The sequence below is a fragment of the Bos indicus genome, chromosome 10 (genome assembly GCF_029378745.1).
Source record: "Bos indicus isolate NIAB-ARS_2022 breed Sahiwal x Tharparkar chromosome 10, NIAB-ARS_B.indTharparkar_mat_pri_1.0, whole genome shotgun sequence".
Taxonomy (NCBI): Eukaryota; Metazoa; Chordata; class Mammalia; order Artiodactyla; family Bovidae; genus Bos; species Bos indicus.
The window spans coordinates 5,565,775-5,854,132 of NC_091769.1; the positions used below are offsets into that span (position 1 = coordinate 5,565,775).

General features: G+C 44.0%; 2 protein-coding genes, 1 long non-coding RNA gene and 1 other non-coding gene across 9 annotated transcripts; 2 read left to right on the forward strand and 2 right to left on the reverse strand.

The window, feature by feature from the left end:
* Positions 1 to 38,510: 38,510 nt before the first annotated feature.
* LOC139185185 (uncharacterized) lies at positions 38,511 to 105,975 on the forward strand. 4 transcript variants are annotated; one of them, XR_011568706.1, is made up of 3 exons: positions 38,511 to 47,397; positions 96,909 to 97,618; positions 98,049 to 105,975. It is a non-coding gene; the product is annotated as an uncharacterized lncRNA (long non-coding RNA). The 4 variants fall into 4 exon arrangements; XR_011568705.1 differs by having other exon boundaries at positions 96,909 to 105,975; XR_011568708.1 differs by having other exon boundaries at positions 38,511 to 38,661; positions 96,909 to 105,975.
* Positions 103,031 to 164,756, reverse strand: SFXN1 (sideroflexin 1). 2 transcript variants are annotated; one of them, XM_019968055.2, is made up of 12 exons: positions 164,206 to 164,756; positions 147,532 to 147,704; positions 123,439 to 123,609; positions 122,429 to 122,527; positions 120,893 to 120,968; positions 120,238 to 120,323; positions 118,885 to 119,012; positions 115,725 to 115,774; positions 109,164 to 109,185; positions 108,197 to 108,246; positions 107,743 to 107,790; positions 103,031 to 104,384 (listed from the first exon to the last, which is right to left on the reverse strand). In XM_019968055.2, exons 2-12 carry the CDS (start codon positions 147,693 to 147,695, stop codon positions 104,322 to 104,324), a joined length of 957 nt encoding a protein of 318 aa, XP_019823614.1. In that variant the 5' UTR covers positions 147,696 to 147,704; positions 164,206 to 164,756; the 3' UTR covers positions 103,031 to 104,321. The 2 variants fall into 2 exon arrangements, with proteins under 2 accessions (XP_019823614.1, XP_019823613.1); XM_019968054.2 differs by lacking the exon at positions 109,164 to 109,185 and having other exon boundaries at positions 164,206 to 164,749.
* A 39,789-nt stretch (positions 164,757 to 204,545) lies between these two features.
* On the forward strand, positions 204,546 to 208,700 carry DRD1 (dopamine receptor D1). 2 transcript variants are annotated; one of them, XM_019967896.2, is made up of 2 exons: positions 204,546 to 205,043; positions 205,138 to 208,700. In XM_019967896.2, exon 2 carries the CDS (start codon positions 205,642 to 205,644, stop codon positions 206,980 to 206,982), a length of 1,341 nt encoding a protein of 446 aa, XP_019823455.1. In that variant the 5' UTR covers positions 204,546 to 205,043; positions 205,138 to 205,641; the 3' UTR covers positions 206,983 to 208,700. The 2 variants fall into 2 exon arrangements, with proteins under 2 accessions (XP_019823455.1, XP_070652948.1); XM_070796847.1 differs by having other exon boundaries at positions 204,546 to 204,732.
* Positions 208,701 to 213,107: 4,407 nt separating this feature from the next.
* Positions 213,108 to 213,180, reverse strand: TRNAW-CCA (transfer RNA tryptophan (anticodon CCA)). Its single transcript has one exon. It is a non-coding gene; the product is annotated as a tRNA-Trp (tRNA).
* Between the last annotated feature and the right edge of the window lie 75,178 nt (positions 213,181 to 288,358).

Consider the following 288,358-nt stretch of genomic DNA (forward strand, 5'->3'; position numbering starts at 1 on the left):
CCACCTTATCTCTTTGGTTGCTGGGAGATCTTTCTTTTCAATAAGCCCATGTGTCAAGTAGTCAGTCAAATGACTTTCCAGATTCTTAAAGATGATGCTGATGTGGAGATGTTGTAAGAGTGAAATTGCTTTGCCCGAGATCAGATGGAGACTAGGGCTGGGGGACAGGAAATCTTGAGAGGGATGAGGAGGGTTTAGGAGAAAGATTCTGGGGAGTGAGAGAGACCAGAGAGAGAAGGGCAGAGCAGGAATATCAAATGTCAAGAGGATTTGGGAGGGAAATCCACACCCTGTCTTATCTCCTCCACTCCTACTCATCTTCATGGCTACCATGAGTGGGTTTTTGTTTTTTTTTTCCCAACACCAGCAAGTGTTTCTCTGAAACCAATTCAACTGATTCTGACACTGTCTATCTGGAAGTGGCATCAGATCCCACACCCATCCTATGAGACTGTCCCCCTGCCTCATTTCAGATACTACTCACAAGTCCAAGTTGTCATCCCTGTATCTGGCTGAATGGGTAGAGATTAGAGGCACCGATAACGCCCTCCTACATTCAGTGAATTTCCTAGAGTGGCTCACAGAACTCAGAGAAACCTTTTACTTTCTAGATCCCCAGTTAATTACAAAAGGATGTAACTCAGAAACAGCCAGATAGAAGCGACGCACAGGGCAAGGTACCAGGAAAAGGTGCGGCGCTTATGTGCCCCCCAGGAGTGCACCTCACTGCCCAGATCTCCACGCATGTGCCATCCCAGGAGCTCTACAAATCCTGTCCTTTTGGGTTTTTATGAAGCCCTCATTACATAGGCAAGATTGATTAAATCTTGGCCGTTGGCGATCGATTCAACTTCTCAGCCGTCTTCCCTTCCGGGAGGTGGGCAGAACCAGAAGTTTCAACCTTTAATCATGTTGGTTTCCCTGGCAACCAGCCCCCATCCTTAGGGGCTTTCCATAAGTCACCTCATTAGCATAAATTCAGGTGTGGTTGAAAGAGGTTTGTTATGAAGTGCAAGACACTTTGGTTACTTTTAATGCCTAGGAAATTCCAAGGATTTTAGGGCTCTGTACCAGAAACTGGGGACAAAGACCAAACATATATTTCTTATTATAAATCATAATGGAAAAGCAGAAAGTTTTGAGCCTCCTCCTCCCTGGCCCAGATATCTGTCTGGGTCTTTGCATGGGGCCCTTTTGTCTCCAGACAGAGCAACTGACCTACCTCTGAGCTTTACCTGCTTACAATAGGTCCATGAGGCTGCAGGTCTCTTGCAGGCCTCCCAGGCCCTCTGGCCCTGCAGAGACCTAAGCCCACCAGGAAGCCATGCGGGTCCCTAGTGGCATGGGAGCGGGGATGGGAGGCTGGAGGGGCTGGGGTGTGGGAGTGCTGTGCGCAGCAGGAGTGGGGACTTTGCTCACTGGTCCTGGGCCCGGCCTGGCCAGAGTCCCTGCCTGGGGGTGGGGGTTGGTGGGGAGACGTGCAGCCCTGTCGGCCTGAGTGTGGGGACGGAGCCCAGACGCTGGTTCCCTGCCTGGAGCCCTCCCCACTGGCTGCTCCTGCCAGTTGGGCACCATTTCCGCAGTTCAGCAAGTTTACCAGGAGTGGAAGAATTTAACTACCACCATCACCCTCTCCCCACTCTATTGACCCAACCCATCCCTGCCCCCCAGCAATTTGCAGCCCTGCCCCCACCCTTGTGTCCACCCAGTCTGAAATTCAGCATCAAGTCCCTCTGATGCCACAGCTTATTTCTTATCAACACCATGTGTGAATAAGTGTATTCTGTTATTGCTGGGCCCCAAGTGAGTTTCCTGACAGAGCTCCCACAGGGCGCATGCACGAGGAAGTGAGGAAGTGTCCTGGCAGGAAGCAGATGGCACACTCTGATTGGGTAATTTGAAGAATGAGGCAAAGGAACTTTTTACAAAGAAGAAAATCGGGTGCAGGGAAGCCCCCAAAAGATGGTACGGCACCCTCAACTGGCTGCTACTGGGCACCTTTCTCTCTAGGGCTGAAGGGACAAGAGAGCTAGCAGGTTCCAACACCAGGACACAAGCAGGGGTCAGGGGAGAGGGGAGAACGGCCTAGAAGGAGCTGCATCTTTGAGCAGAGGGCAGCAGTCATGCCCTCGGGGCCCTGCAGTGGGAAGTAGGAGGTACAAGCCCAACTGCACTCTCCCTGCCTTCCTGCAGCTCTGCTCCTTGGCTGTGCACAGTGAGGAGCCAGGGGGCAATGGAGCTCTTTGAAACTGGGTCTTGTGGCTGGAGAGGTGTGGATCGCCAGGGTGAGATTGGCCACCCCAGCCAAGAGTCACACATCAGTCCCCAGGGAAGTAATGGCAAACACACCACGAGGCCCGAGAGCCAGACTCTTGTAAGTTACATTTGTATTAACCTATCTAATCCCTACTACAGTCCTCTGAGGTAGATGCTATTATTGTCAGCATTTCTCAGGGAAAGTAGGCTCAGAGAGGTAAGATCCTTTTCCAGGGTCACCCAGCTACCAAGAGGCAGAGCTGGAAGTCAGATCCAGGCAGCCCAGCCAGAGTCTGAGGTCCAGGACACAGCTATGTGCTGTCCCCCAACTCCCACATCAGGGTCCCCAGGACAGCTGCCTTCCCATGGCTCTGCACTGTGAAATGCACTCCAGACCCTAATCAGAAGGCAGGACCCCTAGTAAGGTAAGAGATACTCAAGAACTTCACTCAGGGGGAGCCCACGGCGACAGATCGAGCTGGCAGCAGATGAAAAGAACAATCAGGTTGGCTGCATCAGCTGATGGGCTGCATCAGCTGATGGCCTGCAGCCCTGTGTGTGTTAAAATCAGCATTTCAGCTCCCCAGTCCCATTGAGAACCCTGGACCCAAGCCCTCAGCCGTGAATTTGCCCTGTATCTCTGGGCCAGGTGGGTGACCAGATGCCCTATGTGAGTCCCAGAAACATTGCTTATCAGCTGGGTCTTGGCTGCCATAACAAAATATCAAAGACTGGATGGCTGATATTACAAATGTTTATTTCCCACAGTTCAGGAGCCAGAAGTCAGGTATCGCAATGCACTGGTGGGCTTGGTTCCTTCGAGCCTTGTGAAGGAGAATCTGTTCATGCCACTGTCCTGTTCCTCCGCTTGTAAATGCTGTTCTCCCTTGTCTTCTTCCCTCTGTATAGATTTCTCTGTGTCCAAATCATTCCCCGCCTCCCATCATCCCACACACACACTGCGTTTTTTGGCTGCACCTCTCGGCCAGTGGGATCCCAGTTCCCCAACCAGGGGTTGAACCTGTGGCTTCTGCAGTGGAAGTATGAGGTCCTAACCACTGGACCACCAGGGTGTTCCCCCAATCTCCCCCCTTTTATAGGGACAACAGTCACACTGGGTTAGGTGCCATCCTAGATGATCTGTGGATCCTATTTCCAAATAAGTGCCCATTCCCAGGTTAACAGCATCTTTTGGCAGGACACAATTCAGCTGATAACATTGTCACTCCAGCCAACTTAAGAGCTGAGACATTTACTCAGTCCTTCATTTGCTCCCTTCATGCCTGTAATGTGTACTATGCCCTGGATGTTTTGAGACGCAAAGACATTGAGGACTGGTTCCCTGAGGTCAATATGCTCATAGCCCAAGGAGGCAAACCCATAAACAGCTAACAGGAGGGAAAAGATAGAAGGGGTAAGTGGTCAGGGAGAGAGTTAGGGGTGACGGGGGATGCCGAGAATCGCTCTGGCTGTTCTCAGGGCTCTGTTCTAAGTCCTGTGTAAACCAACCTTCCATGAATCCACTTGCATTTATTGTCCAAGTCACTGGTTTCACGTTTGTCGAGCATTTGATGGGGTGGGGGTACATGAGGGGGTGGGGTGGGGCGCAGAGGAGGGCTTCCTTTTTCCTTATTGAACAAGAATTTTTTTTTTTTAAAGTAAGTCTTCCAAACATATTCCAAACTGATTCTCTCAATAAATTCTTGAAAAAAAAAATTCTCTCAAAACCTGAATCTGGTGCCTGGGTTTTTTACAGTCTGTTTCCCCAAGTTCTAATCCTGGCTCAGGTCTTACTGAGGAAAGCATGAGCTTCCCTGATTCTACTCCTGCCCAGCTCCAAAGAGAGGGGTCCTCCCTTCCAACCGTCAGCCAGCATTCTCCAGTACAAAGAACTGTGTTTCCCCAGGGAGCCCGTACTTTCAGATGGAGTCTTCAGAATGACACTAGGATAAAAAAAAATGTCCTGTTTTGAGTATTTACTGTCTGCCCAACATTGAGCTAAGTACATATACCCATATAAGTTCGTGTTACCCTCACATGTATTCTGATCTACAAGTGATGGGACTTGGAGAGGAGAAGGCTCTTGCTTATAGTTACAGACGAGGCAACCATAAACAGCTGCTCAGGCTGTGCACTACACAGCCCCAGATGGTGACATTCATGAACTCTGTGAATTAGCTGGTAAGATCCAGGGCTAAGATTTGCACTGAGATCTTACTGGCTCCCCAGCCCATGCTGTCAATCACTATGCTACATGCCTGGTTTTCAAAAGGAAATGCTGGGAGGGACTTCAGGGACTACCTTGCCCAGAGGCTGCAAACTGGGGAACCAAGAAGTCATGTCCAATCTGTTTCATCTGTCTGGCACATTGGAGTTGATATTTACAAATTAGAAAATATTTACAAATTATTACTTCACATAAAAATCCAGAGTGTTTGTCTTCTCAGAAGACATTGGGCTAATTCTTACAAGACGGCATTTGATGGGCCTGAGTAATGTCTCTCCTTCCACGGGGCATGAGTTCTCTACTCCACGGAAGCTCCCACACATCCTTTGGTCTCAGACACCTGCTTGCCTCACTCATGTACATCACCTCCCCGGCCCCCGCAGGCACTGGACTCTATGACTTTTGCTGCAAATACCCAGCATGCATACCCAAGTCCTTGCCTGCTAGGTACTCACCAAACAAAAGACACCTCCCAGCCACCACTTCCTCCCCCACATGTCCTTCTTCTCTCCCAGGAGATACTCCTACTCATTCTTTGAGGTTCGGCTGTCACACCTTGATGAAGCCTCCTTCCATCGCACCTCTGATTGCCCCTCAAGCATTAAGATCAGCTGTTTACTTGTTGCCTCTCCAGATAATGGGCTTCCCGAGCACGCAGAGAGTCTTTGATCTCCGCCTCCCCAGTGCCCAGCGTGATGTCTGGCCCAGTGGCTATGTGACTCTAATCAGCATTTATTCCGTTCTGTTTCTCTTTCCCTCTTTCTCCCGACAGGCAGGAAAACTGAGGATCAGAAAGGACATGTGACTTGTCCCAGAGCACATAACACAGACCAGAAAGAGGACAGAAAGAACCTGTTCTTTGGTGACCATGAATTCCCACTCTCCTGTTTTCTAGAATAGTGCATTCGGGGAGCAGGAGCTGGCTCAAGGACAACAGTTGGTCTTCTAACTTCTAGTTTAGGGCTCACAATCTCTTTTTCTACAAACAAATTGTGGCTCATATCTTGCCCGCAGGAGAAGTGCGAGCTCCCTGTCTGACTCTACTCCCATCTCAGCTCCAAAGAGCGGAGTCTTTCCTTCCAGACTCAGCACAGAGGACACTGTTCCCTCAGGAGGCCCTCAGATTCCAGTTGACATGGGAGTAACTGCTGAGCTGTTAGTGACACTAACTGCTGAGCTGTTAGTGACATTCCTCTGGAGTTCTATTTCATAGCAGACTCAGGAAGTTTCTCTGGATTTCTAGAACATTTAATAACATAGCTGGGCAAGCAAGGATGATGGGGACCATTGGCATTTTGCAATTCTCTGAGCTAAAAGAAGGCCATCTGACTTAATCCATTTCAGAGTTGCTGATAAGAACGTAGAGGAAAAGGTCAGTCCCAGGGCTGGAGGTCATCCTCACCCAACCACGTTGCTGTCCTTATTAATAGAGCACTGATTCTAGTCCCAGGACCTCCAGCTCTGCTGGTTCCCCTGTGTGACAGCTATTCATAGACTCTGAGAGGTCTCAGCTTTCAGGCAGTCAGCCAAAGCCTGCCCAGGCTCATTTCCCCTCCTGCGGGGGCCACATTGCCTGCTGAGGCCAGCGGTCCAGATTGCAACTGGTGCTGTTTCAGTCGCTCTCTTTCCTTTGGTGATGAACACTCTTCTAGGCCCCATCTGATTCTGTTTACCATTCACTAAGCTCTTCTCAGACTTTTAGTTGGGGGCTGGATGGGGGTCTCTGCCCTCACAGAGCTTATGGTCCTGTGGGAAGGACAGAAAATGAGGCGTTATAAAGCAAATTGTTGTTACTCAGTCACTAAATCACGTGTGACTCTGTGACCCCATGGATTGAAGCACGCCAGGCTTCCCTGTCCTTCAGTATCTCCCAGAGTTTGCTCAAAGTCATGTTCATTGAGTCAATGATGCCTTCCAGCCATCTCATCCTCTGTTGCCCTTTTCTCCTCCTGCACTCAATCTTTCCCAGCACCAGGGTCTTTTCTAATGAGTTGGCTCTTCACATCAACTGGCAAAAGTACTGAAGCTTCAGCTTCAGTATCAGTCCTTCCAATGAATATTCAGGGTTGATTTCCTTTAGGATGGACTGGTTTGATCTCCTTGCTGTCTAAGGAACTCTTAGGAGTCTTCTCCAGCACCACAGTCTGAAAGCATCAATTCTTCAGTGCTCAGCCTTCTTTATGGTCCAGCTGACATCCATACATGACTACTGGAAAACCCATGACTTCGACTAGACGGACCTTTGTCAGCAAAGTGATGTCTCTGCTTTTTAATACAATGTCTAGGTTGGTCATAGCTTTTCTTCCAAGGAGCAAGTGTCTTTTAATTTCATGGCTGCAGTCAACATCCACAGTGATTTTGGAGTCCAAGAAAATGAAATCTGTCACTGTTTCCACTTTTTCCCCATCTATTTTCCATGAAGTGATGGAACTGGGTGCCATGATCTTCATTTTTTGAATGTTGAGTTTTAAGCCAGCTTTTTCACTCTCCTCTTTCACTTTCATCAAGAGGCTCTTTAGTTCCTCTTCACTTTCTGCCATAAGGGTGGTGTCATCTGCATATCTGAGGTTATTGATATTTCTCCCGGCAATCTTGATTCCAGCTTGTGCTTCTTCAAGCCCAGCATTTCTCAAGATGTACTCTGCATATAAGTTAAATAAGCAGGGTGACAATATACAGCCTTGATGTATTCCTTTCCCAATTTTGAAATAGTCCATTGTTCCAGTTCAATTCTAACTGTTGCTTTTTGTCCTGCATACAGGCTTCTCAGGAGACAGGTAAGGTGGTCTGGTATTCCCATCTCTCTAAGAATTTTCCATTGTTTGTAATGATCTACACAAAGGCTTTTGTGTAGTCAATGAAGCAGAAGTAGATTTTTTTTTTGGAATTCCATTGTCTTCTTCACGATCCAGCAGATGTTGGCAAGTTGATCTCTGGTTCTTCTGCCTTTTCTAAATCTAGTTTGTACATCTGAAAGTTATTGGTTCATGTACTGCTGAAGCCTAGCTTGAAGGATTTTGTGCATAATCTTGCTAGCATGTGAAATGAGTGAAGTTGTGCTATAGTTTGAACATTCTTTGGCATTGCTTTCCTTTCGGATTGGAATGAGCACTGACCTTTTCCAGTCCTGCGGCCACTGCTGAGTTTTCCAAATTTGCTGGCATATTGAGTGCAGCACTTTCACAGCATTGTCTTTTAGGATTAGAAATAGCTCAACTGGAATTCCATCACCTCCACTAGCTTTGTTCATAGTAATGATTCCTAAGACCAAATGATACAAACAAATATAATAAAGTTACCACATGTGATAAGATACCATGACCAGGAAAAATGTAATGGGGAGTATTAAAAACGAAAATGGGACTTCCCTGGTGGTCCAGGGGTTAAGAATCCACCTTCCAATGCAGGGGACGAGGGTTTGATCCCTGATAATGCCGAAGAATTGATGTTTTTGAACTGTGGTGCTAGAGAAGACTCTTGCGAGTCCCTTGGACTGCAAGGAGATCCAACCAGTCCATCCTAAAGGAGACCAGTCCTGGGTGTTCATTGGAAGGACTGATGCTGAGGCTGAAACTCCAATACTTTGGCCACCTCATGAGAAGAATTGACTCATTGGAAAAGACTCTGATGCTGGGAGGGATTGGGGGCAGGAGAAGGGGACGACAGAGGATGAGATGGCTGGATGGCATCACTGACTCGATGGACGTGAGTCTGAGTGAACTCCGGGAGTTGGTGATGGACAGGGAGGCCTGGTGTGCTGCGATTCATGGGGTCGCAAAGAGTCAGACACGACTGAGCAACTGAACTGAACTGAACTGAGGGGAACTAATATTCATTGGAAGGACAGATGCTGAAGCTGAAGCTCCAATACTTTGGTTACCTGATGCAAAGAGGCAATACGTTGGCAGACACCCTGATGCTGGGAAAGATTGAGGGCAGGAAGAGAAGGGGGTGACAGAGGATGAGATGGTTGGAGGGCATCACCTACTCAATGGACATGAGTTTGAGCAAACTCTAGGAGATAGTGAAGGACAGGGAAGACTTGCATGCTGCCATCCATGGGGTTGCAAAGAGTGGGACACAGCTTAGTGACTCAGCAACAAGGGAACTAGAATTCCACATGCCACAGGGCAACTAAGCCTGCATGCCAACAGTAGAGAAAATACCACAGCTAGAGAATCCCACGTGCTGGAGCGGAGACTCAGTGCAGCTAAAAAAATTTAAAAGTTAAAAAAAAGCTGAAGTAATATAGGTGTTGCCATCCAAAGCAGCCATGAAAGAGGGGTTGACAGCTCTAGTGATGGATAAGGAAAGGTGCTGAAGATAAGCTGTTATCAAGGGCCTCATCCAAAAACCACCAGGGGCAACAGGTAGGTTGTCAAAGATCGTCAAAAGCTAGGTCTGTTTATCTTGCAGCGTAAGGGAGAGTCGCCCAGAGGAACCACAGGGCGGGATGGGGGGCGGTGGGGCTTGAGAAGGTTTCTTGGAGACTTTGGCCTTGGGTGATTCTACGGTGGGATTAAGGAAGCAGGTTCTGGATTGGATACTGTCAAGGAGCAAGGGCAGTTCGCTCATGGGGTGTCTTACCACACTTTACTTAGGAGACAGTAAAAAAGCAGGAATCATTCACATTAATAAAAAGAGGGGGTGTTCAGTTATTTTTGTGGCTCTGAATGCCTTTTTCTCTGCCATGTTCGAAACACAGATGCGGCGTGACCCTGGCTGAGCCCAGCCTTGCTGGGACTCAGTCTGTATTCTGTGAACACTGAGTGTTGTTTATACTCAGATGGGAACATCAGGGTCTGGCTGACAGCAGAGCTAGTTTTCACTTCCTCATTGATAAAAGAAAAAAAAATCTTATTTCTAAATTTGGAAAAATACACACACACATGTATATATGTGTGTGTGTATGTGTGTTACACAACACATGTATATGTATATACGTGTGTGTATGATGTGTTCGTATGACAGAAATCAAATACATGATTTATTAACAGTGCTTTTTCTTTTTTTTTAGTAGTTGACAAGCCTTTGCGGTATTTTTAAGGTCTGAAAGTTTCACATAAAATAAATTCTGGCTTCTGCTGAGTAAAAAGGGGAAGATTTGGCAACAATAAGCTCACATGAATTTCTTTTCTAAAACAAGTTATACCAGGATCTTTTGGATAAAGAAGGTACCAAAACCCTCAAGCCCTGCCCTGCTCTCTGATATTTAAAATTAGGAAAGTTCATTGTGATGCTCCTGACCCCATAGAGACCCCCGTATGCTAGTCATCCCCATAGAGAATTCATAGTAAAGAAAAGGAAATCTGGGTTTATGGGAGGAGCTGAGTTCACATGGCTGAAAGCCCCTCTGGATCCAACTACCACGCTTGGGATAGTGCTTAGAAAGAAGAGCTGAGTGTAGGATGTTCCCCAGGGGAGATGAAATTTGGTGTCAAGCAGAAGGCACATCTGTGACATCAACAGGAAGGGTCAGACCAGCCAGAGTGAGCTGCTGCAATAGACAAGCTTCCAGAGGACTGGGCAAGACCCGTGTTCAATAGCGGTGCCTTGCCAAGTCTCCCGCATTGCAGGCAGGTTCTTTACCAGACGAGCCGCAGGGGAAGCCCGTTAGTTGCTCAGTTGTGTCCAACTCTTTGTGACCCCGTGGATGCTAGCCCACCGGGCTCCTCTGTCCGTGGAATTCTCTAGGCAAGAATACCAGAGTGGGTAGCTAGTCCATTTTCCAGGAGAACCCCCCAACCCAGGGATTGAGCCTGGGTCTCCTGCAGTAAAGGCAAATTCTTTACTGTCTGAGCAACCAGGGTAGCCCTAGGTAGCAGCAGGCACAATAGTAGAGAAGGATGTATCAGAAGGCCGGGCAGCCTCCAGTAAGCAGACTCTGGGCCACTGAGTGGATAACTGGGACCTCAGGCTTTGCAACCTGCTCTCTTATCTCAGCAAGTGGACAGTCCACCTAAGTTCTGTGACAAGTGCTCAGCTGACTTTTCTCTGTGTGGTCAGTCCTGGCTTCTTTCCTGAATGAGAAGACTTTATGTGACTGGGCTCCAAAGTCACTGCAGATGGTGATTGCAGTCATGAAATTAAAAGACGCTTACTCCTTGGAAGGAAAGTTATGACCAACCTAGACAGCATATTAAAAAGCAGAGACATTACTTTGTCAACAGAGGTCTGTCTAGTCAAGGCTATGGTTTTTCCAGTAGTCATGTATGGATGTGAGAGTTGGACTATAAAGAAAGCTGAGCACTTAAGAATTGATGCTTTTGAACTATGGTATTGGAGAAGACTCTTGAGAGTCCCTTGGACTGCAAGGAGATCTAACCTGTCAATCCTAAAGGAAATTAGTCCTGAATATTCATTACAAGGACTGATGCTAAAGGTGAAACTCCAATACTTTGGCCACCTGATGCAAAGAACTGAATTATTGGAAAAGACCCTGACGCTGGGAAAGATTGAGGGCAGGAGGAAAAAGGGACAACGGAGGATGAGATGGTTGGATGGCATCACCGACTCAATGGACATGAGTTTGAGTAAACTCTGGGAGTTGGTGATGGACAGGGAGGCCTGGAGTGCTATGGTTCATGGGATTGCAAAGAATCAGACACGACTGAGTGACTGAACTGAACTGACATGACTGGGTCCCATCTGCCTCTCTGCCTTCATCTCATAGCACTCGGTCTCTTCCTCACTCTGCTCCAGCCACACTGGCTGTTTCGTAAGCACACTATGTACATTCTACCTCAGGGCCTTTGCACCTGCTGCTTTCTTGGCCTGAGCTCTTCATAAGACTGGACACTTTTCATCAGTCAGGACTTCTCTGCCCACTCTGTCTGAATAAGTCTCCCCTTTCACCTCCCATCACTCTCTGTCCTATGACTCTGTTTTATTTTTCTTCATAGCATATGTTACACTCTGAAATGGTTCCATTTACTCTTTTTATGGTCAATTATTGCTTATCCTTTTTCACTGAAATTCATGTTTGTCTGTCTTGATCATCGACAAATTGCCAGTGTGTAGGATCATGCCTGGCACATAGTAGGAGCTTCATAGCTATTTGTTGAATAAGTGGTGACCCTTTCATCCTTTTCACTGGGGGCCAGCTCACAGCTGCCTGTCCCTGACTGATCTCTCGTGTGAAGCGTGGCAGCTGTACTGTGCTGGACAAAGCCTTGGACTTGGGGTTCACTCCACCACTGCCATTTTTTTTAATGCTTTGAGGCTCTGTTTTCTCTTCTCTAAAAGAGATACAATGAGTTAACCATATAGGCTGTGAACTCGCTCTAAGGGGGAGGGTAAGTCAATCTTTGGTGTGTTTGTGAACTTTGGAGGGGGTGGAAAATATGAGTTACCAGCTTCCTGAAGCAGACTGAGAGCCAGAAAAGTGCATTTTCTAAAAAAAGCCTCTATGGGCACAGAAGCTGACTTGTCTGCACCTTCTTGGAAGCCTGAGGCTGGCTTTGTGCCAGTGGGCACTTTGGGGAACAGTGAAGAGCCCAGCCCTGGAGGTCCCCCCACAGCAGAAGTGAGGAAGGTGCCTAGTGTGGGCAGAGCTGCCTTGCTGAGCGAGGTGGCAGCTGGCCCCAGGAGTTCCCTGGGGCAGGACGCCCCGGGAGGAGGGGAGGGAGGCTGTGGATGTTCGAAAGTCTCCCAAATTTCAGTTCCTGTCTGTTCTGGGGAGTCTGGCTTACCTCCTCTGGGCAGAATTAGCTGCTCCTTCTCCAGTGCTCCTGCTGAAAATGGCCCATGAATCTGTGAATGCCATCATCTGGCTGTACTGATATTTTTATCCGTGTATCTCTTTCTGTTCTAAATTCTAAACTCTTGGGATGAAGGAACCATGAGTTTTCAACTTACATCCAGAGGCAGCATCAGGCAGGACTGCTTTTCCAGGGCTGCCACTGAAATGGTCCATACGTGGGTGATGGTGATTACTGGGTTGATTGGAATTGTTTATTCACAGGGATGCCTCTCTGTTGGCAGGGGTCATGTGTTTCGATCTTGTGTGCCCAGCTCTGAGAATGTAGAATGGACAGTCAGCAATGGTTTGCTGAATGATAAAAGAACAATCCAGATTGCCTGGTGGCATTCCCATTCCCACGTGAATCCTATGAATGTACACACAACCATGGCTCTGTCTGTGGCATCTCTCTCCGCAACTTTAGATTAGAAGGACTATAGCCAGCATGGAGTTTTGTCTCTTTGAAAACACCTACTATGGTTTTTTTGAACAGTAAAAGGCAACTGAAGGATGCTACGGGAAGATGACCATCCATTGAGCTCTCGCAGTAACACCCTCACGACGACGCGTTTTCTGATTGATAGAGGGAACCACTCAAAACAAGATTTGAACCCAGGTCAAGGGGAAGCCAGAGCCAGACACTTCTGATGCTTTAGGCCACCTGAGAGGCCATAATGGAACCTCTCTGATTCAGTGACCATGAGCTCGAATGATCTGCCCTCTTCCAGCGCATGTGGGGAGAAAGTTATTCAGGCCCATGGCTGGGAGCCTAGCAGAACCAAGATTCCTGCAGGGGAGGTTGAGGGGGTATTTGGGCACTTGCTGGACACAGGCTGCTCTGCAGAAGGGCACAGCTTCTGGAGGCCTCTAATTATCAGCTAATGATTGACGTGGCTGCCAGGGCCCCAGACCAACAGGCAATGGGCCCTCCTGTAACCTCACCCACTGATCTTATCTGCAACAGGAGGGCACCAGCCACACAGTGGCTTTGCTTCTAGGACACATGCAAACTGCCATCCTCGGGGGCCTGGTGTGGCTAGAAGACGGCCCCCTTGTCCAGTCCCTGCCTGTCCTGGCCTTGCTGAGCAGGTGGCCCATCATCTCCCAGCAGCACCCCACACCCAGTGTCCATGATGGCAATGTATCTGCACTGCTCTCCATGGCCTCCAGCCCTTCAAACTCTACTGCAGCAGAGATGCCTGTTGTCTTTGGAGAGGTTCCCAAAGCTCAAATCAAAGTTGCTCTCTCTCCCAAGAACGCCACTCCCAGATCTTTCCGTCTATTGCTAGGATCTTCTTCCTGGATCTACTCTTTCCCAAATCCGCCAGCTGAGAATTTGGCAGTTCATGGGCTGAGTTCCTCGTGGTTTTGAATATTCAAGCCGAAATAGTCAAGCTTGGGGAGGCTTTCTTTGTGACTCTGAGGCCTGTAGTTCTAGGATCCCCCTTATTTCTGATAAGCCCTGCAGAAGGAACAGTGTGGACCCTGGAGTTGACCCTCTTCTCCTTGGAAGCCATGCATCAGCGGGTACACCATTCATCCATCTCCCTGGAACTCCAGCTTCTCATCTGTACAATGGGATGTTAACAGCCACCTTACAGGATTATTGTGAAGCAAGTGGAAGTTTATAGAACTCCTTGCACAGTGCCAGACATATACAGGGTGGTTGTGGGCCAAGGTAGATCTGCTATCTGTGCAGGAACCCTGGTCACGGGCCTGAACTGAAGCACGTGAGGGTGGACGAGAAGCCCATTGCCCAACGGCAGGGCAACTCAAGTGCCTGCTCCCTTATTTCTATACTCCTTAGATATGGATTTCACGTTTCGCTGCTTCCCAAACATAAACAGCAAGTGCAAAGGTCCTAGGGCAGGAATGAGCGTAAGGAGTTCCAGGAATAGAAAGAAGGCTACAAGGTAGGGAAGCAGTGGGAGAGGGAAAGACCAGGAGGACAGATGGGCAGGAGAGTTGCCATGCTTTGCACGGCTGCCACTACTCACTCATCTCCTGCCTCCCAAAATTCAGAAGAAACTGCTTGGCTCTGAACTCCTTCCACGTTTGAGTTGCACTCTTTCGTGTACATCACACACTTTCTGACTTGGAAGTTATTTCTGTGCTTGTCCAACTGAGGGCTCCCCGAGGGCATCACAAGCATTATATTTTCATCTCTCTGTCTCAGGACCCAGGGACTGGTGGGCACGGGAAAGTTCTCAGAATTGATTGAGTGATTGAATCAGCTGTCACAGCAGGGTAGAGAGTGTTAATAATGCAGGAAACTGTATCAGGAAGCACTAATGTTTCCAGCTCTCATGTGAATCCTGTACCACGCAAGCAATCAGAGCATCAGGCTATGTGTGGCCAATGAGAAACCTCCTAGCATCACTATGCTTTCTCAGAGTTGGGCTATCAATCCCTCATCTCAGAAACGTTGATAGACATTGGGGATTGGGCTTCCCAGGTGGTGCTAGTGATCTGCCTGCCAGTGAAGGAGTCTTATGAGATGTGGGTTTCACCCCTGGTTTGGGAAGATCCCCTGGAGAAGGGCATGGCAACCCACTCCAGTCTTCCTGCCAGGAGAGTCCCGTGGAGAGAAGGGGTCTGGCAAGCTACAGTCCATGGGGTCACATTGAGTTGGACACGGCTGAAGCAACTGAGCATGCATGCATCTGATTGGTGCACTTAGGGGTGGCCAGGCATCTCTCTCTTCAGACAGGCCCTCTCCATGTGGAATCTCTGCAATGGCTAGTTGGGCCTCTTCACAATATGGCAGTCTCATGGTAGGACTGATATAACAGCTGAGGATTCCAGCACATAGGCTCCAGTGAACTGAGTAGAAAATGAATCTCCTTTTATGACCTAGCCTCCGAAGTCACATGGTATCATTTATGTCACGTTCTATTGGTGAAGAAGTTCCTAAATTTGGCTCAAATTCCAGGGAACCCCACTTCTTGATGAGAGGAGTGACAAGAACATGCAGATACTCTTGAAAACTGCCACATCATGTTATCTCTACTTTCTTTTACCACAGATTGGTTTAGGATTGTTTGTGACCTATTTCTGGCCAATGAGAAATAAAGTTTCTGAGGACATTTTTTCTTTCATTATAGGAAAGAATACTCCCTTTATGTCATCTCCCTTCTTTCTTGGGATACATTTGTGATACTTGGAGCTGTGGCAGCCATATTGCAAGCATGAGTGAAGATACTGGTGATAGAATGGTAGAGATAGATTTGGGAGCTGGGAGGTATATGGATCCTTGATGACATGACTGAACTACTGCCTCTAACTTGGAATCACTTATGACCAGATTCCTTGATGTGTGGAAGTAACAAACCCCCATTGTACAAACACCTTTGTCTGCATTTTGTTAGTTGCCACTGACCTCATCCCAACTAATGCTGCCTAGTGTGATGATGAAACACACAGGCTTTGAAACAAGATCTCTCTGTGCTTAAATTCTACCTCTTCTTTTAGCCACTGCATGACCTTGGGCAAACCCTTAACCTCTCTGATCCTCCATTTCCTTACTGAGAAATGAAGGGAATAACTTTGCTTACCTCACTGGACCCATAGGAGGATTACAGAGATCATGTATGTAACATTTTGCAACATAGAATTTGACACATCCTCCAAGATCAATAAATTGTTACTAAAGATATGTAGTGATTCTAAACCCAAATGTCAGGAGCTGTCACCTTTGTGAACCCCACAGCTCTGTGAGGTGGGTGTTTACATCTCTACTTTTGGAAGATGGAAATTAAGGGTCAGGAAGGTAAAGAGATTAGTCATAAGTCACATGGCCGGTTGGGGGGCGGAGTCAGGGCTTCCTGTCTGTTGCGTCTATCTGAGCCTTCCTTATCCAGTTGGGCGTTTCATAATGACTCTTACAAGTCTCTGTTTCCTTGGAGAACCAGCCTGTTGAGATGGTGTTCTCTGAGACCCAAAGTTTCTTCACGATTCACACTTCCCACCATAACCCTCTGTCAGCTATCCATTCCTGTTAATTCAGCTTAGCTATATCCTCCCAATGGAAACAGTAAGACACTTCCTTTTCTTGGGCTCCAAAATCACTGCAGATGGTGACTGAAGCCATGAAATTAAAAGGTGCTTGCTCCTTGGAAGAAAAACTATGAACAACCTAGATAGCATATTAAAAAGCAGAGACGTTACTTTGCCAACAAAGGTCTCTCTAGTCAAAGCTATGGTTTTTCCAGTGGTCATGTATGGATGTGAGAGTTGGACCATAAAGAAAGCTGAGCGCCAAAGAATTGATGCTTTTGAACTGTGGTGTTGGAGAAGACTCTTGAGAGTCCCTTGGACTGCAAGGAGATCCAACCAGTCCATCCTAAAGGAAATCAGTCCTGAATATTCATTGAAAGGACTGATACTGAAGCTGAAACTCCAATACTCTGGCCACCTTATGTGAAGAACTGACTCATTGGAAAAGACCCTGATGCTGGGAAAGATTGAAGGTGGGAGGAGAAGGGGACAACAGAAGATGAGATGGTTGGATGGCATCACTGACTCGATGGACATGACTTTGAACAGGCTCCGGGAGTTGGTGGTGGACAAGAAAGCCTGGTGTGCTGCAGTCCATGGGGTCACAAAGAGTCAGACACTACTGAGCGACTGAACTGACTGATATCCTCCCAAAATTGCCTTCTCCCCATCCCCAGGGCCAACACCTGTCTAGGCCAACCTCCCTCACAGGGGTCTCTGCAGGGTCCTATGAATGGCCTTCTCATGTCTTCCCACCATCTACAGGATTCTTTTCAAAACAGAATCAGCTTACATCCCTCCAGCAGCTCTCTTCACTCAGCAGAAAGTGCAAACTCCCTGTGAGGCCTCTGGCCTGCAGCGCCCTGCTGAGTTCTGCATACCCCACCCCCTTCCTCACTACAATTAAAGCCTTGCCCTGCGGCTGCCCTGCTCTTATCCACTTCTCCAGGCACCTGCCTCCTTCAGGTCTCACTCCCGCCAACTCCTCCTGTCTCTGTCTCCTGTTTTTATACCACACAGCTTTTCAGTATGTGACTCCCCATCTGATTTTGAGTCGTTTCAGGCCTCACCTCGGCTGTGAGCCCCATGTGGGCAGTGAGGCAGTGTGGACTAGTGGCTAGGAGGCTGGGCTCTGGACTCAGACCAAGTTCATATCCTAGTTTGCTGCTTTTTGTAGACCTGTCCCAGGAGAAGTTTTACAGCTTCTTTCTGCCTTATTTTCCTAGTCTGTTAAATGAGGCTGAGGAGTGGACCCACCTCATGGGGTTGCTATGAACATTAAATGAAGCAAATCCATGTAATATTATTAGAGCAGAACTTGGGTCCTGGGCAGCGCCCAGTGAAAGGAGTGACTTATTCTTCTGGTTCTGTGGGCTGCACCCCTACCCCCCACCCCCCTGCTGTCTGACATGGAGAGCCCCAGGAAGTGCTTACTTGAGGAGCAAGTGGCTTGTTACTCCTGTTCCCATCACAGGCCTGTTGAGGTGGGAAGCTGGATACTGTCCCTGTTTTGCTAAGAAGGAAACACAGAGTGGGGAAGCAATCTGCCTGGGACACAAAGCAAGTCAGAGGTGGAGACAAGGGTCGAGCTCAAGGCTCTTGATTTTCACATCTCTGTCCCCCATCCATTCAGGGGATGGATGAGGCCCTGGGGAAAGGTGGCTGAATCCTCAGCAGCAGAGCACAAGGGACTCAGGCTGTCTCCTCCTCCCAGGGTCAAAGCTGGAGCTCTGATGCTTATCAAGATGGCCCTTCCATCCAGTCCTCGCTGGGCACAGAGCCAGCGGGGTGATTAGGAGGCATCTCACAGATGTCCTTGGGGACAAAGAAGCTGGGCAGGGAGGGGTATAGGCCCCAGATCCAGAAGTGCAAAACAGTGAGAGCCAGATCCCTAGCATTATCTGAGCACCCACCACGTGGGTGGCGCACCCAGGTGGTGCACCAGCCTCCCCTCCAGCATGGAGTGAGTTTCCAAAATACAGATCTCACCTCGTTTGTCCTCTGCCTACAACTCTTTCGTGGCCCGCCTTGGCCTGGCATTGAAGACCCTTGCCTTGCTTGCATCCCTCTGAAACTCTCTCATTTACTCACCTGCTGGTGTCTTGCGTATGTCCCTCCTGTACACTTCAAGCTCTGCTTAAAGGTCTCTGTTGGATCTCTGGTGTCTCTCACAGCACCTGGAATCCTCTGATGCTCAGTGGACAGCCCTTAAATGCATGAATAAATGGGTGAGTGAAGGTGGCCCCAGCTACCTCTCTAGTCACCTCTCCTAACAGTATCTCCCTGTCCCCATCCTAGATTTTATGTTCCAACAATGCAGAGCCCCTTTGCAGTTCCCAGACAATGTCCTTTCATGCCTCTATGCCATTGAACGCACCATTTTCTGCCTGTAGTGCCCTTCTTTCTCAGCTTCCTGATGCCTACCCATCCATCAGGGCTCAGCCCTTCTTGATCTTTTCTTCTCCTGTCTCCAACTTTCAAGTTCCTCCCTCTCATTCTCCCAAGGCCTCTTTCTTGTTCTTTGGGAATTAACAATATCTTGAACTATGAGCTCTTTAAGAATGCCACATCTGACCCATCTCCTCAACCTCAGAACCTAGCCAGGTCCTTAGACCTGGCATGCACTTGTAAACAGTTGCTGAAAGATGAATTAATTTAATCCTCATATACCCTAGGCACTGGAAATCCTTTGTATTTGGTAAATGTGCTTACCACTGGTAAGCAGGAAAGCCTGTTTGATCCTAGGCATGGAGCTGGGTGGTCTGTCTCTTAGGCCATGGAATCCGATGGATCTTGGCTCTGCCACAGACCAGCTGTGACACAGGGACAGGTTTCGACCTTTCCACTTATAAAATGGGGATAATAGGATCTTCCTCACAGAGATATTGAGAGTTCAGTGAGATGAGTCTCATTAAACGCTCGGCCAGAAGCCTGGCATATGATAAATGCTCGATAAATGTGTGCTGCTATTTTTGCTGTCATTGCAAATGCTGTCTTGACTCCATGTCACGCACTCCATTCTACTAACCAATTTGGTTACAGCTACACAGACTAAACTAAGAAGTGACCACACTCAGTCAGATGGTTCTCGATCTTTGATTGCCAAGGTAAAAGTCAGTGATATTTGAGATAAGCTCTGTCTCTGTCATAGATTTGAGGAAATTAGGATCTCTGATCCCAGGGTGAGGGTGGGGGTGAGGAGCTGGGAGAAATAAGGTGGTCATCTTTGCAGGGCTTATCTCAGCCCAGAATGATAGCCCCAGTGGCCAGATCACTAGGACATGTCCTATCCTGGCAGCCTGTAAGCCAGGAGGTTGTATGGTGAAACAGCACAAACAGGAACCACCTGTCTTATCAGGACCAAAGGGTTCACCAAGCCAGACAGAGCCCTTTGTGGAATCAGGAAACTGATTAGCGATCACTTGCTCTGTGGCTGGAGTTTCACACACAGGAGCTTTCTTGAATTCCCCCACTTCCCACTGAGTCAAAGAGCTTGTGGAGAGATTGTTGGCACCTGCCAAATAGCACACAGACATCCTCCAGCAATTCTTGCAGGTATGTGGGAGCCACACGACAACTGTGGGCCAGTAGCTTGTGAGCGAAGTAGATGTGGGTCACTTGGGGCCAGGACAACTGAGAAACAGTGTACCTCCTCCATCCACTCTACTTCCTCTGCCCTGGTGGCCCTGGAGACCACGTGCTCTATATGATGTAGTTATGGGACAAAGCTGTGCTGTGAGTGAGAAAGCATCTTTGTTATGTGAGGAAGCACTTGTTATTGTGGCAAATCCTAGCCAAATCCTGACTAATAGAGAATTATTTTTCTCTTTTCCAGAAAAGGAAATGTAACCTTCTGAACTTGAAGTGACTTGTACAAGGTCATCCAACTAGGAAACGGCAAAATTGGGAATGTGCTATTGGCAATTAGACTTAATGTCTTTTTAGGACTCATTTCAAGCCAGAATTCTAGGCTTCTCTTGAAAGCTAGGTAATCTCAGGGTCTGAGGTTGGGATGAGCTAAGAAAGCACAGCAAGAGAACCTACTATATATTAATAGTTCAGGGAACCCAATTCCATGCTCTGTGGTAACCTAAATGGAAAAAAAAAATTCAAAAAAGAAGAGTTATATGTATACATATAGCTGATTCACTTTGCTGTATAGTAGAAATTAGCACAGCATTGTAAAACAACTATACACCAATAAAAATTAACTTTAAACAAGAGAGCTCTTGGGCAGTGGTCAGGTGAGATAGGGAATCTGAGCAGATCCAGGAAATGACATAAGCAAGTGAGGAATCCCAGCCTCAGCTGAGGAAGTGGGGTTTAGGTGTGCAGCTCAGGATCCAGGTCAGAAGGAGTTTTAGGGAGAGCCTGCGGTTACCTCGAGGTGAGCAGGATGAGCACGCATGGTTGAAAGACGAGCTCAGCCCCTGCAGACGCCATTGTCACGGGCAAGATGTCTCCCCGCCTGAGAACAGTAAGTGAAGAGCCTGGGAATTCAATCAAGGCTTTGGAGAGGCAGAGGAGGAGGTGCTTCCCGAGGGAGATATGGCATAACAAAGAATATATCTGGTTTTCATCCTGCTATGGATCTCTAAAAACCTTTAAAATTTCCTGAATGATAATAGTGTCTTTGTTGTGCTAATGAAGAGACCACAGTGAGACCCTAAATAACCTCAGGATGGGGACTGGTCACCTGAAAGACCAAACTTATCATTCAGCTCAGTTCAGTTGCTCAGTCATGTCTGCCTCTTTGCATCCCCATGGACTGCAGCACGCCAGGCTTCCCTGTCATCACCAACTCCCGGCATTTACACAAACTCATGTCCATGGAGTTGGTGATGCCATCCAAACATCTCATCCTCTGTTGTCCCCTTCTCCTCCCACCTTCAATCTTTCCCAGCATCAGGGTCTTTTCAAATGAGTCAGCTCTTTGCATCAAGTGGCCAAAAGTATTGGAGTTTCAGCTTCAACATCAGTCCTTCCAATGAACACCCAGGACTGGTCTCCTTTAGGATGGACTGGTTTGATCTCCTTGCAGTCTAACGGACTCTCAAGAGTCTTCTCTAACACCACAGTTCAAAAGCATCAATTCTTCGGCGCTCAGCCTTCTTCACAATCCAACTCTCACATCCATACATGACCACAGGAAAAACCATAGCCTTGACTAGACGGATCTTTGTTGGCAAAGTAATGTTTCTGCTTTTCAATACGCTGTCTAGATTGGTCTTAACTTTCCTTCCAAGGAGTAAGTGTCTTTTAATTTCATGGCTGCAGTCACCATCTGCAGTGATTTTGGAGCCCCCCCAAAATAAAGTCTGCCACTGTTTCCACTGTTTCCCCATCTATTTGCCATGAAGTGATGGGACCAGACGCCATGATCTTCATTTTCTGAATGTTGAGTTTTAAGCCAACTTTTTCACTCTCCTCTTTCACTTTCATCAAGAGGCTCTTTAGTTCTTCACTTTCTGCCATAAGGGTGGTGTCATCTGCATATCTGAGGTTATTGATATTTCTCCCAGCAATCTTGATTCCAGCTTTTGCTTCCTCCAGCCTAGTGTTTTTAATGATGTACTCTGCATGTAAGTTAAATAAGCAGGGTGACAATATACAGCCTTGACATACTCCTTTTCCTATTTGGAACCAGTCTGTTGTTCCATGTCCAGTTCTAACTGTTGCTTCCTGACCTGCATACAGATTTCTCAAGAGGCAGATCAGGTGGTCTGGTATTCCCATCTTTTTCAGAATTTTCCACAGTTTATTGTGATCCACACAGTCAAAGGCTTTGGCATAGTCAATAAAGCAGAAATAGATGTTTTTCTGGATCTCTTGCTTTTTCGATGATCCAGTGGATGTTGGCAATTTAATCTCTGGTTCCTCTGCCTTTTCTAAAACCAGCTTCAACATCTGGAAGTTCACAGTTCATGTATTGCTGAAGCCTGGCTTGGAGAATTTTGAGCATTACTTTACTAGCGTGTGAGATGAGTGCAATTGTGTGGTAGTTTGAGCATTCTTTGGCATTGCCTTTCTTTGGGATTGGAATGAAAACTGACCTTTTCCAGTCCTGTGGCCACTGCTGAGTTTTCCAAATTTGCTGGCATATTGAGTGCATCACTTTCACAGCATCATCTTCCAAGATTTGAAATAGCTCAACTGGAATTCCATCACCTCCACTAGCTTTGTTTGTAGTGATGCTTCCTAAGGCCCACTTGACTTCACATTCCAGGATGTCTGGCTCTAGGTGAGTGATCACACCATCGTGATTATCTGGGTCATGAAGATCCTTTTTGTACAGTTCTTCTGTGTATTCTTGCTACCTCTTCTTAATATCTTCTGCTTCTGTTAGGTCCATCCAATTTCTGTCCTTTATTGAGCCCATCTTTGCAAGAAATGTTCCCTTGGTATCTCTAATTTTCTTGAAGAGATCTCTAGGTTTTCCCATTCTTTGTTTTCCCGTATTTCTTTGCACTGATCACTGAGGAAGGCTTTCTTATCTCTCCTTGCTATTCTTTGGAACTCTGCATTCAAATGGGTATATCTTTCCTTTTCTCCTTTGCTTTTCACTTCTCTTCTTTTCACAGCTATTTGTAGGGCCTCCTCAGACAGCCATTTTACTTTTTTGCATTTCTTTTTCTTGGGGATGGTCTTGATCCCTGTCTCCTATACAATGTCATGAACCTCCGTCCATAGTTCATCAGGCACTCTATCTATCAGATCTAGTCCCTTAAATCTATTTCTCACTTCCACTGTATAATCATAAGGGATTTGATTTAGGTCAAAATCAGGTCATACCTGAATGGTCTAGTGGTTTTCCCTACTTTCTTCAATTTAAGTCTGAATTTGGCAATAAGGAATTCATGGTCTGAGCCACAGTCAGCTCCTGGTCTTGTTTTTGCTGACTGTATAGAGCTTCTCCATCTCTGGCTGCAAAGAATATAATCAATCTGATTTCAGTGTTAGCCATCTGGTGATGTCCATGTGTAGAGTCTTCTCTAATGTTGTTGGAAGGTGGTGTTTGCTATGACCAGTGCATTCTCTTGGCAAAACTCTATTAGCCTTTGCCCTGCTTTATTCTATACTCCAAGGCCAAATTTGCCTGTTATTCTGGGTTTCTTGATTTCCTACTTTTGCATTCTAGTCCTGTATAATGAAAAGGACATCTTTTTTGGGTGTTAGTTCTAAAAGGTCTTGTAGGTCTTCATAGAACTGTTCAATTTCAGCTTCTTCGACAGAATGATCTCTGTTCGTTTCCAAGGCAAACCATTCAATATCATGATAAATCTATCATTCAGTTCAGTTCAGTCACTCAGTCACGTCTGACTCTTTGCGATCAGGGTTGGAACATTGGGCCAGCCTGACTTTGAAGGAGGGGAGGGGTTGAAGACTGCATTCAATTATGTGGCCAATGATTTTCTCAGTCATGCCTACCTAATGAAACCCCAGTAGAAACTCTGACACCATGGCACGGTGGAGCTTCTTGATTGGTGAATTTATTGGTGTGCTGGGAGGGTGATGTGTCTCTGTTCCACAGAGGATAAAAAAGCTCTGGATCCTTCTCTTCAGACCTCATCCGATGTGTCTCTTCACTTGGCTGGTGCTGATCTGTACCTTTAAAATAAAACTGTAATCATAAGTATAGCACTTTCAGTGCATTCTGTGAGTCATTCTAGAGGATTATCAAGCCTCTGGGAGCCATGGGAACCTGGAAATTTAGTCAGCCAGTGAGAAGTGTGGGTGGCTCCTGAGACTGGTGGCTGGCATCTTAAGTGGAGGCAGTCTTACAGAAGAGGTCTTAGACCCGTGGGCATGACACTAGTTCCAAGACATCCAGCTGATCTCAGAGAACTGGTGTCAGGGTGTAAATGGGGCCACAAGTATTAGTTCAACTGGATGAAGAGTTTGAACAGAAAGGTTGTGTGAGGAGCCCAGAAAAAAGGATTCAGTGTGTCTGAGTCCCCACCCAGGGATGCTAGGATCCACTCCTTTTGGTGGGTCTTCCTTGCGCTGGTGATGGCAAGGATTTATGCTCAGCTGAAAATCTGCAGCCACTGCGGCCATCCAATCACTCTGTTTTGTTTTGTTTTTAATAAGATGAGCCGTATCAACATCATCACCACTAAGTTCATATGCATCCCTTCACCGTCACTACAAACAGCATCACCACCATCGCAGGGCATGGAGTAACTCAACTGATGGATGTCAAGTGGGAGGTGGCCATTTTTTTCTGCAAAGGGCCAGGTAATAAGTTTTCTCAGCTTTGTGAGCCATACAGTCCCTGTTACAGCTTCTCAACGGCTTCTGTAGTACACAAGTAACCACAGACAATACGTATTTACAAAAACAGGCAGAAGGCGACTTGGCCTGCGGACCATGGTTTGCTGACCTCTGATACAAAGCGCCTAGCCAGGGCCAGGCACTCACGGCACTGTGAATGACTTTTGTGGGCCCTAGGAACGTGTGCCTTCATGGGTCTCCTCCTGGTGGCTCAGATAACGAATAGGCTTGCAATGCAGGAGACCTGAGCTCGATCCCTGGGTTGGGAAGATCCCCTGGAGAAGGGAACAGGTACCTACTCCACTATTCTGACCTGGAAAATCCCCATGGACAGAGGAGCCTGGCGGGCTACAGTCCACGGGGTCCGAAAGAGTCGGACATGACTGAGTGACTTTCGTTTCACCTTCTAACATAGTATAATTCTGCGGACCCTAGAAATGTCCTTTTTTTAATATGAAATTTGTGTGTGTTTGTGTGTGTATATGTGTGTTATGATTTTAAAGTATTGTCACAAGACACTGAAAGTATTGTGGGCCCCATGTGCTGTGCCTGATGAATGGGTCAGCACTTGGCTCACTGTCATTAACACTGACTCTGTGCTCACCATGTGTGAGTCTCTGTTGAATGTTTGCTACATGTCCCATGACAGCCCAATGACAGAGAAATTATCCCCATTTTGTAGAAGAAGAACTTGGGGGCAGAAAAAGTGAAATGATTTCTCTGATAAATGCCAGGGAGTGTCCACCAGGATCTAACACCCAGCTGACCTTACTGCAAAGCCTGAGCTCATAAAAGCTGTCCTTCCTTCTTGTCCAATTTCAGGCTGTTAAGGACTAAATATTTGTCTCCCCACTCCCATTTGTATGTTGAAACTCTAACCCAGAGTGTGGGTGTATTTGGAGATTCAGCCACTAAGGAACTAATTAAGGTTAAACCAGGTAATAAGGGTGGGGCCCTGATCTGATCAAGTTAGTTTCCTTATAAGAAGAGACATCAGAGAGCTTCTTCTCTCTCTCTCCCCAGCCCTTCTCCTTCATGCTAAAAAGAGGTCATGTGAGCACACAGTGAGACGGTGGCTGTCTGTAAGCCAGGAAGAAAAGCCTCACCAGCACCTGACCATGCTGACTCCTTGATCTCGGATGTCCAGCCTCCAGAACCAGGAGAAAATAAATTTGTGTGATTTAAGCCACCCAGTCTCTGATATTTTCTTGTGCACTTCTAGACAACAAAGATACAGTCCCATCCAGCAAAGAAAAGAGGGTGGGAGGGGAGGTCCCAGTTACTAAGTGCCTGCTGCCTGCCAACTGCTGACTCCTCCATTAGGCACATAAGCACAGTGCCTAGGGCCCACAATAATAATTTTGGTATCCTATCCTATGAAAATAGCTTATTTTAAAGTCATAAGGGAAAAAAAATTCACATTAAAAATAAAATTTCCAGGTCTCACAAAATTTTATTATGGTGGAAGAGATCCGCAAAGGCACAAGTTGCTGGGGCCCATGAAAGTCATACCCAGATCTGTGTGTGCCCTGTCTTGGCTAGGCACTTTGTATCAGCAAACCATGGCCTGTGTGCCAATCAGCTTGCTGCCTGTCTTTGTGAGTATGTGTTGTCCATGACTACTTTTGCACTACAAAAGCAATTAAGAAGCTGTGACAGAGACTCTATGGCCCACAAAGCTGAGAACATTTATTACCTGGTCCTTTGCAGGAAAAATCGGCCACATCTTACTCTATGTCCATCAGTTGAGTTAGTCCGTGCTCTGTGAGGCTGTGAATTGTATCCTAATTTTTCTAGATAAGGAAACTGATGCTGAGTGTGTCTAAACGACTTGCTGAAGATCCCACAGATGAGCAGTCTGTGACTTCTCAGAAAACCCATGTGCTTTTTACTACGACCACTAGCTGGGCTTGTTCCATCTGCCTCCTTCCTGAAACTTCTTTCTCTTCCCCCGTATGTGCTGAATGAATCTGCAACAGTTAGGCAAAATTTGTTACCACAATCAGTTTCAGTTCAGCCGGCGTTTTTGGTGCCATCTATAAAAAGGCATATGACAGCCCCTTTGGAGGACGGTGGCCGGCAGTGACTACAGCGTGAGTGTGAGTGAGCTGGGGTGGCCGTGGGCAAGGGGTTTCCCCACTCTGGGCCTTCACTTGGTGCGCAGTTGGTAAGAGTGGGGCCCTGCTCCTATACTGTTGGTGGGAATGTAAATTGGTACAGCCCCTATGGAGAACAGTACGGAGAGTCCTTACAAAACTACAGGTAGAGCTGCCATATGATCCAGCAATCCCATTCCTGGGTAATTTTCTGGAAAAAATGAAAACTCAAATTTGAAAAGATACATGCACCCCAATGTTCATAGCAGTGCTATTTACAATAGCTAAGATATGGAAGCAACCTAAGTGCCCATCAATAGACGAATAGATAAAGAAGATGTGGTATACACACAAACATACATATACACTGTATGATAGAATATTAGCCATAAAGAAGAATAAACTCTGCCGTTGGCAGCAGCATGGCGGGAGCTAGAGATTATCATACTGAGTGAAGTGAGTCAGACAAAGACAACTACCATGTGGTATCAATTACATGTGGAGTCTTAAGGAATAATACAAATGAATTTATATACAACATAGAAATAGACTCACAGATATAGAAAACAAACTATGGTTACCAAAGGAAAAGGAGGGGGAAGGGATACATTAGGAGCTTGGGATTAACAGATAGAATAGATAAACAACAGGACCTATTGGATAGCACAGGGAATTAACATTCAATATCTTAAAATACTCTATAATGGAAAAGAATCTGAAAAAGAATATATATATATATATAATTGAATCACTTTGCTGTATACTGGAAACTAACAGAGCTTTATAAATCAACTATATTTCTGCAAAAGGAAAGACTGGGGTTCTGGAGGCAACAGGTGTGAGTCTGAGCCCGATCCAGTGGCTAAATCTCCTTGTCTCTGTCCTCTAGAGATTGTGTATCTAATAGCCCCTACCTCGTAGGGGTGCTCCGAAAAGCATAAAAGTTGAACATGTAAATACCTTCACCCAGTGTCTGGCACAGAGTGAGAGCTTAATGATTATCACCAATAGCTATTCTGCAGTCATTATTGTCATTATTGTTATTGCTATGCACCAGGACCTTCAGATTACCGGGTGTGGTGGAAGAACGTCCCACAGGAGTTAACTTGCTGTACCACCTTAGATTCAGTTGCTTTTTCTCTCCAGGCCGAGGCTTCCCCAGGCGCTCTCCAGGTTCTGCTTAGCATGACTTTCCCCCTTTTCTGGAGCTTCCTCACTGATCTCTGCCTTCTAAGCCTTGTCTCCTTCAGGGCCCGCCCAGAGTAGTGCTCAGCCCTAGCTGCACTGCTCAGACGGTGAAGGTCACCCTTGCCCGCCTGCTGGAGGCCCAGACAGGGTGCTCCTGGGAAAGGTGAACCCAGGCCCAGAGCCTGTCGGGGCTGGGAAAAGTAAACAGGGAAGGAAATGAGAGGAGCGACCATCACCTGCTTAGCTCCTAGGTGTGTCCATTTGTCCAGAGTATCAGGACAGACCTGAAGGAAGACGGACCCTTCCTGGAAGATGGACCCAGACCTGGGAGACGGACCCTTCACTTGGCACAAAAGGGGACCCGGAAGAGTGAGGGTGTCACAGCTCACAAGGGCACAGTGCTCTGGAGTTCACAGCGCACACCCGGGCCAGGCTGCTCTTTTCTTCTTGTCACTGCCTCAAGACACTCCTCACCGGAACGGAATCGGAACCCGGCTCCCTGGCTTCCTGCCCTCGGCGCCTACCTCCTGCCTCCCCCCAGCTCTAGCCTCACACTTATGCCCCCATTTTTGCATTATTTAGGCCTGGAGTGTTCTCTGCTGCTCTTTAATGGCTGGCTCCTTTTGAGTTTCTAATTTTCAACTGGAATGCCACTTTTTTTCTAGGAGGCCTGCTTGCTCTGTTGTTGCTGTTTATTCTCAGGCAAGGATACTGGAGTGGGTAGCCATTTCGTCTTCAGGGGATCTTCCAGACCCGGGGATGGAACCCAGGTCTCCTGCATTGCAGGCAGATTTTTACCACTAAGCCAGTGGAGGCTTCCGCTGAGCCACTAAGGGCTTCCCTGGTGGCTCAGGTGGTAAAGAATCTGCCTGCAATGCAGGAGACCCAGGTTCCATCCCTGTGTTGGGAAGATCCCCTGGGGAAAGTGAAAGTGAAAGTTGCTCAGTCGCGTCCTCCTCTTTGCAACCCCTTGGGCTATAGAGTCCACAGAATTCTCCAGGCCAGAATACTGGAGTGGGTAGTCTATCCCTTCTCCAGCAGATCTTCTGGACCCAGGAATCAAACCAGGGTCTCCCGCATTACAGGCGGATTCTTTACCAACTGAGCTGTGAGGGAAGCCCTCCCCTGGAGAAGGGAATGGCAACCCACTCCAGGATTCTTGCCTGGAGAATCCCACGGACAGAGGAGCCTGGCAAGGCTATAGTCCATGGGGTCACAGAGTCAGACATGACCGAGTGACTACAGGCACACACACACACACGGGGGAAGCTGCCCTGCTTTCTCTCGCTGCCCTTAAATGCAGTCTTCCCCAGAATACCCTTGGCCTTGTCTTTTGGGGCACTTGTACTCTAGGGGTCTCCCATTTGTTTACATGCTCATTGTCTGTGAGCTCCATGAAGCCAGGGGCCTGATCCACCTGATTCCTGCTGCATCCACGGGGCCAGGGAAGTACCCGGAGCCCAGAATGCTGTCACTGCTACCTGCTGAAGGACTGAATGAGTGACATGCAGACATTTTAACCCTGGAACTTTCATTTTCCGTAAGAGGAGGATGAAGGCCTGGGAGGAGAAATTATATTGAGAGCTTTTTTGAGAGAGCTGGTAGCATCACTCAGGCCCTGGGGCACGTTGCTGAGAGGTTGAGGAAAGAGCACAGGCTTGGAAAAGAAATAATATAATATTTGTCTTTGTCTGGCTTGTTTCATGTAGAACAATATTCTCAAGGTGCATTCATACTGTAGCAAATGGCAAGATTTCATTCTAAATTATCGTCTTTGAAGGAATATCTGTTCAAATCCTTTGCCCATTTTTTAAACTGGGCTGGTTTTGTTGTTATTGTGGAGTTCTATTAGTTCTCCATGTATTCTGATATTAAGCCCTTAGCCAATACAAGACGTGTAACAGTTTTCTCCTATTATGCTGTCTTTTCACTCTGTGCAGTTTTAAATTTTGATATAGTCCAATATAACTATTTTGACATTTGTTGTGTGTTCCTTTCGTGTCATAACCCAATAAATCATTCCAAATCCAATGCCATTGAACTTTCCCCTGTTTTAAGAGTTTTATAGTCTTGGGCTATTTAAAAATACCAATAAAAGCCCAGTAAAAGATGTTAGCATATAAATGTCTCAGTGTGGTTTGGAACCCTGGCCCAGAGGTCCAGAGCCCAGAGTCCGGGGCCTGGGAGGTTTTGTAGATGAGTCTGCTGGAGCATCGTCTGGGGACTTCTGGAAAAGGAGTGGGGGCTTGAGGACTTACTCTCTGGCCTACTAGCTGTGTGACCTTGAACAAGCCTCTTTACTTATCTGTAAAACTGTCACCTAAGCAGCATTCTGCAAAATGAATCCGATGAACGAGTGTGAGTGCTTTGTGTCCTAATGGAGGTGTGAGGATCCTCTTATTGTCCCTAGCTCTGTGCCGTCTTCCCAGGCCTGGGCCAAAAAAAAATTCACTTATGAGTGTGTACCCACAGGAACTGAGAGCAGGACCTCAAAGAAAGATTGATACAGTCAAGATCATAGCAGCAATATTGACAGTAACCAAAAGGTGGAAGAAACCCAGATGTTTACTGATGGATAGATAGACAAGCAAAATGTGGTGTATACATACAAGGGAATTCAAGCCTTAGAAGGAAAGGAAATTCTGACACGTGCTACAACATGGATGAACCTTGAAAACATTACACTAATTGAAATAAGTCAGTTGCTGCTGCTGCTGCTGCTAAATCGCTTCAGTTGTGTCTGACTCTGTGCGACCCCATAGACGGCAGCCCACCAGGCTTCCCCGTCCCTGGGATTCTCCAGGCAAGAACACTGGAGTGGGTTGCCATTTCCTTCTCCAATGCATGAAAGTGAAAAAATAAAGTGAAGTCGCTCAGTTGTGTCCGACTCCTAGTGACTCCATGGACTGCAGCCCACCAGGCCCCTCCGTCCATGGGATTTTCCAGGCAAGAGTACTGGAGTGGGTTGCCATTGCCTTCTCCGAATAAGTCAGTTACAAAAAGACAAATACTGTATGATTCCACTTAAATGAGGAAGAGTAGTCAATGGCACCCCTCTCCAGTACTTTTGCCTAGAAAATCCTGTGGACGGAGGAGCCGGGTAGGCTGCAGTCCATGGGGTCGCTAGGAGTCAGACACGACTGAGTGACTTCACTTTCACTTTTCACTTTCCTTCATTGGAGAAGGAAATGGCAACCCACTCCAGTGTTCTTGCCTGGAGAATCCCAGGGACGGGGGAGCCTGGTGGGCTGCCGTCTCTGGGGTCACACAGAGTTGGACACGACTGAAGTGACATAGCAGCAGCAGCAGCAGTAAGATTCCTAAGACAGAAAATAGAATGATGGTTTCCAGGGGCTGGAAAAGGGAGAAATGGGGAGTTGTTGTTGACTGGGTACAAAGTTTGTTTTTCACTACCGTGTGAATGTGCTTAATACTGCCGAACTGTACAGTTTAAAACGGTAAGATGTTCAATTTTATGCTACGTGTATCTTAACCACAATTAAAAGCAGAAGCCAGTCCAGGTTTGATGCACGATACTGGATGCTTGGGGCTAGTGCACTGGGACGACCCAGAGGGATGGTATGGGGAGGGAGGAGGGAGGAGGGTTCAGGATGGGGAACACATGTATACCTGTGGCGGATTCATTTTGATATTTGGCAAAACTAATACAATTATGTAAAGTTTAAAAATAAAATAAAATAAAAAGAAGTACGTGAATGAATAAATGAACGAATGAAAAGAGCCCAGAGTCTTCCAAATTTCCCGAAGGCCACACTCCTGCAAATTCCAAGAAGACCCAAATGGGTTCCCAGTTGGGGAGGAGTGGGTAGCCTTTCCCTTCTACAGGGATCTCCCGCATTGCCCATTTTTTAAACTGGGCTGGTTTTGTTGTTGTTGTGGAGTTCTATTAATTCTCCATGTATTCTGATATTAAGCCCTTAGCCAATACAAGATGTGTAACAGTTTTCTCCTATTATGCTGTCTTTTCACTCTGTGCAGTTTTAAATTTTGATATAGTCCAATATAACTATTTTGACATTTGTTGTGTGTTCCTTTCGTGTCATAACCCAAGAAATCATTCCAAATCCAATGCCTTTGAACTTTCCCCGGTTTTTTATAGTCTTGGGCTATTTAAAAATACCAATAAAAGCCCAGTAAAAGACGTTAGCATATAATGTCTCAGTGTGGTTTGGAACCCTGGGCCAGAGGTCCAGAGCCCAGAGTCCGGGGCCTGGGAGGTTTTGTAGATGAGTCTGCTGGAGCATCATCTGGGGACTCTGGAGATGCTGCCTGCTGCGGTCAGAGTACTACAAAGTAGGCAAGCAGGGAGCATCCTTCCTAGGAATTCCTTGCATCCTCACTTAAGGAGCCTCTTTTTCCCATCAGCAAGATATCCCAAGCCCTGTCATAGGTTTGCTACAAGGACTGAATGGGAAAGGATGGAAGATAATGGCCTTTAGTATCCATGGGGGCTGATAGGGTTACTATTGATTTCTAGAAGTGAAAGTGGCATGTGAAAAAGTCCAGATTGACTGAAAAAAAAATTCTCCATATGACAGGGATGCACCCTGAAAGCATTAATATAAGGAAATGAACCAGTCATAAAAGGCAGGATTCATTTCTGTGAACACGCAAACCTACAGAGACATTAAGTAGCTTAGTAGTAGCCAGGAGATCCAGGTGGATTGGTCTTGATGGCTAAGGAGGGTGGGGTTTCTTTTTGATGTAAGATGTTCTAAAATTGATTGTGGTCATGGATATGAAGCTCTGTGAATACCCTGGAAGCTATTGAATGGTATACCTTAAGGGCAAATTCTATGGTATGTGAATTATATGCCAATAAAGTTGTTAAAAAAATCCTTTCACATCCCAAAGATGCAAGATGGAAGGTGAATTTGTTGACCCACGGTTGCACACCAGTGAGAGACAGGGGTGGGATCCAAGACCGGTTTGCATGACCCCAAAGGCTCTTTCATTCTTTTGCCTCTGCTTCCTCCCTCAGGATGTGGTGAGGAAGGTGAGAGGTAGCACTTGGCTCATGCAAAGTTAAACATCTCTGCAAAAGAGTGTTCAGTTCAGTTCAGTCCCACAGTCATGTCAGGCTCTTTGTGACCCTGTGGACTGCAGCATGCCAGGCCTCCCTGTCCATCACCAACTCCCGGAGTTTAATCAAATTCATGTTCTTTAAGTCAGTGATACCATCCAACCATTTTATCCTCTGTCGTCCCCTTCTCCTCCCGCCTTCAATCTTTCCCAGCATCAGGGTTTTTTCCAATGAGTCAGTTCTTTGCATCAGGTGGCCAAAGTGTTGGAGTTTCAGCTTCAGCATCAGTCCTTCCAATGAACACCCAGGACTGATCTCCTTTAGGAGGGACTGGTTGGGTCTCCTTGCAGTCCAAGGGACTCTCAAGAGTCTTCTCCAACACCACAGTTTATAAGCATCAATTCTTTGGCGCTCAGCTTTCTTCACAGTCCAACTCTCACATCCATACATGACCACTGGAATAACCATAGCCTTGACTAGACGGACCTTTGTTGGCAAAGTAATGTCTCTGCTTTTCAATATGCTGTCTAGGTTGGTCATAACTTTCCTTCCAAGGAGTAAGTGTCTTTTAATTTCATGGCTGCAGTCACTATCTGCAGTGATTTTGGAGCCCCCCAAAATAAAGTCTGCCACTGTTTCCACTGTTTCCCCATCTATTTCCCATGAAGTGATGGGACCAGATGCCACAATCTTCGTTTTCTGAATGTTGAGCTTTAAGCCAACTTTTTGACTCTCCTCTTTCACTTTCATAAAGAGGCTTTTTAGTTCCTCTTCACTTTCTGCCATGAGGGTGGTGTCATCTGCATATCTGAGGTTATTGATATTTCTCCTGGCAATCTTGATTCCAGCTTGTGTTTCATCCAGCCCAGGGTTTCTCATGATGTACTCTGCATATAAGTTAAATAAGCAGGGTGACAATATACAGCCTTGACATACTCCTTTACCCATTTGGAACCAGTCTGTTGTTCCATGTCCAGTTCTAACTATTGCTTCTTGACTTGCATACAGATTTCTCAGGAGGCAGGTGCGGTGGTCTGGTATTGCCATTTCTTGAAGTATTTTCCACAAATTGTTGTGATCCATACAGTCAAAAGCTTTGGCATAGTCAATAAAGCAGAAATAGATGTTTTTCTGGAACTCTCTTGCTTTTTTGGTGATCCAGCAGATGTTGGCAATTTGATCTCTGGTTCCTCTGTCTTTTCTAAATCCAGCTTGAACATCTGGAAGTTCATGGTTCACATATTGTTGAAGCCTGGCTTGGAGAATTTTGAGTATTGCTTTGGTAGAGTGTAAGATGAGTGCAATTGTGTGGTAGTTTGAGCATTCTTTGGCATTGCCTTTCTTTGGGATTGGAATGAAAACTGACCTTTTCCAGTCCTGTGGCCACTGTTGAGTTTCCAAATTTGCTGGCATATTGAGTGCAGCACTTTCACAGCATCATCTTTGAGGATATGACATAATTCAACTGAAATTCCATCACTTCCACTAGCTTTGTTCACAGTGATGCTTCACTTGACTTCACATTCCAGGATGTCTGACTCTAGGTAAGTGATCACATCATCATGATTATCTGGGTCATGAAGATACTTTTTGTACAGTTCTTCTGTGTATTCTTGCCACCTTTTCTTAATATCTTCTGCTTCTGTTAGGTCCCTACCATTTCTGTCCTTTATTGTGCCCATCTTTGCATGAGATGTTCCTTTGGTATCTCTAATTTTCTTGAAGAGAGCTCTAGTCTTTCCCATTCTATTGTTTTGCTTTATTGCTTTGGACTGATCACTGAGGAAGGCTTTCTTATCTCTCCTTGCTATTCTTTGGAACTCTGCATTCAAATGGGTATATCTTTCCTTTTCTCCTTTGCCTTTTGCTTCTCTTCTTTCCACAGCTATTTGTAAGCCCTCCTCAGACAACCATTTTGCCTTTTTGCATTTCTTTTTCTTGGGGATGGTCTTGATCACTGCCTCCTGTACAATATCATGAACCTCAATCCATAGTTCTTCAGGCAATGTATCTATCAGATCTAATCCCTTGAATCTATTTCTCACTTCCACTGTATAATCATAAGGGATTTGATTTAGGTCATACCTGAATGGTCTAGTGGTTTTCCCTACTTTCTTCAATTTAAGTCTGAATTTGGCAATAAGGGGTTCATGATCTGAGCCACAGTCAGCTCCCAGTCTTGTTTTTGCTGATTGCATAGAGCTTCTTCATCTTTGACTGCAAAGAATATAATCAATCTGATTTCAGTGTTGGCCATTTGGTGATGTCTACATGTAGAGTTTTCTCTTGTGTTTTTGGAAGATGATGTTTGCACTATGACCAGTGCATTGTCTTGGCAAAACTCTATAAGCCTTTGCCCTGCTTCATTCTATACTCCAAGGCCAAATTTTCCTTTTACTCTAGGTATTTCTTGACTTCCTACTTTTGCATTCCAGTCCCCTATAATGAAAAAGACATCTTTTTCGGGTGTTGGTTCTAGAAGCTTTTGTAGGTCTTCATAGAACCATTCAACCTCAGCTTCTTCAGCATTACTGGTCGGTGCATAGACTTGGATTACTGTGATAATGAATGGTTTGCCTTGGAAATGAACAGAGATCATTCTGTCGTTTTTGAGATCACATCCAAGTACTGCATTTTGGACTCTTTTGTTGACTATGATGGCTACTCCATTTCTTCTAAGGGATTCTTGCCCACAGTAGTAGATATAAGGGTCATCTGAGTTAAATTCACCCATTCCAGCCCATTTTAGTTTGCTGGTTCCTAGAATGTTGATGCTCATGCTTGCCATCTGCTGTTTGACCACTTCCAATTTGCCTTGATTCATGGACCTAACATTCCAGGTTCCTATGCAATATTGCTCTTTACAGCTTCAGGCTTTACTTCCATCACCAGTCACGTCCACAACTGGGTACTGTTTTTGCTTTGGTCCCATCCCTTCATTCTTTCTGGAGTTATTTCTCCACTGATCTCCAGTAGCATGTTGGGCACCTACCGACCTGACTGAGCGCTTTCTGTGCACTGGGCTAAGTGTGTATGGTGCATATTACTGCTTTTATAAGGTAGAGGCATGTTTTGTCCTCATTATACAGATGAGAAAATTGAGGTTCCAAGAATGAAGTGGCGTGTTCAAGGTGACACAGCAGGTCTGGGATTTGTCCCTGGCTCTGTCCAGCTTGAGTCTGCTTCTAACCAGGTAGCTCCCAGGAAGGAATTGTCTAGACCAATAGAAATGAGGGCCTGGCCAACTGGCTACCGTGCAGTTGTCAGTCCCAGACTGCATTTGTGGAGGACAGTAGGCGAGGCAAGCAGATGGAGAGGGGAAGGTGCAGGGGACCATGTTGTGTAGGAACAGTGGGAGGTCTAAGGAGGTAGGGGGTGGGGCTGCAACACCACACTGCTTCAGTCTCTGCCACACAGTCTCCGCTATACCGGCGTGGTCTTGCTTTGTGAGGCCAGGAAGGAAGAACAGAAGGAGCTAGGACTAACAGGTGAACTCAAGTGGAGGAAATGATTGGGATCTAACTATCGAGAGATGGGTTTAAGCAGCCTTGTAAGGTAGTGAGCTCCCCACCACTGGAGGTGTGTAAACTGAGGCTTGTTTTCCAGTTGGTAGAACCAGGCACTGGGGCAGAGGTTGAACTAGATGTCCATGTTAGTGTGTACTGGGGACAAACAACCTCCCCCCACACTCAGTGGCTTGCAACCAATTAATGGTTATATTTCACTCTCTGATCTTTAGGTCAGCTGTGACTCAGCTGGGTTTGGATTCAAATCTCCCCCATGTGTTTCCAATTCTAGGTCTTCCCAGAATAAGTTCTTCTCACAGCCAACACTGAAAGTGAGAAAGCAAGGACACAAACAGGCAATGCATCTTAAATTCTCGGCTTAGGATGGCCACACTGTCCACTCCACTCAGGTTCCATTGGTCAAAGCAAGTCACACGGCCAAGTCCAAGTCCATGGGTTAAGGATGTATGTTCCGTTCATGCGGTGCAGGACAGGAGCAAATACCATTGACCACAATGACCATTTAGATGATCTGATCCATATCAGAGAGACAGGTGCTTTTCCACAGGACTGGACCCTTCCAGGAATGTGTGGTTATCAGTACTTTCACAGCCAACTCCAAAGTGCCCCCATGCTCCCTCCTGCCCTCCTCTTGATTTGTGTGCTGTGTCATCATCCATCCATTCATTTCTTCTCTCTTTCATCATCCATCCTGGATCCTGGGAAAAAATGGGACTGGTGAGATGAACCGGAAAGAAAAATAGCAACATATAAGCCCTGGGATTTCCTTTGTTCCTAGATAAGACCCCTGACCTGGAATTTGGTCACAGGAAGGGGAAAGGTTAAATCAATGCCTTGCAGACTCTCCATGCAGCTCAAGGACGGTCACCAGGTGTGGAGGGCCCTTGGATGGCCTGTGAGTGTTCCCCGAGCCTCTAACAGAGTAGGGAGTAGAGAGCTGAAGTCTCCTAGTTGAGGGGAGATTTAAAATGGAAAATGAGGGCCTGAGGGGCTGCCTTGGAAGGAAAAGACCTGGAAAATATCAAGAAGCAAGCACCTGGTTTCAAAGGCTCCAAGTGGCCAGTGAAGGACTCCTCTTGGTGGGGTTTGAAGATGATATTCAAGTTAAAGCTGTGACCTGCACCGAGTGAGGTGCAATAACCAACCTTCCCGCCTCCTAAACTTTGAGTGGAAATCTGTTACACACAGAACCTTGTGTTTGTGGTAATTTGGGGGCAGTGAAGCAATCAGGCCTGAGTCCAGCCAGCATGGGGTGGTGCAGGGAGGCAAAGACAGCGTGGAGGGTGAGAATGCAGAGGAAACCAGAGATAAGAGCAAAGGCTGCCTAGAAGAAATGTAGCTATCTAAGATGTGGGGTGTGGGCTATTTTTATTTAAATATCCAAGAGTAGGCCCAGCTCAGATCCCCGGAGGCCCAGGGATCTCCAGGGATCTGCCAATCTGAGTTATATTCGGGGCATATTCAGGGTAACTGGGGACTCTGTGGCAGGCCCTTTAGAGCTAACCACTGGCCTGGTGTTGAGACAGAACTGTGTCCTTGCTGCTTTGGTAGAGAGCAGCTTTGAGCTTGACAGACTCTCAGAGCACGCCACAAAGTCAGAGGGAAGTTGTGCAAACAGGTCTGAAGTCAGCCTGACAGCTTTTGGGGTGTGGGGTTCCTCTGTTTGAAGCTGGGCATTGCAGACAGAGCGTCAAGGCACCTGCAGCACTAAGAGAACTTTCTAGAGCTTTTCAGTCAAGCCAATCCCCTGAGGTACATGGACTTGAGGCAACCTCAGGTAGTGAAGACAGAGAGATAGGGTGTGAGGAGGCTATCACAGTCCAGCGAGGTGTGAGGAGAAAAGCCATCAACTCTGCCCTGGAGGCTCCAAAAAACTCTACCACAGACAGGACCTTTCAGCTGGGCCTTGAGCATAAAGAGGAGTCTGTTACAGGGTAACTGTTGAGAATGGGCTCCTTAGGCAGAAGGAGGAAAGTAAGGTAGAATCTCAAGAGGGATGACACAAAGCTTCACTAGTTAACATGAGCTTTTAAATCTCTTTCCTCATGTATTTCTATTTCCTGTTAAAAATGAGAAATGTATTCAGATTTATGCTAATTGCATACCCTGCACTCAGAATAGAAAAAGTCGTAGGCAGCGGCTGCAGAGCCATCACTGCTGTGGGAACTTCTTGCTGTGAGAGATAAGAGTCTGTGGCTTCCGAGGAAGAAATCTGGACCCCGGAGCCCTCCTTTCCTTCTGGGTCAGCCCCAGGCTGTGGACACATCACTGACCATGCAGTCACGTGGACGGGGGTTCAGCGCCTGACTCAGGTACTTGGGGCCTACATGACCTTGGTCAAGTCATTTTTGCCTCTCTCGGCTTTAGCTTTCAAAGCCTGAAATAGGGGTGCACATGTGCCCCCTGTCGCTCTGTCTCCCCAGGGCTGATTACTTGGTCTATCTGCCTCGTAGTTTGCCAGCTGGACTCCCAAGGCACATTCTAACTTGGTCTGGCAGAGGTCTGGCTGCATGCCCCAAAGCACAAGGTCGCTTTGATCCCTCTTTCACTCAGCTGCCAACACGTCTCTTAAATAAGCAAGAACAGGCAAGCACACCCATCTTCCCTCCTTGTTGCTCAAGTTTCCCGGTGACTTCTCCCTGATGGTCAACAGGCCCCACTCCGTCAGTGGGACTGGATTCTCACGTCCCTGGCTTCAGGGCAATGCGCAGACAGGATCTGTCTCCTTTTCGCCCCACGCCAAGTGGGGTAAAGCCCTCCTTTCTTTGGATCCAGAAGGCTTGGAAATGCCCAGGGCTTGGATTGGCATCCTGGCTTGGCTGTGATGCCTTGGGCCAGTTTACTAACATCTCTGAGCCTCCGTTTCCTAATCATCAAAATGGAGATGGCGGTATCCACCTGCCAGAATTATCATGAGGAAGATATTAAATGGGATGGTATATGCCAGGTGGCCGATTGTGACAACTATATATTTGCACTTTGTCCCTGGTTCCCACCACAGAACCCTTGGAACATTTTGGAGTGGCAAAAATGTTTTTAATAATACAGATGAGTATATATACAAAAACAGAGAAAACAAACTTACAGTCACCAAAGGGGACAGTGAAGTGGGGGAGAGACAAATCAGGAGTATGGGGTTATCAGATACAAACCACTATACATTGTAGGAGACGGAGAATAAAAGAAAGGCAGACCCCGGCAAGGGCCGCAAAAGAAGTTTATAATCAATTATTTATAATTGATAAATGTTAAACTTTATCAATAAGTTTATTGATAAACTGGATGCTATAAGGCATGAGACTCTTGGAACAAGTCCAGAGGAAACAGTTCATAACTTTGAAAACAAGATATGATCCTGGGGTCGGTTCCAAGCCCAGACTGTTTCTCAACTGGCGTCTCAGAGTCACAGGTTTTACGTATCTGGTGGAAAATCTATAGATAAGAATATTAGTCTTCGTTACCGATTTGTTATTGATTACTGTTTCCTAATTACTCAATGGTTATTGATCATTTTGTTCTTTGGCCCTGAAGGCCACGTGAGTTACAGTTTAACTCCCCGCATATTCTTTCATTCACGGCTGAAAGTATAATAAAGCTGGCTTGGATTCAGGCTCGGCACCTTCACCTTGGGCGGTGTTGGTCCCCTGATCCTCGCTTTTTTCTGAATTCTTGTGTCTCGTTTCTCATTCTCTTGCCGTATCGCACTTTCAGAAACCCTGCTTGTCGAGCTGGTCTCGACAATACATAAAAAAAGATAAGCAACAAGGATTTACTGTATGGCACAGGGAATTATACCCGTGCTCTACAGTTCAGTTCAGTTCAGTCGCTCAGTCGTGTCCCACTCTTTGCGACCCCATGGACTGCAGCACGCCAGGCCTCCCTGTCCATCACCAACTCCCAGAGTTTACCTTGTAATAATCTGTAATGGAATATAATGTGTAAAAAAAAAAAAAAAGCAAAACCCTAGTCATCATACTGTACATCTGAAACTAACATAATGTTGCAAATCAACTCTATTTCATTAACAAGGTTGTCTTTTATATGTAATGACTGCTGTCTTGGGGTGCCTAAATAGCTTCAGGAAGAGGCTGGTTGCTAAAAGACCAGAACGCGATTTAAAGGGTTTGAACATTCAGCTTCTCCCTTAACCTCTGGGGAAGGCTGACGGGCTGAAGACTGAGTTAATTACTAATGGCCAATAATTTAATGCCTGTGCAATGAGACCTCCATAAAATCCCCTGAACAGCAGAGTTCTGAGTGGGTGAACACATCGAGGAGCTTGGAGGGTAGAGTGTCCAGACAGACCGCAGAAGCCCCCGGCCCCTCCCTCAGCCCTTTTTCCATGGACCTTGTCCATCTGTCTGATCCTGAGGTGTATCTTTTTCAGGTGAGCTGGAACTAGTCAGTAAAGCACTTTCCTGAAGTCTATAAGCCTCTCAGGTGGTGCTAGTGGTAAAGAATCCGCCTGCCAATACGTGAGGTTAAGAGAGGGGGGTTCGATTCCTGGGCCAGGAAGATTCCCCAAAGGAGGAAATGGCAACCCACTCCAGTATTCTTGCCTGGGAAATCCCATGGACAGAGTCTGGCGGGCTATTGTGCATGGGGTCACAAAGAGTCAGACATGACTGAGCACATGGGCACAAGAGTTGTTCTGACAAATTCTCAAACTCGAGGAAGAGGTTGGGGGAGTCCCCCGAGTTTAGAGCCCAGCGCCCAGTAAACAGCAGCTATGCCCCTTCAAACTATGCTAGAGTCTTCTGAAATGCTTGTGCCTTTCAGAAGCACAAGCTGAGAATACTGATGAGTTTTGTACACTGCCTGGTTTATAAAGAACTTTCACTTGAGGTACCAAATTTGACAACAGATTTCTGCCCCCATTCTGTTACTTCAGGGGGCAGCCCCCCGGGTCCCTCCTGGACTCAGGAGAGGGTATCCTGGAGGGGCTGAGCACACAGGGTGACCAGGCAGGCGATAAGGAGTACATTGTCTGAGAATTGGACAATGACCTTATTATCACCTTATGGCTGTCATTCTAAATAATGTTTACTTCAGTTCAGTTCAGTCGCTCAGTCGTGTCCGACTCTTTGCGATCCCATGAATCGCAGCACGCCAGGCCTCCCTGTCCATCACCATCTTCCAAAGTTCACTCAGACTCATGTCCATCGAGTCAGTGATGTCACCCAGCCATCTCATCTTCTGTCGTCCCCTTTTCCTCCTGCTCCCAATCCCTCCCAGCATCAGAGTCTTTTCCCATGAGTCAACTCTTCGCATGAGGTGGCCAAAGTACTGGAGTTTCAGCTTTAGCATCATTCCTTCCAAAGAACACCCAGGACTGATCTCCTTCAGAATGGACTGGTTGGGTCTCCTTGCAGTCCAAGGGACTCTCAAGAGTCTTCTCCAACACCACAGTTCAAAAGCATCAATTCTTCGGCACTCAGCTTTCTTCACAGTCCAACTCTCACATCCATACATGACCACTGGAAAAACCATAGCCTTGACTAGACAGAGTTAGTGGTAAAATATTATTCCCTAAAAATACATTTGTTGATGTAAGTTCTAGGTACTTGGCTTTGTCCTTGTTAAGAGTTTTAATAATACATGTCGGCTTCCTATTAGCACATTTTTATTATATATTCTTTAAAAATGTATCATTCTACATGCAAATTAATTCTGAGAACTCCCCATACACTCAGGCTCAGCTTTAAGCTCTTGTTTGGAAAATAAGTTCATAACGATTTGGAATTGGTCAAGTTCACTTCGGGAGGGGTTAATGTTGCTGTGTATCCATTTTTGGGCATTAGATTTGAAATAAGTAAAAGCACAGTAACCCCAAAGACTAAGAAACTGAACTTGAGTTTCTTCAATTTCTTCATTCCAAGTGGCTACTTAGAGCTTATATTTATGTTTAAAATTTAAAACAGTGGAATGAAATACCAACTGTGAGGTGTAATATTTTCTTTTGATAGTGCAAATTTCAGCTTATACATGAAATATGTCAATTATGTTGAGGCAGTCCAAGCTCAGGCTGGAAAAGAATTTCCAGACGCAGAGTATTTTAGAAGAGAAAGAATTTATTGAGCACAAAGGGTAGTGAGGGCGCACTGCAGAGACAGCAGGCCGACTTCCTGACAGCCCAGGGAGGGCTGGCCCCTTTCATGGGCTGGCCGCCAGTCTTCATAGTCTCAAGACAAAGAAAACTCCTATGGGGAAGGGTGGCGTTAAGTCACTGGTCAGAGGTCTCTTGGTGCCCACCTTGCCTTATGCGGGGATGGGAGCTGGCTGGTTAGGGACAGGATGGTTCGTGTCAAACAAAATGGCTCATGGCAACGGATGCTATGGAGCTGGGCTTATTCTGGAAACATTGCCCTACGACCTCAGAATGCTGCTGCTGCTGCTAAGTAGCCTCAGTCATGTCTGACTCCTAGCGACCCCATGGACTGCAGCCCACCAGGCTTATCCACCCATGGGATTTTCCAGGCAAGAGTACTGGAGTGGGGTGCCATTGCCTTCCTGATGACCTCAGAATAGGGCTCCACAAATTTCACTTACAATATTATTTTATTTCAGATTATTATAACGGAATACGTCCCTCATAGAGAGGGAAAAAATGCGAAAACTGATCCACTCTGGGTGTCAAATACGGTAGGTGCACTCGTGCCCGGGAGCCAACTAGGCTGGGGTCAGGTCCTTGGGGGAGCTGGAGTGACCCCCGCCTTCCCACCTCAGAGCAGGACTGCCCAAGGGTCTGGGAGACTGAGCTGGTGTGTTGTGTGACCTGAAAGAGGCAGCAGCTGGGATGACAAATGAGAGCACAGGCTTTGGAATCAGAGGAGAAGTTTTATACAGCTGTGTGTCCTTGAGTGAGTTGCTGAACCTCTCTGAGCCTTTGTCATCATCTGTAAAATAAAGATGATCTAGCACCTACCTCCTGCTTTGATTGAGACCAAATTCCGCCTGGCCTGCCTTTGATGAACAGGGGTCAGTGGCCATTGCTCCTGATATGATTTCCATACACTGAGGGCAGGCAGGGAAGGGAAAGACAGGAAGGGAAGAGACTGTGAGCATGGGTATTTCCAGTATGATCTGCGGTGGCTTTTCCAGAAGAACAGAGGCTCTGTTTAAGGGCTCAGGTCCAAATACCAGAGTCTGGTTCCTCAAAAGAAGCTGGAAACGGGAAGTGAAATCCCTTATTTGAAAATGTTGGCTCAAATAATTTTAAAACACTGCTAGAGTCAAATAAAACATACTATGGACTGACTTTGATCCATGGCCCACTACTTGGCGGGTCCCCAAATACAACAAAGACGTTGTTCTGCTCTGAGAAACACCAATGAGACTCTTTCCCGTTATCCCGGGTGCCTGACCTCTGTCTTTGTCTCTCCTATTCTCTTTTTATCGGTCACTCTGTCAGCTGTTCTCTCTGAAAGATAAGGATTCTAAAAATGTAAACACAATACCATTATCACTTAATATCAATTAATACTTCATCAGATACTCACTGCATTGTCATTATTTCCTGTTGCCTCACATAGGTATACTTCACAATTAGTGTGTTTTCAAACCTTTTTTTTTTTTATCATGGCCCTCTTGTTTAAGACCTCCCCCCACCAATCACAACGCTTCCCATCTCGCTCCACGAAATTTGAATACCACAGATGAATTGTATATTTCTTTATATACTGCAGGCCTTTAGAGACCATATATCACTGTAATAGCTAAGATTTTTCCAGTCCCTAAAGACATGAGTGTTGCTCTCTTTGTGAGTGACTGCCTCTCTGTTCCTTCTTTAAAAACACGTGCTATGGGAATTCCCTGGAGGTTCAGTGGCTAAGACTTGGGCTTTCACTGTTGTGGGTGTGGTTTTGACCCCTGCTTTGGGATCTAAGATCCCACAAACCACATGGTGTGGCAAAACAAGCAAGCAACCAAACACAGCAGGAGAGCAGAAGCCACGCATGCTCTAATGGGCTTCGAGTATGGCATGGATCACACCATAACCATCGGACGATGAGCTATCCTAGAACCCGTCTAAGGCTTTCCTGCTCTCTCTCTCTCTGTGCTTTTAAAAGCAACTTTTTGTTTTCGAGGAAACATGCTCATTTTTCATGTTGCATCTCCTCACTCTGCCCCCCACCCCCCTCACCCCTGTCTCCCACTCCGTTTGCTGACTGCAGCCTGCTGGCATGAGTAACATGGTACTCAGCCTCCTGCATTTCCTGCTCCGTGCTGTCTGGATCCAGTTGAGGCTGAGTCAGTATGACAATTGATCCTTTTTCCTTTCTTTTGCAAGACGACTTCTCTTTTTAAATGAGCAGACACTGACGAGGAAGTCCTGGATCCATTAATTCATTAGAAATTTCTTTCCCTTTTAAGAATTTCTTGCCCTTTTAAGTAAATGTTTCTAAGAGTTACGCCTCAAAGGGCTGGAAATTTTAGCATTTCTTAAGGTTTCAGCAATACGTGAACTGTGAAATTCCAGATGTTCAAGCTGGCTTTAGAAAAGGCAGAGGAACCAGAGATCAAATTGCCAACATCTGCTAGATCATCGAAAAAGCAAGAGAGTTCCAGAAAAACATCTATTTCTGCTTTATTGACTATGCCAAAGACTTTGACTGTGTGGATCACAAGAAACTGTGGAAAATTCTTCAGGAGATGGGAATATCAGACCACCTCACCTGCCTCCTGAGAAATCTGTATGCAGCTCAGGAAGCAACAGTTAGAACTGGACATGGAACAACAGACTGGTTCCAAATAGGAAAAGGAGTTCATCAAGGCTGTATATTGTCACCCTGCTTATTTAACTTATATGCAGAGTACATCATGAGAAACGCTGGGCTGGAAGAAGCACAAGCTGGAATCAAGATTGCCAGGAGAAATATCAATCACCTCACATATGCAGATGACACCGCCCTTATGGCAGAAAGTGAAGAGGAACTAAAAAGCCTCTTGATGAAAGTGAAAGAGGAGAGTCAAAAAGTTGGCTTAAAGCTCAACATTCAGAAAATGAAGATTGTGGCGTCTGGTCCCATCACTTCATGGGAAATAGCTGGGGAAACAGTGGAAACAGTGACAGACTTTATTTTGGGGGGCTCCAAAATCACTGCAGGTGGTGACTGCAGCCATGAAATTAAAAGACGCTTACTCCTTGGAAGAAAAGTTATGACCAACCTAGATAGCATATTGAAAAGCAGAGACATTACTTTGCCAACAAAGGTCCATCTAGTCAAGGCTATGGTTTTTCCAGTAGTCATGTATGGATGTGAGAGTTGGACTGTGAAGAAAGCTGAGTACCAAAGAACTGATGCTTTTGAACTGTGGTGTTGGAGAAGACTCTTGAGAGTCCCTTGGACTGCAAGGAGATCCAACCAGTCCATTCTAAATGAGATCAGCCCTGGGATTTCTTTGGAAGGACTGATGCTAAAGCTGAAACTCCAATACTTTGGCCACCTCATGTGAAGAGTTGACTCATTGGAAAAGACTGATGCTGGGAGAGATTGGGGGCAGGAGGAGAAGGGGACGACAGAGGATGAGATGGCTGGATGGCATCACTGACTCGATGGACGTGAGTCTGAGTGAACTCTGGGAATTGGTGATGGACAAGGAGGCCTGGTGTGCTGCGATTCATGGGTTTGCAAAGAGTCGGACACGACTGATCGACTGAACTGAACTGAACTGAAGGGTTTATCCATTGCACTCTCTGCGAAAATATTTTAAACTTGTTTAAGGCACAAAATCTCTAGTTAAAAGCTCAGTTCTGGTGGCTTTTGCAAAGGAGTAAGAGAATATATACTTGAAATTCACACATTTCATAGCCTGCGACAAACACAAAGGGAAAGGATGACCGAACAGAAAAAGGTGGTCTTTCTGTTTTCTTCTCCTTCTTTCCTCTGTAAACAAGTGCTTTCTAAGCAGCTATTACAGGTCCTGGATCTGGTCTGAGGCGCTTGGGATCCGGCACTTGGGAAGGACTGAGCTAGGGAGATCATGTTTGCAGAATGGACCCACCCCTTCCCTGCAGCTCAGTCACAAATTGTGTTTTCTCTTGTCCTGAATTTTTCTGTGGCATGAACAACAGCAAAAGCACACCCTTGGCTGGGCCAGGGATGCTGGGGCACACGTTGGAAAGAGTCCAAGCTGGGGATTCTGGAGGAAAACACGTCTCCTCGGATGACTCAGGAAACCACACCCTGCCTCTGCCCCTGCTGCTCTGCAGGCGCTGGTCTGCACATGGCTCACCATCCCCTCTCCTGCCCTCTCCCACCATGTGGCTGAATTCAGCAGGATTAGGGACAGTGGTTCGTTGTGAGAAGCACTGGCAGTCCCTGGCTCCTGTCCACCTACGTTCCTCCCATGCAAATGTTCTCCAAAAGATAGCCAAGTGGCTGCTGGAGATGGTGTTTTGTCCTTATTTCCACCATCTCTAACTTCCCATCCCTTCCCCATCTCAGATGCTGGACGTCACATCTGGCGGGCAGGTGGACTCCATCTCAGCTCCAGACAAGAGCGGCTTTGACTCTGGTCCTGCCCTCTCCAGCTCCTGCCCTCTGTTTACCAGTCACTTCTCCTTAAAATAGGATGTGAGGTGGCTCCCACCCTAAGGGGAGGAGGCTGGAAAGGGTTTTACTGAGAAAACCCTCGAGACAGGAGCTTTCAGAGTATCTTCAAGGTATTTTCAGGTGGGGAGATGAAAAGTTCCTTGAAGAGCCAATGTAAGCTTGAAGGGAAGTATTCCAGCAAAGCTGGTTGCAGTGAAATTTTCACCCAAGGCCAGATTGTGCAGGGCTGGGCTTAGCCAAAGACCTGCTTGTAATGCTAATCAAGCAGAATCCTTGAAGAGTGGAAGGAGGAAATGTGGGAGACTCTGAGAGGGGCTAAGAACTGTGGTCTGGCTTCCTCCCTGAGCTGGTGTCTCTGGATATCTAGTGGGGGCTCAAAACCAACTCTTTGAACACTTGGAATTATCAGAAGATCAATCGAGATCACATATACGGAAGTGCTTTCGTCATCTGTAAAATGCTGCAGTCAAGGGCAGGATCTTTTTAATTAAGGTGAATTTTTATCTTGACCTTGAAGGGTAAGAGTGGAGTAAAGAAGGCAGGAAAGGATGAAAGTATTATATGTCAAGTGCTTTCAAAATGTGGATCTTGTTTAATTTCTACAGTCTTTAAGTAGGAATTCTTATTCCATGATTTATCAGACTCGGGAAATTCAGTTTTTAGTTTACACATTCCAGAAACATACTAGATTGGGTGCTAGAATGAAGAAAACTGCCCAGACAGTCCTCTCAGGCTGTTCTTTGTAGTCTCGTTCCATAAATGCTTACTGAGTGCTTGCTTCCCAGTCATCTGACAAATGAGGACAGTGGTGTGACACAGCCAAGTCCTCACCAGCTGGGTGACCTTGGCCACGTCCCTTTATCCTCCTGCACTTTCATTTCTTTATGTGTAAAAATGGGGATAATAAAATGGTCTTCCAAGTCTGCTGTGAGGAGTCCCTGAGACTCAGGCGCATAGTAGGGACTTAATAAAGCCAGCGATCAGGAGTTTTCCTTTACGGTATAGATCTGGGATTCTTCCCTGATTGATACACCCCCTAGGGGGGCATTTTGGAAATGGAGAGCAGCAATTTTTATTGTTCCAAGGATCGTGCATGCCGCTGGTGTGTCGGGAGGGGGCCAGGATGCCTGAGCCCTGTTCCGGCTGGGGCGGTCCTGCAGAGCAAGGCACAGGGAAGAAGTGTCTGCATCTCTCCAGGCTTTAAAACATCTCCCCAGGCTAAAGAACACAAACGCATTCAAGAATGCTTCAACAGTTTAAAGGACAAGTTTTTACAAGACGTTGCGTGAAATCCCAGTAATTTAGGAAAAAAGGGTTTTTACAGCTAGAGAGGCTTAAATAGAAGAAACATTCTGTCTTGAGATTATTGACCAATTCTCCCACTCAAGCACTAACCAGGCCCCCTCCAGCTTAGCTTCTGAGACCTGGTGCCTTCAGGGTGGTATGACTATAACCAGTTTCTCTCTTATATGCATCCAACTCATCTTCTACCATCGAGTTTACAACTCCATATTTACCAGTTGAAAAGGGCTTCCAACAGTCTGTAAAAGCAATCACTCCTCGCATCTTGTCAGAGATTGAGGACAAAGCTGTATTAAATGAGTGGCGCTATGTGACACGCAGAACTCTTGCTAAATTTCATAACTAAAAATTTCCAAAATATTCAAAATTCTGGCTATTCAAAACAATTTAATATTTTATTTTGTCCTAATGATAAGAGATTCGTGTTCTGAAAGTTACACATTAAATGTATTTATTTGGGGGTTGTTTATTGTTTTCCATTTTTATGATGATAGAGTTTTCAGTTGACCACACAGCCTTTCTAAAGCCTCTAGTGTTGTTGCTATTATTCGTTTTCTCCATCTAGATGCTACGTCCTGTCTTCCCTCCAAGGAAGTCCTTGAGCCTGGCTGTGTGCCTCAGGAGGTACTGAACTTTCAAGGCAGGAGATGTGTTTTCTGGGGTACTCTGGGCTGCCCTGTCATAGGTCACACCACAGGAATTATCTGGACACCACTCTTCTAGAGAAGGCCCAGCTTCTCCATGAGGCTGTTCTCCATTTGTCTTGACATAGTCACCAAATTTCAGTTCAGGTTATTTCCCTTTCTCTTATCACTTGTGAATTAGGTAGATCTATTTATACTAACCCTGATGCTGGTTTTTAATGTAGGGTCCACTCAGCCTCTGGCTCTTCATTTTCCTGGGCGTCTTATACCTTTTTGCATCAGGCATCATGCCTTGTTCTTCTTTAAGACAAATCAATACATTATATGAATAAATAGGAGTCAGAGTCTCACTGTCTGTCCCTTCACTACCTCATCTAATGCTGTCAGGCCAGACCACTGACATACTGAAATCTGTGCTATTGAATTATGAATTATTTTCCTTTACACTATGGGTGGGAGCTTTCATATATACATGCATATATATTAAAATCATGTATGTTGGCATGTTTTACTACCTAAAAACTTCAGGATAGTAAAGGGAACACTTCTTAAAAAAGACTTAAGGAAATTTAGCTTAAAAGAGAACTCTCCATAGCAGCATGGATATGCCAGTTACACAAATTTCAGATTCACTTTAAATATTTATTATAAAAAGGGAAGTCTCTTGTGTATGAGGGCTGGAAGCCTAGGACCTGGAAGATTCCAAATTACATCCAGTCTGTGGGACTGAAGACTCCTATCGTGGCCTGAGGTCTCCCCAGGTCAGGTCTCCTCCCTGCTCTGCCTGCTGCCCTCTCCTGCTTCACTCCACCTCCCACCCCCCCAACCCCTCAGGCTCCTCTTTGCTCATCCACAGAAAGGAGGGGCTTTCGAGACAGACCACGGGCCCTTCACATTTGGAACAAACAGATGCAGTCCGTCTCTGTCCTCTCACGAGGCTTGGTGAGTGGTTGGTAGGGTTACAGGCAGCTCTTTACATCATGCATCCTGCATCACTGTTTTGGTACACTTTGAAGTCCAATCCCAAAGAAAGGCAATGCCAAAGAATGCTCAAACTACTGCACAACTGCACTCATCTCACACGCTAGGAAGTAATGCTCAAAATTTTCCAAGCCAGGCTTCAACAGTATGTGAACTGTGAACTTCCAGATGTTCAAGTTGGATTTAGAAAAGGCAAAGGAACAAGAGATCAAATTGCCAACATCCGTTGGATCATTGAAAAAATGAGAGAGTTCCAGAAAAACGTCTACTTCCTTCTGCTTTATTGACTATGTCAAAGCCTTTGACTGTGTGGATAACAACAAACTGTGGAAAATTCTTCAAGAGATGGGAATACCAGACCACCTGACCTGCCTCCTGAGAAATCTGTATGCTGGTCAAGAAGCAACAGTTAGAACTAGACATGGAACAACAGACTGGTTCCAAATAGGAACAGGAGTACGTCAAGGTGGTATATTGTCACCCTGCTTATTTAACTTATATGCAGAATACATCACGTGAAATGCCGGGCTGGATGAAGCACAAGCTGGAGTCAAGATTGCTGGGAGAAATATCAATAACCTCAGATATGCAGATGACACCACCCTTATGGCAGCAAGTGAAGAAGAATTAAAGAGTCTCTTGATGAAACTGAAAGAGGAGAGTGAAAAAGTTGGCTTAAAAATCAACACTCAGAAAACTAAGATCATGGCATCTGGTCCCATCACTTCACGGCAAATAGAAGGGGAAACAGTAGAAACAGTGACTTTATTTTGGGGGGCTCCAAAATGACTGCAGATGGTGACTGCAGCCATGAAATTAAAAGACGCTTTCTCCTTGGAAGAAAAGTTATGAACAACCTAGACAGCATATTCAAAAGCAGAGACATTACTTTGCCAACAAAGGTCTGTCTAGTCAAAGCTATGGTTTTTCTAGTGGTCATGTATGGATGTGAGAGTTGGACTACAAGAAAGCTGAGTGCTGAAGAATTGATGCTTTTGAACTGTGGTGTTGGAGAAGACTCTTGAGAGTCCCTTGGACTGCAAGGAGATCCAACCAGTCCATCCTAAAGGAAATCAGTCCTGAATATTCATTGGAAGGACTGATGCTGAAGCTGGCTCCAGTACTTTGGCCACCTGATGTGAAGAACTGACTCATTTGAAAAGACTCTGATGTTGGGAAAGATTAAAGGCGGGATGAGAAGGGGACAACACATGATGAGATGGTTGGATGGCATCACTGACTTAATGGACATGAGTTTGAGTAAGCTCCAGGAGTTGATGATGGACAGGAAATCCTGGCATGCTACAGTCCATGGGGTTGCAAAGAGTTGAACATGACTGAGCGACTGAACTAAACTGAAGTCATAGAATGGCTGAGACAGGAAGGATGACTGCTGGGTGCTTCCCAACCATCAATGTTTGGAGGAACATTGTCCAGAGAATAGTACCACATCCTGCCTATGTCACCAAGAGGCTGTTACAAGCACAGAATCTAGATCTCAACTGCCCTGTACTCCCTACTGGGCAAACTAATCACTCTGTACCTCTGTTTTCTCCATCTGTAAACTAGGTATAATCATGGCACCTACCTTGTAGGATTATTATAAAACTTTGATGAATTCATCCATAAATAGTGAGTAAGCATTATAGAATTGCTGGATACCCATGGCTTAATTAACATTTTCTTGAGATCAATTCTCTTTAAAAAAAAAAAAAACTTATGTAGCTCCACTATAAGAAGTAGTTCTCCATAACAGCACAGATTGAATGTGCTAGTTATACATTTTTCACTTCTGAATAGACACACAACTATTACCGTGAATATTACACAACTATGCCAGTGTGCACTTCACACCCTGGGATGGCAGATAAATCTGGTCCCTCTGATGCCCACAGGGAAGGTCCATTTCGAGTCCTCAGCCCCCAGGGCCCAGGTGGGGCAGACACTCCTGAGTAGCTCTTGGGTAACTGACCTGACAATTGAGGTAACGCAGTCCTGGGGCTTGTACAGGGCACCTGCCTGCCTCCCCCTCCACTGCCTCTGGATTCATCACCACTCTGCTGCCAAGGCGCTGCCAGGGAGACTGGAATTCTTTTTTTGCTGAAATCATGTGTTTTGGAGTTATTTGGCTTGTCTCACACCCGCCTCTAGTGGGGGTGGCTGTGGAAATCACGCTCTGGCAGATAATTAAAATTTCAAGTGAGCGAGGAGCCAGGAGGCCCGCCTCTTCTTCATAGGAGATATAGTCATCAGCTAGAGGAGAGGGCCTAAGGGGGCTTGGGGCTTCAGCCTGGCCACCCTCCGCTCCACTTCTGCCTGCAGCCTGGTCTTGCCCCTGGAAAGGGGTGCTTCCTTCCCATCCAGCCTGCCCATGGCCCTTTCTGCCTCTCCTGATGAAAGCCCCTTGGTGGTTCTCAGGGCCTAACCAACGGTTCTTGAGTTGAGGTCCCCAGAGCAGCTGCAGCATCACCCAGGAACATGTTAAAACAGTAGATTCTTTTTTTTTAATATTCATTTATTTATTTGGCTTCACTGGGTCTTAGTTGTGGCACACGAGATCTTTAGTTGTGGCATGAGGGCTCTAGTTCCCTGACCAGGAATCGAACCCGGGCTCCATGCACTGGAAGTGAGGAGTCTTAGACACTGGACCACCAGGATAGTCCCCAAAAAGCAGATTCTTGACTCCATTCCAGTTCTATTGACTCAGAGACTCAGGGATGGTACTCAAAAATCTGTGTATATCAACCTCCCCAGATGATTCTGATGCTTGTTAAAGGAGGAGAACTCCTGCCCTAGACAATGTCCAGCCTCATCAGCTGAGCACGCAGGGCCCTTACGATCTGGCACTGGCTCTGCCTGCAGCATGACAGTGTCTCTAATCTGGACTCCAACCAGACTCGGGGGCAGCTTCTGGGCTGGCGTTTACTCTTGTCCTTGGGCAAGTCCCTTCAGCATCCTGGTGCCCTGCCTCTCTGCCTCTACTGTCACTTGCAGCAGTGCTTAGCCTTGAAACGGGATTGCAGTGAAATGTGGCTGGCTTGGGGCCTGATGCGGAGCGATTCAGTGACCACTGTTCATTGAATGACTGCTCTGTGCCTGGTGCTGTTTGAGTCACTGGGGTAAATCAATGCACAAAGCAAAGATCCCTGCCCTCATGGAGTGTATGTTCTACCCTGGGAAAATAAAGACCACAAGCAGAAAAATCCACCATAAATCAGGGAGGTCAGCAAAGGAGACCCTTGAGCGGGGACTTGAAGGAAGAAGGGCATCGCTTGTGGATACCTGGGGAGGACGGCCCTGAGACACAGACACCCAGTGAGAGCAGGGGCCCTCGGAAGGGGCAGGGGCACAGCTGGCTGCTGCAGCAACAGGTGCGAGGAGAGGGAGCCTGGCACAGAAGGTGTCAGAAAGGGCACAGGCCCAGATTTCATGGGCCTGCGTACTCAGATGCTCGGTCTTCTTTGTGACTTAGCGACCCCATGGACTGTAGCCCGCCAGGCTCCTCCGTCCATGGGGTTCTTCAAGCAAGAATACTGGAGCGGGCTGCCACTTCCTGCTCCAGGGGATCTTCCCGACCCCCAGGGATGGAATCCACTTCTCTTATGTCTCCTGCATTGGCACATGGGTTGTTTACCAGGTAGCGCCACCTGGGAAGCCGTTTGTGGGCCTGGTAGGGCTACAATTAGAACTAAGAGTTTTCTCTGCGTGCAAGGGGAACTCTTGGGAATTTAGTTTTAAGCCGAAAAATGACCTCAATCAGACTTATACAGGCAGACCTCCTTTTATTGCACTTTGCTTTTTGGTGTGCTTCCCAGATGCTAAGTGTTTTACAAGTTGAAGGTCTGTGGCAAACGTGCGGTGAGCAAGTCTCTTGACACCATTTTTCTGACAGCGTTTGCTACTTCCTGACCCTGTCTCACATTTTGGTAATTCTCGAAATATTTCAGACTTTTTCTTTGTTATTACATTTATATTGGTGACCTGTGATCTTTGATTTCACATTGCAAAAAGATTAGGACTCGCTGGAGACTCAGATGATGATTAGTGTTTTTTTAGTAATAAGGTACTTTTCATTAAGGTATGCACTTTGCTTTTTTAGACATATGCACACTTAATAGACTTCAGGCAAGAATACTGGAGTGGGCTGCCATTTCCCTCTCCAGGGAATCTTCCCAACCAGCGATCGAACCCAGGCCTCCTGCGTTGCAGGTGGAGTCTTTACCGTCTGAGCCACCAGGGAAGCCCAATCAGGGTAGTGCAAACACAACTTTTCTATGCACCAGGAAACCTTTTAAAAAGTTCATGTGACTCACTTTATTGACATACTTGCTTTGTTGTGCCGTCTGGAGCCCAGCCGGAGACATCTCTGAGGCCTGGCTGTGTTTGAAAAGACTCACCGTGGTCACCGTGTGGAATGAGTGCTGTGTAGGTTCCAGGGCAGTGGCAGGCGGGCGCCTTAGGCACTGCTGAAGATTCAAGTCAAAGATGGTGGCCCTAGGGCAAGAAGTCGTGGGACCCTGCATTGGTTTCGGGCGAAGCACTAGGATTCTCTGACAGCTGGATCCAAGGAAAGTGACCAGCAGTAGGAAGTCAGGGATGGCTCCAAGGTCGTGGTTGAGCTGATGGAAGATGGGGGTGAGTGCAAAGGGAGCCAGAGAAGGCTGTGAACGGGGTTTTGAGGGAAGATCTGAGCTACGGTTAGACAGATTGAGTTTGTCTACTAGGTTGTCAGGTGGAGCTGTTGAGTAGACATTTAGAAAAAGAGGTCAGAGTTCAGCAAAGTGTTTGAAAGATGTGAACTTTGGAGTTGAAAGACACCGAGACATTAAAGCCTTCAGGCTGACAGCTCCACAGGAAGGAATATTGGGATAAAAGAAGCTGAGCCCTGGGCACCAGGGACGTTCAGAAGAGGGAAGGGAGAGCAAAGGAGGCTGAGAGGAGAGACCAAGGTAAGGGGACCGGGAGAGCAGAGCATGGCGGGAAGTGGGGAATGCACAAAGCCCATCTGTCAAGGGGCAGATAGAGGAGGGGGAGTGTGGATCTGGCCATGTAGACGGTGGTGACCGTGACAGAGCAGCTGGCAGAGGGCTGGGGCAAAAGCCTGACCACAGTGGGTTTAAGGTGAAGGGAAGAGGACGGAAACCACAAACGTAGATAGCGGGTCCCTCGTGACCCTCACAGCAAAGAGGAAACAGAGAAGAGAGGTAGCTAGAGGTGGCGAGATAGGGTGCAGGCGGTGAGATCTAGGTAAAAAGTGGACATGAAAGTGAATGTCATTCAGTCATGTCCAACTCTTTGTGACCCCTGGGACTATACAGTTCATGGAATTCTCGAGGCCAGAATACTGGAAAGGGTAGCCTTTCCCTTCTCATGGGGATCTTCCCAACCCAGTGATCAAACCCAGGTCTCCCACATTACAGTTGAGCCACAAAGGAAGCCCAAGAATACTGGAGTGGGTAGCCTTTCCCTTCTCCTGGGGCTCTTCCCAACCGAGGTATTGAACCAGGGTCTCCTGCCTTGCAGGCAGATTCTTTACCAACTGCTCTCAGGGAAACCATGAGATCTGGGTACCATGTGGGTATTTGCAAACCAGACATTCAGAGTTAGTGGTGATGGCACCCAGGGGAGGCAAGCGCTATGGCGGGGGTGTGTGTGAGTGGCCAGGGGCAGGGAGGAGGAAGCTCACTCTCACATCTCCATCAGCAGCTAACCGTCTCCTCACCTCATACCCCTTGCACAGTCCCAGTAAAAACACTGGGCCAGCTCTGCAAACACAACAAATTCAGGAAATTTAGGGCAGAAGCTGGTCATGGCCACTTTTAACAGCTCCTCAGGTGATGGCTCAGAGGATAAAGGATCCACCTGCAGTGCAGATTCCTTCCCTGGGTTGGGAAGATCCCCTGGAGTGGTAATGGCAACCCATTCCAGTGTTCTTGCCTGGAAAACTCTATGGACAGAGGAGCCTGGCAGGCTGTAGTCCATGGGGTTGCAAACAGCTGGACATGACAGCACAGTTGTCTTGGATCAGGTGATTCTATGAGTACCCCCATTAATCTAGAACCTTCTCTGCCTGCTAAACTCCTGCTTCTTCAAAATCCAGTTCAGCTGAGAAACTTCTGTAGGTATTTTTGAAGCAGGAAAGTCAAGAGCCCAGATGAAGGGGTTAGGGGAGGGTGCCCCTGGGAAGACACGTGGCATTCTCTATTCTTCAGTAGCCAGGGACGCTCGGAAAATGATTGTTGTTAGGTTTAGAAACTGTGTCTGGGAGACCCTTTGGGGTTTTCTGATTCTGTAGGATCTGTGCCCTTCATGGTCTTTGATTGAGTTATTTTATATCTCTGTAAGCTGTAGAAAACAGACAGTAAAGCAAATGATTCTTGTCCACATCGATGCAAGTGAATTTTGCTGTGGAGGCGCAATTGATTTCTGTCACAGAGAAGGCGGATTTGCATCCACTGACAAATTCATGGCAGCATTCCTGATTGCCAATTCAAGTCTGCTCCTTGGATTCTCCTTGAGCCTGTTTTGATATCTTCCTTGTTCCCTTGTGATTAATCAACTAAATCATATCTTTGACACAAATTCATTTTGCATTTGTATGAAAGTCATGATTTTGCCTGTTAAAAAGTGATCCTTTAACACTTGTTTAATTTGAAAATGATGGCTAGTGGTGATAAGTAAGGAATGGGGGTGGGAATAGAGAGACAGCAAAGAAAGTATGTTTGGGTTCCAAGGGATAAAATCTTATCCAAACTAGTCCAACTAAAGGGAGTTGTACTAGAAAGATCTAGGGTCCTCTTATGAAACCCAAGAGTAAGCAGAATGGCCAGGACTCATCTAAATTAGGAAGAGGGTAGGGGATTAAGTTTGGCTGCATATAACCGAGATAAAATACATGAGAAATATAAGAGAAGTATAGAGTTCAGAAGCTCAGATCTAGCATGACAACTTCTCAATGTCATAAAAAACTCAGACTGCTACTTTTCTGCTCTGTCATCCTTAGCATGCTTCCAACTGCAAAGTCACCTCAGTGTCTAATATGATCTTTGAAGCTCCAGCCAGTATTTTTGTATTCCAAGCATCTGGAGTGAGGAAGAGAAGGATTCCTTTTTAAGGAAACTTCCAGCAAGACCCACATAACGCTTCTATTGACCACACAAGATTTCAATTGGCCAGAAGTGAGTCAATGACCACACCTAAATAAGATACTCACACTGTGGTTTGTAGATGGAGTTTGGCTACTCTTGACAATTTGGAATGTTTAAAAAACATGAGCAGATATTTAAATACTATAAGATTTGACATTTCTGGCCTCTCTTTAAAAAAGACAAACTCAGAACGTCTGACAACCCCCTTTTTTTAAAGCCCAGTTTGCTCCCCCGCTTCTGGTTACTTGTAGGCTGTGTGACTTTGAACTCCAGCTTTTCTGAGGGAGGAGTTGATGGGCCCAGATCTCCTGGAACAATATACACTCCTGGCCCAGCCATGCCGGCCACTGGGAGAAGGGGTTGGCAGCCATGGCCGTCAGGCGGTTCTCAAGGTCAGGTTTGGTGCAGTCGGTCTGTTGCATATGAGACTTCATCTTCATTGGCACCCTGGGGAGTGTTGTCAGACAGCCCTAAGCTGCCAGAGCTTTAAGCTACTCTTTTCTGAATATTACTGAATGCCACAGCTATTGCACTTCAAACCCCATTTTACCAGTGTTTCTCTCAACGTGTGGCACAGAGATTTCCTGGGGAATGTGTTTAAACTGTCCACTCCTAGGCCTGGTTCCAGAACAGCAGAATGAAGCTCTCTAGGTGGGACCAAGGACTCTACATTTCAGCAGTCTCTCCAGGGCCTTCTGAACACTTCAATTTGGGAGTGAGGGCATTACACAAGCCCCGCAGTTAGGAGTGGGAGCCTGAGTCTGCTCCCCTGGGCTGTCCAGGGGAGGCAGAGAGTGAGCAGAAGCTCTTTCATCAGGAGGCTGCTGGCCCCTACAGGGCTCTCTATCAAAGGCAGTTGGAGGCCACTGGGCATCTCCTGCTACAGGGTTAACCCTGGGCTGCACAGAGGGGTCCTCTCTTAACTGTCTATTTCACTTAGCAGCGGGGAAGGGGAGGAACAGACAGCGAGCCTGGGGAAGAGAGTGGTCATGCCAGCTTCCCCTCCTCCCTTCCATCCCAGGCCGAGCTCACTCTCTGAGGCTGTTTCCTCCCCGTTATGTGGCAGTTATTATCATAATGGGTGACCCCGGTTTCATGCTGTCTAAATGCTATCAGTTTTCATGGTATCTATCCCTCCTGCTTCTGCGATCATCACTTTCCTTTGCTGGGCGTGCTTTCCACAGGCGCAGTGCTCCAGGGTGGCCTAATGAGAGCCTGAATTGAGGACTTTGTTGGAAACCATGGGGGAAAGGGGACATTCTTCTCCCTGGCTGGGAGTTGTGGGGATGTCGCCTGGGCCAACTTGTCCCTTCAAAGGGCAGTTCTGCCTGGGAAGGGCGCCAGCGTGGGGGAAAGCAGGCCTGAGAGAAAAGAGGCCGAGGAAGCGTCAGATGACATCCTGTAAGCCCCCGCCTCAAAGCCAGGCCCACTCCAGTGTGACCGTGCCAACGGATTCCTGTCTCCTGCTAAAGTTAACCTGAGCTGATTTCCTCTTGTGGAGGGAGTGACAGAGGGCCCCATACAAGCAGCAGCTGCCAAGTCTGAAACCTGCATTTGCTGCTGAATGCAGCATGGCTGCCACACACTGAGTGCTTGGACACTGCTTTGGATCTCCTTTGGCTTTTTATAATTTGTACTCGATATTAGCTCTTTTATTATTTCACTCCTTACTGCTCTACCGGTGGTAACAGCTGGCAGAGTTAAATGCGTGTGCAGGAAAAAGCTTTCATGTCAGTGACAACGCTTTCCTAATCGGCTGCCTCGAGTGCTGGGTTAGGAAATCAGTGGGAAACAGTGCGGGGTTTGATTAGCAATGTCTGCCATGGAGGCTGCACTCCACTGTGGGTGTGCATCTTACATTCTCACCGTGTGTGAATTATTCCTTTTTTTGGTGTCAGTTGTTCCAAATCAATAAAAGGGAATTTTAGTGGTTGTGTCCCCCGTGATTTCTCAAGTTGGGGCCACTTCTCAGCCCAGTTCAGAAACTGGAGCGTGGGAAGATTTATGGCCAGAGGTGACCGAGAGAATTTGCAAAGGACTTGGGGGCGATGGCCAGAAGTCGCATTTAGTGTCTGCCACTTGCTGGGTGATTCTGGGCAATCACTTTCCCTCCCCCAGCACCAGAGACTGAACCTGCAGTGAGAGGAACTTGAACCAGGAGGACTGGAGAGGTCTCTTTACTTGTGGGCAAGAGGCATTCCTGGTGCTGTCTTGCCTCCAGTCTTGATGCTCTGGTGACATTTACCCAGATGTCACTCTCCAAACACACTGCTTTGCCTCTGTCCCTTGGAGGACATTTGTCTCTGTGAAATGCTACCCTGATGCGCTCCTCATCATCCCTCAGCACCCTGCTCAAACATCCCTTCCTCCTCCTTGTTGTCCTCAGATAGAGGGGCTAGGAGCCTCTACTTGGCTCGCTGTGCTGTGAGTGGCCAGAAGGCAGGTCCAGGTCTGTTTCAGCTCGCACTCCAGAGCATGGCCTGTGACCTGGCACAGAGCTAGTGTTCAGACAAGGTTTGTTAAATAAATTAGCAAATGACCTCTTTTCAGAGGCATGAAGCTGCTGTGAAATTAAGGGAAAGGCAAGAATCCCCAGGAATCACATACTTTCTATAATTTTTCTCCCACCCTCTCCTCCCTTCTTTAGAATTTTTCTTTAGAATCTCCCTTAGAATTTCCAAAAAGAAAGGGCCTGTGACAGCACTGTCGTCACCTTTGCAGGAGAAAGTCCTGACTCATGGGATTGGCCTGGGCGGGCCAGGGCTCGTGTGGGAAGCCTCTGTCCTCACCTCCAAAGGCTGTGCAGCCAGGACTCTCCAAAGACTCCATCAGAGTCACTGTTTACATGCTAAAGCCTGTTTTTCTCTGAACTTCCTGCAAATTGAACTGGATGTGCTAAATACATAATGAATCTGCTAAACTCTTTAATGAACTTGCAGTACTTATTGATTTCCTCGTTGATTACACATAATTTGCTGAACTGATTTGGCTGTGTGACTTGAAAGGCATTTGGGAGAGATCTCTGCAATTTGTCACTCCATGTGCCCCAGACTTTAAAATGAATACAGAATGATACATTAAAAGAAATCCCAGGGTTGCGATCCCAATTATCTTCAGTGGATGGTAACACATTCAGGGCAGCAATTTTTAAAACTGAATTCTGATTATATGCCAGGCCCTGTGTGAGCTGCTGGGGTTTCCCTGATGAATAGGAGTGCGTTTCTGATCTTGGTGTGCTTATGGTCTATGCGGTGGGGGTGGGGGGTAGACTGATGGGCCTTCAGGTGCTTACAATTTAGAGAGTGGGAGCACAGAGGAGGGGCATGTAAATTCACTTGTGAAGGTCAAGGGCAACTTCAGAGAGAATTTGATCTTTGAGCTGTCTCTTAAAAATTGTGCAGGAGTTTCCAGACATGCCAGGTAGAGTAGACGTCTGCTGCTCTTGTCTGCCCATCTTCCCTCCTGCCTTCTTTGATCATAACATCCAGGTATTCTTTGAGAACTCACCTCCTGCATGTCACCTCCCATGAAGTCCTAGAGGAACCCGGTGTATGGCCCACCCGCAGCCCACAGCCAAGATGTGGGTCCTCCAGACCTTACTCCTGAAACTCCATTTCCCAAAGTATCTTATAAGGACAGAAGGCAGCTGGAACCAAGTCATCCCAAGATGGTCCTTGAATTTCTACTCCTGAGATTCAGCCCTACCTGGATTGTCTCCTTCTCAAATCTCAGTCTCTGAGCTGCTCAATAGCCAGGCTTGGTTTCTGCAGTTCATAATCAAAAGGCCCTAAGTGACAAACCCGGTGTCAAGGGCCCTTGCCTCCACTCACTCTGGGGAAGAATTTCTCCTTCCTTTCTGGCAAGACCATGAGCCCACAGCTATGCCTCTTGTCAGGGATATGTGCCCATGACATATCTTCATCTCCAGCTCTGAGTTGTCCACTGAGCTGGGAACTTGACTGTCCAACTGCTCCACTAACATGGCCACTGGGATACACACAAAGCACCGATCCCTCCATCTCCACTGCCCTGCCCCCTAAACAACCACTTCCTCCCCATCTAAGAAAATGACACCACATCCACCTCTGAGTTCAGCCAGTTGTCATCTGTCTCCTTGGCTTGCTTTCTGCCTGCCCAGCCCCATCCGCCTGCCAGTCATCCTGGATCTACACTCCTTCCCTCACAAGTTCCATATGGACCCATCCTTTTCTTTCTGCATTGATTCCTTTCTATATCAGGACATTCTCTCCCATGGATCCTGTAATAGCTTCTTAAATTCAGTCTTAGAGTCCTCAATCCTATATGCCCTTCTGCTTAACTACCTTCCAAGGCATCTTATTGTGGTTGAGATGCAATTCAAATCTCCCACTGTGATCTTTTGGCACATCTTGCTCCCTTTAAAGGAGAAGGCAATGGCACCCCACTCCAGTACTCTTGCCTGGAGAATCCCATAGATGGAGAAGCCTGGTAGGCTGGGGTCCATGGGGTCGTGAAGAGTCTGACACGACTGAGCGACTTCGCTTTCATTTTCACTTTCACCCATTGGAGAAGGAAATGGCAACCCACTCCATTGGAGAATCCCAGGGACAGAGAAATCTGGTGGGCTGCCGTCTATGGGGTCATACAGAGTCGTACACAACTGAAGCGACTTAGCATGCATGCATGCATTGAAGAAGGAAATGGCAACCTACTCCAGTGTTCTTGCCTGGAGAATCCCAGGGACAGTGGAGCCTGGTAGGCTGCCGTCTATGGGGTCACACAGAGTCGGACACGACTGAAGCGACTTAGCAGCAGCAGCAGCAGCTCCACTTAAGGCCCTTCCCGTATCCCTGTGCTCACTTCCTCCTCCTCCTCCCTCATATCCAGCCTGCAGCTGACTGGTCTTCCTGTTCCTGGTACTCACGGAGCATCTCTGGGGCTTTGTGCTGGTGGGTCTCTCTGTCTGGGTGTGTTTACCCCCCATTTTTACCTGGCGGCAGCTTCTCGTCACTCTGAATCAGGGTCTCTGCTCAAAGGTCCTCTCCTTTGAAGTCCACGTTGGTCACACCAGCATCTCCCGCCCCCTGCAACTGCTCCAAGCAGATCCATACAGCTTTGTTTTTTGTATTGCACATTTTGCTGTTAGATATTGTCTGGTTCCTTTGTTCACTTGTGTGGTATCCATCTTCCCTACTGGAATGGGGGCTCCCACAGAGCAATCTCTTGACTCTTTGGCCACTTCTGCATCATTGTAATGCTGCACATAGTGTGTGCTTAAATATTTCTGCCACTCAAGCACAGGAGCGAGTGAGTGAACAGAAGAATGGAGAGCACATGTCTCAGTGCTATATTTGCACCCGCTGTCTCTCCTGCTAGTCCTTGAGGACAAGGACTAGGTCTGTTTTGACTCTCAGTATCCCCAGCACCCCAAAAATAGCTGGCACACAGTAGGTATTCTATGAATGTGTGTTTAAAGGATGCAGAAGTAAATGGCATTTGTGGCAGAGGGAACAAGAGAGGGAAAAATATGGAGGGTTACTTAGTTTATGGCAAGCGGATTTACATGCTCTCTTCTTGGATAGAGCACTGAACACAGCTATTTTTGGAGCAGGAATGTGTGCAGGCACACTCATGCAGTGCTTCAGGGAAAGGGTTAAGAGTGGAGTTTCATCTGATAAAATCTTTGCAGTGAACTCTCCCTTCCCATCTAAAGCAATGCAATGGAAATTACTTCCAAGCATCAGAGTTCACAGGGAAAAAAATTGGGAAAAAAATGGTAGGAGGGGATGTTGAAATTTTGATAAACGTCCAGACTTTGTATGACCATGGGTTAAAAGGGGCTTGATGTTCACCTAGGAGTTCTCAAATGTTAGCAAACATTAGAATGGGGATCTTATTTTTTTGGTAATAACTAAATTTCCCTCTTTTTCTTTCTTTCACTGAAGTATAGTTGATTCACAATGTTGTGTTCATTTAAAGTGTACAGAAAAGTGCTTCGGTTACACACACACACACACACACACATATATATATTAGATTCTTTTCCATTATAGGTTATTACAAGATATTGAATATAGTTCCCTGTGCTATACAGTGGGTCCTTGTCACTTGTCTATTTTATGTATAATGGTATGTATCTGTTAATCCCAAACTCCTAGTTTATCCTTCCCCCACTTTGGTAAAGAACCCCCCTACAAAGGCAGGAGATGTAAAAGATGTGGGTTCGATCCCTGGGTTGGGAAGATCCCCTGGAGGAGGGCATGGAAATCCACTCCAGTATTCTTGTCTGGAGAATCCCCATGAGGAGCCTGGTGGGCTACAGTCCATAGGGTCACAGAGCCAGACATGACTGAAGCAATGTAACCCACAAACATACACCTCTTTGGTAAGCATGTTTGTTTTCTATGTCTGTAAGTCTCTTTATGTTTTTAAAATAAGTTCATTTATATCATTTTTATAGATTCCACAAGTGATTGACATCATATAATATAATGCCATTTGCAGCAACATGGTTGTGTATATGTATCTATATCTATATATATGTATATATGTATACATACAGTGGAATATTACTCAACCATATATATATATATGTGTGTGTGTGCATATATATTCACATATAGATACATATGTTATATCTTCTTTATCCATAGAATGGAGATTTTGCAAAAGGGGAAGATTCCTGGGGCCCATACCCAGAGGTTCTTGTTCTGTAGATCTGGGCTAACGTTTCAGTCTGTGAATCTGGATAATGGCATTCACACTCTGGTGATTTTTACACAGGTAGTCATCAACCCCTAGGCCAGAGAAACCCTGAACTGAACCAAACCCTATTTGATGTCTTGAAATCTCTCTGTAGCATCCCCTCTGGATGCCCGTCTTTCTATCTGTGATACCCTGGATGGAAACGCACTGTCTTTGGATGTCTAAGACTGTAAGGAAGTTTTATTTCATGTGTGTAGAATGCCATTTGAAGCAGAAGGTATGGCATACACAAAAGCTTTTAAGAAGGAAAGTTGCTAAAGGGTGGTGTAAAGTAGATGGAGCCTTGGATGACAGGGAGTTGTGCAAAGCCTGAACGCTAACATTGCAGGTTGAAGCCAGATCAGGAAGGCCTTGAATGCCAAAATGGTGGGGTTTGGACATTATTATCAGACACTGGGGACCCGTTGAAGAGTTTTTATCAGAGAACACCAGTGCTGGTGGGGTTTGATTGCTATTTGGCATGGCTCAGTCTATTCTAAAGGAAATCAGTCCTGGGTGTTCTTTGGAAGGAATGATGCTAAAGCTGAAACTCCACTACTTTGGCCACCTCATGCGAAGAGTTGACTCACTGGAAAAGACTCTGATGCTGGGAGGGATTGGGGGCAGGAAGAGAAGGGGACGACAGAGGATGAGATGGCTGGATGGCATCACTGACTCGATGGATGTGAATTTGAGTGAACTCCGGGAGTTGGTGATGGACAGGGAGGCCTGGCGTGCTGCGATTCATAGGGTGGCAAAGAGTCGGACATGACTGAGCGACTGAACTGAACTGAAAACAGTATCCAGTTTTTTTCTCTCCCCTTCTCTTGGCTATGCTTTATTATCAGATCTAATGTCACAAGATGGTTACAGCAGTTCCAGCCCTTCCACCTTCTCTCTAATCCTTCTCTAGGCAGGAGGAGGCACAGCATATTTTTTAAATTCACAGAAATGGACTAAAGGCATTTCATGGGCTCTAAGCAGGTCAGGTCCCCATCTCTAACCCAATCACCATATTAAGCAAATATAGCATTGTGATTGGCCAGGCTCAAGTCACATGTCTATGGAGGGGACAGGGTCAACTCTACTGGAAACACAGGGATTGCCTATGGAGGATGGGTGGTCCCCCAGAAGGAGATCTAATGAGTCAATTTAGAATGATTTATTCAATGTCTGCAGAGAACTGCTCTACTCTTTAGCTGTGTCTTGGTGTTGGGTGAGGTGGAAGCCCCTTTGTGGCTCAGGGAACCAGGGCCAGGGAGTGGGAGGGTGTCAGGTGGAGAAGGCGGAGTGGCAGAGGATGAAAGTTTTGAAGAGACAAACTTGAGTGCATGATGCTTAGTGGGTCAAGTCTTGGCTCAGCCATTTCCTTTGTGAGGGGCCGTGGGAATGTTATTCATTTCTCTGAACTTCATTCTTCACTGCTCAAGTGGTACATGAAATATTTTCTTTAGAGAGCTGCTGTAGGGAGTTGACGAATTTATGTAGAGTCCCTGGCACAAAGTAACTACTCGATAACAATCAGCAATTACAATATTTCCTTGGCTCTATGAAAGCAGTGATTATAGATGAATCATTGATTTAATAGGCTTTTGGAGAGAGAAAAAAATAGATGAATCATTGATTTAATAGCTTTGGGGGGAGGGAAAAAACTGCCATATCAATGGCATGAAATTTCAGAAATGTTAAATTTGGAAAAAAAAGTTGTTTTTGAATTGAGGAAATGGACAGCGATGCTCATGGTGGTGATGGTGATGGCAGTGATGATGACTAGCGGGTAGGTGATCAGTGGCTAAGAGAACAGATCTGGAACACACAAACCCTGGTTTGGGCACTGACTAGTTGCCTGCTGTTGAGGTATATAAACCATCAAAAAGGACTCAACAAGTAGTAACTTCTTCTTGCCCACTTGGTGCCTCACTTTCCCTTTTCACTCTCTGTCCCATGACACATGATTTTTTATCTTCCTTACACATAGCTGTATTCACTTACTTTTCTACAATTTTTGAAAAATAATCAAGCTGCTTTGATAATTTAGGAAAATTTCTTCTAGAAAATTATAAAGAAAAAAATCATCCCAATTTCATCCCTTCCCCCTGGAGATGACTCTTCACTGTTTTATTGGATTTCCTTCTATGGTATTTTTCTGTGTATAAGATTTTGTTGTTGTTGAAATCATAATCATCCTGTAATTTCAATTTTGTATCCTATTCCCCTCTTGGTTATTACCAACTCTCCCTAAATAGAATTTTAATGACCGTAATATTTTTCATCATGTGTCTGGAATTGGTTGACTTAATCATTTCTATTTTTGAACACTGAGTAGTTTCCCTGTTTTCACTGGTGTTAATAACAAAGGGATGAAAATTTTTCTGCAGAAACTTATTTTGTATTTCTGATAATATCATAAGGAAACAATCTTGGATGTAGAAATATCAGGGGAAAAAGTTGGGGCATGTTTTCAGTTCTTAGTAGCCAATGTGTTTTTCAAGATAATTTTATCACTGTAGCTATCTTGGAGCTATCTGTTTTAAATGTTTGACTTGTTCACAAATGTGAGTGCATGCAAAAACTTACATGTGCACACATGTTGAGCATTTGTCGTGAGTGACCCTGTAGACTAGGATCAATGGGTCTGTGCAACTGGGAAACAGCCCTTCAAAACTCTGCCACCCCCAGCTCAGTGTTAAAAGAAGCCAAAGAAGCTGATATAGGATCTGACTGGCAGGGCCATTTCTGTCTCCAATTCTGGCTCAGATACGAGGTTTCAGCTCCAACTCTGAGGCTTCCCCCTGAAATGAGATGTGGCTGCCAAGGCCAAAACCTTCTTTTCCCTCTCCAGGGTAAATTCCTTAGGGCTTAAGTGACTACTATCCTTCTATGCCCTCATGTCTGGGAAACTCTCTGCTGGGCCCTAGGCAGCTACCCTCACCAGGGAGATTTGCTCCTGGAACATCCCTCTCAGGGTGCAGGAAAATACACTGGGGTGTGAGAATAAATATTAGAAGTTCTTTTTTTTTTTTTTTTGACGATAAACGCATATTGTCGTTTATTTAATGTTTAAGCTCTTGCACTAGATTTTTATAAGCTGGTGAACACTGACAAATTATTTCCCCCACAGAACTATAACCATTTGTTCCTGGACAGTATAAATATATGGTTGAGCTAATGTTAATACACATCACCATTTTATCAATTACATAATAAAACAAATTGTCAAGAATCCAAATATTAAGTTACACAGCTCAAAAGGTATATAAAATATTAAACGTCTGCTCAATTCATTAGCAGAAACCCACTTTTTTTTGCAAGAGAGGCTGGGAATCACACTTCAAACAAAACTAAGTCGGTAAACAACTTCAGATAAGTATGAAAAAAAATTACAAGAATTTCAGAAATTTTGATTAAGAATTATTTTAGTTACAGTAACAAAGTATTTCTACCTTTTAAAAAAATATTTACTAAATTAAAGCTCATATTCTACATGTTATGCACAAGACAAGTATTTTACTAAAAATACTTAATAGTCCCCTCCCATTCTTTTTTCAGGCCCTCCCTGTAAGTTGCACCCCAAAGTGCAAACATTAAAATGAACTGTAAGGCTTTTGTCTGGAGACATTAAAGACATGTACTTCTGTACAATGTAGATTTTCAAAATGGAGGCCTTCTACAACATAAAATGAGATTTATAGAAAGATATTAAATAATCACTGTAAGACTTGGTTAATTAAAAAGGGAGCAAATCTGATGGATACTGGTATGAATGTGGGAGATGTAAACATATTGTGAGCAAACAAACTTCATAGGCCCTATTTTCTATGTATGAAATGATGCAAGGAATAAACCACATAAGGTCCAGAGTGTTCATAGTTCCTGGGATTTGTTCTATATGATACTAAAAATATACAAGTAATGTGCTGGGTATTTTGGCACCTAGTCTTTCTAAATTTCTTACATATTGGTAAGATTCTATATTTTAAAAAACTTTTTTTGGTGAAAATAATGCATGTTTATAAAGGTATATGCAATCTAAATGTAGAGTTTAATGGATTGTTCTAAAATGAACATCCAGGCTGAGAAGTAAAAACTGGTCAGTGCCCCAGAAGCCTACCCCTTGAATGACACCCCTCTCCATCCTGCCAAGGTAACCTTTGTCCTAACTTTTATGATAATCTGTACATTAACATTCTTCATAGTTCTACTATCTAGCTATGCATTCCTAAACACTTCAGTTTAATTTTGCCTGCATTGGAGTTTTCTATAAATAGTATGCAAATTATGTTTCCTCTTAAGTCTGACTTCTTTAGCTCAAAAATACTCTTTTAAGATTCATCCATGTTGTTCTGTAACATTTTTTGTTGGAAAATATTACTGAGCTGAATGAATATACCACGATTTATATAATCATTCTACCTGGGGTCTGCAAACTACAGCCCATGGAATCAAATCCACCTGAAGGCCTGTTGTTTATAGATAAAGTTTTATTAGAACACAGCCCAGCCCATTCGTTTACACATTGTCTATGGCTGCGTTCACTGTCCTAAGGAGAATTGATTAGTTGTGGCAGAAAGTATATGGCCCGTGCTGTGTGCTTGCATGCTAGGTTGCTTCATTATGTCTGACTCTGTGATCCTATGGACTGTAGCCCTCTGGTTCCTCTAGCCATGGGGATTCTCCAGGCAAGAATACTGGAGTGGGTTGCAATGCCCTTCTTCAGGGGATCTTCCCAACCCAGGGATTGAACCCACTTCTCTTAAGTCTCCTACATTGGCAGGCAGGTTCTTTACCACTAGTGTGGTAAGCCTGTATATGGCCCACAAAGCCTAAATATTTACTATATAGCCTTTTGGGAAAAAAAGCTTGCTCACCCCTCCCTTCTACAGTTGATGCACAGTTGTTCTCCAGTTTAGGGTTATCACAATTTATGCACATTTTTCCTGGTATGTAGGTGCCCAAGATTTTCTGGGGTATATACTTAAGAGCAGAATTGTTGGTTCACACAGTATACATAAGCTCAAATTTTCTAGATAATGCTGCACTGTTCCAAAGTGGTTGTATTAATTTATATCCCTCACTTGTGTATAAGAGCTCTGGTTGTTTCACATCTCTGAACACTTGTATGGGTGGACTTTTTTTTTTAATGCAATATGAGCAGTTGTTAGTTATTGCTGCTGCTCTTAAGGACCTTGCAGTCTAATGGGGACGAGCCATTGAGCAATTACCGCTAGGTGTGCAGAAAATGTGTGTTATCTTGCCTGTCACTGTGACTCCTGTCTAACTTTTTTATTCATTTGTGAAATTGCAAATACAGCTTGTGTGGGTCAGATCTAGTGCCTCTAGAATTTAGATGATGAGGGGAAAAGTGCTCTAAGACAACTCAAGGTAAGTTCCTCTTGAGAACATAAGATTGCCTCCTGCTTTTAGATAAAGATGCCATTAGTTAACTGCTCACTCTGGATTCAAATTCCTTCCTTTGTTGCTTCCCATTTATCGAACAAGAACACCTCTGGATTTTGCTTCTGTTTTGCCTGGAAATAGTAGAGGAAGAGTCATTATTTAGCTTTTTTTTTTTTTTTTTTTGTCACTACCTGTGATTAGAGGTGTTTCAAAATAAATCGACGGGTCAGATATGCCTTTACAGTCTTATGGTTGATAGCCTCATTGTTTTTACTCCACCTTTATTATGCTGGTCAGACTTTCTAGTTTTTGCCAATCTGATAGGTATAATTTAGTACTTTATATCTTAGTATCTGGGGCTTCCCAGGTGGCGCTAGTGGTAAAGAACCCTCCTGTCAATGCAGGAGATGTAAGAGGGTGGGTTCTATCCCTGTGTTGTGAAGATCCCCTGGAGGAGGGCATGGCAACCCACTCCAGTATTCTTGCCTGGAGAATCCAATGGACAGAGCCTCATTTTCTCTCCTGTGAATTTCTTAGTCATTTTGTCCATTTTTCATTCAGTTATTTGCTTTTTCCTTCTTGATTTATTGGAATTCTTTATCATATTCTGCTTATCAATCTTTTGTTGGTTATGTATTACAAATACATTTTCCTTGCCTTTGACTAATCAAAATTTAACTTTCTTGTTGGTCACTTTCACTCAGCAATTTTAAATTTTAGTCAAACCAACTCCTTTCCTTTGTGGCTTGTGCTTTTTGTATATTAATTTCCCGTATTAGCCTCTAAGTTTATGTCTGCAGGAGTCCTTACATGCAGCATCTTAGTCCTTTAGACAGTTCTGTGGAGTGGAGCTTCGTGTTCCCAGTTCAGATGAGAAAGCGGTTCAGAGTCACTGGCTTGTCCAAGGTGGCACAGCTAATAAAACCATAGTGGAGTGCAATCTAGACCTGCCTGCTGCTCCCCAAGACATGACCTCTGGAGTCCTTCCAAGGATTCAAATAAATCCTTCCTCTTCCACAGACAGGAGAAGGGCACTCTGTTCAATTGCATGCCCTAGGAAGAGGAAGTTGAAGCCCCAGAAAGGAAAGTGTGTTCAGGTACCCTGCCCAGCACCTGGGCAGGGAAGAGCACTCTACTTTTATGGGGTGGGTGGCCTCCAGGATCCAGAGCATGGAAATGCCCCGTGGCCCACTTCCTGCGGGTCTCAGAGCAGCTGGCCTGCATGCCAGCCTGGGCCGGCTTCCCACCCCACAGGGCTGTTTTCAGGCCTCGGTCAGAAGCAGCCTGGCCTTGGGGGTCTCTGGGGCTCAGCTGCAGACAACACACCCATTGTTTTTCCACGATGGGCCTTTGAAAGTGGGTGACTTCCACAAGGTCTGCTACGTTTCCAGAAGTGGGAGTCCTGACTCTAGCCTGCCTTTTTTAGGCAAGAAAGCTCACAGCAAGGTGTCCACCACCCTCCCGGGACCCACTTCACAGGCACTTACTTCCCTGGGAGGATCCATTTTGTATCACCCACTGGGGTCATGACTCTGAGGGTGCGGACTCTGGGCCTGCCTCTCAGCCTGCCTTCCCACAGGACACAGAGGTGAAATCAGACATGTTTCCCACCCTGGAACTCTCTCTCCGTGGCTTTTGAGTTGTAATGCAACCACAGTCCAGAAGTGGCCAGGCCCCTTCATGGGGTTGCCTTTGACAGTGGGGATCTAAAGGTAAAGTTTACTCTGGGGCCCAGTATTCAAAGGGAGGAAAGTGTTAGTTGCTCTGTCATGTCCGACTCTTTGCGACCCCATGGACTGTAACCCTCCAGGCTCCTCTGTCCATGGGATTCTGCAGGCAAGAATACTGGAGTGGGTTGCCATGCCCTCCTCCAGGGGACCTTCCCGACCCAGGGATTGAACCTGGTTCTCCTGCATGGCAGGTGGATTCTTTATCATCTGAGCCACCAAACCTGGCAATATTCAAATATTCCCCTCAAATCACAAAAGATGTCCCTCCTACTTGGGTATTTTACCCCTGAAGAAAAGAAGCCATTGTTTGGGCTTTATGTGCAGCATCTCACCAAGTTCCTATAACTGAGCCAATGGGGCCCATTTTACAGATTAGAAAACAGAGGTGCAAAGCAATTAGGCACCTTGACAACAAGGGCACACCGATATAAATGGCAGATGCACGATGGTTCGTTTATTCGTTTGACACAGACTGTTGAGATCATACATGTGCCAGGTGCTGTGATAGATCCATGCAGACATCTGTGGGAATGGGCATCTTGGTAGAGAGAACAGCCAGAAAAAGGCCCCCAAAGTAGGAACAAGCCTGGAGCTTGAGGAACACAGAGAAGGCCAGTGTGTCTGGAGTAGACTGATGAGGGGGCAGTGGAGTGAGGGTGAGGGCAAGGCAGGCAGGGGACAGATCTCATAGGGCCCTAGAGGCCACAGGGATAGGAGATTTTATTTCAGGGCAGTGAGCACTCTATACGGAGAAGGCGATGGCACCCCACTCCAGTACTCTTGCCTGGAAAATCCCATGGACAGAGGAGCCTGGTGTGCTGCAGTCCATGGGACTGAGAAGAGTCGGACACGACTGAGTGACTTCACTTTCACTTTTCACTTTCATGCATGGGAGAAGGAAATGACAACCCACTCCAGTGTTCTTGCCTGGAGAATCCCAGGGATGGGGGAGCCTAGTGGGCTGCCATCTATGGGGTAGCACAGAGTCGGACATGACTGAAGTGACTTAGCAGCAGTAGCAGAGCACTCTATCTAGGGGAGGGATAGGATGTGATCTGCATTTTACAAGTAGCACTCTGGGTGCTCACTGGGGCATGAGGAGGAGTGTCAGGCTAGGCCCAGGGCTATGACTTCAGTTCAGGGTGAAGCTGGCATTACAGGGCAGGAAGAGCAAGTGTAGATGGGTGAGGCAGAGATAGAGCCCCTGTATCTCCTAGGGTCTTTTTTTTTTAAAGTTGAGATATAATTTATAGCCCACAAAATTTATCCTTTCTAAATTCACAATCAAGTGATTTTTCATATAAGCCAAAGACTGTGCAGCCATCGTCACTGTCTAATTCTGAAAACTTCCATCATCCCCAGAAGATGCCCCATACCCGTTATTAGTCAGTCCCTCTTCTCCCTTCATCTACTGCATGGACAACACTAATCTCTAGAGATAAGTCTTGTTTGGACATTTCATGTAAATGAAATGATGCAGTAACTGGCCTTTTGTCGTTTCTGGTTTCTTTCACTTACCATAGTGTTTTTAGTTCATCTCTGTAGTAGCATGAATCAGAATTTCATTTCCTCTAATTGACAAATAATGCCCCATTCTAGGACATACCACATCTTGTTTATCCGTCAGTTGATGAACATTTGGATTATTTCCACTTAGCTACTATGCATAACTTCTTTTTTTTTTAATTCTTTTTTTATTTATTTTTTAACTTTACAATATTGTATTGGTTTTGCCATATATCAACATGAATCCGCCACAGGTATACACGTGTTCCCCATCCTGAACCCTCCTACCTCCTCCCTCCCCGTACCATCCCTCTGGGTCCTCCCTGTCACTTCTGAAGAACATCTATGTTCAAGTTTTTGTGTGGACATTAGGTTTTCATTTGTATCTGGTGATGAAAGTAAAGTCCGATGCTGTAAAAAACATATTACATATGAACCTGGAATGTTACATCCATGAATCAAGGTAAATTGGATGTGGTCAGGCAGGAAATGGCAAGAATGAACATCGACATCTTAAGACTCAGTGAATTAAAATGGATGGGAATGGGCAAATTTAATTCAGATGACAATTATGTCTACTACTTTGGACAAGAACCCCTTAGAAGAAATGCAGTAGCCCTCATAGTCAACAAAACAGTCTGAAATGCAGTACTTGGGTGCAATCTCAAAAATGACAGAATGATCTCAATTCATTTCCAAGGCAAACTATTCAACATCACAATAATCCAAGTCTATGCCCTGACCAATGATGCCAAAGAAGCTGAAGTTGATGGTTCTGTGAAGATCTAAACACTTCTAGAACTAACACACAAAAAAGATGTCTTATTGTTCATTGAGGATTGGAATGCAGAAGAAGAAAGTCAAGAGATACTTGGAACAACAGGCCAGTTTGGCCTTGGAGTACAAAAAGAAGCAGGGCAAAGGCTAACAGAGTTTAGTGAAGAGAACACACTGATCATGGGAAACACCCTTCTCTAACAACCCAAGAGAGAACTCTACACATGGGTATCATGACAAGGTTGATACTGAAATCAGATTGATTATATTCTTTGTAGCCAAAGATGGAGAACCTCTATATAGACAGCAAAAACAAGACCTGGAGTTGACTGTGGGTCAGATCATGAACTCCTCATTGCAAAATTCAGGCTTAATTGAAGAAAGTAGGGAAAACCACTATGCCTTTCAGATATTACCTAAGTCCAATCCCTTATGATTATACAGTGGACATGATGAATAGATGCAAGGGATTAGATCTAGTAGACAGAGTGTCTGAAGAACTATGGCCAGAGGCTCATAACAATGAACAGGAGGCAGTGACCAAAACCATCCCAAAGAAAAAGAAATGCAAAGTAGTCATCTGAGAAGGCTTTACAAATAGCTGAGGAAAGAAGAGAAGTGAAAGGCAAGAGAGAAAGGGAAAGATATACCCAACTGAATGCAGAGTTCCAGAGAATAGCAAAGAGAGATAAGAAGCCCTCCTTATATGAACAGTGCAAAGAAAAAGAAGGAAAAATATAAAGGGGAAGACTAGAGATACTTTAAGAAAATTGGAGATATCAAGGGAACATTTCATACAAAGATGGGCCCAATAATGGACAAAAATGGTAAGGATCTAACAGAAGCAGAAGATATTAAGAAGAGGTGGCAAGAATACACAGAAGAACTATACAAGAAAGGTCTTAATGACCCGGATAACCATGATGATGTGGTCATTCACCTAGAACCAGACATTCTGGAATGTGAAGTCCAGTGGGCCTTAAGAAGCATTACTAGGATCCAAGCTAGTGGAGGTGATGGAATTCCAGCTGAGCTATTTAAAATCCTAAAAGATGATGCTGTTAAACTACAACATTCAATATGTCAGCAAATTTGGAAAACTTAGCAGTGGCCACAGGACTGGAAAAGGTCAGTTTTCATTCCAATCCCAAAGAAGGGCAATGCCAAAGAATGTTCAAACGATGGCACAATTGCACTCATTTCACATGCTAACAAGGTTATATTCAAAATCCTTCAAGCTAGGCTTCACCAGTATGTGGACGGAGAATTCCCAGATGTCCAAGCTGGATTTAGAAAAGGCAGAAGAGCCAGAGATTGAATTGCCAACATTCCTTGGATCATAGAAAAAGCAAGGGAATTCCAGAAAAACATCTACTTCTGCTTCATTGACTATGCTAAAGCCTTTGACTATATGGATCTCAACAAACTGGAAAATTCTTAAATGGGAAGATGGGAAGACCAGAACACCTTACCTGTCTCCTGAGAAAACTGTATGCAGATCAAGAAACAATAGTTACAACCTGACGGGGAACAACTGACTAGTTCAAAATTGGGAAAGAAGTACGAAAAGTCTGTATATTGTCACCCTGCTTATTTAACTTACATGCAGAGTACATCATGAGAAACGCTGGGCTGGAGGAAGCACAAGCTGGAATCAAGATTGCCGGGAGAAATATCAATCACCTCAGATATGCAGATGACACCACCCTTATGGCAGAAAGTGAAGAAGAACTAAAGAGCTTCTTCATGAGGGTGAAAGAGGAGAGTGAAAAAGCTGGTTTAAAACTCAACACTCAGAAAACTAAGATCATGGCATCTGGTCCCATCACTTCATGACAAATAGAAAGGGAAAAAAGTGGAAGCAGTGACTATTTTATTTTCTTGGGCTCCAAAATTGCCATGAACAGTGATTGCAGCCAGAAAGCTATGACAAACTTAGTGTATTAAAAAGCAGAGGCATCACTTTACTGACAAAGGTCCACTTAGTCAAAGCTATGGTTTTTCCAGTAGTCATGTATAGATGTGAGAGTTGGATCATATAGAAGGCTGAGCACCGAAGAATTGCTTTGGAACTGTGGTGCTGCTGGAGAAGACTCTTGAGAGTCCCTTGGACTGACTGCAAGGTGATCAAACCAGTCAGTCCTAAAGGAAATCAACCCTGAATATTCATTGGAAGGACTGATGCTGAAGCTGAAGCTACAATACTTTGGCCACCTGACGGGAAGAGCCAGTTCATTGGAAAAGACCCTGATGCTGGGAAAGATTGAAGGCAAAAGGAGAAGGGGGCAGCAGAGGATGAGATGGTTAGATAGCATTACCAACTCAATGGACATGAATTTGAGCAAACTCTGGGAGATAGTGGAGGACAGAGGAGCCTGGCATGTACAGTTCATTAGGTTGCAAAGAATCAGACACAACTTAGAGACTAAAGAGCAGCAACAGCCCCATTTTTAAGTTGGGTTATTTGTACTTTTATTATCATGTTGTAAGGATTCCTTTTATATTCTAAATACAAGTTCCTTATGAGATATAAGATCCGCAAATATTTTATCCTATTTGGGAGGTTGTCTTTTCACATTCTTGATAGTGTTTTTTAAAGCCCCAAAGTTTAGAATTTCAATGAAGTCCAATTTACCTATTTTTTGTTTTTATCCTCGTCTGTGCCTTTGGTGTTAGGCCTAGGAAATCACTGCCTAGTCCAATGTCACAAATACTTATTGTTGTGTTATCCTCTAAGAACTTTATACCTTTATCACTTATATTTAGTTCTTTGGTCCACTTTGGTTTAATTTTTGCATGTGGTGTGAAGTAGGGGTACAGATTCATTCCTTTCTAGATGAATATCTAGTTGTCCCAGCACAGTTTGTTGAAAAGATCATTCTTTCCCCACAGCCCAGGGTCTTCGAGAGGACCTGATGAGAAACAGTAGGGGAAAATGCTGCATGGATGACAGTTTCCCCAAGATAACCCATCTCATAGAGCTCCATCTAGTCCTGGGCCCTCCAGGGCTTCCTCAGTTCCTGGGAAGACAGCACAGTTGACTAGAGAAATCAGCTCAGAATTCAGTAAGCAATTCCTTGATGCTTCACAGACTCAGAAAAATGTCTTCAGAGATTGGGACAGGAAGACCCGCTGAGTCCAACAACCTCCCTTTGCTGAGGAAATACCCAAGTGTCAGAGAGGTGACTAGCCCAAGGTTGCAACCAGTTAGCTGTAGCTGGGCCCAGAGCAGCCTCACCACCCTCAGGATGGATCTCCAAGTGAGCACAGAAAAGGCCCTGCCTCCCCTGCAGACCTGGAGAGTCCCCGGGGCACAGGGATACCTTTGAAGACTCTAAGGGAATGAGCTGCTTCTTTGGCATAAACTCAGTGGGGAATAAAATAATGATCACCAATTCCAACATGAAACAATAACGATGGGTTTTAAAAAGGCCAGTGCTGAAGCCCCCCCCTCTCTCAAAGAACTCTGTGCTGCTGGTGCTACTGGGCCCTCACAAACAATCCTCTAGGTGGGGAGGCGCCAGGGGGTGGTGGAATCAAAGGTTTCCTAGGGGACAGGGCTTGGGAGGGGGGTCCTCAAGGACAAGGCTGTCCTTGCCAGGAGGATATAGGGGCCGGGCAAAGGAGGCACATTGGTGGAGAGGACAGAAACAGCGAAAGCAGGTGCTTCTTTAGTGACGTCATTAGTCAGACTCGGTTTGCTCTTCTGGAAGATGGGGTGTGTCCACTGAGATGCTGTTAGCTTTGTGACCAACATACCAAACAAAAAGGGCCTAAACATGGGGGTTTTTAAAGTCCTCATTTGACAGGAAGTCTGGAGGTTGACAGTTCCAAGCTGGATGACCCAGCTCTGCTTGTCGGAACTTCCGGGCAGCCTCTCTGAGAGTCTTTCTTCTCATGCTTGCAAGATGGCGGTCCTGGTTCTCTAGTGTAGTAGGAGAAGTAAAAGGAAAGTGAAGTCGCTCTGCTGTGGGACTGTAGCCCGCCAGGCTCCTCTGTCCATGGGATTTTCCAGGCAAGAATACTGGAGTGGGTTGCCGTTTCCTTCTCCAGGGGATCTTCCCAACCCAGGGATTGAGCCCAGGTCTCCCGCATTGCAGGCAGACTCTTTACTGTCTGAGATACCAGGGAATCCCCTCGTAGGGAAGACGGGTGGTAATCTAGAATGCACGCATGTGTGTGAACGTGACATGTGATAAGTACCATGAAAATGGACAGAGCACAGTGGCAGAGAATAACAGAGAGGCTCTGATTACATAGAGTATCAGAGAAGAGGCCTCTGAAGGGCTCATACTTAGGCAAAGACCCAAAGGAAGAGAAGGAGCCAGATGCTGGAATGATTCAGGGAAGAGAGATCCTGGCAAGGGCTGGAATGCAGGCGGAACCCAGCTTCTCACCTCTTTAGCTTGTGCATCATGGACAGCACACAGCCAGGAACTCTGAATTTTAGTGCAGGTAGCCAGTTCTAAACAGCTCATCCAGGGCCCTCAGAATTTAGAATGCAATAAACAGTCCAAGTGAACAAGGAATCTCTGAGAACAGGGTCTCATGGAAATGTTAGTCCACCAGTCTCCTTGCTTCTCCTCTTGTCCTCCTACAGTTTATTCTCCAGCCAGAGAGTTGTAACACAAATGTTCATGAAATACGGTCATCCCTTTGCCCAAGGCCCTCCAGTGGCCTCCCACTGCTCTAGAAGTATACCCAGAGCCCATCCCATGACTGATAAGATTCTGCACCATCCAGCTTCTTGCTACTTCTTTGATCCCTTTTCTTACCACCCTCTTCTCATTCACTCAATTCCAGCCTTCCTGGTCTACTTGCTGTTTCTGGAATCTGCTAAGATGCTGCTGCCTCAGGGCCTTTGCACATGCTGTGTCCTCTGTCTGGAACCTTCTTCCCCAAATATCCACATAGCTTACTCCTCACTTCACCCAGGGCTCTGCTCCAAAGGCCCTGCTCAGAGTCACTCTCTATCACCTTGCCCTGCTTTATATCATGGAGCTGTCTTTCTATCATCAGCTTCATCAGAGCAAAGCCATTGTGTCTGACTTCCCCAGTGTCCAGACAGTGCCTGGCACATGGTAGGCATTCGATAAGTGTTTGTTAAATGAATGAATGAACACAGACCCAGATGTGAGATCATACAGCTATTTGATATCCCAAATTATGGTTTCTGAGCAGAGTGGCTCTGTTCACAGTGACATCAAGAGAGGGGAGTGGCAGGGAAAAAAAGATTGTGCACCTGGCTGGAACACTGTCCAGCTGAGTCATTACTGAGGTGTCTTGGAAAATCATCAGGAGGGCAGGCTGGGCTGAAGAGGGGGACTTAGGAGTCATGGGTGTGACACAGATCACAGGTGCCTGCCCACGGGAGTGTGCAAGACAGAATGGGGGCCCAGCCTTGTGCAGACTGGAGGGAGGAAGAGGGGTGAAGAAAGGATGGTAAGACAGGTCAATAAAAGGGGCAGAAGAAAGATAAAAGAAATAATCTCCAGGGATGCAACTGAGAAGGGGCCATCATTTTCTATTTGTACTTTCCAAAATATATAAATAACTCACATAGTTCAATATTAAAAAAAAAAAACAAACAAAAGATGAGTAAAAGACTTAAATAGACACTTCTCCAAAGAAGGCACACAGTTGGCCAACAGGCATGTGAAAAGATAATCAACATCACTCATTATTAGAGAAATGCAAATCAAACTTCAGTGAGGTGTTACCTCATAGCAGTCGGAGTGGCCATCATCAAAATATCTGCAAATAATGAAAGCCGAAAAGAATGTGAAAAAATGGGAACCCTCCTACACTGTTGGTGGGAATGTGAATTGGTACAGTCATTATGGAGAATAGTATGGCAGTTCCCTAAAACACTAAAAACAGAGTTAATATATGATCCAGCAATCCCATTCCAGGGCATATATCTGGAAATATACTTGTACCCCAATATTCATAGCAGCATGATATATAATAGCCATGCAACCTAAGTGTCCATCAAAAGATGAATGGAAAAGAAGATGTGATATATCCTTCTCCAGTGGACCTTCCCAACCCAGGGATCGAACCCGGGTCTCCTACATTGCAGACAGATGGTTTACTGTCTGAGCCAACAAAGAAGCCCATATATGTATATATCACATCTTTAGCTATCTGTGTGGAATATTATGCAGCCATGAAAAAGAATATCATACTGCCATTTGCAGCAACATGGATACACCTAGAGGTTACTATACTAAGTGAAGTAAGTCAGACAGAAAAAACAAGTATCATATAATATCACTTATATATGCAATCTAAAAAATTATGCAAATGAAATTATTTATAAAACAAATAGACTTATAGACATAGAAAACAAACTTAAGGTTACCAAAAAGGAAACTGGTTGGGGGGAGGGATGAATTAGGAGTTTGGGATTAACAGATACATATTTCAGTTTATAAAAGAGGTAAACAGGAACCTACTATGTGTCACAGAAAACTATATTCAATATCATGTAATAACCTCTAACAGAAAAAAATATGAAAAAATATGTATAATTAAATCACTTTGCTGTACACCTGAAACTAACTCAATATTGTAAATTAATTACACTTCATTTTTTAAAAAAAAAGTGTGTTGCAGGGACATGCAGGAGCGAGGACTGAGCAGCAGTAATGGTTTGAGGCACAGCAGGAAGATGAGACCCGGAAGTACATTTTTAAAGTCAATCGTTTCAGTTGGCCTTGGGAAAATAAACCAACGTTTCAAAAATAACCATGCTTTTCAAAACTAAAAGCAGACAAGTTATTCCCAACGTGGACTACTTTCAATCAGAGAAATGGAGTTTGGCTTTTTTCCCCAACGCCCACATGAGGGCCTCACAAGTTATATTGGATCCACAATGGGGCCAAATGCAGAAGTTGCTCAGTTCAGTTCAGCTCAGTTTAGTCGCTCAGTTGTGTCTGACTCTTTGTGACCCCAGGGACTGCAGCATGCCAGGCCTCCCTGTCCATCACCAACTCCCAGAGTTTACTCAAACTCATGTCCATCGAGTTGGTGATGCCATCCAACCATCTCATCCTCTGTCATCCCCTTCTCCTCTCTCCTTCAATCTTTCCTAGCATCAGGGTCTTTTCAAATGAGTCAGCTCTTCGCATCAGGTGGCCAAAGTACTGGAGTTTCAGCTTCGGCATCAGTCCTTCCAATGAATACTCAGGACTGATTTTCTTTAGGATGGACTGGTTGGATCTCCTTGCAGTCCAAGGGACTCTCAAGAGTCTTCTCCAACACCACAGTTCAAAAGCATCAATTCTTTGGCACTCAGCCTTCTTTATAGTCCAACTCTCACATCCAGAACTTGCTGCTAACACTTAAAAACTTGGAGAGTTTCCATAAAAACCCAATTTCTAGGTTCTTTAAAAAACAAGAGCACCTGAGAACACTGGCCTCTAATCCCCAGAAAGCATTAGTTGGCTTCCCTCTTTCATATTTACTCTCGAATATTTTGGTTAAGCAAATAACAATTCTTTTAAAGAAAACCCTTTTACAGTGAAAACTTTCTACATACTAAGAAGTAGAGATGAGACTAATGTGAGGTACTTCGCCATATCATCAAGAAATTTGACAGTTATTAAGACTGCCTTTCTTGTTTTCTCAATTTCTATCCCAACCTTTTTTTTTTTTTTTTTTTTCCCTTTTTGTCCAGGGGAGGGGAAGGTTGGCCTATTTTAAACTAAATTCAAGACATCATGTGACTCCACCCATTAATACAACAATTTGACTTTCTAAGAGGTGAAGACCTTTAAAAATCATAACCACAACGCCATTATCACACTCAACAAAATTGGTAACAATTCCTTAATATCATCCAATATCCAAATTATGTTCCATAAGACCCACATACTGCATTTGGTTGACACATATCCTAAATTTCTTTTAATCTATAGTTCTTTTTCCCTGTTACATTTTTTTTTCCATTTGTTGAAGAAACTGGGTCATTTCTCTTGTAAAACTTTGCATATTCTAGGTTTAACTGATTGTTTCCTCCTGCTGTATTTAACATCCTTGTCTATCTTTGTATTTCCTCTAGACCAGTTATAGTTAGAGGCTTGGTTAGAGTCAAATTTATTCTTTCCTTTTTTTGCAAGTGCTACTCCTGGGTTTGTTGCTGTTGTTCAGTCACTAAGTCATGTCAGACTCCTTGCAATCGTGGACTGCAGCACCCCAGGCTTCCCTCTCCTGCACTGCTTCTGGTATTTCATGTCCATTGAGTCGGTGATGCCATCCAACCATCTCATCCTCTGCCACCTCCTTCTCCTCTTGCCCTCAATCTTTCCCAGCATCAGAGTCTTTTCCAAAGAGTCAGCTCTTCACATCAGGTGGCCAAAGTATTGGAGCTTCGGCTTCAGCATCAGTCCTTCCAATGAATAGTCAGGGTTGATTTCCTTTAGGATCAACTGATTTGATCTCCTTGCAGTCCAAGGAAGAAATTCTCAGGAATTTTCCCCAGCACCACAATTCTAAAGCATCAATTCTTTGGCGCTCAGCCTATTTTATCTCTTATATCCACACATGACTACTGGAAAAATTATGGCTTTTACTATATGAACATTTGTCGGCAAAGTGAAGTCTCTGCTTTTTAGTATGTTGTCTAGGTTTATCATGGCTTTCCTTCCAAGGAGCAAGTGTCTTTTAATATCGTGGCTTCAGTCATCATCCACAGTGATTTTGGAGCCCAAGAAAATAAAACTTATCATTGCTTCCACTTTTTTCCCCTTCTGTTTGCCATGAAGTGATGGGATCAGCCATGAAATTAAAAGACACTTACTCCTTGGAAGGAAAGTTATGACCAACCTAGATAGCATATTCAAAAGCAGAGACATTACTTTGCCAACAAAGGTCTGTCTAGTCAAGGCTATGGTTTTTCCAGTAGTCATGTATGGATGTAAGAGTTGGACTGTGAAAAAAGGCTGAGCGCCGAAGAATTGATGCCTTTGAACTGCGGTGTTGGAGAAGACTCTTGAGAGTCCCTTGGACTGCAAGGAGATCCAACCAGTCCATTCTGAAGGAGATCAGCCCTGGGATTTCTTTGGAAGGAATGATGCTAAAGCTGAAACCCCAGTACTTTGGCCACCTCATGCGAAGAGTTGACTCATGGGAAAAGACTCTGATGCTGGGAGGGATTGGGGGCAGGAGGAGAAGGGGATGACAGAGGATGAGATGGCTGGATGGCATCACTGACTCAATGGACGTGAGTCTGAGTGAACTCTGGGAGTTGGTGATGGACAGGGAGGCCTGGCGTGCTTCGATTCATGGGTTCGCAAAGAGTCGGACATGACTGAGCGACTGAACTGAACTGAACTGAACTGATGGGATCAGATGCCATGATCTTAGATCTTGGAATGTTGAGTTTCAAGCCAGCTTTTACACTCTCCTCTTTCACCTTCATCAGTAGTGCTCTTTACTTCCTACTGCTTCATATCAAGGTACCCAGAACATCTGTTTTCCACATTTTAAAGAATGATTAGCAAGTTCAGATGTGTCAGTGGATCTCCGCATGATAAAGTTCACCATCATGCCGTTGATGATCACTGCCCAGATCATGCATTCTTACTGGGCTGACAATGTCTCCAAGGGGGCAAAAAATTTTTCTTGGATGGGGGATTAAAAAAAAATCTTTTTTTTCCTGTGTATAAAGCATAGAAGTAGATATAGTACACAGTAGTATACAATACATTTGTAGTATTAAAATTTCATGGGAGAAGAGTTGATTGGGGGAAAAAGTCTAAAAAGTTTCCTTGAGGAGGGTGATAATGAAAAGGAGGTCGGCAGACATTGGCATAGACATATTATTTCATTAGGGATTGCAAATTGGTGATTATCTAATGCTACCATTTCTTGGCTATGATTATCCTATATAGAAAAAACTTTTGCTTGCTATTTGGTTTCCCTGAAATCTAATCCATGTAAACAAGGCAAGTAAATGCTTCAGTCTTATTCTTTGTTCATCAATTTTTGGCATAAAGAGTTGATACTTGGCAGTTTCTAAAGGAAACCATGAGACTTTTAAACTATCATTTTGAATTTAGAGATGTCATATATTTTGTGTGATTTTTCTGCTTGGCTATTTATAATGGCTTGTGCTGTGACCTTTTCACTTGATCCCTTTGACTGACTATAAAATCCTTGGCTCTCGTTTCTTTCTTGAAACTTCATAAATATGTTACGCTTTAGAATTCTGACATAAAGTGGTTCTGATGACAATTTGTCTTCGAGTTCTTTCCCTCTTATTAATTTGTTCATTTTGGCTGTACACCTAATGTACTTTTCCTTTTAAAGTCCAAATATTTAACTGGAGTGTGGCTTGGCATTGACCATTTAGCTTTGACCAGTTGCTTTTCCCAGATTATATAACTCAAGTATCTTTTTCCCCCCAGAAAAGCTTCTTAGATCACAGTTTTTGCTATTTTTCTTGTGTTGCACCCCTCGCCCCATTCAGAACTATTATACATGTGTTGAAGGTGAACATTCTATTCTATTTTCTATATCTATCACTTTTTCTCAAATCTTTTAAAATTCCTCGTTTCTGTTTCATTTTTTTTCCCTTTTAACCTTATATTTCTCTAACAGCAATTTTCTGTGGTGCCTATCAATTTTATCTCTAATTCATTCCTGACCTTTTCTAGTTCTGTTTTATATTGGTCTTTCTTAATGGCTCTTTTCCCTCCCAGTTTTCTAGCTCATGTTGAAGTATTAGGTTATAATTTTCCTCTCACTGGAACTATGTGTTTCTAATGTGTTGTTGCTTTTCATAGATATATTACTTTGCTAATTATTCTGTCTTTCTTATTCTTTAACCCCAATCTTCCTCCACTTACTCATATTTAAGTGGGATGGGTTTCCCCATACATTTTGGAGAAATTTCTGTTGTTAAAAGATGATTTTCACAAACAGGTGAAATAATGACCTGTTTAAATATGAACATATCTTAAAATTTTTAGTCCATTTCAACAAAGGAACAAAGAGGATGTTTTAACCCATTCAAAGGAAGAGTCAGAAAAGGACAAATATATGTGGGTAAAGGAGTGTTGAAATGAGTTACCAATGAAGGCAAACTTTCTGCCAATCTGTGGAGGGGAATGAGACAGGACAGACTCCACGTGTCTACATCTAACAAACTACTTACAGACTCCCACAGAATCAGAGTCTGATAAGGGTGTGCTATAGAATATGTATAATTTCCCACTAAAATGTGAGATTATTTTCTACCCTGTGCAGAAGATGGGGTGGCCAGCTCTCCTGGCTACTCTGAACCATAGACTTCCCCTTCGTACAAGGAGTTTGCCTGCGTGCTGCTGAGAGGCTGGGCCAGACATTAGCCTGGCTTCCACTTGCACTAGCTCACGCCTCAACAGGCAACCCCAGGCCCCTGTGCTAAGTCTGTGTTCATGTCGACCGGGGAAAAAAATATAAAAAAGCACAACATGAGAGTTCTGAGTTAAGTTTTCTTTGTGCAAAATGAGGACTATAGCCCAGGAGACAGCATTTCAGAGAGCTCTGAGAAACTGCTCCAAAGAGGTGGGTGCAGAGGTCAGAATATATATGATTTTAGAGAAGGGGGAGACCATGCAATCAAGCACATGATTTTTGCAGAAGGTTGCTGTTAGTTACAAGAAGCAGACGCCACCATGAAGGACTTTAGTGTTTTTCTAGATACAAGGAGATACAAGAATTGGCTCATAAAATCTCTTCCTGAAAATATCTAATTATCTGAAGACCCATTCTGCCAACTTTTCCCAGAGCACAGAGTGCCGCATTTCTGCTCTCCACCCCGAACTCCTTTCAGGAGGTGTTGAAGATCAGCAAATTCAGCAGCACATAGTTAATCCTAGCAGAGGTAGATGGCAAGTGCCAATTGTAGTTGGCACTCAAAAAAAAAAAAAAAAATTAAGCCAAACCACAAAATGTACCTGTTCCAACCCACATTATCAAACTATTTTCAGTAGTTCTTCATTTAACTCCCTTCCGTGATTTTCCATTTCCTCATATCCCCTTTCTGCTCTTCCTTTAAAAGCTTCAGTCACCTTTTTCCCAGTTAGAGTTGAGCTCACTTTGTACCTGAGTTTCTGCCCTACTGCCCTGGTCTGAAAAAAAATCTGCCTTGGTGCCTTTAACATGTGTCTGATGCTGGTTTTCTTTGACACGTCACACTTTTCTCTCTCTTCTGCTGTTTCCACAAGTTATTTAAAAATAGCAATACATCAAGCTCCTCCCTTTTTATTTTCAGAGATCTGTATCTTCTGGCCACTTCCCCTACAAATAGTCAGACTTTTTATTTTTAACTTTTACTCACACACATTCTACCTTGGCTGTATTGCACATTTCTCTGCAGTTTCCCTCCTGGGTAATTCTGTCTCTTTCCTGGCACTTTGGAGAGCCTCAAGTTTCCAGGTCATCCCAGACCCCCTCTATCCCTGTGCAGAGCAGAGTCTTGTAGGCCCATTCAAGTTCTCTGTCCTCCAGACAGACTGTTCCTGGTGAAAGGTTCTTATGATAGATGGAATTCAGAAATGAGAAAGGAAGATCAAGTGAGGATTTACTTAAGCAGGAATATGCTCTCAAAGAAACAGTGGGCAGACAGATGGGTAGCTGCCCTGGGTTCCTATGGCAAGCCAGTTATGAGGAGTATGCATGAAGAACCATTGGCAAGAATACACAGAAGACCTATACAAAAAAAGGTCTTAATGACCCAGATAACCAAGATGGTATGGTCACTCACCTAGATTCAGGCATTCTGGAGTGTGAAGTCAAGTGGGCCTTAGGAAGCACTACTATGAACAAAGCTACTAGAGGTGATGGATTGCAGCTGAGCTATTTCATATCCTAAGAGATGATGCTGTTAAAGTGTTGCACTCAATATGTCAGCAAATTTGGAAAATTCATCTGTGGCCACAGGACTGGAAAAGGTGTTTTCACTACAATCCCCAAGAAGGGCAATGCCAAAGAATGTTCAAACTACTGCACAGTTGCACTCATTTCACATGCTAGTAAGGTAATGCTCAAAAATCTTCATGCTAGGCCTCAATAGTATGTGAACCAAGAACTTCCAGATGTACAAACTGGATTGAGAAAAAGCAGAGGAATCAGAGATCAAATTGCCAACATTCATTGGATCATAGAGAAAGCAAGGTAATTTCAGAAAAACATCTGCTTCATTGACTACGCTAAAGCCTTTGACTGTGTGGATCACAACAAACTGGAAAATTCTTAAAGAGATGGGAGGATGAGACCACCTTACCTATTTCCTGAGAAACCTGTATCCAGGTCAAGACGCAACAGTTAGAACAGGACATGAAACAACAGACTAGTTCAAAATTGGGAAAGGAGTATGACAAGGCTGTCTATTGTCACCCTGCTTATTTAACTTATATGCAGAGTACATCATGAGAAACGCTGGGCTGAAAGAAGCAGAAGCTGGAATCGAGATTGCCGGGAGAATTATCAACAACTTCAGATATGCATATACCACTTCAGTGGCAGAAAGTGAAGAGGAACTAAAGAACCTCTTGGCGAGAGTGAAAGAGGAGAGTGAAAAAACTGGATTGAAATTCAACATTCAAAAAACTAAGATCATGATATCCAGTCCCACACTTCAAGGCAGACAAAAGGGGAAAAAGTGGAAACAGTGACAGATTTTATTTTCTTGGGCTCCAAAATCATGTGGATGGTGAATGCAGCTATGAAATTAAAAGACTCTTGCTCTTTGGTAGGAAAGCTATGACCAGCCTAGACAGTGTATTAAAAAGCACCACTTTTTAATCACTTTGCTGGAAAAGGTCCATATAGTCAAGGCTATGGTTCTTCCAGTAGTCATGTATGGATATGAGAGTTGGACCATAAAGAAGACTGAGCACCAAAGAACTGATGCTTTTGAATTGTGGTGTTGGAGAAGACACTTGAAAATACCTTTAACAGCAAGGAAAGGAAATCCTAAAGAAAATCAACCCTGAATTGGAAGGACTGATGCTGAAGTTGAAACTCCAATACTTTGAGCCCCCTGATTTGAAGAGCTGACTCATTGGAAAAGACCCTGATGCTGGGAAAGGTTGAAGGAGAGAGAAGGGGGCGACAGAGGGTGAGATGGTTGGATGACATCATCAACTCAAGGGACATGAGTTTGAACAAACTCAGGAAGATGGTGAAGGAGGGGGAAGCCTGCTGTGCTGTAGTCCCTGGGGTTACAGAGTAGAAGACAACTGAGTGACTGAACAACAGCAATAATATAGCATCCTAACCAATCACCTAATGCCACCACTTCAGTAGGAATTTTCTCTCTCTTGAGGCTATGAAAATTGGCTGCTGCTGCTGCTAAGTTGCTTCAGTCATGTCCGACTCTGTGCGACCCCATAGACGGCAGCCCACCAGGCTCCCCTGTCCCTGGGATTCTCCAGGCAAGAACACTGGAGTGGGTTGCCATTTCCTTCTCCAATGCATGAAAGTGAGAAGTGAAAGTGAAGTCGCTCAGCGGTGTCCGACTCTTCAAGACCCCATGGGCTGCAGCCCACCAGGCTCCGCCGTCCATGGGGTTCTCCAGGCGAGAGTGCTGGAGTGGGGTGCCATTGTTACTGCCTGCAAAAGGGTCAGGTCTCCTTTCAGCCAGCCCACTAACAGTGTCTCCCACTCTAAGAAACCTTATTCTCCTCTCATTCATTCTCATGCCTGGAAATTCTTTTCCAATGGGAACATGGACCACGACAAGAAGTTATTCCTCTCTCTCTTTGTTCGTGCGTTATTTTGGGGGTGTGGAGTGGGAGGGAGGTATCTGTTTCTGTCTTTCTCTGTATTGCCAACAGAGGATGAGTTGATTGGATGGCATTACCGAAGCGATGGACATGAGTTTGAGTAGGTTCCGGGAGTTGGTGATGGACAGGGAAGCCTGGCGTGCTGCAATCCATGGGGTTGCAAAGAGTCAGACATGACTGAGCGACCGAACAGAACTGATATTGCTTTCATTGCAGAAAAAAGAATGAGAGCCAATCCCTTCCTCAAGCACTTTACTTAGACTTTCTTGAACTGTCTAAACCTCAATTTCCTCATCTGTGAAATGGGAGTAATATAAACACATCAAAAGACTTTGAGAAGATTAAGGATATGGTCTGTCCTTAAGTAGTGCCTTTCAGTCTCCCCAGCTGGTCCTAAAAGTGAAACTCAAGTACATTTTTCAGTGTTTTGTTTGTGTTTATGGAATAGTTTTACTTCTTTTTTTTTTTTTTTTTAAACAAAACAGATGTGCATTCAAAATGTTTTAAAATTCCACTTTGAAGAAATACCCCTCCTCCACCCCTACCCTTGCTGGGTAGGGTGGGGAAGAAGGAAAGGAAAAAGAAACCAGGAAATCAGTTGCTTTTCCTTCTGCCGGCAGTCACTCTCTCCCCTTCTGGGTCAGGGCCCCTCGCAGGGAAAAAAAGAGAGAGAAAGAAAAAAAGGCTTTCTACCCACGATTCAAATTAACCCCTTTTATGACCATATTTTCTTTCCTTCTGAATTGATATCTCCCCCTGCCACATGCTTTAGCCTTTGAAAAAACTGCCAGAAACGATTAGAACAGAGAACAAAAGGACTGCAGCCTCTGAAAGGTAGAGACTGCACACGTTTAAATTCAATCACCTCTTTTATTATGCAAATACCCTCCCCCTTGGATTCCGTCTTCCCTGTGTGATTAAATGGAGACTCTCTTAGGATAAATTGAGCACAGATGCAGAAATAAAGGACCCACATTTCTCAAGTCCCATTCCCTCAGAAGCCAAATAACTCTCCTCTCCACAGTCCCTCTTGTTTTCTTTGGAAAGTGGTCCATATTCCCCAGGGGAAAATAAATTTTTGAATCACTGTTCCCAGCCACGCGCTAAAACCAAAAAAACCCCCCAATTTTCTGGCTTCCTAGAGACTCTATCATCCAGGTTCAGATCTGGGTGGTGTTTCCTACCTGATAGAGAAAAGAATGGTTCACGTTTTTTTCTGAGCACTTTCTGTGTGCCCGGCACAGTGCCAAGCTCGCTCTCTGACCATTATCTCCTTTCATCCTCTCAACAGCTGTATGAGGTAGGCACTTGCTTGGATTATCTAATTCTGCAGATAGACTCTCCCAGGTGAAGTCACTCAGCTTGTTAGCCCCCAAACCAGGATTGAAACCCACAGGCAGGTTCACAGAGTTGACACCATGTGCCGTGCACAGAATCGCATGGGCTTTGGGGTGAGGTGCAAGACTGGGTTTTGTGCCCTGGACTCTAAGCTTCTGGGAAGCAGAGTCGAACATGAGGAGTGGCTTCATGTGCTCATAAGAAAAAGAATGAATGCATGGATGGATGGATTCCAATCTAAGAGCAATGCAGGATGGCAAGGCAAAAAGGACATGGGTTTTGGGGTTGGGCATCTGGGATCCAGTCTCAGCCATACTGGGGGCTTGTTGTGTGGCCTCATGCAAATTATCTTGCCTCTCTGGGTCTCTCCTTAAATTCATTCAGTAAGTGGAGCCAGAAACAGCTCCCTCTCAAGATCGTTCAGTTCAGTTCAGTTCAGTCGCTCAGTCGTGTCCAACTCTTTGTGACCCCATGGACTGAAGCATGCCAGGCCTCCCTGTCCATCACCAACTCATGTCCATTGAGCCAGTGATGCCATCCAACCATCTCATCCTCTGTTGTCCCCTTCTCCTTCCGCCTTCAATCTTTCCCAGCATCAGGGTTTTTCTCAGTGAGTCAGTTCTTCCTATCAGGTGGCCAAAGTACTAGAGTTTCAGTTTCAGCATCAGTCCTTCCAATGAATACTCAGGACTCTTTTCCTTTAGGATGGATTGGTTGCAGTCCAAGGGACTCTCAAGAGTCTTCTCCAACACCACAGTTCATAAACATCAATTCTTCAGTGCTCAGCTTTCTTTATAGTCCAACTCTCAAGATTGTGGGGAGCATTAAGTAAACTAAACCATGGTAAGCTCTTTAAACTTAATATCATTTGTGTGTGTGTGTGTGCTGAGTCACTTCAGTTGTATCCAACTCTACGACCCCATGGACTGTAGCCCACCAGGCTCCTCTGTCCATGGGATTCTTCAGGCAAGGATACTCGGGTAGGTAGCCATTCCCTTCAAGTGATCTTCCCAACCCAGGGATGGAACATGGTCTCCCACATTGCAGGCAGATTCTTTACCATCTGAGCCACAGTTTTGTAGAGGGAGACAGCTCAGTGTCCAAACCAAGATGACTGAGAACAGAAGAGAGTGCTGTTATCAATGATGCCCAGTCAACTGGAATGCAGGACCATTCTCCATCTCAGCGTTCAGTTTATCAGCTGGCTTTCCTGAGAGCAGAAGAGAAACCCTTCAGGAGGAGGACCTGTGGGAAGTGATTTAAGGTCATTAACTCAGCCCTTTAGGCTTCTGACTTTGAGTACTTTGCTCTGTCCTCCCCACTCACCAGATATCTGGACTCCTTCAAAGAGTAGAGCCCTTTTCATCCCATTCCAGCAGTAGTTGGGATGACTGATGCCGGGATTTTAAATTTAATGTATTTGGATCTCTTTCCGGCTGTGTGATCCGGGACAAGATGCATTACCTCTCCAGGCCTGTTTTGTTCCCTACAAAACAGTGTGATGAATTCCCAAGGGCTTGAGCTGTATGAGGATGGGGTGCTTAGCATGGCTGCTGGCACACAGAACCCCTCCATAAGTGGCCATTTCCCTTCTTACCTTTTCCCGAACCAGGGAGACTGTTTGAGTATTTACTGAAATCCAAGCGTCATGTGCATACGTGCTAAGTCGCTTCAGTCGTGTGTGACTCATTGTGACCCTATGGCCCATAGCCCTCCAGGCTTCTCTGTTGCTGGACTTCTCAGGCGAGAACACTGAAGTCAGTTGCTATGCCCTCCTCCAGTGGATCTTCCTGACTCAGGGACTAAGCCTGCACCTCCTGCATTGGTAGGCGGGTTCTTTACCATGAGCGCCACCTGGGAAGCCATCAAGCATCACAGAGAAGAATAAAAATTAGATCAAGTTGGTCATGTGCATGCGTGCTGAGGTGGTCAAAGCACTCTGTTACATTTAAGTGGGTAGTGAACAGAAAAATACCTCTTTACGCATTCTTGTTGTTTCTGGTGATAATGGAAAGTGGAGCCCTGAGGTAAGCAATGCTCCTGAGCCTCCAGGGTGGGCCTGAAGCTGAGCACCACCCTTCTCCAGCTTCTGCATCCCTCTTCTCTGCCCTTGTCTCTTTACCCAGCTGTGCCCAGACGTTCAGTGGGGCTGGCAACCACCACACCTCTCAAGGCAACGCTTACATCTTGGGGCTCAGAGTCCGCCCCCACCTCCCTCCCGTTGTGCGGGGTGATGGCACTGATGTGATTCCACACTTCCTCAGTGGCCTGAGCCCCCAGGTGCCTGCACAGGAGCCTGCTCAAACCACAGCCCGCTGGCTTGCTCCCGCCACTCCCCGCTGTCCCCCATCCTGTTCCCTGGTATCACCTCGTTAAAAGCATAGGATCTCAAGTCCTACTCTCTGAGGACCAGGCGCCGCGGATGGAATGCTAATGGCTGCAGGTGGAACATTTGTGTCCCCAACCCCTGAAACTCACATTTGAAACCAATCCCCAACATGATGCTGTTAGGGAGGTGGGGCTTGTGCGGGCTGATTAGGCCATGTGAGCAGAACCCTCAGCGTTGGGATAAGGTCCCTTACCAAAGAGAGAGCCAGCCCTCCCTTTCAACCTGGGAGGTTGTGAGGTTATAGTGAGGAGATGGCCCTCAGTGAGGAAGCGGGTCCCCACTAGATACGGAATCGCCAGGGCCATGATTTCCACTCTCAGCCTCCAGAAGTCTGAGAACTGAATTTCCATCGTTTATAAGGCACCCGGTTGGTCTGCAATATTTCTGTTAGAGCAGCCCCAGCGGACTGAGACAGGACCTACCACTTAGGTGCTGGTGTGTCTGCCCGAGGCTGTGTTGCTGCCTCCTCCCAGAGCATCGCCGCACGAGCTCCTTGTACAAACCCCGTCAGGCAGCTCCTATTACTGCCTCATTGTACAAACAAGAAAGCCAGAGCTCAAAGAGGCACACAGCAACTGAGACATCGTCCAGGGCAGAGTCCCTGGGACTCTGGATGCCCCAGGGCGTCTGCCCTGACTGATTCTGTTCTGGGTCTGTTTCACTGATTTGATGTGAAGAGCCTCATCCAGCAGGGATTTCAAAGACCCCCTCTGCAGGGGTGGGGCTGAAGGTGGGGGGAGAACAGCTAGGCTCTAGAGATCTATGGGTCATGAGAGATTGACGAAAGTGGGGGTCTGAGCCAGAGAAGAGCTCAGTCACGCCCCGTGGAAAGGCCATCAGTGTTTTCATTATTACTAGAGGCATAAAGAGGGGCTTCTCTGGTGGCTCAGGTGGTAAAGAATCTGCCTGCAGTGCAGGAGACCCAGGTTTAGTCCCTGGGTGGGGAACATCCCCTGGAGAAGGGTATGGCTACCCACTCCAGTGTTCTTGCCTGGAGAATCCCATGGACAGAGGAGCCTGGTGGGCTACGGAGTCGGACACGACTGAAAACTAACACTTTCACTTCACTACTTTTAGAGTCATAAAGGAGTGAGTTCTCTCAGCCATCCTCTGTCTGCTTGACTGCTGGTGGGCCTCCTAGAACAAGAGGGGCGGGTAAAGTGTCCTGTCTACGGTGGGGCAGCCACCATGCTTTGAACCACCCACGTCATTCTTTCTTTCCTTCCTTCTCTTTCTCTCTCTTTTTCGTTCTAGTCTTCTTCATTTTTTTTATATTCACTAGTTGTATTTTTTAGATTCCATATATAAGTGAGATCTTACAGTATTTGCCTTTCTCTGTCTTATTCACTTAGCATAATACCCTCCAAATCCATCCACGTTGTTGCAAATGGCAAAATTTCATTCTGTTTTATGGCTGAGGAGAAGGCAATGGCACCCCACTCCAGTACTCTTGCCTGGAAAATCCTATGGATAGAGGAGCCTGGTAGGCTGCAGTCCATGGGGTCGTGAAGAGTTGGACACGACTGCGCGACTTCACTTTGACTTCTCACTTTCATGCATTGGAGAAGGAAATGGCAACCCACTCCAGTGTTCTTGCCTGGAGAATCCCAGGGACGGAGGAGCCTGGTGGGCTGCCGTCTGTGGGGTCGCACAGAGTCGGACACGACTGAAGCGACTTAGCAGCAGCAGTATGTACACCACATCTTTATCCATTCATCTGTTGATGGACAGTTGCTTCCATATCTTGGCAACTGTAAATAATGCTGCTATGAACATTGGGAAGCATGTATCTATTCAAATTAGAGTTCTTTTTTTTTTTTCCCTGATATAGGCCTAGGAGTGAAAGTGCTGGATCATATGATAACTCTATTTTTAGTTTTTTGAGAAACCTCCATGCTGTTTTTCACACTGGCTGTACCAATTTACATTGCCACCAACAGTGTAGGTTGGAGGTGCACTTCTGATGCAAGGGGTCAGCCAACCTGGCTCTTTCTCTAAACTGTAGCATCTCCAGAACTGAGGTCTCTGGTCTTTGTGGCTGCAGATCTTGGGGAGACCTAGGCAGTCCCCCGGCTCTGTGCACATGGGGCTCTCTCCTTTCCACCATCTGGTTCACATCTCCAAGATGGAACTTCTGGTGGGACTTCACCAAGGACAAGCCTTTCACTGCAGCTTTTGCTAAGGAATTTAGGACCAGATTACCAGGAAGCATCATTTCCCAACTGGACAGATTCCAAGATGGAAAGTGTGTTTTTAAAACTCAGGAGGTAATGAGAGCCTGGAAGTGTTCAGGAGAGAGGACGGAGCAGTGCAAACGATGGCAAGCTGTGGAAGGGGTGCAGACACTGTCTCCGAGTCCAAGCCTCGCTCCTGCTCCCATTGACCTTGACCCCCAGGGGAGTCACATGACCTTTTTGCTCCTCAGTTTCCTCATCTATGAAAGGAGGATGATTGGTTCCTATCGCATAGGTTTGATGTGGGGACTGAACAGCAGTGTACCCAGAGCATCGGCGCCTAAGGGCTGTGTAGACAGTAGCAGAGCAAAGGGACCGACAGGCATCAGGCCCATGAAAGGTCAAAGGGGGAGGAGGCAGGGATAGGAACAAAATGAAGTTTTTTAAAAGTTACCTTTAGATTTTTAGTTCTTAAATAGACAATTATATTCTGTGTTGGGGAAGGTGTGGGCCTTTACTGCTAGAGTGAAATAACCTTTTGGAGGACAATCCATATGATCTTTGTGGGATTTGGGGCAAGGGGGTCAGCCGTTCTAGGTCTCAATTTATTGTGTGAAAAATGAGGCTAATAATAGAATTTATCTTATAGAGTTGATAAGAGGCTAAAATGGGATAATGAATAAACTGTGCTTATCATGCACATCAAAATAAATGCTAAATACAGCTGGCTTTGATCATCACCACCAAAAATTTAAATGCTCCTAGGACCTAACTCATCTCACTTATAGGAACCTCTATCAGAGAAACAACGGCATAACAATATAAATCTTTGCACAAGCGTATTCAGGACAGAAGTTTTTATTTTTTCAGTAGTAGCAAAAATGTGGAAATAACAGAAATGTCTATCAACAGAGGAATGATTAATAAATTATAGGAATTACTGCTTCAGACTTCTATGAGGCTCTTAGCAAGAATGAGGAAGAGCTATAAATATTACCTAAAAAATAAGAAAATTTTAAGGGGAAAAATGAAGTTGTAGGGGAATATGTGTATTTCATTTGTACAAAGTCAAACAAAATATACTTATGTGCTAAGTCGCTTCATTTGTGTTTCAGTCTTTGCAACCTTATGGCCCACAGCCCATCAAACTCCTCTGTCCATAGGGTTCTCCAGGCAAGAACACTGGAGTGGGTTGCTATGCCCACCTCCAGGGGATCTTTCCAACCCAGGGATAGAATGTGCATCTTTTAAGTCTCCTGCATTGGCAGGCAGATTCCACACTAGTGCCAACTGGGGAGCCTGAACACAATTACAGTCAATGGCATACTATGTAAAGTCCAGATGAAAGTGAAGGTCAATCAGTGGTGTCCAGCTCTTTGCGACCCCATGGAATTCTAGTCCCATGGAATACAGTCCATGGAATTCTCTAGGCCAGAATACTGGAATGGGTAGCCTTTCCCTTCTCCAGGGGATCTGCTGCAATATTCCAGCAGATTCTTTACCAGCTGAGCCATACAAGGGAAGCCCAAGAATACTGGAGTGGGAGCCTATCCCTTCTTCAGCGGATCTTCCCCACCCAGGAACCTAACTGCAGTCTCCTGCATTGCAGGCTGATTCTTCACCAACTAACGTCAGGGAAGCCCCGGATGAGTACAGATCAATACAAGGCAGTTACCCCAACCCCCGAAGAAGGCAGGGCTGGGGCTGGGATTAGAAAGAAGGAAGCGATCACTGTACACATTTCTGTGTCATCTTAGTTTGTCCTTATGAACATGTACTATTTTGGTAGTGAAAAGAAAGAGCTTCTGAGGTCAGAGAGGTTGAGGCAGAAAAGATGGCTGAAGGAGGAGGCGTGCCGGGGGAACCTGCCGGAGCGGGGATGCGGGTGGGAAAGGCTGGAGGAGGCAGCTGCGTGCCCGGAATAGAGCTCCCTGCGGGGCTCCAGGAGCCTCATCACTCCACTCACGCTGCAAGCTCTGCAGACCCACGTTCTCCAGAACTCCCGCGCTGCTGCGCTCCTGCGGACGTCTGCTGTGGGCGTCCAGCGACGGTCTGGGTCCCCTTGTACCCCGGGGTCAGAAGGCGGGCTCGTCCCCTCGCCGCGAAGGCCGGCGGGCTGAGCGGCGGGTCTGGGGCCGGGAGCGCCCTGCCTCCCTTCGCCCTGCCGGTCCCTGGTCCCTGGCAAGGGCCTGAAAGGCTGCCGTTTCACCGGTGACGTGGTGGCCACTAGAGTCACAGTTCACTGACAGGGTGCTGTGAGAGTGAACGAGGTGGTGATAGGGGAAAACGACTGCTCAGCGACTGTGAGCCCCCCTGTCTGTCACAGCGGCTCCTGGGGGGTCGAGTGCATTTAAATGATGGCACGCCCTCACGCCTAGCTCCCTGCTGAACCCCAAGTCACTGCTGGGCATCAACCTCGTCCCCGTCCCCTCGCCCCCCATCCCCCCAACTCCCGTACCTCCAAAGCCATGGAAACACTTCCGTGTACTCCTCAATCCTGAGAACAACCGTTCTCAGTCCCGGCCGCACTCAGAACCCAAGGCCTGGGAAGCCTAAAATGCCGATTCCCAGGCCACCTCTGAATGTTGGGATGTGATCGGCTTGGATGGGCCTAAGCAGTGGGACTTGTGAGAGGCTCTTCAGATGATGCTGCAGTGAAGGAAAGGGGAGAGACCCTGTCCTCCCCCCAGACTGGGGTGTGCTCTCAATGTGTAGTTTCAAGGATGGGAGCTCCGCATGTGCTGTCCCTTGGCACCCTCTCCCCGCAAACCCGCCCCCAACCCCCACCCCGCCCAGCTTTCAACTCTCAGACTTGAAAGCTACTGCCCACAGCTGGTCCAGGCAGCTTTCTGTCCAGACTTACCCTCTTCCTCCCTCCATTTTTATTGTCAGGCTCTACTTAGCCTGGGGTTTCTTTGTTTTGTTTTCCCCGTTGTCCAGATTTTGTCTTACAGAGGAGCTCCGGGAAGCTGAAGCAAAATTCCGTTTCAGCTTCTTTTTCAGTAACAGCACCCTCTTCCTCCTCCTCAGGTCATCATCACTGGATTTACAGATGTGAGTCACCCTGCTGGTGAGAAGGCTGTTGGAAGAAAACTTTTTCTTTCTTTCTCATTTCAGCCATCTGCACCCACGCCGCCCAGCCAGAAAGCTGCACAGCCCTTCTCTTGCTGCACCTGAAGTGGTTCCACGGCGGGGAAAGGGTTCCCAGCAGTGCCCCCTCCTACCTTCTGGACCAAAATCATTATTCAGAGTTTGGCATCCTTTGGAATTTCAATAGAATCGACATCTTCATCTCTATTTTTAGCTTTTTCTTATCAAAAGCACTGTTCTCTCCTGCTACCATCTTTCTTGGAGACTGCACATGATTAAAATACATTTTCATTATAAACGGGAATAAGACGAAAGAACTTGTTCTTGATTGCAATCACACAGGATGAAATGATTTCCTGGTCCCTAGAAACTAGCTGGGACGACTCCCCTGGCCTAGTCATGCTCGCCGAGCTGTCACTGTGACACTGTAAATTAGGGCTTGCTGGTCTGCCTTTTCTATTTGCTTTACTGCAGAGAGATGAAAGGGCAGGGGAAGGAAAGTCATGACTTCAGGCTCTCCATTTATCCATTTTAAGCTTCACAGCAAGACCGTGATGTAGGTTTTATTGTCTCCATTTTACAGATGAGAGCACTGAGGCTCAGAGAGGGGATCTGGCTGATGCCACACAGACAAGCAGTAAGTGGCCGAGTGAGGGTGTGGCTGCTGCTCCTCCCCTGGACAAACACTTGCAGAGGGACTGACTGCTCTCAGGATGAAGCCGGCACTCCGTCACTGGGTACTGAAGGGCCCTCATAATCCTGAGATACTGGCGGCATTTTCCCCAAATTCCCCTCCCTTGCACACACCACTCAGCCACACTTTCCCGGGCTTCCAGGTCTTTTCATGGTAAGGTGAAGCCTTTCCTGTAGGAGAAGCCGGCGTCTTCTCCCCGCCCCTTTTCTCCGCCCAGTGAAAAATCTGTACTCCTCTTCCCAGTATCAGCTGAGATACCATTCCTTAAAGCCCTCCCGCGTCCCAGCTCCCCTCTCCAAGCTGGCTTCAGGGCTCCTCGTCCAGGGCCAGGTGCGATGGCCCGAGGGCAGGGACAGACTCCAGCCCCCAGTGGTTCTGGGCTCAGCTCTGACTCCTCCCGTTGGGAATCAGGCGCTGGGCACAATAAACCCCAGGGGATGACTCCATTCCTGCTTGTCTCCTCATTTTCCCAGCTTCCGAGGCAGCACGTCCTTCTCGAAGCTTCCTGCATCATCCTCCCGACCTAGCCTCCGAAATCCAGAGATGCACGTTCCCAGGCCGCAGTTTGTGGCCTTGCGTCCTCTGCCGGCCGTTCTGGGGATCGGCGGGTTCCAACCGCGCGATCTTGCAGGCTATGCTGCCCCCTGGCGGCGTCTCTAGGCGCTGCGGCTCTCTCTGGTCTGGAGCGCTGAAACCACAGGTCCAGGTTAGTCTCAGAAGGCAGATTCTGTTTCCTTTATTTCTAGCCGGGAGCTGGAATCCAGGGGAGGGTCGATGACTGGCTCGGTAATCCCAGGGCTTGGGAGCTGAGAGGCACCCTCTTCCGAGTCTGAGCTGAGGCCACTGACGGCCCGAACTTTCTGATTTTATCAATAGAACCAATGTAGGAGCATTCCAGAAAATCGGAGAAACAGAAAATTGCAAAGAAAATAAAGTTTCCCTGTAAATCCATAGACACCAACTTTTAACCATTGTGGTATATATCTTTCTGTACGTATCAATGCATTTTTTATTACAAAACTGGGTCTATAATCTATAGTTATTGTTCTTGTTTTTTAAAGTATTGAACATGTTGAGTTCAGAAGCAGAAGAAAAAACGGAAAACTAGAAAGGCATAAAGGAGAAAAATTTTACATTACTTAAAATCGCACTATCCAGAGAGAGCATTTCTTTCCAAATTACTTTATATTTTTGATAATCAATTATTATTTCTCTTGCAAAAATCCAATTCAGAAATTAAAAGAATTTTTCCCCAGGGAAAATTTACTCTTATACTTTGGATTACCTGATAATGACATACACTTTTTTTTTCTTCCTGGCAGTTTCTGAAAACATTCTCCAACCTCCCCTTTCCTTCACCTTCCTCGACCATTGCATTCATAAGGCTCCCAGGAGTAGCCAGGCCTCCTGTGAATCTGAGTGTATTCACCTGGGGGATTAATTTTTAGAAGTGAAATTGCTTTAAGGAGGGTGTGTGTTTTTATAAGCTTTGATAAATACTGCCAAGCTATCTTAGAGGAAAATTTGGACACCCACCAGCGGTCCTGAGGATCACCAACAGCGCTGTCAGACTCCCGGCCCTGGGGATCATATAAATTCAGCTACAATGTGCTGAGTGTGCTCTGTGCCAGACACCAGGCTAAGTGCTGTCCATTGATTTTATTTTTGATCTCCTGTCTGTGCTGCAAGGCGTGTGGGATCTTAGTCCCCTGGCTAGGGATCAAACCCACACCCCTGCATTGGAAGCACAGTCTTAACCAGAGAGGTCCCAGGGTTGTCGGTTAGTTAATTCTCATTGAATCCTCCCAATCCGTCAATGAGGGAAGCAGTATTAACTTCACTTTACAGATTAGGAAACAGGGTCAGACCACTTTACGCTTCCTCGGTTCCTAGAATGGAGCTGAGCCCAACTCTAGCATCCATCCCAACATCCGCCTGATGGTGCTCAAGTTTGAGAGGGCTGTGTCATGGCACTCAGAGGGCTCATTGGCAGTCCCCTTAGTGTCTGACTCAGCACAACAGAAAGGGCCCGAGAACATGCAGGTCTGGCGACGCTGACGCTGCTGGCCCGGGCACCATCCTTTGAGAATCACTGCTCGCGTTACTCTAATACGGAATCCCATCTGCAAATGACCTGTGGGCCTGCCTTTCACCTTGGCTCGGAGCTTATTTGAATTTGTATACTCTACAAACCTTGTTTGTGGGGGTTTATGTGGGAACGTGAGTACATCTTTTACAGTCCTGTGAATTTACCATGTTTGGTTTGTGGTAAGTGATTTCACCTCTTCAAGATAGTTTCCCCATCTTTTTAATGGAGACGATGCTCACAGGAACCTCTTGGGGGTATTACAAGGAGTAATGTATGCAGGAAAAAAAACATGCTGAAGATTGTGATTTACTATACCAAAGCTAGTTCTCATTATGCCTGTTGATGGAAAAGCTGGGAAGCACAGTGGCAGACATTCGGGTTTGACAGGCCTGGACTGAGGTGGCAGTTTGGCTCCCACGTGACGTTAGACGAATCAGGCCTCTTTTCTGAGCCTCGTTCCTTCTCTTGAAGACTGGGCATATCACGGGCTCCCCAAGGGTTCAACAAGCCCTCTGTGGATTGTCTTGAGTGCTCCTTCTGCGCCAGAAGCTCCAGGGGCAGCGGGGTCCTCAGTGACAGCTGGGTTGGCTCAGGAACAATGGCTACAACCTGGATGGTCCCAGCCATCTTGCCTCTCGATTCCCAGCGGTAACGTCCACTTCCAGCTCTGTTCCTAGAAACCTTCAGATTCCTTGTTCTTTCCACATCCTGGGGATGACCTCTCAGTGACACCAGGTGGATTCTTCTCCACAACTGGAAATTGGACATGTGAGGACCCTTCTTCAGATTCCTGGAAAGAACCCGAATTCTAGAATGAGCCGGATAATCACAGGTTGGCGGGGGCCACGCGTTTCAGGGGACGGCGCTGTGGCCGTGGACAAAGTAGAAAGTGCAAGCGTGTTGATCGTGTCCCTAAGACTGTCAGCGTTGAGGCTGCAAGCTTCCTTGGAGTCTGGTGAGGGGTGGATACACACATTCAGAGTATCTGAAGTCGACCTGAAACTGACCGAGGGAAACTTGGGTCTTTGGGAGCAGCGGGGATGTGGCACGGCAGACCTTCTCCAGCTGTGACGTGTGCAGGAATCTTGGGGCTTCTGTTTCTGCAGACGCTGAGGCCCAAGAACTTGCGTTTCTAACAAACCTGGATGTTGCTGGGACCACACTTTGAATATCTAGAGTTTAAGCGATCCTTGTATCATTGCTACCAAACATAACCTTTTCTTTGGCTTTCAGTGAAATTCTGAATGCATGAGAATACACGAATTCTGAAAAACTAATTTTATTAGAGCATTCTGATTGTAGCTTTGGATGTCAGACCTTGGCTGCCACTATCGTTTTCAAGCGACTGGGACCAGTCTTGAGCTTGTACTATCGAAACCCCGGCTTTCTCATCTGTGTGCAGAAACTTTCCCTACCTCTGTCTCATTTAGGCAAAGCTGTGTTAGGGACTTTAAAAGCATGGATTCAAGTGTCTCCCTGTGACCATTTTAATCTGCTATTTTTAGTGAGGTTGTGGGTTGTCTCTGGGGAAGTTGCTGGGATTCTGAAATCTTACCAGTATATTGATACACTGGCATTTTGAATGCACATCCAGTGTTTTTAAACAAATATATGATGAACAATCCATTGAGCGTGCCGGGCAATAAGTGAAGCTCTGTACTGGAGTTATCCTGTTTACAACAGCTTTATGAGGCAGATCCAATTATTCTGTCCAAACGATCCAAATCAATAAAACTGAAGGTCACAAAGAATGTCAGTAGCCCGAATACATGTATTTTAACAGTAGGTACAATCAAGATTGTACTGGCTGTATCTGACTCCTAAACTATATCTCGAATATATCTCCATGATTTAAGTGACGAACAGAGTGCCAGTAGTAAAACAGGTGCAGAGATGTGACCAAGGAGGGTAAAACGCTCAGTTCTTTATCACGTCTGTTAAAAGGCACTCCCCAGATCCTGGGTTAGATGTATATTTTCTCTGTGAACTATGGCAAACGCGAGTTCCATGTTAGGATCTGACGAACAATACAAAAGCCAAGTGACCTCAGCATCACGTGCAAGGGTGTTAGTCACCAAGGCCAAAGGCAGAATCTCATCCCCCTGTGTCATAATGCATGTTCCTGGAATTTACACTGTGGGGCTCATGGCGGGTGCTGGGTGCCTCTGTGGGGTTCAAGAAAGTGGAAAACTGGTAGCCAAAACTAGAAATGTATTACCTGATTAATAAGGAGTTACTGGCAGTACCCAGTATGAAGTCTGAATGAAAGGTACCGTTGACTATAACATAAAAACTGCTTCGTCCTTTACATACAAATAAAAGAGAGGGTTTATTTTCATTCTGAGTTTATTTAACATTTCATCTGGTTGAAATGAAATAATACACGGACTCCAACACTGGCTAGACACTGTGCTAATACTGAAATAAAAGCTGCCAGTCAGCTCATACTTATAATTCGTTATGTTACCCAAAATATTAATAACTATTTACCTTTACAAGCTTATTGCACTTCATGTGAACTTTTCTCCAGAAAAGGTATTCCTAAGAGATCAGCAAAGACTGCCAACCTTGGTTCATTTTGTTCCTTTTGATAAACCATGATTCAACTCTACAGTTAGTATTTCTCTATAAAAGCATCAAAAATCAGCAGATAACACTTTAAAAGACACATCTCCAGGCTCATGGTCCCTTCTGTCATGAGGCTCTGGCCGTCTCATCCTGGTGTGCATTAAACGTTTGGTTAGTTTGCCAATCTTCCAACCAGTCATTCAATTTCCAGTGAAGGTTAAGACTAACGTGGAGCTGCCAGTTATCCAAGGCTAAGAATTGTGAGGTTAGTGGGGGCGGGGGGTGGGGGGTGGAGGCTTCAGGGCCTTGAATGTGAAAGTGTTAGTCACTCAGTCGTGTCTGATTCTGTGCGACTCCATGCACTGCAGCCCGCCAGGCTCCTCTGTCCATGGGATTCTCCAGGCAAGAGTACTGGAGTGGGTTGCCATTGCCTTCTCCAGGGGATCTTCCTGACCCAGGGATCAAGCCCAAGCCTCCTGCATTGCAGGCAGACTCTTTGCCATCTAAGCCACTGGGGAAGCCCTTCGAGCTGCCTCAGTTTCTTGTTAAAAGTGCCCTGTAAGCACCTCGTGGAGCTCGGGCTCAAATTTCTAGCTTTTACCAATTTTTAAAGCGAAGCAAAAATGGCAACAAAAGATGTCCAAGGTCAGAATGTCACGGGGCAGCTCTTTTGCTTCAAATGGCTTAAGACAGAAAACCTCCGTGAGAGGGTTCTGGCAGCACACAGGAGGGCCCAGAGTAGCCCAGCCTCAGGCCCACTCAACGTTTCAGAGAAAAGAGAAGCACAGACACGAGGCGCACCGTTCTGCTTTTATAAGGAAATTCAGTCTGCTCACATCGCCAGCAAAAACCTGCCCAAACTAGTTTCTACGTGTGTTTCCACTTACAGGTCTCTATTACACATCGTACTGAGTGGTCTACACTTACTGAAATAACCACCTCCCATATGCCTCTGAACCTCTATAAATTACAGCATAATCTCAGTTACATTGAATATGTTACTTGTGAAACCAAGACAGGTGATGTAAACAGTGGTCCCTGGGCTGGTTATTTTCCAACAGGGTGGAATGTAATATACAAACATTCAAGTAAAATCCATTGAGTCAATGATTCACATACACATCATTTCTGTAGCTTTCTGAAAGCCAAAGAAATCTTATAGGACAAGAAAAGAGATGTAGGTAGATGAGACCATTCTCTTAATTCTAAAAAAAAAGCCAGATTCAACCCAGTCATATAGTGCTGGTTTTGAATATACTCCCCAAATTTGACATTTGTGCATTTCAGTTACTTAATTAGTTGATTTAAATGACTGAATATAAAGTCAACAAGTGCAAGGTAAGATTAACATCTTCATAAGAATACAAAACAGAGTAAATTTAAAATTCAATCAAAGAAAGCCACCAGCAATAGGAAAGCTTACAGATATTGACAGCAGCCTCCATGCATCACACTTGTCTATTACTTTGACTTTCAGGAGGTTTATGAAGGAGCTTTTATCCTACAAATCCAAAACATTCATCTTCTACTTCAGTTGCCTCCTGCCCAACGTGGGCAGAAAAGCAAACTGTCCTTAATATTTACGAGTCTTTTTTTTTGTTACAGTTTAGCCTCAGGGCTTTTGAGTTTTCTCAACTCACTACTCAGCTCTCCTTGATTTGAAACAAGGGTGGGATAAAATTTCAGTATGATTTCCTTTTCACTGACTGACAATCAATATACTGAACATCTAACTCTATGCCTAGCAGTACTCTGGAAAACTCTGGGTGTGAGTCAGGACATTGTCTTTGAAAAAACAGTGACTATAAAAGCTACAGGAAGGGTGTCTGTAAATCATAGCATGATTCAAATGTAAGGGGCGGGGGCTGGCAGGTGAGGCACCTGGACCACCCCCAGGGGCTGTGGCGTAAGTAGCAGCTGGACTCTAAAGGCTTCTATGGGTCTTTAAAAGGTTTCTTCACTGAGAGAACCCAGCCGCCCAGGTTATTCCTCTCCAACTTGGGTACACCAGGCTCGCGGCAGGCAGGCTCCTCTGAAGATGCTTCTTAACCTGCTTTATAACCCCTTGTTAAAGTACACACGCCGTAATTCAGGGTAGGTCTCTCGGATCCTGGCTTGCAGCTCGGCCTCCAAGCTTGTCACAGACATGGAACTGGGAGAAGGGAGAAAATGACAGGGTCATCCCACAGATGGTGGAAATTCGAACCTGAGGAGAGGAAAGCAAGGACCCCCGTTCACCCCGACTGGTGTAAGAGCCCTGTCTGAAAAATGCTTCGTGTCCCAGGAAACTATCACTAAATAAGAAAGAAAGGGACCATCAGATCCCTTTTGATCTCTCATCTTACTGAAAGCTTTAAAAACCACTTATCGCTGGCAAGGAGGTATGGTAATCACACTCTCAGACCCTGATGTATCGGAAAGTAATCTGTGGTCAGGATACTTCCTAAGAGAAATAACATAAATGTTCACAATTCATGAGAAAAAGACACACACATTCAGTGGAATTTTTAGCACTAAAAATTCACTTGCATTAATGTGCTTCTGTCCACTGTATAATGATATATATTCTGAACTTTTAGAAAATATGAAAATATATGAGAAAAAACATCTCTTGTAGTCACACTACTGAGAAGGACCACTGTAAGTCTTTGCTTTGTGCATGTAAAAAATGTACCTGAATGTTTTAAGTTGCTCAGTCGTGTCCGACTCTTTGCGACCCCATGGACTGTAGCCTACCAGGCTCCTCTGTCCATGGGATTTTCCAGGCAATAGTACTGGAGTGGATTGCCATTTCCTTCTCCAGGGGATCTTCCGGACCCAGGGATCGAACCCGGGTCTCCCACATTGTAGACAGACGCTTGACCGTCTGAGCCACCAGGGAAGTCCATGTATTAAAGCTTATTTTTTCATTATGAATGCATACTTAATATATAAGAGGATGAAGAAAAACTGGCCAGCAAAACTGTTGACTTTCTGTTATGGAAAGCTCATGTGCCCCTTTCCTATTTGCCCATTTCTGTTCCCCTCTAATCTTAATAGTAATGAGATCACCAGGCAATTTAACCTAACTCCTGACTTATGCTGTCCTGAATAACCTGTTCTTTTCCTAGATAGAAAGAAGAATGAAGAATTAAGCAGTTAAAAAAAAATGACGAGCTCTCTATCCCCAACACCCACCCCCTACTCTGCCCCCTGCCAAGCAATCTGCAGGCAGATCATTCGGGCAAGACAACATCTGAAGACACAGTAGGTGGTTCGTTGAGATTCTTTCCCCTCCCCTTTTTTTTCCTTTAAAAACTGTCATGATTGACAGAGAAGGAGAAATATCGTATGACATCCCTTATATGTGGAATCTAAAAAGAAACGATACAAATGAATTTGCTTAAAAAACAGGAGCAGACTCACAGACTTAGAGAAAAAACCTACGGTTGCTGGGGGGAAGGATGGGGAGAAGGGATAGTTAAGAGAGTATGGGATGGACACGTACACTCCGCTATATTTAAAATGGATAACCAACAAGGTCTTACTGTATAGCATAGGGAACTCTGCTCAACGTTATATGGCAGCCTGGATGGGAGGGGAGTTTGGGAGAGAATGGATACATGTATGTGTATGGCTGAGTCCCTTTGCTCTTCACCTGAAACTCTCAACTTTGCTAACTGGCTACACTCCAACACAAAAATTAAAAGTTGTTTTTTTTTTTTTTTTAAATAAAAGGTATTACATGAAACAAAAAAAAAAAAGTGTCACAACTGAGCAAAATCTTTGGAGTTGGTCTCTGGACATGAGTTCACCTTCTCCCTGAGTAAAGCATCTTTCCTTTCTACTGACACCTGTGTCTTGAATTACTGGCTTCTGAGCTGCAAGCTGCTGAACTTGGGTTTGGTAACACTAGGAATTAGTTTCTTAAGAATTATTCTTTACTTGAGTGGGCTTCCCTGGTGGCTCAGTCAGTAAAGAATCCATCTGCAATGGAGATCCCTGGGTCAGGAAGATCCCCTGGAGAAGGAAATGGCAACACGCTCCAGTGTTGCCCGGCGAATTCCATGGACAGAGGAGCCTGGCAGACTACAGTCCATGTGGTAGCAAGATTTAAACAGGACTTAGTGAGTAAACCACCACCACCATGGTTGAGATGTGGTAAACTAAGAGGTAAAAAGATAGGATATAGATTTATAGACATAATGCAAAAAAAAGAAAAATTATGAATATAGAAAAAAACAGTGGCTGTTTTTTTTCTTCTATATAGGGAGACCTTGGGTAATTTTAAAATAATGTTGCTAATGGCAATGATAATGGCTATGACTTAGTGCTTAATTTTTGGGTCAGACATTATGCATTTTTAACCCTTATAAAACCTTGGAAAGTTAAGTATTATCTTAATTTTACAGATAAGGAAACCAGAGGTGCAGCTGAGATTTGAAGTTAGATCCTTCTCGACCCAAACGCCATGCTCCTAAGTCACAGAGTGTAAGGCCAAGTGCTGAACACTGATATTCCAGTACCGCAGACTAAGGAAACAAACCTTCCTTACCCGAAGCCCTGAGATTCTGGGGTTCGCCCAATTAAACAGTGCTCCTCTTCAGCAAATTCATCTGTATTGGGCTTCCCAACAGGTTCTGAAGCTCCTGCCCTCTCCAAGCGGGGCTTAACTATGGGCGTCAAGGTGATAAAGGTTCCCTCTCCTTGAAATTTAAGTCCCCAGCTAACAACAGTGGGGGTCAGAGACAAGCAAAAGACCAGATAAAAGACGGATGTCTCATCAGATGGGGAACCTGATGAAGTCAGTTCTAGAAGAGACTGCCGCGTCCCAAAGCCACTGGAAAGCCTCGGGTGTTAAAGGCCATCTGTGCGGGGCCTGTCGGCCCATGAAGGACAAGACAAAGGCAGGACTGGAAGCAGAATCCCAGCAACGAAGCACAGCGCTGCCCCTCTGCACCTGGGCATTAGACAGAAAAAGGCTGAAGCCTCAGATCTATGCCTATTTAATGCCGGTTAATCCTGTTCTTACATCAAAGGCAGGATTCAAGGGCAACTTGTGATGAAAGATATATGCACAATAAGGCTTTTAAGGAAAAAAGGAAAAAAAACTCAAGTAGGAAGAAGGAAAGCCAATATACCAACCAAAGTTAAGTACATACAGTTGCTCTCCCTGGGGCTGGAACTTAAATTCTAATATTTCTGCCTTATAGATGCCTTTGCCAATGGACTGGACATCAGTGGATCATATTTAAACTTTTACAAGAGCAAACTGGCACCAGAGTTAACCTGGGTCTTACACAAGAATAAAGCATTTTCAAATGTAATCATAGCAAGTAGCAAAGAGCTGGGCAAAGAGAGTTTTGATATTAAATAGATGTGCATTTAATTTCTGCCTCTCTCTTCCTTTTAGAGACTCTGCTTCCTTATCTTTTTGAGACTCAACTTTCCTCCTAGTGAAATGAACCTGTGTCTGCAACTTGTTTTTAGGTTAAAACGCATGATCATTCTGAAGAGTAACAAATACATACCTTTTCTGCGGAAACAGAGCACAGCACAGAGGCGTAGCAAACACCAAGCTTAAAGAAAAATGAAAAAGACACATCAGAGCACTTTTAAAAATGGTCTACTTTTCAGACTTTTCCTATTCTACTTTGATAACAATCCCCTTTCTTTCTTTTTGGTATTATACTGCCAACTCAAAAATATGTCCTGTTTGTGTAATTGTACTACTAAGGGCTGCCAAAATAATTTTAAAAAGGGAAAAAATCAAACAGATAAAAGGAGTTTTAAAAAGAATCACACAAGTAGCTCCAAATGTTGCAGGTTTCTCTAAAGGCAGTTTCTTTCTAGCTAATGACTGGGACCAGATGTTCTGAGATGGTCTCATTTTTCAAAATGCATGTCCCATATTAGCCCTCACTTTCATATGCTGTATATTAATCTTAAAAAAGGAAAGAATGACATTGAAGTAATTCTACTCACCAAAAGCCAACTATTCCAACTTGAACAGGTGCACTCATCCATGGGAACCTCTGGGTAAAGAAATAAACTATTTTGAATACTTTTTATACAGGCTCTCAGAGACAGTTTTCTCTGCTGGTTAATTGGAAGGAGCATGGCCACGTTACAAGATGCAGCTGGGATGCGATTAGCGAGGTGTGGGGGTACCACTGCAACGGCTCGTTAGTCCTGACTTCCTGCAGCCCTCGGAGATCTGGCCACAATGCACATGCAAGGGTCAGGCGGCTTCTCATATTCCTCCCTTGCACTTAGAATCAGAGAGATGCCTGCTCGTAAATGGGAACTAGAGAAAGTGTTATCGCTTGACTATCATTTGTCTCCTGGCTGGGGAGGAGTGTGGTTCCAAAGCCAGAAAACTAACAAACCTGTATTCAAATCTCTGTCCTTCCAGTTCACCCCCACTGTGGGCAAAGGGAGGCAGAGTCCACCCAGCCCAAGCTCTGGTTCCTTTTCTGCAGAATGTAGATCCCAACAGGTTCCTAAAAACATGTGCACGAAGATACGCCAGATAACATTTATCAAGCACCTAGCGCTGTGCCTGGAATGTTCAGAAACCCAAAGGCATCGCTGCCCTGCTCCTGCCCCCAACCCTGCACCTCTCCTGCCTTGGTTTTAGTTGCTGTCAGTATGGTTAGAATAATTGCTAGCATAACAAATTCTTGACTGCCACTTTTTCGTTAATGGAAATGAATGAGTTGGTTGGTCTTTTGGAGGGTATGTGCTATTAGATTTTTAGCTTTCAAAAGGGAATTTTTATAAGCGCATAATATGCAATATAAAGAGCAACGAGATATATAGATTATGTAAGTAAGGCCACTGAAAGAGCTGCCACCAAGTTGCCAACTAGTTGTAATGAAATCAGCCAGAGTCAACACAAGTGGTTAATTAAAAGATCAGGATCCCAAGGGGGCTTGTGTGAGAGGCGTACCCTGGTCTCTGAGAAGGCTCCTCTGGCGAAAAGGTACATCCCGGGGGTTAAGGGAGAGAAAGGGAGAGATGTCAGCAAGCAGAGACAGGCCCACAGAGCTCGCGTAGATGGGCCCCGCCCCTCAAGGGATGGCAGGAGAAGGAAATACTGCATCAGGGGCAGCTGGCTCCGAATGATGCTGCATGATTTTCATAAGGAGATGGTAAATCGTCTTCCTTCTTTCCCAGTCATGTATCATCAGTCTGGGAGCACAGACTTGACGATGGGAAGGCAAGCTAAGAACTGAATAACATCTTGCTGGAAGATTGACCCACAAGAGCCCATGAGAGCAGCCTCTTCTTCTCAAGTGGACTCTTGAATAGGCGTGTGTAATCTCAACAATGGGTGTGCACAAACCAAAGGCTGATGGAGGCTCGTGCAGAGGGTTTTGTTGGAAGGGTTCTCAGTAACCGCAAGGATTCCGGCCAATTCTGATCTCTCTCATGAAGCTCAACCTGTATGTCATCCCCGTTCCCAACTCCTTTCCAGCACCCCCTCCCGCCTCATTCACCCCTACTTCAAACAGAACTTGGTCTGAGATTTTAAAAGTGAGCTGAGGATGTTTGGGTTTTCCCCTAAATAATCACAGAACTTGAGGGAGAGACATAGCATAGAATTGTGGAAACAGGATATTTTAAATGAATTACAGACAGTAATCACAAGTTTAAAAAGATACATATCTAATGAAGTAAAAGCTCAAAAAGTTAGTATGAGTAAATTCTTTCTGTTTCCAATGATCTTTACTCTTTACTTCATACTGTATATGAAATACAAATTGCACATACTCACCATGCAGAAGTTTTGACACATGTATTCAGCTGTGAGGCCATTGTCACAATCAAGGTAATTAAACATTAGTCGTTATCATCCTTGTTTTGTTTCTTGTGCCCTGGGCCATTCCACCATCTTTCCTAAACCCTACTATACCCATTCCCTGGCCACCTCTGATCTACTTTCTGTCATTGTACACTAGTTTATGATTTCTAGGATTTTATATACAGTATCTATTCTTTCGTATAATTATTTTGAGATTTACTCATGCTGTTGTGTATGTGCATGGTTCGGGGCTTTTTATTGCTGGGTTAGGTACTCCATGGTGTGAATGGAATTTGATAATCCATTTTCCTGTTTATGAACATTTGGACTGTTTCCAGTTTGGGGCTATTGCAAATAAAGCTGCTTTAAATACCTGCCTTTTATGGACATACATTTTCATTTCTTCTAGGTAAATACTTAGGAGTGTAATGGCTGGATTGCAGGGTAAGGATATGTTTAACTTAAACTGCCAAACTATTCTCCAAAGACTCTTCAGAGTCCCTTGGATTCCAAGGAGATCAAACCAGTCAATCTTATCAGAAATCACCCTTGAATATTCATTGGACTGATGCTGAAGCTGAAGTTCCAATAATTTGGCCACCTGATGAGAAGAGCCGACTCACTGGAAAAGACTCTGATGCTGGGAAAGATTGAGAGCAGGAGGAGAAGAGGATGGCAGAGGATGAGATGCTTGGATGGCATCACTGACTCAATGGACATGAGTTTGAGCAAGCTCCAGGAGAGAGTGAAGGATAGGGAAGCTTGGTGTGCTGCAATCCCTGGAGCTGCGAAGGGTTGGACGTAACTTAGAGAATGAACAACAAGAACAACAAAGTCTTTGGCTCCTTTTCCATTCCTACCGGTAGGGAATGAGAGTTTCAGGTCCGCTAGCTACATCCTTACTATGGCCCAACGCTTATTATGTCAGTCTTGTCAATTGTAGCCATTCCAATAGGTGTTTAAAGGTAGCTAATGTGGTTTTTAAACTGAATTTCCCCAATGACTAAAGATACTGAGCATCTTTATATGTGATATTATTTGATTTCTATGTATACTTGGTGAAATATCTGTTCAAACCTTTCGCCCTTTAAAAAAAACACTGAGTTGTTTTCCTGAATAAGTGTATCTTTTGGATACAAGTCTTTTATCAGACACATACTTTGCATAAATTTTCTCCAGTCTGTTCCCTGTCTTTTCATTCTCTTTATAGTGTTCAAAACATAGAATTTTAACATTTTGAGGAAGCCCAATTTGTCCATTTTTTTCTTTTATGGACTGTGCTTTTGGTGTTAAGTCTAAGAAATCTTTGCTTAACTCCAGATCTCAAAGATGTTCTATTTTCTCCTAGAAGTGTGACAATTGTAGACTTTTACACTTAGATTCTATGAACCACTGGGAGTTGATATGTGTATGTGTGTATGCCACCAATTCCCTACACATGGCCCACATCCCAGGCAACCTGACCATACACAGGCCTCCCACCTCTGTGCCCTTTCTGTGCTTCTGCAGTGCCTGTGCCCCCGGCCAGCCATCTTCAGGGGTCTCCGCTCACCTGCGGCAGCTGGGGGAGAACTCCCCTATGCTCCCACCATGCCCCACACTCTTACTCACCATGCACTGGACCATGTCCTGTGCCCTCCCCGCCACCACCCCATGTGGTTCTGAGAGCACGGCCCAAGCCCTATTTCTAAGATAATGGCACCCAGCACACTGCTTGGCGTGCAGTAGGCGTTCACCAAAGGGCTGCTGCATCAAACGAGTGAACAAATAAATGCTGTCGTCACACTCCATCAGCAGACAATCCTTAAAGTCTACTGAGTAGACAGAGCCGTCCACCTTTCTTAAAGAAAATATAAATGAACAAGAACTTCAGGAATGAGGAGCTCTTATCTGACCCAATTCATGTCAACTTTGTTCTCAATGAAAAGTGCCAGCCAGGTAAAGAGGCCACAGGAGCGATTCTTCAAGAACACTGTTGGGTGAAGCACCAGCTTTTAAGCAGTGAACTTCCGGTTTACTGCAAAGATTTCAGTGAGTCACCTGCCCACAGCTGATGCTTTTTGCTAGCACTCCGTTTGGAAAAAGACAGGGCGTGGGGGGAAGGATGAGTCATGCCAAATGCTCCCCAAGCTCACGGGTTAAAAAAGCCAAGAACATTCAATTCCTTTCATGTTTGCAGAGGAGTTTGGTCACATCCAAGGTGAAAGCCCCGAGAAGCACATCCTTGCAGGGAGGCACATCTGGCTGCTGGAGCTGTGGGAACAGAGGGCCGACCGACCCAGGCAGACGTGGCCGCCCACACAGACCTGATGCACAGCTGAAGAAATGATCTCTGGGCCTTTGTAAACAGGGCTCAGAAAAGCCTCCCTTTCAAAATAGTGTGTGAACGTGCTTTGCAGATGGAAATGTATGGATACAAATATAAGCTGCCTCCACCTCCGCTTTCACAATGGCCATACTATCGGTGAAGTCCTACAGTCCTTGCCACGTGGGCAAAAATGCAATATTCTGATGTAACAACAACCCTGAATGTAGGGGTGGGATGTACGTCTGAGGAGCTCAACATTTAACCATAGCTTTTTCAAAACATCATCCTCCAAGGAGGTCTGAATCAGTTTAGCAGCAGCCAGACCCTTGACAGCTAGTGAGGCCCTTGGACGGATCCATGAGCTGCTCTGACCGCCTCCCCGCCCTGCCACCTGGCTTCTGATGCCAGCAGCCTCCTCCGGCCCTGTGTGAGGCCCTTCAGGGGGGAAGTGGGGCAGGCAGAGGGGAAGCAAGGTGGCACACCTCCAAATTATTGTTGAAGGGTGCAGTTCCAAGCAAAGCCGAAAACCACAAACCAGAGAGGAAGGACAAGGGACGAAAACACAATAGTTATTCATTTTTCGTGTGAAAAACCCTAGGGCCATGTGGGAGTAGTGGCTAACTGGTTAACCAGCAACAATTTGCTGGTTGCTTCATGGAAGAAAACACCAGGCTGTATCTGAAGCAGTTTCTGTCTGTCCCAGCAGGAAAATGATGCAATATGCCCAACTCTGTCTCCTGGCCAGTGTCTGTTGCTGAGATATTAGAGTAACGGCAGCAACTTTCCCAATGACACCGAGACCCCAGGAGTTCAAGGCCATGACAGTTAGCAGAAGAAAAGGCCAAGTTCACATCACTGCTTTCTCTGGTGACCTAACTTCAGCATGAACGTAGGTCTGCATGCAGACTCTCTCAGAGAATTTCTGGAATCCCAGGCCCACATTAGCACCCACGTGTGCTCAATACCCACAGCCAGGAATGAGACGCCCAGGGAGTAATGTCCCAGCAGCAGTGGCAGATGGCCAGATTCGGAGCCTCACTGCGGAGTTGGGCTGCTGACACCCCTCTGCTAACTGGGTGCTGGGTGGTGTTGGGGAGGCCGAGAGAAAGGACTGGGAAAGCTTTGATGGTGGGGATACTGCCACTGAAGGTGGTCTCCCCACTGCATTCACAGGTGCTGATTCACGACAATCATATACTATTGGTGGAATGACTCACACTTAGTATTCCTTTCCTGCAGAAGTTTACTTTTATGTCAGACAACAGGATGAGGTGACTGTCTCCAAGCCTTGTATCCACTCGGAAATCTGATCTTGCTTTAAAAGTCTGATTTTGCTTAAAGTCGGCAGGAGGGGGAGGTTGGATTTATTATTATTATTTTTTTATTCTCTGTTGCCCCTGAAGTTGGCATGCCAATACCTTAAGAAATTAATAATCAGGAAAATCCAAAGGTTGCCTGGGTCAACGTATGGCCTTGCAGAAGGACTATAATCCTAATGTCTTATCAGATCAAGAGCTAGCAGTGAAGAACACAGTGTATCAATTCCATATTTGTAAAGTCAAGGAGCCACTGGATGTTCCACTTCCTCCCAGCATCCCGGAGGATAAGGCTGATGGCCCCTCTCTAAGTTCATTTGACAGGTTCTCTCCTTCAGAGCCTAAACCACTTCCCATAAGGAAAGCAGGGATAGATAGAGAAAGGAACATCAATTTTTTTTTTTTATTTAGATTATCCGAAAATAAATGAGACATCAAAGTTGGTGAGTTTTAGATGTTTACATAATTTAGTAGTTTCCAGATCTAGTCAGCGTTCTAGTACATACACCAATTCCTTGGCAGCTTTAAAGAGTTCATCTGTTTACATAATATGGTAGCTTCAAGATCTAGTCCCTGTTCCAGCACACACACTAATCCCTGAGCAGCTTTAAAGAATTCATCGTTTCTAAATTCTGCAGAGGAAAGAGACTTCAGCAAAGCCTTTTCATGAATCCTCAAGTAAGAGCTTATCAAAGTAGGTAAGATGTCAAATGAGGTCACCTTTACATTTTGGTCTTCACTAATAGCTTTACTGGTTAAATCAATGAAACTGTTTTATATTTTTGTTTAATCTTATACTTAAGACTGTAGAAATCCACCAGATGGATAGAGACTCAGCAGGCATGTGAGAATGCTGCCTCCTGGGGGTGGTCCAGGGGTCTGTGGACCTCCCGGGATGCTCGGAGGAGAACAGCTCGATCACTACAGAGACACTGCAACACGCCATCCCACTATTCACATCGACGTGCGAGACTGCTAGAGGAAGAAGCTCCGAGAATATAATTTGCTCACGTACCCGAAGCTCCCAGGAGAGAATGAGCGGGCTGCCGAGGAGAGGGCCCTCTTTCTGACTCTCACACGGGGTTGGTACATCCAACATGCCAGTCAAATGAGGCATTCAATACTATTGACTTTTCAAAGCATACTTTCTTGGCTTATCGTCTGAGAATGTAATTGTATTGAAAGTATTTGGTGTTGGCCTTAATTTTCCCCTCTGGAGCCCATAGGGTGAATAGACGTTAATGAACATTGACCTGTCGGACATTTAGAATTTTCCTAATCACAGAAATCATTCAGAAAGCGTCAGGCCTATGAATCATGTCCTTCTTTCAAAGTCTGGTAGTGTTCCCTCACTGTGACGGTTCACCCTGAGACAGCTGCAGTGTTTACAACACGCCTGCTCCCCCAGCCAGGAGCTGGAGCCCTTCCTCCCGAAGAAGCAACGGTGTCAGATTCCAAGCACAGCAGGAACCAGAGGAGCTACCCCATCCGTCTCTTCCCTACCTGTTACAGGAAACTGGAAAGCTAAGGTGAAGCATAAATACAACTTCATTTGAATCCTGGAAACCACAAGAATGCAGACAATGCACAGAGGTTTCTCAGTTACAGTTTCATCCTGGAATATCTTCAGACCCTGAGGGGAGGCGGCTGATAGACTGATGGATTACTAGAGATGATTACCACAGAAAAATCCATCTAGGCACTAATTCAGTATTCTGTGAAGCTGCTACTCCCAATTATTCTTTCCTTTCAGATAGTATGTACACAGACTTACAAACAAATCATTCCAAATTCATACCCTCCCTTCATTATTACTTAGCTAGGGATCTGACTGATAACTAAGATAAGCCTGTACTTGGGTTATGGCCGCTCAAGAGGAGTGGGCAGCATTCAACAAATGAAAGATTTATGAGAGCTTTTTCAAATATTTCTCATTAGAAATAAAATATTTCATCAAGTGTCCAATTGCCACTGGCCTTCAAATTCTTTACTCCCTATCCAGGTGGGAAATAGTCTGTATAGCTTGAAGTCTGAAGACAAATTGTAAGGATTGAGACAAGGATAAACAGAACTGGGACTTACCTTGAGAAAGGCTTTCTTTTCCAGAGTATTCATGATAAATGGAGGGATGGCTGGAAGTAAAGATAGACCCGCTTAAATCTTGGATAATGTCTATTTTCAGCTCACTTTTTTTTTCTCAACAGTTTCACGAAAGGCTTATATTACTTGCAGACTAGTTTCACACTGGCAGAGTAAAAGCCATTGCAATATTCTTTAAAATATCTTAGCATTAAAAAAACTCCCACTGTTTCTATTTGTTAAAGTTTTGAAAAATAACACAATGCTCTATGCCCACTAGAAAATTTTATGATTTTGATGAGAACTTTAACATTAAATATGCAACAATGCAAGCATCAGGAACTTTCCCCTTCTGTACCAATGATACAAATGCGGGCTTCCCCGGGTGTCCATCCCTGTGGAGTACAGTATAAAAATTCCTGCCTTGAGTCACACAGACCACTTGTTAGCTGGGTGATCCAGAAAATGTTACCTCCCTGCTCTGAGCCTTGGTTTTCTGCTTTCCTCATCTATATAATGGGATAACTGTACCAAACTAGCCCGGACGATAAGCTGCAATGATGCACGTAACCATCAGAGAGCACAGTTCATTTACTCATGATTCAGACTCAACTATCCATCAGACTAAACTGTCACAGCTATTCCAATATGTCAATCACCTTTAGAGATGTTGCTGGGATAGGAAGACTGTCTCTTCTCCCAGGACTACTGTTTCAGATAACCAAGCCACTGGAAACAAAGCTGTTGGGATGCCTGAACTCCAAAGAGGAGCCTTGTATTTCAAAATGGGAGAGAGCAAAACCAAAAGCCTACCCAGGGTAGAAGCTGCAGTGGCCAGCTTGGTCTCATAAAATCTGGAGACCTGGGCTCAGCAGGCGTACCAGGGCAGCCTCCTCAGCTCCCCACAGGTCAGTGACAACGTGCTGGTCCCTGACTCAGGGGACTCTCGGCCTGCATTTTATGACTGTGGTTTCCTCAGTTGACCCACCCCTACAGTGCATGCACACTGCTGTCGCACGAGGATGTCTTTGTTAAATCACTTAACGGTGGTTAATCAGTTCAGTTCAGTTCAGTCTTTCAGTCGTGTCCAACTCTACGACCCCATGGACTGCAGCACGCCAGGCTTCCCTGTACTTCATTCTATCCCGGAGCTTGCTCAAACTCATGTCCATTGAGTCAGTGATGCCATCCAACCATCTCATCCTCCATTGTCCCCTTCTCCTCCTGCCCTCAATCTTTCCCAGAATCAGAGTCTTTTCCAATGAGTCAGCTCTTCACATCAGATGACCAAAGTATTGGAGTTTCAGCTTCAGCATCAGTTCTTCCAATGAATATTCGGGACTGATTTCCTTTAGGATGGACTGGTTGGATCTCCTTGCTGTCCAAGGGACTCTCAAGAGTCTTTTCCACATCACAGTTCAAAAGCATCAATTCTTTAGTGCTCAGCTTTCTTTATGGTCCAACTCTCACATCGATAAATGACTACTGGAAAAACCATAGCTTTGACTAGATGGACCTTTGTCCGCAAAGTAACGTCTCTGCTTTTTAATCAGATAACCAATTAGCTGGAGTGCCAGTAGCTGGAAAGGAAGAAAGTTTTCTTTGTTTAACTTGTTTGTTCACTCCTACTTGTGAGGAATGCTGATGAGCGTTCTCAGTGACAAAAGGAATTCAAACAAAAACACATCACTGGGAAAACCTAACAGCACTCAAGTAAGTGTGCTTCCTTTGAGAGCTTAGTAAATAGCCAAGGGCTGTTTGCACTCAATTTAGACAAGGAAATCGAAGATACTCATTTCTGTTTCCTTTTTTCTTTAAAGAGTACCGTACTCTCGGGCCCTCTGGTTTCTGAGAACCTTCTTAAGAGTCCTGGTCTGAGTGTAGCTGAAGAAGCTTTAGGAGTAGATCAGAGATTCTCAGAGGAACTAAGTTATAACAGAGATTTTCTGCATTTCATCATGCTGAGTCCAAGTCTAACGGACAAAACTGAGTCCATACTGGCAGCCATCTTATTCACAGTTGTTGGAATTAACCCAACTTGGTTTGTGTTCCAATGGTTTCCAATTGATACAAATAAATCCTCAGTATAAGTTATTCTTATTCACGAACTGTTAGAAGTTTCTTGTCAAGATTGACTAAGACCCAATTCTTTCTCTTCCGATCCTCATCACCCGTACTGTGAACTGCCCTGGTCCACCCACCATCCTGACCCGTCTCCCATCACCAGTCTTGGTTCCTCTTCAGCTGACTCTCAACATGGCACCCAGAGTCATGCAGTTAAAGCCCGAATTGGGTTATTATTACTACTGCCCTGCTCAAAACCCTGCATGGCCTCCCACCCCTTGGACTAAAGCCAGGGCTCCAAATGCCTGCAGAGCCATCCGCGCTCTGCCCACGTCAACCTGGCTCCCCTGTCTACTGTTCCTGCCCCCTTTTCTCTCCCCACGCAGCCCTGTGATGCTTCCAAGCCACCAGGCATTCCTCAGCCATCTCTTGCTGTTCCATCTGCCCCAGAAGATGCATGCCTGGAACCACCCTCCCCCTTATCTGCCCAATCTACTCCTGTCACCAAGCAGGACCTCTGGGGTCTTCCTGGGACAGACCCCGTCCCCCACATCCTCTGCTGCAGCTCCTCTCTGAAGCACCCAGATAACAGTATCTCAGGACGATCATGAGCACACAGCCCCAGACTGTCCGGTGCCCAAGGACTTGTGCTGTTAAGCTCCTTGTTACCTTACCATCAACCAATCAGAGAACTGTGCATGAGCCAATCACCCCGCGGCATTCACTCCCCATCGTGTGGCCTTTAAGAATGCTTTGTTTTTAAATGCTTTGGGGTTTTTTGGGGGGGCATGAGCCACGTTGCCCTTGCACAGCCCTGCAATAGATCTTCCTCTTCTCCAAACTCTGTCGTTTGGCCTCACTGCACACACGGACTTGTGTTTGATAAAACGTCTACTCCAAGATCCCCACACTCTGTATCCCCTGAGCCCTTATAACCATCCCACAGATTACATATCTGACTTATTTGGTCAGTTTTCTGCCTCCACCACCAGAGGCCGCCTCAGGGAGGGATCCTTCATGGTTGGTGCTCACTGGCACACCAACGCTTGTTCAACCGAGACCTGCCAAGTACATGAACAGGTGCCAAGGTTCTCCTCACCCATGCCAGGGGCTGCCATCAGGATCCTGGAGACAACCACTTGCGTGATGGCTTGTTTGGCAGCGTTTGCCGACTCGCCCAGGCGGTTCCCGTTCTCATCTGTGACAGGAATGCCAACTTTGAGTTCCCTGGAGAGCAAGACACATGCAAAGTTCATACACAGACGGTTCATGGAACAGCTGGAAACAGTACTTACGCTGTGAAAGATCAAGTCCCTACTTAATCCAAAAATGCACTCCAGGGTCATTTTTGGCCCTAATAAGCCTTATTTTTAAATGCCATGAACAAGCTTAATCCTTGTGGGATAGACACAAAAAGGAAACAACACTAGCAAACTTTGTAAAAAAATAAGAAAAAGGTAGCATTTTGAATAACAATAGAACTCAAAGGATGAACAGGTAACTTAAAGAAATTCAGGTAAGGCTTAACTGGGGCTCCTGCTGCAGCAGTGGAGAGCGAAAACAAGTAACAGCTTCCTTTTCTAGCTTGCTGGCTGGCTGGGGGCTTGCTTGCTCCCTCGGTTGGGGGCCAGCTTGTTCCTTATAGTGGTGAGGGCAGGGGTGTGTCCAGGCGTCCAGCAGGATGGCGGCTGAGGCATTTTGCCCAGTCCTTAGGTTGCGTGCGCAGGGGCCTGCCCCAGCCCCCTGCTTTTGCTCCAGGCTCTTCAAAAGTGGGAGCTGCCTTTTTTGGTCTCTTTATGTCTTTTCTCCAGAATATGCCCTAACAATGAAGCCTTGCCTGAATTTCTAAAAAAAGGAAAATAGAGAGATACAATTCACAGCATCATTAAGTAAGCTAACAATACTGATAAAGCAGCCACAAGAACAGGCACTACTGAATATTTAACTACGGTCACTAATGCTATATTTATCGCTCCTCTGTTACCCTGTTTTTCGTTATCCATTCCAAAATGCTTTTTTTTTTTTCATTCTTCCTTCTCCTTTAATTTTTGCCAGTACTAAAAAATACTTCCAAAGATATAGATTAATCTTATCTTAAACCCTAAAAGAAAATCTGGGTGGGGGAAGAACCTATTTTATAGAATAAGCTTTCCAGGCACAGACATAAGTCTGAGATCTATTTTTTTAAACTCTGTATCATACAGAAGTAGAAAGACTAGTCCAAATCCCATATGCTCATCAGTCCACTTTAATAATCAGCAACTCAGAGCTGACCCTGTTTCATCAATGGACCCATCCTCACCCCTGTTACCAGATTACATGAAAGCAAATCTCACATAATTTCATCTGCAAATATTAAAACAAAAGTTGTTAAAGTTTCAACAAAGCAATTTATTAGAAGAGATCCTACTGTCAAGCAAAAGTCCTCTCTAGGAGGGCATGTTAACCTTACCTTTGTCTCATTAACGGAATATTAATGCAATTAGCCGCAGCTACCGCAGCGAAGGGAACAAAACGTCCTATGAGCGGAGAGACATGCTGCAGAAAAGATAATTCCAAAAGCAAGATCTTATTTTTTCTACAGTACTGAATGCAAATACTTATTTCTTCTCAAAAACCACTACCAACACAGAGTCCTACTTGTATAGAAACGCAGGCCAAAAGTGTGCTCAAAACTTGTTTCCTAGAGGTTATTTTTATATTGCCAGCCTGGGCATCCTAGGACCAGGTGGACATCCGTATTTTGATGGCTGCATGTGGATGATGGAGCAGGGGTTTTGAAGTCCCAAAGTCTTGGGTTTAGATGCTGACTCCTCCACTCTTCAGAGGTGTGCCCCAAGGCACCCTGCCCAGCGCCCAGCCTTGGTGGGCCGTGTGGGTGGTAGGGAAGCATTTAGCACTTAATACGCAGTGTCAGGTACAAACAAGTGTCTTGGCAAATGTTATTAGTGATGATATAATCTTTTTAAAAAAACAAAATACAGTTGAAGATGATGACTACAGTATTCATCAGACTTGAACTATTTTGAGAAATAACAGAGAGACTTCGAGCCAGGTAGGTGAGAACAAATTAAGACGCTTTACTACGGAGACAATAATCTGAATACCTTGGTTAATGCGTTGAGTCCTAGAGCTGTTGCTACAGCACCTGTTGTTGCAGAAACGTAAGCTGTTCCCAGTTCACTGAAAAGAAGGAAAATAGTACAAAAACAATGAGTGTATGTCAGAAAACTCAAGTCTGACATTTTGGGAAGAAATGAAGAAGATTAAGAATAGAGATTCCATAAAATATAACACAAATGAACTCATTGAAGAGACAGGAACACGCTCAGGAGAAGAGCCTCGTGGCTGCCAGGCCGGAAGAGGGGAGGGAGCAACACAGTGGGGGGCTGGGTTTAGCGGATGCAAGCCGTTGTATATAGAATGGATAAACAGCAATGTCCTCCTGAACAGCACAGGGAACTCCAGTCGACACCCTGTGACAGACTACAGTGGAAGCGAATGTGAAAAAGAGTGTGCATTTTAACTGAATCACTTTGTTGCATAGTAGAAACTAAAACACTGTAAATCAACCATACTTCAATAAAATAAATTTAAAAAAAGATTCATCAATGATATATTCAGCTCTGCCAGCAGAGCTACTCATACAAAAAGGAAGCAGACCCATATAAAAATGGCATTCTTCACATATAACCTAAATACCACGCCAAACAAGTAGACATGGAGAATATGTATGTCTCGGGGAGGGGAAGAAAGGAAGCTGTGACTGGGCAGGAAGCTACAGATGTGGGGAAATTCATATTAACTTAAATGTTTGTAGCATATGGACTTATATAAAAAATACTTCTCAAAATATCGCTATATATACTGAAAGTAAAAATGCAGTGCAGCCATTCTTAAAATGACATCTTACTGTATAAAAATACTAAAAATCTTATCCTCAAAATACAAGTAAGCCCAAGCAGTTCTCTATTATTTTTAAATAAATTTTTATTCAAGAATTGGATGAAATGAAGGTGTGATCAGCACTGCTGGGTTGCAGATTTCAGTATTCTTTGTTCCCTAGGATGATAATAGAAGAATACAGATGATCAAACTCAATTTAAGAGTTAAAACAAAACCAAAAATTCTTTGAAGTGTTATATCAGTTAGGCTCAAAGTTTTGGTTAACTAATCACTTTAGCTTGCCTGAACATTTTTTCACAGGAGGCAAAATTTTAAATCCATTCACTTTCTTTCAGGCTCCAGAGACATCCTATTTTAAAGACAAATCAGATATAAAATCCCCTGCATTTCTGCAGAGACCCCCACTGCTGATGCTGCTATCTGTGTAACCCACAAGGCCTGCCCCGAGCTGCCTGCTGTGTGATCCGTGGGGGTGAAGGGGATGTGCTCCCGGTGCGGGAGCCCTGCCTTCCTACCAGCGTCACTAACAGCACAGATGATGTCTGAGAAGGCAGGCTGTGGAAACTGGTGTTTAGGCAGAAAGGGAGGAAAAGACACACTACTGAGATACAGGCTCCCTAAGATTCCGAACCATATAAACGATCTGTACAAATATACTTTTTCACCAGGAGGGCATCACCACTGGATCAAATGAACACCAGAGGAATGCAGAGGCTGGTTAACGCTTCCAGTCTTACTTGACAGTGAGGGGAGCATCTCCACTTCTGTTGGTGTAGTTGACCACGGCATTGAAGGACTGGTTGATCCACTGCCAGAAAAGCACTGCTGGAGTGGTCCTGAAATAGAGAGATCCGTCACACACCCACCGCCGCCTGGGATCTAGCCTTCTGACGACGTGAGCGCCGGGAACCAGACGGGAGACGGACTGGAGCAGGGAGAGCGCTGGGCCCAGGACTGGATGCTCTGCTTCAGAGGCTGAGGACCAGTGGAGCTGGGCAGGGTTTTATCCTCTCTGATTCTCAGTTTGCTCATTCATGAACTATGGATAGCAACAAGCTTAAGAGGGCTAGGGCAGTGGTCCTTAACCTTTATGGTACCAGGGACGGTTTCATGGAAGGCAATTTTTCTACGGACTGCAGTGGGGGATGGTTTTGGGATGATTCAGGCTCATTACATTTATTGCACACGTTGTTTCTATTATTATTACATTAATTCCACCTCAGATCATCAGGCATTAGATCCTGGAGGATGGGATCGCTGGGTTAAGGTGAAGATGGAGTTAAATCTTGTCTTAAACTTGTAAGGGAGCCCAGCAAAGAGCAGGCACTCAATTGCTGTGATTAACGTCAGGTCCCTTCTCTTACAGAAAGAAGCTATCTGCAGGCTAAGTATTTCTCATCCCCCCTCATTCCACATATAAGCCTAGGTGTTTACACCTACATACATACTTATACCTATATTATACGAATCGATTACAAAGAGACTCTGCTTAGAGGCTTTCTAAACGTTCTTTCTCATTTTCTTTTGAGTCTAAGATTTAGGGAGAAATTCAACCTCTTTTTGGGCAACAAGGAGAGTTCTATTCAACAGAAGGAAAAGGTAAAACAACCTCCCAGGATTGTAACTTTTATACAAAATGAAACTCCACATGAAATGACATTTATTTCAATACAACCATTCAAGTACAAAAATGTGCTTTAAGCTCCTGGAATATAAAACAAAGTGTTGTGACACTGCCGGAACTCACCTATAAAATGTCATCATGCAGCCGGTGATGGTCATGTTCATTGGGACTTGAGCTGACATTCTTCCGATTAAAATCATCTTTTCACCAGTGTCAGGATGAAACGCTGAATCATAGATGTACTTTGCTCTCCATAATTCATTTTCTGTGAGACCTGAAGGAATGATTCCTTGCCTAGGAAAACAGCAAAAGCAACACAGCAATTGTTCATTCCAAGTCTCTCACCAGTGCTACCTAGAACATCTCTGTCTGGGTAGAGTGAAAAATCGAACTGTCATAAAGTCAGGGAAATTCCAATAATACAATGGACAGTATACACTTAAAATGAGCATTTTAAACCCACAAATCTCAACTTATCTATAATTTGGAAAAACAAAAATTTGTGTATAATAGGGAACTATTCAACTTTGAAATATTCTTTGTTTTAAATGACATTTTAAAATGTACTTTGAACTCTGTAAACTCTAAGATATTTTTACCTCATTAGACAAAGGCTGTGGCAATCAAGAACATGAAGTCATTCTTAAACCTGTATTTTGAAAACCTAGACTAGAAAGGTTCATTATATTTCCTTATCAAAGAAATACATATTCCTTGCAAGAAATTTAGAAAACACAGAAATTCATTAGCATAACTAAAACCATTCGAGCTTTCCCTGATTCACAGCCACTGGTAATGCTTACTGAATACCCTTTCAGGTTTTTCTAGATGGATGTATATGATGCATTTATCACCTTTTTAATCAATGCTATTTTGTAAACCTTTGTCTGTATCTTCATATATTCTATATCATCTATACTGGGTTGAATACTTTTCCCCCCAAAATTCACACTCACATGGAACTTCAGAATATGACCTTATTTGTAAACAGGGCTGTTAATTATGTAGTTAAGATGAGGTCATGCTGGATTGCGGGGAAGGGGGTGCAAGTTCAATGACTGATGTCTTTGTAAGACCAAGCGCAGCCACATAAAGAAGGGTATGTGATGAGGGAGACAGAGATTTGAGAGGCATGGCTACAAGCCTAGGGCTTCCAGACGCTGGAAGAGATAAAGAAGGATCTGCCCTAGGGCTGTCAGAGGGAGCCCCGCAAACACCTTGATTTCAGACCATACATTTCCATTATTTTAAGTCACTCAGTTTTGTGGTCATTGTTAAGGCAGCCATAGAAATCCTAATCCCTGCTGTAGGACACTGCAACTGCATTTAACATTTTCCACTGGTAAAGGATGAGGAAGTAAACATCCTTATAAATAAAACTTTCCCCACATCCAAGATTACTTAGAAATGAGTATATTCTCTGAGATAAAAACTATGTAAAACATTAAAACTAAATATTTTATTCTTTTTCTCGACTTGAGTATGTCCCTTTTCTTAACCTCTGCAGCGGTCCCATCGTCATTATCTAAGTAGCCTGTTGCACTCTTTATACAATGTGGATAATTTTGTTCAGTTAGGTTATCTTCTGTCATGAAAATTTTTATTATTATGCATTCAGGTCACGGGGTTGCAAAGAGCTGGACATGACCCAGCACAGCACAGGAAGAAAATAAGGCTCTGCCCAGAAAGGTGTGACCCATTGTAGGGTTATAGGTATGTTTACAGACACTTCTTGCATTTTCTTAATAGTCTTTTTGTTTGTTTTGTCACTTAAAGTTTTCAATAGATTTGGAATTTACCTTAAGATACAAATACGAGAAATTGCTTAACTTCTGTTTCCAGTTGGCTGGTCTTCCATTCCAATATGAAGATTTCAATGTTATCTTTATCACCAGTCGAGCTTTTACGAACGTTAGGCTTGCTTTCCCGCCGTTCCACAGTAATCCCCTCATCTTGTGGTGTCGAAGCCACTATTGCAATCGATGGTTTATTTTTTTAATTACTTTTTTAATGGAATATAGTTGATTTATGACGTGTTAGCTGCCACTGTATGACAGTCCACTTCATGTCTCGTGCAGCAGTGATCCTTCACTCCATTCCTCTTCCGCTTTTTCAAAACTGCCTTAGCTATTATTTTGTTAATTTTATAGGTGATCACAATTGTATTTTGACCAGAACTGTATTAATCTGGAGAGAACTGAAACCTCTGTAACATATCCAGGCCTACCACATATTCTTCCAGTTATTCAAAGGACTTCTTTTAAAGACGACGCCCAGCGTCTTGCGCTTGCCTCACATTGATGAATTCTCTTTTTGACCATTCTTGTAGGCATAAAGTGGTATTTGTCGTTTTTGTTTTTTACTTTAGACTTTCTAGTATATACTCTCTTTTTTCTTCCAGTTTTGTTGAGATATAGTTCACATACAGCACTATGTAAGTTTAAGATGTTCAAAATAATGACTTGACTTACATACATCATGAAATGATCAGCATAATAGTTGTTTAGCGAACATTCATATATACAGATACAAAATTAAAGAAATAGAAAAAGATTCTTGTGATCAGTACTCAGAATGTACTCTTTAAACAATTTTTATATATAATGTATAGAAGTGTTAATTTTATTTATCATGTTGTATATCATATCTCAAGTACTTATCTTGTAACTGGAAGTTTGTATCTTTTGACTGCTTTTATCCACTTCCTCTCCTTTACCCACTGCCTCTGGTAACCACAAATCTGAGCTCTTTTCCATGAGTTTGTTTTTGCAGGATAGCTGACCTACAACTCTGTGTGAGCTTCTGGTACACACCATAGTAATTCAGTACTTCTGTACATTTCAAAATTATAAGTCTAGCTGCCATTTGCCACCTTACAAAGATATTCAAATTATAATTCTTGACATATCCCCACAATGTACATTTCATACCTGTGACTCATTTCTTTTGAAATTAGAAAAGACCCTGATGCTGTGAAAGACTGAGGACAGGAGGAGGAGAAGGCAACAGAGGATGAGACGGTTGGATGGCCTCCCCAGCTCAATGGACATGAGTTTGATCAAGCTCTGGGAGATGGTGAAGGACAGGGAAGACCAGCATGCTGCAGCCCTTTGGGTCACAAAGAGTTGGACACGACTAAGTGACTGAACAACGATGACAATTCAGTAAGTGGGAGTTTGTACCAGTTGGGAGTTAATCCCCTTCACTTATCCCTCTCCTCTCCACAACCTCCTCTCTAACAACCACCTGTCTGTTCTCTGTACCTGTGAATTTGTGTCCGTTTTGTTTGTTCATTTGTTTCATTTTTTAGATTCCAAAAAATTGTTGTTTTGAAGCGTCGTCTTCTCTTATTCTACACAAGTAAAATCATACAGTATTTGTCTTTCTCTGTCTGACTTGTTTCATTTAGCATAACACACCCAAGTCCAGCTGTGTTCTCAGAAATGACAAGATTTCATTCTTTTTTTTTTATGGCTGAGTAATATAGTTTTTACATATCTATATTTATCACAACTTCTTATCCATTCATCTATTGATTGGTACTTAGATTGCTTCCATATCTTGGCTGTTGTAAACAATGCTGCAATAAACATAGGTGTACATATATCTTTTTTTGAAAACCCAGGAGTAGAACTGATGTATGTATGTATTGGGTTGGTGCAAAAGTAATTATGGTTTTGCGCTGATGAATTTTGCCATTTGATACTGGAATACATACTTAAATAAATGTGGTTATGTTATACATCATTTTAATGTGCATTCCTTGCTTTATCGTTTTTTGCTAATGACTTATTTAGTTCAGTTCAGTAGCTCAGTCGTGTCTGACTCTTTGTGATCACATGGACTGCAGCACGCCAGGCTTTCCTGTACATCACCAACTCCTGGAGCTTACTCACACTCATGTCCATCGAGTCAGTGATGCCATACAACCAACTCATCCTCCTGACTTCAACCTTTCCCAGCAACAGGGTCTTTTCAAATGAGTCAGTTCTTCACATCAGGTGGCCAAAGTATTGAAGCTTCAGCTTCAACATCAGTCCTTCCAATGAATATTCAGGACTGATTTCTTTTAGGATTGACTAGTTGGATCTCCTTGTAGTCCAAGTGACTCTCAAGAGTCTTCTCCAACACCACAGTTCAAAAGCATCAATTCTTCACCACTCAGCTTTCTTTATGGTCCAACTCTCACATCCATACATGACTATTAGAAAAATCATAGCTTTGACTAGGCAGACTTTTGTTGGCAAAGTAATGTCTCTGCTTTTTAACATGCTGTCTAGGTTGGTCATAACTTTTCTTCCAAGGAGCAAGTGTCTTTTAATTTCATGGCTGCAGTCACCATCTGCAGTGATTTTGGAGCCCAAGAAAATAAAGTCACAATTTCCATTGTTTCCCCATCCATTTGCCATGAAGTGATGGGACCGGATGCCATGATCTTAGTTTTCTGTATGTTGAGTTTTAAGCCAACTTTTTCACTGTCCTCTTTCACTTTCATCAAGAGGCTCTTTAGTTCTTCTTTGGTTTCTGCCATAAGGGTGGTGTCATCTGCACATCTGAGGTTATTGATATTTCTCCCAGCAATCTTGATTCCAGCTTGTGCTTCATCCAGCCTGGCATTTTGCATGACGTACTCTGCATATACGTTAAATAAGCAGGGTGACAATATACAGCTTTGACGTCCTCCTTTCCGGATCTGGAAGCAGTCTGTTGTTCCATGTTCAGTTCTAACTGTTGCTTCTTGACCTGCATACAGATTTCTCAGGAGGCAGGTCAGGTGGTGTGGTATTTCCATCTCTTTAAGAATTTTCCACAGTTTGTTGTGAAATGTCTTATTACTTGCTGCTGCTGCTGCTGCTAAGTCGCATCAGTTGCGTCCAACTCTGTGCGACCCCATAGACGGCAGCCCACCAGGCTCCCCCATCCGTGGGATTCTCCAGGCAAGAATACTGGAGTGGTTGCCATTGCCTTCTCCAATGCACGAAAGTGAAAAGTGAAAGTGAAGTCGCTCAGTCGTGTCCGACTCTTAGCGACCCCATGGACTGCAGCCTACCAGGCTCCTCCATCCATGGGATTTTCCAGGCAAGAGTACTGGAGTGGGGCGCCATTGCCTTCTCCATATTACTTGCTATATATTTCATATTTTTTTAAGATTATGGAAATGACGTTAAACAAAAGGCAAATCTGAGTGATTTTCAAGTTCAAAATGGGTTGTAAAGCAGCAGAGGCAATTCGCAACATCAAGAACTCATTTGGCCCAGGAACTGCTAATGAACATGCAGTGCAGCGGTGCTTCAAGAAATTTTGCCAAGGAGACGAGATCTTTGAAGATGAGGAGCCCATCGGCCGGCCATCAGAAGTTGACAAGGACCACTGAGGGCAACCATCGAAACTGATCCTCTTAAAACTACATGAGAAGTTGCTGAAGAACTCCACATCGACCTTTCTGTGGTCGTTTGGCATTTGAAACAAACTGGAAAGGTGAAAAAGCTCGGTAAGTGGGTGTCTCACAAGCTGACCATAGATCAAAAAATTGTTGCTTTGAAACGTCCTCTTCTCTTATTCTACACAACAACAGTGAACCATTTCTCAACCGGATAGTGATGTGTGACAAGTGGACTTTATATGACATCCAGCAATGACCTGCTCAGTGGCTGGACTGAGAAGAGGCTCCGAAGCAATTCCCAAAGCCCAACTTGCACCCAAAATAAGGGTCATGGTCACCGTTTGGTGGTCTGCTCCTGGTCTGATCCACCAGAGCTTTCTGAATCCCAGTGAAACCACCACATCTGAGAAGCGTGCTCAGCAGACTGATGAGATGCATGAAAACTGTGGCACCTGCAGCCCACACTGGTGGACAGAACGGCCCCCGGTCTTCTCGTGACAATGCCGGACCACACTTTGCACACCGAACACATCAAAAGGTGAACGAGTTGGGCTACGAAGTTTTGCCTCCTCCACCACATTCACTTGACCTCTCACCAACCGGCTACCACTTCTTCAAGCATCTTGATCCCTTTTTGCAGGGAAAATTCTTCCACAACCAGCAGGGGGCTTGGAAAACGCTTTCCCAGAGTTCATCGGATCCCCAAGCATGGATTTTTATGCTACAGGAATAAACAAACTTCTTTCTCGTTGGCAAAAATGTGTTGATTGTGATAGTTCCTATTTTGATTAATAAAGATGTGTTTGAGCCTAGTTATAATGATTTAAAATTTACGATCCGAAACCGCAATTATGTTTGCACCACCTAATGGTTTTAATTTTTAAAGGAATCTCCATTCTATACATTCCCACCAACAGGACATGAGGGTTCCCTTTTCTCTACATCCTCACGGAAAGTTGTTATTTGTTGTCTTTTTGATTCTGACAGGTGTGAGATGATACTTCACTGTGGTTTTAATTTGCATCTCCCTGACAACTAATGATGCTCAGCACCTTTCTGTGTGCTTGCTTGATATTCTATATTTTCTTTGGTTGAGTGTCAGCAGGCTACTCAAATCTTTGGGCCATTTTAAAAAATTGGGTTTAAAAGAATTCTTTATCTCTTCTTTGTTTATTTTTTTAATTTTATTTTTAAACTTTACATAATTGTATTAGTTTTGCCAAATATCAAAATGAATCCGCCACAGGTATACATTCTTGATGTAAGTCCCTTATGAGCTGTAAGTTTTGCAAATGTTTTCTTCCAGTTTGTGAACTGCGTTGTTGCAGTGTCTTCTGCAGTGTAGAGACGTAACTTTTCCCTTATTCTTTATGCTTACAGCCTAAGGAATCTTTGCCTATCCCAAAGTCATACAGCTTTTATCTTGCTTTCTTCTAGAAGCTTTATAGTTTAGCTTGTATATTTAGGTTTATCATTCAAGTTATGTTTACGGTTTTGTTTAAGGATTAATACTTTTTTAATACGAAAATCCATTTTTCCAGACCCACTCATCTAACAGAATATTCTTTCTCTACTGAATTATCCTGAGAATCCTATTTTGGGATCCTCTATTCTGTTCCAGTGATGTATATACCTATCTTTATGCCAATGCTATACTGTTTTGATTACTTGAGCTTGATAGTAAATCTTGAAATCAGGCATTTAATATTTTTGTTGCTACTGAAAATACTATTTGTAAAATTTCAATTTCCAGTTATTAACTGTTACTAAATAGAAACTCACGGAGAAGGCAATGGCACCCCACTCCAGTACTCTTGCCTGGAGAATCCCATGGATGGAGAAGCCTGGTAGGCTGCAGTCCATGGGGTCGCTAAGAGTCGGACACGACTGAGCGACTTCACTTTCACTTTTCACTTTGATGCACTGGAGAAGGAAATGGCAACCCACTCCAGTGTTCTTGCCTGGAGAATTCCAGGGATGGGGGAGCCTGGTGGGCTGCCGTCTATGGGGTCGCACAGAGTTGGACATGACTGAAGCAACTTAGCAGCAGCAGCAGCAAATAGAAACTCAACTAATTTCTGTATATTGATCTTATATCTTGTGATTGGGCTAAACACACTCTTTGCATTTTTGGTTGATTTTTCCTACACAGATGATCATGCTTTCTGTGAATGAAGACAGTTTTAGTTCCTTTCCTGTCTATACATCTTTTATGTTGCTATTTTTTCTTACTGGACTACTAGCCACTCAGCACAATGCTAAATGAAAGTAGTGACTGTTGAACTCTTGGCTTTGTTCTTGATCTCAGGGGAAAAGTTTTCATTCTTTCATCATTAAATTTGGTGTCTGTTGTAGGGTTTTCTTAGATGTACTTTATTCCTTCTATTCCTAGTTTGCTGAGAGTTTTATCATGAATTGATGTTGGATTCTACACTTGATCTTAGCCAAAAGGCCGAGAAGCGATTGATGTTGGATTCTTCTGTCTGCTTTTTCTGCTCTATTGAGATGACCATATGTTTCTCTGTCATAGTCTACTAATACAGTAATTTCCAAATGTTAAAATGAAATTGCATTGTTGTAATAAACCACATTTGGGTTCTGCTTATTTTGGGTATTATCCATTTTTTATGTGGCTAGCTTTAAGCTGTTAATTTTATTGAGGATTTTTGTGTCTATGTTAATGAGGGATATTGGTCTGTAATTTTCTTGCAATCCCTTTGGCTTTGCTGTCAGTAGTGTCATAAAATGGATGAGGAAGACTTTCCCCCTCTTCTCTTTTCTGGGAAAGTTTGTGATGGAATTGGTGTTGTTTCTTCCAATGAAGAAATGATTTCTTTCACCTGTGATGCTAACTGGTCTGAGAGATTTTAGTGGGAAAGTTTTATATTTATTTATTTATTCCATCTTTCTCTTTATTTTTTATTCATCTCATTTCTTCCTTATTCCTTTTTTCTCTTTCCTTGCCTTCTTTTGCATTGAGTCAATTTTGGTAATTTGTATATTCATAGAGCGATAGAATGAGAAGGCAATGGCACCCCACTCCAGTATTCTTGGAATATTCCTGGAAATGTCCTGGAAAATCCCATGGACAGAGGAGCCTGGTGGGCTGCAATCCATGGGGTCGCTGAGTTGGACATGACTGAGCGACTTCACTTTCACTTTTCACTTTCATGCATTGGAGAAGGAAATGGCAACCCACTCCAGTATTCTTGCCTGGAGAATCCCAGGGACGGCGGAGCCTGGTGGGCTGCCGTCTATGGGGTCACACAGAGTCAGACATGACTGAAGTGACTTAACAGCAGCAGCAGCAGAGATATTTTACTAAGATTTCTGAAATTTTTAGCAAAGAGCTAAATAGTAGGCTTTATTTTTATATTTCTATTTCCCATAGGAAACTTTCTTATCCTCTTGCTATATAGTTTGAATTTTATGTATTTATTTTGTATTGATTAGATGTGCTACAGGCTTATCTTTCTCTAGGTTTATCAAAGAACTCGTTTTTACATTTATTTTTCTATTAATTTCTGACTTTAAACAAATACGAACTTCCCTGTTTTCCTTGAAAAGCAGTCTGTGGAGTGGTTAACAATATGTACTCTGTGGAGTCAGACTGTCTCGTTCCTATGCTGGCTCTGTCCCTTAACAGCGGCAGGACTCGGAGCCAGCTAAACTTTCCTGCCTTGGTTCTTTCATCTGAAAAGTGGGCACACGAATAGCATTTACTTTTGCTGTGACGCTTAAATGAACGCATGTAAAGTGCTGCAGGCAGTATCAGCCCACGGCATGTGCCATGTGGTATTGCTATTTTCTGTTTATTATTTTGTGCTGCTCTTTAATTTCTTTAAGCTGAAGTCTCAGTTCATTTGTCATCAGCCTTTAATGTTTAATCAGAGGGACATGTAAAACTATAAACTTCCCTTCACAGTACAATTTTGGCACAATCCCCTAAGTTTTGATATTAATTTTCTCATTATTTTTACTTTGTGATTTTATTCTTGGTTTTTCTTTTCATACAGTTAAAGGAAAGGATTGAACAACTCTGATGTGATTAGATGACTATGTTTAATCAAGTTCTGTCTGTATTTCTAACGGTCTTTTCTTTGTGTATTTGATGCAACATTAACCACTGTTTCATGAATACTGACCATGTTCATTTTCTCAATATCAATTTTCTTCTGATCTATTTGCCCTGAATTGAATTTTGTCTGATTTTCATACAACTTCCTTTTTATTTGCAGTTACTTTTGTCCTGCTTTGTAATGTTAGCCATTTTTATTACCTTCGGTTGGGTTTACATTAAAGTGGCATTGTTGGAATCTCACGAAGACTACAGATTATTGGTATTCATACTTCCTGAAGCTACACTATACATGATTCTTCTTTGATGCCAACTAACCCTTTGAGATATCCTCCCCCAAAAGGTCACAGATAGTTTGTCTTTTGGTAGAAGAAGGAGAACTCTGGGGTATTTCTTAGTCATTAATTCAACAATTGGTTTTACAAATGAATATATATGTCTTATCATAATAAACTGTGGAAAATTCTGAAAGAGATGGGAATACCAGACCACCTGATCTGCCTCTTGAGAAATTTGTATGCAGGTCAGGAAGCAACAGTTAGACCTGGACATGGAACAACAGACTGGTTCCAAATAGGAAACGGAGTTCGTCAAGGCTGTATATTGTCACCCTGCTTATTTAACTTCTATGCAGAGTACATCATGAGAAATGCTGGATTGGAGGAAGCACAAGCTGGACTCAAGACTGCCAGGAGAAATCAATAACCTCAGCTATGCAGATGACACCACCCTTATGGCAGAAAGTGAAGAGGAACTCAAAAGCCTCTTGATGAAAGTGAAAGTGGAGAGTGAAAAAGTTGGCTTAAAGCTCAACATTCAGAAAACGAAGATCATGGCATCCGGTCCCATCACTTCATGGGAAATAGATGGGGAAACAGTGGAAACAGTGTCAGACTTTATTTTTCTGGGCTCCAAAATCACTACAGATGGTGACTGCAGCCATGAAATTAAAAGACGCTTACTCCTTGGAAGGAAAGTTATGACCAACCTAGATATTCAAAAGCAGAGACATTACTTTGCCAACAAAGGTCTGGCTTGTCAAGGCTATGGTTTTTCCAGTGGTCATGTATGGATGTGAGCATTGGACTGTGAAGAAGGCTGAGTGCCGAAGAATTGATGCTTTTGAAGTGTGGTGTTGGAGAAGACTCTTGAGAGTCCCTTGGACTGCAAGGAGATCCAACCAGTCCATTCTGAAGGAGATCAGCCCTGGGATTTCTTTGGAAGGAATGATGCTAAAGCTGAAACTGCAGTACTTTGGCCACCTCATGCGAAGAGTTGACTCATTGGAAAAGTCTCTGATGCTGGGAGGGATTGGGGGCAGGAGGAGAAGGGGACGACAGAGGATGAGATGGTTGGATGGCATCACCAACTCAATGGACATGAGTTTGCGTAAACTCTGGGAGTTAGTGATGGACAGGGAGGCCTGGCGTGCTGCGATTCATGGGATCACAAAGAGTGGGACACGACTGAGCGACTGAACTGAACTGAGCATGTGTTAGGATTCCCTTTGTTCTCAAGGCCAAATAGTACTCTATTGTGTGAATATACTATGTTTTATTTTTTCATTCATCCTCCCACGGACACTCGCATTGCTTCTAGCTTTGGCTGCTGTGGGTAACGCTGCTATAAACACCAGGATGCAAATATCTGTTGAAGACCCTGCTGCCTCTTCTTTTGGGTATGTGCCCAGAAGCAGAATGGCTAGATATATGGCAATTCCATTTTGAATTGTTTGCAGAATCACTACATACTACAGATTTCTTATTTTTGAACTCAATTTTGCTTCATTTCTTGACCTCATAAGAAGGACTGATGAAGAGTCTATTTTTTACATTTTTTTAAGACTCTTTTTTTTTGATGTGAACCATTTTTTAAAGCGTTTATCAAATTTGTTACAATATTGATTCAGTTTTATCTTCTGGCTTTTTGGCTGTGAGTTCCCAGACCAGGGATCAAACAGGCACCTCTTGCATTGGAAGATGAATTCTTAATCACTGAAGGGCCAGGGAAGTCCCTAGGAGTTCATTTTTGATGTATATTTTTCTGTTGCCTCTCTAAACAGACTCTCTGGTATAACGTTCCTCAGTTACATGCTTTCTCCAGGAAACCCAGCACATTTTTGCTGTCCTCACGTGCTCAGTGCACAGATGAAGAGGTTGACTTCTCTGTCATTTGTTCTTTTTTAAAATAACTTTTTTCCTGTTTTGGCTGCTTATAACATTTTTTAAAGTTTCTTTGTAGAAAAAGAAAAGGAAAAAAATTTCCATTTTGTGGGGGTCTCTGCCTGCAACAGAGTGAGTTTAATTTCTAGATATTTCACCAGAGGAAAATTCTTTATTTACTTAATATTGCTTTGTCCGCATTTTTCTAATTTCTCCTTGAGAAGCATCAGTGAATTACGTCTTCACGCGCCACCCTCTATTCTCCTGAAATACAATCCTTTGCACACTCTCACTTTTTCACCTGGGTCAGAAGTTGACAAATCATGTCCTATTTTTAAATGGCTGGGAAGCTAACAATGGTTTTTCCATTTTTAAAGGGTGGTGAACACGCAAAACAACACAAAAGAATAAGACTGTAGGGCTCGCAAAGTGAAAATATTTACATCTGGCCCTTCGCATAGGAAGTCTGCCGACCCTGGATTCTCACCCTTGGAGAGCGGCTCAGGTTCACCCCCAGCGTCTCTGTGTCTGCTTCTTCTCGGTACCACTGACGTCCTGAGTTCTCCACCACTGGCTCCAGTGAAGGTTTTACTTTTGCTCTTACAGGTTTAGGGGCTTTGCAATCTCCTTTATGGCTTCGTTTCAACTCCCCTAGCTGTCTTTACCTCTCTACCTCTCTTCTTTTCTTGGCTTTTGTTCCAGAATCACAGAACATTTTATTTGTCAGAATTCCCAGAATAACATTTCTGCTCTCTTCCACTGCCTGTTTTCTCAGGACTTGCTCACAGGGCTCCAAGATGTTCTCTGCCCAGGGAGCCCTCCTTCTGCACGGCTGCGCATGCCAGGACCTGGCCAGCTCAGTGCTCGGCAACAGTTTGTAGACTGCCCTTGGCTTCCCTGACTACCCACGTGACAGCCAGGTATGTACCCTGCATGCATTATTTACGGCACGTTTAGGCTTCTAGCTCACACTAATCCAATTCTCAGCTTCTAACTTTCCTTGAGAGCAGGAGTCAGAAAATTACTGTCTGTGGCCTATATGGCTAGCTAGCTAAGAGTGGTTTTTCTATTGTTTTTTTAAAGGATTGTAAAACAACCAACCAACCAAAAAGCAAACAGCCAAGAAATTAGCAAGAACAGACAGAACATGCAGAATAAGACAGAAACCCTTTGTGTCCACGAAGCTTCAAAGATTAATATTTCTTATATGGTCATTTCGGAGAAGGCAATGGCACCCCACTCCAGTACCCTTGCCTGGAAAATCCCATGGATGGAGGAACCTCATAGGCTGCCTTCCATGGGGTTGCTAAGAGTCGGACACGACTGAGCGACTTCACTTTATTTTTTCACTTTCATGCATTGGAGAAGGAAATGGCAACCCACTTCAGTGTTGTTGCCTGGAGAATCCCAGGGACGGGGTAGCCTGGTGGGCTGGCGTCTATGGGGTCACACAGAGTCAGACATGATTGAAGCGACTTAGCAGCAGCAGTAGAAGCATGGTCATTTATCAAGAAAGCTGCATATCCATCAACAGACGAGTGGATAAAGAAGATGTGGTGTATATACATACATACATACATATATATATATATATATATATATATATATATATATATAGTTGACTCATTGGAAAAGACCTTGATGCTGGGAGGGATGGGAACAGGAGGAGAAGGGGACGACAGAGGATGAGATGGCTGGATGGCATCACTGACTCGATGGACATGAGTTTGAGTAAACTCCGGGAGTTGGTGATGGACAGGGAGGCCTGGCGTGCTGTGATTCATGGGGTTGCAAAGAGTTGGACACGACTGAGCGACTGAACTGAGCTAAACTGATTGATATACATATATATATAGAGAGAGAGAGAGAGAGAGAGAGAATGCTACTCATCATAAAAAAGAATGAAATTTTGCGATTTGCAGCAACGTGGATGGAATTGGAGGGCATTATGCCACAGCCTTGTCTAACTCAATGAAACTAAGCCATGCCCGTGGGGCAACCCAAGATGGGCGGGTCATGGTGGAGAGATGTGACAGAATGTAGTCCACTGGAGAAGGGAATGGCAAACCACTTCAGTATTCTTGCCTTGAGAACCCCATGAACAGTATGAAAAGGCAAAATGATAGGATACTGAAAGAGGAACTCCCCAGGTCAGTAGGTGCCCAATTTGCTACTGGAGATCAGTGGAGAAATAACTCCAGAAAGAATGAAGGGATGGAGCCAAAGCAAAAACAATACCCAGCTGTGGATGTGACTGGTGATAGAAGCAAGGTCCAATGCTGTAAAGAGCAATATTGCAAATGAACCTGGAATGTCAGGTCCATGAATCAAGGCAAATTGTGAGAGAGTCATTTCCTAGGCAGGTTGATAAGGAGTCTAGGGGTCCCCAAAGAGAGAGGGGTCTGGAATTCTCAAGGAGGAAGAAAGGACAAACTTTTTTTCTTTCTCCACATTCCTTAGGATTATATACCAATGATGTATCCTGCCTAAGGACAGTCTTTGGATTCAACCTTCTGTTATCTTAAAATGTTAATTATGGGAGTAGACCTGGTCTTTACAAGGATGTATCTTGCCTGAGGACAGTGTTATCTTAAAATGTAAATTATGGGAGTAGGTCTGATGAGGTCTTTACAACCTCCAGACATTCTTTGGATTCACTGGAGAGTATATAACTTCATTGTTAACACTAGCAAGTGGGTACTCTTTCTGCCCCCTTCTGATGCCTATGTCAGAAGCTTTCTCTATCTCCTTTATACTTTAATAAAACTTTATTACACAAAAGCTCTGAGTGATCAAGCCTCGTCTCTGGCCCCGGATTGAATTCTTCTCCTCCAGGGGCCAAGAATCCCGGTGTATTCGCGTGATTCAACAACAACCTTTCATCTTGGGGGCTCGTCCGGGATCCTTCAGGACAAGGTAAGGATGCTTGGAGCTTTAGTTCTTTGTTCTCTTAGCGAACACGTTTTCTGCTGTGCTTTACTAACCGTGTGCTTGTGTGAATGAATGGCATGCCCTGCGTGAAACAAGTAAGGAGCTCTGCTCTGCGGTTCCACGGTGATCTCATACGGCTTATGGCAGAAACCTGTCGGGGCGTTATACCGACCTGCCAATGCCAAGAGGCACCCAATGTCTCCTTCGGGAACCGACCAGAAATGGGCAAAGCGTGTGGACTGAACTCTCCTTTCTCAGTCAAACTTTTCGGTCTCTTTGACCATTTCATAACTCCTTGGGAATTAGAAGTACTAACCTAATCTATCGGATCATAGACTTTCAAGGGACTTGTGATCTATACTGTTATTGTGTACTGTGGCTTAGGTCCCAAACTTGGATTGGTAGTCAAGAAAGTGTCTAGCCTCGCTAGGAATCGAAAGTTCGTAAGCTAGATGGAGCTCTAGCTCCCAGAACATCTCTGAGGTTAAAGGTTACTCAGATTGGGACTGCGATGGGTTTTTTTTCTTTGGTAACCCCGGCTCTTAGTGGATCAGAGGAGGCTGTTATACTGGTGTGGTGATGCTTGGAAAGAACATCTTAGTTTTATGTTCGCGTCGGTCTTATTGTGGTCAGGAAATACTCAGGGTCGTGCATAGGCACTCAGGTGATGAATGTTTCCCCCGGTAGTCTTAGTTTGGGAGGCATTCCGGAAGTTACTCTGATTCACCCCGGGTGACATCAGAGGCAAGCAAGGTTAAGGGTGAAGAGCTGGACGTCAAGTAGGGATGCTATCAAGTCTACCCCTGGTACATCCCCACCCCATCTCGGTGGTAGAACCGGGAGGGATGAGTACAGCGCCTGCGTCGGTAAGGGACAGACTAAGTCCGACCAGGAAGGAAAAGCTTTTGGTGTAACGTCTGTCTACACCCCCATCTAGAGCAGGGAGGGACGCCTCCGGTAGAAAAAATGGCGCTGGTCGCTTTTTTTCTCTCTTACAGATGGGAGCTAACAATTCCAGCCTCACTCCTTTGAACTGTATCCTGAAAAACTGGGATAGATTTGATCCCCAGGGCTTAAAGAAGACACACCTGGTCTTCCTATGTGATACTGCATGGCCACGGTATCCATTGGAGGACGGCGAACGGTTGGCCAGTTGGAGGGTCTCTTAAGTATAATACTGTTCTACAATTAGACCGGTTCTGTAAGGAACAAGGGAAATGGGTAGAAGTAGCATATGTGTTGCCCTTTTTCTCTCTGTGAAATATGCCAGACTTATGTCCTAAGGGTATAGATTTGGGTGTGAAACCTTCAGCTCCCTCCTGTCCTCTTACTTTGCCCCCGTACCTGGGACTCCAAACTGGGATTCAAACTGCCCACATGGAGGTCCAAACAATGCCTGTCTCAGTACGACCTCAGACTACTCTGGTTTCAGTAGAAACTCAGACCATCGAAGTAAGAGATGAGATGGAGGACAGGAGACAAAGAGAAGAGGAAAAACAGGTTTCTCCAATCTATCCCTGGGATCATATGCGCAGAGCAGCCAGAGAGACTGAGGAACAGCCACACAAGCTGTTGCCTCTTTATGAAACACCCACCGGGAGAAATAATCAGTCTGTGAGAGTTAATAAGCCTTTTTCTTATCAAGAAATACAAAGAATCAAGGAGAATCTGGGAGACTATTTAGAGGATCCAGAAAAATATATTAGAGCCTTTAAAGGTGTTACTCTGCTTTATGACCTCACTTGGAAGGATGTGATGTATATCTTGGGACAAACGCTGACTCCTGAGTCAAAGACTCGAGTTTTGGGAAAAGCGGTTGCTTATGGAGATGAATGGCTTGGTAATGAATCAGTAGGGAAGAGGGAGAACGAGATAGCGGCCCTCCCCACTGGGAATCAGGCGGTCCCAACTATAGAACCAGACTGGGACTACAACACAGCTAAAGGAAGATAGGATCAGAGTCATTTTGTTAGATGTGTTCTTGAAGGACTTAGGCAGGCGCGTTCTAAGCCTTTAAACTATGGCAAATTGGCAGATATAGAACAGGAGGAGAAAGAAGCTCCTGGTAGATTCCTAGATAGACTGAGAGAAGGCCTTCGCAGATTCACTGAGATTGATCCCGAAAGTGAAGAGGGAAAAGTGATCTTAAAGGATAGATTTCTCACTCAGTCGGCTCCAGATATCCGCCGTAAGCTATTAAAATGGGCGTATGGACCAAATCAGTCTTTAGATACTCTGTTACAACTGGCTCAGACAGTCTATTATGGTAGGGAGTATGAGGAAAAGAAAGAAAAGCAAAAAAAGACAAAGGAAAAGGCGGAAGCCTTCGCCATGGCTATGAAAAACGTTCTTAAACAGCCTGAGAAAAATGCCCAGAGGGGCCCAGGTGAAAAGAGATGGGCTTGCTACTACTGTGGAAAGGAGGGGCACCTCAAGCGGGATTGCCCTCAGGCATCTAAGCTGCCCCCGGCTCCATGTCCGGTCTGCAAAGGACCACACTGGAAGAGAGACTGCCCCCAGAGGTGTAGGTCTCCCGGGTCGGACTCTCAAGACAATCAGGACTGAAGGTGCCCGGGGGTCCCCACACAAGCTCCCATCCTAATTACACCTGAGGAACCCCGGGTATTAATAGTTGTGGGGGGCCAATCCGTCGATTTCCTTTTAGATACTGGGGCAACTTATTCTGTGCTTACTGAAGCCCCTGGCCCACTTTCTTCCCGATCCACTTCAGTAATGGGACTGTCTGGACGAGCCAAAAGGTATTATTCCAGTTATTCTTTATCTTGCAACTGGGATTCTGTGCTGTTTTCACACGAGTTTCTGATTGTGCCAGAATCTCCCTCACCCCTTTTGGGAAGGGATATACTGAGCAAGGTCCATGCCTCTGTTTTCATGAATATGGAGCCCTCCCTTTCTCTCCCTTTAGTTGAACAAAATGTAAATCCTAGAGTATGGGCTCATGGAAAATCTGTGGGTCGAGCACAAAATGCTATTCCTGTAGTTGTTAAGCTCAAAGACCCACACACATTTCCACATAAGAAGCAGTATCCACTGAAACCTGAAGTTAAGGAAGGGTTAAAACCCATCATCGAAAATTTAAAGGAGCAGGGACTATTAATTCCCTGTAACAGTCCTTGCAACACTCCTATTTTGGGTATAAAGAAATCGAATGGTAAATGGAGACTAGTTCAAGATTTACAAATAATAAATGAGGCTGTAGTTCCTTCACACCCCTTGGTGCCTAATCCTTATACTCTATTGTCTGAAATTCCTGAACGGGCCAAATATTTCTCAGTAATTGATTTAAAAGATGCTTTCTATTCAGTGCCTTTGGCAGAAGAAAGTCAATTCCTATTTGCCTTTGAAGACCCTACGCAGCCAGCTTCTCAGTTAACCTGGACAGTTTTGCCCCAGGGATTTCGTGACAGTCCTCACTTATTCGGACAAAGTTTGTCACGGGATCTACAAAACTTTAATAGCTCTGAAGCAGTGGTGTTACAATATGTAGATGATATTTTGCTCTGTGCTGAGACAGAGGAAGCTTGTTCGCGAGCCTCAGAAGATTTCTTAAACTGTCTGGCAGACTGTGGTTACAAGGCATCAAGAGAAAAGGCTCAGCTTTGTCAACAATCAGTTAGATATCTGGGGCTAATCATATCAGAAGGGACTAGGGCCATAGGCCCTGAGAGAATTAAACCTATACTAAATCACCCCCTACCTATGACTTTAAGACAACTGAGAGGATTTTTTGGGAATCACAGGTTACTGTAGCATTTGGATTCCAGGTTACAGGGAACTTGCTCGGCCTTTATATAAACTTATAGCTGAAACTCAACAGGCCCAAACCGACAAACTTGTTTGGTCTCCAGAAACTCAAAAGGCTTTTAAGGTTCTTCAGACTGCTCTCCTGCAAGCTCCAGCTCTGAGCTTGCCCACAGGGTCAGAATTTAATTTGTTTGTCACTGAAAGAAAAGGTGTGGCATTGGGAGTTTTGACACAACCCCGAGGGCCTCACCAGCAACCTATTGCTTATCTAAGCAGAGAATTAGATGTAGTTTCACGTGGGTGGCCCCACTGCCTAAGAGTAATTGGGGCAGCGGCTTTATTAGCACCTGAAGCTTTAAAAATAATTAATGGACGAAACCTTACTGTACTGACTTCTCATGATGTGAGTGGAATCTTACATTCTAAGGTTAATATTTGGATGACAGACAGTAGGCTTCTTAAGTATCAGTCATTGTTAGAAGGACCAGTAACTAAACTTAAAGTTTGTGGAAATTTAAATCCTGCCACTTTCCTTCCTGAGAAGGAAAATGAAACACCTGATCACGATTGTTCTCAATTCCTAACCTTAAACTATGCAGCTCGGGAGGATCTAAAGGATACCCCATTAGCCAATCCTGACATGGAAATATTTACAGATGGCAGTTCTTTTGTTCAGGATGGAAACCGTAAAGCAGGTTACGCCGTGGTGACTGCTGAACAGGTTTTGGAAGCAAAATCTCTCCCCCAGGGAACCAATGCTCAGTTAGCGGAGCTTGTGGCTCTGACCCAAGCTCTAGAGTTAAGCAAAGGGCAGCAGATGGGCCTGATAATCTATGTGAGTCTACTTCTGCTGACTCCAAATATCCTGAGTCTGCCGTTGGATCCTCAAGACAATGTCTTCCTGTCCTGGGCTCACTCCTATGCTGCATTCCACAATCGGTCTAACTGCTGGGTCTTCGGAGAGCTCCCCTCTTCGTCAGTGGAAGGCTTCCCATGGTGGACATCCCCACTTCAAGGAAAAGACTTGCTCCAAGTCTGTGAATACCTTCGACAACAATCACATGCGATGCCTCTTCTTCATCTGATGACATCTACCAACCCTAAAATGGACTGGTGCAACTTTGTACTTTAACTATGGACATAATGTGACTTTTAATTTTAATTCTGATTGTTTTGTTTTTGCTGTTTGCTCCCTGCATCTGTAATTGTATAACTGGATTTGTTTCTAGTCTCATGAAAGCTTTTAAGTTACAAATGGTTGCTCAAACTCCTGCTACTGCTGTAGCTTCCTCCAACTACTATTTGGGGCCCCTGGATCAGATATCCTCAATATGAGGATTAGGAGAATATGTTGCCTCACCAATTTAGGGACAACGCCCCTTGTCAGCTCCGAAGCAGTTATGGAACGAGAACGACGCCCCTTTTCCCTAGGCAACATAATTCTCCTCAAAGAAAAGGGGGGAATGAGAGAGTCATTTCCTAGGCAGGTTGATAAGGAGTCTAGGGGTCCCCAAAGAGAGAGGGGTCTGGAATTTCTCCACATTCCTTAGGATTATATACCAATGATGTATCCTGCCTAAGGACAGTCTTTGGATTCAACCTTCTGTTATCTTAAAATGTTAATTATGGGAGTAGACCTGGTCTTTACAAGGATGTATCTTGCCTGAGGACAGTGTTATCTTAAAATGTAAATTATGGGAGTAGGTCTGATGAGGTCTTTACAACCTCCAGACATTCTTTGGATTCACTGGAGAGTATATAACTTCATTGTTAACACTAGCAAGCGGGTACTCTTTCTGCCCCCTTCTGATGCCTATGTCAGAAGCTTTCTCTATCTCCTTTATACTTTAATAAAACTTTATTACATAAAGCTCTGAGCGATCAAGCCTCGTCTCTGGCCCCGGATTGAATTCTTCTCCTCCGGGGGCCAAGAATCCCGGTGTATTCGCGTGATTCAACAACAACCTTTCAATTGGAAGTGGTCAAACAGGAGATGGCAAGAGTGAACATCAACATTCTAGGAATCAGCGAACTAAAATGGACTGGAATGGGTGAATTTAACTCAGATGACCATTGTAGCTACTACTGTGGGCAGGAATCCCTTAGAAGAAATGGAGTAGCCATCATGGTCAACAAAAGAGTCCAAAATACAGTACTTGGATGCAATCTCAAAAATGACAGAATGATCTCTGTTTCCAAGGCAAACCATTCAATATCATAGTAATCCAAGTCTATGCCCCAACCAGTAACGCTGAAGAAGCTGAAGTTGAACGGTTCTATGAAGACTTACAAGACCTTTTAGAACGAACACCCAAAAAAGATGTCCTTATCATTATAGGGGACTGGAATGCAAAAGTAGGAAGTCAAGAAACACCTGGAGTAACAGGCAAATTTGGCCTTGGAATACGGAATGAAGCAGGGCAAAGGCTAATAGAGTTTTGCCAAGAAAATGCACTGGTCTTAGCAAACACCCTCTTCCAACAACACAAGAGAAGACTCTACACATGGACATCACCAGATGGTCAACAACAAAATCAGATTGATTATATTCTTTGCAGCCAAAGATGGAGAAGCTCTATACAGTGAACAAAAAGAAGACCAGGAGCTGACTGTGGATCAGACCATGAATTCCTTATGGCCAAATTCAGACGTAAATTGAAGAAAGTAGGGAAAACCACTAGACCATTCAGGTATGACCTAAATCAAATCCCTTAGGACTATACAGTGGAAGTGAGAAATAGATTTAAGGGCCTAGATCTGATAGAGTGCCTGATGAACTATGGAATGAGGTTCGTGACACTGTATAGGAGACAGGGATCAAGACCATCCCCATGGAAAAGAAATGCAAAAAAAGCAAAATGGCTGTCTGGGGAGGCCTTACAAATAGCTGTGAAAAGAAGAGAAGCAAAATGCAAAGGGGAAAAGGAAAGATATAAGCATCTGAATGCAGAGTTCCAAAGAATAGTAAGAAGAGATAAGAAAGCCTTCCTCAGCGATCAGTGCAAAGAAATAGAGGAAAACAAGAGAACGGGAAAGACTAGAGATCTCTTTAAGAAAATTAGAGATACCAAGGGAACGTTTCATGCAAAGATGGGCTCAATAAAGGACAGACATGGTATGGACCTAACAGAAGCAGAAGATATTAAGAAGAGGTGGCAAGAATACACAGAACTGTACAAAAAAGATCTTCACGACCCAGATAATCACGATGGTGTGATCACTGACCTAGAGCCAGACATCCTGGAATGTGAAGCCAAGTGGGCCTTAGAAAGCATCACTATGAACAAAGCTAGTGGAGGTGATGGAATCCCAGTTGAGCTATTCCAAATCCTGAAAGATGATGCTGTGAAAGTGCTGCACTCAATATGCCAGCAAATTTGGAAAACTCAGCAGTGGCCACAGGACTGGAAAGGGTCAGTTTTCATTCCAATCCCAAAGAAAGGCAATGCCAAAGAATGCTCAAACTACCGCACAATTGCACTCATCTCACACGCTAATAAAGTAATGCTCAAAATTCTCCAAGCCAGGCTACAGCAATATGTTAACCGTGAACTTCCTGATGTTCAAGCTGGTTTTAGAAAAGGCAGAGGAACCAGAGATCAAATTGCCAACATCCACTGGATCATGAAAAAAGCAAGAAAGTTCCAGAAAAACATCTATTTCTGCTTTATTGCCTATGCCAAAGCCTTTGACTGTGTGGATCACAATAAACTGTGGAAAATTCTGAAAGAGATGGGAATACCAGACCACCTGATCTGCCTCTTGAGAAATCTGTATGCAGGTCAGGAAGCAACAGTTAGAACTGGACATGGAACAACAGACTGGTTCCAAATAGGAGAAGGAGTACGTCAAGGCTGTATACTGTCACCCTGTTTATTTAACTTATATACAGAGTACATCATGAGAAATGCTGGACTGGAAGAAACACAAGCTGGAATCAAGATTGCCGGGAGAAATACCAATAACCTCAGTATGCAGATGACACCACCCTTATGGCAGAAAGTGAAGAGGAACTCAAAAGCCTCTTGATGAAAGTGAAAGTGAAGAGTGAAAAAGTTGGCTTAAAACTCAACATTCAGAAAACAAAAATCATGGCATCTGGTCCCATCACTTCATGGGAAATAGATGGGGAAACAGTGGAAACAGTGTCAGACTTTATTTCTCTGGGCTCCAAAATCACACAGATGGTGATTGCAGCCATGAAATTAAAAGACGCTTACTCCTTGGAAGGAAAGTTATGACCAACCTAGATAGCATATTCAAAAGCAGAGACATTACTTTGCCAACAAAGGTTCGTCTAGTCAAGGCTATGGTTTTTCCCGTGGTCATGTATGGATGTGAGAGTTGGACTGTGAAGAAGACTGAGCGCCAAAGAATTGATGCTTTTGAAGTGTGGTGTTGGAGAAGACTCTTGAGAGTCCCTTGGACTGTAGGGAGATCCAACCAGTCCATCCTAAAGGAGATCAGCCCTAGGATTTCTTTGGAAGGAATGATGGTAAAGCTGAAACTCCAGTACTTTGGCCACCTCATGCGAAGAGTTGACTCATTGGAAAAGACTCTGATGCTGGGAGGGATTGGGGGCAGGAAGAGAAGGGGACGACAGAGGATGACATGGCTGGATGGCATCATTGACTCGATGGACGTTGAGTCTGGGTGAACTCCGGGAGTTGGTGATGGACAGGGAGGCCTGGCGTGCTGCGATTCATGGGGTCGCAAAGAGTCGGACACGACTGAGTGACTGATCTGATCTGAACTGAATGCTAACTAAGTGAAATATGGCAGACAGAGAAAAATGAATATTGTATATTATCGCTTATATATGGAATCTAAAAAATACAACAAACCAGTGAATACAACAAAAAAAGAATCAGGCACACAGATACAGAGAACAAACTAGTGGTTTTAAGTTGGGGGAGGGGGCAGTATATGGGTAGCGGACTGGGAGGTATAAACCACTGGGTGTAAGACAGGCTCAAGGACGTATTTCAGAAGACAGCATACAGTTATTTTGTTAACAACTGTAAATTGAGTATAGCCTTTAAAAATTGCATTAAAAAATTTAAAAATAAATGAAAGTTGTGACTATTGCCCTAGAGCTCATGCCTCTTCTCTACCTCATGCCTGGCTCTTTGAACTGACCAAATCCATCCCAAACCTACAAACCATGCCACCAGCATCCTTCCCATCTGAGCTGCTATATGTGGGGTTTATTCGTTGAGGCTCTATCTAAGAAGAAGCGACCAATGTACCCTAATTCCTGACAACTTGGTTCTGTAAGAGGCGGTCTCCACCTGGAGACAGAAGGATGTGGATGCAGGAGTAGCTGTATCACAGAGTGGGAGGCAGGGCACCTCACAGATCGGCACTTATGAGTTGGAGGATGGTTGTCTTATATTCAGGTTATTATGAACCTTGGATATTTCTGTTAAGGGTCAGCAATGGGGCACAAAACCTGTCTTCTTATTTCTCACTTTTTTTTTTTTTTTGATAAAAAGGATTCAATTGCAAAAACATGTTGAAAACTCACTAAGAGAAGGTTTAAGACAAGAGGCCATCAGGACGATCTATTAACACATTAAGTCAAAAGGCATACGGCTAGAGTTACCTGTCGGAGAAGGCAATGGCACCCCACTCCAGTGCTCCTGCCTGGAAAATCCCATGGACGGAGGAGCCTGCTGGGCTGCAGTCCATGGGGTCGCTAGACTCGGACACGACTGAGTGACTTCACTTTCACTTTTCACTTTCATGCATTGGAGGAGGAAATGGCACCCCACTCCAGTGTTCTTGCCTAGAGAATCCCAGGGACAGGAAGCCTGGTGGGCTGCCGTCTATTGGGTCGCACAGAGTCAGACACGACTAAAGCGACGTAGCAACAGCAGCAGCAGCAGCAGTATTACCTGTAATCATGGACTACTTTCCTTGCCGCCTCCAGCTGTTCGTTGGTTAACAGAATGTTCCTGGGATCAGTTACAGTGAAGAAATGTTTGGCTCGTCCAATGAAAGTGCTTTGATCCCATCGAGGTTCCTTGATGTTAATGTTTGGTGGAAGTTCTCCAGACATCTTCCTGGACTGGAGAGGATCAGAAAGACAAGCTGATTTAAGATTTATAATGTTACCATACAATTGGAAACTTTGTAATCACACTAAAGAGTTACAGACACTTCAGTTTGCGAAAATAACTTTGTAATAAATGGCAGAGAACAATTTAAGTCCAAAGCTAAATTTGTTTGCAAATCTCAGTTGATCCTAAACAATTTCAATAATTTCCCACACAATTGTTTTTAAAAGGACATAGTATTTCATCATCCCTTACTTTTAAAAAGCTATCCTTTAGGAAAAAATTAAAATATGAAAAGTTAGAAATAACATCAACAGTAATCAACTGAAGCTTGAAATTCTTTTTCTGGGTGAAAGAAACATCAAACTACTACTGCATTCTGGTTTACTAAATCTGTTATTCCTACAAGTAGAAGTGACTAATGCAAAAAAAGGGTCAATGCTAAAAATTCTACAATTAAAAAAAGATTCAGATTCATTCAGCCTTATTCAGCATAAAAACCACCAATCAAAAATGAAAAAGTATGCTCTTCAATCTAACAGGGTCATAATGGGAAAAACACATTTTGCCAACCCCATGAATAGTCATAACATGGGAGCATATAATTTTTCTCATAAAGTACGTATTTTCTGGCTAAGAACCCTTACTTTTTTCTAAAGTAACTAATTTCTTTCTCTGAGTAATATATGTTTATTGTTAGAACTGCTCTGTATTGTTGTAATATATGCTTATTGTACTATTTTGAATAATATAAGTTTATGTTAGAAAATAAAGAATACAGAAACAAAATTTACTATAATTTAGCCATTCTGAAATAACTATTGTTGCTCTCTTTGTATATTTCTTTGCAGATATTTTCTATACATATTATCATCTAATTAAAACAAATAACAAAGTTGATTTCATACTTGGTATTTTAATACCCTGACTATTTCTTGCACTTATTTCATAAGCACCCCCTATGGCACTAAATATTCATTTGGGGTATTTAGCAACACCTTCAAAGTTTATGTTATTTTAAAGTAACGCTGTATCACTGTCTACTAATTTTTTCCCTCGTCGCTAGTGACTTCCTTAAACTATATCTCTCTGTACAATATTAGAAGGTCCAAGGATTTGGTCACTATTATGGCTTCAAACCACTGCTTTCTCATACTGGTTTCCTCCTCTTCCATTTCTAATATTGGTTCTTCTAGTAGCTTTCTTTTCCAGGTCATTTTTTCATTAAGTTAATTTTCAGTGCTTCACTAGATGGCAGGTGTTTTAAGATGTCAGTCCTGCCATTTAAACTTTATTAGAATCTCAAATTAACATGTATCATGGCTCACGGGATCAAAATCAAGCATGTTAGGCCCGCAGATGTGAGGAATGTAGTGTATGTGAAATAGCGGGTCAGTGAGAGTGAGAAAGTAAAAAATTAGCCCTATTATTCTTAAAACAGGCTGAGATGACAAACAGATAAAGTCAGCTGTGAAGTTAACTGGAAACCATATTTCTCCCAGGGGCTTCCCTGGTGGCTCAGACAGTAAAGAATCTGCCTGCAATGTGGGAGACTCAGGTTTGATCCCTGGGTTGGGAAGGTCCCCTGGAGAAGGGAATGTCAACCCACTCTAGTATTCTTGCCTGGAATTTCATGAACAGAGGAGCCTGGTGGGCTACAGTCCATGGGGTTGCAAAGAGTCAGACATGACTAAGCGACTAACACTTCCTTTCATATTTCTCTGAAACTCATAATACAGCTAAAAGGTGTCATAACGACCCCATTTTTTGGGTGACCCCGCTTTCTTATCTCACTTGTGGATAAGAAACCTTGTTCTCCATAATCACAGACTGTCAGAAACTTTGTTGTTTGAAATAAAACTTGGAAGAATGAAATATCCCACTTTTGACACAGAAAAGGAGCCTGGATTTCCAGCCCAGGAGGACAGTTTCAGATTAAGGAGTTTCTGGAAACAATATTCCAAATCTTTCTTAACTTTGCTGTTTCCACAGAAACAAGGTCAAGGGGCTACTTCATGGTTCAGAGCTTCACAGCCAGCCCTGCTCTGCTGCTGCTGCTAAGTCACTTTAGTCGTGTCTGACTCTGTGTGATCCCATAGATGGCAGCCCACCAGGCTCCCCCGTCCCGGGGATTCTCCAGGCAAGAGTACTGGAGTAGGGTGCCATGGCCTTCTCCAAGCCCTGCTCTGAGTCAATCATAATATTTCTTCATTAAGCTTCCCTAAATTCCACCATTCTCCAAGATGCTCTCAAAGACCTATCTCTTCCTTTGTTGTTGAGACAGCCCCAGTTCCTCCACTGTTATTTCTCTCACTGAAATACACATGACTTTATTTAACTAAGGTTTGTCCCTGCTAGTTTTGAGCCAGTTCTGCTACGATAAAAGAAGTGTCTAAATTTCAAATTAGGGCACCTTTAAGTCATGCATGTTAAGTCCGGATATACGAGGAAACACTTCAAAGAGCTGGGTCACTGTATGAAGAAATGTCCAAATTTCAATAAGACTACATAAGATATATTATCTATAAAACATATAAAAAGTAAAACAGAAACTCCAATTCATGCCCAGGAAAATAGGAATCAGACTTGTGAGCAGGGACTTAGGGCTCTGCTGAGGGACTTTAGTGACCTCTAGGGGAGTGGAGTGCTGCACTCAATATGCCGGCAAGTTTGGAAAACTCAGCAGTGGCCACAGGACTGGAAAAGGTCAGTTTTCACTCCAATCCCAAAGAAAGGCAATGCCAAAGAATTTTCAAACTACTGCACAATTGCACTCATCTCACACACTAGCAAAGTAATACTCAAAATTCTCCAAGCTGAGCTTCAGTAGTATGTGAACTGTGAACTTGTAGATGTTCAAGCTGGATTTAGAAAAGGCAAAGGAACCAGAGATCAAACTGCCAACATCCATTAGATCATCAAAAAAGCAAGAGAGTTCCAGAAAAACATCTACTTCTGCTTTGTTGACTACGCCAAAGCCTTTGACTGTGTGGATAACAACAAACTGTGGAAAATTCTGAAAGAGATGGAAATACGAGACCACCTGACCTGCCTCCTGGAAAATCTGTATGCAGGTCAAAAAGCAACAGTTAGAACTGGACATGGAACAACAGACTGGTTCCAAATAGGGAAAGGAGTACGTCAAGGCTGTATATTGTCACCCCGCTTATTTAACTTATATGCAGAGAACGTCATGCAAAATGCCGGGCTGGATGAAGCACAAGCTGGAATCAAGATTGCTGAAGAAATATCAATAACCTCAGATATGCAGATGACACCATCCTTATGGCAGAAAGCAAAGAAGAACTAAAGAGCTTCTTGATGAAAGTGAAAGAGGAGAGTGAAAAAGTTGGCTTAAAACTCAACATTCAGAAAACTAAGATCACGGCATCTGGTCCCATCATTTCATGGCAAATAGTTGGGGAAACAATGGAAACACTGCCAGGCTTTATTTTCTTGGGCTCCCAAATCACTGCAGATGGTGATTACAGCCATGAAATTAAAAGACACTTGATCCTTGGAAGAAAAGCTATGATCAACTGAGACATCAGATTAAAAAGCAGAGACATTACGTTGCTGACAAAGATCTGTCTAGTCAAAGCTATGGTTTTTCCAGTAGTTGTGTTTATGTGAGAGTTGGACTATAAAGAAAGATGAGCACTGAAGAATTGATGCTTTTAAACTGTGGTGTTGGAGAAGACTCTTGGTATGGTATGGGGAGGGAGGAGGGAGGGGGGTTCAGGATGGGGAACACATGTATACCTGTGGTGGATTCATTTTGATATTTGTCAAAACTAATACAATTATGTAAAGTTTAAAAATAAAATAAAAAAAAAAAAAAAAAAAGAAAGTCCCTTGGACTGCAAGAGGATCCAATCAGTCCATACTAAAGGAAATCAGTCCTAAATATTCACTGGAAGGATTGATGTTGAAGCTGAAACTCCAACACTTTGGCCACCTGATGCAAAGAACTGACTCATTGGAAAAAACCCTGATGCTGGGAAAGACTTAGGGCAGGAGGAGAAGGGGACCACAGAGGATGAGATGGTTGGATGGCATCACCGACTCAATGGACATGGGTTTGGGTAAACTCTGAGAGTTGGTGATGGACAGGGAGGCCTGGCGTGCTGCAGTCCATGGGGTCACAAAGAGTTGGACACGACTGAGCGACTGAACGAAACTGAGGGGAGTGGAGGGGATTCATACTCAACCACAGTAGGTCTGCTTTCATCTGCCTTCTACAGCTGTGTTTTATGGCAACGACCTTTTAAAAAGAGGGTTCTACTGCTGGGGGGAAGAAAAGCAAAAAAGCAAAAAGTTGAAAATCACTGTAGGAGACAATAAAATGAAGATCTCTGAGATAACTCATAAAGGTACAGAAGGTCTCACGTGTTTTTCACTCCAGCTCCCTGAGGGCGCCTGAGCCTGTCTGATCGGTGTGTCTTAAACTGTGTGGTCAAAGCCCTGCTTGGTTTGTTCCCATTTCCAATCCCCTGTCTTGAGCCAATGCTTTCATAAACTAGATTAAAAATAAATTTTGAAAAAGGCTGGACACAAAAAAGTCCCAATTTTTTATTATTGATCAGCAGATATTAACATAATAGAACTCTAACATGGTTTTATGGAAGTTTCTCAGCACTTCCAATTTCTGTGCTTTTTCCAGTATGGATCTATAACACACAGTTCACACTGGCTTTGCCTCAGGATCATCATTTGAATTTCCACTTATGCATATAGGTCACAGTTTGTTTCTACAGTTATACTTTCTATGCTGTAATAATTAAACCAGATAATCTGGTCAAACTCACTCCCATTTCTGAATGGTATAGTTCCTATACTCTACACTGCAGTAGGTCACAGATTAAATACAGAAGAAATTCTTGCCAAGACCAGACTTACAGGTTTCTTCTTTCTTTAAAGTCTAGAAAATTCTGCTACCTTTAGTGTTCACTGACTGGGCATCCACCCTGTGACAGATTCTTGGGGTAAATTAGTGAACAAAGACAAAAATTCCTGCCTTGGTGGAGCTGACGTGGGATGGTGGGAATAGAAGGGGAGCCAGACAATAAAAACACAAAAGGTAAACCAAGTGTCAAATATACAAGAAGGTAATAGGTGGTTTGGGGAAAAATCAGAATAGGAACCATCATGGGGAGTGTGTTTTGAACCAGGGCGGTCAGGGCAGGCCTCACTGAGAAAATAACAGTGGAGCAAGATGGGAGTGAAGAGATGAAATGAAGCATGCGGGCACTGGGGGAACGGCATTCCAGGGAGAAGGAACAGACACGGCAAAGACCTGAGGCGGATGTCTTCAAAGAACAGCAAGAAGGTGTGCAGCTGGGCTGGAGAGAGGAAGACGGGGACAGGAGATGAGCAGTCTGAGAGGCGTGGGGAGGGGGTTAAGTTGGAATAGGATTATTTGGTGCCTGTGCCCACTGTGAGGCCTCTGCATTTTACCCTGAGGGAAACGGGAGTCACTGGTGGGTTCCAGACAGAGGACTAAATGATCTGACTTATAATTTAAAAGGACCTCTCTAGCTGCTGTGTGGAGAATGCAGTGGGGTGATAAGAGCAGACGTAGGAAGAGTCACTGTGAGGCTCCTGCAGACATCCAGAGGAGGGCTGATGGTGGAGCAGGTGGCAGCAGGGAGCTGTCAAGAAGTGCTGATGTTCTGGATATGCTGTTGATGGAGCCAACGGGATTTCCTGCTAACTTGGACAGGGGGTGGGACAGAATAAAAAGGCATGACTCCTAAGGTAATCTGGATGGAAGAGGAGCAGATGTTAGGGAGAAAACAGCAAGTTCAGCTTTGGACGAATGAAGTTTGCAATGCCTAGGGGCCTTCTAAGTGGAGATGTCCAGGAGGCAGTTGAAAGGGAGAGTCTGGAGTTCAGAGGAGAGCTTTTGTCTACAGATACTCATCTGGGAGCTATAAGCACAGAGACTGCGGAAACTCATGCAATGGGAGATCAACAGGGACGTGAATGTAAAAAGAGAAGGAACCCAAGGCCTCAGATGTTAAGAGGTTGGGAAAGACTAAGTCACAGCAAAAGAGGCTGCGACAGGGTGACAGTGGGTAGGAGCTCAGCAGGGCGCTGTCCTGGAGGACAGGGGAAGTGAGTCTACCAGTCGTCCCGCTGCCCAAAAGGAAGATCCCCCTGGTTGTCTCCACCTTGGGCAGTGAGGAGGTGGAGACAAGTCCCAAAGGGTCATCGGGGGAGTGAGAATACTGCAAGCTGGTTATCTTGACAAATTCTAAAAAGGATGAGCAATGGTGGTGGCAAGCAGGGAGTGGCAACACAGCACGTTAGCGGCCCCGCCCTGGGGCACTATTATTCCTGCAAAGCCCCCAGTACAGACTCCTGTACTCTACTGTACTGGACTCCTGTTGGTGGCTCCTAACCAACAGAACACACTGACATCACCTGAAGAGCTTCTGAAAAAGACAAACACTGTCAGCCTTCTGGAGACTCGGCCCAGGAGGTCTAGCACAGGGCCCAGCAGGTGCTCCTGCAGGCGCTCTGGGCCTGGGCCTCCGGCTCTCCAGGCACCAGGCTGCGCCTCTGTGTGAGGCTGGGAGCTGTCTTCTCACAGCCCTGAGTGGGCTGCTGTGCTCCCCCATGGGTATCTGACACTGATGTCTTCTCATAAAATTGTGTACCAAGTCATCCTTCTTCCCTGTAAAGTCTAATTCTCACTGTCACTATTTCCCCTCTACACTTAATATATATAACAGCAACAACAACAAAAAGTTAATTTAGCTTTCAGAGAATTCTCATTCTTAACGACAAGTTAAAAGTTAAAGTTAAGTTGCTCAGTCGTGTCCGACTCTTTGCGACCCCGTGGACTGTAGCACACCAGGCTCCTCCATCCATGGGATTCTCCAGGCAAGAATACTGGAGTGTGTTGCCATTTCCTTCTCTAGGGGATCTTCCTGACCCAGGGGTCGAACCCAGGTCTCCCACAATGCAACCAACCTCTAATTTGTTAAATATGGGGCAAACTTAAGGTCACGTTATTGAAAACATGATCTGGTTTTATAACACGGTACTTCATAAAAGATGTTCTAATTGGGTAAGAGCTAGAGAAGATCTTAAAAATGATGCCCTCAATGTGCCCATCACACAGGAAACAGAGGCACAGAGGGGGAAATAACCGCCCAGGGTGTGCCCCTGGTGCTGGCGGCAGAAGGAAGTGGGCAGAGGCCCAAAGCTGGACGGGACTCTCGGGTGCTGGTCAGCCAGATCATTCTCTTCTCTATTACTCCTTCAGCTATCCCCCGCCCTCAAATCACAGCAGTTAATGTCTTCACAGAACGGCTGTCTTTAAGGCCCTTCTTTTTCCCCTTAAATAAAAACAGGTCTACTCATACCATGAAGCTCCAAGCTACGCTAACCCTATGGTGCCCACAGTATACAGGAGGAGACGGCTGTGGAGGCCTCACAAAGTCTCTTTTTTTTTAAGTTGAAGTATAGTTGATTTACAACGTGGCATTAGTTTCTGATGTACAGCAAAGTGACTCAGACAGGTATCAATATATGTATGTATCTGTATATATATTCTTTTTCAGATTCTTTCCCATATAGATTCTTGTAAGATATTGAATACAGTTCCCTGTGCTGTATAGTAAGATCTTGTTGTTTATTTTATATATAGTAGTGTATACAAAGTCTCTTCTTTAACAGGCAAAGGAAAAAGAGACGGATAGGGAAAGGAACTCCAACAGTTTTGGAGTTTCTATTGCATACAAGGAACAGGGCTGTGCACTTGCCTGAGAGTTCAAGCCCCTACTGTGTGCCAGTGGAAGAATATTCTATGTCAGTTTCCACAACACTGTGCTTTAGGCATATTACGCACAACTCACAGAGGAGGAGAGTAAGATTCTCAGAAGTCGCTTGTAGCTATCCAGCAAGGGAGGAAGAAGGCTGGCTTATCATCAGATGCCAGGCCTAGCCTGCCAAAAGCCCAACACTGAAACCTCATGCCACCCACTCTGTATAGACTGTGGCAGGCAGAACCATGGCCCCCCAGAGATGCCCGCCCCCAACCTCCAGACTCTGACTGTGTGACCTTATGTGGTGAAGGGACTTCGCTGGCATAATTAAGTCAAAGCTCTTAAGACTAGGAAACTCCCTTGGACGATTCAGGTGGGCCTGATCACAACAAGGGTCCTTGTGAGAGAAAGAGGAAGGTAGGAGAGTAGAGTCAGAGAAGCAGATGTGACAAGGAACAAGCAGAGCTTGGTGTGAGGCAGGGTCAGGAGCCCAGTGAGGGGCACGGCCTCTGGAAGTTACCAAGAGCAGGGACAGAGAGTCTCCCTTGGAGCCTCCAGAGGCAACACAGAACCAGTCTAGGCTTCCGACCTCCAGAAAGATAAGCTAATATATGGTTGTTTTAGGGTAAGATTTAGTTGTGTTAAGGTACTACATTTGTAGCAATATGCTAAGTAGCATTAGGCTATAACACTGCACTCTTTTTACTACTTAAAAGGACGTGATTTTGTAAATACGTTCATTTAGAAAAAAACTTACGGTCACTAAAGGGGAAAGGTGGGGGTCAGGGGAGGGATAAATTAGGGATCTGTGAGTAATATCTACACATTATATAAAATACATCCAGTGGCTCAGCAGTACAGAATCTGCCTGCAATGCAGGAGATGCAGGACACTCGGGTTCGATCCCCGGGTTGGGAAGATCTCCTGGAGGAGGGCATGACAACCCACTCCAGTATTCTTGCCTGGAGAATCCCATGGGCAGAGGAGCCTGGCGGGCTACAGTCCATAGTGTCAGAAAGAGGTGGACATGACTGAAGCATCTGAGCACACACACACACGCATATGCCACAGGCACACGACAAGGACCTATTGTATATATATGTATATGTGTGTGTATATATATACACATACTTGAATAGTTTTGCTCTACACCTGAAACTAACACAACATTTCACATCAACTAAACTTCAGTAACAACAAATAAATAAAACTATTTTAAAAGGATTTTAATACAACTGTGTACTGGTGTAAGACATACCAACTAAACTTGAGAGCTTGTCCCTGCCCCCACCAATTTCAAAACCATAAAGGTGAATCAGAAATGCCATATGAACATTCTTACAAAGAAAGCTGATCTCAAGCCAGATAAAATTTTAATTATTAACTATGACTCCCACAATCTAATTGGACAAGCATTTTCTTGCACCAACCTTCAAGCGCAGGAACAGTTTATACTTTTTTCCCACTCTAAATAAAATCAGATCAGATCAGATCAGTCGCTCAGTCGTGTCCGACTCTTTGCGACCCCATGAATTGCAGCATGCTAGGCCTCTCTGTCCATCACCAACTCCCAGAGTTCACTGAGACTCACGTCCATCGAGTCAGTGATGCCATCCAGCCATCTCATCCTCTGTCATCCCCTTCTCCTCCTGCCCCCAATCCCTCCAAGCATCAGAGTCTTTTCCAATGAGTCAACTCTTCTCATGAGGTGGCCAAAGTACTGGAGTTTTAGCTTTAGCATCATTCCTTCCAAAGAAATCCCAGGGCTGATCTCCTTCAGAATGGACTGGTTGGATCTCCTTGCAGTCCAAGGGACTCTCAAGAGTCTTCTCCAACACCACAGTTCAAAAGCATCAATTCTTCGGCGCTCAGCCTTCTTCACACTCCAACTCTCACATCCATACATGACCACTGGAAAAACCATAGCCTTGACTAGACGGACCTTTGTTGGCAAAGTAATGTCTCTGCTTTTGAATATACTATCTAGGTTGGTCATAACTTTCCTTCCAAGGAGTAAGCGTCTTTCAATTTCATGGCTGCAGTCACCATCTGCAGTGATTTTGGAGCCCAGAAAAATAAAGTCTGACACTGTTTCCACTGTTTCTCCATCTATTTCCCATGAAGTGATGGGACCGGATGCCATGATCTTCGTTTTTTCAATGTTGAGCTTTAAGCCAACTTTTTCACTCTCCACTTTCAGTTTCATCAAGAGGCTTTTTAGTTCCTCTTCACTTTCTGCCACAAGGGCGGTATCATCTGCATATCTGAGGTTATTGATATTTCTCCCGGCAATCTTGATTCCAGCTTGTGTTTCTTCCAGTCCAATGTTTCTCATGATCTACTCTGTATATAAGTTAAATAAGCAGGGTGAGAATATACAGCCTTGATGAACTCCTTTTCCTATTTGGAACCAGTCTGTGTTCCATGTCCAGTCCTAATTGTTGCTTCCTGACCTGCATACAGATTTCTCAAGAGGCAGATCAGGTGGTCTGGTATTCCCATCTCTTTCAAAATTTTCCACAGTTCATTGTGATCCACACAGTCAAAGGCTTTGGCATAGACAATAAAGCAGAAATAGATGTTTTTCTGGAACTCACTTGCTTTTTCCATGATCCAGTGGATGTTGGCAATTCGATCTCTGGTTCCTCTGCCTTTCCTAAAACCAGCTTGAACATCAGGAAGTTCACGGTTCACATATTGCTGAAGCCTGGCCTGGAGAATTTTAAGCATGACTTTACCAGCGTGTGAGATGAGTGCAATTGTGCAGTAGTTTGAGCATTCTTTGGCATTGCCTTTCTTTGGGATTGGAATGAAAACTGACCTTTTCCAGTCCTGTGGCCACTGCTGAGTTTTCCAAATTTGCTGGCATATTGAGTGCAGCACTTTCACAGCATCATCTTTCAGGATTTGGAATAGCTCAACTAAATAAAATAACCAGTTTCTGTAAATAAGAGTCCAGTTTGAAAACAAAACAAATGAAATTTATTTCTTATTTTATACTAAAACTGTGGGACAGTGGACAAGGCGCCACTGCCCTGGCTCACTTGTCTCCCCAGCTGTAGAACCAGGAGAAGCTCTGAGCCTCTGCCCGAAGTGCAGGGGGCCAAGGCGGGGGCTCCTGCCCCAGGAGCTGCCTTGGGGGGCAAAGCACCCCATGACCTTGACTGCCATGCAGGGGTCCCTGGGCACAGCAGCTTTCCACCTGCCTCGTTGCTGAAGCTTGGCAGGCCTGGACACCTGGTCCTGCAGCATCGTGGGCGCCCACTGACTGCCAGGGTCTGCGCTTAGGGGTCATCCGGCCCGCACACCTGGTGCCAGCTTGTGGGCTGGGCCATGGGGCTGCCTGCCCAGGGCACCATCGTGGATAGGAAGTGAAGCCCCCAGTGGTAGTGGTAGGTTTATGGTTGATGGTGTACTTTAAGCATAAAGTCTGGTTTATGCATGAAAAGCATAGCCATACCCCTGCCTGCAGTCCCTGAACCTTCCTCCCTCTCTCCCCCGTCCAGGCTGACTTTGGTCAAAGATCAGACACTTTTCCAGAGCGTTTTGAGCACAGCTGATGATGTGGTTCTCACAGCGCTTCATGACAATGGACGGTGACAACACTAGAGCAAGTGCTTCTCGGGCAGGAATTTGCTCAGAGGAGACGGGGAGGCATTTCGCTGGACAGCCTTGTGACGACACTGGGCACCACGAGGATGAGGGGAAGTGTGTGTGCATGCCGAGTCACTTCAGTCATGGCGGACTCTGTGCCACCCACGGACTGCAGTCCACCAGGTCCCTCTGTCCCTGGGATTCTCCGGGCAAGAAAATGGAGTGGGTTGCCATGCCCTCCTTCAGGGGATCTTCCCCACCCAAGGATCAGACCCAGGTCTCTTACACCTCCTGCATTGACAGGTGGGTTCTTTACCACTGGTGCCGCCTAGGAAGCCCGGTGATGAAGCCACAGTGGTGGTGGTTTAGTTGCTCAGTTGTGTCTGATTCTTGCGACCCCCTGGACTGTAGCCTGTCAGGCTCCTCTGTCCCTAGGATTCTCCAGGCAAGAACACTGGAGTGGGTTGCCGTGCCCTCCTCCAGGAGATCTTCCCAACTCAGGGATCGAACCAGGGTCTCCTGCATTGCAGGCAGATTCTTTATGGACTAAGCTATGAGGGAAGCCCAGAACAAAATTAATTTGTACATTCAGTATGGACTCCCTGGAGAAAGAAATGGCAACCCACTTCAGCATACTTGCCTGGAAAACCTCATGGTCGGAGGAGCCTGATAGGTTAGTCCATGGGGTCGCAAAGAGTTGGACACGACTGAGCAACTTAACTGTCACTGTCCCTGTTTGTCAGCATGGGCTGGAGTCCTCTCCTGCACCCCACGCTGGCTTGGCCTTGGATTTGGAAAGACCCAATACACACTGAATAGACTGAAAAGCAAACACACTCTAATGACTATAGCCTAAATTTCCCCAAACGTACATACAGACACCCTTCCCATATAGAGCTTGTTTCGGATGGACATTACCCACCTCCAATGAAGTCTTCAACTAACTTATCAACCTTACCGATGACTTCGATATGAATGACTCGTAGGAGATGCTGGTTTGATCCCTGGGTTGGGAAGATCCCCTGGCGGAGGAAATGGCAACCCATTCCAGTATTCTTTCCTGGGAAATCTCATGGACAGAGGAGTCTGGTGGGCCACAGTCCATGGGGTCGCAAAGAGTCAGACATAACTTAGTGAGTAAACCACCATCATCCTATGACTAGCTAAGTTTGGGAAACACTATGTGGTAAAGAATATAAAACTTACGAGTAAACATTAATAACCGAATGCTCTTCCAATCAAGGGAAGGTTTTTATCCTCTTTCTGGGGAAGTATAAATATTTAGATGACTCCATGGCCATCCACACTAGTTGCTGGCTGGGTCCTGTGAGGAAGAGCCCTTACTCTGCGTTCTGGTTCCCTGAGTATCCATCCTGACAACCAACCCGCAGAATGAGAACCGGACTTGAACCACTGCAGTCGGGGTTAGAGTCTTGATTCTGTCACTTCTGTTCTAAGCATGTCACTGGGTGACTCACTCTGCCTCTCTGAGCCTCAACTTTCTCATCTTGAAGATGGAGATGAGGGTTGGCTGACATAGAGTTGAAAGGATTATAAAATGGAGGTGTACAGGAGGGCTTTATTGAGCCTTAGTAAATGTGAAGGGGCAGACAAATGTCAGATCGTCACTGACACGCGGTTCTCCATGCACGGACTCTCCTGTCCTCACGTGCTGAAGTCTTGTCCATAAACACGGTGGCCGCTGGTGTGGTGGGACCCGAGGGGCACAACAGTGCTTGGCTGCCTGAACTGCCTGAGTATGACCAGAAACACCTGAGAAAAACACTTTTCTCCTAAGATAAGCTTTATTTCAAAATTCGAGTTATATGCCAAGAAAACGCTTAACTACTGTGAAAAAAAAAAAAAAGAAGAATTTACTTCACAGAAAACAAATTATCAGGAAATGTGCTCTCCCAAGGACTTGGGAAAAGACCTTTAACCTTGGACAAAGATTAACAATGATAATTATTAAACTGGAAGCTGTTAGTTAAGATAACTGCATTTGAAAAAGCTGGGAAGGAATCTGGTTGCCCTTGGTTTACTTGGTTAGGGCCAGAAAGTGCGACATACCCTATCCCAGTCCCCGGGGCGGGATGTGGCTGAGAGCCCACTGTGTGCCAGATACCGGGCTTTCCACATGTTACTAGACAGCTAAATTCTCACTTCAGCTCTCTAAGAAATTTCCCCCTATTTTGTAAAGCTACTCAGCGAAACCAAGTGTCATGCCCAAGATGGCATTTCTACCTGATTTTATATCCTGCTTGGCTTCCCTGGTGGCTCAGATGGTAAAGAATCTGCCAGCAATGCAGGAGACCCAGGCTGGATCCCTGGGCTGGGAAGACCCCCTGGAGGAAGAAGACATGGCAGCCCGCTCCAGTGTTCCTGCCTGGAGAATTCCATGGACAGAGGAGCCTGGTGGGCTACAGTCCACGGGGCTGCAGTCGGACACGACTGAGGAACTAACACTTTCTTTCACTCCGGACCCTTGTGAGGCCAAAAGTGATGTGAATGGCAACAGCAATAACATTTATTCAAGGAGCACATTTCCTAATTTGGCTTTGAGATGGTCATTAGCACACAGCATTCCTTTGTTACGGGTGTGGCCACTCAGGATATCAGTTTATAGAACACTAAGTTGAATCCTGTGCTGAGAAGCAGATTCTTTCGAATCCCAGCATGACCTTCTGTTGCATACCTTCCTCTGTTTCAGGGACATGTCTGCATGAAGACAGAGGGCCTGTGTAGAATCAAGAAGCCATGGGGGAATGACTGCCATCTGTCTGTCTCCCTGCCAGCATTCCTGCCCCCCACCTCCCAGTTCACAGGGAAGATCCCATTCTTAGCTGAACTTTCAAACACACAGGTGACAATATAATCATTGTTTATATTTCGATGGTCCTCAAGATCACCTTTGAGTTTCTTAATCAATTTCTTATGATGAGTGAAGTTCTTATCCATTAAAAAAAAAAAAATCCTACTGGTTTATACTAGAGACAGTGGTGTCAGCCTGTGAAAATAATAAAATACTCCCAAACTCTAGCACTTTGGACATACCAAGTTGCATATTTTACCACCTACTTTAAAAAATCAAGTCACAGATTATATATATTGTCTATTTCACAAAGTAATAGTTAACCAAAAACTTGATAACTTTAAACTTTGTATAATTAACTGAGTGTAGGTTTGATTTCTATTCTGACAATAAGTTCTCAAGTCGAGGCCATCTTCAGCCTTTAAAAAATGACTGCCTGCTTACCTTTAACCTCAAACAAAAGGTTCTTCCATTCACTATCATACTCCAATCGAATGCACCTAAGCACTGCTTGCTTAATAGGTTAGAGGCTATTCTTCATTCCAAGGCATCAGAGAACTGAGGAGCTGTATGACGCATCTGTTCCAAAGGTCACGGATGCTCCAGCTGCCCTCTGGGCTTCCTTCTATACCCATCCACATGGGATTTTGTAAAACTTCTACAGACTATTAAAAGCGTTCTAAATATTTTCCTGATTCTGAATTATAGCTACAGCTTTTTCTCTGACAACCACAACTCAGGTATCAACACTTTCCTGAAAGTCCAAGGGACTTTAAATGCTTGCACACTCAGCTGAACCCTTGAATACAGACTTAGAACAATTATATGAGAGCTGGAGAGAAACTGATATACCCACCTCTCCAAACACCATCATTTTTTTACAAACCAGACACCCACAGTCCTAAGGGGAGAAAGGAGCTGCTTGAGGTCCCAGAACCTCCTGGTGGAGCCTCATTGTCCCAGATTCCCTCTCATCTTATATGCCTCTTATATGGCAAGTCAATCTTACATGGCAAGTCCAAGTTCAGCACCACAAGAGTGGCAAAGCTTCCTTATTCACTTGCATATCCATCTCACACCTATTACAAGGCCTGAAACATAGAAGCAGCTCAACAAACTGGGGATGGGCACGGGAAGAGAAAAGCTAGAGGCATGCAAGGAAAAAATCTAGACAATGAGGCAGAAGAGAGATTACAAGTTTGAGATAAGTACAAACAAAATGCCATGGGGGTTCAGAAGGCAGTGGCTCATGGACTGATTCAGTGTCCAAGCTCTGAAGTCACCCATGCTAAGCTTTTTTTTTCCCATGCTAAGCTTTTTCATTCAGGCACTCAACAGATATTCAGTGAGGGTCTACCTGGTGCAGAGAACAGACAGATGAGCAAGAAAAACAGAGGTCCTGACCACAAGCAGAGAATCAAACAAGAAAGCCAATAGTTCGTTTCAACTGGTGACAAATTCTCTTATGGAAAAACCAAATGTCAAACAAGACAGCCAAGTTTGGAAAGCGTCTTTGAGGAAGTAACGTTTAAGCTGAGACTACAGAGGACCCACTGTGTGACCTTAGGCAGGATGCACAACCTCTCTGAGATCCAGTTTCCTTTCTCATCTGGATTAGGAAGGCAAGGCCAAGTACCTCATGGGGCTGCAGGAATGTAATGTAAAAATGCATGGACCTGGATCACCTGCACACACTTAGTAGACACTGTGGCTACTGTCATTCTCAGAAGGTTAGAGACCCGTGACAAGTGCGAAAGCTCAGGAGGTCAGCACTGAGATGGAAGCTCTGAGCAGGACCACCGCTGTTTCCGTCACCTGCCGGTCTCTTCCCTAATAGATGGCTCGTTCCAGGGTTGGAGCCCCGCTCTGCGCCAGGAGCCAGGAGCTGGGGGCGCGGGGGTCGGTGTCACCGGCCACCTGCACTCGCCCGCACCCGTCCCCGCGGCAGCCATCTTGGTGCCCTCCCCGCGGCGGGTTTCGGCACGCGGCCCCGAGGACGGCGTGGCAGGGCGCGTGCAGGCGTGGATGCATGAACCCCCTTCCGTGCCGGGGGACCCGCTCCACCGCAGGGCTCCGGGCGGAGCTCGCGGGAGGTCAGGTTGCCGGAGGTGGGGAGCTCAGGCAGCGGGACGGCAGGTGGGGTTTCCAAGGTGCAGGGACCCCCTGGCCCGGGGAGTCCCGGGCAGGCCGAGGGGGTTTTTGATTTCCCAGCCGGGATGTTGGGGGGTCGCCCAGTAGCCGCCCGCGGGCGCGAGCCCCAGCTCCAGCCCGCGCCCGTCCGCCCGGCTCCCTGCGCGTTTCCCACCCACTGCACCCAGGCCCGCAACTCACCGCTACTCACTGGCTACAGCCGGCGCAGCTCTCAGACAGAATCTGCTCGGCGCCGCCTCCGCCGCCACCGGAAACGCTTCTCCCGCCACGGCGGCCCCGCGCGTCGCCGTCGCCGCCTCCCGGAGCGCGCCCTCGGAGCGCGTCCCCGTGCGCAGCCACGAGGCCAGGAGGCCCGGACGCACCCTCGCTGTCACTGCGCTCTGGGCGCAGCCTCCGCCTGATCCGGGAGCGGAACCGCTGTGCCCGCGCGTTTGCTTCTGAGTCCATCAGAAACTCCCAAGTTCATCCTCGCGGCGGTGCGAGGCTCTGCTCAGGCCGGTGCCTCCGCTTCCATTTTGGTTTCCAAGAGACCGCCTCCTTTACTTGATCATTTCCCGGTTACCAGCATCTTCTTGCTCATCTTCTCACTCACTCATCTTCTCATTCAGTTGGTAAAGAATCCGCCTGCAATGCACGAGACCCCGGTTGGATTCTTGGATCCGGAAGATCCTCTGGAGAAGGGATACGCTACCCACTCCAGTGTTCTTGGGCTTCCCTTGTGGCTCAGCGGGTAAAGAATCTGCCCGCAATGCGGGAGACCTGGGTTCAGTCCCTGGGTTGGGAAGATCCCCTGGAGAAGGGAAATGCTACCCACTCCGCCCCCTTTAGTTGATCATTTCCCAGTTACCAGCATCGTCTCAGTCACATTCATTTAAGCCACTGTTTCCCAAAGTGTGGAATCTGACACGGAGGCGACAAAGCGATTTGCCCTGATGCCAGGGCCATGACCTGATTTATGTCTTCACAAAACTCACCCCGCTGCTGTGGAGGAGGTGACATGGAGGCAGAGAGGCGGTAGGCAGGCGACTTTGGCTAATCAGGGGAGAGATGATCGTGGCTTGGACCAAGTTGGTTATTGGTGAGAATTACTGGATTCTGGGTATATTTTGGAGGCAGATGAAATCTAATAAATGGTGAATTTACATTATTTAGAGGATAGGAAGATTCCATTTTTAAAGTCGTAAATTCTCCCCCAAATCAGCCTAAAAATTGAATGCACTTCCAAACAAAATTCTGACTACTCTAGTGCATATAAGGGTGTGGCGTATAACTTGACAAGGTGACGGTAAAAATGAATATGGAAAAATAAAAAGCCAGAAATAGCCAAAGCAAGTTTGAAGAAAAAGAGCAAGGTGGAGTAGCTTGTCCTGTGAACACAGAGGTTGTGAGTTTGCGCAGGCGTCAACAAATAGTGGGCCAAATAGAGGTACCAGACATCAGCCCTGCGCATAGAGAAACCTGCTGCTAGCTGCATCCCAGGTGAAGGCGAGCCAGTGTCTGGGCTTCCCTGTGGCTCAGTTGGTAAAGAATCCGCCTGCAATGCAGCAGGGCCCGGTTCAGTTTCTGGGTGGGCAAGATCCTCTGGAGAAGGGATAGGCTACCCACTCCAGTCTTCTGGCCTGGAGAATTCATTCCATGGACGTATAGTCCATGGGGTCGCAAAGAGTCGGACAGGACTGAGCGATTTTCACTTTCAGGTGAAGGGGAAGGTTAAATATCCATTAAATGATGCTGAGGCAATTGAATCCCTACCTTAAACCATCTATGAAAGTGAGCTCCACACAGTTCAAAGACCCAAATACGAAAAACAAAACTCCCAGAGTTTTAGAAGACGATATAGGAGGGTGCCTTTATGACCCGGAAATAAAGGGGGCATGCTTAAATAAACACGAAATAGATGGACTATTGGCTTCTCAGGTGGTATAGTGGTAAAGAATCCACCTGCAATGCGGGAGATGTGGATTTGATCCCTGGATCTGGAAGATCCCCTGGAGGAGGAAATGGCAAACCAATCCAGCATGCTTGCCTGGATAATCCCATGGACAGAGAAGCCTGGCAGGCTACATACAGTTCATAGGTTCTCAAAGGGTCAGACACGACTGAGTGACTGAGCATACATGCATGAATGGAATATAAAGGGAAGATTAAAAAGTTAAACCTCATTAAACAATTCATGTAGTCCATAATAAAAGGGAAAGAGTTTGTTTACAGCCTGGCAGGAAGTTGTTTTCAATACATGGATCTGACAAAGAATACATATGGAAACAATATTTTAAAAGATTTACAAATTAAGAGGAAGAAAGAGAAGCTATCCAATACAAACACATACAGAAAACTATGAAACATGCCATTCATGGCGAAGGAAAAACAAACGACCCTAATACCCAAGGAAAGATATTCAACCTGGCTAGCGATTTGGTAACTCATAATTCCTAGGAACGTTTAACCAGTTTCTTTTCTTTACTACATATTGTGCTGAGTGTTAGGCTTAAAAAGATTAAAAAAAAATTCCTCCCTAAAATAACTTAGTGTCAAGGAGATAAATATGTAAACAAGTAGTTACAATAAATGATTATAACTCAGTATAAACACTGTCACAGTGTAATATGGGCTGTGAAAGTAAGTGCTATGAGCACATGGCAGGGATGCTTACCTCTGGGGCAGAATGGGGATGAGAGAGAGGGCTGGTAGATACAAAGTTTATCTGTTATCTTTTGCCACATTGATGCTGCGACAGAACCACAAAAACCTCAAGAGTATACACTCATAAACATTTATTTTTGTTCCTGCATCTGTAGGTTGGCTGGCACTTCTGCCAATCAAAGCTGGGCTCTGCAAAACTTACTCAATTGGTGGCTCTGCGGGTCTTGGCAGGACTTTCTCACTAGTACAAGAGGACTGACTGGGCTCTGTTCCAAGTCTCTTTCTTCCAGCAATTCAAGATTGCTTTCACTTCTACTTTATCCTGTTGGTCAAAGTAAGTCACACAACCAGCGAAGATTCTTTATCTCTTAATGGGAGAAGATGTATAGTGACTATAAATAGCTATGATATATAGACAAGTGAAAACTGGGGGACATTATTTTTCAAAAATTCTTTCTTGGATGTATTTCACCTTCTCAGCATCCCAATTTCTTTTGGGGAGCTCCCAACACTCACTTCATTTGATCCAGGTCAGATCATCAGTCATGGAATTTATCTTCTCTTGCCTACCACTGTCATGGGTATGTAACACAAGCTTGGGCAACCAGAATCTTGCCCTGAGTTTATATGTAGACACTGGGGAAAAGAGCAGTCACCTCCCTCCTCTGGCCCTCCTGGAGTTGCTAAGCTGGAAGAATACGGATTGGGGGCTGCCAGGGCTGCTGTTTTTGCCCGTTGGCAGAATTGAAACTAAGCTGAAAGATTCAAGAGAGACAGTTCAGATGATATCATTGCAGGCCCTGGGCTCACTCAGTAGTGAAGCTTAACCTACTTCCTGGGCTTCTAGTTATAGGAGTCCATATATCAACCCACAAGCACATTTTTTTTTTTTTTAAGTCATAAGTTCTTTTGAGTTAAAGTTCTGTCTCTGCTGACTGGTAGGTGCACAGAAGTGGTGACTTTGAGCTGAATAAAACCAAATTTGAAAAATCAAAGAAAAGAAGGCAGATGACAGAAGAAGAAATAAGCTAAGGTTTAAAGAATAAAAAATAGGTGTCCACATGTGTTCCTACCATTGTTTTACATAAACATTTTTCAGAAACAGCGTCCAGAGAAGTTAAACTAGTATTTTTCAGCTTTGATGACAAGGATGTTGACAAGGGCTTGGGGATTCTTGCTGGGCTTGCATTGACAAAGGTTGCAAAACCCTGACATTTTAATATGGACTTTGAACTGTTCAGGGCATGGCAAAAACAAAACAATGCTTAAGTCAGCAAAGATAGGGGGACATTTCTGAGCATAGTGTAAATTCCATGAGCTGAGCAAAGATCTTGCAGAATATATCACAAGATGAAAGTTTCCTCATTGTAGAACAGGGAATTCAGTGAGACTTAATATTTAAATGAAAACCTTAAGTTCCAGACTCTCTTCAGTTCAGTTGTTCAGTCATGTCCGACTCTGCGACCCCATGAATCGCAGCACGCCAGGCCTCTCTGTCCATCACCAACTCCCGGAGTTAACTCAGACTCACGTCCATCAAGTCAGTGATGCCATCCAGCCATCTCAGCCTCTGTCGTCCCCTTCTCCTCCTGCCCTCAATCCCTCCCAGCATCAGAGTCTTTTCCAATGAGTCAACTCTTCGCATGAGGTGGCCAAAGTGCTGGAGTTTCAGCTTTAGCATCATTCCTTCCAAAGAAATCCCAGGGCTGATCTCCTTCAGAATGGACTGGTTGGATCTCCTTGCAGTCCAAGGGACTCTCAAGAGTCTTCTCCAACACCACAATTCAAAAGCATCAGTTCTTCGGCACTCAGCCTTCTTCACAGTCCAACTCTCACATCCATACATGACCACGGGAAAAACCATAGACGGACATTTGTTGGCAAAAGTAATGTCTCTGCTTTTGAATATGCTATCTAGGTTGGTCATAACTTTCCTTCCAAGGAGTAAGCGTCTTTCAATTTCATGGCTGCAGTCACCATCTGCAGTGATTTTGGAGCCCAGAAAAATAAAGTCTGATACTGTTTCCACTGTTTTCCCATCTATTTCCCATGAAGTGGTGGGACCGGATGCCATGATCTTTGTTTTCTGAATGCTGAGCTTTAAGCCAACTTTTTCACTCTCCTCTTTCACTTTCATCAAGAGGCTTTTGAGTTCCTCTTCACTTTCTGTCACAAGGGTGGTGTCATCTGCATATCTGAGGTTATTGATATTTCTCCTGGCAATCTTGATTCCAGCTTGTGTTTCTTCCAGTCCAGCGTTTCTCATGATGTACTCTGCATATAAGTTAAATAAGCAGGGTGACAGTATACAGCCTTGACGAACTCCTTTTCCTATTTGGAACCAGTCTGTTGTTCCATGTCCAGTTCTAACTGTTGCTTCCTGACCTGCATACAGATTTCTTAAGAGGCAGATCAGGTGGTCTGGTATTCCCATCTCTTTCAGAATTTTCCACAGTTTATTGTGATCCACACAGTCAAAGGCTTTGGCATAGGCAATAAAGCAGAAATAGATGTTTTTCTGGAACTCTTTTGCTTTTTCCATGATCCAGCAGATGTTGGCAATTTGATCTCTGGTTCCTCTGCCTTTTCTAAAACCAGCTTGAACATCAGGAAGTTCACAGTTCACGTATTGCTGAAGCCTGGCTTGGAGAATTTTGAGCATTACTTTACTAGCATGTGAGATGATTGCAATTGTGTGGTAGTTTGAGCATTGTTTGACATTGCCTTTCTTTGGGATTGGAATGAAAACTGAGCTTTTCCAGTCCTGTAGTCCTGCATTGTAGGCAGATGCTTTACTGTCTGAGCCACCAGGGCCAGACTCTCTTAGCAAAGTTATTTATGATGATAAGAGGAAATACATAACCATGAGTTTGTAGAGGTATGCAAAAGTTCGTGTAAGTACTCCCTGCTGTTCCCCAGCACTCTCCCTGAGAGAGTTTTAGTATGTTTTCTTCCAGAATTTTCTTTTATTTTCTGGCCTAATCAAACTCTTCATCCTGAGCCTAACAGAAGGAGGGACATAGGGGTATAACAGTCATGGACTATCCACTGTGAGCTGGGCTTATAGTAGTCACTTTCACAAACATCTTCTTTAGTCCTTAGCGAAACTCTGAGAGGTTAACTACTTGTGTTAGTCAGGGTTCACTGAGATAATAGAACAAATAGGGTATGTTTCTATCTCTACAGTTAGCTAGCTACCCATCCATCCATCCTCTATCTATCTATCTGTCTAGAGAGTTTTGGTAAGGAATTTTCTCAATGATTGTGGGGGCTTGCAGGCCTGAAATTTAAAGGACAGACCAGCAGGCTGAAAACTCCCATTGATGCTTCAGTCTTGAGTAGCTGAACGTCTCTGGGAAAATCATTCCTTGCTCTTAAGGCCATCAACTGCTTAGGTGAGGCCCACCCACATTATGGAGGACAGTCTTCTTTATGCAAACTCAACTGATTGCAGATGTTAACCATATCTACAAAATACCTTCACAACAGCACCCAGATTAGTGCTTAATTGAATAACTGGGTTTCTAAACAAGCCTGGCTGATGCATAAAACTAACCATCACATTATCCTTCCCCTGACTTTATATCTCTCCTCACTGTTGCTTCTAACGATCCATCCCCTGATCTTTTGAAATGTGGATAAGATCAATTCATCCTCTGCTTTAAAATCCTCAATGGCTACCAGCTACACTTACAATTAAATTCGAACATTCCATCATGAGCTACGGACTTGCATGATCTGTCCTGTCCCATTGCTGCAATTTCATATTAATATCACCAAATTTCCTGACTTCTGAACAGGCCAACTTATTCCCACCTCAGGCCCTTTGCATATGCTGTTCCAGCTGCCTGGAATGCTTTCAGGTCAAATATCACGTCCTCAGAGAGGCCTTCCTTGACCCTCCCACTCCCACTGGAGTTCAACACTCTTTTATTTCTGTTACTGCACTGTTGCTATCCAAAACCACTGTGTTTACTTATCTGTTGACCTGTTTCTTCTCTATCTCTTGCACTAGAACGTTCCATCACAAGGGCAGGGATTCTGTCTACCCGCCACTGTATTCTCAGGTCCTTGAATGATGCTTGCTGCAATTACCCCCCCACTCAAATCACAGCACAGCAGCACTATGGTGAGGGCCCTGCAGCCACCACCCCTGGATGTCGGACACTACAGCTTGCACAAGAGTCACTTCTGCTCCTGGAATTGCTCATTGCAGCCACTGCCGGAAACGATTCTCCATAGTACTGGGCGTGTCAATCTGATCGGCTGAGCTGAGGTCACCTGCCAGTGCGACATCAAGACTTCTCTGTAGAGGCATGGTCTCTGCCTCACACTCAAGCAAAGAGGATGCATTGAATCACCCAGAAAGTCCCCTCAGGCTGTTTCTCAGTCAACATACTCCTTGATTTCTCCAGGGGTAACACCTTGGGACTTCCCAGAGGGCTGAGTGATAAAGAATCCGCCTGCAATACAGGTGATGTGGGTTCAATCCCTGGATTGATCCCCTGGAAGAGGAAATGGCAACCCAGTACAGTATGGCTGCCAGGATGATCCCATGGACAGAGGCGCCTTGTAGTTTACGGTACATGGGGTCGCAGAGAGTCGGACACGACTGAGCGGCTACACGAGCACGCACAAACACTATCTTGACTTTAATCAACTCTCTTCGATGATGTCTAGTGCTAACTTTTAATTAGTTTTATCTGTTCTGGAACTTTATCTAAATGACGTCATACAATATGTGCTTTTTTGAGTGTGTGTCTGGTTTCTTTCACTTAGCCTGTTTTTGAGATGTATCTGTGTGGTTGGATGTAGTTGTACTCTGTCTTCTCTAGTTGTGTAGAATTCTGCTTCATAGGAATAGACCACATATTTTGTGTCCATTTCCAAATGATGAACATTTACAGTGTTTCCAGTTTTTGGTTATTATGACTAAAGCAGCTGCAGTACTCAAGTATAATCTTTTCGTGGATAAAAGAGCAGGGGGGATTGTTCTGTTTTGCATTTAGTTTGCAATGTTTGGGGCATGTGTTTTCACCTAATTTCTGCCTCTAGAGCAATTTTTCCAAGATCTGAAATCATATCACTCCCCACCGGAAAACTGATTCTTGCCTCCAGATAAAGTTTTGATATGGCATTCAAGACTTGTTGATACTGACCTTAACTTCCAATTAACTTTATCTCTGACCTTTTACCCTGATACAAGAATATTGATCAACTCACTGTTTCCAGAAAGTTCAATTCAGTTCAGTCTCTCAGTCGTGTCTGACTCTTTGCGACCCCATGGGCTGCAGCACACCAGGCTTCCCTGTTCATCACAAACTCCTGGAAGTTGCTCAAACTTATGTCCATCGAGCTGGTTATGCCATCTAACCATCTCATTCTCTGTCATCCCCTGCTCCTCCTGCCTTCAATCTTTCCCAGCATCAGGGTCTTTTCCAATGAGTCAGTTCTTCGAATCAGGTGGCCAAAGTATTGGAGCTTCAGCTTCAGCTTCAGTCCTTCCAATGAATAGTCAGGACTGATTTCCTTTAGGATGGACTGGTTGGATCTCCTTTGCTGTCCAGGGGACTTTCAGGTCTTCTCCAACACCAAAAGCATCAATTCTTCGGCATTCAGCTTTATACCATTCTTTATGGTGCAACTCTCACATCCATCCATGACTTCTGGAAAAAACATAGCTTTGACTCTATGGACCTTTGTCGGTAAAATAATGTCTCTGCTTTTTAATATGTTGTCTAGGTTGGTCATAGCTTTTCTTCCAAGGAGCAAGCATCTTTTGATTTCAAGGCTGCAGTCACCATCTGCAGTGATTTTGGAGCCCCCCAAAATAAAGCCTGTCACTGTTTCCATTGTTTCCCCAGCTATTTGCCATGAAGTGATGGGACCGGATGCCGCAATCTTAGTTTTTTGAATGCTGAGTTTTAAGCCGGCTTTTTCACTCTCCTCTTTCACTTTCATCAAGAGGCTGTTTAGTTCCTCTTCACTTTTTGCCATAAGGGTGGTGTCATCTGCGTATCTGAGGTTATTGATATTTCTCCCGGCAGTCTTGATTGAGCTTGCGCTTCATCCTCTCTGGCATTTCTCATGATATACTCTGTAAGAGGTTGTTTCCTTCCTGTTTGTCTTTGTTCAGATTTTGGTCTGGAATGCCTTTCCCAGAGAGTCTTGATTCCTGGACAAAATGATACACATCCCTCAAAGCCCAGTTGAAAGACACCTCCTCCAGGAAGCTGTCCTTCAGTTTGCCAGGCACTTTATTGTACTTCCATTGGGTGTATACTTTGGTATTAATTTTGTTAGAGCACTTACTTCTTCACAGTTCTCTGATTGTGGTCTGTCCCTTCTTCTTGTCTGCGAGCTCTGAAAGGCAGAGAAGGAGGTTCTGAGCAGTGAAGTGGTGTACCTAATGATACCTCACAGCTTCTGTGTCTCCAGGTCTGCCTGATTCCAGGTTAAATGCTCTTAACACCATAAGACTTGGTGGAACGCATGCTAATCACCATGTGCAAGGTTAATGGAGACCAGAAGCTGGAGCTCCAAGGGCCTGGGGGTCCTGATCTCGGTGAGACCAGCAGAGAGCCTGGAACTGGGCCAAGTGGTCGGGACAAAGCCACCAGGTTGCCCTGGGAACCTGAGGGGCCACATCTTCTGATTTGTTTCAAGAGACACCAGAAATCCACAAAAGAGCCAGAATTTCTTAATTTTTGAATGTTAGTAAGGTATTGTTTTAAATACAAAGACAAGATCTGTGGGCTGAATTCAGGCCTTTTTACACTCATTTGCTTCTTGTACATCCACTTTTGTCATGCAAAATCTGCATCCTGGTCATTTTTACTTTGGAAAGTTAAAAATAGGAATGATAAATTACTGCTTGTAGCCCAGACAGAGATTCACCTGGAAACCAAGTCAAATGTCCTAGGTTTCTGAGGTCCCATTTGTTTGTTAGTTTTCTTGCTGTGTTTGTTGATATCATCCGATGAAGCCCCATTGAGGGTACTATAGCCACTGACGTGTTAGATACGGTCCGCCTGCCAGAAAGACAGTCAGGGCCCACGCAGGGCCAGGTGGTCTCAGCAGCAGACACACAGCCCAGAGGGAGGACATAAGTGTCAGGGAAGGGTTCCGGGTAGAGGCAACAGATTTAAGGGACAAGCAAGAGAATACAGCGTAAAGAGGCAGGCAGGAAAGGACATTCTTTGCAGGGGGAACATAGAGGCCCCACCAGATGGTGATGTAGTGCAAAGGAAGAAAAGGGGAATGAGTTTTTTTTTTTTTTTTAATTTGTTGCAGTGCAAAGGTAAAAAAAGAGAAATGAGGGTTTTTTTAATCCATGGGGTCACAGAGTCAGACACGACTGAGTGACTTTGGCTTTCTCAAGGATAAAGAAGATAAAGAGAGCAGTGGGCAGGCCTGAGCGTTCCTAGTGATGTTTTGTTTTTGTTTTTTTACTTTAATTGCCTGTCGCTCTTAATGTCTGTAACCAAGTCTGCTTTTCTGCCACCTAACTTCGCAGGAGCTATACTTCATATCTATTTTCCTGACTCTTCACTAAATGGCTTCCCAGCTGGTGCTAGTGGTAAAGAACCTGCCTGCCAATGCAGGAGACATAGAGATGCAGGTCTGAGCTTGGGTCAGGAAGATCCCTTGGAGGAGGGCATGGCGGTCCACTCCAGTATTCTTGCCTGGATAAGAATCTCATGGACAGAGGAGCCTGGAAGGTTACGGTTCATAGGGTTGCAAAGAGTCGGACATGACTGAAGCGATTTAGCACGCACACTATGCTGACTAATCCTGTGTCTAGCTTTTGCCCTTACGACACCTTCCCCTTGTAGTTACATCAGAAACAAGGGCACGGTGCCACCGATCGCCAGACTCAATTACTGGGTTACTGATGCCAGCCTATGACTGTCTTTGACAAGATCCTAACACCTTTGCTCCTCATCACAGACTCCTGACTGCAAGCCCTTACCTTGCATAAGTCCCTAGACTCCTCATGGAGGGGGAGGTGGGCACAGTTCTTGAGATGTGAGCCTGCTGTGATTCCATCTCAGCCGGCTGAGAATTCAAGCCACCTGTGCCTTCCAAACTCTGTCTCCATACTTTTTATTTGGCTTCAGTGGACGGAGAAAGCCAAGATTTTGGCCAGCAACGGTGGGTGTGGGTGGGGGAGCTGTGGTCCAGGTGGGTGATGATGGGCATGGAGTGGGCTTGGCCTGGAAGGTGTAGAGGTAGGTGGAGAAGTACCCAGACAGGACGGGGTCTGTGGCTAAGGGCGTGTAGGAATACTTCTCAGGAGGGGTGAGGTCAAAACTAGAAGCACTACCCCCATGGATCCATTCCTTGGAGAGGTTAGGGAGAGGGTGGGGCCAGAGTCGGGGCCCAGGAAGGGAAAGCCACGGGGCCAGCACAGCAGAATGGACAAATCGGCAGCCCAGGGTGTCTCTGGAGGCAGAGTGCAGGCAGCGGTGGGGCTTCATGCTATCTGCCTCGGTGCCACCAAGGACCTTTGAAAATAGTGACTTGCCCTGGCCAGAGCTTGGAGTCACCCAGGAAGCTTTAAAAACTTGCCAATTTTATCCAGTTTTCTGGGCCACAATCCAGGCAAATTACATCAGGATCCTAAAAGGCAGGACCTGGAATCTGGATTTTTAATGCTTCAGTGTGTAGCCGGGGATGGAGGTCACGGCAGTCAAGGGGTGGTCCAAACACTGCAGAACCCACAGGATCCTCCTTCAGTTGATTCATAGGGGCCCCTCCTGTTCTTGAGGTGTCAGGGGTTGACTGCAGGGATCTTTGTGGGTTAATTGCAGAGCTGATCTGCCATCTGCCCGAAATGGGGGCTGGACTGTGAGCAGAGGGCAGACAGGCCTTCGGCTTTTGTTCCTCAAATCTGCAGACAATAATCCTAAAAGCATTCTTGTTTGGGGGGGTATGAAAGCTCAATGTGTCTCACACACAAAGCATCTGAAAAACGCATCATGAATTGGCTCTTTGTTTAAAAATACAGCAATGCTGAATATCACTTGGAAGCCAATTATGTCTTAAATAGGTCCTGGAGGCTAAACACAATGTTGATTACTCCGGGAAAGCTGACTCACTCCATTATGGGTTTTAAGAAACTGGTTCATTAGTCAAATTAATCTTAACATATTAGGGCAGAAATAAGGAAGAAATACTACTTCACGTTTCTTTTTGCTCTGGGTGAGGACTCACCTTGCCCTTTCTGTAATTCATCTGAGAAGACTATGATACCCTGTTTGCTGCTTTGGTCCAATCCATTCACCCATCCAACGTACATCAACTGAGCATCTATTCCATGCCTGCCCTACACAGGTACCAGCGAGTGAGACTCCCTCCTTTGTGGGAACTTACACTCCAGTGGTGGGGGGAGGGGGACAGGAAATAACCCGGTATATGCAGGACTTCAGGGAGTGAAAAGTGGGATGAAGAAAACTGGCTAAGAGGATAGAGCAAGGTAAGGATGGGAAGGGGGCTGATCTTAGAGGAAATGTTCAGAGAAGGCTTCTCTGCAGAGGTGACTTGGGAACAGAGACCCAAATCAAGGAGGGAAGGAGCCAGGCCTGGAACAGGGAAGAGCATTCCAGGCAAAAGGAAAGGCCAGGAGGAAACAGCCTCAAGGACTGTCCTAAGAGCAGAGGCTGCAAAAACACCTTTGAGTTGCTACGTAAATTTCTGATAAGAATGATGATCAGACTGAGACTCAGGGCTCCAGCTGGCACACACAATGCCTTGGTAGAAGCCACAGAAGATCAGTCTGACTGGCAGACAAATTATCAAAGCACTTCTACCTGTGATTAAAGTAGCTCCAGGTTGGCCCAGTTGTAAGCAGAACCCCTGATGGGTTCTAGCTCCCCTTCATTCACTCACTTGGCCAGGGGCATCTTTGTGCAGTGCACAAACTGTACAACTGTATGTAGCAGACCTCACTGAATTTCAATGAAAACAGACTCACTCAAGTCACAGGAAATTGATGAGATGGATTAGACTTTATTTTTCTGGATTTTTAAAAAAATTATTTTATTCACGTGTAGTTGATTTACAGTATTGGGTTGATTTCAGCTGTACAGCAGAGTGATTCGGTTATACATATATATACACTCTTTTTCGTATTTTTTCCACCGTGGTTTATCACAGGATATTAAATACGGTTCTCTGTGCTGCACAGCAGAATCTTGTTGTTGTTTATCCATGTATATATAGTAGTTTTTATGTGATAGTTTTTATGGGTTTGAAAATGCTCTCCAAGAAGCCCGAAACAGTTGCCATGGGATAATATTTTGAGAGATTAGCTGGTTAGCTGATTAATTGATCACCTTCTCCCCATTCCCTTTGGCCTCCTCCCTCCCCTTCAAATGCCCAAGCTGTTCTGGGCCAAATTCCTCAGCCGACAGTAGCTACAGGGCAGACAAAATGTTCCTAGGCTCTGGCCTTCAACATCTGAGTTTTTAGCAGGATGGAGAGCAGTTGAGTGGAGATGACATGTTGGAAAGAAATATTCCCCTTTTATTTAGTCACGGAATCCCAATTCTCCTTGTCTGTTTTCCTCCCCTCCACAGATGACAGCTCTAAGACACTACTCCGTGTCCTTGTAGAACACGTAACATTGTTGTGGGTATGTGGTTTTTAAATTACAGTAATGCTATTCTGCTGTAGATCTCATTTAGTCTCTTACTTTCCCCTCCCCAGTAAATTTTCTGAATCCGTTCACAAGGTTCTGTGCATATCCTTTTTTAAAAAATTATTTTATTGAAGCATAATTGATTTACAAGGTTGTGTTAATTTCTGCTGCATAGCAAAGTGATTCAGCTATACATGTTGTTGTTGCTCAGTCGCTAAGCCATGCACGACTCTTGGCAACCCCACGGCTGCAGCATGCCAGCCTTCCCTGTCCTTCACTATCTCCTGAAGTTCGCCCAAATTCATGTCCATTGAGTCAGTGATGCCATCCAACCATCTCATCCTCTGTCGCCTCCTTTCCCTCTTGCCCTCAATCTTTCCCAGCATCAGGGGCTTTTCCTGAATGAGAACTGAATGAGTCAGTTCTTCACATCAAGTGGCCAAAGTTATATATACATATACATACACACACACACACACCTTCTTACATATATATATATATTCTTTATATATGTTAGATATATATGTATAGATACACATTTTTTCACATTTTTTCCATTATGGTTTCTCACAGGATATTGAATATAGTTCACTGTGCTTACAGCAGGACTTTGACATTTATCCATTCTGCATATAATAGTTTGCATCTGCTAACCCCAAACTCCCAATCCAATCCTCCCCACCCGCTTGGCAACCACAAATCTGTTCTTTATGCCTTTACGTCAGGGAGTTTATTTTTGTTTCACGGATAATTTGTGTCATATTTTAGATTTCATGCATAAATGATATTATGTGGCATTTGCCTTTCTCTTTCTGATTTCCTTCACTTAGTCTGATAACTTCCAGGTCTCACCATGTGTGCCTATCTCTTTGTTCCTTCTATCTGTGGACACAGTTCCATGGAGCAGAGCCACCGTATTTTACATACACTCTCCGAGATGGCCACCAGGATGCCTTCTGCTTCTCAATGCCATCAAGAGTTCTGTGACAAATGCTTTCTCATATGTCCAGTTACAGTCCTGTTTAATAAAGACTCTGGAACTATACAGAGGGATGAGATTTCTGCACACACAAGCACACTTAATTTAGATATGTACTGCCAGAGAACCCTCCAGAAGGGCAGCAATATCTAAACATTCACCAGCAGCGTACAGAAAAGGCTCCTGTTTCTCACATCTCACAAAAAAATTAGCATCATTATTCTCTCTGATCTTCGCCAGTCTGAAGGAATAAAGCTCTATTTTACTGTTGTGCTTTGTAGTTCTTTGATTATCAGTGACTTTGAGGAGCTTCTCATTTACTTGGCATTTGCTTGATCATATTCATTGCCTGTTTTTTGTTTTGTTCTTTTAAAATCAGGTTTCCCATCTTTGCTTCTTTGCAGTATTCCATGCCTGTTGTAAACACTGTGGATATCTTCTCCCAACCTTCATTCTTCTGTTAACTTGGTCTACGGTGTGTTTTGTTGAACAGAAATCTTTAAATTTTACATAATTGAAGCCATTTGCTTTTTACCTTATATTTTGAGCTCTTGAGTCCAGGTTTTAGCAGGTCTCCCCAGATGCTAGGTTGTAAAGATGCACTCCACTATTTAATTCACTAGTTTTGTAGTTTTATGTTTCACATTTAAGTCTTTAATCAATCTAGAATCGACTTTTGTATACAGTGTGAGGTTAGGGGTTCAATTTCATTTTTCTCTAAAGAGTGAGCCAGATTTTGCTACACTGTCTACTAAACTGTAGATAAGGGGATTTAAGGAGTGTAAAGTTTACTCCTTTCCCAGGCTGGGAATGATTCCATTAGATCAAAGGAAGAGAAGAGAAGAAGGAAAATGTTGAAAATCCAGGATATTAATGTGTTCCAAGGAGAGGGAACCTGCCTTTTGCTTCCCTGGCAGACTTTAATGAGTCTAGGAAGAGGGAATCTTAGCTTCATAGATATTCTCAGGCTCTCATGTATGGAAACAGAACTGATAGATCAAAAGATTCCTGGCAGATAGAAATGAGGGGTATATATACATACACATAAAGATTGACATGTACATAAGGGTATGTGTATGTGAAAATAGCAACCTCTTTAAACTAACAAAAGGTGATGGGCCCTTCTAATGTGCTTTGGAACTTAGACTAAACCCCAAGAAACTGGGAAGGTAGGTGAACTTTCAATCAACTAAGATAAACTTTCAACCACCTCTGTGGAATGGGAGCTTGAGATAGAGATATATTGGCTGAGTTAAGCGCAAATATACATCTTCATTATTTAACTTTTTTTCTACCATATCAATCAATATTTTATCAGAACTAAATTTGTTGATCAGTTGCAATTATAGTTTGACTAAGAATATAGGAGTATTAGTAAAAATCAATGAATCTTGTATCAGTTGTCTATGTGAAACTTATAAAAGAATACTGTATACTTTATTATCATTTGTAAATTTTGTTCTACACATCCTTTGCATCAGTGTATTTCTAATAAAATTTTCATATGTATATATATTTCTCAGAGTACTGGTTGTTAAATATTTAACCTACACTTCTGGCTCAAGCCTCAGTTTTATTTAACTAAATACTCTCCCCACATGTTACCCAGGAATAAATTTTAATTACTCTAAGCTGTACTTGTTATTTCAGTTTCTTTCTTTGTTAAGGGTTGATTTCATATAGCCATGTAACCCTGTCCTGGCCAATGAAATATGAGAAGAAATATGCTGGGAGGCATATTTCATATGCCTTCATTTCCAAAGTTCAAGGAAAAGTTTCCTTGAACTAAAAAGAGATGTTCTTTCACAAAGTCCTTTTTTTCTATGTCTGAATCTGTAATGGCTATGTGATGTCTGGAATTGTGGCAGCCATATTGTTGCCATGAGGAAAACTAGCTGAAGAAAAAGCCACATTCTAAAGATGTCAGAGTGGAAAAACAGAAAGAACATTTATCTTTGGTGCAATATTGAATAGCTGAATTATACAATCCTGGAACCATTCTTCTAGGGAACTTACACTTTGTTATCAGTTCAGTCACTCAGTCATGTCCAACTCTTTGCGACCCCATGAACTGCAGCACGCCAGGCCTCCCTGTCCATCACCAACTCCCAGAGTCCACCCAAACCCATGTCCATTGTGTCGGTGATGCCATCCAACCATCTCATCCTCTGTCGTCCCCTTCTCCTCCTGCTTTCAATCTTTCCCAGAATCAAGGTCTTTTCAAATGAGTCAGCTCTCCACATCAAGTGGCCAAAGTATTGGAGTTTCAACTTCAACATCAGTCCCTCCAATGAACACCCAGGGCTGATCTCCTTTAGAATGGACTGGTTGGCTCTCCTTACAGTCCAAGGGACTCTCAAGAGTCTTCTCCAACACCACAGTTCAAAAGCATCAATTCTTCGGTGCTCAGCTTTCTTTATGGTCCAACTCTCACATCCATACCTGACTACTGGAAAAACGATAGCCTTGACTAGACGGACCTTTGTTGACAAAGTAATGTCTCTGCTTTTTAATATGCTGCCTCTATTGGTCATAACTTTCCTTCCAAGGAGCAAGTGTCTTTTAATTTCATGGCTGCAATCACTATCTGCAGTGACTTTGGAGCCCAGAAAAATAAAGTCAGCCACTGTTTCCACTGTTTCCCCATCTATTTGCCATGAAATGATGGTACTGGATGGCATGAGCTTAGTTTTCTGAATGTTGAGTTTTAAGCCAACTTTTTCACTCTCCTCTTTCACTTTCATCAAGAGGCTTTTTAGTTCCTCTTCACTTTCTGCCATAAGGGTGGTGTCATCTGCATATCTGAGGTTATTGATATTTCTCCTGGCAATCTTGATTCCAGCTTGTGCTTCTTCCAGTCCAGCGTTTCTCATGATGTACTCTGCATAGAAGTTAAATAAGCAGGGTGACAATATACAGCCTTGATGAACTCCTTTTCCTATTTGGAACCAGTCTGTTGTTCCATGTCCAGTTCTAACTGTTGCTTCCTGGCCTGCATACAGATTTCTCAGGAGGCAGGTCAGGTGGTCTGATATTCCCATCTCTTTCAGAATTTTCCACAATTTATTGTGATCCACACAGTCAAAGGCTATTTTATACTTTTTTAAAATATATATACTTTGTTAAGTATAAGCTAATTAAGTTAGAATTTATCCATTGCTTGCAACAAAATATTCTCACTGATATCCTGATCATGTAAATTGTTTGTGTGCTGCTGCTGCTGCTGCTGCTGCTAAGTCCCTTCAGTCGTGTCCGACCCTGTGTGACCCCATAGATGGCAGCCCACCAGGCTCCCCCATCCCTGGGATTCTCCAGGCAAGAACACTGGAGTGGGTTGCCATTTCCTTCTCCGGTTTGTGTGCTAGTTATTAAGTACTTATCTCTCTGCACCAAACCCAATTTTTATATACCCTGCTTTGTTATTCTAGGACTCTGCGAACAGGGCCTTTGCTAGGGCCTGGGGAAAATGAGAGACTGAACGAGGAAAAAGGAACATGTCCCTTCGTGGTTGCTTCCTATTGGCATCACCTCAGCCTGTTTCTTCATCTCGAAGGCCAAGCTTTTTCCACATGCCCAGATTCAGACTCATTGCACCTCTTCAGAGGTACTAGAGCAGACAGATAGGGTGCCCTTCCTTGGAGTTCTGGATCCAAGAGCCCTCTCCTCCAAGCTCTGAGACACCGATCAGATCACCACCACAGACTGGCCTGCCTGACCTCTCCTCCAGACCCCTAAGATGCATTAAACCCAGAGGCTGATTCCTGCAGTGGCTACATTCTGAAGGCTTAGTGTTCCTTTTTGTCATTCCAGGGTTCTAAACCCATTCAAGCAATTCCTTAGATTAAATCTTCTCTGTTAAAATAGCTTGTGTAGTTTTTGTATTCCTGATGGAGCCCCTGGCTGATAGAATGCATTCAGTGGGCATTTGATGATTGCCTTTCAATATCCATTATCTTCTTTCTGCTGAGAGCACTCTGATTTGGAGCAGTTAGCTCTACCCAGTTGCGTAGCAGCCATCTGTTTTAGGTGGACTGGGCCAGGCTTCAGCTCCAGGGTGACTGGCTCATCAGCATACCACACCCCCTTAGCTACAGGTCTTGGCTCAGGTATAGGCAGGGGTCCCCATCTGAAACACAGCAGAGTGCATCGAGGATGTTGTGATGTGAGAAGGAGGCATAAAGAGAGTGGCTGGAGCTGCTGGAGAGAGTGGACTGTGTGGAGACAGATTATGAGGCTGATACGGCAGAACACGGAGCACAGAGAGGAAGAGAAATCCGAGGTGTGGTATGACTGCCAGCCCTCTGGGATCCAGCCTTCCCTAAGGCCAGTGCAAACTCTGTGCTGTTCAGCTGTTCAGCTAATAAACCCTCCTTTGCTTAAATAAGCTGGGTCAGATAGTCTGTTAGTTGCAATCAAAAGAGTCCTCACTGATGGAATGGAAAAAACAAACCAGCACGTTGAGCACACACCCATTTGCCCAGCTCTGAACTTGGAACCCTCATATAACCCGCATTGGATAACTTTCCCTGTAATACTGTTTCTACATCACACACGTGGAAACTGTCTCCTAGAAGCAAAGGATCACACTTAATGTCACACAGAAAGTCATTGCCAGCCAACTTTTTTTTTTTTTTCCAGAAAAAGGTTAACATAGCATTTTGTGTCAAGGATAACTATTAATCAGATTTATCTGGCAGCAGAACCTTCTCTACCCTCGGAGAGCTGAAGGGTTGTGTATTTGAAAGGAACAAGTGTTTATAGCAAAGCAATTTTAACGTAGATTCACACAGATTCTGCATAGATGACAGTCATTGTGCTAGGAATTTTTGATGGACTTTATCGAGGTATAATTGATACAAAATAAAATGTACAGTTCACTGGAAATTGTATGGCTCATGGAGTTTCAATGAATGTATAAACAGTTGTGCAGTTACCACAACAATCAAAATATAGCATATTTCCATTGTCCTAATATGGAAGAAACACAAGCTGGAATCAAGATTGCTGGGAGAAATATCAATAACCTCAGATATGCAGATGACACCACCCTTACGGCAGAAAGTGAAGAGGAACTCAAAAGCCTCTTGATGAAAGTGAAAGTGGAGAGTGAAAAAATTGGCTTAAAGCTCAACATTCAGAAAACGAAGATCATGGCATCCGGTCCCATCACTTCATGGGAAATAGATGGGGAAACAGTGGAAACAGTGTCAGACTTTATTTTTCTGGGCTCCAAAATCACTGCAGATGGTGACTGCAGCCATGAAATTAAAAGACGCTTACTCCTTGGAAGGAAAGTTATGACCAACCTAGACAGTATATTCAAAAGCAGAGACATTACTTTGCCAACAAAGGTCTGGCTAGTCAAGGCTGTGGTTTTTCCAGTGGTCATGTATGGATGTGAGAGTTGGACTGTGAAGAAGGCTGAGCGCCGAAGAATTGATGCTTTTGAACTGTGGTGTTGGAGAAGACTCTTGAGAGTCCCTTGGACTGCAAGGAGATCCAACCAGTCCATTCTGAAGGAGATCAGCCCTGGGATTTCTTTGGAAAGAATGATGCTAAAGCTGAAACTCCAGCACTTTGGCCACCTCATGTGAAGAGTTGACTCACTGGAAAAGACTCTGATGCTGGGAGGGATTGGGGGCAGGAGGAGAAGGGGACGACAGAGGCTGAGATGGCTGGATGGCATCACTGACTCGATGGATGTGAGTCTGAGTGAACTCCGGGAGTTGGTGATGGACAGGGAGGCCTGGGGTGCTGTGAATTATGGGGTCGCAAAGAGTCGGACACGACTGAGCAACTGATCTGATCTGATCTGATTGTCCTAAAAAATTTCTTTTGTGCTCACTGGCACTCAGACCCTCACCCTGGGAACCACTCCTCTGCTTTCTGTAACTAGATATTAGTTCAATATTCTGTAAGTAGATATTAGTTCATCCTCTTCTAGGACATCAATAAACAGAAACGTCTACGTGTAGTCCTGTATGTCTGGCTCCTTTGGCTCAGCATGACTGTGGCTCCATCCACAGTGTTGCATGTATCAGTACTTCACCCTCCCTCCTTTTATTTTCTGCTGAGTAGTGTTTCTTTGTATAAATATACTGCCATTTTTAATCCAGTGAATAGGATTAAAACGCTGAGACCTGCTTCTTGGGAGGCAGGAAACACTGTATCTGCAGCCGTACTGGAGTAGGGGTTTTTGCCCTTGGGAGCAGCACTGTTGTGTCTGGGGTGTCCCGAGGGTGGTGTGGTCTTACTGGTGTTTTGGGTGTGGTCCTGCTCAGATGGTTTCTTCAGGGAGAGATGGTCTTCTGCGCCTTTGACTCAATCCCATGGTCCTTCAGACCAGCTCATCTTAGCTTCGTGCTTGTCAGTTTTTTGGTGCAGTCCTGACCTTGATACCATGAGATGGGAGAGGAAGACACAAAAGCTCGGGACTAGGTGGCAGAGTCAGTTTCTTCCCCTCAGCGCATGCCTTGCCCTCTCCTTACTTTACCACTGTTCCATGCAGCATCCGTACCAGCACAGGAAGAGGCCCTTACTGGGATGGGCTTGTAGGTCAGTCGTTGATGTTCTTGGCTGCTACACAGTATGGAAAAATCATTTGAAGAAAATTGCCTAGGATTTGCTTGTATTGGGCAGGTAAGGAGAGATGATCATACTTGTTCTCTGATTTAAATCAAATACTGAAAATGGGTGTCTTCAAAACGGCCTTGACTAAAAAAATCTTTGTGAGCAGCTTTTCTGTGCTGTAGCTAAGTCCCACCGTGCAGCAGTATTATTTTGCTTTTTTGAGAGATGCTAAAGTTAATTTGATTCTAGCTGGAAAGAAATTCTGGCTCTTGCAAGGCAATTTCTAGCAGGTCTGAAAGCATCTAGACTCTCTTAACCAAAACACTGCCAGGTGTGTATTTGACTTTTAAAATATTGTTTACACGCTGCGAAGGCCAAGTGGTGGGTGACTCAGTTGGGAGGAATGCCACACTAAAGTGTGCCAGAGCTTGGGAAATGCCTTTGGATCTAAGCTCCATTCCCCTGCTGAATGGTGCATATGTGCCGTTACAGTCTAGTGAACTTACACCAGTACTGTCCCTCTCTGAAGATTCTCAGTTGCAGTTGCAGAGGCCCCTTCTCCTACTTTAAACAGAAGGGCATTTGTTAAGAGATATTGGATAGTTTGCAAACTTCCAGGATGTTTGAAGGATCAGACTTGGGAATGCATGATCAGGAAAAAATGCCGTTTGGAGAAACAGTCAGATGAAGGATTGTCCTAGAAAAACACTGTGGTGATGGGGACTGAAAACCTTCACCACAGGGCTCACGGCTTTATTCTCTTATGTGCTGGGGGCCCAGCTTCCCTTCCTCACTGCCACATCTGTGTCTAGGGATGTGGCAGGCAGGCTGCAGCGAGGTCACATACTTGCCTGTAGCCAGCAAAGGATTCTGGGAAATGTGGTTTTTAGCTCTTCGTCTGCTACAGCCCAGACAGGCAAGCTGGGAGGGACTTTGGACGGGTGCTGGCAGTGCCTGCTGTAAGTATTAATACTAACCTGAACTTCACAGAGACCATGCCATTAGAGGATGTCAGCCAGAGTCTATGTACCCTTACTCAAAATACATTGTCAAAGTATGATCTTTGAGCGTCTATTTCCTAATTTGTAAGATATGGCTAAAAATCCATCCTTAAAGGGCACGGTGCCCTGCTTGGGTCTCCCTTTAAGAAGAGTTTCGTTCCACTGCAGGAGAGCCTTTAGGATCTGACTTCACATTCAAGCAGAGTCTCTACTCTCTTCTGGTAGATGACAAAGCCCTGTGGAAACACTAGGGCCTGTCTACTTCGGCCCGGTGCAGGACTCCCATGATGAGAAGTCTCTACTCTGAGGCTCCCCACAGGGTTGAGTTGGCTAAAACTTTGTCAGATTTGCATCACAGTTCTTCCTCGGTCCAATTCCGCTTTCTTCCCTTTTTATCTTCCACGGGCATTCCCTCTTTCGTATTCCTAATCTCTTCTCAGTGTCTGCTTCCCAGAGGACCCAATTGACATGCAGGACTCTTCTGAAGAGAGCAGTAATTCATGATAGCATTGGATGGAGTGCCTGATACACAAATTCAATAATGAAATAGCCTCTTACTTGGACTCCCTGATTCCTTTCCTGCTTAATAGAATGCAGGGAAATCTCTTAAACACTTGAATCTGATCACTTAATGTCACTGCTTGGAAGCCTTCTGTGGGTTCTTATCACACATACAATGCAATCCAGCCTCCTCCCTTGGCTCCCTTGTCCTTAAACTCAGCCCAGGCATCTCTCCAGCTTCCCCTTCCATCACTTTTATCAGCTCCAGATGCGCAGACCATGCCACGTTTTTTCCCTCTTTAGGGCATGTGCACTGGCTGTTTTACCCTTTCTGGGAAGCTCGCCTTTTCTGCTCTTTACCTAACAGGAACCTGCATTTGGAGCTCAGCTCAAATGTTACTTCCTCAAAGAGGTCTTCACTGACCACCCCTGGTAAGAGAGTCTATAAGTCAGGATAAGGTGTGTCATGCTGCACTAACAAATGAGCCCAGATCTCAGTGACGTCTAACAAGGGCATCCCTGCAAAGGGAAGGCTGAAACCCTGATCCACCACAGCTTCTCTCTGGGACAGACTGTTCACAGTCTCTGCCTTGGACACTGCTGGACCCAGGGGAGAGAGAAGAGAGAACTGATTTTAAGGCTTCTGCTTGACAAAAACACGCACGGCTTCCAGCCACATTCTATTGGCCAAAACAAGTCACATGGGACACTCCTGAGTGCAACAGGGTGGGGACTCATAATGCTTCCTTAGGGAGGGCACCCTTAAGTCCCAGGGCGAGCCTAAAGTCAATGAGCTGGGGAAGGGTAATGCTCTCCCAGGAGGCAAATATTTGGAACAGCAACATATTCTACCAAAAAGTTTACCCTTAATTTGCATTCTTTTTTATTTCCTCTTTTTTGCTTTCTTTCATAGAAATTATTACAGTTGTAAACTGCAAATAAGTCCTCATTTATCCAAAAACTGTGTGCATGTCCAGGCAGATGTTTCTGGGTATGTGTGTCTGTATGTGTGTGTCATAGAGGCCTGGCCCATGATAGATTTTTTGATAAATCATTATTGAATGAATGACCACATAAACGTGGGAGAATATAGAGCCCATGCTTTGCAATCACATACAATTAGGCATGTGTGCATCCCAGCCTGCCTTTTATTAATACATGATATTGCTGCGCTGCACTTTCTTCATATTTAAAATGAGGCTGATGAAACTTTCACCAGACTTGGCCCATAGATGGCACTAAAAAACAGGAGTTTCTTTCCCACTTTGTTACTTTACTGGCTCTCATTCTTGAAATGTGTTTCCTTTTAGCACAAATGAGCATGAACATGACATTCATTGTATTGGAACAGATGAAAAAACATTTTTATACTGGTGTTGATTCAGAAACCTCATTCATTTGGCATGGGCTGTGTATTGCGACAATTTAACCTAAGAGGACCTTAGTGATTTCTGTCTCTTCCACTGTGTCTCATATTCTCTAATTAACCTGCTAAATCTGGATTTAAAAAAATGACATCTGTTGATATCTTGACTGTTTTGTTTCACTTGATGAATATTTTACACAATTTTTTTTTATGGTGATAATGAGTCCTACTCCCAAACTAATGAATGTGATTTTGGAGAATTAGCCCCAACTCTTGTTTTTGATGCAATAATTACTTCTGATGTATAGACTCTCAGCCATCTTCCAGCCAACATTCAGAGATTATGATCTTTGGGGTTAAACAGGACTGGCAAGACTCTTGCGCTAACATCTTCTTCATTAGGTAACTTCGGACAACTCACTTCCCTTCTCTGAGCCCCTCACTTATCTTGAGCAAAATAGAGATGGAACTTCCCTGGTGGCTCAGTGGTAAAGAATCTGCCTGCTAATGAAGGAGACGCAGATTTAACCCCTGGGTCAGGAAGATCCCCTGGAGAAGGAAAGGACAACTCACTCCAGTAGTCTTGTCTGGGAAATCCCATGTACAGAGGAGTCTGGCAGGCTACAGACCATGGTGTGGCAAAAGAGCTGGACACAACTGAGCGACTAAACAATGCCAAAGTAGAGATCATGTCTGAACAGTTTCCTCCTCCAGGCAGGGTAGGTGCTGACTATAATGTCATGTCCAAGAATTAGGACCAGAGCAAGTTGGTAACTTTCAGGCCCATAGACTGTGTTGCATGTCCCCTGTTGGGGGTGAAGAGAAGTACAAAACCAAGAATGCATTGTCAAAGGAATCTTCAGTTTGAAGACCCTGGACATGCAAGGTGACTGAGGGATGGAGTGTCAGGCACTGGTGAAAACAGAATGGATAAAGGATTCAGAGAATCAATTCCTAGGCAGGTTGATAAAAAGACCAGGGTCCCCGAGGAGGAGACATGGCTCTGGCATTCTCAAGGAGAGGAAAGGACAGACATCTTGCTTTTCTCTACATTCCTTAGTCTTAGTCACATAAAACTTTTTTTCTTTAAGCCGGGAACTGATGATTATAATACAAACAACTCAGTTTAAACTCTGTACTAAGGATTATATAGCAACAATGTATCCTGCTTGAGGACAGTTTCTCCTTCCTGAAAACCTGACTAATCCTGATACCTTAGAATGTATATTATGGGAGTGGGTTTGGTGAGTTCAGTTCAGTCGCTCTGTCGTGTCCAACTCTTTGTGGCCCCACGGACTGCAGCATGCCAGGCTTCTCTGTCCATCACCAACTCCCAGAGCTGACTCAAACTCATGTCCTTAGAGTTTGATGCCATCTAACCATCTTATCCTCTGTCATACCCTTCTCCTCCTGCCTTCAATCTTTCCCAGCATCAGGGTCTTTTCCAATGAGTCAATTCTTCACATCAGGTGGCCAAAGTACTGGAGTTTCAGCTTCAGCATCAGTCCTTCCAATGAGTATTTAGGGCTGATTTCCTTTAGGATGGACTGGTTGGATCTCCTTGCAGTCCAAGGGACTCTCAAGAGTCTTCTCCAACACCACAGTTCTAAAGCATCAATTCTTCGGTGCTCAGCTTTCTTTATAGTCCAACTCTCACATCCATACATGGCTACTGGAAAAACCTTAGCTTTGACTAGATGGACCTTTGTTAGGAAAGTAATGTCTCTGCTTTTTAATTTGCTGTCTAGGTTGATCATAGGTTTTCTTCCAAGGAGCAAGCATCTTTTAATTTCATGGCTGTAATCACCATCTGCAGTGATTTGGGAGCCCAAGAAAATAAAGTCTTTCACCATTTCCACTGTTTCCCTATCTATTTGCCATGAAGTGATGGGACCAGATGCCATGGTCTTTGCTTTCTGAATATTGAGTTTTAAGGCAACTTTTTGACTCTCTTCTTTCACTTTCATCAACAGGCACTTTAGTTCTTCTTCACTTTCTGCCATAAGGGTGGTGTCATCTGTGTATTTAAGGTTACTGATATTTTTCCTGGCAATCTTGATTCCAGCTTGTGCTTCATCCAGCCTGGCATTTCTCATGATGTACTCTGCATATAAGTTAAATAAGCAGGGTGACAATATACACCCTTGATATACTCTTTTCCCAATTTGAACCAGTCTGTTCCATGTCCAGTTCTAACTGTTGCTTCTTGACCTGGATACAGATTTCTCAGGAGGCAGGTCAGGTGGTCTGGTATTGCCATCTCTTTTAGAATTTTCCACAGTTTGTTGTTATCCACACAGTCAAAGGCTTTGGCGTAGTTAATAATGAATGATGATAAAATTTGCTCAGTTGTATCTGATTCTTTGTGACCCCATGGACTGTATAGTCCAGCGAATTCTCCAGGCCAGAATACTGGAGTGGGTAGCCTTTCCCTTCTCCAGGGGATCTTCCCAACCCAAGGATCGAACCCAGGTCTCCTGCATTGCAGGCGGATTCTTTACCAGCTGAGCCACAAGGGAAGCACAAGAATACTGGAGTGGGTAGTCTATCCCTTCTCTGGTGGATCTTCACACCCACGAATTGAACTGGGGTCTCCTGCATTGCAAGCAGATTCTTTACCAACTGAGCTCTGAGGGAAGCTGAATGAATGAAGCAGAAATAGATGTTTTTCTGGAACTTTCTTGCTTTTTTGATGTGGATGTTGCCAGTGGATGTTGGCAATTTGATCTCTGGTTCCTGTGCCTTTTCTAAATCCAGCTTGAACATCTGGAAGTTCATGGTTCACATACTGTTGAAGCCTGACTTGGAGAATTTTGAGCATTACTTTACGCATGTGAGATGAGTGCAATTGTGCGGTAGTTTGAGCATTCTTTGGCATTGTCTTTCTTTGGGACTGGAATGAAAACTCACCTTTTCCAGTCTTGTGGCCACTGCTGAGTTTTCCAAATTTGCTGGCATATTGAGTGCAGCACTTTCACAGCATCATCTTTGAGGATTTGAAATAGCTCAACTGGAATCCCATCACCTTCACTAGCTTTGTTTGTAGTGATGCTTCCTAAGGCCCACTTGACTTCACATTCCAAGATGTCTGGCTCTAGGTGAGTGATCACACCATCATGGTTATCTGGGTCATGATGATCTTTTTCTTACAGTTCTGTGTATTCCTGCCACCTCTTCTTAATATCTTCTGCTTCTGTTAGGTCAATACCATTTCTGTCCTTTATTGAGCCCATCTTTGCATGAAATGTTCCCTTGGTATCTCTAATTTTCTTGGAGAGATCTCTAGTCTTTCCCATTCTATTGTTTTCCTCTATTTCTTTGCACTGATCACTGAGGAAGGCTTATCTCTCCTTGCTATTCTTTGGAACTCTGCATTCAAATGGGTGTATCTTTCCTTTTCTCCTTTCCCTTTTGCATCTTTTCTTTTCTCAGCTATTTGTAAGGCCTCCTCAGACAACCATTTTGCCTTTTTGCATTTCTTTTTCTTGGAGATGATCTTGATCCCTGTTTCCCGTATCATGTCATGAACCTTTGTCCATAGTTCTTCAGGCACTCTGTCTATCAGATCTAATCCTTTGAATCTATTTCTCACTTCCACTGTATAATTGTAAGGGATTTAATTTAGGTCATACCTGAATGGTCTAATGGTTTTCCCTACTTTCTTCCATTTAAGTCTGAATTTGGCAATAAGGAGTTCATGATCTGGGCCACAGTCAGCTCCCCGTCTTGTTTTTGCTGACTCTATAGAGCTTCTCCATCTTTGGCTGCAAAGAGTATAATCAATCTGATTTTGGTGTTGACCATCTGGTGATGTGTATGTGTAGAGTCTTCTCTTGTGTTGTTGGAAGAGGGTGTTTGCTATGACCAGTGTGTTCTCTTGGCAAAACTCTATTAGCCTTTGCCCTGCTTCATTCTGTACTCCAAGGCCAAGTTTGCCTGTTATTCCCGGTATCTCCTGACTTCCTACTTTTGCATTCCAGTCCCCTGTAATGAAAAGGGCATCTTTTTTGGGTATTAGTTCTAGAAGATCTTGTAGGTCTTCATAGAACTGTTCAGCTTCTTCAGTGTTACTGGTTGGTGCATTACTTGGATTACCGTGATATTGAATGGTTTGCCTTGGAAATGAACAGAGATCATTCTGTCGTTTTTGAGATTACATCCAAGTACTGCATTTTGGACTCTTTTGTCGACCATGATGGCTACTCCATTTCTTCTAAGGGATTCTTGGCCACAGTAGTAGATATAATGGTCATCTGATTTAAATTCACCCACTCCAGTCCATTTTAGTTTGCTGATTCCTAGAATGTCAACATTCACTCTTGTCATCTCCTGTTTGACCACTTTCAATTTGCCTTGATTCATGGACCTAACATTCCAGGTTCCTATGCAGTATTGCTCTTTACAGCATCAGACTTTACTTCCACCACCAGTCACATCCACAACTGGGTATTCTTTTTGCTTTGGCTCTGTCACTTCATTCTTTCTGGAGTTATTTCTCCACTGATCTCCAGTAGCTTATTGGGCACCTACCAACCTGGGGAGTTCATCTTTCAGTGTCCTATCTTTTTGCCTTTTCCTACTTTCCATGGGGTTTTCAAGGCAAGAACACTGAAGTGGTTTGCCATTCCCTTCTCCAGTGGACCACATTCTGTCAGACCTCTCCACCATGACCTGTCTGTCTTGGGTGGCCCTATATGGCTTGGCTCATAGTTTCATTGAGCTTGGTAAGATTTTTCTATTGTTAAGTTCTAATCCTGTTACCTTAAAATGTAAAGTATGGGAGTGGGTCTGGTAAAATTTTTATAAGCTTTTCTGTTTGTTGTTGCTGTTCCTTTGCGTGTAATTAGGAGGGTTTCCTTTGCAAAGCTGAAAATAACAGTGGTTTCTCTAGAATCGAATTGAATGAGGTGATGCCTACAGAAATCTAAGAGCCAATATAACATATAAGGAAGTATTACATGTTAAAGAAAGGGACAAGTAACATATAATACTTGCTACCATATCCAGTAGCGTCAGGTGGGAACATGGGAAGAGCAGTGAAAGGTTCTGCTCATCCCATTTCACAAGGTATCTGTGAAGATGAGAGACACATAACCTATGACTTAACAACTCAGGAAGACATATGCTGGGACGATGATTGGGAAGCTGGTTGCACTAACCGAATGAGAGATATTGAGACCTGGAATAGAATAGTAGTTTTGGAAAGAAAGAAAAGGGAGTCTCCATGAATCTCAGAAGAATAAAAAGGTGGGGATATGATTTTAAAGGTAGGAAAAAGCAAGTAAAGACCTCAGGTAATGTGTCGAGTCCCACTGTTGTACCTGGGGGAGTCAGATGTCTTTCACCAAGAGAAGAATCACAAGAGGAACAGAACAGAGGAAGATGGGGACACAGTTATGATGGCCTGGTGGGGATTCTGAGTAAGCAGTTGGTGACGCAGTAGTTCCAGAGAAGTAGGGGCTAGAACCTGAAGCCACACAGCTCATGGGTGGTGTGGAGAGGAAACCTTTTCACAAGGATCCCAGGATTCTGTCTGCAAGAGTGTTGACCATGCTCCTCCATGTTCCCTATGTCTTCCAAATTGGAGCCACTGAGCTATGTGGGGGCTTCTGCCTCTAGTTTCTCTATTCCATGAACACAAGTCCTGCTAGTTATTCTTGAGATCCACCCCGAAGCCTCTAAATCAAAGCATATTGATTGACCTTAAAATTGCTCAGGTTTCCAAAGCAGGGGTGGGCCCTCTTCTTTATATTTCTTCCATCTTCCAACTTCCTCTTTCATCATTCCCCACCCCCTCTCCCATTGCCATCACATCACATATACTGTGTTCTCTTTCTCAAACATACCTTTCCCTCACTTCATCTGGATTTTTTCCTTTCTTTCTTTTAAGAGCAGATCAAATGTTGCCTCCTCTGGGGAGTCTCCCCTGGTCCCTCTATGTACCTTCCCGAAGCTGGAAAAGCTGCTTTGACTCTTTGGTGTGTGTGTGCTTCCTCAGCTGTGTCCAACTCTTTGCAATTGCATGGACTGCAGCCCACCAGGCTCATTTGTCCATGGAATTTTCCAGACAAGAATACTGGAGTGGGTTGCCATTTCATACTCGTGAATTCTTTTGTGAATTGAGGGATGCTCTCTGGAGTCCTCTAATCATGCATTGTCCCATAGGCCCAACAGACAAATTAGCTTCTTTTGAGTCTTCACAGAGCGTTGATTTACAAAAGCCTGCTTCGGCATTTTCTCTGCAAAGCCTCTCCCTTGGGCCTTGTATTTTCTGTAAATGGCCTAAAGAAGACTCTTTAAGGTGACTTAAATAGATTCTGTATTTACATAGTATAAACAACTTTTCTGAATAAGCCCATCTTTTATCTTAGCTTAGATTATGGTTTGTCAGTAAGAACATCCTTTCTTTCAACAAAGTTGAAACTCAGGGCAATTTGTTATAAAAAGCTGGGCATGATTTAGTGCAGGAATATTAATGCTACGAGGACAGGGGTGTTTTCTTTGTATGGTGCTGTGGCCTCAGCATCTAGTAAGGCACCTGGCCAATAACAGGTACTCAATAAATATTTACAGAACGCATGATGCCATTTGTTACCATTCCATTTCTTCTCAGAGAACTGACTCTGTCCACAACCCCAGAAGGCCAGACTGGGCCAAACTGACTCCAAGTATCTCTCAAAACTGAGGGAATTAGATGGGGGAAGAGGGAGAACACTGGAGTCATAACACAGGTGGGCCAGGGCTAGATCTGGTGCTTGTGGCAGCCCAGAGCCATGGGCCAGGAGCAGTTTGGAGGTGCAAAGAAAACCAGAAGAAAATCAGTATTGTTGTACTAATCTTTGTTTCCAATCCCAATTTCCTTTGTTGGCTTAGATTCCTTTGCCTTTTTTAGACTTAAAATTTTAAAAGCTGAGATTTCTATTTCCAGACAGGAGTAATAGAGACTGGATAGATCCTCCTATCTGAAGCAAGCAATAAATTGGGCAGAATGTATGAAACAATGGTTTTTAAGATATGGGATACCATACAATAAAGGATGGTGATCCTTCAGAGATGGGAACCAAATGAAGTGAGACTTATAGCTGTCCCAGCTTATTGACTCAAGAGAATTTCCAGGTCATGGTGAGGGGAAGGGTAGCACAGATGGAGTCTGGTGGACTCCTAGATTGAAGAGACATCATTTAGAGTCCGGGGACATCAAGGCAGCTGGAGATCACAGAATAAAGTACTGCAAAGAGAGACCTGGAGAGACAGACAGACAGGGAACTCCAGAGGCCTTTAGCATCCCTTAGAGTATTTGGAGAAGGCAATGGCAACCCACTCCAGTACTCTTGCCTGGAAAATCCCATGGACGGAGGAGCCTGGTGGGCTGCAGTCCATGGGGTCGCTAACAGTTGGACACGACTGAGCAACTTCACTTTACTTTCACTTTCATGCATTGGGGAAGGAAATGGCAACCCACTCCAGTATTCTTGCCTGGAGAATCTCAGGGACAGGGGAGCCTGGTGGGCTGCCGTCTATGAGGTCGCACAGAGTCGGACACGACTGAAGTGACTTAGCAGTAGCAGAGTATTCACAGGAAACTCATCAGTGCAGTAAGTCCCCTACATATGAACCATTAAGTAGAAAACTTTCAAAAATGTAAATGTGTGTTTGCATGTCCAGTCATGTAAGGCATGAATGAAAGTGCAGCTTGCCCTCCATCTCCTATTGCTGACAATCCTTCAGTCTTGCCATCTCCACCTCCCCTCCCTCCTCCAGTCAGTAATTCTTCTTGCCTGTTCACTTGATGCCAGCCCTTGTATGCCAGCTGTTTTACCATGTTGTTGTTGCTCAGTCATGTCTGACTCTTTGCAACCTCAGGGACTGCAACATGCTGGGCCTCCCTGTCCCTCACCATCTCCCAAAGTTTGCCCGAGTTCATGTCCATTGAATCGGTGATGCCATCTAGCCATCTCATTCTCTGACACCCTTTTTTCCTTCTGCCCTCAATCTTTCCCAGCATCAGGGACTTTTCCAATGAGCCCTCTGTTCACATCAGATGACCAAAATACTGAAGCTTCAGCATCAGCGTTAATTCTTCCAATGAGTATTCAGGGTTGATTTCCCTGAAGATTGACTGGTTTGATCTTGCTGTCCAAGGGACTCTCAGGAGTCTTCTCCAGCACTACAGTTTGAAAGCATCAATTCTTTGGTGCTCTACTTTCTTTACAGTCCAGCTCTCACAACTGTACCTGACCACTGGGAAGGCCATAGCCTTGATGATACAGACCTTTGTCGGTAGAGTAATGTCACTGTTTTTCAACAGACTTTCTAGGTTTGTTATCGCTTTCCTGCCAAGAAGCAATTGTCTTCTGATTTCATGTCTGCAGCCACCATCCACAGTGATTTTAGAGCTCAAGAAGAGGAAATCTGTCACTACTTCCACCTTTTCCCCTTCTATTTGCCATGAAATAATGGGGCTGGATGCCATGATCTTAGTTTTTTTTTTTTTTTTTTTTTTAATATTTAGTTTTAAGTTGGCTCTTTCACTCTCCTCCTTCACCCTCATGAAGAGGCTCTTTAGTTCCTCTTCACTTTCTGCCATCAGAGTGGTATCATCCACATATCTAAGGTTGTTGATGTTTCTCCTGCCTATCTTGATTTAAGCTTGTAACTCATCCAGCCCAGCATTTCTCATGATGTGCTCAGCCTATAGGTTAAACAGGGCTGCAGCGGACTGCTCAATTCTTTCTCAATTTTGAACCAATCAGCTGTTCCGTAAGGTTCTAATTGTTGCTTCTTGACCTGCATACAGGTTTCACAGAAACAGGTTAGATGTTCTGGTATTCCCATCTCTTTAAGAGCTTTCCATAGTTTGTTATGATCCACACAGTCAAAGGCTTTAGCACAGTCAATGGAAGAGAGGTAGATGTTTTTCTGGAATTCCCTTGCTTTCTTTATGATCCAGTGAATGTTGGCAACTTGATTTCTGGTTCCTCTTCTTTTCCTAAACCCAGCTTGGACATACTTTTCAAGGTTCTGTACTATAAGATTAAAAACGTTTTCTTGTGTATTATTTTTGTGGAAAGTATTACAAACCTATTCCAGTATGGTACTATATAACCAATAGTGTTAGTTGGGTACCTAGGCTAAGTACTTTGGACTTATGAGCAAATTGGACTTACTAACAAGCTCTCAAAATGGAACTTGTTTGTATGTAGAGAATTTACTGTATATGATGTGAGGATATGGGAGTGTGGAGATTATATTACAGGGAACTCACACAGGACCAGGAACAAGGTTTGTTGCCACCAACCAGATTGGAAAACCTCATAACTCACACGGCACTGGAGAGAGCACACAGGAGAATCTTGCCCCAGTCAAGGAAGACAATTAGTCCCAGACTAAACACTGCTCTCGTTCAACCTAAACAGACCACCACAAAAGCCATACCTGAAAAGATCACACTGTTTTTAAGAAATTTAAATGTGTTCTAAAAACGAAATTCAAGAATATTTGTAGGAATATAGAAAGATCCAGTACCCCAAAGATAAAATTCACAGTGTATGGAATCCAGTCAAAAGTTGCTAAGCATGAAAAGAACTGGAAAAGTGAAACTCATAATAAGAAGTAAAAGCAATCAGTTGAACTGATGCAGAGATTGGAATTAGTGAAGAGGAACAGTAAAACACTTATTATAAATATATGTCATACATTCAGAATGTTAAGTAGAGACATAGAAGATGTAAAAAAGACACAAAAAGAACTTCAAGAGAAGAAAGCTACAAATGATGAGATGGAAAATTCATATATGGGATTAAGAACAGATTAGACAGTGAAAAATAAATATATTAGTGAACTCAAAATATAGCAACAGAAAATGTTCAAAATGAAAATGCAGAGAAAAGAGAGTAAATAAAATAGAATAAGCATCAGTGAGCCGTAGGCCAATCCCAAGCAGTCTAACACACATATGATTGAAGAACCTGAAACAAAGGGGAAACAGATAAAAATTTGAAAAATTAAGGGCCAAAATTTTCCAAATTTGACAAAAACTATAAACCCACACACCTTTAAATTGATCAAAATCAATAATAAAGGAAAAAAATCTTAAAAGTAGGCAGGGGAAAAAAGATATGTTCCATACGGAAGGACAAAGGTGAAGCTGACATCAGATGTCTCACTGAAAACAATGCAAATAAAACAACAGTGGACCAACCTTTTAAAGCACAAAAAGGAAAAACCTGTCAACCCAGAATCCTCTCCCTAGCAGGCCATCTTTCAGAAATGAAGGCAAAAGAAAGACGTTTCAGGGATATAGAAGTTGAAAGAATCAATCCCAGAAGATCTGTGTAGTAAGAAAAGTTAAAGTTCATCCTTCAATCAGAAAGATGACACCAGATGAAACTATGGATCTAGTTTCAGAAGAATGAAGAGCATCAGAAGAGACATATATGTTCAGTTCAGTTCAGTTCAGTAGCTCAGTCATGTCGGACTCTTCACGAGGCCTCCCTGTCCATCACTAACTCCCGGAGTTCACCCAAACTCATGTGTGTTGAGTCGGTGATGCCATCCAGCCATCTCATCCTCTGTCGTCCCCTTCTCCTCCTGCCCCCAATCCCTACCAGCACCAGAGTCTTTTCCATTGAGTCAACTCTTCTCATGAGGTGGCCAAAGTACTGGAGTTTCAGCTTTAGCATCAGTCCTTCCAAAGAACACCCAGGACTGATCTCCTTTACGATGGACTGGTTGGATCTCCTTGCAGTCCAAGGGACTCTCAAAAGTCTTCTCCAACATCACAGTTCAGAAGCATCAATTCTTTGGCACTCAGCTTTCTTCACAGTCCAACTCTCACATCCATACATAACCACTGGAAAAACCATAGCCTTGACTAGACAGACCTTTGTTGGCAAAGTAATGTCTCTGCTTTTGAATATGCTATCTAGGTTGGTCATAACTTTCCTTCCATGGAGTAAGCGTCTTTTAATTTCATGGCTGCATCACTATGCCATAAATACATAATAGTTCTTTCCTATTTAATATCTTTATAAGATGACTGACTATTTAAAATTTATTTTATTGAAGTATAGTTGACTTACAATATTGTGTTAATTCTGCTGTACAGCAAAGGGATTCAGTTATATGTGTGGATGTACATTCTTTTTCACTATAGTTTATCACTGCTGCTGCTGCTAAGTTGCTTTAATGGTGTCTGAATCTGTGCGACCCCATAGACGGCAGCCCACCTGGCTCCCCCATCCCTGGGATTCTCCAGGCAAGAACACTGGAGTGGGTTGCCATTTCCTTCTCCAGTGTATGAAGGTGAAAAGTGAAAGTGAAGTTGCTCAGTCGTGTCCAACTCTTCGTGACCCCATGGACTGCAGCCCACCAGGCTCCTCCGTCCATGGGATTTTCCAGGCAAGAGTACTGGAGTGGCAGTTTATCCCAGGATACTAATATAGTTCCCAGTGCTATACAGTGAAGTGTTGCTGTTTATCCATTCTATATATAACAGTTCGTTTTTGCTAACCCTGAACTTCCAATCCCCACCTCCTAACCGTCCTGGCAACCACAAGTCTTTTCTCTCTTATCTGTGAGTCTGTTTCTGTTGCATAGATAAGGTCATTTGTGTCATACTTTACATTATGTTAAAATGATATCATATGATATTTGTCTTTCTCTATCTGACTTACTTAAATTAGTATGATAATCTCTAGGTCCATCCATGTTGCTGTAAATGGTATTATTTTATTCTTTTTCATGACTAAGTAGTGTCCTTTGGGTATTTATATATCACATCTTCTTTATCCATTCATCTGTCAGTGGACATTTAGGTTGGTTCCATGTCTTGGATATTGTTAACAGTGCTGCCGATAATTGACTATTTAAAGAAAAATTACAGTGATGTATTCTGGGATTTATATCATTATAGAAGTAAAATATATGACAAAACAACACAAAGATTGAAAGGAAAGACATAGAAAAATACTATTGTGAATTTCTTAACTATACAAACAATGGTGCATTTCACTTGAAGACAGTCTATGAAAAAGATGTATAAGACATAACATGTCTTTCACAGATCTATAAAATATCATACATATGTCTGATAGAAGGTATATATAGGCGTACTGCAGTGCTACCGTGGGTCTATTTCCAGACCACCACAATTAAGTGAATATCACAAATAAAATGTGTCACACAAATTTTTTGATTTCCCAGTACATACACAGTTGTGTTTTACACTATACTGTAGTCTACCAAGTGTGCAATAGCATTATATATTAAAAAGCACTGTACATACCTTAAGAAAATACTTGATTGCTAAAAAATGGTAACCATCACCTGAGCTTTCAGCAAGTTGTAGCAGGAACACCAAAGCTCACTGATCACCATAACAAATATAAATTAATGAAAAACTTTGAAATGTTATAAGAATTGCCAAAATGTGACAGAAACACACAAAGCGATCAAGCACTGTTGGAAAAAGGGCACTGACAGATTTGCTCAGAGTTGCCACAGATCCTCAATTTGTAAAACACACAATATCTGTGAAACACAGTAAAACCGTATGTCTGTAACTACATCTTATACATCGTCTCATGTATATGATGTGAACCCTAAAGCATGAAAATAGCACGAAAATATCAAAACAAAGGATTATAGACAATAAGGCAATGAAGGAGATAAAAAGAAATCATAAAAACGACTCAGGGAAGCCTACAGAAGTCAGACAACAGAGAGCAAAGGCAACCAAGAAAGACCCAACAGTAACACACACACAGTATGTGAGATGGACTACCTCGCAACCTCCACCCAACGTGGTACTTGTGGATTGAAAATTTTTAATAGTGTTGATTTTTGAATCATATAATAAGCTATAGGAGAAGAAATTTCAACATGGGATCAGGAATTTTCAGAGAAGTTGTATTTATGATGTAAAACAAGCATTCTAGCTATTTAGTCAAGGTCAGCCAACCTTTATCTCTTCTCACTAACATTATAAGCAATCACTTTAGGGTATTAAATTAGCTAATATCCTATTAGCTAATCTAAGTTAAATTAAATATAAATTAAATATTAAATTTAAATTAAATTAAATATAATTTAAATATCCTATTAGCTAATTTAAATTAACTAAATTAGCTAATATCCTAAAGCCTCCCAAATATTTCATTTGTTATACTTGACAGATCAGTTGTTTTATTTAGTCTTTTATGAGCTTAAGCTCCCCTATGATAGCGTGCCTTCTGCATTCATTTACTTTTACAAGTGCCAAATAAAAATTTATTGAAAAGCAACATTTTAACTTCCCCCTCCCTGCAGTGCATAAATCATGGTAGTGCTTAAAAGACATGCCAATTTGGGAAACAAAGGTGCTTTTGTGCTGAGGTTTACATTCCCGGCACGATCTAATGCTAATACCTGCTTGCATTTATATTCAGTTCCTGATGTTTGTGGGGGAGATTTTTATAGAACAAAACGGAAGATTTTGTTTCACCTTGGCTTCGGGAGAGAAAACATGGGGGAAAAAAACCCAAACCTGATCCCTGTGTTGGAAGATCCTCCCAAGAGAAGGGAATGGCTACCCACTCCAATATTCTTGCCTGGAGAATTCCGAGGACAGAGGAGACGGGCGGGCTACAGTCCATGGGGTCACAAAGAGTCAGACACGACCGAGCAACTAACATGCTCACTTTCTAGCCAAACTGTAAGTTCCTCTGAAATTCACACTCTCTGCAAAGTGGAAAAAACCCTGAGATTTAAGTTACACTTTCCTTTCTCCTGCTCCATTAGCAATGATGTTCAAAAATCAATAACCTACGTTTGCCAGAAAGAGACCTCAGGAGTCCGTCTTGGAATTGTAAGAAATTGTCCAACTCTTTCGTTTTTTGGGTGACAGGAAACAAAATTATCCCGTTAGGTATTCACAGAGTCTTCCCTCCTCTAGCTGCATTCCTGAGTCTTTTCGGGGCAGGGAGTATATGTTATGGGTAAGGAGAAAATTGGAGGTCCAGACAGTAAAAATGGCAGAAGTTTTCTCTTAGAAGATATACTTCTCAAGCTGTACAATACGTAGATTTGATAACCTAGACTTTTCAGGTGAATGTGTTGAGAGAAAAAGACACAGGTCAGTGTGGGATAGCTTGGAAAGAATTTAGGGAATTTTTCAAGCAAAGAAAAGAAAGCTTTGTGTGTGTGTGTGGTTGTTGTTGAGCAGCTGCTGAGCTTGAGAGAAAGAGGATATGAAGTGTGATGTGAAAGTCATTTCCCTCCAACGGAGGTTTTGGTTCATATTTAAATTTCAGTTCAAATACTTTTCAGCTGTTGAACTGTTGTTTCATTGAATGTGACGCCACTGGATATCAGACTGGTTGCCACTGGGCTCTGATCTAAAGAGCAGTGGGAAGTGCCAGGGTTATTGACTCTGGGAGGTTTGGACGCTGGGTGTATTTCTCAGGGGAATCACTAGAAATTTACACCTCACACTGGCCTTGTCCTGACCTCCAGGCCCTGTTACTTTTATCTTGTAGCGTGTTCTCATGGAGTTTCTTCTCAGATGAAAAATCCCGGGTCAACTCCTTCCTCCAGTTCAATCCTGTTCATGCGTGCTCAGTCACTACAATCTGCCTTTTATTCTCCAGAAAAGGATTCCCCGCTTCCTGCCTTTAAGGTTATTGCTGAATTTTCCCTACCTGTGTGTTTCTGGGTAATCGCAGTGGAAACACTCCAGGGTGGGTGGGCAGAATGTGGGGAGTTCATGGGTAGAATGTTCAGGCTGACATGGCTATCTTCAACCAGAAGCATATCCTTTCACTTGTTAGGAAAAGGGAGAGAAAGATGCAATACAGCCAGGAAGTTTGGGGAATGACTACTTTAAGGAAAATGGTCTGGAAGTATTATGCTAAGCATGGCTTTAAGACTCTGCAAGCATGTGGTTCTTTGGGCAGGTTTGTGGCAAAGCTTGCATCTGTGACCATGACTCATGCCCCATGTCCCACTGTGTGGGACAGTAAAGGTGAGGATGGGAGAACAGCTGGGTATGGGAGCGAAGGAGGGTCTGCTGTCTGTAATGCGGTTCTTTCATTGAAAACCAAGGTGCAGCTTGTACTGGCTAATTGAATGGAATTATTATTTAGAGTCAGGGTTTTTACCAAGAAAATTGTGGCTTTCAATGTGGGGTGAGGTTCTCAGCGAAATAAGACTATAGATTTTCTAATGAGCCCCCAGGGGTTCCTACCAGGAAAGGGAACTGACTGGGTCCTAGGCTCCGTGCCAAGCCCTCAACAAACATCATCTCCTTGAATATTTAGAACAAACCTTTTATGCCGTCACTATTTTATAGAGGAAGAAAGCAAGCTCGGAGAGGGGAGAGGGCATATATGACCGGCGGTGGCAGGGTAGGGACAGGAAGCCAGGCAGTCTGACATGGAAACTACTCGCTTATCTTCCCTACTCTTAGGAAGGCACAGCAAGGCACTGCGATGTCACCATTTACATAAAGGTAATTTCTGCCTTTTAGTTGTGAAGTCTGTTCCCTGAGATTTTGTCCAGGACAGCAGGGGAGGGGCTCAGAGGCAGTCATCTCCAGGCTCCCTTGCTTCCATCCTGTCCTTTCCTTAAATAAGCTTTGTGGGTAATTATGTAGTTTGTGGAATCCCAGACTAGACTCAGAGTTCCCAGAAGGCAGTGATGTGTAGGTGAAAATAACACGAAGGTGGGAGTCAGGCAGCTGGCACACCCTCAGCAACCCTGTAACTTTGGGTACATTTTTGAACCCGATTTTCCACTTGGGCAGAATGGAGATGAGGAAGTTTAAGAGGAGGGATATTTTTTTTTAAGGGGTGGGCGACATATAGCGTGTGTCTGGGACCCAGAGTCTGTTCAGTAAATGCCAGATCTCTCTGGTTTACTCTTTGGGAGAAGAGCTTGCATCTTGCTTATCCTGTTGCTCTTGGTACCTGCAGTAAGCGCTCTGGAAAATATTGTACATTGGCTCAAGGAATGAAGTGCCAGCAAAAGAAAATTTTCACCCTTGTCAGTTTTTAGGGATTTAAAGCAGAGAACTCCACCCCCTTTCCCAGGTTCTGGCAGTCATGGTCGAGGAAGTGTGGGTCCAGGCGCGGCGAGGCTGGGGTCTGAGAGGGCGCAGTCGGGGCGCTGGAAGCCAAAACGGCCGGCAGAGGGCGCCCCGGGCCCGCTGAAAGCGTGGCGCTGGGCTTGCAGCGCTCGCCGAGCGCCGGGCAAAGGCTGCAGTCCGGCGTTGACCACAGCCGTGGACGCGCGCGCTACCCAAGCTGGGCGCCAGGTGAGCGCCCTCGGGGCGCAGTGGAGCGCACCCGCCCAGGCGCGCTCCTGCGCGGAGCCCTCCCGGCGACCGGTGAGTACAGGCGCTCGCGGGGCACGTTTCATCCCAGTTGAGGGGCCCTCGGAGGCAGCGCCTGTCGGAGCCGGGCTGTTCTGGAGGTTGATGTGCGTGGAAGAGTGAGCCGGCTCCCAGCTTGCGTTTGGTCATGAGAAGGGCATGGGGTTGACCCCCGCAGGCGCTGGATGGCGCGCGGAGCTTTGCTTCCTGGAGACTCGGGCTTGCTTGAGGCTTTCACTTAGGGGTCTTTTCTCACGGGCCCCTGTCCCGGTGCCGTCCTGGGTTCCGGGGGCCCGGGGTTTGGCGAGGTAACCCGGGACGGGCAAGCACTCAGCTGGGCTCCCCCCACCCCTTTCGCCCGCGGCACCAGCCGGGCGAACCACGTGCGGCTGTCGCCCGCAACTCTTGCCTGTCAAGCGAGGCCCGCCTCCGGGGCAGGGGAGGGGACGCGGGGGCGGGGTGGGCTGTGCCCCGAGGGAATCCGGCCGGCCCGGGCGCCCTCCGGTACAAGCTCGGCTCTCTCTGCCTCGTGTGCCCACGGGCTCTCGGGAGGAAGCGGGCAGTTACGCGGGAAGGCGCAGGGCTCATCCCCGAGGGGCCAGAGGCAGCTCGAGGGGTGCCCGGGCGCTCGGCCCCGGGAGAAAGGTAGCTGCCCAGGTGAGTAGTACTGGGGGTGCCCTCTCTCCGAGAGCCTGGAAGCCCTTTCCCGGGGTCTCGTCCGCTTTGAACCGCCTCCAGCCATTCGAGGCAGTGGGGGGCAACGCCAGCTCTCTGTAGACCTGGCCCGGGATCCTTGTCCCAAACCTGCTCCTGCGATTTTTGCGCATCGGTCACGGAACCCAAGCTGCGCGCGCAGGGCAGGACTCAGGCGCGCCTCCTGGGTGCCCTGGCGCGGCATCGCCTCCGAAGACTGCTCTCCGAGCTCCAGGAGCTCCCGGGGGCTTGGAGAGAGACAACCCCAAGGCAAGGTAGGTGGCTCAGAGGGAGCTGGGTTGGGCTTGACAGTGAAGATGCGATCTGCTCCTTTCGGCAAACGACCTTTGCTTTCTCTTTGCTTTCTAGGGCTTTAGGGGAGCTGCTGCAGAGCCCGGGGCTTGGAGGAGAGGGGCATGTATTTTAAGCTGCGCCTCAGAGGGGAGAATTGTCTGTCACCACCAGAGAGGCCACAGACCCGGAATGTGACGACAGTTGACTAGCTCGGTAGAGGCCTGAGAGTCTCTGGCTTGACAGCTTAGAATATGCTAAATAACCAGGGCTTTCCAGGAGGCATTGAAGGGTCATCTTGTCCCCACGACAGTGACCTGGAGCAAGGAAGTCAGAAGACAGTTGTAGAGAGCAAGAGGGACCTTCCAAGGGGCTGACTCGGACTGCCATGGGCAGGCTCCTGCCACTCGGTTGTTGCAGCCGTCTGGTGGAATGCTGGTGAGGACCTCCACCCAGGAGAGCAAGTGGGGCTGGGCAAGGGGCTGCGTGGCCCGTGAGGACTCCTGCAGGTCTGACCGATCCCCAATCCCTGCTTAGGAACTTGGGGGTGTCCGAGCCCCCTCTGTGCTCACCCTCAGGAAGATGAGGACTCTCAACACGTCTACCATGGAAGGCACCGGGCTGGTGGCGGAGAGGGACTTCTCCTTCCGCATTCTCACAGCCTGTTTCCTGTCGCTGCTTATCCTATCCACCCTCCTGGGGAACACGCTGGTCTGTGCCGCCGTGATCAGGTTCCGCCACCTGCGATCCAAGGTGACCAACTTCTTCGTCATCTCCTTGGCTGTATCGGATCTCTTGGTGGCCGTCTTGGTCATGCCCTGGAAAGCAGTGGCCGAGATCGCTGGCTTCTGGCCCTTCGGGTCCTTCTGTAACATCTGGGTGGCCTTTGACATCATGTGCTCCACCGCATCCATCCTCAATCTCTGTGTGATCAGTGTGGACAGGTATTGGGCCATCTCTAGCCCCTTCCGGTATGAGAGGAAGATGACCCCCAAGGCAGCCTTCATTCTGATCAGTGTGGCATGGACTTTGTCGGTTCTTATCTCCTTCATCCCCGTGCAGCTCAGCTGGCACAAGGCGAAACCCACAGGTCCCTCTGAGGGAAATGCCACTTCCCTGGGCAAGACCATCAACAACTGTGACTCCAGCTTGAGCAGGACATATGCCATTTCATCCTCTCTAATAAGCTTTTACATCCCTGTGGCCATCATGATTGTCACCTACACCAGGATCTACAGGATCGCCCAGAAACAAATACGGCGTATCTCAGCCTTGGAGAGGGCAGCAGTCCATGCCAAGAACTGCCAGACCACTACAGGTAATGGAAACCCCATGGAGTGTTCTCAACCAGAAAGCTCCTTTAAGATGTCCTTCAAAAGAGAGACTAAAGTTCTGAAGACTCTGTCGGTGATCATGGGGGTGTTCGTGTGCTGCTGGCTCCCTTTCTTCATCTTGAACTGCATGGTGCCCTTCTGTGGGTCTGGAGAGACCAAGCCCTTCTGCATCGATTCCATCACCTTTGACGTGTTTGTGTGGTTTGGGTGGGCTAATTCCTCCTTGAACCCCATCATTTATGCCTTTAATGCTGATTTTCGGAAGGCATTTTCCACCCTCTTAGGATGCTACAGGCTTTGCCCGACGACGAATAATGCCATAGAGACGGTTAGCATCAATAACAATGGGGCTGTGGTGTTTTCCAGCCATCACGAGCCTCGGGGTTCCATCTCCAAGGACTGCAATGTGGTGTATCTGATCCCACACGCTGTGGGCTCCTCTGAGGGCCTGAAGAAGGAGGAGGCGGTGGGAATAGCCAAGCCCTTGGAGAAGCTGTCCCCAGCCCTGTCTGTCATTTTGGACTATGACACTGACGTCTCTCTTGAGAAGATCCAGCCCATCACACAAAACGGGCAGCACCCGACCTGAGCCCTGGGGCGAATCCTGCCAGTCACGCTCGTCCCAAAAGCTGCAAGAGTTTTCTCTGAGGCTCGTGGTGAGAAAACTAAGGCGTGCTGAGACTCGAGATGTCGGGCGAGCTCTCCCCTGCTGCTTCCCCTCAACACACAGCTATCTACACTTTAATCTGCGTTCCAGTGTGTTTTCTGTGGTGTTCATAGTGAATCAGGAGGGACACAGGTGAAGCGAATGTTCACAAGGGACCTGTCTTTGGCTCCAAAGTTATTTTTAGAAACTGATTCTTAGGACTTTAAAATAGGGCAAAGAATCAACAATGAACAGCTTCGCTTTAAAATTGAAGCTTTCCAGGAAGGAAATGAGAAGGGTTGAGTTTGCTGTGTACAAACAGGTGCTAACACTGGTCCAAGCAAAGTTTTCAGATTGTAAAGGTAGGTGCATGCCTTTATAAATTATTCCTAAAAAAAAAAAAAAAAATTGAGCCTTACAGTAGGAATGGGACTTTTTTTCTCCCAGAATTGATGCTTAGTTGATATTGGTCTTATTTATTTATTGTATTATATGGATATTTTAAATTTATTATATTAAATCTATATTTATCATATTTAATAGAATGAGTTATCTGAGATCTTAAAATAGCATTTTGTTCATTTGACTAGCACTTTATAAGCCAATGAAACAAACACAGACTCTCTGAGAGCCTAAATGCTCATTTGTAACTTCCAGAAACGCAGCAAAGACGAACAGAAAATGAAGCTGTGACTGTTCCTTAAAATTTATTGGCACAGCTAAATAGGAGATGAGAATTGACAAATGCTGTGATAGCTTTATTCTCCTAAAAAGATTTTGAAAGATTTTAAAAAAGCATAGCCACTCTTGTGTTCAAAATTTTTTATGTGACAAAGACTTTCCCAGCAGAATGATTTGCAGTTCTGTAAATATCTGAAATAAAAGTCAGCTGAAGAAGAATCCAACTCGAAATTTATATTAGGTGGCAATAAAAAGTATATGCCATTGTGTATTTATGTAAAATAATTGGCCCTTTTTGTCTTTGCTCATATCCTGTGTCAGATAGCTTTTCTGAACCAGATAAATGACTGCCCTGGTTAGAGATGTGCAGTGAAGACAGTGAGTGTCCTTAACTCGTGTGTCACAAGAGTCTCACCCAGGGGCAAAGGTCAAGTCCTTCCTCTCCGTCTTACCAGCCAAGCTGCTCAGTGGGGCTATTTTGGTAATGCTTTAATCTGAACTTAGAATTGATTTCTTTTAAAAAGTCTAACTGTTAATGGTATAAAACTAGCAGATAGTGCCTCGTTATCATCCTTGAGTAAGACACTTCTGTTGGCGGAAAAAACAGGAGCCCCTTTCTCCTTTCGTGTTAAGCACCCTAAAGCCATCAGCATCTCTTTTGACAAATGCTAGCCCTTTCTCTGTGCTTTGGCATCAAGTTCCTGTGTCATCACCTGGATTGTAAAAAGTATTCTGAGTCTCTGTTGCCAGATACTAATTCGTGTGGGGCATTTCAAGAGAATTTTTTGGAAATGTTTACAAAGTATTCTTGTGGATAAGTAATTGACTCAACATTCAGATGTAGTGGGTAACAAGGAAGATATCTACTGAAAACTATCTCCTGCATCAGGTCTGTGTTATTTATGCATTGTGAATGTTTTCTTAATTTTACTGCCTGTATGCTTTCTTACATATAATAAAATTATTTTGTGAACTCAAAACCACCCTGAATGTTGCATTTGTACTACAGTAGTTAAGTGAGTTTTAAACACTAGAATATTTCAGATCTACACATAAGAAAACTTGGGCATTTTCAAGGATATGTTGCTTTTCTTTTTCTTTTTAGTGGTAGTCTCCTCTTATGTGTGGCATGTGTTACCTTTGGATACTTAAACAGAAAGTTGCTTTGGGCTATAAACTTTTCCTTCTGTCTCAAAAACATTCTCCCCCCTCCCCCCACCAAAAATTAAAAAAAAAAAAATACACTTCCTTCTTTGCTCAAGGAATTACTCTCCTTTTCATTTTACAGATTTAAAAGACTTTTAAAATCTCTATTTTTACTTTCTAAGAGTCTAGAGATTTTAAATAACATAAAAATTACAGAAAAGACTGGCTTGTTCTGTGTGGTCATGGACCTGTGACTTAATGGCAACCACTGTATGACTAGTATTTGTTTTAAGAGTACAATATAAGAATTTCTTTCTGGAGAAAATATACAGACTGTGATACTGGGCTTATTTAAAAGTCTTACACAAAACTTCCATTGATCCTGCTAAACCTGCTTAGATCATGTACTAACCTGGCTTTTTTTTTTTTTTCCTCTTAATCCCAAAGGAAAATGATTGAACAGCAGGTGATGTAAAAATTAAGGATTAAGTTTATAATTTGAACATCACACAACAGATGGTGTCTTTTTAAATTCCATATTTGCCTTTCCTAGGCTTTGGCAGATAATGAACACATCTAGAATGAACTCACTCAAAGCATGATGCCTTTTCGTTCTGCTTCCTAACTTTCTGCACATCTTGATTCTTTGCAGCTTAATTTTGCTGTTTTGTAATTAGTAGTCCAGCAACATGAGCTGTGATGCCCGGGGTTGTTGTTGTCCAACCAATGAAACACGGCACAAAAGCTTTCACTGTGTATTTCATTGGCAGAATGAAAAATAAAGACTATTAAATACTCGTAAAATTTAGGACACTGTGGATGAGGCTGTACTTTGGGTTTCTGGCGTGTGGGATGAATGGAGGGTATCTTATGAAATGTTCATTTGACAGACAAAATATTTCAGAGAATTTAATTTACAACCATAAAAGCAAATTTAAAATACGTCATTTTATTTCATTTAACTATCCTGATGAGCCTTCATAATACTAGATACATGTAAGACACTTTAGCAAGACAGAGACAGTTTAAAGAGGTGTTCTTTTTCCTTTCCATCTAAGAAGATGCCTTTCCTGTTCAGATAAATACAGAGCTTTTACTGGCAATAGAATAACAAGAAGTCTTAAGGAAGGGACACTGAGCCCTGGGCTCCAATTGGCAGATTTGGAGTTTATGCAGGAAAGTTGTTGATTTTCTTGGGATCTAAGTAAGTCATGGTCTCTGAGTCTCAGTTGTCTTGATCCATTAAATGGGAAGAACAAAACCTCTACATTAACTTCTTCAGTGGAGGAGGTCATCTAAATAGCAAACCTGATAAATAGTCCAGTCTCAAGGACTTCCTGAACGCTGCACTCTCTGGCGGCTCCATCATGATTTCCCCCAGGCCTACACAGACACATCTCAGCTTGATTCTTCTACAGGTCAGGAGCCAGTCCACATGTGGGGGCCTGGAACGCAAAAAGCCCGGGCTTTGTTTTGGATAGACGTGGGTTCACATTGCAGCTGCCACTTTCAAACTGTGAGAGAGTAAGCAAAGGACTGTACCTCTCTGAGCCTGTTTGGCTATTTGAGAAATGGAATTAAACACACAGATTCTTGTGAGGGTTGAAATGATGCTCGTGTTTTATAAGGGTCCTGAGGTCTGAAATCTTAGGCTCACCGCATCTTTGTAGGATCTCTGCTTGGAAGGGATTGATGACAATATTTATTGTATTCCTAATAATGGAGCTGCTATGCATTTGAATTTTTGCATGTTTGCTAAAGCAAATGGAAATACCTTTCAGAGTGCATGTGGTTTGGGATTCTCCCATTCTCTTTTGCTGTGGTTATCTGGTATTGCTGAAGCAAGTAGCTTTTTATATCAGCATGGTTAAGACAATTGCCTTAATTTTTTCCCACTAGATAGCTACTAAATAAACCTGTCCCTGGTGTTTTAGTTTATGAAATCTACTTAACCCTGCACAGTTTGCTTCAGGAATGATGACTTGATGGCTGGCCAGCTCTGGGCTGTTAAAACTGGGACGTATCGCACTGCTTGATCTGGTTACTGTGGTCATTTGAAGGAACTAACCCCGTGGATCATAAAACTGTAGCATTACGTAGATTAGGTGCACCTCTGTGGGTTTCTTTGCGATTTCCTGGATATAAACATGACATACTCAACCTGTCTCTTGTTTTGGAGGATTGAGGGGATGGCAAGCATTACCGCACCGAGAACCCCTCTAAGACCTTGTTACCAGGCCAATCTGGTCCTGTTGCCTTCTGTCATGTTAAGTAACCACCATGTAATGCACAGAATTAAAAAAAGCAGCATTTGGACTTGAGTCTGTTACATCATTCAAGATTTGGGAGTTGTAATTTAAATAGTATTAGAAGCTCAAAGAGTAATCTCTGGTTTAAAAGGGTTTAACTTTTTAATCACTAGGAGAAAATGGACAGAACCAGTTAAAATTTTTCTCATGCTCATAGAATATATATTCTACCAGCTCTCAGACCAGGTAAATGCTTTCAGTCGTTGAAGAGGCTCTTCCCTGAGCTATGTTCATAGAAAGGAGCCTATCTAGGAGCTATGCCAGCAAAGTGAGAACTAGAGGGACTGAATTGTAGGGCAGAGTTTTCAATTTCACTAAGTAATTTTTAAAAGATAAGTAGTTTTGATAAACTACCTTATAACCCTTGAAAGTAAGTTTTTTCATCTCTACAATATGTGGGTTAGAAGAGGTGATTTCTAAGATTTTTTTCTGGCTTGACAATATTAGATCTGTTACCGGTAAAATAGGAATATGATAGATTTTCCAAGTCTGTTCTCTTTGCTGCTGCTGCTAAGTCACTTCAGTCGTGTCCGACTCTGTGCGACCCCATAGACCGCAGCCCACCAGGCTCCCCCATCCTTGGGATTCTCCAGGCAAGAACACTGGAGTGGGGTGCCATTGCTTTCTCCAATGCATGAAAGTGAAAAGTCAAAGTAAAGTCGATCAGTGGTGTCTGACCCTCAGTGACCCCATGGACTGCAGCCCACCAGCCTCTTCCGTCCATGGGATTTTCCAGGCAAGAGTACTGGAGTGGGGGTGCCATTGCCTTCTCTGGTTCTCTTTGCTGCTAGAAAGCTAACAAAGTGATAATTCCAAAATGCCAATATTAGCTCATGCCCTTCTTAACATTCTTCAGTGACTCCCAGTTACTTTCAGGAAAAACAGACAAACCCTGGTGGTCTCTGCCACTCCCACTAGTACTATCTCTACAGACATTCGGAACTTCTTACAGCTTGTGGAGTGTACAAAGTCCTTTCTTGTCTTTACGCTTTGCACACGCCGTGCCCTCTTGCCTGGAACACCCTTCCCTGTTTCCTTTGTTTGCCTGCTCCTACTTATCTTTTAAGATTCAGTAGGGCATAATTAGGGCTTCCTTGGTCTCTCGGTGGTAAAGAATCTGCCTGCTAATGCAGGAGATGTGGGCTCTATTCTTGGGTTGAGAAGATCCCCTGGAGAAGGAAATGGCAACCCCACTCCAGGGTTCTTGCCTGGGAAATTCCATGGACAGAGGAGCCTGGCAGGCTACAGTCCATGGAGTCGAAAAGGAGACACGACTTAGCACTAAACAACAACAGGACTTAATTGCAGAAGGCCTTCTTTCTTCCTTCTTCTATTCTCCTTCTTATTTCTTTTGAAGGGTTTGCCATACTGTAATGAAATAATCTCCTTACTTCTCTCTTTCCCTAGGTTATGTGTCTCTTGAGAGCAAAACCCGCCTTCGTTTCCCTTTCTCCATATATTCCTATGAAGAAGCAAATGGCAACCCACTCTAGTTTCTTGCCTGGAGAATCCCATGGACAGAGAAGCCTGGTGGGCTATAGTTCACAGGGTCACAAAGAATTGGACACGACTGAAGTGACTTTAGCACGCATATATTCCTGAGCATCCAGCACACTGCTTGTCTTACAGGAATTGCTCGTTAACCTTTGTTGAATGAATGAAAGCATGAGCAAGTCAAAACAGGGGATGCTGGAACCATAGTTTCAGTGAAGTTTATTTCTGCAGTGCTTGGTGTATGTGTGCAGGTCTGCAAGGCTCGTTCTAGCATGTTTGGGTAGAACCCCGTGAGATCTCAGGGGCCTACAGTTCCCTGAGGTCTGACTCGTTGTATAGAGGTCATTGCATACACTGTCCACTGTCCCTCCATTTCTTTCTTTTTTTTTTTTTTTAATTTGGCTGTGATGGGTCTTAGTTGCAGCATAAGGGATCAAATTCCCTGACCAGGGATCGAACCTGGGCTCCCTGCATTGGAAGCCTGGAGTCTTAACCACTGGACCATCAGGGAAGACCCCTCATTCTTATGTGTGCTGATGTATATAATCAGTGACGTTTGCAATCAATAAAGTTTGTGAGCACTTTCTGTGATTCAAGTCATGTGTCTGCTGCTGCGGCTGCTGCTAAGTCGCTTCAGTCGTGTCTGACTCTTAGCGGCCCCATGGACTGCAGCCCACCAGGCTCCTCCGTCCATGGGATTTTCCAGGCAAGAGTACTGCAGTGGGGTGCCATTGCCTTCTCCGGTGTTTGATGCTGGAAATAATCAGATAGCATCCCAGTGTTTGAGGAGCTTGAAGTAGAGATAGGTATGTAAATAAACCATCACCAAAGAATGTTTTAAAAATAAGATATAAGAAGAAGGAAAATGATGATGCTAACAGCAGGCGATGCCAGGTGATGTCAGTAGGACCATTCTTCTGAGCCCCTGGGCATCGTACCATGTGTATCCTTTTATTATCTGATTCCACCTTCACACTCACCCTGTGAGGTGGGTGCCATCATCAACACCCCCATTTTACAGATGAAAATAATGAAGATTCAGAAAGGACCTGTGCTGTGTCCTGAGTCATACAGCTGGTAAATGATGCAGTAGGTTTAAATCTAGAGCTGTCGGACTTTAAAGCTTATTCTTTTGATCAGGAACCCATTCTGTTTACCAGGAACCAGGCCTAACCAAACAATTTCTTGTTAAGTGGGCTCCCACATCACCTCACATACTGGTGGATTAAAAAATACTTTTTATTATCATTCACATTTTAAATCATGTACAAAAAATAGAGAGGATTGTATATAAACCCTGGGTACCCATCTTCTTACCCACATTAGAACATGAGCAAGACTAAGGTTGGTGGTCTGAATAAAGCACAAGGTTGAAGTCAAGAGGCCCTTTCAATTTTAACACTGTCATCCTGTGGAGTTCAAAGATAACAGAATGAGGAGATGGCCTATTCAAAGGTCAAAGCGCTCCTCGTTTGGCCATCAGTTTGATCAGGGCACCCTTATGCAGTTTGGTTCAGCAAACATTCATCTATGCCTGGCTGGTCCTCCGTGCTGCTTTGGGAGAGGAGTGGCGGTGAGGGATGAGACAACAGGGCGGGGCGGGGAAAATGCTCGGCGAGGGAAGTGCTGCTGGGAGGGCATTGGGATGGGCAGAGTTGGAAAGGACATGGTGTTGGAGCTGGGCTAGAGGGATGGACAGAGCTTGGGCAGCCACAGGCAGGGAGTGAGAATGCCCGAGGCTGGAACTCCAGTACCTGCAAAACGTAGGTCTGAGGAGTGGGCACTGTGTGGTCTTCTAGATACAGGACTTGGAATAGAGATGAATTGAAACTCACTAGAAAATTTGATCCAAATGAGGCCCCTTAGGCTGTCAAAGTAATTGCTTTGGGACGCTCTCCATGTTCTGAGGGCACGTTCAGCACATGAGTGACTAGCCAGACCGTCAGATGAAAGTGGCTCGTCCCTCCCCTCCTCATACCCTCCCTGCAGCCTTGCTCACTTCTTGTGTGTTAGTCACGCAGTTGTGTCCAAATGTTTGCGACCCCATGGACTGTAGTTCACCAGGCTCCTCTGTGCATGGGATTCTGCAGGCAAGAGTACTGCAGTGGGTTGCCATTACCTTCTCCAGGGGATCTTCCCGAATCCCAGTCTCCCGCACTGCAGGCAGATTCTTTACTGTCTGAGCCATCTGCTCTCAAATAGGCTCTGCTGACACCCCTTTTCTCTCTTTCCACCTGGGACTCCCTCCCTCCTGTCTTCATCTGTTTGGGCCTTATCTCAGGTGTCAGCCTCTGCGGAGCCTTTCTGTGGCCCTTCCTCCCCCAGGCTGGCAGCCCACTGCAGGGCATGCATCCTGTGGGTGCTGTCTGTGTCCCTGTTTCTCACGGGAGCTCCTGGAGGCACAGAATGGATCCTTTTCTACACTCTCCTTCCAGTGCCCAGCGTAGCCTGGCACACAGACGTACCCAAGTGGATATATTTTTAAATGAGTGGTTCAGTTCAGTTCAGTCACCCAGTCGTGTTCGACTGTTTGTGACCCCACGGACTGCAGCACTCCAGGCTTCCCTGTCCATCACCAACTCCCGGAGCTTACTCAAACTCATGTCCATCAAGTCAGTGATACCATCCAACCATCTCATCCTCTGTCGTCCCCTTCTCCTCCTGCCTTCAATCTTTCAGGGTCTTTTCCAATGAGTCAGCTGTTCGCATCCGGTGGCCAAAGTATCAGAGTTTCAGCTTCAGCATCAGTCCTTCCAATGAGTATTCAGGACTGATTTCCTTTAGGATGGACTGGTTGGATCTCCTTGCTGTCCAAGGGTGAATTAATCATTTTATGAAAATGAATACTGCTTACACACATACCTTAATTTTCACCGTGGGGTTGACTCTGCTGAAGTTGCAAAGGCTGATCTCTGCTAAGTTCAGTTTCTCCAGTACTGATACAATCGCAGGAAAGTAATTGGAAGGGGATTTAAATGGCAAGCTAGGGCTGTCTCTCTTATCGCTGGTGAGTGATCAACCCTTTCACACGAGAGAGAGAGGAAATGTCAACCAAATGTCACCAGCCCATTCTGAGATTATCTAGCCGCATGCATGCTGTTTTGAGGCTGAGTTTTTAGGTCAGATGTATTTAGCATTATAAACATGTTGACTGTAATTAAGATAATGTCCAACCCCATTTGTAGGATGCTGGTTTAACACACTCTGCTGTTGGTTGCTAAACTAGGGGGAAGGAGGGAGCTCCATTCTAATTCTGCCCAAAGAGCTGCTGGTTTTTTCCTTGTTTGATGGTGTGGTTGCCATAAAACAGCGTGTTCCTGACTGTTTTAAGGGAGGATTAAAGGCGGTCCACTCTGAGAGGGGATCCAGGGCAAGAAGGCAACAGTCTGTTTAAATAGCCTCGTTGTAATACTTTCAAGGCAAAAGTAAATTGTCATGCCATTTTTAGACAGCATCCATTGCACCCGTGTTGAAATTAAAGCTCATTTGCTTCTCATGGGATCATGCAACTTAGAATGTCATGCTTGGATGTGGCCGTGTCAAAGAATAGCAGCAGAACCTCTAGGTTAGGGGAGGGAAATAGCCAGTCTCCTGCCCTGCTCACAGGAATGTAACTGACATGACATTGAAGAGAAATTTGATAGAAACAGCCAGCTTTAAATGGTACATACAGTTTGACCCAGCAGTTCCACTTCTAGGAATCTGGCTTATGTATATCCTCACCTGTGTTCTCAGAGATGCCTGTGTAAAGGCTGCAGCCTTGCTTTAAAAGCCAGCTAAGTGAAACGAGTAACTCAAGTGTAGGAGGTCCATGGGAGGTGGTAGTGAAAAAGAAAGGTGAGCCCGTGTGCACTATTATGAAAAGATATTCATGAAGTCAAAAGGCAAGTTAAAAAAATCATATGGACCACATGATCTCTTTTGTTTAAAACAGTTTAAGGAGTATATATTTACATTTAAAAAAAGATGTAGAAAAATGCCTACCTACCTGGAAACAGCAGTGTCTCTGGGGAGAGCAAGGGGGAGGAGGGTTTCACTCTTTCCTTTTTTATGTTTCTTGGTTTTTACAAGAAGCTTGTGCTTATGTATATCACATATATAAGTAAAATATATTTTTTTTAAAAAGCATGCTGAACCAGGGGTGAGGAAAGTAGAATTTTAGTTGCAGCCGCTGGGTGTGTCCTTGGGAGAAGGAGCCGTCATTGAATACTGTGCTCACGTTCCACTGATGGTCAGTCGAAGCCTGGTCTGGTTGGCGCTGACAGGTCAGTGGGTGTGCCTCCCACAGAGCCCCTCTCCTTCCCTCAGGGCAGGCCCTTCCTCCACCCTATAGGGGTCTTAGTTTCGCACAACAAGGGTCCTTTCAGAGTCCATGCTTGAAATAATTTTGTTGGCCAAAATCATGCCATTTAGAGAATCATAGCCTGTGTGGTCTTTTGATGTCTCAAGCACTTTCTCTGTTCTGCTTTTGAGAAATGATGGAAAGTACTCATGGTGGGGTCCTTGGGGACCTCAGGATTGGGGGGTCACTGGTGAGTGCCCCTCTGAAGTCCTCTTTTCAAGAAACAACTCCCTATCCCTAACCCTATCTGGGAGTTGTCTCTTGAGAAGAGGACTTCAGAGGGGCACTCACCAGTGACCCCCCAACCCTGAGGTCCCCAAGGACCCCACCATGAGTACTTTCCATCATCTGGCAGAGAAGGCAATGACACCCGACTTCAGTATTCTTGCCTGGAAAATCCCATGGATGGAGGAGCCTGGTGGGCTGTAGTCCATGGGTCGCTAAGAGTAGGACACGACTGAGCGGCTTCACTTTCCCTTTTCACTTTCATGCATTGGAGAAGGAAATGGCAACCCACTCCAGTGTTCTTGCCTGGAGAATCCCAGGGATGGGGGAGCCTGGTGGGCTGCTGTCTATGGGGTTGCACAGAGTCGGACACGACTGAAGCAACTTAGCAGCCACAGCAGCAGCAGGGATCTGGACTATTTTAAAATCTTTACGAATCCTACATACTCTTACTTGCTACCAAGGGAGCTCTTTCAGATATGTATGTCCCAATGCACATCATATCAAGCATATTAGAATGCTCTCACATCCTCCTTAAATATAATTTTATTGCTATAAAAATAGATTTTTAAAAGCCTTGAGATTGCCTGTAGTTTCAATTTTGCAGTTACTTGGTCATAATTTGGAACTGATGCACCATCCCCCTCTGGCCTCAAACATTTGGGGGTGTTTTTGAAAATCTCAGAGCCCTAGGGACCTCTAGTCCTCCACTCTGAACAAGCTACAGTCAGAATTTTCAAGTTTTGAGAGCAGAAATGCCATGTCTATTCGGCACAACAAGAGAGGAGGCTGCTGCCATTTGCTCTGTTGAAATCTCTCTTGTTCTCTAGCTAGGTGGTTACTGCTTAAATGTTTAAGGGCCTCTGCTACGACAGTGATACAAAGCACTTTGGATTATTTCGAAACTGAAAAACACCCTAGCATTTATTCTTAGGTTTAACCTTTTGGGAAGTTTTAAAATTCTATTTTTTCTCATCATTGACATAGATATTAAATGTTTTAGTGATAGATATCTTTATGTTAAATGCTCCCACAGGCTCATTTTAGATGTTCCCAGAGAATAGATCTGAAGGTTTCAGGTGGTAAATGCATAGTGTGAGGATAAAAGCATTGACAGCTGGACTGAAGGAAAAGACAGGCCTTCATATTTGATCTTTCATTCTATAAGGAAGAAGAAATTTGAGTGAAAAGGCTTGGATCCTACAACCTATAGGAAATTAGAACATAGAGTCAAGGCAGAAGGGAAGCTGATACCCTATACTGGTCAGGGAGAGTGGCTGAAGGTCCCATGAGGATTGAGGTTGTTAAATTAGGCCAGTAAGTTAATTCAGACACAACTTGTATAGGAAAGAGTCTTTGGGGATCTGATCAGACGATCAGTTTGTGTGAAAGGGTGATTGCTCTGGGAGAGACCAAAGTCATATCACATGACTTCCACTCAGCTTCCCTCTGGCTTCACAGTAAAGAGTAGTGAGGAGAAGGTAGTTAGCATTATTTCTCTGGTTTATCACCTTGACAGTTATTAAACTACAATGTGTATTTGACAGGGATTCCACATTCAATAGAGGAGAGAGGGGTGAAGGAGGGAGGGGAGATGGAGGAGGAGGGGCGAGCTGGAAGTTTATCTAGAAATTAAGTGCTGGCATCTCACTGTTTTAAAACAAAAGTTTTACTTTAGAAGAGTTTTAGATTTACAGAGAAATTCTAAAGATAGAACAGAGTTCTTATATCCCTGCACCCAGTTCCCTCTATTACATTAGTATGATCACAATGAACCATGGTTAATGAACGCATGTTGGCATATTTGTACTTACTAGGAAAGTGATGAGAAACCAAGACAGTGCGTTGAAAGCAGAGACATTACTCTGCCGACAAAGGTCTGTATTGTCAAGGCTATGGTCTTCCCAGTGGTGACATATGGTTGTGAGAGCTGGACTGTAAAGAAGGCAGAACACAAAAGAATTGATGCTTTTGAACTATGGTGTTGGAGAAGACTCTGGAGAGTCCCTTGGACTGCAAGGAGATCCAACCAGTCCATTCTGAAGGAGATCAGCCCTGGGATTTCTTTGGAAGGACTGATGTTGAAGCTGAAACTCCAATACTTTGGCCACCTCATGTGAAGAGCTGACTCATTGGAAAAGACCCTGATGCTGGGAGGGATTGGGGGCAGGAGAAGAAGGGAATGACAGAGGATGAGATGGCTAGATGGCATCACTGACTCAATGGACATGAATTTGAGTGAACTCTGGGAGTTGGTGATGGACAGGGAGGCCTGGCGTGCTGCGATTCATGGGGTTGCAAAGAGTCGAACACGACTGAGCAACTGAACTGAACTGAACTATGGGACTTTGGGTGGAAGACTGCAGAGGCAAAGTGCCATTTTTTTCACAACATATCAAGGGTATATACCACCAACGTGACTTTACCACCCTGAACACCTGGCTTAAGCAGGGTTGTTGGTGCTCTCTACTTATAAGTTCATCTTTTCCCCCTCTTTCACTCTGTACTCTTTGAAGAATGTCATCGTGTGCAAACTGCACCTAAGGAGGGGAGACATCTACATTCAGATCAGATCAGATCAGTCGCTCAGTCGTGTCCAACTCTTTGCAACCCCATGAATCACAGCACGCCAGGCCTCCCTGTCCATCACCAACTCCTGGAGTTCACTCAGACTCACATCCATCCAGTCAGTGATGCCATCCAGCCATCTCATCCTCTGTCGTCCCCTTCTCCTCTTGCCTCCAATCCCTCCCAGCATCAGAGTCTTTTCCAATGACTCAACTCTTTGCATGCGGTGGCCAAAGTACTGGAGTTTCAGCTTTAGCATCATTTCTTTCAAAGAAATCCCAGGGCTGATCTCCTTCAGAATGGACTGGTTGGGTCTCCTTGCAGTCCAAGGGACTCTCAAGAGTCTTCTCTAACACCACAGTTCAAAAGCATCAATTCTTTGGTGCTCAGCCTTCTTCACACTCCAACTCTCACATCCATACATGACCACTGGAAAAACCATAGCCTTGACTAGACGGACCTTTGTTGGCAAAGTCTCTGCTTTTGAATATGCTATCTAGGTTGGTCATAACTTTCCTTCCAAGGAGTAAGCGTCTTTCAGTTTCATGGCTGCAGTCACCATCTGCAGTGATTTTGGAGCCCAAAAAATAAAGTCTGATACTATTTCCACTGTTTCCCCATCTATTTCCCATGAAGTGATGGGACCGGATGCCATGATCTTAGTTTTCTGAATGTTGAGCTTTAAGCCAACTTTTTCACTCTCCACTTTCACTTTCATCAAGAGGCTTTTGAGTTCCTCTTCACTTTCTGCCATAAGGGTGGTGTCATCTGCATATCTGAGGTTATTGATATTTCTCCTGGCAATCTTGATTCCAGCTTGTGTTTCTTCCAGTCCAGCGTTTCTCATGATGTACTCTGCATATAAGTTAAATAAACAGGGTGACAATATACAGCCTTGACGTACTCCTTTTCCTATTTGGAACCAGTCTGTTGTTCCATGTCCAGTTCTAACTGTTGCTTCCTGACCTGCATACAGATTTCTCAAGAGGCAGGTCAGGTGGTCTGGTATTCCCATTTCTTGAAGAATTTTCCACAGTTTATTGTGATCCACACAGTCAAAGGCTTTGGCATAGTCAATAAAGCAGAAATAGATGTTTTTCTGGAACTCTTTTGCTTTTTCCATGATCCAGCAGATGTTGGCAATTTGATCTCTGGTTCCTCTGCCTTTTCTAAAACCAGCTTGAACATCAGGAAGTTCACAGTTCACATATTGCTGAAGCCTGGCTTGGAGAATTTTGAGCATTACTTTACTAGTGTGTGAGATGAGTGCAATTGTGTGGTAGTTTGAGCATTCTTTGGCATTGCCTTTATTTGGGGTTGGAATGAAAACTGACCTTTTCCAGTCCTGTGGCCACTGCCGAGTTTTCCAAATTTGCTGGCATATTGAGTGCAGCACTTTCACAGCATCATCTTTCAGGATTTGGAATAGCTCAACTGGAATTCCATCACCTCCACTAGCTTTGTTTGTAGTGATGCTTTCTAAGGCCCACTTGACTTCACATTCCAGGATGTCTGGCTCTAGGTGAGTGATCACACCATCGTGATTATCTGGGTCATGAAGATCTTTTTTGTATAGTTCTTCTGTGTATTCTTGCCATCTCTTCTTAATATCTTCTGCTTCTGTTAGGTCCATACCATTTCTGTCCTTTATCGAGCCCATCTTTGCAAGACATGTTCCTTTGGTATCTCTGACATCTACACCAATTGTTTGTAATTCTTCTGTATGGGAAACACGTCCATTCCCCCATGTTTGTTCGTTCATTCATTTACTTATTTATCTCAGTATGGTTTAGTTCAGTTCAGTCACTCAGTCATGTCCAACTCTTTGCAACCCCATAGACTGCAGCATGCCAGGCCTCCCTGTCCATCACCAACTCCCGGAGCTTGCTCAAACTCATGTCCGTCGAGTTGGTGATGCCATCCAACCATCTCATTCTCTGTCATCCCCTTCTCCTCCTGCCTTCAATCTTTCTCAGCATCAGGGTCTTTTCCAATGAGTCAGTTCTTCCATTCAGGTAGCCAAAGTATTTAATCTTCAGCTTCAGCATCAGTCCTTCCAATGAGTATTCAGGACTGATTTCCTTCAGGATAGATTGGTTGGATCTCCTTGCCATCCAAGGGACTCTCAAGAGTCTTCTTCAACACTACAGTTCAAAAGCATCAGTTCTTCAGTGCTCAGTTTTCTTTATGGTCCAACTCTCACATCCATACATGACCATTGGAAAAACCATAGCTTTGACTAAGACTTTGTTGGCAGAGTAGTGTCTCTGCTTTTTAACATACTGTCTAGGTTTGTCAGAGCTGTTCTTCCAAAGAGAAAGTGTCTTTTAATTTCATGACTGCGGTCACCATCTGCAGTGATTTTGGAGCCCAAGAAAATAAAATCTGTCACTTTTTCCATTGTTACCCCATCTATTTGCCATGAAATGTTGGGACTGGATGTCATGATCTTAGTTTTTTGAATGTTGAGTTTTAAACCAGCTTTTTCACTCTCCTCTTTCACTTTCATCAAGAGGCTCTTTAGTTCCTCTTCACTTTCTGCCATAAGGGTGGTGTCATCTGCATATATGAGGTTATTGATATTTCTCCTGGCAATCTTGATTCCAGCTCGTGCTTCATCCAGCCTGGCATTTTGCAGTAAAAGAAGTTGAGTAAGCAGGGTGACAATATACAGCCTTGATGTACTCCTTTCCCAACTTGGAACCAGTCTGTTGTTCTAACTGTTCCTTCTTGACCTGCATACATATTTCTCAGGAGGCAGGTAAGGTGTCTGGCAAATATGATGTTAGCTGGAGGATTTTTGAAAATATTCATTATCAAGTGGAGGAAGTTCTCTCTATTCCTAGTTTTTTATGAGTTTTTTTCTTTCTTTTTTAATTTAATTTAATTTTTAAACTTTACATAATTGTATTAGTTTTGCCAAATATCAAAATGAATCCACCACAGGTATACATGTGTTCCCCATCCTGAACCCTCCTCCCTCCTCCCTCCCCATACCATCCCTCTGGGTCGTCCCAGTGCACCAGCCCCAAGCATCCAGTATCGTGCATCGAACCTGGACTGGCATCTCGTTTCATCCATGATATTTTACATGTTTCAATGCCATTCTCCCAAATCTTCCCACCCTCTCCCTGTCCCATAGAGTCCATAAGACTGTTCTATACATCAGTGTCTCTTTTGCTGTCTCGTACACAGGGTTATTGTTACCATCTTTCTAAATTCCATATACATGCGTTATTATACTGTATTGGTGTTTTTCCTTCTGGCTTACTTCACTTTGTATAATAGGCTCCAGTTTCATCCACCTCATTAGAACTGATTCAAATGTTTTCTTTTTAATGGCTGAGTAATACTCCATTGTGTATATGTACCACAGCTTTCTTATCCATTCATCTGCTGATGGACATCTAGGTTGCTTCCATGTCCTGGCTATTATAAACAGTGCTGCAATGATATGGGGTGCGATGATATAACAGTGCGATGATGAACAGTGATGCTGTGAGGTACATGTGTCTCTTTCCCTTCTGGTTTCCTCAGTGTGTATGCCCAGCAGTGGGATTGCTGGATCATAAGGCAGTTCTATTTCCAGTTTTTTAAGGAATCTCCACACTGTTCTCCATAGTGGCTGTACTAGTTTGCATTCCCACCAACAGTGTAAGAGGGTTCCCTTTTCTCCACACCCTCTCCAGCATTTATTATTTGTAGACTTTTGAATCGAAGCCATTCTGACTGGTGTGAAATGGTACCTCGTAGTGGTTTTGATTTGCATTTCTCTGATAATGAGTGATGTTGAGCATCTTTTCATGTGTTTGTTAGCCATCTGCATGTCTTCTTTGGAGAAATGTCTATTTAGTTCTTTGGCCCATTTTTTGATTGGGTCATTTATTTTTCTGGAGTTGAGCTATAGAAGTTGCTTGTATATTTTTGAGATTAGTTGTTTGTCAGTTGCTTCATTTGCTATTATTTTCTCCCATTCTGAAGGCTGTCTTTTCACCTTGCTAATAGTTTCCTTTGATGTGCAGAAGCTTTTAAGGTTAATTAGATCCCATTTGTTTATTTTTGCTTTTATTTCCAATATTCTGGGAGGTGGGTCATAGAGGATCCTGCTGTGATGTATGTCAGAGAGTGTTTTGCCTATGTTCTCCTCTAGGAGTTTTATAGTTTCTGGTCTTACGTTTAGATCTTTAATCCATTTTTAGTTTATTTTTGTGTATGGTGTTAGAAAGTGTTAATTTAATTTATTTTAATTGGAGCATAATTACTTTACAATATTGTGATGGTTTTTGCTATACATCAACATGAATTGACCACAGGTATACACGTGTCCCCCCCCATCCTGAACCTCCCTCCCGCCTCCCTCCCTACCCGATCCCTGTGGGTTGTCCCAGAGCACTGACTCTGGGTGCCCTGCTTCATGCATTGAACTTGCCCTGGTCATCTATTTTACATATGGTAATATACGTTTCAATGCTGTTCCCTCAAATCATCCCACCCTTGCCTCCTTCCACTGAGTCCAAAAGTCTGTTTTTACATCTGTGTCTCCTCTGCTGCCCTGCATGTAGGATTGTCAGTACCATCTTTCTAAATTCCATATATGTGTGCATTAATATACAATATTTTATATATATGTATATACACAATATAAAAGTATACAATATAAAAGTCATTCACTTTCAAGCTTTAAAGCCATGAATGGCATCTAGATTTTATTAAATGTTTTTTATTGTGTTAACTGATGTGATTTTTCTTCTTTAGCCTGTTAATGTGGGGGATTACACTGATTTTTTAGTATTGAACTAGGGCTTCCCTGGTGGCTCAGACAGTAAAGAATCCACCTGCAATGCAGGAGACATGGGTTTGATCCCTGAGTTAGGAAGATCCCCTAGAAGAAGGCATGGCATCCCATTCCAGTATTCTTGCCTGGAGAATCCCTGTGGACAGAGGAGCCTGGCAGGCTACAGACCATGGGGGTCACAAAGAGTCAGACACGACTGAGTGACTAAGCACATACATCCTGGAATAAATCCCACATGGCCAGAGTGTAAACTTATTTTTGTGTAAATTATTGGATTTGATTTGCTGATACTTGTTGAGCATTTTCATTCTTATGTTCATGAGAGATATTGGTCTCAAGTTTTCCTTCACTTGTTGTTGATCAGTCACTCAGTTGTGTCTGAATCTTTGCAACATCATGGACTGCTGTACACTAGGCTTCCTTGTCCTTCACCATCTCCCGGAGATGTTCAAACTCATGTCCATTGAGTCAGTGATGCCATCCAACCATCTTGTCCTCTGTCGTCCCCTTCTCCTCCTGCCCTCAATCTTTCCCAGCATCAAGGTCTTTTCTAACATGTCAGCTCTTTGCATCAGGTGGCCAAAGTATTGGAGCTTCAACATCAGTCTTTCCAATGAATATTCAGCATTGATTTCCTTTAGGATTGACTGGTTTATTCCAGGGGACTCTCAAGAGTCTTCTCCAACACCACAGTTTAAAAACATCAGTTCTTTGGCACTCAGCCTTCTTTATGGTCCAACTCTCACACCTATACGTGACTACTGGAAAAACCATAGCTTTGACTAGATGGACTTTTGTTGGCATAATAACGTCTCTGCTTTTTTATACACTAAGTTTGTCATAGCTTTTCTTCCAAGGAGCAAGTGCCTTTTAATTTCATGGCTGAAATCACCATCTGCAGTGAAAAGGCCTCTCATATATTTTGATAATTATATTTTCATTTAGCTCAAAATATTTTCAACTGTGCCTTTCATCCTTGACCATTGCATTATTTAGAAATGTGCTATTTAAATACAAATATTTGGAAGTTCTCTTTCTGTGATTGATTTCTAGTTTAATTCCGTTGTGGTCTGAGAACCGATTTTGTATGTTTTTATGCTTTAACATTTAAAAAAGTTGTGTGCTATGGCTCAGAATGTAGCCTAGATTGGTGAATGTTCCGTGTGAGCTTGCAAATGTGAATTCTGCTCTTGTCTGATGGAGTAATCTGTACACTCTATACAGAAAAACTGGCTCAGTGGCGAAGACCAGAACCAGGTGTGTCTGCTTAAGTGCAGTAAGTTCCTGTTCTGTTGCCCCTTGGAGATTCCTCTTAGGTTATTTGCAAATGTCTCAATAAGCTTATGAGTTAAGGTATCAGAGATGAGCAAATTGAAGCTTACAAGAGTAAAATCACTTGGCTCTTTCTGCTCTTAAACCTTATGTCTCAGTCTGACAGCAACATTACTGCTCTTTCTACCAAATATCAAGGCACTAAGTTGCTCTGGTTCTAGGATGATTGATTAATTAGTGTTTTATGGAGGAGGAGCTAGACCTCGTTTTCAATCTAGCTGAAGTAATCAGTGTAGGAGGTAGCAAGACTTAGGTGAAAAGAAAAGTCATCTTTAACATGAACAAAAGAAATGTAGGAGGAACTAGGCAAGAATGGATTAGTAATAGGGTATGGGCTAAAGAATGTGACATTTGAAGTCAAGGGCAATTAGAAGATAAGTTTTAGTTTCAAAGAAAATTAAGTAGTTTGAGGAAAGGGGAAGAGAGCTCAGGTTGATCGGTGCTTCTCAATTAGGCACTTTTGCGTCCATGTTCTCATTGAATACACAGAACAAGTCTGTGAAATGTCTCCACAGCTGGTAGAATCCCCTCTTCCCTGACCTGCCCTGGCCTACTGCATAATGATGCTTCCTAGGAAAGAAGAGAAGGAGCCCAGAAAATAAAGTGGTGGAAATTTAGAAAGGAATGTAGGGTGATGACTGGGTATCCCAGATGGAGGGAAATGTGCTATTATCAGTCTTTAAGAAGACATGCCAGAGAAGGCAATGGCACCCCACTCCAGTACTGTTGCCTGAAAAATCCATGGACAGAGGAGCCTGGTAGGCTGCCGTCCATGGGGTCGCTAAGAGTCGGGAATGACTGAGCGACTTCACTTTCACGCATTGGAGAAAGAAATGGCAACCCACTCCAGTGTTCTTGCCTGGAGAATCCCAGGGATGGGGAAGCCTGGTGGGCTGCTGTCTCTGGGGTTGCACGGAGTTGGACACGACTGAAGCGACTTAGCGGCAGCAGCAGCAGCAAGAAGACATGCGGTATGAGAATGGACATTCTGACTGCAGATCATTTGGGGGCAGGAAGTGGGTGGGTCCTGGAACTGGGGGCAGGAGGGGCTTCCTCTCAACTAGGCAGGAGTGTGTGCAGAGGCCAGGCCAGGGTTCTAGTGGTAGGAACCAGAATCCTAACCCTGACCCCAACTCTTGGCCTTGTGAGGCACCATTGAGGTCTCTGCTCTGACTCACCTATCTCTTTGTATAAATCTTCCAAGAATTTAGGGGAGGACTAATTCTAGGCAGAGCTGAATTCCTTCTAACAGAGACTCCCTGGATCATGGATAATTCAAAGAAGCATGCACACGTGTGATGTGTATTGAGAGAATGGAGTTGTCAAGGAGCTTCACTCTGGAAGGCAGAGATTTGATGCAGCAGCCATAGCTGAATGAAACGCTTGTGAATGGGGGATTTTTTTTTATCCCCCAAAGCCCCTTGACCTCCTTATTCAACATCTGGAAAAATAGTACAGTACCAGCAGCGGGAACGCGCTTCCCAGGTAGAGATGGCTTTGATGTTATGAACCCTCAGAGATACATTAGTGGGGCCCATCAGTCACAAGAGCTAGAGAGCCCAAGTCACCTTGGCCAGCTGTTGAGCCAAACAGGGATATTTATGTTCTGACCTTTTTTTAATTTTTAATTTAATTTTATTTTTAAACTTTACATAATTGTATTAGTTTTGCCAAATATCAAAATGAATCCGCCACAGATATACATGTATTCCCCATCCTGAACCCTCCTCCCTCCTCCCTCCCCATACCATCCCTCTGGGTCGTCCCAGTGCACTAGCCCCAATCATCCAGTATCGTGCATCGAACCTGGACTAGTTCTGACCTCTTGATGCTGTTTAAACAGACCTGCCTCCTGAGATTGAATCAACACCGTGCAGGTCCAAGGATCACCCTGGGAGAGAAGAAAGACATTCCCTGATAGGTAGAAAAGAAGGTTAGGGGTGTTTCACTTGAAATATATATCTCAAGCTAGAGGGGTTGGATGTATCAGCTATACAAATAACTAGTCAATTTGCCTTGTGTGTGGATTGCAAAATGTCTCGTTGAGGGGTTGGGGTAAGCATAGAGGGTAAATAGAAAATGTATTTTGGATACCAAAGATAAAGAATGTATATTTGTGTTAAGATCTGCCAGATAACCCTTTTATGTCCCTCTAGCACCTGGTACTGCATTCAGTCTGCAATTTAATGTGGTACTATTCTGAAGGTTTTGGCAGCTTCTCCAGGAAGAGGCAGAGAGAATGATCTCTGTAAATATTTGCCAGTGGGTGAGTGAATGGGTGAATAAATGGCTATAGGGGTGGGTGGGTGGATGTGTGGGTAAGTGGGTGGGTGGGGGGGTGGGTGAGTGAATAACGAATGAGTGAGTGGCTAGAATGATGGATGGAGCAGTATAACTGGAATTTCTGAGACTCAGTGTTGGTCGCATAATGGATCATGACTGGGCTGTCGTGTGTCTGGTTGTCAGTAGGCTGTCGATACTGTCCTATGTTAATGGGCATGTCTGAGTTTCTAATGTGGGACATTATTCAACTACACTGTGAGTCTTGAAGACAAATGTGGGCACAGAACCCGCCAGCTGGAAGAGAATGTGGCTGGGCTAAATTCACCTTTTCCTGCACGTTCCCAGCCACTCTGAGTTGCCATTTCTTCATCTTCGAGAAGAGGGTGAGAGCTTCAATCTCACAGGATGGGTGTGAGGATTAAATAAGACCACACTAATATTCCTGGTTGATACTTATAAAAAGACCTCTTACAGTAACCTACAGGTTACTATAGCCAGTAACCTACAGTTACTACAGGAACTGTTTTTAGTCATCAACATATACCAACTCACAGCAATCCAATGAGGTAGGTGCTATTACAGCTCTCATGTTAAAGAGGAGAGACTGAGGCAGAGAGGCTGAGAGATTTGAACAAGACCTTCAGCTAATAAGGCAGATCTGGACTTCAAATCCAGCCAGGCTGGTTCTAGGGCATGTACGTTTAGCCCTTTGCTCTGCATCCTTCTGAACGTGTAGAGTGCTGAGCAGAGCCCTTGGGTGGTGGGTCTTCCGTAAAGGGGTAATTCCTTCCCTCTTGGTTCATTAGTTGCTCTGAGATGGTGACGGTGGCCTGTCCCCTGTGGCCAGAGCTGACAGGAGACTAAGAAGACAGCTAGTGAGTTCGGTCTTGGCCGGGCATGCAAAGTCTCTTTTCTTTTTATGCTTTTAGTCTGATTCTTAAAATGTGAAAGACATAGATGTCAGGATCCTTAAGAATAAAATCAATATTCCTTACCTCAGCCCAGGCCTTGTTAAGGAAAAGAAACACATCTCTTTTCAAATGCATTTGGAGACAGTTTTGTGAACTGCTTTGCAATTTTGGTGCTCAGGCACTTTAGAACAAAGTAATAAGAAAATTGCTCTTTTAAAAGCATGCCTCGGGCAATGTTCACCGTTATGATTATTATGACTATTGTTATTATTGTTATTTTCTGTGTGTGTATGGGAGAGATACACAGGGTGGTGATCAACTTTATATTCTTTTCTACTATAATTTAAGCTGATATGTTATCATGAGAAGATCGATGTGACCTACACACAGTCTCCCTGCTGGCTCAGTTGGTAAGGAGGCTGCCTGCAGTGCAGAAGACCTGGGTTCGATCCCTGGGTTGGGACGATCGCCTGGAGAAGGGAATGGCAACCCACTCCAGTATTCTTGCCTGGAGAATCCCCTGGACAGAGAAGCCTAGCAGGCTACAGTCCATGGGGTCACAAGAGTCGGACACGACTGAGAGACTAAACCGCATGAGAAGATTGCTCAGTCAATGAGAATCAGAAAATAGGAAATGTATGTTAATATATGCAGTATGTTTCAATAGTTAGGACTATTGTCTTGGGAGGCTGGGTGCAAATCTTGCTTCCACTCCTTGTCGTGTGACCCTAGGTTCCTCTACAAGCCTCAGCCAAAAATGGAAATGGTTTTGTGGAGAGTTGCTGTCATGATCAAGTAAGATAATGTTAGTAATTATGTTACTGTAAATCTGAAAGACTAGATAAATGTACGGGAGAACACTCATTTGTGGAAGGCATGGTGTCCAGAAGGCAAGCAGAGCTGGTGTAAGTCTCTTCTCATGCGCTTTGTTACTAATCCTTGGTTATCTCATCTTTAAAAGTGGGGTCGTAATACTCACATAACAGGATTTTCTTTTTAGAATTCAAGAAGATTAATGTACATAAAATGTTTGGCATAGTATCTGGTACATGGTAACCGCTCAACAGTGTTAGCAATTATAATTGATTATGACCCGTGGCTCAGAAGTGATGCCACAAAGGATAGGACATGAAAAAGGAAGAAATGATTCAAACCAGTGATTTCTCAGTAAGCATTCTTTATATCTCTTGTATGTGTGTGTTTACATGTGTGTGTGTACTTTAGCATGTTTAATGATGAATTTCCATGGTAAGAATGGGATGAATCACAGAATTAATTTAGTCTTTACAACAGTTGAAAGCAGCATAAAACGTTTTTCCCTTCTGGAGGCCGTGCCCTGTTCTCAGCTGACTCTGGCCAGATTCTCTGCTGTCCAATCACTCTAAGTGCCTGCTGGGTAGCTCAGCATGCCCCCTAGAGCGTGGCTGTCCCTCTCGGTCAGAGGAACATGACCCCCGTGTGGTGGGGCACTTTTCTAACTTGGATGGGCTGCCAACACCTACTGTTTACGTGGGCTGTGCATCCTGTGCAGCATGCGGGGCTCACAGGGGGATCTAGGAAGAGCACCTTACCCTCCTCTTGCCCCCCTTCAAGGGACAGTCCTGTGACTGCTCCTCACCAGGAGGCCTCACACCTTCCTCCTAGTCTGCTTGACTCCAGTCTCCTTTCGGTTAATCATCTTCCCATCACTGTCCCATCCATGGTTTGCACACCCCTATCTGATCACATTGTTCCCCTGATGAAATCCTTTTACTAGCAGAGTGGAGACTAGGCTGCTTTGCACAATGGACAGACTTTTCCTGAGCTGGCCTTGACTTGACTCTTTAGCTCCCACGTCTGCCTGCCCCGCTATGCACACATTTATGTAGCCTACTATAGACCATGTGCGACTCATGAGCGAAAACTAATCCTCTGTACCTCTTGTAACTGGCATATAGATGGTGCCCAATAAATTTTTTGTTTTGTTTTCCTTTTAACAGGCAGTTTAAATGTTTAAAAATTTGACTCTGGGTCAGGGAGCTCTGCCCTGGACTCTTGGACTCTCCGTTTTATTGATCTGTAATGCAGGTCAAGTAGATAAGATGGTTAAGTCTTAGTTTCACCCTCCATATGGTAGAGGCAGTGGTGCTTACCAATAGGGTTGTTTTGAGGATGGCAAAAGGCCTGGTGTGCAGTAAGAACTTAAAAGATGATAGCTTTTATTATTATTAAATCTTTGTTGAACACAAACCATAGCATGGTTTATGGAAAAGAAGACTCATAAAAGGGACACTGATAGTCTTTTGATTCCAGAAACCACCAGAGACACATGACAGAGGACAGTTTCATCTGAGAGTTTATGCTGACGATGGTGATGGCAACTGCTGGGGACCTTTGACATCTGAGAGTGTGGTAGGGGGTCTTCAGTTGCAAGTAACTGAAAACCTAACCCAAGTGGGCTTAGCTAGTATTTTTTCTTTCTAAATTAAATTTTTTTTAAGTTAAAGTGTAGTTACTTTGCAATGTTTTGTAACTTTCTTCTGCTGCTGCTGCTGTGTTGCTTCAGTCATGTCCGACTCTGTGCGACCCCGTAGACGGCAGCCCACCAGGCTCCGCTGTCCTTGGGATTCTCCAGGCAAGAACACGGGAGTGGGTTGCCATTTCCTTCTCCAATGCATGAAAGTGAAAAGTGAAAGTGAAGTTGCTCAGTCGTGTCCGACTCTTAGTGACCCCATGGACTGCAGCCTTCCAGGCTCCTCCGTCCATGGGATTTTCCAGGCAAGAGTACTGGAGTGGGGTGCCATTGAGCAAAATGCATCCTCCCTTTTGGACTTCTTTCCCATCAGGTCCCCACAGTGCATTAAGTCGGGTTTCCTGTGCTATGCAGTAGTTTCTCACTAGTTATTTCACCCAGAGTATCAATATGTGTATGTGTCAATCCCAATCTCCCAATTCTACCCTCCTGCCAATGTTCATAGCAGCACTATTTACAACAGCCAGGACACAGAAGTAACCTAAATGTCCGTTAACTTTTTAAAAACGGTTAATTGCTTATATTACTAGACAGCAACAAGGGGGAGTGAGCTTCAGTGTTGATTTGATTGAAGTACTCAATGATGTATCAAAGATACAGGGTCTTTTATCTATGTCATACCAGCCATATCCTAAGGCCATCTTCTTTGTTGGTATATCTTGTTTGTCAAAACCTTCTGGAACATGATGACAATATTCAGGGAGAGGAACAGGGTTGCTTCTAGAAACTCTCTTAGATGGTGGAAACTTTGCTTTCCTGAAATGACTACACTTCTTGGCCCTGAATGAACCTCATATCTGTCAGTGAACCACTGGATGGTGTTCAGGCAGTGAGGTTGTGCTAACTGCTTTGGCTTGAGTCACCTGCTCCATCCTCAGAACCAAGGCACGTGCTTTGTGGTGACAGGGTAAGGAAATCTAAGTATTGAGAAAGGGGACAGGGTGCTAGGAAAGAAACTGTTTTCTGAGCTTCTGAAAGAATCAGCAGCTCTCACGGCAGATATACCAGTTTCAGAGAATGGGAGGCATATCTCCATATCTTTATTGCCTCATCTCAGCACCTAAGAGGTGCTTTTAAAAGTGCTTTTCTATATCGTTCTTTTGACAACCACTAACAATACCCCCACCAGCCCCGCAAAATACACGAAAGACATTTCTCACTTTTTGTAGTGTCTACTATTTGCACTACTGTCTTTTAACTTTGAGTCTTGGTTCTCTTAAGATGTTTATTATCCAAATAACTCTCTGAGGTGTTGCTAGGTTGTCTCTATAAATAAGAAAACAAACTAAACTCAGGGAGGTTGATGTAAGTTTTTCAAATTCAGAAACAAAATTAACAACAGAGCCAGGATTTGATCCAGATCTATCTGGTTGCAAAGTTCATGTTCTTTCCAAGACTCCATGCTACTTTCTTATTCTAGAAACAAGGCAGAGACTTCCATTTGAAAATAAATTTGCCAACTTGATATTCTTTCCATCTCCTCCTGGGCACCATCCAAAGCAACAAGGAGGATAGAAAACAAAATTCCAACTCTTTTTTCACTGAAAATAGGAGACAGACTGAAAAATATTATGTAGGAGCTGTCAACAGTACGCAATAGCTGTGAGAGAGGAAGTCACCAAAAGCGGAGACTAGAACTCAGTAAAGTATTTGACCAAAAAAAAAAAAAAAAGACAAAAACAAAACTTGATTCTGAGAGAACTATTCTAGAGGAGAAAAATCTCTATCCTTTGATTGAAAATGAGGATGAGGACATAGGATAACCTGAGAGGCAGATATTCCCCAAACTTGGTTAGATTTAGAGAAATGAGGGGGCTGAAAGTATCAGTCAGTTTCAGAAAGGTCAAACCATTCTTAAGGACAAAATTTGAAAGAGCATAGGGCTAATAAATACTACAAAAATACAAGAAAGGACATAGAAAATAGAAATGAGAAGAGTAAACAAAGTGAAATGTAGATATAAAAATTAGCTAAAGAGAACTTGTTTAGTTGCTATTTGTGTCTGACTCTCTGTGACCTCTGGACTGCCGCACGTCAGGCTTCCCTGTCCTTCAGTATTCCCTGGAGTTTGCTCAAACTCATGTCCATTGAGTCGGATGGTGATGCCATCCAACCATCTCATCCTCTGTTGCCTCCTTCTCTTCCTGCCCTCAGTCTTTCCCAGAATCAGGATCTTTTTCAGTGAGCCGGCTCTTCATATCAAGTGACCAAAGTACTGGAGCTTCAGCATTAGTCCTTCCAATGAATATTCAGGACTGGTTTCCTTTAGGATTGACTGGTTTGGTCTCCTTGCATTGCCAGGGACTCTCAAGAATCTTCTCCAGCACCACAGTTCAAAACCATGGATTCTTCAGTGCTCAACCTTCTTTTTGGTCCACCTCTTACCTCTGTACACGACCCCTGGAAAAACCTTTGTTGGCAAAGTGATGCCTCTACTTTTTAATATGCTGTCTAGGTTTGTCATCGCTTTTCTTCTGAGGAGCAAGCGTCTTTTCCTATAAGGACACTAAGGCTCCTGCCAATGCAGGAGACATGAGTTCGATCCCTGGTCCAGGAAGATCCCACATACTTTGGAGCAACTAAGCCCATGTGCCACATCTATTGAGCTTATGCTGTAGAGCCTGGGAACTGCAGCTATCGAACCCATGAACTGCAGCTACCGAAACCTGTACTCTGGAACCTGTGCTCCACAACAAAAGAAGCTGCCACCAGGAGAAACCCCGCACTGCAGTGAAGACCCAGCACAGCCATAAATAAATTAATTAATTAAATAAAATAAAAAAGAGTACAAATACGAAAAAGGGTGTTATTGATGAAAACTTGATGATAGGGAGCTAATAGATAAATAAAAAATTAATGGCTAAGAGTATCACGTACAATTAAAAATTTAAAAGGAATCACTAGAATAAAGTACAGACCCTTCTAAATATCAAAAGAACTAAATGAAACAAAACTGGTTACAAAGCAAAGAAAGCACAATAATATGGTAGAACTTGAACCAGAGTATTAGTCATATGGTCAAATGTAAAAGAGCTAAACTCACTGTGGTAGGAAGAACACTGCTCCTCCTCCAGGCCCCCAGAGATGTTTGCATCTTAGTCCCTGGAACCTGTGATTAAGTTATATTACTTGGCGAGGGTTGTGGATGGAATTAAGGTTGCAGATCAGTTAACTTTAAGATTATTTTAAGTAATCTGAATTATCTGGGTGTGTCTGATACAGTCACAGGTGTTCTTTAAAGAGGGAGAGGGAAACGACTATAATGAGAAGTGGTACAATCTGAAGGGGACTCAGTCTACCAGTTTGGTTTAGAATACGGGGAAGGCGCCATAAACCAAGGGGTGCACATTAGTTTCTCATTGCCACTGTAACAGAATTATCACAAATTTGGTAGCCCCAAACAACACAAATTTATTGTCTTATAATTGTCAAGATCAGAAGTCTAAAATGGGTCCCACTGGACTAAAAGCAAGGTGCTGACCTGGCTGCATTTCTCCTGGGAGTTCCAGGAGAGAATTCTTTCCTTGCTTCTTCCAGGTTCCAGAGGTGGCCTGCGCTCCTTGGTCTCAAAGAGTAGGACATGACTGAGCGACTAAGCAAGCATGCAAGCAAGCAAGCAAGCAAGGGGAAGGGCTGAGGGGAGGAACTGGGAGGCAGAGATAGATACGAATACACTACGGATACTGTGTACAAAACAGATAACTGATGAGAACATAGTGTATGGCGCATGAACTCTCCTTAATGTGCTGTGGTGGCCTGAGTGGAAAGGAGGTCCGGAGGGGAGAGGGGATATGTATGTGTGTATGTATGGCTGACTCATTCTGTTGTGCAGTAGAAACTAACAACATTGTAGAGCCACTATTATCCAAAAAAAAAAAAAAATTAATTAAACAAATGAAACCAAAAGCAAATTCTTGGAAATACATACATATATATATATAAAATATACATATATATAAATATGCATACATATATATATAATATACACACATATAAATATGCATACATATATAAACAAATATTTATAACATATATTATGTATTTATATGTATATTGTATATTATTATATATAGTTATAATTATAATTAGAACTATAATTACATATTATATATAAACATATTATATATATTATATATAATAAATTATATATAATATATAATATAATAAATTATATATATATATAATTCAGGAGCGCAGGCCACCTTTGGAACCTGGAAGAAACAAGGAAACAATTCTCTCCTGAGACTCCCAGAAGAAATGCAGCCAGGTTAGCACTTTGGTTTTAGTCCAGTGGGACCCATTTTAGACTTCTGATCTCAAGAATCGTAAGACAACAAATTTGTGTATGTATATATGTATATATGTTATTTATATATGTGTGTGTGTATGTTATATATAATATTATATTATGCTATATTATAATAATATACAATGCTGCTGCTGCTGCTAAGTCACTTCAGTTGTGTCCGACTCTGTGTGACCCCATAGACGGCAGCCCACCAGGCTCCCCCATCCCTGGGATTCTCCAGGCAAGAACACTGGAGTGGGTTGCCATTTCCTCCTCCAATGCAGGAAAGTGAAAAGTGAAAAGTGAAAGTGAAGTCGCTCAGTCGTGTCCGACTCTCTGCGACCCCATGGATTGCAGCCCACAAGGCTCCTCTGTCCATGGGATTTTCCAGGCAAGAGCACTGGAGTGGGTTGCCACTGCCTTCTCCTAATATATAATACATAATAATATAATAAATAATAAAATATATAATAATATAATATAAAAATATATAATATAATTATATATAATATAGTATATATAAACTATATATTATTATATAGTTATAATTATAAATACATTTATATATTATATAGTATATTAATATTAATATTATATTATTATATATAATATATATTATAATGTACAATATTATAATATTATACAGTACAATATTATAATATATACTATTATATAATGATATTATTATATACATAAATATACATACATTTATATATATATAAACACTAGCCATCTATCCACTGTCAAATGGAAATCTAAAAAATGAGATGACTTCCTACAACTCCCTGAAAATAACCTTTAAAATCTAGATGAAATAAGCAAAACAATTTTCTAGGAAAATATAATTTATCAAGCCTGATCATAGAGGAGATTAAAGTTTAAACATATCAATTATAAAGAAAGTCTTGAAAGAGCTATCATCTCCTCCATGAAGAAAAAAATGCTATATAGTTTCTAGGGGAATTTTAACCAAACTATTAAAACACAGCTATTCCTTACAGCAGAGAATCTGGCAGCTACACACTATGCAAATGATCAAAGCGAACATCATTTGTAGCAGGACAAACATATGTGTAAGGGCGGCAGTGAGGAGATACCCCTCGTCCAAGGTAAGGAGCAATGGCTGTGCCTTGCTGGAGCAGCCATGAAGAGAATACCCCACACCCAAGGTAAGAGAAACCCAAGTAAGACGGTAAGTGTTGCAAGAGGGCATCAGAGGGCAAACACACAGAAAACTAGTCAATCTAACCACACTAGGATCACAGCCTTGTCTAACTCAATGAAACTAAGCCATGCCCGTGGGGCAACCCAAGATGGGCGGGTCATGGTGTAGAGATTTGACAGAATGTGGTCCACTGGAGAAGGGAATGGCAAACCACTTCAGTATTCTTGCCTTGAGAACCCCATGAATAGTATGAAAAGGCAAAATGATAGGACTCTGAAAGAGAAACTCCCCAGGTCAGTACGTGCCCAATATGCTACTGGAGATCAGTGGAGAAATAACTCCAGAAAGAATGAAGGGATGGAGACAAAGCAAAAGAATACCCAGCTGTGGATGTGACTGGTGATAGAAGCAAGGTCCGATGCTGTAAAGAGCAATATTGCATAGGAACCTGGAATGTCAGGTCCATGAATCAAGGCAAATTGGAAGTGGTCAAACAGGAGATGGCAAGAGTGAATGTCAACATTCTAGGAATCAGCGAACTGAAATGGACTGGAATGGGTGAATTTAACTCAGATGACCATTATATCTACTACTGCGGGCAGGAATCCCTTAGAAGAAATGGAGTAGCCATCATGGTCAACAAAAGAGTCCGAAATGCAGTACTTGGATGCAATCTCAAAAACGACAGAATGATCTCTGTTCATTTCCAAGGCAAACCATTCAATATCACAGTAATCCAAGTCTATGCCCCAACCAGTAACGTTGAAGAATCTGAAGTTGAACAGTTCTATGAAGACCTACAAGACCTTTTAGAACTAACACCCAAAAAAGATGTCCTTTTCATTATAGGGGACTGGAATGCAAAAGTAGGAAGTCAAGAAACACCTGGAGTAACAGGCAAATTTGGCCTTGGAATACGGAATGAAGCAGGGCAAAGACTAATAGAGTTTTGCCAAGAAAATGCACTGGTCATACCAAACACCCTCTTCGAACAACACAAGAGAAGACTCTATACATGGACATCACCAGATGGTCAACACCGAAATCAGATTGATTATATTCTTTGCAGCCAAAGATGGAGAAGCTCTATACCGTCAGCAAAAACAAGACCAGGAGCTGACTGTGGCTCAGACCATGAACTCCTTATTGCCAAATTCAGACTGAAATTGAAGAAAGTAGGGAAAACCACTAGACCATTCAGGTATGACCTAAATCAAATCCCTTATGATTATACAGTGGAAGTAAGAAACAGATTTAAGGGCCTAGATCTGATAGATAGAGTGCCTGATGAACTATGGAATGAGGTTTGTGACATTGTACAGGAGACAGGGATCAAGACCATTCTCATAGAAAAGAAATGCAAAAAAGCAAAATGGCTGTCTGAGGAGGGCTTACAAATAGCTGTGAAAAGAAGAGAAGTGAAAAGCAAAGGAGAAAAGGAAAAATATAAACATCTGAATGTAGAGTTCCAAAGAATAGCAAGAAGAGATAAGAAAGCCTTCTTCAGCGATCAATGCAAAGAAATAGAGGAAAACCACAGAATGGGAAAGACTAGGGATCTCTTCAAGAAAATCAGAGATACCAAAGGAACATTTCATGCAAAGATGATCTCGATAAAGGCCAGAAATGGTATGGACCTAACAGAAGCAGAAGATATTAAGAAGAGATGGCAAGAATACACAGAAGAACTGTACAAAAAAGATCTTCACGACCCAGATAATCACAATGGTGTGATCACTGACCTAGAGCCAGACATCCTGGAATGTGAAGTCAAGTGGGCCTTAGAAAGCATCACTATGAACAAAGCTAGTGGAGGTGATGGAATTCCAGTTGAGCTATTTGAAATCCTGAAAGATGATGCTGTGAAAGTGCTACACTCAATATGCCAGCAAATTTGGAAAACTCAGCAGTGGCCACAGGACTGGAAAAGGTCAGTTTTCATTCCAATCCCAAAGAAAGGCAATGCCAAAGAATGCTCAAACTACCACACAATTGCACTCATCTCACACGCTAGTAAAGTAATGATCAAAATTCTCCCGGCCAGGCTTCAGCAGTGCGTGAACCGTGAACTTCCTGATGTTGAAGCTGGTTTTAGAAAAGGCAGAGGAACCAGAGATCAAATTGCCAACATCTGCTGGATCATGGAAAAAGCAAGAGAGTTCCAGAAAAACATCTATTTCTGCTTTATTGACTATGCCAAAGCCTTTGACTGTGTGGATCACAATAAACTGTGGAAAATTCTTCAAGAAATGGGAATACCAGACCACCTGATCTGCCTCTTGAGAAATTTGTATGCAGGTCAGGAAGCAACAGTTAGAACTGGACATGGAACAACAGACTGGTTCCAAATAGGAAAAGGAGTCCGTCAAGGCTGTATATTGTCACCCTGTTTATTTAACTTACATGCAGAGTACATCATGAGAAATGCTTGACTGGAGGAAGCACAAGCTGGAATCAAGATTGCAGCGAGAAATATCAATAACCTCAGATATGCAGATGACACCACCCTTATGGCAGAAAGTGAAGAGGAACTCAAAAGCCTCTTGATGAAAGTGAAGGTGGAGAGTGAAAAAGTTGGCTTAAAGCTCAACATTCAGAAAACGAAGATCATGGCATCCGGTCCCATCACTTCATGGGAAATAGATGGGGAAACAGTGGAAACAGTGGCAGACTTTATTTTTCTGGGCTCCAAAATCACTACAGATGGTGATTGCAGCCGTGAAATTGAAAGACACTTACTCCTTGGAAGGAAAGTTATGACCAACCTAGATAGCGTATTCAAAAGCAGAGACATTACTTTGCCAACAAAGGTTCGTCTAGTCAAGGCTATGGTTTTTCCAGTGGTCGGGTATGGATGTGAGAGTTGGACTGTGAAGAAGGCTGAGCACCGAAGAATGGATGCTTTTGAACAGTGGTGTTGGAGAAGACTCTTGAGAGTCCCTTAGACTGCAAGGAGATCCAACCAGTCCATTCTGAAGGAGATCAGCCCTGGGATTTCTTTGGAAGGAATGATGCTAAAGCTGAAACTCCAGTACTTTGGCCACCTCATGAGAAGAGTTGAGTCATTGGAAAAGACTCTGATGCTGGGAGGGATTGGAGGCAGGAGGAGAAAGGGACGACAGAGGATGAGATGGCTGGATGGCATCACTGACTCGATGGACGTGAGTCTGAGTGAACTTCAGGAGTTGGTGCTGGACAGGGAGGCCTGGCATGCTGCGATTCATGGGGTCGCAAAGAGTTGGACACGATTGAGCGACTGATCTGATCTGATCTGAATGCACTAAGAAGGATATGACCTCATTTTTCATGCTATTTCTGACAAAATAATCATAACTTGAATCTAGTCATGAAGAAATACCAGGAAACTCAAGTTGAGGGATATGACACCACATAAATAACCCATACTCTTTGAAAATATAAAGATTTTTAAAGACAGAGACTAAAGATTAAAAGAGACTGGAGAGACATGACAAATACCATGTGATGTCAGATTGGGCCAACTAGAGAAAACTAGGAGAAACATTTTTGGGAAAACTGGTAAAATTTAATAAAGGTCTATAGATTAGATGATGATAGTATTGTATCAATGTTAATTTACTGATTTTGATAGTTGTCTTGTAGTTATATAAGAATACGTCCTTGTGTTCAGAAAATACACAGCAAGTTTTTAGGGTTAAAGGGATATATCTATAACTTATTCTTAACTGACTCAGAAAAAATTACATATAAATTTAGGGACCCTGAGGTTTGGTAAATTTGCCCGTTTTTAAAAATAACTTTTCTGTAAATCGGTAATTCTTCAAAACAAAGTGCTAAATAACTGATAATTCCATGATATTTAAACTAACCTAGAACAAAGGAGGAGAAGGCAATGGCAACCCACTCCAGTACTTTTGCCTGGAAAATCCTATGGACGGAGGAGCCTGGTAGGCTGCAGTCCATGCGGTCGCTAGGAGTCGGACACGACTGAGCGACTTCACTTTCCCTTTTCACTTTCATGCATTGGAGAAGGAAATGGCAACCCACTCCAGTGTTCTTGCCTGGAGAATCCCAGGGACGGCGGAGCCTGGTGGGCTGCCGTCTGTGGGGTCGCACAGAGTCGGACAAGACTGAAGAGACTTAGCAGCAGCAGCAGAACAAAGAAAAAGAAACATTTTTCTAAAATAGTGCCATTAATATTGTTAAAGCCTGATGAAGATTGAGATGAAAAGAAAACTGAAAAACCAAAGTTACTTGCGAATATCAGTACAAAATTCTAAATAAAGTATGAGAGACTATAGTGCAGTATGAAAAATAAAAGACTTGAACTCTCACACATTAGAGGGCCAAGTATTACTTCAGGAAATTAATGATGATTTCATATTAGGAAACTGATTAACAATGTAAAGAGAAAAATCACCAGATTACCTCTATGATTGTTGAAAAGGCATTTATACAATTCCGTGCTTATTAATAAAATAGAAACCAATGGATTCTTCATTAACATGACAAAGTGTATTTCTCTCAGCTTCAGAGCCAGTGTTATGCCCAATGCGGAAACACTAGTAGCGTTCCAGCTAAAGAGAAAGACGGTTACTCATTCCTTATAGGTTGTTACACACTAGATGGTTTCCGTGTAAGGCTTCATTTAAGTCTCCATCTTGTTTAAGTTCTAGTCTCTGTAATTTCCTTTATTCTACTTCATGTGAGCTTAATTTTATCCTCTTTTTGTAACTTCTTGTGATGAATTCTTAGATTATTCATTTTCACAGTTTCTTATCTCTAAATGTATGCAGTTCAAGTGTATATATGTATTTCCTTCTAGGCACAGTTTTAGCTGTGGCCCACGACCATGTAATATTTTCCTTAATGTTTAGCTCAAGGTGTTTTATTATTTCTGTGTTTTATTTCTTCATTGACCAATGGGTTGTTAAGAAACATGTTGCTTAAACTCCAAATGTTTTATGGTTAAAAATATTTTGGTTATTGGTAACCAAATGAATCCCTACACAGTCAGAGAACATATCAGTATAATTTCAGTCCTTTGGAATTTGTGGGCATTTGCTTCATGACCCAGCAACATGGCTAGTTTTTGTAAATCCATATGCACTTAAAATGTACTTTTTAAAGGGTGGATGCAGTGTTCTATATATGTAATTGGATCAGCTTTGCTAATCATGTTGTTTAGGTAGTCTACATCATTATAGTTTTTTTGGCTGTTGCTTTTTCTATCAGTTACTGAGAGAGAGGTGTTTGGTAATTTAAACAGGTAATCGGTCATTTAAAACAAGATTATACAAACATATCTTAAGCATTTTATTTTTCTTTATAGAATACCAGTATACGTGTAGTTGTTAATCTTTATAGATGTGGGGCAAAGGTCTTTCCTTCAAAATTTTGTGCCATCTTGTCTTTGGCAAGATGCTTAAGCCCACGTACTTTCACGGGTCCACTTGTTCCATGAGGAATTCACTCATCTTGGCCCTGCAAAGTGGCGAGATCACAGGCTCTCCACCCAACTGACTCTCTCCAGTTAGACTCTCTCATGCTCAGGCAGCCACCCACAAGACAGGCAAATCCACAGGGATGCTTGTTTATTAGTTTAAACCAGGTGGTTGATTCCTAAACTTCAGGGTGCATCTGAATCAGCGGGAGGGCTCGACAAATCACAGACTGCTGGGTCCCACCCCCAGAGTTTCTGATTCAGTTGGCCTGGACTGGGGTTGGTAATTTGCATTTCTAACCAGCTCCCAGTTAATGCTGATGTTGCCGATCTAGGGACTGCACTCTGAGAATCACTGGTTTGGCTGATCATGTTAACTCCATTCTTCTTGTCTGGGCTACTGTGGACAAGGATCTATGATAAATCCATTCTGAAAAATGTGTTCAGGACTGGAGGTTCAGGTCAGGGGAAGTTTTATTCACTCTTAAAAACTTTTGCACAACAGCCACTCATACTTCTTCTGCCTCTAGAGTGTGGGTGTAACTGTGGTACCTGGGAACCCCGGAAGGGAGACATGGTCCACATGACAAAGACAGCAGAGGAATAATGGAAGATGCCTTAGTGACAATGTTAGGATTGAATGAACCAATGCTAGGGTGTCTTCCCTTTGAAGCTTTTATTCCTGAGATAATACTCCCTGATTGCTTAGCTTTTTGCTGTCTTATGTGGCTTGCCTGCTTATGGGAGCTGATACAGAAAGCAATACTTGGCCATCTTCCTGGGCCTGGAAATTTGAGTGGGATCATTTCATGCTCCCAGGTATGTTGCCTTGGAAACGAGACACCTCCAGAGCTTTTCTGTTCCTGGTCTCACCTGCTTGGGGTCTGCCTGCTGCTCCCTCATGCATTCACCTTCCTTTGCCTTCCTCTCTGGTGCAAAGCTTGGCCTCTTCAATTCTTCCCACAAGAAATGTCCTCATGTGGGATAGCTTGGATATGCTTGTTGAATTCTTTGATGTTTGCAGGTTGAGGGGAAGGGTCAATGTGTTCCAGGTGGCCATCCCATCCTGATGGGTTCCCCCTAGCTCCTCTTTCCACCCCATTCTTTTCAGTAAATACTTTCTATATCCCTCTCCACTAATACCAACACCAAGCGTCCCATTCTATCCAAAGCACTTCTTTAGGTCTTTTGGCGGTAGTGGTCCCAAGAGACTTTAATCCCTAAGTCAGGTCTGATGCTGTGCAACCCCATGAACTGTCGCCTGCCAGGCTCCTCTGTCCATGGGAATTCTCCAGGCAAGAATACTGGAGTGGGTAGCTATTCCCTTCTCTAGGGGATCTTCCTGACCCAGGGATTGAATCTGCATCTCCTGCAGTGCAGGCAGATTCTTTACTGGCTGAGCCACCAGGGAAGCCCTTAGGTATTTTTCCCACACCCAATTCGAATCCCTTTCCTAAGTAGAGTTCTGGTACCCATTGTGAATATCCTTTTTTTTTTTTTTAATCACCTTGTGACTGCAGGTCGAAAGAAAGAAAGTTTAGTCAGTTGTGTCCAACTCTTTGTGACCCCATGGACTGTAGCCTACCAGGCTCCTCCGTCCATGAGATTTTCCAGGCAAGAGTACTGGAGTGGGTTGCCATTTCCTTCTCCAGAAGTCTCTCCAGAAGATGAAGAAGTCATTCTTCCGGGTCTCCCACATTGTAGGCAGATGCTTTACCGTCTGAGCCACCAGGGAAGTGGGTCAAAAGCTGTGTGAAAATCTGGGGCAAAGCAATCCCAGAAGGTTCAGAAGGTATAGAAGTCCAGGGATGTGGCATTGCCCTGCTGGGTCCACCATGGTTTCCTCTGGATGTTCTGGCCATCCCAGGAGGCCTTCTGTTCTATCCTAGAAGGCCTTGGCCAGATAGGAGATGGAGTCACCCCTCCTAGATCCAGACCATGCATTCTCATCAGGGACAAACTTGCTCCCAAGGGAATGAAAATTGGTTCTTGAGGGGCAAGGGAAAGCCTCTTGCTCTTTTTATGTATAAAGCAAGATATACGTCAGCGCACAAATATATGTAGTACTCTGGTGGTATTAGAATTTATGGGGTGGAGTGGTTAAGAAGATAATGTCTAAAAAGTCTCCAGTTGAGGGGTGATAATTTTTTTAAAAAGATTACAAGACATTGATTGGATGACTGTCCCCTTGGGGCAGCTTCAGTAAGTGGCAGCACCCAGTCATCCAGGCCAGAAATCTAGGCGTCACCCTTGATGACTTTTCTCCCGTAAGTCTTAAAGTTCCTCAAATATTTAATCATCTCTCCTAGTTTCATGCCCAAACTCCAGTCCAAGCTACTCTCTGCTCTTGCCTTGGGACAATTAAAGGACTTGTATTTATTTGCCTATCGCTTGCTCTGCCTCTAGAGCAGAGGTGGGAATACCCGGGCTGCTTGTCAAGGGTTATTGGTACATAGTCCCACTCATTAATTTCCTTGGTGTCTCTAGGTACTTTCATGCTACAATGGATGGAATGAGTAGTTGCAACTGATACCGTGTGACCTGCAAAGTCTAAACAGTTTGCTCTCTGGCCTCTTATTGAAACAGTTCATGGATGCCTGTTTTGGATGGTGAGCTACTTAGGGTAAAGGTTGGGTCTCATTTAACACTGTTCCTGGTGTCCAACTGCAAGCCTGGTGAAAGGCAGTTAGTGAGTGTTAGGAGATGAATAAGTGGATGGGTGACTAAATGGAAGTAGCAGAGCTGTGCTGTGGTCAAGGGTGGGCGCACCCCTACCCCCAGCCCCACCCGGTGTGAAAACCAGCAGGTTACTCTTTCCTCCCTGAGTGCAGGCCATGGCTCAAGTTCAAACCCAGCAAAACTCCCTTCCCCTCCTGTTCCTGCCCTCATTTCTGCTATTCCGTCTTTTGATAAGAAGGAAGCAATTCTTGCGCAGTGCAGAAGATTGAAGATGAATTATCTAAGTACTGCTCCCCTCTGGGAATGCTGAGCAGAGTCTAACGGTGGTGTGGGGGTGGGGGTGGGGGCGGAGAAATCCCTGGGTTAATATCGATCTTCAGAAAGTGAAAGCATTTGCTCCTTAATGAAAAATTCCTCAGGCTTTGGACACATCTGCGGCCTGATCCACCGGCTTCAGTTATGAGCTCGTTATGAGGAACTTATGGCTGGGCTCTTTTAGACTTGTAAACTTCACAGCACCACGAGTCGCAGAGATTCCAGCTCACCGCAGTTGAGCACTTGCTGTATTTTGGAACTTGATTAGTGAGTTATTTCTAGTTGTGAGATAGTTTTGATTGGCCCCGCTTTACAGCTCTGGAAACTGAGACTTCGAGAGGGAAGTGACTTGTTCAAGTTCATACAGTTGCCAAGTGGCAAAGCAGGGATTTGACTAGTTTGACTGCGAATCCCATGATCTTTGTCTTCAATCAGGAGATGAAGAATGCTAATAATAATAAAATCAACTTGTATGTTAGAAATCATACCAAAAACCTGGCTCCTTATATATATTACTGAAGTATAGGGTTTCCCAGGTGGTGTAGTGGTAAAGAATCCCCCTAAGAATGCAAGAGACGCAGGTTCAATCCCTGGGTGGGGACGATCCCTGGAGTAGGAAACGGCAACCCACTCCAGTATTCTTGCCTGGAGAACCCATGGACAGAGGAGCTAGTGGGCTACAATCAGTAGGACTGCAAAGAGTCAGATATGACTGAGCACGTATGCATATAGTTGAATTATAGTGTTGTAATTTAATTTTTGCTGCAGCAAAGTATATATATATACACACACACTATTTTTCATATTCTTTCCCATAATGGCTGATCACTGGATATTGAATCTGGTTCCCTGTGCTCTACAGTGAGAGTGAAAGTGAAGTCGCTCAGTCGTGTCCGACTCTTTGCGACCCCGTGGATTCTAGCCTATCAGGCTCCTCCGTCCATGGAATTTCCCAAGCAAGAGTGCTGGAGTGGATTGCCATTTCCTTCTTCAGGGGATCTTCCCGACCCAGGAATCGAACCCGGGTCTCCCGCATTGCAGGCAGACGCTTTACCGTCTGAGCCACCAAGGAAGCCCCTAAGAAAGGCTTCCCTGACCAGGAAACGAACCCGGGCCGCGGCAGTGAGAGCGCCGGATCCTAACCACTAGACTCATCCAGTCTCCATATAATAGTTTGCATCCACTAACCCCAAATTCCCACTCCATCTTTCCCCCAGCCTCCTCCCTTTGACAACCACAAATCTGTTCTCTATGTCTGAGTCTGGCTCATAGATAAGTTCATTTGTGTCGTATTTTACATTCCATATATAAATGATATCCTATGGCGTTTGTCTTTCTCTTTCTGACCTACTTCGCTTAGTATGATAATCTCCAGGTCCATCCACGTTGCTGCAGATGGCAATATTTCATGCTTTTTATGGCTGACTAGTATTGCATTATATATATGCACCACATCTTCTTTACCCATTCATCTGCTGATGGACATTTAGATTGCTTCCATGTCTCGAGGTTTCCTTCTTCTTTTGCTCCTACTCTTCCTCCACTGGGTGTCCACCATATGCCAAGCTCTGTGTCAGGTAGACTTAGCCAGATAAGTGCGGACAATTCTATTCACCAGGAGCCCTCTCTCCAGTGTAATAGAGAACAGAAAATCAGCAGGTACTCAGCAATAGAGCCTAATAGATGCTGTGGTGGAGTAGGGCAGAGGACAGGAGTCTGAACCAAACTGGAAGGGAGTGGACAGCTGCCTAGAGGAGATTTTGTTTTAAGGATGAGGAAGAGAAATCTGGTTTGTGGAAACAGCATGTACTAAAGTAAGGCACAAGTGGGCAGTTTCCTCTGTGTGACTTGAGCCACCACCTCAGTTACAGTTACCACGTGCCCCTTCCCCTGCCAACACTGCCCCCAGACCTACTACATGGGCTGCAAAAAGACCAATGGATTTGCTTTAACAATTTACTATTATCAAAATGATGTTCTTGCCACATTGGATTCTAAAAATGCCTACCTCCAACAGCATCAGTTCAGTCAGTTCAGTCGCTCAGTCTGGTCTGACTCTTTGCGACCCCATGAATCGCAGCACACCAGGCCTCCCTGTCCAGCACCAACTCCCGGAGTTCACTCAGACTCATGTCCATCGAGTCAGTGATGCCATCCATCTCAGCCTCTGTCGTCCCCTTCTCCTCCTGCCCCCAATCCCTCCCAGCGTCAGAGTCTTTTCCAGTGAGTCAACTCTTCGCATGAGGTGGCCAAAGTACTGGAGTTTCAGCTTTAGCATCAGTCCTTCCAAAGAAATCCCAGGGCTGATCTCCTTCAGAATGGACTGGTTGGATCTCCTTGCAGTCCAAGGGACTCTCAAGAGTCTTCTCCAACACCACAGTTCAAAAGCATCAATTCTTATGGACTCTGTGGGAGAGGGAGAGGGTGGGAAGATTTGGGAGAATGGCATTGAAACATGTAAAATATCATGTATGAAACGAGATGCCAGTCCAGGTTCAATGCACGATACTGGATGCTTGGGGCTAGTGCACTGGGACAACCCACAGGGATGGTATGGGGAGGGAGGAGGGAGGAGGGTTCAGGATGGGGAGCACATGTATACCTGTGATGGATTCATTTTGATATTTGGCAAAACTAATACAATTATGTAAAGTTTAAAAATAAAATAAAATTAAAAAAAAAAAAAAAGCATCAATTCTTCAGTGCTCAGCTTTCTTCACAGTCCAACTCTCACATCCATACATGACCACTGGAAAAACCATAGCCTTGACTAGACAGACCTTTGTTGGCAAAGTAATGTCTCTGCTTTTCAATATGCTATCTAGGTTGGTTATAACTTTCCTTCCAAGGAGTAAGCGTCTTTTAATTTCAGGGCTGCAGTCACCATCTGCAGTGATTTTGGAGCCCAAAAAAATAAAGTCTGACACGGTTTCCACTGTTTCCCCATCTATTTCCTATGAAGTGGTGGGACCAGATGCCATGATCTTCATTTTCTGAATGTTGAGCTTTAAGCCAACTTTTTCACTCTCCACTTTCACTTTCATCAAGAGGCTTTTGAGTTCCTCTTCACTTTCTGCCACAAGGGTGGTGTCATCTGCATATCTGAGGTTATTGATATTTCTCCCGGCAATCTTGATTCCAGCTTGTGCTTCCTCCAGTCCAGCGTTTCTCATGACATTCTCTGCATATAAGTTAAATAAGCAGGGTGACAATATACAGCCTTGGTGTACTCCTTTGCCTATTTGGAACCAGTCTGTTGTTCCATGTCCAGTTCTAACTGTTGCTTCCTGACCTGCATACAAATTCCTCAAGAGGCAGGTCAGATGGTCTGGTATTCCTATCTCTTTCAGAATTTTCCACAGTTTATTGTGATCCACACAGTCAAAGGCTTTGGCATAGGCAATAAAGCAGAAATAGATGTTTTTCTGGAACTCTCTTGCTTTTTCCATGATCCAGCAGATGTTGGCAATTTGATCTCTGGTTCCTCTGCCTTTTCTAAAACCAGCTTGAACATCTGGAAGTTCACGGTTCACATATTGCTGTAGCCTGGCTTGGAGAATTTTGAGCATTACTTTACTAGCGTGTGAGATGACCAAAACACAGCCTATAAATCTATGCCTGACACATGGATGCTTCACAAATATTTGTTGAGTGATGAAAAGTTAAGAATATGTTCAGAAAACTGTTCTAAAATTAAACTTCATTAAAATTCATACTGTGTAGCTAATCGCTCCTTTACAGGATTCCCATATTTCCTTTGACCCCAAATGTACACATCTATGAGATTTTAAAGGGATAGTGAATAGTTTTTCAGGTCTTAAAAGTCCTCCCATGAACATCTAACTGTTAGAGCAGATGAAGAATATTGGATAAAATAAGAAGGAAAAGGAAGAAATCTTAACCTTATGGGGCATTTCTGTGAGTCAATCCAGGGATATGATTTTATTTAATTCTCATGACAGTCCTGGATGTCGGGATTTCTCTTGAGTTTATAGATTGAGAAATGAAGGGGACTCAGGGTCACAGCTGGAAAGGGGCAGGGCTTGTGTTTAAACTCTGACTCATCTGACTCCAAAGCTCTTTCCCCCTAACCCTTGGGAATTAAACTCTCACCTCAAACTCTTCAAATAGGTGTTTACGGATTTGACTCAGATTTGATCAGCATTTGACTCTGATCACCTTTTCTCAGTATTTTTCTGTTTTTTTTTTTTTTTTTTTTCACTCCATGAAGTCGATGTGTCTTGGGATAGAAACTTCAGTTTTCTCAGATGCCCTCCTCTGCTTCTTTCCTTCTCTCCGGTTGATACCTCGCCCTTGTCACCACTCCCTTGTGAATATGGATGTGACATCATAAAGAAGGGTGTGGGACCTTGGGACCCAGCTTCCTGAGCAGCCACCAAGGAGCCAGATGATGCATCAGGAAGTGTGTGTTTAAGGTTATCTCTTTATGGAGTCAGTCTTGGCCAATGCGAAGTGGGAGAAGGGATGAGTCAGACAGATGGATATTTCCTTCTCATTTTCCAGTACTACTTTGAGGCAGTCTCTCTTCTTGACCCATCTGGGTATTAGGTGAGCAAGCCTTCTGAGTGACGTGCTGGATTTCTTAGCTGGCTGCGAAGCGAGAACTTGCAGGGTAATACACTGCCCCACAGAGCACTGGATTTCCCCTTTCCTCTCTTCCCGTTATCCTTCATCGTGAGAGCCCTGGGCTTGCCTACCATGTAAGTTGTAATAATCTAAAGTCTGCCCCGGGCTGCTTTCTAGAAAGCCTGGGGAGACTAAGAGAGAAGGAAAGAAAGAATCTCGAACTCATGTATGACGAAAATGTTGGGAAATTGCTTTGCCTTCCTCTAGTCCAGGAGTGCTGGGTAGAGGCATATTTATCCCATAATGTGCTATATTCTTGAATATAAGGTAAATCTTTTACCCTATTTTGGTCAATTTTACGTGTCAACTTAGATAGGCCATGTTGCCCAGTTGTTGGATAAAACTCCAGTTTAGATACTACTATAAATACATTTTTTTTAAAGATGAGATGAACATTTACTAAGACTTCCCTGGTGGCTCAGAAGGTAAAGAGTCTACCTGCAATGCAGGAGACCCAGGTTCTGTTCCTGGTTTGGGAAGATTATTGATAAATCAGTAGAGCAGATTATTTTCCACAATTTGGGTGAAACCGAACCAATCAGCTCAAAGTCTTAAGAGAAAAAAAAAGACTGAGATCTTCTGAAGAAGAGGGAATGCTCCTCAAGACTACAAAGAATTCCAAACTGCTGCCTTATGAAATTTGGACTTAACATCATCAACTATTCCCTGGATTTCCATAATGCCTTGTGGATTTTGGACTTGCCAGCTGCCTTCAAATGAGCCGATTGCTTAAAATCTATCTATCTATCTTTCCATTGGTTTTGTTTCTCTTGTATGCCCTCTAGAAACATCAGAGAAAACTTAATACAAAATATTTAATGTGGACTGCTCCGAAAATTATTTTAAACAACAACAAAATACTATCTGGGAAAACGAATGCCCTGAAATGACCTCAGTCAATGCTATTTTGGATGCTAAAGATGTCATTGCCAGGCTTTAGTAAAAAAGAAACCAGATAAGTTATTTCCCAATGTTTCGCAAGATGTGAGAGATTCAGACAAGTTAATGAAGGTATCAGATGGAAATATGATGATCTTCCTTGCTCATCCACCATTTCCTTGGATAATGTGATCAGTTGTTCAGTCCCTCAGTTTTGCCGACTGTTTGCGATCTCATAGACTGCATTAGCCAGGCCTCCCTGTCCATCACCAACTCCCAGAGCTTGCTCAAACTCATGTCCATTGAGTCGGTGATGACAGCCAGCCATCTCATCCTCTGTCGTCCCCCTTCTCCTCCTGCCTTCAATCTTTCCCATCATCAGGGTCTTTTCCAATGAGTTGGCTCTTCACATCAGGTGGCCAAAGTACTGGAGTTTCAGTTTCAGCATCAGTCCTTCCAATGAATATTCAGAGTTGATTTCCTTTAGGATGGACGGGTTTAATCTCCTTGCAGTCCAAGATACTCTCGAGTCTTCTCCAACACCACAGTTCAAAAGCATCAGTTCTTTGGTGCTCAACCTTATTTATGGTCCACCTGCCACATCCATACATGACTGCTGGAAACACCATAGCTTTGACTAGATGGGACTTTTGTTGGCAAAGTGATGTCTCTGCTTTTTACTATGCTGTCTAGGTTTGTCATAGCTTTCCTTCCAAGGAGCAAGCATCTTTTCATTTCAAGGCTGTAGTCATCACCTGCAGTTATTTTGGAGCCCAAGAAAATAAAATCTGTCCCTGTTTCCATTGTTTCCCCATCTATTTGCCATGAAGTGATAGGACTGGATGCCATGATCTTGACTTTTTGACTGCTGAATTGTTTTTATTTTTTAATTATTTTAATTTGAGGCTAATTACTTTACAATATTGTGCTGGTTTTTGCCATACATTGACATGAATCAGCCATGGATGTACATGTGTCCTCCATTCTGAACCCCCCCTCCCACCTCCCTCCCCATCCCATCCCTCTGGGTCATCCCAGTGCACTGGCTTTGAGTGCCCTGTTTCATGCATCAAACTTAATACATGTTTCAATGCTGCTATTCTCTCAAATCATCCCACCCTTGCCTTCTCCCACAGAGTCCAAAAGTCTGTTCTTTATATCTGTGTGTCTCTTGCTGTGTCACATATAGGGTCATCTTTACCATCTTTCTAAATTCCATATATATGTATTAACGTACTGTATTGGTATTTTTCTTTCTGACTTACTTCACTCTGTATAATAGGCTCCAGTTTCATCCACCTCATTAGAACTGATTCAAATGCATTCTTTTTAATAGCTGAGTAAAATTCCATTGTGTATATGTACCACAGCTTTCTTATCCATTCATCTGCGAATGGTCATCTAGATTGCTTCCATTTGACTGCTGAGTTTTAAGCCAGTGTTTTCACTGTCCACTTTTATCTTCATCAAGAGGCTCTTTAGTTCCTCTTCACTTTCTACCATTAGGGTGGTTTCATCTGCATATCTGGGGTTATTGATATTTCTCCCAGTGTGATCAGTGGAGAGGGCATTTGATAAACTCTTACTATGTGCCAAGTGTTGTATTTTAAATTGAGAACATTATGGAGACAAACCATAGGCCCTGTCCTAGAGCAGAGTCCTAGTCAGCCAGATGTCCATAAATAAAACCAATGTGTTCAACCAGTATGTTGAACAAGGGCAGCTCATGACTTAAAAAATGCTTTTGCCCCCTTGAGTGTTTTATTCAGTGGAAATTATTTTCCTTGTTTCTGTATGGGAATGCTGGCAGGTGCCATGACTTTTCTGCTCATTCCTAGTACGAGACAATGTTACTGAACCAAACTTAGATCTGCTCGCCCACACACAGTAAAATCAATCTACTGACAAGGGATTGTGGTGAAAGAAAGTACAGGATTTATTGCAGGACACCAAGCAAGGAGAATGGGCAGCTCACGCTCAGAAGACCCAAACTCCCTGATAGCTTCAGGGAAGGAAAGGATTTAAAGATGGTATGAGGGAGGGGGCTGAGGACAGGGTAAGTGATCAGCTTTGGCACAGCTCTTGGATTGGTTGACATCAAGGTGAAGTTTCAAGCATCATCAACCTTCTGGTTTCAACCAGTCTAGGGTTTTTATTCTTTTGGTCAGGAGTTTTCATCTGGTTGGGGTCTGCTTCCTATACAAACAACTTAGGCCTTTATTTGTATCTTTCAAGTAACTGTGAGTTTGGTAATTCTGCTATTTGGCAGATTTATAGTCTAACTCGTTACCCAGTTCTCCAGCCCAACAGCCACTCTGTGTTTCTATATCATCACATTTCCCAATTAATAACTCTTGAGTCAGCCTTTTACTTTAAAAAACTTACAAATGGTAAACGCTGGAGAGGTGTGGCAGAGAAGGCAACGGCATCCCACTCCAGGACTCTTGCCTGGAGAATCCCATGGACGGGGGAGCCTGGTGGGCTGCAGTCCATGGGATTGAGAAGAGTCGGACACGACTGAGCGACTTTACTTTCACTTTTCACTTTCATGCATTGGAGAAGGAAATGGCAACCCACTCCAGTGATCTTGCCTGGAGAATCCCAGGGATGGGGGAGCCTGGTGGGCTGCCGTCCATGGGGTCGCACAGAGTTGGACACGACTGAAGTGACTTAGCAGGAGAGGTGTGGGAAAAAAAAGGAACACTCTTACTTTGTTGATGGGCATGTAAATTGATTCCGCCATTATAGAGAAAAGCATGGAGGTTCCTTAAGAAACTAAAAATAGAACTACCCTATGACCCAGCAATCACACTACTGGGCATATACTCTGAGAAAGTCATAACTTACAAAGACACATGCATCCAAATGTTCATTGCAGCACTATTTGCAGTTGGGACGTGGAAGCAATTTAAGTCTCCCTGAACAGAGGAATGGATAAAGAAGTGGTACATATATAAAATGGAATATTACTCAGCCATTAAAAGGAACAGATTGGATCACTCATAGAGACATGGATGGACCTAGAGTCTGTTACAAAGAGTGAAGTCAGAAAGAGAAAAATAAATATATATCAGCACATATATGGGGAATCTAAAAAACTGGTACAGAAGAACCTATTTGCAGGGCAGGAATAGAGATGCAGACATAGGGAAGAAATGTATGGACACAAAGGGTGGGATGAATTAGGAGACGGGATTAACAAATGTGCACTGCCACATGTGAAACAGATGGCTGATGGAAACCTACCCTATAGTGCAGGGAGCTCAACTTAATGCTCTGCGGTGACCTAGAAGGGTGTGATGGGAGTAGGGTGGAAGGGAAGTTCAAGAGGGTGGGGATATAGGTACACGTATAGCTGATTCACTTCACTGTACAGCAGAAACTAACGTAAAAGAACTTTACCCCAATTAAAAAAGAAAGGCCACAGGGGCTTGTACACAGTTTGACAGTCACTATTAGTTGAAAAACATGTTCCTAATGGAGTAATCGCAGCAATGTAGAGGATGAGATGATTAGATAGCGTCACTGGTTTAATGGACATGAATTTGAGCCAACGCAAGAGATAGTGAAGGACAGGGAAGCCTGGCATGCTGCAGTCCATGGAGTCCCAAAGAATCGGACATGACTTCACAACTGAACAACAGCAAAGCAGTGATTTGAAAGCTCATTTCAAGATAAAACCTGGAGCTGGATTTGGCTTTAAATCTTCCTTCTTTGATGCCAACAGGGAGCATGCTGTGGGGAAGATGGGCTTCACTGGAAACTTCTGTCTCCTTTACTTTGCTCTTCTCTTGTTCCTGGCCCCTGCCCCCAGCTGCCCTATGTCTAACCCCTCCATTGTCCCATGGGGAGAAGGACACTAGGGGAGCTGAGAGATGCTGTCTCGTGTGTGGCACGTGGATCCCCTAGTCCTGGTGGATACTTAAAGCTGTCTCTTTTACTTATGACTCTTCCTTTTGTGTACTTTTCAGAAGTTTCCTATTGGGCTCTCCTTCCCTCGAAGTCCTTGGTGACTCCCCTATAAGTCTCCTTGGGTGGTGACTTTTGACTCTTTTCTGCAGTCACTAGGAGTTCCATCCAGCTACTTGCTGCTGGGTGCCTTGCACCTTATTTTGTCTCGAGGAAGCAGTCAGCATCCCTGGCCCAGATAGCCCATCTCCCCTTGTGTTGATTTCCTGGCAGGAAATGGACCCCAGTCCCTCAGCTGAGCTCCTACACGTAGGGGTCACATCTGAGTAGCTCTATGAAAGAAACCCTCTAACTTGGTAAGAGAAGAAATGGAACTTCCAGCACAGCTCTTTCCCAAATAAACCCACTCACAGAATTCTCCTTCCTCTAATTTTCCTACCCTTTTATGTCATCTAAGTGGGTGAGGGGTCCGGGAAATGGTTCTCAAGAATTTATGTTGAAAGTCTACAATGATTCCTCAATTAGAAATATCATACCTATTGAATATTAGTATCTGGATGAAAATTCAGTTTCGATACCTTGTTTCATATATATATATATAATTGTGCTATAGAACACATGTGATACATGATACTAATCGTATTCTGTCTCTGTCACTTATCATGGAGACTTCAGCTGCTATAATCTCTCAGCTTCAATTTGTTTTCCTGAAAATTGGGAGCAATATTATTGACCTCATAGGATTGTTCTAAGGATTAGAGATGATGTAAAGTTCCAGTTTGGTGCCCAGATAATCCTAAGTACTCAAGAATCTGAGGAGTGATATCCATTAATACGGCAAAAGACAGTTAAGTAATGAGCCAATGGGAGTACTCAAGCCCCATTGTAAAGACAGACAGTGACAACGATAAAGGGCCAAAGTGTTTGCATCTGTTTCTTTTCCTATTTAAAAAACCCCAACAAACATAAACCTTAGCTTTTCTATGTTTTGAAAAGAAGACAGTTCAATTAGTAAAATGTAAAAATTTGAAAAAAATACCCAAACATAATCCCAACCATATTATTATTTTGAAGTTTTTCTGTGCCTATTTTACATAGTTGTAATTATACTGCATGGAAGGTTTTGCCCCCTGACTTTTTTTACACACAGATATTGTATTATACACATCACTACTGTATGATATATCCTAATAACTGACATTTTTAATGACATTTTAATTTTTATTTCCTTGAGTGGATAAATGATATATTTATTTATTTATGATATATATGATTTATTTATATATTTTAATATATTATTTCTTAAATTATTTATTTTAAATATATATGATATATATTTTTATTTCTGATTTTTTGACATTTAGATGATTCTTATATTTTTCTACTTTATAAATCAAGTCTGTTAGGGCTCTTTGTTGGCAACTAACAACTGATTCTGGATAACTTAGGCACAAAAGGAATTTCTTTGAAGGGTATAGCTGCTGCTGCTGCTGCTAAGTCGCTTCAGTCGTGTCCGACTCTGTGCGACCCCTTAGACCACAGCCCACCAGGCTCCCCCGTCCCTGGGATTCTCCAGGCAAGAACACTGGAGTGGGTTGCCATTTCCTTCTCCAATGCATGAAAGTGAAAAGTGAAAGTGAAGTCGCTCAGTCGTGCCCGACTCTTAGTGACCCCATGGGCTGCAGCCCACCAGGCTCCTCCATCCATGGGATTCTCCAGGCAAGAGTACTGGAGTGGGGTGCCATTGCCTTCTCCATGAAAGGTATAGAGGAGCTCACAAAGTTCACAAGGAGGTTGAAGAAACTTGTGAACAAAAAAGCTGAGGGCTGGGGAAATTCTGTTATCAGGATGGTGGGGACTAATTGATTATCTGGTTACAATTTTGCTGTTAGAGTGAATATATGTTATCTGTAGTTTCCTCTGCTTGAGTTATTCCACTAGAGAGAGAGAGAGAGAGAAAGAGAATGTGATTGGCCGAGCCTGGGTCACATGCACAGACCTAGGGGAAGTGAAGCCTGAATTCCTAGATGCAAAGTATCGCTGAAACTGTACACAATGGAGGTGGGGTATAAACCCCTCAAAGAAAATAAGGGCAGTGGAATCAGGCGACTCATAAACCAAGTTTTTACTACAACAATATTCCTTCTCTGCACCTATCTCTTTGTCTAGATTTTTGAATTATTTTCTTAGAAAAAACTTCCACAAAGCGGGACAAGTGGATGAGAGAGTAGAACTTCTGGGGTGATTCTTGATTGTCAAATATGTGTATGGCAGTACAGGGGGAACCTTATTAGAAGTAACAGGAAGTGGTAGATAAATGGAGAGCCAAGGATTATACAAACACACCTGAGGCATTTTACTTTACCTATGTCTATATCCAATTTTTTGGGGCTCCAAAATCACTGAAGATGGTGACTGCAGCCATGAAATCAAAAGATGCTTGCTCCTTGGAAGAAAAACTATGACCAAACTAGACAGCATATTAAAAAGCAGAGACATTACTTTACCAACAAAGGTCTGAATAGCTAACTAGATGGTTTTTCCAGTAGCCATGTATGGATGTGAGAGTTGGACTATAAAGAAAGCTGAGTGCCAAAGAACTGATGCTTTTAAACTGTGGTGTTGGAGAAGACTCTTGAGAATCTCTCCAACTGCAAGCAGATCCAACCAGTCAATCCTAGAGGAAATCAGTCCTGAATATTCATTGGGAGGACTGATGCTGAAGCAGAAACTCCAATACTTTGGCCACCTGATGCGAAGAACTGACTCATTGGAAAAGACCCTGATGCTGGGAAAAATTGAAGGCAGGAGGAGAAGGGGATGACAGAGGATGAGATGGTTGGATGGCATCACTGACATGATGGACATGAGTTTGAGTAAGCTTTGGGAGTTGGTGATGGACAGGGAGGCCTGGTGTGCTGCAGTCCATGGGGCTGCAAAGAGTCAGACATGACTGAGTGACTGAACTGAACTGAACTGGTATCCAAATCTATTACATTACTTACCTTTTGATGTAGAGCCAAGATTATGGTGTGTGTGTCCCCTGTTTGGACTTTTGTGTTGTCTTTCCTACATAAGCATTGCTCTCAAGACATCATCTGAAATTTCCTCTGTAGGGTCCTATGAAAGAGAGCAGACTAGAGATCTTCATGAGGCCACCTGAATGCAGCATCCTTCTGAATTTTTAAGATTCTTACCCCCTCTGAGTCTTTTACAGTTGGCTCACCCACGCCTAATTCAGCATCCATAATTTGGCTCTTTTTTGAGTCTTTCCAAAGCCTTCAATTTTGTTTTCACTGAAACAGCCACTCTCTTACTTATCCCACTCATATTTAATTGGTTTTTATTATGTGTAGTTTAATTAAGTAATTAGAAAAAAACAGTTCAAGTGGTCCCAACAGGCTTGAGAACAAATACAACTCACTCTCGTTAAACAGACAGCTCAGTTGGTGGGAGCATTAGAACACAGAGTTCTGGAGAGCAGGCTACAGTGGGGAGTGACGATTTCTCAGTGGGCATCAGTCTACTTGCTTATAGGAGGAATGCCGAATTGGCCAAGTGCAGTCGTTTAGAAGAAATTCCACTGTGCCAGCTGAAATGAACCCTCTCCGTATCTTACATAACAATAATACAATATCAGCACTATGCTTGTGACACTGGCACAGTATGTGTGTTGTTATATGTCACGTGTATTTATAGAACCATGCTTGAAGTCAAGTTCAGAACTGTTCTATCACAAGCCGTCTCTCTAATGCTGTCCCTTTACAGTCACAAGCACATTCTTCCTCTCTACGATCGCTGAACCATGGTACCCATCCCTCTATGGCATATACCTTTGTCATTTGGGAATGTTATTTCAATGGAAGTATACAGTATTTGCCCTTTTGATATTGCGCTTTTTCACTCAGCATAATGCCTTTTAGATCCATCCAAGTTGCTGCATGTCACGTTTCTTTTATTGCTCTATAGTATTGCCTGGTATGGATAAACCACAGTTTAACCACTTACCTATTAAAGGACATTTTAGTTGTTAGTTTGGGTTTTTGCAAATAAAGCTTCTATAAACAATCATGTGCATGGTTTTATGTGGACATACCTTCACTTTTGGGGGATAAATGTCTAAGAGCATAATTTCTTGGGTCATTAGGTATGTGTGTGCCAGACTACTTTCCTCAGTGGTTGTACATTTTACATTTTTACCAGTAATAAATCAGAGATCCAGCTTCTCTGCATTCTTACCAGCATTTAAGGTTGTTATTATTTTAAATTTCAACTGTTCTAATAGGTATATAGAGATATTTCATCGTAGTCTTCATTTGCATTCCCTAAAGGTTAGGGCTTCCCTGGTGGCTCAGACAGCAAAGAATCTGCCTGCAATGCAGTAGACACAGGTTTGGTCCCTGGGTTAGGAAGATGCCCTGGAGAAGGGAATGGCTACCCACTTCAGTATTCTTCCCTGGAGAATCCCATGAACAGAAGAGCCTGGCCAGCTACAGTCCTTGGGGTCGCACAGAGAGTCTGACACGACTGAGCGACTAACACTTTTACTTTCACCTTCAAAGGCTAGTGCTGCACAACACCTTTCCATGTGTTTATTGGTGTCTGGGATTTGAGGACGTTTGGACAGGTCAGGGAAAAAGATAGGGCAAGAAGATCTAGTAACACATGACAGATTTAACCGGGTGGTGCTTGGACAGGGTTGCCAAGGGAAGGACAACCTTCCCTTGGACAGGGAAGGCCTCTCCTAGTAGGAGTCTGCTCAGAAGCCATGGCTTGAGGGCTTCCACTCAGAGTGGGGAGGTCAAGGGAAAGGAGGATCAGAAAGGAAGTTTATCTATTTAGGTAATGTCGTTCAGCAGCACAGCAGGGAGTCTCTAGATCACAGCCCTCCTAAGGGCCATATTAACTCAGGATTTTATAATGATAAGGCTCTAGCTTATCAATAGTCAGCAGATAGGGAATGAGTTTTTTTCAGAGAATGTAAAGCAGGCAAGCCCTAAATGTCAAAAATCTGCTTAGTTGGGCTATCTTTAAAACAGCTAGATGTGTAAAAATTTGCTTTTGGTGCCAGCAGGCTTTTAGGTTAATGCATTTCAGCCGCAGTGGAGAAGTAAGCAACCCAGGGGCCAAAACACAAAGGCTGTTTTTGGCTCATTTATGTAACAGTTTGCCATCTGTTTATTCTTGTCTATGTAATGTCTCTTCATGTCTTGCCCATTTTCTAATTGAACTGATTTACAACAAATCTTGAATTGGGGAGTTCTTTATATGTTCTAGGTGTGAGTGCTTGTCAGATTAAGTGGTTTGCAAATATTTTCTCCAAGTTTGGAGCTTGCCTTCTCATTGTCTTAACAGGGGGTCTTTCAAAAAGAAAAGTTTTTAATTTTGATAATGTCCAATTTATTGAGTTTTTTTTTTTTTTTTTTTATGGATCATGCTTTTGGTGTTAGATCTAAGAATCTAAGATCTAATCACCCATTCCCAGGTCCCAAAGGTTTTTCTCCTATGTGTGTATGTGTGTGGGGGTGTTTTCTGAAAGTGTTATCGTTTTATATTTAACATTTCAGTCTATAGCCAATTTTGAGTTACTTTTTGTGTAAGAAGTGTCACTTAGATTGAGGTTTATTTTTGTTACGCGTATCTAGTTGTTTGGATATGATGTTTTGAAAAACTGCCTTCTCCATTGAGTTGCTTTTCGCCTTTGTCAAAATCAGTTGTCTGCACTTGTGTCAGACTATTTCTCGTTGCCTACTCTGCTCCACTGACCCACGTGTCCTTCATCAACACGACCAGTCTTGAGTCCTGTAACTACAGGGTAAGTCTGGAAATCGGGTAGAGTTGAGGCAGGAGGCAGATGGGCCCCTCCAGGGTAAAGCAATGGGAGATTCGCTCCCTGTGGACTGAAACGCCAAGAGAGAATGGTGAGACAGTTACGGGAGGAGGCTGGGCCCTTCCCAGATCACTTATTCCTTGTTCTGGAAGTCAGGAGGGGCTTCCTAGGTGGCGCTAGTGGTGAAGAACCCGCCTGCCAGTGCAGGAGACATAAGAGACATGGATTCGATCCCTGGGTAGGAGGGCGTGGCAACCCACTCTGGCATTCTTGCCTGGAGAGTCCCATGGACAGAGAAGCCTGGTGGGCTACAGTCCACAAGGTTGCAAAGAGTCTGACACGACTGAAGTAACTTAGCATGCACACAGAAGTCAGGAGACTTCCCCGACCACACAAGTGCAGAAAGGCTCCTTGGAGTTCAAAGGGAAGTGATGCTAACTAATGCTAGGCTACCCAGACTCTTGGGTAAAATCCATCTTGGCTAAGAGATTCATGCATACACGTGGGAGGATCCTGAGATATACCAAATATGGACTGTGAACAAGGCAAATCAAAACGATCGGCCAAAGGGAACGTGGAAGAAATGCCCCATAAAAGTAATTGAAACAGCTATGAGGATGAAACTCAGAAACTTTCCCTCTGAGTCTGCCCATCTGTCTATCCACACGGACTGTACTCTTTTTCCTCCTAATAAATACTTTACTTGCTTCACTACTTTCCTTCTTTGTGGAATTTCTCTTCTGCAAAGTCAAAGGGCCAGTGCCCTTGTCACTGACCACTGGTCTAGTGGCTAGATCTGTGCCTTCACCACCCCCACACAGCCTCAGTCTTTGGCTGGGAACCCAAACCCCATGCCAAGCCATTACAGGCTGAGGTCACCCCAGATCAGAATTCCTTTTACTTTATTCTTTTTCAGAATCATGTTAGTTACGTAGTCCTTTAAAAATTTTAGAATAATCCTGAATAGAATAAAACATAAATAGAACAAAAAATAAAATAATCCTTTATTTACAAAATCTTCATAAGAATTGCATTAAACTTATATATTAATTTAAGAAGAATTTATATCTTTACCACATTGAGTCTTTAAATCCATAACAAAGCATGCCTTTGCATTTATTTAGATATTTGTCTTTTTCTGATCATTTTTTTGTAGTTTTCAAAGTAGAAGTCTTGTACATGTTTGGGAAGATTCATGTGCTATGTGCTAAGTCACTCAGTCATGTCTGACTCTGTGACCCTATGGACTGTAGCCCGCCAGGCTCCTCCATCCGTGGGACTCTCCAGGCAAGAACACTGGAGTAGGTTGCCATTTCCTTGGAAAATTCATACCTGGTTATTATTATTTTAAATGACTATAAATGGTATTGTGTTTTAAAATTTTACTGTCAAAAAAATAAATAAATAAAATTTTACTGTCTACATGTTCACTGGTAGTATGTGTAAGATGTAATTGATTTTTGTATTTTTACCTTGTTTCCTGTTCATTGGTATTATGTATATCATTTGCAAAGAGTAATAGTTTTATTCTGCTTGTGTGCCTTTTATTTTCTTTTCCTGTGTTATTGTGCTGGCTAAAACTTCCAGTACTATGTTGAATAACCATGGTGGAAGTGGACATCTTTGCTTTGTTTTTAGTCTTAAGGAAAAAGCATTCAGTCTTTCATTATTAAATATGATGTTAGCTATAGGTCTTATGTTTTGTTTTTATAGATATTCTTTATCAAGTTGAGGAAAAGGATATATAGATAGAATAGATGGATGAAGATCTATCCCTAATTTTCTGGAAATCTATATTGGATTTTGTTGAAAGTTTTTTTCTTTCTGTCTTTGATATGGTTGTGTGATTTTTCTTTCGTTTGTTAATATGGTGTATTACACTGATAGGTTTCCAGATACCGAACTAGACTTGCATCGCTGGAATAAACCCCACATGATCTAGATGTACAATTATTTAATGTATTGATAAATTCTCGTTACTAACATTTTGTTAATTTTTGCATCCATTTTCTTGGGAGATATTGATCTATAGCTTTGTTTTCTTTCTTTATATTGTCTTAGTCTGATTTTGGAATTCTTGGTAAGATTGGTTTGATAGAATAAGTCAGGAAACATTCCTTCTCTTCTATTTTCTGGGAAAAAAAAGTAAACAGAATTTGTATTAATTCTTCTTAAACACTAATCTAGGCCTGGATATTTCTTTTTTGGGGAAAGATTTTTAACTTCTTTAATAGTTGTAGGTCTTGTTCAGATCAGATTGGATAAGTTGGAATAGTTTGTGCTTGTTGAGAACTGGTTCATTTCATCTAAGTTGTCAAATTTACTTGTATAAAATTGTTTATAGTATATTTTATTATCTTCTTTTATGTCTTCAAGGTCTGCAGTGATATCTCTTGCTTTATTCCTGATATTAGTAATTTACTCTTACCCGAGATTTGAGATTTTAATTGATCCATTCAAAGAACCAGCTCTTTATCTCATTGATGTTTCTCTATGGCTCTTCTGCTCTCAGTGTCGTTGGTTTCTGTTCTTACCTGTATGATTCCCTTCCTTCTGCTGGCTTTGGATTTATTTGCTCTCCTTTTTCTAATTCTTTGAGTGGCTCTTACAGAATTAATTTGAGACTTTTAATCTTTACTAATGTAGGCATTTAGTGCCATAAATCTCTCAATACTGCTTTAGCTCTCTGTCATAAAAATATTGATATCTCATTTTTATTCAGTTTAATGTGTTTAAACACTTTTTTGAGACTTCCTTTTGGACCCATAGATTATTTAGAAGTGTGTTGTGTAGTTTTCAGTGTTTAGAGGTTTCTTTTTCCTTTTTTTTTTTGTTATTGATTCCACTGTGGTCAGAGAACACACAGTATATGATTTAATTACTTTAAATCTACTGAACCTTTTTATGACCTGGATAATTGTCTCTCTTTATGTATGTTCCATAGATGCTTGAAAAAAGGTGCATTCTATTACTGTTGGCTGGAATGTTGTATAAGTGTTGATTAGATTTTCGTGGTTGGTGGCAGTGTTGAGTTTTCCTATATCCTTGCTGATTTTTTGTCTAATTGTTTCATCAGTTGTTGAGAGAGAAATGTTGGAGTCTGCAACTGTATTTGTATCACCAGTATTTTTGTTTGTCACTAACTTAATAGGTGAGATATAGAACACTATTGTTTGAATTTGCACTTGAGGCTTTAGGAAAGAGTAAAGCTGTTTATCAATTTTAGCTCCTCTTTTGTGAATTAGCTGTCACATCTTTTACCCATTTATATGTTGGCATCTTATGTGTTGTTATTGTTTTTTTTTTTTCAATTTCTGCTTCACCTATTAGTTCTAGTTCTGTGTATAATAAATATATTAATTCATTAATTTCCAAGGGGTGAGATTATGAGTTGTTTTAATTTTCTTATTATTCTGACATTAAGGCAATTGATTTTCTGAAAAATCAATAAAGTAATGCACAAAAAGTAACTGGGTCTTATTTTCTTGGAAGTAGTCTTGTCAGGGGGGAAAACACATGTTTCCTTCTCCTTATTAGTAGGACTTTGTGTCTTTGAGAACTGGGCTTTTTTTTTTCCTTCCAGAGAGTGAACAGATCTTTGTTCATGAAATCTTGGCCTGTGGAAGAGATTAGGCTACACTGCCAGAGAAGATGGGGTTGGGGATGTGTGACTTAGTGGAGTGGATGAAGGTATGGAGCGGTCCAGTTGTAAAGGAGCCTTCTTAAATACTGAGAAAGGGCAGCAGGTTTCTTGGCATGGTAGAAATTAGGATTTCATCAAGAGTGTTCTCAGAAGTTGTAAAAACATGCTATGGTTACTTTTCTGTGTTCCTGTTCCAGCATTGAATAGCAGTAAACAACCAAGCAACCAATAAGGGATTTGGAGACAGTTAAGAAGGTTGAATGCTTGAATGAGAAATGATTGATTATTCCTCTTGCTGAAGGCTTATGAAACCGTGAGATGTAGACTCCTGCCTCTAAATTGTATCTCCAGCTCCAACCCTGTCTTCTTGGACAGTGCAGCTGAATGTCTTCCTCATTGTGTTACTTGGGCTCTGTTTCCAAAAATCAGTCAACCATATATGTGTGGGTCTATTTCTAGACTCTATTATGATCCATTGACATGTATATCTATCCTTACATCATTCCCGCACTGTTTTGTCATATAGCCAATTATAGTCTCTAAGCTTAACCCAGCCCATATTGTGTTTCATACAGCCTATAAGCTAAAAATGGCTTTTTTATCTTTAAAGAGTTGTATATGGTGCACAAAGCCTTAAATATTTACTCTCTGGCCTTTTACAGAAAAAGTTGATAATTTTGTGGCAAGTCTTGAAATAAGCTGTTACAATGTTGTTCTTCCATATCAGATTTCCTCTGGATATTCTGGGTATATTATATTCATATACATTTTAAAATCATATTGATTTCTAAAGAAAAAATTGCTGAGATTTTGAATGATATTACATTGACTTTCTGGTCAGTTTGGGGATAATTGACATTTTAAAAATATTGAATCTTCTAGTCTGTAAACATGAATTATCTATTTACTTAGAAACTCTTTAATTACTCTCAAAAGTGTTTTATAGTTCTCTGTATCCTGGTCTTACACATATTTTGTTAAATTTATCCCTAAGTATTTTGTGTTGTTGATATTATCACATATGGCATTTAAAATTTTTATTTATATATTGTTTGCTACTATTAAATATAATTGCAATTGGGTTTTACTTATTACAATTTTTCCTAAATTTGCTAATTCTGGAAAATTTTTTGAGTATTTGTTATGATTTTCTATGTATGTAATAATATCATCTGAGAATAAAAACAGTTTTACTTCTTCCTTTTCAGTCTGTATTTCTTTTATTATCTTGTTGTATTTACTAGAATCTTCAATAGACTGTTAAATAGAATTGATGAGATTATCCCAGTCTTGAGAAAAGCACTCAGTCTCATATCACTGAATAGGGAACTAATTGAAGGGTTTTGTTTGTTCATTTATTAGTTGCAGATTACCCTGATATGTTAAAGATGTTTCTTTTAATTTCTAGTGTTCTGAGAGATAGATGTTATATTTTCTCAAACACTTTCTCTAGCTCAAAAAAATACTTGCATTGTTTTCTAATTTTTTTCTCTGTATATACTGTGAATTATATTGCCTGATCTTCTAGTGATAAACCAATCTTACATTTCTGAGATAAACCCTGTTTTTTTTTTTTTTAAACTATATTTTCCAAGAGTCAATTCATTCAGGTTTATTGCTTTCATTTAAAATTTCTACTGCTTTATCATTCTCTATCTCATTGATTTCCATTCTCATTTTTATTATTTTCTTTCTGCTTCTTACTTTGGGTTTAATTTGCTCTTCCCCCCCGCCACCCCCCCATTATTCTTAAAGTGAAATCTTAGATAATTGATTTTAGGCCTTTCTCTTTTTAAAAACTGTGAGAATATATAGGCATACGTTTCTCTCTAAGCATTGATTCAGCTGCATCCCACAAATTTTCTTATGTTTTACTTTTATTTCATTCCATTAAATTTTTCTAATTTGTTTTATGATTTATTCTTTGACTCTTGGAATATTTACATGTTTGTTGCTTAGTCTACAAATATTAGGTTTTTCAGATATCTTTTTGTTATCTCTTAGTTTCATTACGTCAGAGCATATATCCATGTGATTGCTGTCCTTTTAAATTTATTTAGTCTTGTTATAGCCCAGCATATCATCTGAGAGTGTTTCCATGTGCACTTGACAAGAATATATATTCTGCAATTATTGGGTATTGTCTAGGGTCTCTACTGAAGGTCATCAGTTTTCAGTATGTTCTCTCCACTCTGGCTGGTAGAAACTCAAATGCCTCCCAGCTATGTGTGAACTATGGGAATTGTTCCGTTTAGAGCTCTCTAGCAGCTGTTCTTTGCACAGTCTTATAGAATTTAACCCTGTGCATACACAAATTACTTTCATCCAAAGACAGAAAGGGGAACCTTATACAGATTCGGGGAGGATTTTCTCTGCTTAGCTCTCTCCTTTCTGGTATTCTTCCCCTCAAATTCCAGTTACCTCTGTCTTCTAATGTTCTTATCCTAGTCTCTTCCACTTAGCCAGATTTTAGTTTTAGTTTGGGCTTTTTCTGCCTCTTCCCAAGTTCTAGAAATTAACCCCAAACAGCCAATGCACTCATAGTAAAAAGTAAAGTAAAAAGTCACTCAGTCGTGTCCGACTCTTTGTGATCCCGTGGACTATAGCCTATCAGGCTCCTCTGTCCATGGGATTCTCCAGGCAAGGATATTGGAGTGGGTTGCCATTTCCTTCTCCAGGGGAGAAGTTACTGCTGCTGCTAAGTCACTTCAGTCGTGTCCAACTCTGTGTGACCCCACAGACGGCAGCCCACCAGGCTCCGCCGTCCCTGGGATTCTCCAGGTAAGAACACTGGAGTGGGTTGCCATTTCCTTCTCCAATGCATGAAAGTGAAAAGTGAAAGTGCAGTCACTCAGTTGTGTCCGGCTCTTAGCAACCCCATGGACTGCAGCCAACCAGGCTCCTCCATCCATGGGATTCTCCAGGCAAGAGTACTGGAGTGGGGTGCCATTGCCTTCTCCAATGCATTCATAAAGTTCATATAATTTTATTCAAACTCAGCAGAAAGCCAGTGCCTTCATAAAGCTCATCCTTATTATTTCCTACTCTCAGTAACTTTTCTGCTTATTGTCCAATGTCTAAAATAAGTTTGTCTTGCTTTTTAGGTATTTATGGTATAGACATGGGATAATTCTTATCTGTGTGCTTTGGACAAAAACTTTAGGGAAATGAACAAGCAAGCCATGTAGATACCTATCTACAGGAAAAAGCATTATTTTTTTGAAATTTAAATTTATTTATTTTAATTAGAGGCTAATTACTTTACAATATTGTATTGGTTTTGCCATACATCAACATGAATCCGCCACGGGTATACACGTGCTCCCCATCCTGAACCCCCCTCCCACCTCCCTCCCCGTACCATCCCTCTGGGTCATCCCAGTGCACCAGCCCCAAGCATCCTGTATCCTGCATCGAACCTGGACTGGCGATTCGTAGGAAAAAGCATTCTTGAAAGCAGGAAGACTGGGTTAAAATCTCTGAGGCTGACCCGTGTGTGACTTAGGTTCTACTATTCCTACTTCATAGTTAGGAGCCCAAGAATCAAATAGGTTAGCCATTTATCTAATTCCTTTTACAGGTAGAAAATGGCAAATTCAGCCCACATTTGAAAACAGTAGCTGAACTCCTTCTTTTGGGTCTTATTGCCTTCCCTGAAGGCTGTTGTGTAAGTGAAGGGGAGATTTATGGACTATGACTAACAGGTGGAACTTGTTATCCCACTAGATTTTATGAGCTGAGAAATATAAATTGCTTAAAAATGTGCTTAGATGAACTCAAGGTTGGTAGATTTGTAATGGCTTATGGGCACCAAGGGACTTCCCCGTGAGTGTTTGTTAGTTCTGGTAATGGCACTATGTCAATACATTTTGCCTTTGCAGTGCTTTCAGTTTGCTCTCCTGGGTGGAGGCAGAGCGCTTCTCCGACTCAGTATAGATGGGAGCCATGAATGAGGTCTGTGCAGTAACAACAGCTCCAGAACTTGGAAGTCCAGTGTGTTCCAGGTGCTTTGCATATATTATCTTGAGTCTGCCAACAACTCTGTGCAGTAGGCATTATTACACCAGTTTGTAGAGCAATAAAGGAGAGCTCTGGAGAAGGCAATGGCAACCCACTCCAGTACTCTTGCCTGGCAAATCCCACGGATGGAGGAGCCTGGTGGGCTGCAGTCCGTGGGGTCGCCAGGAGTTGGACACGACTGAGCGACTTCACTTTTACTTTTCACTTTCATGCATTGGAGAAGGCAATGGCAACCCACTCCAGGGTTCTTGCTTGGAGAATCCCAGGGACGGGGGAGCCTGGTGGGCTGCTGTCTCTGGGGTTGCACAGTCGGACACGACTGAAGCGACTTAGTAAAGGACAGCTCTGAGAAATAACTTGTCAAGTCCATTCAGTTTGCAAGTGGTAGAATCAGGGCTTAATTTTGCTTACCCTGCTTTTGCTACATTTTGTTCTAGTGTTTACTAAACACTAGACAGAAGGATGTTGGGCCAGAAGAATACAGCGGGATTATATTTTGAGTCACTTTATCAGGTACGAGACTCTACTTTTTTTCTCTTATTTTTTCTGTGATTTCTGTGAGAAGGTTAATAAAGAGAAAAGTAAATGGCAAATTCAAGGAAAGTTGAAGAGAGGTGTTTTTCCCCTCTTCTAAGACTGTGGATTTTTGTTGTTGTTTATTTTGTGGGGAGAGATTGCAGGTTTAGGATTATGAATCAGGAGGAGCACAGAGTCTAGGTTACATCGTGTGGGAGAAGGGTTAGTGTAGACTCTCAGATGTGTGAGGTGGCATAGGTGCCACAATCCAGGAAAAGAGAGGCCAGATCCCTGCCAGTCGCACGTTCACCCACTGCAGAGAGCTTGGGGGACAGAAAGAACCCGCTACTGCCCCTGGCAGATAGAGGAGGACTGTGTGGGTGACTCTCAGCTTCCATAGATAATTTGATCACTGCGAAGTTTTTCCCTGTTTCTTCTGAAGCATAGTATTAGGACTGCTTTCAATGCTTGGGTACAGACTGAATGAGGAAGAGGATGCTGTTTGTTCAAGCTACTAGACATTTCTAGGTATACCGTATGTGCAAGCAATGTGAGAAATCTCTAGAAGTAATAATACTTTTACAAACCAAAGGAAGACATCAAGGTCACTTTTTTTTTCTTTTCCCACTTAGCATTTATGAGAGTAAGGAACTTTCTCTCATTTTATGGCATTTCTTCTCTCCTTTTCTTCCTCCCTCCCTCCACCCCTCCCTCCCTTCCTACCTTTCTTTCTCCTCCTTTCCTCCTCCCTTCCATAATATTTATTGAATTACCTGTTATGTGCCAGGCCATGTCCAAAACATAATTACCTTTCAATGCTCATAGATGTATATTGCATTCTTGACTACACTACAGTACCACCACTGAGTTCAACATCCCTTTCATCATGATAACAATCCACAGGCCATGCTAAGTACCTGGGAAGTAACTGAAAAAGATGAGAAGAGGAAACTCACAAGACCAGTTGAAGCAATTCTTCATCTAGTCTATGGGCTGTGAGCAGTTTGCAGATGGATCTGGGATCTTTGCTGCCATGGTCCTCCATCATTAATAGATAAGATCAACATCAAAACAACAAAAACCTTACGCATCAACCAGGGGAAAGGTGGGACAAATTCTTTGACAATGGGATATTGGTGCAGGCTTATTGCTTAATGGCTTTTTTTTTTAATGTAAGAAAATGCAAAAACTGAGAGGAGAGAATATGCTGCCATCACCTGGCAATTGGCCAAAGATAATTTAACTCTAGGCTACTGTCATTTAAACCATGGATTTTGATTGCATCTTCTCAACATTACCACTTATTAAAAAAAAAGATACAAAGTAATTTACAATAAAATAAAATTAAAAATAAGGTAAAATACAATAACAGGATAAAGAACCTAGTGAAAAGTGTCCCCCCAAAATATGAAGAAAGTGTCTCTATTTATAAAGTCTGTAGCATTGTCATGCAAAACTTAGTTTTGAGCTTCCTGACAACTTTGGAAAAGAAGGAAACATTGAGGCTGACATAGCTCTGATAGTCTGGTGGAAGGATGGCTGCAAATTATTCAGAATCACAGCCCTGAGCTGTGGGAGAATTTTTCACATGACCCTCTATACTGGGGCATCGAACTCTATAATCTTGTGGAAAGACTTATTTGCAAAGATACTCTATGCAACTAGTAATCTCAATACTGGTATGCAATTAAAATACTAGGATTTCTATATTCATTTCATTTAATGCCAAGCTATATTTTATATTTATTTGAATTAGCTAATTAATTTATTAATATAATGATTGAAATTCAATTGAAGTAAAAATGAATAAATGCATTACATAGACATTTACTGTAATTCACATAAAATTTATTCACGTTTCAAAGCATGAAGCCAAAACATCTATAAAAATGCTACATCCACTATAGGCTTCCCAAGTGGTACTAGTGATAAAGAACCTGCCTGCCAATGCAGGAGATGTAAGAGATGTGGGTTCCATCTCTGGATTGGAAAGATCTCCTGGAGAAGGGAATGGCAACCCACTCCAGTATTCTTTCTTGGAGAATCCCATGAACAGAGGAGCCTGGCAGGCTACTGTCCCTGGTGTCACAAAGAGTCAGACATGACTGAAGCGACTTAGCATGCAGGCATGTAGTGAGTATCAAGCATAGGAGAAGGGATGAAGGAGAGAAGAATTATAGACAGAACAAATGGTGAACAGAATTCAAACATGTGGCCCAGAAACATTTCTTTGCCCATAAAAATGTCATGGTTTAGTAGAGTCAAAAATATTCAAATTTGCATTGCAATCACTAATTACACCATTATCTTTAAAGAGAAGTAATGTATAATCTTGCTTAGATTAGTATGTGTCCAGATGATGACATATCTAATGACCATTGGCATATAATATCAAACAATTTTTTATGGCCTGAAAAATGTTCACAATACAAGTTTAAGTTAAAAAAAGTCAGAGTTGAAAATTCTATATTCATTATGATCAAACTAAGAGGACCCTGGAAAAGACTGGGAAAAGTAAACCAAACGTTACCATGGAAAGCAAAAAGGGGAAAATTGAGCTAAAGAATTTGAGCTAAAAAAAAAATTGAGCTGAAAAAGAATTTAAGCCCAAGAATTGCCATCAGGGGCTGGGCTAGGACCTTCCCCACGACCCAGAACCATATCTGGGACAAAACATGTTGGGCAAGTTTCTATGGCCTAGAGCGAGAAGCCAAGTATGGATTTCTGCTTCTCCATTCCTAAGAAGATAAAAAGAAGACCACATCTCCATCATCTGGACACCACTCTAATGGGTGTCAAGCACCGTTTGTTCATCATCTCAGGGGTAATGCAACTTTTTTTGCTGTCATTTAAACCATGGATTTTGATTGCATCTTCTCAACATTACCACTTATTAAAAAAAAAGATATGAGGTAATTTACAGTAAAATCAAATTAAAAATAAGGTAAAATACAATAAAAGGATAAAGAACCTAGTGAAACTTGACTTGCGTGGGTTGAGTCTGAAGGTGGAAAACTTATAATACATTTTTGTCCCTGACTTTCTCTGTTCTAAGAATGTAGCGTCCTAGACAAATGAAATCATCTTAACAAAAACATGTTCAAAGTTCTGATCATTTAACATGACTATGTAGGCAGTGCCACATCCTTGACTCCTACTCAGACAAGCATTACTTACACCTGGTCCCAGAAACACCCCCAAGATTTGTTTTATCATCGTAGCTCTGGTTAAGACTTGTTTTTCTGACTTTGGCCACTAGAAAAATTCAATCCTGTGGGACATGGTTGAGGATTTAAAACAAGTTCTTGGCTTTTAGGACCAGAAGGTCTACATTGTATTCTTCTCTTTTAGCATAAGTGCCTCCCATGGTTCTTGGCACCTATCAGATGTTCAGTGGAATCGGTTATTTCTGTAGTTACCATGAGGGCTCATCAGAGTTCATATGCTATTGCCTGCTCAATTGCTCAACCTAGCTTGTTCAAAACGAACTCTAGACTTTCACCCCAATGAATTCGTCCTCCTCAAATTTTCCCTACTTCCATTCAACCAACGGCTCACACCTGATTCTAAGAGTCACCCCTGACCATGACTCTTCTCTCCTTCATGGCCAGTCTATCCGCAAATTTTGATGGCTCTGCTTCCAATAGATCCTAAATCTTACCACTTCTCTTTGCAACACCATCGTCACTCAAATAGACCATGAACTACTTGTATTAGTTTGCTGGACTGCCATAACAAAAGACCAGAAATTGGGTGTCTGTAGCAATAGAAATTTATTTTCTCATAATTATGGAGGTAGGAAGTCCAAGATCAAATTTTTCTTAAGGTTCATTTCTTCTGAGTCCTCTCTCCTCAGCGTGTAGATAGCGATCTTCTCCCTGTGTTTTCACATCATCTTCCCTGTGTGTCTGTGTCCTAATCTCTTTGTAGTTAGTATCAGTCACTTAGTCTTGTCTGACTGTTTGCTACTCCATGGACTGTAGTCCACCACACTCCTCTGTCCATGAAATTATCCAGTCAAGAATATTAGAGTGGGTAGCCTTTCCCTTCTCCATGGGAATCTTCCTGACCCTAGATCGAATCCGGGTCTTCTGCATTGCAGGCAGATTCTTTACCATCTGAGCCACCAGGGATGCTCAATCTCTTCTTATATGGATACCAGTCTCATGGAAATAGGTGCCATCCTAATGACCCCTTTTAACTTAATTACCTTTGTAAAGATCCTACTTTCAAATACATTCTGAGGTACTAGGGGTTAGGGTTTCAAGATGTGAATTTTGGGAGGACACAATTCTGCACATTACACAGGTATCCTTGCTTTGATTCTTGTCTCCTAAGGTCTGGTTCCCATAGTGAATTAGAGTAATCTTTATGTATCTTGGCACTCCTCCATCTGAAAACTCTCTGGTGGTTTCCTATTGCACCTGTATTTACACCAGGGATTCCCTGGTGGCTCAGATGATAAAGAGTCTGCCTGCAATGCAGAAGACCTGGGTTTGATCCCTGGGTCAGGAAAATCCCCTGAAGAAGGAAATGGCATCCCACTCCAGTATTCTTGCCTGGAAAATCCCACGGATGGAGGAGCCTGGCAGGCTACAGTCCATGGGCTCACAAAGAGTTGGACATGATTGAGTGAGTTCACTTTCTTTACATTTAAGATTTCTTCCTCGGCCGGTGAGGCCAACCCCACCCTGTGCAACCTCATCTGTTATGACTCCTGTTTGCTCAGCCCTTCTGGCTTTGTTTCTCTCCCCCATGCATGCCTAAATCATTCTCACCTCAGTGACTTTGCACCTGCTGTTCCTGTTGGGTAAAACATGCTACCTCCAGCTGTCCCTCAGGGCTGGCATCTTCTCATCACTCTGGTTCACCCCAGAGTTGCTATCACTTTCCTGGGTGCTCCCCTCTCCTTCCTGCCCAGCCAGTGTCAGCTTCAGCATGCAGACCCTACTGAGACCCTAATCCTGCTTGATTTCTTTCATAGAATAATCACTTTCTGAAGTTTTTCAATGCTTAAATTTGTTTATTTAAATTGTCTACCTCCTCCAGATTAATGTAAATTCTAATTTAAATTCATAGTTCAGTAAGTAATATTTATTTAATTATCAAAGGGAACCTTCAAAATGTGGGCACAGCATACTTCAATGCAACTTTTCTTTTGCCAGTAAACCAGCATTTCTTTACTGATGCTCTTCACAAATGACATCTTTCATTAATTCATTCAACAAGTATTGATCAGATGCAGGATGGTGGAGCAGGGAGAGCAGTGGATTCTGCAGTGGGCAGATGGGGAATTTAAATGCTGTTTCTATCACTTTGCTGTGTTGCCTTTTGCAAAATGTTTAACCTCTCTAAAACTTTGTGAATCTGTAAAATAAAGACTGAAAATATATTTGTCCTTACTTTAAGATGCACCAAAAATAAGGAGGATTGACAGATATATAGAAGGATGAACAGATGGAGAGTGTGTGATAAAGCAAGCAAGCAACCCCATGGATAGTCCATGGAATTCTCCAGGCCAGAATACTGGAGTGGGTAGCCATTCCCTTATCCAGGGTATCTTCCCAACCCAGGGATCGAACCCAGGTCTCTTGCATTGCAGGTGGATTCTTTACCAATTGAGCCACAGGGAAGTCCATAAGCAAGTATCACAAAATGTTAATTGTAGAATCTGGGTGGTGAGTCTATGGGTATTCATGATAAAATTTTTTCAACTTTTCTGCATGTTTGGAATTTTCCATAATAGTATATGGGGGTGGGGAAGCAAATCAAACAACAGCCTTGCAGCTTTGCTTTCAGGATTAGAAGATATGGTGTTTATAAGGTACATAGGGGTGGTTGGAATGCTATAGGATTCAGTACATGCAAACTGCTGTTGTCCTTTTCCTCAAATATGCTAAGTAATATGGGAGGATCCAAGAGGAATAAGACCCCATTTCCTCTCCTACTGGGGGAAGCAGATGCAGATACTCCCAGCCAGGGAAGAATTGCTCTGCTGAAACCACTGCACAGGCTAAAGGCTGAGGAATCACAGGAGAGGGAAGGACTGAGCTTGCTCCTGTTGGGAGGAGGAAAGGTACAAAGAGGCTTTGAGGTGTGCCTTGAAGGATGAGGAGCTATCCACAAGGGGCAAGAAAGACACTGGGCTTTGTTTAGTGGCCAAGTTAAATGACATCCCTTCCAAGCCTGCAGTAGGTTAGAACTCTCCTTTCCACAAACATTTCCTTGAGTTTTTAGCCATATCTTTCCAATGTGGATGTCAGATATTCCATTTCATCTCCTGCTATAGTTAAACTTGGAGCCCTATCTTGGGATGCAGTGAAATTTAAACTTGCAGAATGGAAACTTGAGTGATTAGAGGACTTATCTCTACTTCTGAGTTGTGTCTTGGAAAAAAGCTGGTTTTTTAAAACATCATTTATTTTTGACTGTGCCGGGTCTTCACTGCTGTGACGGGCTTTCTCTGGTTGCTGTGTACAGGCGTCTTGTAGTCAGAGGCTTCTCTTGTTACAGAGCACAGGCCCTAGGGTGTGCAGGCTCCTGTAACTGTGGTACCTGGGCTTAGTTGCCCTGTGTCGTGTGGAATCTTCCCAGACCAAGGATCAAACCTGTGTCCCCTGACAGGTGGATTCTTAACCACTGGACCACCAGGGAAATACAAAGACTTGCATTTTATTAGGATTAGGTACTTTAGCGTAGTCACCTAGGAAGATTTCATGATGGTCAAGCTTTCTGGAAGACCAATGTGGCAAGCAACAGAGAGGAGAATGGGGTGGGTAGATTTACTAAATGCCTCTGCCCTCTAAATAAGGATGATCTGATCTGATCAAATCAACAGAATCGATCATGGATGAGTGTTTTCCTCCAAGGTACTTGCAAATAAATTGAATATATTCATTCCTTACAACTGATGTTATTTCTTCCTGGAAAACCCAGGCCAAAGAAATGTCTAAATGCAGCGTAAAATTCAAGGCAGCCAACTGTCAGGCAGAGAAGACGTGAACAAAATCTTTCCAGGTCACGTAGCTGTAGCTACGTTCCAGGCATTCCCTCATTCCCTCAGCAAACTTGCACAATCTTCTGTTCTGAGTCAGGCCTTGTGCCAGAACTTGAGAATGTGAAGGTGACTGTGGGGGTTCAGAATAGGCCTCCCCAAGATGTGCCACCTTGACATGTGGCCTTTGAAACCCTTTGGACTCAAGAAAAGCTACTTCCCCTCCCTTAACTACCTAGAAGAATTTAAATTGGAGATTTTCCCCAGAAAAAGAGTTCTTTTCAGAGATAAATTTGATCTAAGTTACTGTCTGTAGGTGGAGAAGGCAATGGCACCCCACTCCAGTACTCTTGCCTGGAAAATCCCATGGACAGAGAAGCCTGGTAGGCTGCAGTCCATGGCAGGGCAAACACTTAATTACTCAACATCTGCTCTTCTTGCTGCCTGTGACTGACCCTCCTGGCCTTGAGAGCTGCAAGTCCCCCCAAGTCCCTCTCCCATTCCTGAGCTCAGGATAGCATTTTTACCTGGCTTTACTTTTCTCCGAACCACTCACACATGTGGGATTCTCGTACCCAAGAAATTAAATTCAATTTTCTCCTGTTAATCTGTCTCATGTCAATGTAATTCTTAGACCAGCCAGAAGACCCTACACAGGTGAAAAAAATCCTTTTCCATCCTAACAACTTAGACACGTGCCAGTTCCCCAGGAGCCCCCAGGCTAGGGGGGTGGACCAATCCATGTGGACAGATATTAACTATGTGATGAGGGTCAACAAAGGTGGATGAACAGAGGTTTGGGATGCCAAAACATACAAAGGGGTGGGGCAGAATGAAATTGTGTTGGGTATATATAAAAGCTATAAATTCATCCTTATGAGTCAAAACCAGAATATCTTTGCTTTGTTCTTTTTCTTAGAAAATCACCAACAGGAAAGGCTTTGTGCCTGTTTTCAAGCAGACCAGGTCAAACATGCCAAACAGAGCTTTAAGACCTAAGTGACTTTAAAAGAGATTTCACCAAGGTTGTGCTGATAAAAGAAGGGAAGGGAGAACCAATGAATACAGAGCATTCATCCTGGGTCAGCTCTTAACAGAAAGCATTTCATATCCTCACAGCAACAGTGGGACATATCACAGGAGGAAATGAGATTCAGGGAGCTTGGGTGCTCCTCTCAAGCACATGGACCAGAGCTGGGATGCTAACACTAATCTTCCGGTCCCCAAAGCCCATGCTCCTTCTGCCAGACCCTCACCTCCAATTTTAGAGAGAATTCTTTTTTTTAGGGAAAGAAAGGTGTTATCATCTTTCCAGGGACAGATCTATGTCTTGTGAGGTTGCTTCGGAGGTCAGGATAAAGGTCATTGCCCTTGACCTTGAGCCACAGTAACCTCTTGAAACTGAGGGGAGGAGGTACAGGGAGATTTGAATGCTAGTATCTTTAGGCAAAGGCTCCTCCAAGCTAGGGTTTCCCGGGTGGTGCTAGTGGTAAAGAACCCCCTTGTCAATGCACGATACATAAGAAACAGGTTCAACCCCTGGGTTGAGAAGATCCCCTAGTGGACGGATGGCAACCCACTCCAGTATTCCTGCCTGGAGAATCCCATGGACAGAAGGGCCTAGTGGGCTACAGTCCATAGGGTTGCAAAGAGTCGGACATGACTCCAGCAAATTAGCATGCATGCCTCCAAACAAGGCTGGGATTTAGAGCTCTGTTGTATCATTTTATAGTCTCTTTGGTATTTCTCTTTGGGTTTCCCTTGTGGCTCAGATGGTAAAGAATCTGCCTGCAATGTGGGAAGACCTGGGTTCGATTCCTGGATTGGGAAGATCCCCTGGAGAAGAGAACGGCTACCCACTCCAGTATTCTGGCCGGGAGAATCCCATGGACCATATAGTCCATGGGGTCACAAAGAGTCGGACCCAACTGAGTGACTTTCACTTCACTTCACTTAGTATTTCTCTGAAGAGATTCAGGGAAGTAGACAACTAAAGAACCTCTGGGTCAGCTGGGATGTAATCGTTGTTAATTGGGGTGCTTAGGCATGAAGGGAGGGTAATGTTGATATGGGAAGGTACTATGGACAAGAACCGAGGCAGGAGTGCTTAAATCCTGGTCTGTCAGTCACCCTCCACCCCTGGAAAAGTACCTAAGGAAGCTTTACTCTGAGCATAAGAGAAAAGCTAGAATTAAACCACCACTTTGTTAATATCTGACTAAGTATGTGAACAGCTTTCTGGGAAAGGTTTCTCCAAACCAGCTCCTCTTCTTCAGATCTAGCTGAGGGACCAGAATGTCCATGTGGGCTTGCTAGGAAAGAGAGAGCTACCCAGACCCATGGGAGGTCCACTTCTCTGAGTGGTAGAGAAGAGTTTGACCTTCCCTGAAGAACTAGACCCATTAGGAGATGTAAGAACATGAAGAGGCTATAGAGATATAGCTATGATTTTCCCAGTAGTCATGAATTGATATAAAGAAAGCTGAGCACTGAAGAACTGATACTTTTGAACTGTGGTATTGGAGAAGACTCTTGAGAGTCCCTTGGACTGCAAGGAGATCCAATCAGTCCATCCTAAAGGAGATCAGTCCTGGGTGTTCATTGGAAGGACTGATGGTGAAGCTGAAACTCCAATACTTTGGCCACCTGATGCGAAGAGCGGACTCACCGGAAAAGACCCTGATGCTGGGAAAGATTGAAGGCAGGAGGAGAAGGGGACGATGGAGGATGAGATGGTTGGATGGCATCACTGACTCAGTGAACATGAGTTTGAGTAAACTCTGGGAGTTGGTGATGGACAGGGAGGCCTGGTGTGCTGCAGTCCAGGGCGTTGCAGAGTTGGACACGACTGAGTGACTGAACTGACTGAACTGACCCAGGTGTAAAATGAGGCCAGACTTCATCTCACACTCTGCCCAAGAGCTGGCCTATCATCCTCCCCTGCCAGGGAGCTATGAAGGTGAGTGTGGAGGCCTCCCTGCCATGGTGAGAGTGTGAGAAAGACTGGCCTTCATCTACACCAGTTTCTCCTTTCTGGGCAGCTCACCCCCATCCATAGTGTCACAGGGCACCGCTGGGCAGCCGTGTTGGTCCGATATGAGCCTGTAACTCTGGCCACGGTGATTTGTATGCACCGGCCAGAGTTCTTATCCTACAAACATGATGTTCATGTTGGTGGGGAGTCATTCTTGCTGCATGGCTAGGCTATAGTAGGTGAACTCTGGGATTCTAGGTGGCATCTTCTAAATACCCCAAGGACCAACTTGCAGAGAGAATACATATACATATATATATATATATATATATATATATATATATATATATTCCCCCCCCCCCCAGAAGATAGAAATGAAGCAAATGCAGACAGAAGGAGGCACAAGGATTCAGGGAGTATCCTAGTGGCGTTTTCTCCCCTCTTATAGATCTTTCTGAGACTCCTGCTGTACCTCCGTCCTGGGGCTCATGAGACACGTCTGTTTCCTGCTAATACACTTCTTTTTGCTTAAGCTAAAGACTTCTGTTCCTTGAAACTAAAAAATTATGTTCTAATACAGTTAGTAAATAGGTTTAAAGAAAAAGATGATTTCATGCCATGCACTATACCGTACTTCTTCTCTAATACTATTTTATGTTCTCTGGGGAAGCCTTGTGCTCTTTAAAACTGGTCCCCTGAACATGACAGTACTGCGTTCATCAGCAATCTCACTTCTAATTATTTATCCTGAAAGTGAACACAAAAGTCACTCGGTTGTGTCCGACTCTTTGCAACCCCGTGGACTATACAATCCTTGGAATTCTCCAGATCAGAATACTGGAGTGGGTAGCCTTTCTCTTCTCCAGGGGATCTTCCCAATCCAGGGATCAAACCCAGGTCTCCCGCATTGCAGGCGGATTCTTTACCTGCTGAACCACCAGGGAAGCCCCGTTGTTTATCCTAGAGAAATGAAAATTTATCCTTACACAAGAACCTGTGCACAACTGTGTTCATAACTGCCAAGCACTGGAAACAACACAAGTATCTTTCAGTGGGTGAATGGATAAACAAACTGGCACATCCATAGAAGGACGGGCTGCTCAGCAATAAAAAGGAGCAGGTTATTGATACGTGAACCACCTTGGATGCTTCTCAACAGTATGACGTGGCAGGAAGGAATTCATCCTCAAAAGGTCACACTCTGTCTGGTTTCATTTAGGTGACTGTCTCAAAAAAGACATAGACCTCAGTGATGGAGGACAGCTCAGTGGCCTGGGGAGCAGGAATGGGGAGAAGGTGTGACAAGGGAGCGTGGCAGGGGAGTGTCCCTGGCTGATGGCTGGGCTGTTCTGAATCCTGATGGTGGCGGTGGTTGCACAAATGTTTGCATGTGTTAACATCCGCAGAGATGCACACGAAAGTTGACTTTACAGTATGATAATGGAAAGAAAAATTTTAATATAACAGGGCTGCAGTCAACTCTGTTGGTGTACTTTTAGTTTTCTCCTTTGCTACTTTGACTTGGTGACATCAGTTATCAACATGGTGGGAAAACTCAGGTGTTCGATTATGAGCCTTTTGCTTTGTCCCCTCTTTTCCCAATAGCAGAGGCATTGCAATGTTCCAGCAATTGAAGATGCTGGAACATGTCTTGTGAGAGAATAGATGCAGCTGATGAGATGGGGTGTGAGAGTTGCTGTGGAGTGGGGCCCCAGCCCTCATTGTGGACAGAAACTCAGACCCTCCCCAGCCAGTGCCTTTATACTCTTGGAAGAAGCTCTTCAACACCTCCATGGGGTCACACTGCTTCCCTCCATCTTGGCCTCTAACCCTCCCTCCCCTTACCCCTGAGAAAGATCTGGTGTCATTTGCAGCAGTGGCTTTCAATCTCCACTGTGCACTGGAATCGCCTGGGAAGCTTGATAAACTCCTGGTGCCCAGACCAGACTCTGGACCCGTGAAGCTGAACTCTCTGGGGAAGAGGTCAGGCAACAGTGTTTTAAAATCTCCCTGGTGGATTGAAATGGGCAGCCAAGACCTAGAGGCACTCACTGCACTGTTTATTCATTTACCTGCACCAGACGGTAGGGGAATGCTGGCTCCTGATGCTGTTGTGTATCTGCTTGGCTCTGGAGGATTCCCTTCCTTTGCTTCCTTTGTTGCTAACCTGTGAACATTGTCACCATCGTTCTCCCTCTCTGCTCAGCCCCTTGGGATGGATCACTGGAGGGACAGTCGACCCAGCTTTTAGACTCACGAGGAGGCGGTTTGGGGCTCTGGCAGGGAGGGCGTGAGGTTTGGAGGAGCTGGGACCTGTCTCAGCTGCAGCATGAGTTTGGAGCACCGATCCCCGCCTTGCGGACAGGGTGTGCTCGGTCTGACCTCCCACAGTGTCGTGTCCACCCTTGTGTCACAGCGCTGACCACACCCCATGCTGCCTGCCTGTGTCTGCCCCACATGTGTGTGGGGGGCATCACTCCAAACCTTGAGAAGGACCGCGTGATTGGTCCTGTTCTCTCAAGTCTAGCACATTTAGAAACAAAGTCTCGGCACTGGGCCTAATCCTCACCAGCCTCTGTCCAGGGCCTGGGACCCTGTTTCTCATGCCCCTGGCTCCCAGCTCTCGTGCGACCAGTGGCCACAGGCTGATCCTGGGCATCCTGACTGCTTCAGCTCCTCCTTGTCCTGACTCCTCCTGGCCTGGAATTCTGCCTATCAGGCTAAGGTCACTCATTCCTTCCTTGGTGGTCTTGCTCTCCATTGCCTCTCCCCTCCTCCTCCTCTTCTTCCTGTTCCCTGGACTCCAGACCCTGGGGACCCAGAAAGACTGACAGCTGAATTAATTTCTTAGGTGTGATTTAGCTGAAGAACCAGTAAGAACCGGGTCCTTCCCTCCCTTCCCTCCCTTCTCTCCACATCTCCTACTCTCCATAGCCAGAGCTCACTGTCTGGTGCAGGTAAATGAATAAACTCCAATGTAGCATGAGGAGTGTCCTAAAAGAGGGCTGTAGAAAAAGCCTTAGGAGATAGCAGGACATTTGCCTCCATAGATGTGTGTGTGGGAAGGACCTCGCATAGGATGTATTCAAGCAGGGTTTTGAAGGGTGAAGAGGAGTTCATCAGTAGCCAAGGAGGAAAGGGCATGCCAGGAACACGTCACACATGAGGCAACAGGCAACACAATTTGTCCCTGTATGTTTTCTTGTGGACTCTCATTCAACTCCTCTCTGCCCTCAGACTTTGTGGGGGGAAAACTACTCTACTGAGATAAATGATTTAAAATGAAATTTTTATTTTTTTTACTTCTCTTCTGAGGAGTCAGTGGCCAAACAATTGCAATGTAGGCAGAAGGCTTTGCTTAAACCAGCATCTGATGAACTTTCAGTAAGGAATATTTGAGGCAAGTGTAATTCACAGATTTTCCAAGTTAACCTTTTCTTTGTCGTTTTTAACTCAAAGACATTCTTTGTCCTAAAAAGAAACCCTCACTGGCCTTGGGATTGGCTTTCACAGTCCTGTGGATGTTGAGGTGTGCAGCAACAGCCCCCACCACAATGGCAGAACCAAGAAATAAGAATTGACATTTTCCCCAGAGACAAAGAATGAACGTGGGGTGTGGGGTCTAATGGACAGAACTTAGTGGAATAATGGAAAAGGTGACCTTCAGGCTTATACAATGGGATTTGGTGGGGTGTGCAGCCAGTTGCTGGATTGGAGAACCCCTTCTCTAGGCCACGCTTATGGGAAGCTGGAGGGGGTGCTGGGAAACAGGCTGAACCCAAGGATTTCTAAACAGCAAGCAGCAGGAGCCGTGATGGTTTCTTGTAGCAAGAATCTTCTGAGTTGGGAGCTGCTATTGGGAGATAAGTTGGCTGCAAATAGTAGCAACAGTTACATAGCTACATTGGAAAGATAACAGATTTTGACATGAGATACCAAGGATTCACTGAAGAAGGGAACTGATGCTGAAGCTGAGGTTCCAATATTTTGGGCACCTGATGCAAGGTGCCAGCTCATTGGAAAAGACCCTGATGCTGGGAAAGATTGAGGGCAGGAGGAGAAGGGGGTTACAGAGGATGAGATGGTTGGATGGCATCACCTACTCAATGGACATGAGTTTGAGCAGACTCCAGGAGATAGTGAAGGACAGGGAAGCTGCAGTGTGTGGGGTTGCAAAGAATCGGACACAAGTGAGCGACTGAACAACAACAACCAAGGATTAGCTCACTGACTTACACCAAATCAATGTGAGTCACCAAAGGCTTATACCCAAAGGACTGTATGGGAAGCTCTGGCTGAGTTCCGTGTTGGCAGCTGGGTTGCAGGGATAATGTGTTCCCAGCCCGTGTTCTTTTCATACCTGGTCCATCCTGTGCCACAAGGGGTACAATCCCATGTGGACACACCTACGTTGTGTCTAAGGTGTGTTTACACTTCTCCCACGTGGCCATTTGTAGATACTCATGGGGTCAGAGGTATGGATGCACAGTGCAGATTGCTCTTGGAACATGGCACCAAGGAAGAGGCCCAGGCAGCCCGGAAGCACACTGGGCTTGTTTGGGCAGGAATTCCAGATCACAGTTTCAGAGCTCAAGTAGGAGTAGGGGTGGGCTAGGGGGACTGTGGACTCATGCACCCATGTGGAGTGCTGCAGAGGAGAGCCATATTGGGCCACAGTAGGGGCCCAGCTTGTCTGGGCTTAAGATAATAAGACTTAGAATTACGCTAACCAATATGGTAATGTGGACCACGTGTGGCTGTGTATGTTTAAATTCATTAAAATTAAATAACATTTATATTTAGTTCCTCAGTTGCATTGGCCGCATTTCAAGAACTCCATATGGCTCCTGGCTATCACACTGAACATCACAGATATGAGTCCTTTCCTTTATCACAGGAAGTTCTACTGGACAGTGCTGGTCTGGGGGCTGAGAGAAGCAGAGTGATTTGTCCAGAGTCATGGAATAGATAGATCTGGGGCTGAAATTTGGAAGAAAGTCTGTCTGATTCTGAATCCTCTATTCACTTTCCTTTCCTGACCTTGAAAAAACTAACGTTAACTCTTCCAGCCTGTTCTTTTGTCTGCAAAACAAAAATAAATCCCTCAAATGGTGGGGATGAGGATTAAATGAATGCCCACAACAGAATAGATAGTTGGTTCTCAGTAAATTTGATTTCCTTCTCTAGTCTCAGCAGGGGCTGGAGAAAGAAGCAGTGGAAGGATTAAGAAGCTCTTTCTATTTCAGATTCTCAAAATAAGAGAAAAGTGGTTTGAAAATGGATGAAAGACACTCCCTGATAAACACTTCAATGATCACACACCTACATTGGAAAGACAACTAATTTTGATGTGAGATACCAAAGATTAGCTAATTAAGCTCCAAAGTCAGAATAAGTCAGAATCTTTGTTTGAAAGATAAAAATAATTTCCCATGCAACTGGGCCTTTTTTTTTTTCAAAGGTGTGGGAAACATATTCATTCTCTGATTATTAATAACTGCGAGTCAGGGAAGAATCCATTAGATGTTAAAACTCCACATTTAATAGCTTCTGAGAATGTATTATCTTGGAGTGCAAAGTTATGTACCCTTGATTCCCCATAAGGATGTTAGTCAGAGCCTTTGCCCTCCTACTCTGTGACCTTGAGGTCCTCTCCTCTCTCTGGGCTCATGGTTCCCTCTAGAAAGAGAAGGATGGATGAAGGGATTTTACAGCCCTTTCACCTCTGATGATGCAGAATTCTTTCATAAAGAACAATCTTAAAAAACAATAATTTTAACAATTAGAAGTAGCTGGCTTTGTTGTTCATACATCTCCAGAAACTAGATATGTTTAAGAAGGGGAAGACTTTTGTGCCATTTACTTGTAAAAGTGGGAGCTGGAAGCTTTTTCCTTTTTGGCTACATCATTGACGGAGGCAAACAAATCAGCCATGCAATAGAACTTGCTCTCCTAGATGAAAAGGAATGTATGAATCCTTCCCTGAGGAAAGTTTTCTAATACCCACAATGCTGCAGATATTCATTCATTCATTTACCCATAAATTCCAAAAATATTTGTGTTTAGCTCTGATAATGTGGACCAGGCAGTGGGGAGGCAACAGTGAGCAAAGTAGACGGAGGCCTTTCTCACAGAGCTTCCCTTCTAGTTGGGAAGACATATCAACAGCAAGGAAAGAATTACAGGTGCGCCAAGTGTGCAATGTGTTAGGTAATGATAAAACAGTTTTATCTAACAAAGCAGAGTTCAGTTCAGTTCAGTTCGGTCACTTAGTCGTGTCCGACTCTTTGCGAACCCACGGATCACAGCACACCAGGCCTCCCTGTCCATCACCAACCCCTGGAGTTCACCCAAACTCACGTCCATCGAGTCGGTGATGCCATCCAGCCATCTCATCCTCTGTCATCCCCTTCTCCTCCTGCCCCCAATCCCTCCCAGCATCAGGGTCTTTTCCAATGAGTCAGCTCTTCGCATGAGGTGGCCAAAGTACTGGAGTTTCAGCTTCAGCATCAGTCCTTCCAAAGACCACCCAGGACTGATCTCCTTTAGGATGGACTGGTTGGATCTCCTTGCAGTCCAAGGGACTCTCAAGAGTCTTCTCCAACACCACAGTTCAAAAGCATCAATTCTTTGGCGCTCAGCTTTCTTCACAGTCCAACTCTCACATCCATACATGACCACTGGAAAAACCATAGCATTGACTAGACGGACCTTTGTTGGCAAAGTAATGTCTCTGCTTTTTAACATGCTGTCTAGGTTGGTCATAACTTTCCTTCCAAGGAGTAAGCGTCTTTTAATTTCATGGCTGCAATCACCATCTGCAGTGATTTTGGAGCCCAAAAAAATAAAGTCTGACACTGTTTCCCCATCTATTTCCCAGGAAGTGATGGGACCAGATGCCGTGATCTTAGTTTTCTGAATGTTGAGCTTTAAGCCAACTTTTTCACTCTCCACTTTCACTTTCATCAAGAGGCTTTTTAGTTCCTCTTCACTTTCTGCCATAAGGGTGGTGTAATCTGCATATCTGAGGTTATTGATATTTCTCCCAGCAATCTTGATTCCAGCTTGTGCTTTTGTGTGCAAATAAAGTATGCTATGGCCAGGGAAGGCTGGTATCTTGGATGGGGGTCCAGAGGAGACTTCCTTAAGGAGGTGACTTGAGTAGATTCTTGCATGAAATAAGGATGTGAATCTGGTGCAAGAATGTTCCAGACAGGGGGGACAGCAAAAGCAAAATGTTGAGATGGAAGAAGGCTTCACAGTTCTGAAGGACAGAAAGGTGGATGTGGCATGAGCTGGGGGTGCAGCTGAGGAGGTAGAGCAGGGAGAGTTGGAGGCAGGAGAGGCCAGAGTGATGATGGGGGGCTGGATCTGAGATCAGTCAGCTAACTCCAGCCCATGAACCAAATCCAGCCTGATGGCCAAGTTTTTAAATAAAGTTTTATTGACACACAGCCACCCCTATTCATTTACTCTTGTCTGTGGCAGCATTGACACTGCAATGGAACATAAGTAGCTGTCACAGAGACTGTATGACTCGCAAAGCCTAGAATATTTGCTATGAAGCCCTTCACAAGAGAACATTTTCTGTCTCCAGGTTTAGATGATCATTTCACCTTATTTTCAACCTTACTGTGTCAAGATAATATCTCATAAAACAGAATATAGCTGGTTGTTTTTTCTTATATGATGTCTTCTATCTCTCTGTATTTTAGATGACCTATATTTGAATCTATTTCTATCACATTATGCTTTCCATTTGATCCATCCTCCTCTCTCTCTGCTTATCTTTTTTTTTTTTTTTCTGGATTACTTTGTTCCTTTGTATAGAGGCATTTTTCCTCACTTGCAGTTTGTGGATTTATTTGTAAAAAGAGTGTGCAAATAAAATCACGCTGCTGAGAAACGTCTCAAATAGGTTCTGGACTAGAAATTTTATATTCCACTAAGACAAAGCATATTCAAAAGCAGAGACATTACTTTGCCAATCTAGTCAAGGCTATGGTTTTTCCAGTGGTCATGTATGGGTGTGAGAGTTGGACTGTGAAGAAAGCTGAGTGCCGAAGAATTGATGCTTTTGAACTGTGGCGTTGGAGAAGACTCTTGGGAGTCCCTTGGACTGCAAGGAGATCCAACCAGTCCATCCTAAAGGAGATTAGTCCTGGGTGTTCTTTGGAAGGACTGACGCTGAAGCTGAAACTCCAGTACTCTGGCCACCTCATGCGAAGAGTTGACTCATTGAAAAAGACCCTGATTATGGGAGGGATTGGGGGCAGGAGGAGAAGGGGACGACAGAGGATGAGATGGCTGAATGGCATCACTGACTCGATGGACACGAGTTTGGGTGAACTCTGGGAGTTGGTGATAGACAGGGAGGCCTGGTGTGCTGCAGTACATGGGGTTGCAAAGAGTCGGACATGACTGAGTGACTGGACCGAACTGAACTGAAGACAAAGCAAGATGATTGAATGATTAAGATAAGCAGCACCATTGAACTCCTAATCTAAGAACTGGCTTTGCAAGCTAAAGAATCCATAGAAAGCCAACAAATGCAGAACAAAACAAAAGTAATTAATACTATAATAACTGAAGGCTTGGTTACCTACTGAAATGTCTGAAAATGGTATCAGAAATGATAGCCTCCACACTTTTTCCAAATTTTTATTGGGGTAAAAGACACAGACATGCAATTAACCATCTTCCTCATTTTTAAGTGGGCAGCTCAGTGGCGTGAAATACATTTACAGTGTGTCACAGTCACCATCATCCATCCCGTAACTCTTCATCTTGTAAAACTGCAACTGTGTCCACATTAAATAAACAACCCCCCAGCCCCTGGCAACCCCATTGTACTTTCTGAGTATTGACATTTTTAAGATTTCTTTTTCCTTTTCAAATCAAATGTAAATAAGATCTGAGTATTGTAATGAATTGACTTTGCAATTTTTTTTCTAGTTGAGTCATGTAATATATTTCAGTAAAAGAAGTTTTACCCTTGACATGCTATTGTTCCGTGGATTAGTTTTTCTATACAATTCTCATCACTTCAAGCCTGAACTAAGTGTCATCACAAGATGTTTGCTTGCACTGGGTTGTCTGTAGATCCATGTCTGGGAATGTCTGGCCCCTTCCCTCTGGGCAGCGTCCGCTGTGCCCTGTCCACCGCTTGCCCCTACATCTCCCTTCTCCATCTCCCTGCGGACTTTGTCCTGGTCCTTCTGTTTCCTGCACCCTGTCCTCCCTGTCTTGATTTGTCACCTTTTTTTTTTGAAACAGCATGCTCTCAAGCTGCTTCCTGAGAACAGGTGCATGGAGTGCTGAGACCTTGCATTTCTGAAAATATTCTTCATCTCTATTCATACTCAATTAGCAATTTGGCTGGCTCTAGGATTCTCCACCAGAATTTATTTTTCTTCAGAATTTTGAGGGTATTCATGATT

Excerpts from the sequence above, each read along its gene's own strand:
- SFXN1 (XM_019968054.2), bottom strand. The coding sequence starts at position 147,695 with ATGTCTGGAGAACTTCCACCAAACATTAACATCAAGGAACCTCGATGG. Across the intron at positions 122,528-123,438 it reads TGCATGATGACATTTTATAG|GACCACTCCAGCAGTGCTTT; the intron begins GTGAGTTCCGGC and ends TCTCTATTTCAG. Across the intron at positions 104,385-107,742 it reads GCTCTGTTTCCGCAGAAAAG|TTCCATGTCTGTGACAAGCT; the intron begins GTATGTATTTGT and ends CCCTTCTCCCAG.
- DRD1 (XM_019967896.2), top strand. The coding sequence starts at position 205,642 with ATGAGGACTCTCAACACGTCTACCATGGAAGGCACCGGGCTGGTGGCG.